The following is a 288,358-nucleotide window of genomic DNA, read 5'->3' as shown; positions in this document are numbered from 1 at the left end:
CATCGCTGATACCAAGTCATCTACAAAAAATTGTGTCAAGATGTGGATGCTGATGATTACCGAAAGAAGTGTGTGGGTTATGTAGCTTTCCTTCTCTGGCAAATGGAAGTGTTTGAAATTGATAATTGCAGGGCTTTCTACTCCTTTAAGGAGGAGACAAGGGAGGTAACACGGGTGCTTGGTCACAAAAGAAGCAATAAGCTGGGGTCAAACACAGAAACAAAGAACTTTCTGTTTTAGGTTTCCAAACTTTTCCCGAGTGTTAGGAACTCCTGTGATAGACTGTGTTTGTGCCTGGTATGTAGCTTGATGATAGGGTGCTTACTCACCATGCTCAAGTTCAATATCTACCACCACTTCATCCCTAAAGTAGAAGCTCTTGCTATCTCTGAATTCATATTGACAGAATGAAAGCTCAAGTTATGACAATTGCTATAATGTTCTATTTATTTGCATATTGGAGATGTAGACTGAGATCAGTATTTTTGGTCTTGAATAACATGCAGAGTTACACAAAATGTACCATCATAAACTAGGTGTAAACCCCACCATTGGTGTTTATAGATCATATGAATAAAACCAAATTGAGTAACAAATTAAATAGAAACAAAGCAAAATGACTGACCACATTAAGTTAATCTGGCATACAGTCTGTATTTGTTGCTTAGAATTTATTGGTAATCTTAACTCTGTACCTCAGCTAGATTTAGAGTAGTCTTGGAGAAAGTGAGAGATGGGATGAGCAACTTAGAAGCCGTGGAGAACTTCGGGGCTAGAAATGGCAAGAGCAGCAACATCATCTTGGTGAGCACACACTGCTTAATACATGTGATTTTACTTTTGAACCCCTGCTCGCACTATCCTGTAGTCTTGCTGCGCCTGCCTAGTGAGGTTAATGCTAACGACATTGGCTATAATGATGATTGCTTTCCTACTCGAACTCTCCTTTACGCTTTCTCTTTGCTCACTTAAGGGCAGAATTTACAAATTAATGAAAATAAATTTCATTAATAACTTTTCACATTCTGAGGCAACTAGAGAGTCCATCATACGTGGCAAGCTGCTATCATAAAGAATTTAAATTTATTCAAGAGATTTAACTCAGGTCTCTCAACAGTTTAGTAAGAAAGTCCCAAGAGTCAGGTACAACTTGATAGTAAGACTCCGCTGTTGAAAGCAGCACAGACCTAGGTCATGGGTTCTAGGAACCTAGGGCTATTATTCTGCTAAATGAACATAGCAATGAAACTATTACCAATGTCATGTTGCTTTACCCACAGAGAAGACTGTTCCGACTCATCGGGGAAGTGTCTTCTTGTTGTAGATGGCAATTAACACAGAAACCCACAACTGGACAGTGTGAAGAGGATGAGAGACTGTGAAGTCCTCAGAACCATCAAAGTTCAGAGATCATCGCAGAAGAGGAGGCAGAAAGACTGTAAGAACCAAAAGAGGCAAATGATTTAAGGGAACAGCATTTTCAGATGCAACCAGACCCAGAGAGTCTGTGACAGCACTGATAAGACCCGTACCAGCTCATGCAGGACAAAATCTCAGTATGGAGGAGGGGACATAGGCACAAAGTCCCACCCCTAGCCAAGAAGCTACTCACAAATAATAGCTGCTGGGAGAGGAAAAGTCATTTCCACCAACACAAAGGCACTATGCAGCCATACACCAGGGCAGGTGCCATTCTCAGGAGTAGCTGATCACAAAAGTTAGGCTTTATGTTTTCTTGTCAGGCAATTTTTTTTTCTTTGAGACAGAGAACAAATATGAAGTTAAGTGGGTAGGAAGGAGAATGATCTGGGAGAATCTGGGAGCAGGAAAGTATGACAAAACATACTTCATGAGATTCTCAAAAAATAAAAGAAATAATATTACATATTACACAAAAATCGTAGATGCTAACCATGCTTCTCCCATTTCTCATCCCTGTGGGTGACACATACCCAATGATGCAAAGCAGGCCTTCCGTTTAATGAAGTGCACTTGGAAGCTCATTCTGTTCCCTGACCTTGGGCTAGGCAAGCCAGTAGGAAAATCAGTTTTGCAAGTGAAAGCCATGACTAAAAGCAGACAGCCTTTAAGCTGCCTTGAGATCAAAGATGGTTTTGGCAAGAAGCCTCTTGCATGCCCGCCAGTAGGACACTTTGATGGGCACCATTTCTCCTTGAGATTAGCGAGCCAGCACATCTGGGAATGCTCTCCACAGCAACTCTTCTGTTTAGCTTGCAGGTCAGCTCTCACAATAACCTTGGGAGACAAATAATTCAAACAACCGTGGGTGACATTTTATTACTCCTTTCCAAAAATAAATGACACTGGAGATAATTTCCTGCCACAATTTCCAAATGACATTAAAAATCGTCTATCACTGATTTTCATTTCAGTGTGTTAAAGTCTTGTAAAGATGTGCCTTCTTCTTCCCACATGGATAAAATATCACCTTGTAAATTACAGTTACATTTTCATTTTCTTTTATTTATAAGTCCTCATTGATATATCACTTGGAAATACTTTGTATGAATAGCTTCTTTTTTTTTTTTTGGTTTTTCAAGACAGGGTTTCTCTGTGGCTTTGGAGCCTGTCCTGGAACTAGCTCTTGTAGACCAGGCTGGTCTCGAACTCACAGAGATCCACCTGCCTCTGCCTCCCGAGTGCTGGGATTAAAGGCGTGCGCCACCACCGCCTGGCATGAATAGCTTCTTGTGTCGTGTTTAATGCTGTTGGTTCACAGAGGACTGTGGCTCCTGCTTTCCTTGCGAAAGCAATGAAACCAACATCATCTCCCCCATGGAGCTCCAAACTCTCAGGGAAAACAGTGAGGTTGTGTTCCACTATGAGTAAGACTCGGTCTGCACTCACTGTGGAATGGCTGTCTGGGAAAACTTCAACCTCCCAGTGATGGTGAGGAGGACTTGGCTGGCACCGTGTGACTTCCATCTGAATCTCTGTTGTCACATTAGCATCACTCTGTTCTCCAAAGGGTGTACTTTTCTGACTTCCCCATCCCAGTACCATTGTGAAGAGGGTGCTTGTTCATTTCCCGGCCATGCAGACTCCCAAAATAATTACATAGAAACTATATTATTTAAATAGCTGCTTGGTCAATCACTTAAGAATATTGCTAGCTAGCTCTTACATCAAGAATTAGCCCAATAATATACATAATCCAGACTCTCTGTATATACTCCGTCTTTGCGTGGCTTATTTTTCTTACTCTATTACTTTTGCTACACGTTTAATATTTATTTTATTATCTTTGCTCCTATAATCTATGACTATCTGTACTCTTTTGCATTACGTTTACTGTCTTTTTACTTTTTCTTCTCTCTCCCAAGCCTACTTATATTTTTTAAAAACACACTTTGACTTGTTTAGAGTTTTTTTATGTCTGAATCTGTCTTATTATGTGTATCTGTAATCCTTTTCTGTCCTGGAGAACTTTTAAAATGGTAAGCAGCTGGATCTTATTGGCCCTGGATGCTGGCTCTCCTCTTTCTGCCTTTCAAAATGGCAGAAGTACCATTTATGCCAGCTCTGGGGCTGTTGGGTTGGATCTGCACTCACCATTTTAACTCTGAAAAGGAGCATGTAGCATTAAAGCCTTTTTATCTGAGTAATAACTAAATATACCATGCAGAACACTGTTTGGCCTGGAAATATCTCTGTGTATGGTGGTAGGAATCCTCCATGCTCTCCAGCCTGTGCACTCCTAGCAGACCTGATCCCACTGCCTGCCCAGGCAGGTGGCGCTGAGCCACGGGCATGGTCTCAGCCACTTTCTTCCTAAACCCAAGTGGGCATGCAAGCACCCAGGCCCACAAACCCCATTCAAGTGCTCCATAGTCAAACCTCCCAAAAGAGTCAGAGCCATTTGTGCTGGTGAACCAGCAAGCTGCCACTTTGAAACTGCACATTTTTTGTTTGTTTGTTTTTGTTTCTACCGCTGAATCTGGATAACCTCTCTTAAAGGAGCTGCGGCTAGCAAACAGAGACCATCCGAAAAAAAATGTTGCTAAACTTTGTTTTTTAGTGTCTAGAATTCCTTTCCAAGCCCTCTCAGGTTTTATGTGGATTTACCTAGCACAGATTGGCCTGCCAATTTGTTGTGAGGAGGCTGCTTGTTCGTTTTCCAGCCACCCAGACTCCCAAAATAATCACCAATCACTTAAGCACATTACTAGCTAGCTCTTACATCTAGAATTAACCCATTTCCATTATTTTATATTTTACCACAAGGCTCGTGGTCTACTGGTAAGGTTCCAGCTGACAGCTTGCATCTTTCCCCTTTGGTGGCTACATGTTATCTCTTTACTCCACCTTCTTTCTCCCAGGATTCAGTTTAGTTTTCCCTGCTTATCTCTATCCTGTCCTGTTCAAGCCCAAGACAACTTCATTGTTTCTTAACCAATAAAAGCAACACATATACAGAAGGACTTCCCACACCACAGTGCTACTGGTCTTAAAGAGCGAAATACTCCCAGGGTAGAATTCAGGAGCCAGAGACCTCAACGTAGGTAAAGGAGGCACAGTCTGAGAAGGACAGGAGCCCTTGCCAGAATGAGGGGGAATAACTAAAAATTTAAGCCAGTGGGGGAGGGGCTGCGGGAAAATTACCTTGTGTGTTGTGTTTATTGCTGTAGATTCCGCAAGAACCCAAAGGCAAGTGGATCCTTCCAATGAAGGCATAGTGGCCTTCAGGTGTTGACTTTTTTACCTCCAAAAAAGGAAAAAGAAAAAAAGAAAAAAAAAAGCTTCTGGTTAGTTTTAGATCCATGAATATCTAGAATCAAGAGCTATTGTGGGAAAATCGGAGGTAGGAACAGGTTACTGACATTTCAGATAAATGGTTCAGTGTGGCACCAAGGAACAAAGCCTAGCTGAATAAGTAGAGCTCCCTATTCCACATAGAAGTCATAGGGGTCTCTTAAGAGGCTTACTCAGATCCCAGAGAAGAGGAGAAAGAAGGAGAGAAAGTGCTCAGGTCACTGGTGAACACTGGATTTCTATGTGTCTTAACAGCTCTCTGGGCTAATTCTAAACTGTGATTTCTCAGCCTTAGCACTATTGGTGTGTGGGCAATAAAATTACTTGTAGGATTCTGGGTATTGCTGGATGCTTAGCACCATCTCCTGCCTCTGCCTGTTGGATGTGTGGACCCTCCCACCTCCTCCATGTAATGACCAAACTTTCTACAGATATTGCCACATGTTCCCTGGAGTTCTCTTGTTGAAAGTCACTGTTGCAAGCAATAATGAAAATGATGCTGTCAAAACAATATAAAAAGGCATTTTTTGAACTTGGGCTTCATGGAACAGGTCAGCCCCTTAATATCTGATCAAGTGCAGACTGAAGGCATTTTGTAGACTTACTGGTCTAAGCAAACTGACACATGAAAAGAAGGAAGGAAGGAAGGAAGGAAGGAAGGAAGGAGGAAGGAAGGAGGAAGGAAGGAAGGAAGGAAGGAAGGAAGGAAGGAAGGAAGGAAGGAAGGAGAAGGGAAAGAAAGGGAAGGGAAATGAAAGGAAAGAAAGGTAAGAAGAAAGGAAGGAAAGGAAGGAAGGAGTGTAAAACAAAATAAAACTTTATCAAAATACTGAATTTCATCCTTTTAGAACCAGAATACAAATTTCCTACTCATTGTTTTTTGTTTCTAACTCAAGTGGCAGCTCTCCCAACTTCGGGCCATGAAGCATGGCAGTTTGTGTGATTTTTCTCTTAGTGCTAGCTGGTGACCATCAATCAGTGTTGTCTCCGATGGTCTCGTGAGAGTTCTTATCTGTACAGGTGATCTGAGCACTGTAGTTCCTAGCATGGGAGAATGGGGTTATCTAATTCCATCTTCACACCTGTTTCCTTAATTATACTTTCAAGTGGGCCTTATTTTGCCCATTTATATTTTCTGTGTAATATGGTTTTCAAATTGAAAGTCTTTCTGCTGAGAGTGAGCACTCCATAAAGCAGGTGGGGTGGCTGTGATCCTGGAAGACTTTGATATCTCTGCGGGGTCCAAACTCATCACTACCTTTAAAGTTTAGAAACTGCCTCAGTTTTACACATTAGCATACATGTTCGGAATTGAACTTCAAGTAGCTTTAAAAAGCCCAGACATTCCTTTTTTTCCTCTACTATATATTTAGCCCCCAGAACATAACTGGCAGATACTTGGAATCCATTAAATGGTCTGTGAACACAGAAATAGTTTTTACTATTCCAAAGAAATAAATGTATTCAAATATCCATACCTTTCTGGTTTTAGTCTATGTAACTTGTTGGTTATTGTTGTACACATTTCAAAGTTGAATAGTTGAGATTTTAATTTGGTTAGATAAACATGTGAACAATAGGTGTACAATTTGGAGTTGGTCTCCTTGTTGATGAGTTATGGTATTGCCAGCTGATGTATAGAATGCCACATGCCAAAGAGAATCAACTGACTTTTCCTGAGAGTTACAGGGTCTTGTGTTGTCACAGGTTAAATTCCACCTGAGCAAAGCGGAGGCTGCCTCATTTGCAGGTTTATTGCATGTCCAGGTAGATGGCATTTTGATCTTAATATAATATAATCTAAAATATATTTGATCATATCGGTTCTCCTTCTGCAACTTTTCCTAGATTCTCCCCATTTCCCACCTACCCAAATTTATCCTCTCTTTCTCAAAACACATTTCCCCAAAGGAAAAAACAAACAAACAAATGCTCCATTATGACAAAATATTCAAACAGAACAAAAATCACACACACACAAAACATACAATGCATTTTATCTTGGCCAATCACTTCTGCACCTGGGGCCTGCACTGGAGGGTGATGGATATACCCAATGTCACCCATTTATGAAAACTTTCTTTTCCCTTTCCTGGCAGGTGTCAACTCTCCATAGCTTCTTGGTTGGGGTTGGGACTTTGTGTCTTTTTCCCTTTCTCTATGCTGGGATTTTGTTTTATTTGAACTTGTCTTGTATAAGCTGTTACTATGAGTTCATGTGTTACCAGTCCTGTAGTTTCTACAGAGTTTCACTGGAGTCATTAACTCTTGACCCCATTCCAGTTTCTAAACCTCAGCTTTTTATTAGAAAAAAAGAGCTAATGTAAAGTTTAATATATAATATGTATTTATAATATATAAATAGAACTTACAAATACAGGTATTTATCACTGCATGGCCTTTTTTTTTTTACATGACTCTTCCTAGATGGATGTAAAAATGTCTATTCAAGGGAAGATTCTGCCTGAGTCTAACTTGGTGAGCCAGTGGTTTATTGGTCTTATAGGATCATGGTGTCTCGCAGGCAGTTACACCACTGGCAATTCCCATGGGTGACGTATAGGTACTGCCCCAGACAATTGTTTTCCTCCTGTGTAGTGGCACCTGGAATCTTTTCTTAGCCTAAGGAAGGAGCTCTGTGAGTTGTGGCGGCAGAGCTGGAGAAGCAGGGATTTGGTGCTCAGGTGATTGCATTTGCTCTGTGGGGCTTTAGTCTTGCTTTGGTCTGATCTTTTTTGTTTGTTTGTTTTTGCTATGCCTCCATTCTTCCATTTTGAAATTAGAATGTTCACTCTTCCATTGTATGTTAGAAATACATAACTTTTCAATTTCACTTTTATTTATTTACTTAATTTTGAAATCATAACATAATCATAACATTTCTACCATTCCTTTCCTCCTTTCAAACTCTCCAATATACCCTTTCCTGTGGGCTTTTAAATTCAGAGCCTCATTTTTTCATTATTCTTATTGCGTGCATACATGCATATACTTTATATTCCTAAGTATGACCTTCTCAGTATATATAATGTGACCTGCACGCATGTTTCCAGGCCTCATCATTTGGCACTACATAATCATTTGATGTATTCTCCTTGGAGAACACATCTTTCCTGCTCCCAGCTTTCTCAGTTGCCTAGAGTTCTTTGTGTAGAGTTGAGGCCTCGTGGGCTTTTCTCTGCCCACTTTGACATGTCCATTGGCATCATCATTGTTCAGTTCATGTTTTGGCATTCATGTTGGTGAGCTCACCAACTCTGGACTAACATCTGTGGAACCTGTAGAGGACCAAACTAGGCCCTCTGAATGTGGGTGACAGTTATCTGGTTGGGGCAGTCTGCGGGGCCACTGGCAGTGGGACCAGGATTTATCCCTAGTGTTTGAGCTGGCTTTTTGGAGTCCATTCTCTTTGGAGGGATGCCTTGCTCAGCCTAGATATGGAGGGTGGGGGAGGGCCTTGGTTCTGCCTCAAAGTGATGTGTCAGACTTTGTTGACTCCTCATGGGAAGTTTTACCCTCTCTGAGGAGTGAATGGGAGGGTGGGGTGAGGGAAGGTGGGGGGAGGAGGGAGGGAGGGAGGGAGGGAGTGAGTGGGAACTGGGATAGGTATATAAAATGAGAAAATACTGTTTTAAAAAATAAATTTTATAATAAAAAACTGGAAAAATGACCCTGTAGGTTTCCAGATGACTTACTGTTAGTTTGGTAAAAATTTGCATGCGTTCAAACTTAGTTCCTGTATAGAAGTAGTCTAGGACCCTGTGACCTTAGGTGAGGATTTGCTGTACGAAGTCTGACTGGCGTGATATTGTGGAGTTTGTGTGAGATCATCCTTGGCAGTGAGATTTGAGCTACAAGAAAGAAACCTAAATTGCTGCAAAAGGCATCACTGCAAATCTTGTCATTATCTCTTAATTTCCAAAAGGAATCATGGAGCAATTTGGGAATAAATTCAAGATTGTTAAGAGAGCTGTATCTTATTACAGCATCCTTTTCAAGTACCAACATATTTCTGAACATGCCATTTCCTGATTCAGAGATTCCTTTTCTCTTAATTGAGATGAGCAGTTGACTACAAAAGTTTAACCCTTGATAAACTGGACACTTGAAGACAGAGACCGTGACAAGGGGCCTTTGCTGTTTTGTGCTGAGGATGGGGTGCACTGGGGCCTGGAGATGGAAAGCAAGTATGTGGCTTTGTTATGCCACTAGGATGGATGGATATGGTTCTGTGATAGCTGCCATCAAGGGCTCGGGAGTGGTTATGAAGCTGCACCATTAAATTCCAAGTTAGGCTTCTCTGTTTCTGTTTTTAGTCTTGCATTTTTTTTTTTAAAGCTTTTCTACCTCTTAGAATGACATCACCCCCATCTCCCATTTACTGAAAATAGAAGTTGCCTCGGGATATTCAGCTCCCTTTCTGTAGGGATTAGCGCTGCCATTTGCTGAATCTGTTCAGCAATTAGACTCTGCTGCCTCAACTTTCGCTCTGCTTTCCTTTACGGTTGACTTTAGTAGTCAGCTCGAAAAAGAACCCAAGTGTTTATACAGGGCACATTTGTTCTGTTCTGGGCATAGCAGCACAAAAATGTTAAGGTGTCCTGTTATTATTACTTTTGATTTTTCTTGAGGCGAGCCCACACACGTCTGATTCAAGAAATAGAAACATATTTTCTGCTCCTATTATAAAAGAACTCAATAAAAAGTGAGACGATTGGGAAAATTCACATCAGAGTTTTATCTCTGACATAGGTCAACTAGAAATTCGTTGTAAAATATTCTATGTGAGTGCATGCATGTGTGTGTGTTCATGTGCACACGTATGTACAGGTTCAGAAATATAGATTGTATGCTTTTACTGGTTGTTCTCCACCTTATGTTTTGAGACAGTTTCTCACTAAGCCTAAGCCTAAGTGGAGCTCATCAAGTAGGCTAGAGTAGCTGTCCAGCAAGTGGGGATCCTTCTGGCTCTGCTTCACCTAGTGCTGGAGCCTTGAGCTGTCAATTAGAGTACTGTCTGGCCTTCAAGCACCAAAGATTCTCCCATCTGCACTTTTTTTTTTGTTTTTTTTTTTTTTTGCCCTGGGATCTCAAACATTCCCTTCTGTACATAGCTTTAGTGTGAGCATGTGTGTGTGTGTGTGTGTGTGTGTGTGTATGTGTGTATGTGCTGGGGATGGAACTAGGTTCCTCATGCTTGCACAGCATGAACTTTAGAGATGGAGCTATCCCCCAATCCTCTGGTAAACCTCCTAAATGTGTAAATCTTATATGAGTCAAGGAATTCCTGCTTGTGGAAAAAGGCATACATTCTACAATCTATGAAAGTCACTTTGACACAAAAACCAGATGGAGGCACAAGGAAAAGAAATCTTGCTAATCTCATCTTTTCTTTAATCAACAGAATACTTTCATTAACTTCATTTTTGTAACATGTGATTGTCCGTGACTGAGAATGAATCTCAGGGACTTCATTAGAGGGCATGTATTCCTGTCTATTAGCCGTATCATTAGGTACAGATAGGTACAGAGGAAAGAATATTGCCACCTCCAGCCAGAGATTGGACTTCCTTTTATTGGCTGCTGTCATAAAGGAGAGGCCCAGGTTCTGAGAGGTGGGTAATGTAAGCACAAAGACCTGTGTTCAAATCCTCAGCATCCATGCACACTGCCAGGCATTCTGCACATGCTTGTAACTCCTACACTGGGAACAGACAGATGTCTCCTTAGAGCATGCATGCCAGCCAGCCTAGTAAGAATTATGAGTTTCCAGTTCAGCGAGACACCTTGTCTGAAGGCAATAAGGTAAGATGGACATAGAAAGACAACTAATTTCCTGCTGTGACCTCTGTATGCACATGCACGGGAGTGCACACCTGCATACTGGTGTGCATACATTACACACAAACACACACACACACAAATATTAAATAGAGCCTCAGGGGAGACTTTCTTGTAGCATACACATGCACACCCAATACACCAATCAATGCCATGCCCACAGCACACCTAAAATGCAATTCTCTACTTGCTTTAAACAGTTCTTCCTGGTACAGCTCTCTGCTGTGGTCCTCAGGGTTGGGTCAGTCATTATCAGAAAGATGTACTCCTCTTCAGATAGGCTCTCACTAAAGCTCCGCCTCCTCCAGCTTTGCACGCCTCCCATTCTTTTTCCAGGGATGTTGTCAATCTTCCATGAGTGCCAGCAGTTTGGGTTGTTTAATGTGCTCTCCTCAAGGACCCATGCATACTTTCTGATGTGGGTATCCTATCTGTGCATCTTGTTGGTAATTTGGTATCTCAGGACAGCTCTTGCCCTCAGCTCATCTGGAAGGATTTTAAATCTTTGCGTGATGTTCCTGGACCTTACAGGGAAACTGACTCTAGATTCTTTGCTGTGAGAAACCCTCTTCTCGTGAAAATGAGGACATATGTTTTATGCTTTTGTAGTGAAAGCAAATGGTTGGCTTTGCTTATAACCTCTTTCTTGCAGAATAGGAAATAAAGGAAAATGTATTCCCCACGTTTCCCCCACACATGCCTCGTGCTGCCACGGTCTATTTTGGTCTTATTTTGCAACTGTGTAGAGTGGAGTTGTCTATGTGCCGTTTTTCTGAATCCTGTATAAAGAACCAGCAATGGTGCCTGTGCACTGTTGAAATACCGTTTCTTATCTCTTCTGCCACATTACTCTCGTAACCAAGTCTAACTGCGAATCTGTAATAAATTATTTCAAGGGCAATTCTTTCCCCTGCATAGTCTCTGTATGCTTTTTTCCCCCTTTTGCCACGATGTGACAAGTGCTCTAACTTAATTGTCCCAGGGATTCCTTTAATGTCCAAAGCATCTGATAAAATACACATGAGATCCCAGGCTTCCATTTGCTCCAGTGCATTTTCAATTATAGATAGTGTAGTACTCGGGCCTTGGGAGCTCCCAGGACGTATATAACCACCCCTCACTGCTGCAGGTCTCCAGCTGCCTCTGTCATCATGCAGGACTGGGATGTTAGGTAGGTCTGTGTGTGAGATATTCCATGAGGGAGCTTTAAACTGTGTTTGTTTAGAAGTACAGAGGGATGGTTGTCACTGTTGGCACTTGAATACCTTAGAAAAAATATCTCTAGCTGCCTGGCTAATTTCCCTTCCAATCCAACTTAACAATCGGGGCAGGAAGATGTAGTGAAGTGGAAATATGATAGACTGATGTTGAGTAGGTCTGGATTTGAATATAATGGTACCGCTCAATACTTGCTAACAGGAAGCTGAGATTAGAAGTCACTTCAGAGCCAGGGTTATTCAGAGGGTTAATAGGGAAGACAGGAGCTTCTAATAAGTGGGGAGTTTTGAGATGGAGTAAAGTGTCACAGTGTATCAACATTTACACCATCATCCTGAGCTTTAAACGATAGGGATGAGGTCCGCCATCTCCAGCTTCCTTGCCAACCTCCACCTCCCTGATGTCACCGCTGCTTTCCCTTGCCTGCAGCTTCCTAGCTCATGCTTGGGAATACCCTCTCCTGAAGCAGGCCACACAGGCCACAGCTGGCCCTCTTCAGCACCTATCTGCCTGTGGCATGTTCATTGTCAAGTGGTACCGTCCACAGAGATCAGGGTAAGCGGAAAATCCATGAGGAGTCAAACCACAGCTTTGAGAAATAATCAAACACAGAGTAATACTTTTGTGCTGGGATACATGATATCCTATGCAAACAATTTTTAAAATCTGAGTATCACCAAGTATTCATCAGTAGAGAATTAGAAATTCATTTGATGTGAATTCCCATAATTTGAATGCTTATATTTATGGACAATTTGTGGGAATCCAGAATGTATTTAGGTTTTAAAATTATATTTTTTGTGTGTATATGTATCCGTGAATGAGTGCATATATGTGTCATGGCACACGTGGAGTTTAGAGGAAACTTAGGGGAGTCAGCTCTCTCCTTCCACCATGTGGGTACTGAGGATTAAACTCAGATCATCAGGTTTAGTAGAAGGTGCCTTTAGCCACCGAGCCATCTTGGCAATTCAATAGTTTTGTTTTATTTAATTGTGTGTGTATGGGGGGGGCATATGCACTCGAGTGCAGCTATCTATGGAAGTCAGAGGTTTCAGATCCCTCTGGAGCTGGGGTTACTGATGGTCAAGAGCCAGTTAGTGTGGATGCTGGGAACTCAACTTGGGTCCTCTGTAAAAGTAGTGTGTACTGGCCACTGCTGAGCTATCTCTCCAGCCCAAGATTTAGGCTTAACTTAAAAAGAGGCTGGAGTTGAATGAATAGAACAGGACTATTAATAGTCTCCTGTGAAAACCTGACATTGTCTCCACTGAGAATTGTTCTGTAGAATGTTGATCAATGTTGTAAGTTTTTTTTCACACTGCCCTTATTGAGACAATATTAAAAATCATTTCAGTCCTTTTAGAGCTATGTTAACATTTACATATGGAACAATTGTTATTTACATAAGTATTTGTCTTCTTTTTCTGATATGTGCATTTAAATATATGTGTATATATGTGTGTGTGTGTATGTGTGTGTAACAACAATTAAAAGAAGCCATAAATATCACTGAGGTTTTGGGAGGATCTAAGGTGGCATTTTCTTGGAGAGTTTGCTGTGGTCCAGAGTCAGCCCTCAGCTTGTCACCTTATGGTGTTATCAGAAGGGTCACCTTCATAGCCTGTGGTCAGGGCAGATGAAGGTGGCTAGTGCCGAGATATTACATCATGGCTAAGGAAAAATCCTGTAAATCATGGCTGCACAGTAGAAACCACCTTCGCGAGGACAGGAAACTGCGTCGTTTGCCTGAACAGTGCCCAACAAAGTGTGGCCCACTTAGGATTCTCTCATTCTCCCGCCCCCAGCCCCCCGCAGTTAGTCTTGCTCTCACTGTGAATCGCCATAGCTCAGCTCTTCCAGATTGTTCCAGATTGTTCAAATCGCAGCTGTTTCCCTTGCAGGCACTCATTCTTCTGCTACACTTCCATCGGGTGAGCGTCACATGTCTCCTAAATCAGCGACAAGGGCATGCATTTGTTTTCATGACTTGAAAATAATTTTTTTAAAGGCAGAAAGACTGTTTTTTTGTTTGTTTGTTTTTTTTTTGTTGTTGTTTTTTCCCGAGATAGGGTTTCTCTGTAGCTTTGGAGCCTGTCCTGGAACTAGCTCTTGTAGACCAAGTTGGCCTCAAACTCACAGAGATCCGCCTGCCTCTGCCTTCCGAGTGCTGGGCTTCAAGGCGTGCGCCACCACCGCCAGGATAAGATTGTTAGTTTTGTAAATGCCATCTGTGGAGGTCCTTTGTTGTGGATTTGTAAAGCCCACTATCTTAGTTAGGGTTTTTATTGCCGTGAAGAGACACCATGACCACATCATCTCTGAGAAAAAGATAGCATTGAATTGGGCCTTGCTTACATTCAGAGATTTAGTCCATTATCATCATGACAGGAAACATGGTGGCATGCAGACAGACAGTGCTGGAGAGATAGCTCAGACTTCTGCAACTGGGTTGGCAGGCAGCAGGAAAAGATAGAGAGGAAAGAGAGAGAGAGAGAGAGAGAGAGAGAGAGAGAGAGAGAGAGAGAGAGAGAGAGAGACTGACTGGGCCTGGCTTGAGCATTTGAAACCTCAAAGCCCACCCCAGTGACACATTTCCTCCAAAGCCACATCCATCCCAACAAGGCCACATGTCCTAATCCTTTCAATGAATGCCCCTCCTTCTGAGCCTATGGGGGTCATTTTCATTCACACCATCACATTTACATCCTGGAATGCAACTCTATTCCATTCCCCAAAAAAACATAACTTGAGTTTGTCACTCTTATTTAATTTTATCACTTGCCTTTTCATTAAGACTTGAAATGATTCATGGCTATGATGTGAATTAACTCTCAGACAGTCATTCTGAAACCAGCCCCAGAAATCCACTGCAGGTACTGGAGGCAAGATCCCTAGAGAGGACTCAGAAACCATGTATGTTGGGTACCTGCAGTTTAGAAAAACAAAACCATCAGAATACACAGACCCCAAATATCATCTAAAACATCAGTTGGAGGCATGGGGACATATCACCACACCACACAGATCATGATATAAGTCCAGTTTTAAAGCTAAAAGTCAGCAAATCTTGGTTCTTTTCTACTATATATCAAATAAAACTTAGTAAATTGTAAATTCTACATTGTCTTTGTCCCTGGAGTGCCAAGATACTTAAATAATAAGAAGAAAGTTGTATAGATCCCTTTGACAGATACCTGCCACACACCAACAAAATACAAGAAAGGTTTTATTAAATATTTGGTGCTATATTTCATTTTCACAAAGCTATAAAAATCGTAATGTTCTAACTTTGCAGACTGTGATTGGTTAGCACATTACTTCTGATTGGATAGTGAGCACTCATACCACCAGAGTGTCTATGCTGTGGAAGAAACACATTAGAGGAGAAGTGGAGAATGCAGACTCAGTCGTGGCCAGTGGTCAGCTACTCATGCTACCTCAGAATTCTGTGCTCTGACTCCTGGGGCGTGGTGTGCCAAGCTTCTTATCAAGAAGCACAGTGTCCCAAGCAGGCTGGCCTCCAGGTCATGCCTACATTTTCTCCTACAGTTGCTCTTGAATTTGAATCCTGTTTCCCTCAGTCCAAGCTTATTCTATCACTAAATTGCAATTCTCTCATGATTCCTTGCTGTTCTGGGACAAAAGGCTTTATGTTTTCCATGTAGGGGGTCAGTGACTCATGCAAAAAGAGTTTTGTCAGATAAAACCGGTCCCTTACTCCCCTGGGAAGTTAGTTATATACCTGTGGCACCCATGCAGTCAATGGAGGCTAAATACAGGCTTAACTCTGACAGAAATATGCTTCCTCAAAGGATGAATTAGTAAAAGTTCACACCTGTGTTCTATTAATAAATAGAATACAGGTCTATTCATTATGAAAAATAGTACCACACTGTAAATTTTGCATAAATTTTTACACGAATACATGCATAGAGACCAGAGGACGTTACCAGCTTTCATGACAGTGCCAAGGACTTGCTAACCGCATCTCTAAGAACCTTTGGATGCTCTCACTAGTGAGTTAGACCCTGAGAAATGAATGACAGACGCTGCAGTGCTCAAATCCTATCGCTTCAGCCCACTTGCAGCAATAAACATAATGGATCTGGCAATATGAAGTGAAAATTGCATGATAATCATTTACATAATATGAATTTGAAAATAATGAAGGGCCCTGAAGCTTCCTCTACTCAGCCCCTGGGTGTGAATATATGAGTTACTTTACTTTCTTCAGATGAGGGTTGGGTTTTCCAAAGTACCCTGGCTCATGTATATTCCCTTTTCATATCTGAGGTGTATAGTGTTATGGCAAACTGCATGCACACGTGTGTTGCATAAACAAGAGATGGTAAAGTCTCGGCTAAGGACTGCTGGCATCTCACTATGCCATCATTCTGGCTTTATGGGTGACAACTCTCCTGTCATTTGAACAGAGAACTCTCCTTCCAGAGTGTCCTGTGTTTTCTGAGTGTGAATCTTTTGCTTGACGGCAGCCATTTCTATTCTGTCTGCAGTAGATTGCTGTGCTTTTTCCCCTTGGGCAAATGCTGTATTGACTCTTCTCAGGTCTGGTCAAGGGAAGGCCAAACTAGACACACAGAGTGTGATGTGTTCACAGTTCCTGAATTTCATCATGTTCCCAGTAAGTTACGACTTTAGAGTTAGAGGGAAAGTAATTTGTGAGTCTTTGTAAACCACGGTGATTAGATAAGCAGTTGCTACATGTGAAAAAGTTGGGGGATATTTGTTTAATGTTAATGTAACAGCATAATCATCTATCTATATCTGTAACACAAATCACAGACTTCTTATAATTGCACAGATTTTACAAACTATTTTTTGTATACAGAGTATCATTTAATTTTTGCATTCATACGAACTAGGTATTGTTATTTGGAGATTTTATTTATTTTACTGCAGAACCACGAAGAGGCAGGGGCAGAAGTAAAATCCAGTGTTAGTCTCCTAAATGCTGTGTTCTTCCCCTTAAATAACTCCAGCTGATTGCAAGAGACTCTGAAGGAGAACTGTGTTGGGTGATTGGGAGTAAGATAATAAAATAAATTAGAATCTGTAATAATGCTGCCAAAGAGAAAGAAAAAGCAAGTTTGATTAATACTCTGTGAAGTTTACCACTGTGACTTATAGGTCCCGGAGGGAACATCTACCAACAGGGAACAGAAAAAGCCCAGTGCTCTAAGAAATACTGCCAAGCTTTAACCTCCTGCATTGTTTATTAGAAGAGTTGCTTCCTTTGAATGCCACTGAGAGGGTGGCCTGTGCTGGCTACAAACAAGGCCTACCTTGACCCTCACTCCTCTTGGCATTCACGATATTTACGTCGCAGAACATCTCCACACTGGCCTTCCTGCTGGCATCAGGATCACCCCCCCATAGCTCTCCACACTGGCCTTGTGCTGGCATTAGAGTCTTCCTCCACAGGACACCACTCTCTACATCTTGCTGTCTCCCTGTTTTCCAGCCCAACCCCTTGTCTTGACAGACTCTGTGGAGATCCAGAGCAATCTTTCCAAAATGAGGTTTTAAGCCTGTCTAGTCACTATAGCAGGCTGTAGAGATCACATCTCTTTGGTTTCCCATTTTATCTCTGTGCTCAGGGAAGCCCAAGCATCTTGATCTGATCATCTCTGGTCTTTCCTCTAGACCTATCTCCCACTCCGAAGCCTGCCACCATCTGTTCCATTCATTCTAAACTCCTCCCTGTAGATCAGAGGATACGTCAAGTTCACCCTCTTCTCAAGCATATAGCAGCACTAGTTCCAACTGATTAAATCACAATTAAATTCAACACCTTTTTTTTCTGGGAGACAGACATTTAAACCATAACAGAATCATTTTTTATTAATTAAATTTTTCATATCAACCACAGTTTCCCCTTCCTCCTCTCCATGTGCTGCCCCTTCCCATCTAAGCCCCTCCCCATCTACTCTTCCTCTATCTTCCTTCAGAAAGGTGTAGACCTCCCAGGGCCATCAACAAAACACAACACATCAAGTTGAGAAAGGATCAAGCCCCTCCCTCTGAATCAAGGCAACTCAAGCTCCAGGGACAGGTCCTGATTCCACAGCTAGGAGTCCCACAAACAGACCAAGCTATATAACTGTCAAAAAAATGCAGAGGGCCTAGTTCAGTCCCATGCAGGCTCCCTAGCTGTTAGTTCAGAGTCCGTGAGCTCCCACAAACTCAGGTCAGCTGTCTCTGTGAGTTTCCCCATTATGACCTTGAACCCTGGCTCATACAATCCCTTCTCCCTCACTTCAACAGAACGCCCAGAGCTCAGGCCAGTGCACGGCTGTGGATTTCTGCGTCTGCTTCCATCAGTTACAGGAAGAAGGTTCTTTGATGACTATTAGAGTAGTCACCAATCTGATTACAGGAGAAGCCAGTTCACCCTCTCCACTATTTCTTCACTGGGCTCATCCTTGTGGATTCCTGGGAGTTTCCCTGGAATCAGGTTTCTTCCTAAACCTATAATGCCCACCCATCAAGACATCTCTTTCATTGCTCTCCTCCTCTGCCCCCAACCCGCCCTACCTGATCCCTCATGTTAACATTGCCCCATCTAGCCCCCCTGTTTACCCAGGAGATCTGTCTCTTCTACTTTCCCTTCCCAGAGAAATTTGTGTGTCCCTCTTTGGGCCCTCTTGTTACCTAGCCTCTCTGGGACTGTGGATTGCATCTTGGTTATCCTTTATTTTACAGCTAATATCCACTGAGGAGTGAGTACATACCATGTTTGTCTTTCTGGTTTTGGGTTATCTCACTCAGGATGCTTTTTACTAGTTCTATCCATTTGCATGCAAATTTCATTTTGTCATTGTTTTTTACTGCTGAGTAGTACTCCATTGTATAAACGTACCACATTTTCTTTATCAGTTCTTCAGTTGAAGGGCATCTAGGTTGTTTCCAGCTTCTGATTATTTCGAATAATGCTGCTGTGAACATAGTTGAGCAAATGGTCTTGTGGTATGATTGAAAATCCTTTGGGTATATGCCAAAAACTGGTATATCTAGGTCTTGAGGTAGATTGAGTCCTGATTCTGTGAGAAATTGCCATATTTATTTCCAAAGTGGCTGTACAAGTTTGCACTCTGACTAGCAGTGCACTCCTCTCCAGCATAAGCTCATAACAGAATCTTTGAATGACTAAATAAATTATACAGTATTGAGTAGCCCATAAGAGATTTTAGTTTGTTTTCCTCTGACTCCAGAATTTATTAAGTGTATAGTTTACAGTGATGATCTTATATTGAAATTTTTTAAATTAATGGAGTAACTCAAATGTGAGACTTAGGCAAATATTTCACACACACACACACACACACACACACACACACACACACTTTCATTTGGTTAATTGGCACTGCTCTGTGTCCAACGAGGAAGCATTCTGCATGGTTTCCAGTGACAGGAAATTATAATGATCATATATTTTTATCAGGGAGAGTGACTGCCACACTAATAAGCTTAAAACAAATCTGTTGCTTTACTGCTTAATACCCTTAACTGCTTCTTTAGCCCCGCCCCCAGGATGCCATCCAGCCCATCCAGCCTGTTTTGTAAAGTCAAGCCCATGGAATCTCTTCCAAACTCTGCTTCCTTCTCCCTATGCCTACACTCTCTGCACCCTCTGCATCCACATCAGCAAGCTTGGCAACCCTCAGCGGTGCTTAAGCTCTCTCTGTTTTGTCACACTTCGAACTTCTGGTCAATAGCCCCTCTGTTTGAGATACTCCACTTTGGGCTTTGCTATCAAAACCCGTGTCCAAAATATCACCTCTTGCAGGATGCTATTCCCAGAAGCTGGCCTCCCATCTTCCTCATGTCCACAGTAACTTATAACAGACTCACATATTAAAATTCACACACACAGAAAAGATAGAGAGCATTTTGGTGTTTAAATATTTCCTTCCTACCCACCTTTCTGTGAGACACTCAACTGTTTGCAGACTCACAGACAACCAAATAAATATTGATGCACAAAAACTGATTTTGTAATCACACCATATGTTTTTTTTGTAATAACTAAATTTGTAATGCTTTATTGGCTTAGGTCTCAGCCCTTTTCTCAATTCCAGTTTCAATACTATAGCTGCATAGTGTGATAATGGCCATGATAGTGTATTGTTAGGATGATGTTGGAGCTTCTGATGAATTATTGCCTTTATCACATTGGTCTCTGGTAGTCCATGAAGGATTATTGTCTTGATTCTTAATTGATGTTGGGCCCATCACACTGTGGTCATTACAAGTTCCTGGATAGGTGGTCCTAAGCTGTCCTAAGAAAGCCAGCTGAGCATGAGTGAGCCAAAGCTGTATTTCTCTGTGGTTTCTGCTTTGAGTTCCTGCTCTGACTTCTCTCAATGATGAACTCTAACCTGTAAGCTGAAGTAAATTCCTAGTTGTCTTTGGTCAGAATGTTTTATCGAAGTAACAGGATGAAACCAAAACAGATATAAAGAACTATTTGCCCAAGTTATGTGCTTTAGACATGTGACGGTTCACAGTCTATATAATAATAACTGTGAAAATAACTTATAAAAAGTGAAGCACAATTTTAATGTATGGTGCAGGTTCTGGGGAGCATTTTCTCTGTGTAGAGTATTTCTTCTTGTTCCCATGCAGTTTGTCTAAGACCTTCAGCGGATAAAGACCATCTTGGTCCTGGAATGTTTACTGGGAAGTGTTGATAGATGCCGGATTCTCCACCATACTTCTCATCTTTACATCTTGTTCTCACTATCTGGATGCTTCACTCTTTGTCAGAATCCCTACCCAATGCTGACTAGTGGTACCTCTGGGGCATCAGATGAAGACTCTGGAAAGCACTAGGATTCATTTGTGGCTATAAAATTCTCACTGAATCAAGACCTGAATGCTTGAACTAAAGCACAAATTTAATTGGAAATTAAAACAGAACATCAACATAATTAGTACCAAAGTAGATTTTTTTCTAATAAAATGACTTATTGAAAAATATTTGGCTTAGAAATATTAATTTTAGATTGCAGCTTTATGAATGCATTTGACACCAAGAGTTAAAAAGATAAAAGCACACTTCAAATGAAGTTTAAATGTCTCACGTGTGACTCAAAATGGAAAACTGCTTAGTTATACAATATCAAATTACCTGGGGTTATATTTATTCTTTCCAAAATGCAGAAATTTATGTGGTTATAAAATTGAGTAGACAGAGAGAAAAAGAGATGGCTTGGCAGGCAAAGGCGCTGGCCCCAGGCCCGACAAGCTGAGTTTCTTCCCAGGATCAATTTTCACAAATTGTCCTCTTACCTCCACGTGCACGCCATGGTATGCATTCCCCACCCCTCGCCACCAAATAAAGAAATCTAAAAGAAAAATGTAAATAGCAGAATGTAGTTCTTCGTCTTCCTCGGGATTGTTGGTGCGTTGGTCCATGAGGGTGGGGAGAACGGAAGCAGGGGACAGGGGTCGGAAGGCTGTGGGTACAATGGAGAAACGGGATATGATTTCATTAAATCAGCTTAGCTTTCTCCCAGAGTATAGGAAATATATAGTTGGGGAGCTCAGGATAAACCCTAGTTTGCCCTAAGTGGGTCCTTTCATAAGGCTTTCTATGGGCAGCAGGGTCCTAGAGCCGAGCTTCTACTATAAATCTTAGTTCCTGTACATATCACAGGGGATGCTTCTTGCAAAGATAAACCAGTCATCCATGCTTAGAGACGGCTTTCAGATAGTTGGTCCTCTGGGCCCAGGCACATTCTCCAGCTAAGAGGAGGTAGAGAGCAGGAAGTCTAGCTGGGGAGGGAGTTCCCAGGTCACCAAGCTTTGGAAAAAGCTTCAAGGCCATGATGGACTGAGACCTCTGACCAGCAAGGCCTTCCAACAGCAAAGTGCAGCAACAGTTAGTGCTTTTGTGAATCGCCTGGTCTTGGCTTTTTGTAGAGGTGGGAACTGTCAGTGTTGTTCAATAACGATTGGATGAAATAAACATACACTCTAAATCATTTAAGATTTTCTTTAGTATATCCAAAATGGCCCTCATCGAAAAGAACTCTAAAAAAACTAATCAAGTTATTTTTTTTCCACATATAAATTTCTTTCTAAATGACAACTAAGCTCCTTATATGGCCAGTAATCTGTGTTTGTCTATCTGGACCATTGTTGGTTTAGAGATCTTGTTTTAGAAACAGCGTGATAGGAGGCGGTGAGCTGCGAGCAAAAGTGCGTATGCATTACGCGTAGCAAGTGCAATTGCAGGGTCAGCTGCAGCGTGGAAGACTACTTTAACTGCCTAGATGTATCTACTTTTCTCATATAACTGGTAACCTGCATCTGAATTTATAATTTGAAATAATAGTGGTTGTCTGCCATAAATATATGTAAGACTTAAAATTTAACAACTCTGATTTAATATATAGTTAGACAACTGATTTATAGCTCATATTTAATTGGAGAAGTAGTTCTTCCACAAGATGGTTCTCCACAGCACAGCAAGAAATGTGCCCAAAGACTACTTTGTGTGATTATTTTTATAACAAATTTGCAGTTTACTAAAAGTGAAAATGCTCTACAGTTTGTGTTCATGATGGGATGCTTATTCCTGTGAACTAAAAATCCCAGTTCCGAAATGGTACCTGGCAGAAGCCAACTGCCTGGTGTGATCTATCGTATAATGGAGGATATGAGCAGGGAAACATTCGGCCAATAGTAACTATTTATCCAGTCAGGACATCCTTTTCACCTAGCTCATTCTCAGAAAAGCCATCAGAGGAAGACACGGCTACAACCCTTTCCGTCTTCACTCAAAAACTGAGAAAACTGAACCACAGCAGAACTAGTATCCTGGGAATATATAACCACGAGGAGGCTGACCCACCGCAGTCCACCTCTCGGGATCGAACCTCCATGGAGGCCTACATTCAGAACCTAGTTAAGAGCCGCTGCTGGGGATGAGTGGGCTTCTGGACTGCCAAATCTGTAGTTGGCTTTGATGCACAATTTTGAGTGAGATCAACTACAGTTTGAGTGCTGGCTGCCATGTTTAATGAGCATAAAATAATTTTACTCTCCAGAATCATAATAGCAAAAAAAAAAACAAACAAAAACAAACAAACAAACAAAAAACAAAACAAAAAAACCCTCTTTAAGAAGCATTTGTGTAATCAGGTTGTGGTGGTGGTGCATGCCTTTAATCCCAACACTTGGGAGTCAGAGGCAGGTGCATCTCTGTGAGTTCAGGGCCTGGTCTACAGAGTGAGATCCAGGACAGCCAGGGTGGTTGTACAGAGAAACTCTGTCTTGAAAAAGAAAGAATGAAAGAAGCGCGCGCGCGCGCGTGTGTGTGTGTGTGTGTGTGTGTGTGTGTGTGTATGTTCACTGTCGCTCTAGCGTTTTGATTCTGGCCTCATTTGGAATTGTGCCTTCTCATTAATTCTAGAAGAAACACTTGGTGGTATATGTTTTATGACAACTTCCAATAGCACACTGACTTGATTTCAGAAAGCCTCTTAGGACAGTTCTTCACAGCCATATATCACTTAATGGGACAGTGCATAATGGAGGAAGTGGCTCTTCGCCAGTGAGGGACCTTTATGATAGGCAGAGGAAACCTAGTGGTGGAGCGAGTCTTAGAGCAGAGGAGACAGGAGCAGAGCATCACCTCCGTTGGCCTTCTGGCTGCTGGAAGGCTCTGAGAATCCTGGCCAGCACGAAGGCATAGTGTGCGGAGTAAGCCAGTTTAACACCTCTCTCCATCTCGGCCAGTTGCCATGAGCCGGAGGGATTGTGATATTATACAGAAATCGTATAATATTCATTTTCCCAATTTGGTGCTTGTGATCCAATAGGGAAACAAGAACTTTAAAGAAAATGCTCTTGTTGTATATTTTATTATCAAAGCCAAGGCTACTTGAAAGGAAAGCAACCCTTTTGGAAGTCCATAGAAGAATGCACGAGGTTAACCCATAAGCAAAAGTAATCCAAAAGGGGCTAGGTGATCAACGTGATGACTCCAACCCGGTGGGTGGAGAGTGGGAGGAGGATGGAACAACTACTGTGTTCCACATTTGGGGGTCTCCACGCAAGAAACACCTCTGAGTCTCTGCAAGAGTGGGTATTTTCTCGAGACAGAACCACGAGGCTGATGGACATGGGCCTCAGCAGCAAGCTGTCCACCACAGTCCCAGAGATGGGAGCTGTGGGAGTGTAAGCTCATCTCAGAACAAAAGGAGTGGTACCCTAAATTTAGCAGTGGGAGTGATGTGCACTGCAGGTCCCAACATCTGGACCCAGCTGCTGAGCAGAAACAGCTTGGTTATCCAGGTGGGAAAACAGCCAAGCGCACTGCCAGTTATTGACAGTTCAGCTCACAGCTAAGGGCTTTACAAAATGAGGCACTCTGTAGTGATATATATATCCTCTTTCTTCACACTAAAACTTCTCACCTTATTAGTTTATGAGTCATTAATAGGAAAACTGTTTAACAGCAGAGATCATGATTAATGGAGGCCACAGACTTAGCAGGGAGAAAAAGCAATGATAATTTAAAAGGTAGTCTATTTAATTTCTTTTTGCACAAATCATTTCAGAAAAAAATGTTACTTGCAAGGAAATTATCTTTTCTATTTAATTTATAAGAGATAATTTAAAAAAGTTTGCACAAAAGGGTCGAGGTCTATCTCAACAGAGCAACATTTGCACAGTAAACACAAGCACAGGGTTCGAACCCCATCATTGGCAAAACGAGTTTGCTGTACATGGCTCTACGGATCTTTGAACTTCAAAGTTCTCACATAATACTGCCTCATTTGGTCTTTTTGACACCTTGCATAGAAAGTAAAGCAGGTATTTGAAAATGAATGCAAAGACAAAAGTGGGGTATGCAGTGTAGAGAAAGAAAAAAGAAAGAGCCTTTGTGACCTTGGAGAAAGCTATAGCCATGGATCCTTGTGACAGAAAAAAAAATTGTATTTGCCACCTTCTAGTAAATGCACATATGATAAAATGTAGAATGTTCTGAAATGAATGTTTTCAGACTTCCTCGGGAATAGTGCCAAATCTGAATTTATCTAAGAAATAAAATATAATCTCTTCACGCAATTCAAAAACTTCAAAACCAGAACAATAGCTTTGATTTTCTAGTAACAGTGTGGGGTACTGATTTTTCTCCAAAAAAACCAATTGGAAAAGCAGAGAGCTATTATGATAACTAATTCTTATCCACGTCTTCCCAGAAATAGTCCCAGATTCAGTTTTTTATGTCTTAGAGTAATTTACAGTCACCTATCTTGGCATAGACACAAAGGGCTTAAGTGACTTTACATTTATCTGATTTGCTGATGTTAGATACTTGGAAGGGTCCTTGAGCAATGAAAGCTAGGATTCATCTGTAGACCTTTGTTGTTCCGGAAGGCAAGGGAATAAGAGCCAGGACACTGATTGGTACAGATGTCCCTAATATGAGAATGAAAGTTACATTGATTCGTAACGTGTTTCTCTAGTATTAACCTTGGGGCTTGTCAGAGGATGCACCTGTGATGAGATGGGAGGAGTCACAAGCAGTGTTAAAGGTGGAGTAAGGAAGATTTTAATGGCTAGTGGGTTTTGTGACACACAGAAAAGTTTGCAGAAAAGAGGGAGTAGGAAGGCAAGTGGTTCCATTGAATCTCATCTAACCACGTGGAGTCGGTAGCGGGAAGAGGTGGAAAATGACTTGCCTGCTGTCACATACTCTGTTGCTCAGATTTGCCCATATTTAAGGTAACGTAGATTTTAATTGGGGGATTCTCCGGCAGAGGGTCAAATGTATGGGTATTGTTTGTCCGTGACCTATTCCATGGTACAGAAGGGAGACAGCATTCTAGGGTGACTCTGAGAATCATCAAATACTTTTGGGAAATAATAAGCGTTAAAAATGGAAGAATCTAAAAGTTGCACCTGGAGCAAGTGAAGTGACTCAGACTGAAAAAGCACTTGCAGTTTAAGTCTGAGGATCTGAATTCAGTTCCAGGATCCTGCAGTGTAGTTGATAACAGATCCTGGAAATTTTTTCTCTGACTCCAGCGTGCCATGGTATGTATGTTCACACCCATACTCTCTCCCGTTTATGTGTAGAACTGTTTTTCCTGCATGTTGTCGTATATACAACATGCATGTGCCTGATTCCTTCAGAGACCAGACAAGGGCATCTGATCTTTCGCAACTGGAGTTATATATAGTTATGGCTGCCTCAGGGGGTCCTGGGATCTGAATCCTGGTCCTCTGCAAGAGCAGCCAGTGCTCTTAACTGCTGAGGCTTCTCTCCAGTCTCAACTTCTTTTCTATAGACTTTTGGTGTTTGCTAATTCACCCAGTGGTCAACTGCACAATTATCACATATGCTCCTTTCTCATCCCTTTCTAAGCTCAACATTTATCATAAAGTATGAAAATCTGACAATAGAAAAAAATAATATTTCCAGTAACTTGATGTCTCAGAGGAAATAAACCAAAAAGACGTATTTGTTTTCAAAAGGTTTTGTTAATGAAAAAATTTCATACACACATACACAGTCACATGAGTAAATGGGTCATGGTTGCTGTAAAATAGCTCAAATGCCCAACTTTGATCAGAAAAGTGCATAGGTGTTTGTCTACAGATGCTGGTTAATAGTATGTAAGGTACAAGACACTTCTTCCAGTTTCTCAGTTGACATCACTGGATTCTCAGCAAAAACTTTCCACATCAAGACTTGCTCCATCTTTGCATGAGATTTATCTATCCATCTTTAGGAGAAGCATCAGAAATCGATGATTTATTTGATGGGCATAGTTTCACATACCCATAATCCCAGTGCTCTAGACAAGGAGGCAAGAGGATCCTATGTTCAAGACCAGCCGAGGCCCTACAATGGACTTCAAGCTGGCAGCTCTTCAAGGGTTGGGGAAGAGACTTTGTGAGGTTTCACCAACCATACTGGTGTGCCAACTGGTGTTGTCATTGTTCAGGTCTTGTTTAGGTGACCGTGTTGTTAAGATTTTATGGCTGGAACTGAATAAGAGGCTGTACATACAGATGAGGAAATTCAAGTATCACCCGTGTTCTTATGTCATTACAGTCTAGCACTCCAATAAATATGAAAGTAACAGGATATGAAACAATTCCGTTTTATGTGAACATAATTTTTATTTATGAGTGGTTCTAGTATCTCTACTCTAATGGCGCAAAATGCTTCAAAACCCACGACTTTCTTAAGCACAGATAAATGGAAAATTCTAAACCGGACCTTACATGACAGGACTCAATTAAAACCCAGATGCACTAAAGGCATTGTATCAAATTGTCTTCAGGTTACATGGATGGTATATATGTGAAACGAAAACAAATCTGGGGTAAGGGTTACGTGTTTAGACTCGGGCCCCATCGTCAAGGTATCGCATGCATATGTAACTGTTTATGCAAATGCTTTCAAACCTAAAAGGTAGCAAAGTCTGAACTGCTTCTGGTCTCATGCTTTTTGAGTATGGGATATCCAACCTGTATTGTGAAGGGGATAAAATGAATAGGTGTGTAGGACAATAAGCTCAGGAGCATAGAGAACAAGGATGCTACCTGTCCTTCAGTGGTGGCCACTCACAGTAGCCCTTGAACTTTGAAGCCCAATATGTTATCTATTGCACCACAAAGTCACACATAATAGACTTTACACTTATGGCAATGCAATGCACAAGGAAATAGATATGCTTGGAAGAAGATAAGGTACTATCATATGAAGATAGTAGGTCTACATATACACATATAGAAGAAAACTTTCTGAGTTTTAGTATAATTCAGTAAACAGACTGTCAATTATCAATGACTTGACTACACATATAAAATAAGAAATCAAATAGTCTATGTTCGATATTTGATTCTTCCTTATCAATAATAACAAAGATTGAAGATCGCACTCCTTTAATCCCAGCACTTGGGGGCAGAGGCAGGTGGATCTCGGTGAGTTCAAGGCCAGTCTAATCTACCAGAACTTGTTCCAGGACAGGCTCTAAAGCTAGAGAGAAACCCTGTCTAGAAAAAAAAGGAAAAGTATGTCATGAGTTTTACTTGATAACATAAAGTAATGGTTGAAGTACTGGGGCATCATGTCAGACTCAAACACAGATCCAAAAATGTGTCTTACACTCGTCAGCTCTTCCTCAATTAGTTTGTAAGTTAATGACAATTCAAATATGCCCACAACTTGAAAAGATAATTTCAATAAAATCCAATAAAAATATATGCTAGGCAAACAACTTACTTTAATCTTTGCCAAATCATGTTATAAATTTACAGAAGTTTCAGTAATTGGGGCTTGTGTAAAAAATGCCTGACTCTTCAAAGAAATTAGAATCTATCCTGAAATAAATTTTAATAATGTATACATTACATTATTAATTAATTAATGCATACATGTTATAAGTATGTGTGTGTGTCTATGTGGGTATGGCAAATAACTGCATGTGTCCAGAGAGACCAGACGAAGACATCAGATCCCCTGGAGCTGGAGTTAAAGATGACTGTGACCTGCCTGATGTGATGAAGGGGACCAGAAAGTGGGGCCAGAGGGGTTCAGGAGGATAACAGAGAGAGAATTTAATTAGAACAAACTATAGAGACACATGTATTATAAAATGCAATTATTTTATTGCTAACTTTAAAAAATAATAAAATGTTATAGGCTTAAAGTCAATTAAAATAATACATCTCCAGCAAATTGGAAGGTGATATTTGGGGTGCTATACAAATATATTGTTAAGATTTACATCTTTGTGAAGTCCAACAAAGGAACATAAAAAACAATAATGGAATGGACAAAGAATCTCAGCAGAGATCTCCAAGGACAATGCATCCCCAGAAAATACTTACTATATTAATAATTCAGGAAAGACAGTATGTCATTTTCTTCTGTCAATTGTATGTTAAAGATTCAAGACTGAGCACAGTGGTAGAACTAACTTGAAAGGTGCAGTCATGTACAGTTTCTCTGGATGTGTCTGCATGTGGAGCTGCAGCAAGGAAAAGCAACATTACCTAAATGCAAAAGACCTTAGTTGGTGAGTTGCATTTTTAAAAAAGTGTTCATATTTTCTCTAATAATTACAATTCAAAGAAACAACAGAATAATCAGTTAAAAATGCTAACCAAGATTTAGGTACAAACATATTAACCACAGGATCATATGCAATCAGAACAAAAAAGAAAACAGCCAAAATGTGTAACAATAGAGGATTGATTAAATCCTATATTTATATGATAATGTTCTTCCTCATGAGTAGATTTGTTTTTGAGGAATATTTTATTACATGTATAATGCTCACAGAATTTCAAGTAAAATGCATCTTTAAATAAGTTTAAATGCACAATACAAAACTTTGAAAGCATGTTAAAATGTATCATTTAGTGTGTATGTGTGCATCTATGTGAATGTACAAATGTGCACACCCTGTATGCACATATTGAGGCTAAAGAGGATGACAGATGTTTTCCTCCATTGCTTTCTGTTTTATTGCCTTGAGACAGTCAAGTTTGCTGTTTTAGCAAGGTTAGTGGAACAGATAGGCCAAAGATCTGCTTGTCTAGACACACACCCATTTCTGGGGTTCCAGGCATGCACAGCTATGCTGTTTTTAATGTGGGTACTGGGATTCTGACTGAGGTCTTCATGCTTGCACAGCAAGTGCCCTTTCCCCTGAGTCATCTCTTCATCTTCCAAGTTGCATGTTGTATAGATGGGCATACACATAGGAAAAACTAACTTTACATGCTCAGAAAAGCCATCTAATTATATTTTAAAATTATGAATGGAAGGCAGCAAGGACTTTGCAATGATACCCATTTCATCAGAATACATTATGAACTTTGAACATGATGAACGTTGAAAGAAAATATAAGAATCACTTTTATTGCTCATTTTCATAACAAGAACACTCCAGAGTTTAAAACCACTTCTATTACTAAAAACTCAGTAAATGTTTACAAATCTTTTCTAAATAAAGAGAATGTCTCACATTTTTGACATAATGGTATTAAATCATGTAACTTAAAAATATGTTGTATTTAAGGTTGTGAGTCTAGTCTTTAAAGTTAGGCTGAACCATAAAACTAGAAATAAGAAGCTTAGGAACATGAATGAGAACTTCATGTCAATCCTCATGGATGGAATATAAGAGATGGAAGAGAGAATCTCAGGCCTCAAATACAAGATAAAAAATAGATACTCAATTAATAAAATATTGAATCAAAAAATGCAGATGCAAAACATCCAGGAAATTTGGGACACTATTAAAAGGCCAAATTTATGAATAATAGGAATAGATGAAGGAGAAGAAACCCAAGTCAAAGACCCAGAAAATATTTCCAGCAAAATCCTAGAAGAAAAATTCCCTAACCCAAAGAAGGCATGTTTATCAAGGTAGAGCAAGCAGACAGAACTTCAAATAGATTGAACCAGAAAAGAAAGTCCCCATGACACATAATAATCAAAACACTAAATATACAGAACCAAGAAAGGATATTAAAAGCTATAGGGGGAAAAGGCCAATTAACATAGAAAGACAGACATATTAAAATAATATCTGACTATTCAATGGAGAATCTCAAAGACAAAAGTACTGGGATGGACACGCTATAAACTCTAAGAGATCACAGATGCCAGCCAAGACTTCTACACTAAACTAAACTTTCTGTCACAATGGAGAAAGAAAAACATTTCATGATAAAACCAAATTTAAACAGTATCTAACTGTAAATCCATCTCTACAGAAGACACTAGAAAGAAAACTTCAACCTGAAGAGGTCAACCACACCCCTCTCAAAATAAAAGAAATAGATAATCTCAGCCCAGTAAATCAAAGGAGGGGGAAAAACTCACACTACCACAACAAAATAACAGGCATTATCACACACTGCTCACTGATAAATCTCAACTTCAATGGTCTCAATTCCCCCAATAAAAAGACACAGACAATCAGATTGGATACGAAAACAGGATCCATCCTTCTGCTGCATCCAACAAACACAAAATTCAACCCAAATGGATCAAAGACCTCAACATAAGGCCAGATACAAGGAATCTGAGAGTAGAGAAATTGGGGAGTAGTAGCCCTCATTGGCACAGGAAAAGACTTTTAGAACAGAACACTGATAACACAGGCACTAAAAACAACAATTAATAAATGGAACCCCGTGAAACTGAAGAACTTCTGTGTGGCAAAAGGCAACAAAGTGGCAGGCTGCAGAGTGGTAAAGAGTTATTTTTCAAAATCAAATTATACACCCAATAGAAGGGTAGAATCTAAAATATGTAAAGAACTAAATAAATCTGGACAGCAAGAAAACAAATAACCCAATTAAAAGATAGGGTACAGATCTAAACAGAATTCTCAGAAGAAGATACTCAAGTGACTGAGAAGTATTTAAATGCTTAGCATTCTTAGTCATCAGTGAAATGTAGATCAAAACTACTTTGAGATTTCATCTTAACACCAGTAAGAATAAAACAAAGGATATGGAGTAAGGGAAATACTCATCCATTGGTGGGGATTGCAGACTTGTACAGTCACTGCGGAAATTGGTGTGGTGGTTCCTCAGAAAGCTGGAAACAGATCTACCTCAAGATCTAGCTTTACCACTCTTGAGTATATACCCAAAAGACACTTGATCCTCTTTCTGAGACACTTGGTCAACCATATTCCTTTCTTCTCTATTCATAATTGTCATAAACTGTAAACAGCCTAGAAATGTGTCGTTGGAAGAATGGGTACAGAAAAGGTATTGCATTTACACAATGGAATATTATTTTGATATTAAAAATGGAGTAATGGGTTTTACAGGTTAATGTATGGAGCTAGAAAAAGTAATCTTGAGTGAGCTAACCCAGACCCAGACACACAGATATGGGATCTATTCACTTATTTTTGGATGTTAGCTGTTAAGTAAGTAGGATACACTTCATATAACTGAAGAAGTTAGGTGCAGAGTGAAGGACTAGATGGAAGGATGGATCTCCCTAAGAAAGGATAATGGATAGATATAGTTGTACAAGGGAAAGGGAACTGTAACAGGAGGATCAAGTGGGAAGAGGGTGGTGGTGGTAAAAAGGGTAAGGGAGGAGATATAGTGAGATACAGATAAAATTAAGGGCCATTTGAGAGGTCATATAGAAACCAAATACAGTAGAATGTCCCTAAAATGTATACACATATGGAGGTCATCTAAATGAAATCACCTAATAATGGAAGAAATAGAAGCCTAACTGGATATATCTTTCACCAAATGAAGCTTCCAGTACAGGGAATGGGTTACACCTAATTGAGTTGTTGGCCAAACGGTACCAGGGGAACCCCCAGACAACCCAGCCTGTTGTCAAGGTTATTGATTGCTCTCTACAAACTGTTGATAAATATCCATTGGTGAAGACCATGCTTTCGAATTCATTGAACATGAAAGAAGTCAAACTGGTGCCTACATAGAGCCTTCACCCCTATCAATTAGTGTTCACGGTACTGGAAGGTTCTCTGCATGCTACCAAAGAAGAGAAAAGTACACGTCTACCCAGCTACAAAAGCCTTTGACCATTCTTAGTTATTGTTGTTCTTTGCTTTTTAACCCCAAACCTTGGTGCCCGCTTTCTCAGCGCTGTCCATTTGAGGAGTGGAATGAGAGTATTTTCAGAGACTGGGATGGTGACAGCAGTCTATGTCTGACAAGTTCTTAGGGGAAGACAGGATGTATTTGTTGTAATAAATCTGGTGGCCTGCCCTTTAAGAGACAGGCCCCACCCATTCCCAATCTCCCCTTTCTGGGCAAGACAAGCCTCCTACCTTCTCTCTATCTCTTTCTCTCCCTTTCTTTCTGTCTCTCCTCTTCTATCAGTCTCTGCCTATGATGGAGGAAGGTCATTGGTTAAATAATAAAGAAACTGCCTAGGCCCATTTATAGGCCAGCCCTTAGGTGGGTGGAGTAAACAAACAGAATGCTGGGAAAAAGAAGCCGAGTCAGGGAGTCGCCATGATTCGCCCACTCCAGACAGACACAGGTTAAGATCTTTCCTGGTAAGCCAGCTCATGGTACTACACAGAATATTAGAAATGGGTTAGATCAATATGTAAGAGCTAGCCAATAAGAGGCCGAAACTAATGGGCCAGGCAGTGTTTAAAAGAATACAGTTTCCGTGTAATTATTTCGGGGTATAAGCAAGCCATGTGAGCGGCCAAGTGCTGGGGACGCAGCCCCGCCGCTCATATTACAACATGCCTATCTCCCCTTTCTCTTCTCTCTCTCTCTCTCTCTCTCTCTCTCTCTCTCTCTCTCTCTCTCTCTTTCTCTTTCTCTCTGTCCTCCCTCTTTTTTCTCACCCTCCCTCCACAACCCCTTACTCTTATACCATTCATAACACCCGCAAAATAAACTCTGTACCCAAGCTCTCTCTCCATGGTATATTTGTCTGTCTCCCACCTGCCAGAGGACCTGCCGGGGTTTGCACCACTAGGAATAATAACAGTACCTACCTGCCTGAAAAATATTTTCAGGGTAGAAACTATCTTCATTATTCATAAGCCGTTTTTCAGACACTGTAGTTATCATACAAAAAATAAGTGTTGATTTGGGAATGAATGGTTGGAGAGGGACAGGGATATAGTTCCTCAAGTTGGAAGACAATCATCTGTTCTCAGCTATCCTGAAATAATATATTTTTAAAAGTAATTAATTGACTTAAAATGCACCGAGATCTTCTATCTCCTTCTTCCATGTGCTCTGTCAGTGAAGAAGTGAAGTAGATGTGGTTTGATTATTGTCACCCCCATTTTAGGGAAGACAGGCAAGTTCATAGATCAGTGCTTTGATCAGAGCTGCAGACTGACCGATGAGAAAGGATCCAAGCTCAGGTCTTCTGTCTCTTCCTGCTGTACAACCCTGTTGATGCTGTCTATACGACAGCCAAACAACCAAGGACAGTTGCTCAAAACTGCAGCGACCTCTGTGGCGCCTCTGTTGCTTGATTTGTGCCTCATTATCACTTCTTGTAACACAGACAAAACTCCACCGTACCAAATCCCTGGAGACTAAGTAACAAATCGGTAATTCTTAAGAAAATTGAGTTTAACCGGTGCCAAGTATTTCCTTTGGTTTCAATTTGCATTTTTTTCTGTGACTCAGTTCACAAGGCCTGTCATTGCTTTGCATCTGGAAAGCCTGCCTGGCATATTTATGAAGAGCATTTAGCTCCCAAGAATCAGCTGAATGACCTAGCTCCTAGATAATTGCAGGTTCAGATCTGTAGGACTACCGCCTCCAGTAGATGCTGACCTTTAATTCCCAGTTCCCAGATAGACTTCTAATGGGAGTATAATTACATCAACTAAGTTTCAAGGTGGTATGAAAAACTAAGGTTGTCGAGAAATACCATCTAACAATTTATAATTACCTCTACGTATAGAGAATGGAGTTGAAGAGACGGAGCCAGGCTTCATGTCTTAAAAACGCCCCAATTAGAGAAGAGACTGTAATTGTGGTTGCACCAGCTTAAACCGGGAGCCTGAAACCATTTCAATGAACAAAAACAAGAGAAACCCTTCGTTAAAGGGTCACTAATGAAAGACATGGGAGTTTTTTTTACTGTGGGCATTACGGGAAGGAGATTTTGAAAGATCTCTCCTAGTTCAGAGTCAGGCAGAATGTAGATAACTTCAGAGAAAAGGAACTAGGAAGATGGAAAAAAAAATACTGGGAATCTTGAGATTCTAGAGTAAAGGACACCTCCATTTGTCTGGCAGTTGAGGGCAAATCTGGTAAGTGCATTTGCATATCTAAGAATGGGGATAAGAGCAATCTACTTATTATTAAATTTGGGTTAGCTTTATTTAGTTGGAGGAGAGATAAAGAGGAAATAGAAACAAAAGTGAGCGGGCTCTGATAAATCAGGAGAGAACAGGGCCAAGCAGGGTTACCCCAAAGAAGCAAAGATAAGATTAAGGAAAACGGTAAGATTTAGGAAAAATAGCAACAAAAATCTAAGTTAAAAAAAAAATCTTGCTTCTTCATTATAGTACATAGAGCCTTAGAGACGGCATATGAACTATGAGGTCATAGACAGAACATAAAGGACAACAGAATAAGACGACAAGGAAGGTAAATCATATAATAAGGAACTGGATGAAACCAAAGTACAAGAACACTAGAAATGCCCATCTGGCGATGGTGGCCACATTGCATGAACTGATTAGAAAGACCTGACAAACACCAGCATGTGTTTGAAGGTGCTGGACAATTACTGATACAGAAGGAAATGGCATCTGAGACAGAAGCAAACTTTGCTCTTGTTACTGATCTCTGATCCTGAGTTGCAGTGTGGAGGCGGAAAAATTAATCAGAGCCTATGGCCAGTTAGCAGGGTATGAAAAATGGAGTTAGGAATCCCACGCTCACCTTCCTTTGGACTTCAGATAGGGTCAGAAACAGCATTTTGGATTAAGCATAACTCAGGAAGTTAGCATTCCTCTGTAAAAGGTCAGATGACTAATGTTTAAGCTATTGCAGGACACAGTCTCTGTCACGACTATTTCATTCTGTGGTAGTAGCAGAAGCCACACAAAATATAAAAGCAGATGAATACAGGTGAGTGTCCCAATAACAACAAATCTGCAAAAAAAAAAAAAAAAAGTCTGGAATTCTGTCTTCATTAAAGCCAGGAATTTTTCAGTAATGATTAGATGTCATGCCAAGGTACAGATAAGGCACTAGAGTATGGGTACCTGTCCCCTGAGTAGTGGTGGAGTTGAGGATAAAAAGAGATTTAGTGAACTCCTGGTTCAGCATGGGATTAATTCCTCCCTGTGTGGTAGGCAAAAGCTAGGACTCATTACCTCCATGTTCATAAAGTAGAACTGTGACAGAACTTTACCTTTGTAGGCACAGTGGGTGACAAAAAGGTGGGAGAGAGAAACAAGTCATTGACTGCAGCAAAGAACCACTTGGGACTTGCCAGGTATGCCCTGAAGGTTACCATTAGGCTCAGGGGCATTTGATTTGAAGAATAGTGTATAAAGCTGGGATGTGTCCTCTGACCTTTGAATAACTGCATAAAACAGTATCCAAATGCATATGCATGTAACTATAATAGTTTAACTATTATAGAAGAAACCATGAATTTGGGAGGGGGAGCAAGGGAGGAGTCTGAAGAGAAGGAAGGATAGGGTTGATGTAGATATAGTATCCATGTGTGAAGCTCTAAAGAGGAAAAAGTTTAAAGATACACAAAGAAAGAAAAAAGGAGAAAGACAGTGTCTTTCAAAGTTAAATAATTCAGACATAAAAACTGAGTGTAGGTATGTTTATTGGAGATTCGGGAGGAATTTGTGAAAATGTCTCTGTGGACCTGTGATTTCTAATCCAACCAGGAGAGTAAAGAGAACAGGAAAATGTATTTTTTCTTGTAATGCCAGGCCTAGGGTGGAACCAAGATTCTTAATGCACTTGATGGATATTGTGAACTTGTCCTTAACTAGTGGCAAAGAATACCAAACAAGTTTGGGATTCTAAGCCATTAGTAAAGCAGAGAAGAGGCTGAACCCAGAAAACATCGTGTTCTCTAATAGTTGACACGGGTCCAGAGACCCCAGGGAACTGGCATGGGATCCATGTCCATCATATGACTTTTGGCCTGGAGTCATTTCAAAAGGCCACCAGCATGCTAGAATCCATTGGCATCTTAGGAGACAGAAGCTAAGGGTGATCTACTGGGCACAGAAACTGAAGGATGTTTGTGCTCGTTATCAGAAGGAGCCCTTGCCTGCTCAAGAGCGTTTCAGTCAGGAAGACCTAGCAGAAAGTCACCAGTAGATCATAAAGTACTCTCTAAGCAAGAACTATTTCCAAACAGCCTCCAGGTCCAAGGGGTAGTGTGTGCTCATAGTCAAGAGAGGGTACTGCTACTCTTCCCTTGCTCTAAACCCAGGGGGTCAGGTGCAGCTGTCCCTTGAGTATGATGGGAGCCTTCAAAACATCCCCCAGAGAGTTAGAGTGGCTCTTTGTGACAGTTACAGAATTTCTGTAGCTACGACCATGGGCTGAGCCCTGAGGGAGGAATAGAAGAGGATAAAAGTCTGAGAGAAGTGGAAGTCACACATTTGAAGATCAAGGGACGTGACTTAAGGCATGGGCTATACACATTTTTCTAGGAAACTTTTCATTCTGACCTTGAAGGCCCTTAAGGAGGTAAACAGAGAATAAGTCTAAGAGAAATACCACCAGCTAAGTGCCAGAGAGCACAGGTTTCTCTTAAATAACAAAACCAACCTCTCTTCAAGCCTTCCTTCTAGTCAAAGCTGTTATTGATGATGCCTGCGCTTGACATGAAGATTTCAGCCTGTATTCCTGGTATAGGTCATTGGTAGAAGGCTATGTAATACTTAGATTCATAACCAGGATATTACCAGTTAGCAGACCAAAAGAATGGAATCATTTAGACAGGGACCTAAACGGCGATCGAAATACTCTGGAATAAACTTAGGGTTATTGATGCGTCTTCTGACTCTCATCCTTATTTGCTCTTATATATGACTAGGAATACTGCCAGCAGTGCCTTCTAGAATGCAAGTAAATGCCAAGGATGTTAGCAGCAATAACTCCAATTTACTAGTCTACTTTTCCAGGCCCTGGTGGCCCATTATCTGCGGTATTGTTAATCATCCCTAGAACAAAGGTGGAAGCATATATTGACCAAGGACAAGAATTAGGTCACAACAGAGAATTCTTGTTTCCCATGCATAACATCCATGAATGGTTTTTTCCAGACTATTAATTATTTAAATAGTTATTATCTATGTTTGTCCTTCTTGCTTGAAATGAAAACTGCTGATCTAAGCTTATCTGCACTGCATCTTGTCGTGATGTGGGGAAGCGTATAGAAAATATTGTGAAACAGGAAACAAAGGGGAGGACAGCATGCCATTTCATGTGAGTTATTTCATTTAATTATGAAACAAATTACAAGCTAAGTATCTTACTTTTGCTCGATGATGAAAAGACGAAGGTCAAGAAGAGCCCTGGCTCTCATTCTTTGCTTCATTCCAGAGCTTAGGATGTAAAACATACACTCAGTATCCTGTCCACAATGCCATTCAGAAAATGCCCTATGTAACATGACTCATTTCATTTCTCCATTTGCCTGTGAAATCTGTAATAATTCACTGTTACAGTGCTGATCTTACTGACGAAGCATCTGTAGATCTGAGAATAAGAACTAGTCTAGATAATTTTGTGAGCCAGTGAATTTTAACCCCAATTAAAACAAGCCTGTGGTCTTCTATGGATACTGTTTCCAGCTATGGTAGCCTAGTTTTGGCCGGATGAAATTTTAGAATCTGTATATTAACTTATTAGACAACATTTTGCATAATACTCAATGTGTCAAAGGGTAGGATTAAGTTTAGGACCTTGAGAGGCAGACATCATCCCAGATTACCCGCCTGGGCTTTGACACAGCCACATGTGTTTTTTCTACCTGTCTATGTGTGTGTGGAATGCATGCATGTGTACATATGTGTTTATGTAGGTATGAACACAAGTATGTATGAGTGTGTATGTGGACATGTGTATGAGTGTAGCAAGCTTTTTCAAATGTGGTCAGACTTTGCTTTGTAGGACTGCCAGCTCCCCAATAATTACATGGAGACTTAATATTTATGAAGCTTGGTGTTAGCTTAGGCTTGTTCCCAATTAGCTCTTACAACTCAGATTCTGCTTCTATTAATCTACATTCTGCCATGCGGCTTTTACCTTTTCTCAGTATTGCACGTCTGACTTGTTGTGAGTCTGGTGGCAATATCCGTATTCCTAGATTTCTTTTGAGTTTCTCTCTTCTCTGGAAAGCCTGTCTATTCCCTCTTGTCTAGCTATTGGCCATTAGACTCTTTATTAAACCAATCAGAAGGTGTCCAAGGCAGAGACATAGGCTACAGTGTAAACAGATATTCCACAACATATGTATGTGCAAGTATGTAGGCTGAAGGTCTACATCCGGTACCTTCCTCTGTTGCTCCCTCTATTAGGTATTGAGAAAGGGTCTCTCACTTTAACCCAGCTGTTGTGATTGTCTAAAAGTTGATGCAAAGTGAAAAAACCGAACTGATGATATTATTTTATCCATGGAAGATTGTATTACTAAATAAGTCTGGCTGTCAACAAAAAGAAATAACTTAAAGTACACATCGAGCTTTACATGTAGCTATTCAAGGGTGTGTAAGCAACAAATCAGAAAAAGAAAGAAAACTGAGCCCAAAATTTTGGTTAGTCAAATCTAGAAAAGATTCAATATAGAGTAGAACACCAAACGGTGAAAAGACGGTGTCAAGGACAGGTTCCGATGTCATCTAAATTATCATACAGACTAGTGGATTACATTGTCATACTGAAATACAGAAATACATATTGTAGCAACATAGTTCAGTTTCAGGTGTGTTAGAAACTATATACAAACCAATAAGTTATACAATAACCAATAATCTGATTCTATATAAATATTCTATAACAGAGACATGGATAAATAGTATCATTTCTATTCCACTCTAGACGTCTTATATAATCATATGCAAAATTCAGACAAATAGAAACAAATGCAAAAAATTTCCTAAACTAAGATCTAATAATGTTTTATCAGAAAATAAATATTCTTATTAAATGCTTTATTCTGAGTAGCACTAGAATTGGCAAGGATTACTTTCTATTAATCACTATACCCAAAGGTTTTATAAAGGAGAAAACATATGATCATTTTCAAAGATTCCAGGAATATAGACTATAATCAAGCAAAATTTGTAGAAAAATGTAGTGAAAGAGATTTTTGGAACTATAAGAGGATCTCTGTGAGAAAACAAAAGAAGGGGAAAGATCACATTGATCCATGATTTAGAAGTACTCACAATAAGACAATAAAATGTTTAATATCTAATAACCAGGAATATACTGTTATATATGCTGAGAAATGATAGATCTTTCCTAAATGGCATAAGAATTACAGGAGTTATCTGGCTCTCAGGTTTTGTCCACGGGCACAGTAGTGGTATGGGTGCTATAGTGGTAACCACCTAATGATGTGGGATTTCCCTCTGTATGCTGTGATTGCTATTAATAGTCTTTCACTTCCTGCTTCACAAGAGGGAATTCATGCTCGGGTCTATAAACACAGTCAAAATCCTGTGAACAACAAAGTCTTAGGTCCTAGTGGAGGGAATGTTGTTTGGCACTGTGTCAAACTTCCTTCTAAATATTTGTTTCTATGTCCACCAACAAATGCTGTTCTTAGCTTTAAGCAGGGGAACTTCTTTTTGCCTTGAACCCAGCAGTGAATCCAGATTCATTGTTGCTTATGATGACGAGAACATTTGCCTGCTGAGTGCTCATCTCTCCATAAGACATTTATATCACCCACTCTAAGGTTCAGGGGACAAAGGGGGAGACAGAGAGACTGTAAGAGCTGGAAGGTGGAGAACACGGGAGTGAAATGCAATCTCCTAGGAATGGTATAGGTATTGTAATCACGATTTCAGCAGCTACAGCTGCCTGTAGCATGCCTGTAGATGGCAGGACATCACATCAGTCAGTCATAGATTGGGGAAGGGCCCATGGATTCATGCTTCATCTTGCAGAACTATTGGCTACTGACGGATCCTGAGCAAGAGGGAGTCATTGTCTTCACTTGTGTGACCAAAGATAATTCAACCAGACTCCAATGGATAGCAATTTTATTGACTTTGTTTTGTCTTTTGGCCCTGGTCAAATCAGTGAGTTCTGTCAGGAGCCATGTCCCCCCCAAAATTATTATAAAGATCATTGCCCTGAGAAGTTTGCAGAGGGCTCCACTTCCCAATTGTATTGAGAATTGTTTTAGTGACAAAGCCTATCCCACACCCAAATTAACTGTCAATAGAGAGCTAGCTGTTATCAGAATCCGCCTCACACTCTAATTATCCAGAGAACTAGGTGTGTCAACTTGTGAACTCCTGGCAGAGGAATCGTGACCTCCTGGCCAACGACCTCGTGACCGGCTTGGACCACGCGGCAAGATCTCGTGCCCCAGCCCCACAAGCTCCTCATCCAGGGGCTATATAAGCTGCAACCATGACTCTAATAAACAGAGGCTTTGACAAATCTGTCTAGCCTCCTTCCTCTCATCAGCCCACGTCTTTCAGGTGGTACCTCTCCATGACCCTGGAATAACTGACCAGCCAGGCGGGTTACAGACCCTAGACAGAGTAACTCGCCGAGGTGGTCGACAGAGTTCAAAGACAAGAAGCAAACACTTGAATATAAGAAAAGGACTTGAAAAGAGGAAGGGGATTTAGCAGTGAAAAGAAGACAAGGGAGTGTTGGGAGGAAGAGTATAACCAAAATGCCATTATATACATACATGTGAAATCTGAGACCATGTGTTCATTTCCCGGCCACTCAGACACAAATACTCACACAGAAACTATATTCATTACAACAGTGTTTGCCCAATGCCTTAGGCATATTACTAGCTATCTCTTAAATCTTAAATTAACCAATTTCTTTTAATCTGTGTATCACATGAGGTTGTGGCCTACCAAAGGTTCTGGGGTGTTTCTCCTTCAGCAGCTACATGGTGTCTGCCTGACTCTGCCTTCTTTCTTCCTGTATTCAGTTTGGTTTTTCTGCCAACCTATTTTCTACCCCATCATAGGCCAAATCAGCTTCTTTATTAACCAATGGCAATAAAACATATTTATAACATACAGAGGGGAATCCCACATCATATATGTATTTGCAAAGAAAAATTTGAGATACACACACTTATGTTACACACAAACATACATACACATACACACACATACATACATACATATATCCATATACAGAAGGAGATATATGCAATGGTATTCATTGTAACACTATCTGAAATAGAGAAAAAATAGAGACAACCTTAAATATTTATCAATTCAGCAAAATATAAATAAATGATAGCATATTCATATCATAGTATTGTTTGAAGCAATAAAAAAGAGTGGGTTGATTCAAATGGATTGATATACACAAAATGAGACAATTTAGATGCAACTGGGATATATTTTGTGCCATTTATTGAAAATATTGATACATATTTTATGGATCTAAGTAAATATAAAGGATGTAGAATATGCAGAATTGTCACCTCTGGGAGGATGAATGGCAGAGTGAGGGAAGGAAATGAGACCACTTGTTTTTCATGTAGACATATCCTAAAATTTTCATAGCAATCATTTTATAGGAAAAAAAATCCACTAATGTAATAATCTTCCTTTAAATAAAGAGATGTGGACACCCATGCCTAAAGCTGTCTTCTTGGTAGACAGTACAAAGGAAGAAATGTGTCAGTCCTCTTTCTGGGGACTAGAAATCTGCACAAAACACATATTCCTAAGTCTAATTAGTGATAACAGAAATCCACACATTACAGAAACTTCATTAGTCTACTTATTGCTCAAGGAAGGAGGAATAAAAAATGACTCCTTTCTGTTGGATAATTTACATATTGCAGAGTGCTGGGATGTTACAGTTAGAGTGGCAATTTGAAAAGTCTCCTAAGAGTAAGGGGCTATGGAGTTGGGCTCTAGAGACTATCAAAAAGCAGTGGTGTTCGTGAGGTCCCTGAGGTTGTCTTGAGGCCCTGACGGGCTATAGCACTGAGCTAATGGTGATGTAAGAGGAAGGAGTAGCTAGGTCAGGTACTGCGGTTCCTGGGCGGCATGTTGGTCATTCATTGTTATGGGCTGGATTGTGTCTCCTGGAATTCATGTCGAAGTTCTGAACTTTAGTGCTACAGGATGTGACAATATTTAGAGAAGAAAAGTAGGCAGATTAAATCCACATCTCATAGAAGTTGGAGAAAGAAGTCCCGTAAATTAAAGTCCAAGAACACAGGAAAAAGGATGCAATAATTTTTTTAAAATGTTGCTAACAAGATAAAAAACAATAAAGTGATTTTAAAAAGAAACAATGATTTCCTTCTTTAAAAAAAACTAATAGAATAGAATAGAAAAATCCTTGATAAATTTATTTTTAAAGGAGGGAAATGCAAATAAAAATGTCAAAAAACAATAAGCAGGGAGCTTACCATATGTTCTACAGACATTAAAATTTAGTTAAGATGGCATCAGAAACTATTTTATGCCAATAAAATTGAAATAAGAGTGCAATAAACTTACAAGAAAAAGTCAACTTATCACAAGTGACACAATAAGATATAGAAACTATAAGTTGTCCTTTTATTGCTTTAACTAAGTGTGAGTGTGTTAAATATGGGATCTGTGAAATTATCCCCTATGTCTATGCTCACAGCAACTCTTGTGATTCTCTCCAGGTTAACTGAATCTGTCTGCCCATGATTCCTGCAGAGAGACACGTGCCGCATGTGGGCTTGGTTTAGTCAGAGTCACACAAATATTAGGTAGAACAAAAGAGTGGACACATTCATTCAAATAAATATTTGAACACATCATATGCTTGCTCTTTCCATTGAGTGGAACTAAGCAGAGAGAATGCTATCCAAATAGCCTCACAGAAGGAAATTGTGATGGTACTGTTTTTTGATTTTCTATTCTAACATGGTTATAAAATATATTTTGCTTACATTTTCATTCTTTTATGAAATATTTTATTAAATTAATCCTAACCATACATTGCCAAACAAATTTACATACCAAACAAATGTGACTTACAAGGGTTCATTGACAAATAGCTAAATGGTAAGAAATGATTCCAGGGCTTAGAGAACTCTGATTAGTTCTCCTGATGAAGAACATGAATTTTGCATACACACACACATACACACACACACACACACACACACATATAATTTTCATCCTTCTGGAGAATGTCTATTCTTTCCCTTGACTGAGGATAATGATATGAACTGTAGAAAATAAAAATGTATTAATTTATCCTGGCAGTGTTTTAGTAATGTTTTTTTGATTGCTCACTTGTGTTTCAACTTGACACAATTCTGAAGACTTCTATGTCCTGCAAAGTGCTTGCTGGTCACACTTGGGTAAGGTACCATCAAGGGCATCACCTTTTAATAGACGCACATTTTACACACAATGGTCCTGAAGCCGAGAGAGCTCAATTGTTGGCTCAATCCCATCAACACAAGAAATAAAGAGATCTAAACAAATTTCAACTCATGATTTGGGTCTGTATTTCAATGTTCTGATTTTAGAGATTATGTAATCTTAGGCCATATTAGAGAAAATGTTCCCATTGACAAGACAAAAATGACACTCTGGCATTTCCAGTTTGTTGTGGTATATCAAATGGAGTTAAGATCCTTTCTTCTCCTACTTTATTCCCTGGTGCTGGAAGGGAAAATAATGAATTTGTAAGGGGAATTCTGTATAATGCAAGGGATGATGATACCCACCTTGCTGGCAGAAGGTGACCTTTGTAACAGAACTGATAAACACCGCAGCTGCCACTGAAGTCCCAGGGCCCTCAGTACTGCTGACACTCATTATCACAGGCATGGGGTGTCCCAGTTGCTGATCAGTGTCTGTGCCAGAGACTTGGACAGTGTGGGGTCTTGGTACTACTGATGTGCCAAAGCAGGTCTCTGCTCCCTGGAGCGCTAGTAAGGTTGTGATGGCTAATCTTTGGGGATGAACACAGAGATGATGTGATTTAGCTGAATAAAAATGGCAAAAAGTTGCTCAAGAGACAAGATTTCTTGTCAGTTAGATGCTCTAAGTGGAGAGAAATGATGGGGAGAGACCTCCTGCTTCTCTATGTTCAGTCTAGAATGCTTTATTCTTCTTTTCTTCCCTCCCCTTCCCTTCCACTTTTCCCTTTACCATTACAATTAGTGTGTGTGTGTGCGCGCGCGTGTGCACGTGTGCATGCACAACACACACACTTGGGCTAGAATGCAGACCCTCATGCATCCTAACTATGTATTTTGTGGCTGAGTGACACCTTTAGTCCTTCCATGTTCACTCTGAATCAGAGAGACCTGTGGGGGAGCACAAACTGCACAGAGTTTTCCAGAAGTGAGACCCCTTGAGCAATTCCCTTAGCGTCACATTTTGTATCTTAATTCTAGTAGGAAAGTATGACTATGAATGTATTTATTCAACAGACATAAGCTAAGATCCTAGTATATACGAGATAATAGATAGCTCTTATCTTCAACTCGTTCAAAGTCTACAAATAGAGTTACATCTTGCCTTAGTGCTGCTAGGACACGATAACCTTGGCTGGGTCATTTGAGAAAACAGAGTTATTTTCTCACTTTTCTGGAGGTTTGGAAGCCCAGCATCAGGTGTAGGTCTTCCTGTGACAATTCTCCCACGGAAGAGTGGAAGAGAACTCACTCATTCCTGAGGCCGCCCACAAGAACTCCATCCTGACTTAATCCCTTCTTAAAGACCTCAACACAACATTGTCACAGTGGCCATTGTGTTGGGGTGAGGGAGGGGGACTCAACTATTTCAAGGATAACACATATAAAGTGGACCTTGCATACAGCTGTTATACATGTATTAGTAGGCTGGGCTAGAGATCAGGAGAGCTTGGGGACAGAGAGGCAGGAAGGGTAATTTGCTTCCTCTCCTTGCTTTGGGGATTCAGAGGAGGATTTCTGGATGAAGAGGTATCTAAACTGACACTTGAACAAATAAGATTTGGGCAGATATGGTGAGGGGAACAAAACCAGCATGCAGTGTTGAAGGGAACTTGGCAAGCTGGGAATAGCAAGACGGGGATGAGAAGATGAGACGTAAATGCTGAGGTCTGAGGCCAAAACAATCCTAACCAAGCTCCTAAAGGACTTCAGGCAGTAAGCTGGGAAAAACCTTTGGGTGGTCAAGCCAGTGACATGGTCAGATTATAGTTTAGATCCCTACTGGATGTGTGCATGCATAAGCAGAATAGAAGAAGGATCTCATAATGGAGAGGAACCAAGACGATCACTCTTGCTCTTCAAAACTAATGCTTGTGAAGTGAAAACCTTGGAGAGCTGCAGGGAAGAAAGGAGTGCTCAGCAAGCCGGTCACACCAGCCTGGCAATGGGAGGCTGACAGCTGTTCCAGACACTCTGCTGACACCTGCTGTGGGCATGGGAAGGGGCTTCTGGCTGCCTCTTGCCAAGGGACAACTTACCAACTGCATAAAGCTGTGATTGGCAGATGTATGAATGCCAGGATGGAGCAAGGGGTTACAGCCTACTGTCATCTTCAGGAGCCTAGAGAAGCTGACAGCAAAGAGCACGGAGGCCAGCCTTAGCTGGATAATGACAGCATTGGTGGTTGTGGAGTAAGCCTGGGCCTGAGGCCAAATGAGTTGGCAGCATAGGCCTGGCCTTGGCCTTGGCCCTCTCCGCTCCATCTGTCTAGCAGGAGGTGTTAGCCTTTAAGGGCACCAGCCTTCTAAGCTGGCACTTTAGGAAAAGGGGAAGGAGCCACATATGATGTGAGCTTATGGGTGAGACTGTCTAAAATATTTAGAAACAGGCATGGTGTGGCCAGAGGGATGGATCCTTTAAGCATGGTGTAGGTCATTTCCTTGCTTTTCTTTCTCTTTGCCTCTGTTTCTCTTAAAGACACGCCAGAATGGCTGCATTTATCAAGACAATTCTAATAGGGAATGGGAAAGAAAATCAAATCAAAATGCCTTAAGCCAGAGGCCAAGGGAACTTCTCAAGTAACTGAAACATCTAGTGGTATTTTAGGCATAATAAAATCAGGATCATCTTTAGGATAATCCCACGGTTTTCCAAGACTTAGAGCGTGTCAACTGCTTTGTATTCAAGTAAGGAGAAAAAAAGGCATTTTTCTTTTCAGGGAAGGCAGAGTTCTAAATTTTGACCCAAGTTTCCAGGTTTGGATCATTTTCCATCTGTCAGAAACCACAATGGCTAGCTTGGGCAGTGGAGTCCCTGATCTACTGGGTTGACATTCTAGGATCATGCCTAGATGTAGGGGAACAGTGTTTGGTTTTTTTGTTCGTTTGTTTGTTTTGTTTTGTTTTTATGTCATTTGCTTAGTTGAATGTCATTTCTGGTCGGAGAGTGAAGAAAGCAAGCCAGACAGCAGTTAGACCCAGCCTCACACCGGCTTACTGAGCTGTGTAGAGTGAGCGTAATGATCTCCAGGGAGTATTTCCTGCTAACGATAATGGTGAGGAGGTAAACCATCAGTGGTACAATATGAAGAGGATTGCATCATTTGGCACAGGGGTTCCCCAAAGCTTTTCTTTAGTTAATAGGTCCTTTGCTAGATTCGGGATACGGGATCACCAACGGACACACTCTAAAAGTTTCAGTCAGTTATTGCAAGTTCTAGCTCCTAGCCTGACAAAGGTATAGAGAGTAAATCTCTCAAGGCTGAGAAGATGGCTCATTAGGTAAGAACACTCGAGCAAGCATGAGGGCGAGCTCAGATCCCCACCATCCATGTATAAGATATGCACGTGGCTCAGCATACTTGTAACCTCAGCACTGGGTGTGGCGGGAAACAGATGGGGGCATCAGTGCCGTCAGCTGACCAGCCAGCCTAGCTGAAAAGAACAGTAAGCTCCAAGTTCTCTGAGGAAGAGGGAAGAAGAAAGAGAGATAGAACAGGACACCAGACATCCTCCTTTGGCCTACTTTGATATACACACCTGTATACACACACACATGTGTATACACACATACACACACCACATCATGTGACTACATTGTATTCCAGCAACACTGCTATTTTTCTAATAGTATTTCCTCGGGTCTTTTCTCTTATACTTTTCTTGGAACTGTTCTTTCAACAAATATAGCTGTAAATTAAAGGAACATAAACACACAAAGTCACATGCCCAGGCAGATTTCCTAGGTGTTCTTAACCCAAGCATTGTGATTACACTGGCCCCAGGCATTTGCTACATATGTATGTAAAAGAGGACCAGATACAAGAGTATCTGAGTTTATGACCCTGCAGGAAAGAGAAATGATGCAGGTATCAAACTTCACTAGCACCAACCCAGGTTGGGCGATGAGAGTCTTATCTGAGATGCTGGCCTTGCGAATGGGGAGAAAAGGCCATGAAACAATTTGAGCAATAAACATGGTAATTAGTGATAAAACAAGCCAGGGATTCCTCCACCTTTTCAGCATGACTTTTGGGTGGGAACATAGTGAGTACTGACATGATGGTAGTTGCTGTTAGTTTACTTGACAGGCTGTGCTGGTTTGAAAGAAAATGGTCCCCAACGGGAGTGGCACTAATAGGAGATGTGGTCTTGGAGGAAGTGTGTCACCCTGGGGGTGGGCTTTGAGGTCTCTCTTGCTCAAGTTTCTCTCAGTGTAACCTCAGTTGATTTCCTGTGGTCTGCAAGATGTAGGACTCTCAGCTACTTCTCCAACACCATGTCTGCCTGCACACTGCCATGTTTCTTGCCATGATGATAATAGACTGAACATTTGAAGGTGAGCCCCAATTAAATGTTTCCTTTATAAGAGTTTCTGTAGTCATGGTGTCGCTTCATAGCATTAAAAACCTAACTAAGATACAGGCAAGATTTTTTTTTTTACGTTATCTTAATTCTCATGATTTGGCGAGATAAATTACCTTTTATATTATTTATCAAGGCTTTGAGTGTCTTTACCTATGGAGACAAAGTTAAAACATTTCCTCGCAGAGACAAAAATTAAGATTAAACTGCAGACCTCTTTTTACTGGATCATGGATATTATTAATAGAAATATTTGAGTGGAGAAGCTTGTTGGGAAGGAATAATTGAGGGAATAAATTTAAAAGTCTGTCATTTAAAAAGAATTGTGGGTCTGGCTGTAGCCCAGTGGAAAAACATTTGTCCACAACTGCAAGTAAATGGCAAATAAATGAATAAATAAAATTAAATTGTGATAATATATACACACCATCAATTTACCATTTTAACCTTTTAAAAATGCAATCACCATCACCCACCTTTGGGCTTTATCATCTTCTTTAAATGGAAATCTGCACCTGTCAATAATGACTCCCATTGCCCCTCCAACTTGCACATGTGACCGTCATTCTGTTATACTTTTTTTTTTGTAATGTATTTGTCTACTCTAGGCCCTTCATGCAGTATTTAAACTTTAGTGACTTGCTGATTTCACTTAGTCTGATCTGTTGAAATATACTATAGTATCTGTCAGAATTTTTCTTTCTTTTTCAAGTCTGAATAATATTCTGCTGAATTTGTATGCTGTATTTGTTTCTCTGTTCATCCGTCAATGGACAGTTGAGTTGCTTGCATTTTTTGAGTCTTGTGAATAAATGCTGCTACAAATACAGGTGTACAGGTGTCTATCCATGACCCTGCTTTTAAGTCTTGAGGGTATATACACCAACAAATGGCATTCTGCATCATATACAGGTCTATGCTTGTAGACCTGTCATAGAGACTATTTATTTAAATTCCCAAGAGCACTCTATAAGAATCCCAGGTCCTCCATGTCATTTTTAATACTTGTAATTTTCTTTTTAGTCATAGTTTCCATGTGGATAGAGATACACTGATATCAGCTTGTATTCCTGGTGGTCATTTGTACATTTTCCATTTGAGAGGTATGTGTCCAGTTGTGTTGATTTGAATAAGAATGGCCCCCATATGCTCATATATTTGAATATTATATTGGTCTTGAGGGAGAGGCACTACTTAGAGAGATTGGGAGGTGTGGCCTTGTTGGGGTAGGTGTGGTCTTGTTGGAGGGAGTGTACCACTGTGGGTGGGCTTTGAGGTTTCAGAAGCCTAAGTTAGGCTTAGAGGCTCTCTCTTTCCTGCTGCCTGTGGATCCTGTAGCGTTTCCTCTCCAATACCTAGTCTGTCTTCATGTCACCATTATTCCCACCATGATGACAGTGGACTGAACCTCTGAAACTGTAAACCAGGACCAATTACAGCTTTTCTTTGTAAGAGTGTCCATGGTCATGGTGCCTCTTCATAGCAACAGCACAGTGCCAAAGACAACAGTTTTTCTGCTCATCTGTCAATTCTCTTTTGTTGTTGTTGTTGTTGAATTGTAGGTATTCTTTTATTAAAGTATGATATGATTTTATGTGTATGAGTGTTTTGCTTGTATGTATGTCTGTGTATCGTGCATGTGTCTGGAATCTACAGAATCCAGACAAAATGGGGTTACAGACAGCTATGAGCCACCATGGGGGTGTTGGAAACAGAACAGTTCTCCATTGAGCCAACAATCCATCCCCAGTGTTCTTCATGCATTCTGATTGTAATGTCTTATTTTTCTTAACTTTTATTTTGTGTGTGTGGGTGCTTTGTATGCATGTGTATTCATGCACCACATGTGTGCCTGACGCCCATGGAGGTCAGAAGAAAGCATTGAATCCCTTGTAACTAAAATTATAGGTGATTTTGAGTGGTAGTACAGGTATTGGGAATTGAACTCAGGTTCCCTGGATGAGCAGGCAGCACTCTAAATTGTGGAGTCATCTCTCCGGTTTTAATATTAATATATTACCAGTTACAAGATGCCTATGATTAAAAAAATTCCCTTCTATGAGTGCTCTTTTGTGTTTAGTAGTTAGTGTCCCTAGTGTTTTTTATACACTTTCTTTTTTTTTTTTTTGGTTTTGATGCAGATGAATTTATTAATTTTTCTTTTGGCACTTGTGCTCATCACTTGAGCTAAGAAAATGATTATCAAAACCCATGTTATAAAGCTTCCCACTTTTGTTTTCTTTCAAGAGTTTTAAAGATTCAGTTCTTATGTTTGGTATTTGATTAATTTTTTAACATTTGTGGTGTACAGCAGGAGCCCAGCATCATCATTTTGCATGTGGGCAAGCAGTTATTCCTTGACCATTTCTTGAAAAGTGTCTTTTCTCCATTGAACAGTTTTGACATACTTGTCAATAAAATCATCCGACTATATATGTGAGGTTCATTTCTGGCCTCTCTATTCCGTTTCAGTGGCCTATATGCCTGTCTTTATGCCAGTACTGCATTGTTTTGATTAGCTTTGCAGTAAGTTTGGAAATCATGGAGAGTGAGACCACCAATTTTGTTCTTCTCTTAAATTTTATTTTATATTTTGGTTATTTGGACCACACTCAGATTCCATATGCATTTTAGAATTGCAGAAATGTGCTTTAATAGAGACATTGTTGAATCTCTGGACCACTTTGGAGTAGGGTCATTTCTCAGATGGGGTGAATCTTGTAAGTTGTGTTACATGCTGTAAAAGTGTTCAGTGACCAGAGAAAACCCTGTGAGTTCAACTCCGCAGAGAGTTGCCTCTGCATGGGGACTTACATAAGGATACATTTAAAATTTGTTTGTTTGTTTGTTTTAAAGCTCTAAGGCAGTCTACTCTCCCTCCTCTCCTCCCATTCCCTCCCCCCACTTTCCCTTTGCCCCCTGCCTCCTCTGTTTCTGTTTCTATTTAGAAGGGGCAGGCCTCCCATGGGTATCAACAAAGCATAGCATATCAAATTTTGGTAATTCTGAGCACCAGGTTTTGGTTGTCCTTTCTGCCATATGTCTGAGAGATTTTTTTTTTAAATTCCTTTAAGAACCTCTATCATCTTCATAAAGCTATTTTAAAGGTCATTTTATTGTGCTTCATCTGTATTAGAACATTCAAATAATGATAGCTGGATTCTGGTGGTGACATATTGTTCTTTCTGTTATTGAATGTGTTCTTATACTCGTGTTTATGCACCCGGAGTTTAGATGACTATAGGTCTAGATATTGACTCCTGTGTTTGTCTTTGTTGGGTGGGTGTTTTGTTCCTTGGGTTCTGTTTCCTCTCTGGTGATCTGGCCCAAGTGGCCAAAAGTTCTAGCAACTAGTGAGTCTTTCAACAGTAGGATATCTCCATTTGTGTTTTGTGTTGGATTTATCTGGGGGAGGTTGTTTCTGAGGTGCTGGTCAGTCAGGATGTACTCATTTGCTCTGTTTTAGAAGGAAAGAATACTATGCTTGCATTTATTCCCCGTTCTTCTTTGAATACTTCTCTCATCTTCTAAGACTGCATAAGTTGCTTTTAGGCTAAAAATAGTATACTTGCTATTGCTTACACTGTTAAATGCAGAAAACAGGCAGATGCTTTACAAGTAGAAAAAACAATCTCTTGAGTGTATTTTTAAGATACTGAGAAGGCCCTGCTTACTGACAAGAAGGCTCTAAACTGGCAAAACTAAGACTGCCTGTATCAGTGTCATTATTTTCCTACAAATAGCCAGTGTTATTGTTTCTCTTGTCCTACAAGCAGGACAGAAGTCAAGTTTAAAGTTTCTTAAGTCAAGACATTGCTGCTGATGAATGTGAAGGCCAGAAAGCAAAAGGTGAGGCTCAGAGTTGGAGAACTATACCTTGTAGCATAAGCCCATCCCCGCATCGGCTTTATAAAACGAACATTCTGGAACACAGCCATGCCCACTCTGCATTGTCAGTGACTACAGAGTCGAGTACTTCTGACAGACACCATATGGCCTACAAGGCATAAAATATATACTTATCGGTCTGTTACAAAGGAAGTTTGTTGACCCTTGGACTAGACTATTCTAAAGTGATGATTGAACAATTTAGTTCAGTCCTCTGAATTTAAGATGATAGAAAACAAAGACTCCCAGGTCATTGAGAATTGACCGTTCCAGGCTGGCAGCATGGGTCTGAATGAAAAAACATTGGACCTTCTACCCATTTTGCCACACTGAGGAAATGCTAACAGTGGGCAGACCTGGAGACCTTGGTGGAAATTTGGGTCTGGGGGTGTGTGACATATGAAGTATTAACCCAAAATATAAATCACAGAATATGAAGAAGCCCAGATATCAAAGCACAAACATGAGATATATTATTGTTTTTTACTGATATGATAAGATACCATAATCAAGGCAATTTATAGAAGAAAGAATTTATTTGGGGTTTATGGTTTCTGAGGGTTAGAACCAATATCATCATATCAAGGAGCACCAGGAATGGCTGGAGGCTTTAGGAATCACAAATACTATTTCATGACACACCTTCTCTAGCAAGGCCATACCTCCATATCCTTCCCAAATAATGCCATCAGCTGGGGACCAAGTATTCAAACATTTGAGCCTATGTGGGTCATTCTCATTCAAAGCACCCTAAGGTCAAAGATGAGTGAGAAAAGTCTGTGAATAACAGAAAGGTTCTGTAGCTATATGTCAGTCAGTGACTTATCAAGAAACCTGGTTTCTTGAGATTAAGACTAACTGAAGATAATTTGAGGAGAGCCAGTTTTACGTGATTGATAGAGTGTAGCAGAATTTATGGTCTGTTCCTTCTGATGGCGGGATATGAAGGACTTAAGCTGCTGTCTTAGGATTTCTTTCATTTTTAAGATCAGTCATAGTGATTTTTTTATTAGATGGATGTGAGTAGGGGGAGACAAATACAGTATTACTCACTTGATCTTATTATTGTCTTTTCCATGGCATATATGGGGACCAGAGCTAATATAGGCAGAGGCCGCTCATTCATTTCCAGCCACGCAGAACCAAAATAATCACACAGAAACTATATTATTTGTAATACTGTTTGGCCAATAGCTTAAGTGTATTTCTAGCTAGCTCTTATATTGTAAATTAACCCATCTCTATTAATCTGTGCATCACTATGAGGTTGTGGCCTACTTGCAAGGTTCCAACGGGCTTCCATGGGCATCTTTCTCCTTCGGCAGCTACATGGCTTTTCCCTGACTCCACCTACACTTTTCTTATATTCTGTTTGGATTTTCTGCCTGACTTTATTCTGTTAGCCAAAGGCCAAAAGCAGCTTTATTAACCAATGGAAAAAAAACATATTAACACATACAGAGAGGAATCCCATATCAAACTAAGACTGTGGTTATAACTCCATCACCCCTACTGTTACCCATGGAAATAAAACCAACTTCTTACTTTCATGCATGGCAGATAAAAGAGAAAGGCTGGGATGGTATCCCTGAGGTGTTTCTTTTTGATTATTTATTTGTCTATTTGTGGTGAGTATTATAACCATGGTTTCATTCTTCAAAGTGGAGACACTTTGATGAACTGAAAATAATTATAGTGGACTTGTTGTCTTACATGAATCTGTCTCTTCAACTATCATATATTTTGAGCCCAAATTTATTCTCTTTCTGAACTAGAAAAAAAAAGTTAGAATGGGCTGGATTTATCTGTTTCCAAGGGAATAAAAGCTGTCTTCAGAAACCTGCTTTGCCTTTCTCATTTCAATTTCTATTTTTAGACAATTGCACACACACAAAAATTTTAAAAACAGTACCTACCAACTTCATTATCTCTAAAAGTGTCAAGCACTACTGAACTCAGAGGTCTGTTTCATAGTCAACGTTTTATCAGCATAAATTAATTTGTGAGTATATATTTATTACTCATCCTTTAAACATTTACTAAACATACACCACTTGCTTGCTTCTTGAGGCACCAGAAGCACAAAAACTCCTCTTTTGAGTGGCTCATAACTGAGCTGCATGAAGGACAGATAAACAATAACAGATTTGGTGTTGTTAATTATTGCATATTCAAAGGATCATGGGAATAATTTTGTCATAGTTCTGACAGCAAGATTTTTATTAGTAATATTGCTCTAATAGTCCGAAGTAACCTATTCGATAGGTGAACTTAGAAAGGAGGGAAAGCATGCTGTCAAGTAGCCGGTGAATAGATAATGAAAATGTACACATATACAGTGTGCTTTTATTCAACTGTAAAGGAAAAGGAATTCATGAAATTTGCAGGAAAATGGATGCAACTGGAAAACATTATTTGAAGTAACACAGGCTCAGAAAGACCAATAGGATATGTTCTCTCCCATGGGAATCCTAGCCTCTAGTTATTGAGTATGTGTATCCAGGTGGGAGCAAACGTGGGCAAAAGCCAGAAAACTAGAAAGAACCCATGTGCCTGGAGAGAAGAGGACTTTGAAGTGGGGATGACCACAGAAGAGGCTGAAGTGGGGAATGCTGGGGTTGAAAGGATACAGTGGGGACAAGAAGGACTGAGATGCAGGCTGAGTATGTGTTTGGGGGTAATCATCCAAAACGAAATGTGTTTGAAAACTCTACATAAGCCTTACTTTGTAAGCTAATTTAAAAGGGGGAAAATAAATACTTTTCAGTGTTGGTTGCCAGTGGCAGTGGAGTCTTCCAAGAGACCACGCTAAGCAAAGGAAGTCTACTCATACTACGAGGAAGATGGGACATGGTTTGTCTCACGTTTATGTCTAGAGATGAGCATAGAAAGGTGAGGGTTGGAATTCGTTACTACTCACATTACCATCTGTCTTCATAGTATCCTTTTTACTACGTGGACTCAGATACACTAGGGTGCTGGGTGAGTGGGAGATGGAAGAAGCCAGATGGGGAATTGGGAGGCTTGTGGTAGTCAGCTGTTTTTCCTGCCTACTCTCAGGAAAGAAACCTCCAGCTTACAACCAAATTCATATAAATAGCTACAATTTGCAGGGAGCCATGCATGCTAGGCACGGTCATGTGCTTTGTGTATATTACCACAGCTAACCCCCCTGATTTTTCCACACTCCCCCGACAGGGAAATTTTATTCTAGAACTCCCCACTCTGAGCCCTGTAGTAGAAGCAGTAGAGAGAGATTACATTTGCTTTGCAATTCCAAATTCCCCTTTGACCTTGAAGCTACTTGATGCTTTCAGTTGACAAAGCGGAGCCAGAGAGGTCGATGGCTCAGCAGGTAAAAGTGTCTGCAGCCAAGCTAAGCTTGGTTTGATCACTAGGATCCATCTATTGTGGAGGGTGAGAACTGACTCCCAAAGGTTGTTCTCCGACTTTCACATATGATATGCCAGGAATGCCTACACATATACAAACACCCCCAATAATAAACAAACAAATAAGTAAGTAAATGAGATAGAAAAGAATTAAAAAGCTGGTGAATTGCCTGTCCCTGATGGCAGGTTTAAACACCATCCCTTCCTTCCCTGACAAAACTGGTCACGGAGGACTTGCTTGCTTCTCGGATTGACTACTTCAGGTGCCTTTCTTTCGCCTCTACAGACGGAGCTGGAAAGCGGAGACTGCTCGCACCTACCACAGTCTGCTCCTCTTCTGGAGTCCACTCTGCTTGTGGATTTGTTCAGAGATCCCACTGACCTCTTAGTGTACATGAGGTATCCGTGCTACCCTGCCCCAAGGAAACACGGTGGCTGGCCCTGTAATACAGCACCTTGGAATATCTGCCAACATCATTCACTGTTCTAAGTAGGGACTGGGGGGCAGGGGAAGGCAGATCTGGGTTGAATGTTTTTTAATAGTGCAATAGCAAACAAACAACAAACAACCGAACAAACCAGACATGTGTAGGAGTCCCAAATACACCACAGAGGTTTTGTTGGAGCCCCTGATCTCCCTGCTGGGTAGATGGAGACTTGGAGTCGCTGTCCTTCAAGCAAGGAACTCAGCCCTATTCTCAACTGACCTCAGGGGAAAGCGACTTGCCACTCGTGACACTTCCTGGACATGCTCTCTTTACAAGCACCTTCCATCCTGGAGTTCTTCCTCTCAGTTTTTTTTTTCCTCCTGAACTTTGCTTTTGTTTGTGGTATTTACACATGCTGTTTTCTCTCCTCCGTGTGTGTCCTAGGATTTGATCTAATTGTCCTGCTGTTCAAGTGTCACTCGGCATTATTATTGGGATGATGAATGGGACACGGGTCAGAGTTCAGTAAGAAGGCATCTGCTTGCTTGCAGTGCATAGTGGGAGTGCTCCGAAGTGATCTTTAATGAAAGCTCGGAAACCATTTGCCAGAGGAGGCCGTGCTCCGGGCTTCTTCCTTGGGGGACAGAAATGGAGTGAGCAGACAGGAGGATGGAGTACCTTTCCAGGAGGTGGCATGTTTGGGGTGCCTTTTTCTAGAGTAGGGGAGAAGATGGGGGTATGTGTGTTGCGGTGTCGCTGAACAGTGGAAGGAAAACGGAAGCTTTGGAACGGATACTAACCCTTTGCCTGTTTTGTGTACCGAACATTTCTGAAGAAGTTTCCACGCCACTTGCAAAGCCTCTCACCCTCTGGTGTCTTGTGGCCTCAGGTTACCGAGCCTTTGCAGGCTCGAATTCTCTTGCTGGATTCTCTTAAGTTGACAGTTCTTCCGCCGCGCGGCAGAGGGGCCAGAAGCCCCAATTGATGAAAGCCAACAATTGCTTTGGCACTGAAGACAAGTGGGACAATGGTTGCATTGTTCTTTTTTGCCCTCTTGACTAGGCAAGAGAATTCGCCGTCGGATTTTGACACCCAAGGAGGCTGAATCCAGGGTCCATAGTGATTCACCTTACCTCCTCTCCCCATTACGTGCTTTTCTGTCCTGAAGCCATCAAAGCTGTTTGGGAGACTCCGGGGGCTGCCTACCCCACCCGTTGATAGACAGAGTGGAGTTGGCAGGGGTGGGGGGAGAAGGAAAGGCAAGTCAAGAAGCTCCTTTTAGCCCTGCGGCCCGGGTTTCCTTGTGGATCCCTGGACAGATGTCATGCGCTGGCCCCTGGGATTGCTTGATCAAGGACTAAAAATATCCAAGGCAAGAAGAACGCAGTGCTACCCAAGACTGGCAGCAGAAGCGGCTCGTAGGTGGGTGGGGATCCCGCTACAGACTTCCAGCGTGCGGGAGCCGGGGAGTCCCCGAGCAGGGAGTACCTAGGCAGCGGGATTCCCAGGGCTGCCTTCCAGCAATCCCGCTGAGCCCTGGCTGCTCCCGGGGTACAACCTTGCAGGCTTCACGCCCCAGCTCTTGAGAGCAAGCTCTGTGCCCCTCTCTGAGCATGCGCGGCCCTCTCTCCGCCTCTCCGCACCCCACCATACCCCCTCCTCGCCGGCCTTTTGCTCCTTCCCTTTCATTAAACAAACCAGAGATCCCAAAACCCAAAACCAGGACCCAAAGGCGACAGGAGGCGGCAGAGGAGGCAGAACTCGGGATGATCGCTGAGGGAGACCTGTGATCCCTCGAACCCCCGCCTCCCCCCGTCCGCGCGCACACACACATGCACACTCACACGCGCACACACACACATCACACCAATACACACTCGCACACGCCCGCGCCGCGCGCTCGCCCGCTCGCTCTCCCACGCAGGCGGAATGCAGCAGCGCCCGGGGAGCTTGTCTGCAGCCGCTGCCTGAATGCACCTCGCTGTCCGCAGCCGGGCCGCCCAATAGGGCGCAAAGGAGAAGCTTGGCTGCCTGAGGTGAGTGTGGCGCCTGCAGCTCAGGGGGCAGCTGAGCCTGGGCAGCCGGGGTTGAAGGGGCGGGTTCCCGACTCAAAGGCGGTGCAGGTGGCCCCCGCCTGGCTTGCGGGTTTCAAGGTGCAGATGAAGGTACTGCCCTGGTTGTTTCAGGGAGGACAGGGCGATCCCAGTGAGAGTCGATTCCTGCGAGGTGCCAGATGGAACCCGAAGAAAGCTACCCCGTCCACGCTCGTAAACTTTCCTCTCCTGTCATTTGGCAAACGTGGAGACAAAGGGGGCGTGGAGGCGCTCTTTCTGTCCGGTTCCGCCCTACAGAGTGCATTCTGGGCTGGAAAGCCCAGCGGCATCGCGGGGGTGGGCGTGGGGGTCCGGAGCTTTGCAGGTAGTTGATGCCTAACCCGTCCACCCAATAGGGCTTGAGATTTCTCAGCTCCTAGCTATAAGCGTTGCCATTGATTTGCTTCAGGCGTGGGCACCTGCCAGAGGTTCTCTTTCCTGAGCTCTAGGCACATAGTAACGGTGTCACCTGGAGAATTGGGATAGCCATGGGCTTTCTCATGGGTACCAGTGACAGAGTTTCTAGGGTGAGGCTCGGGTCAGCTCCGGATGAATGATGAGTTACTGAAAGGCTTGGTATAATCACCTCCTAGAAACGCAGGGCCCCAGGGTCTCTGCTCTGGGGGCGGGAGGGGGGAAGGGGGGAGGTCTGTCTTCACACACACACACACACTCACACACACACACACCACTGCAGCAGCTCTAGGGGCTGGACTGAGACAGCTGTGGTGGCAGCCGTGTTAAATAACAACCCCAAATCCGACTCATATTCCACACGTGTGTGCCACAAAATCCAGGACAAAAATACATTCCCAGATTGGCTCGTCTTTGTGGGTTTTGTTTTTCTTCTTTATCGTTTTTTGCTTTCAACCTTTCTGTGGAGATGCTTTGCCACCTGCCACCTGGTTACCTAGTGGTGGACTGTCACGGCTGTCTTTCTCTTCCCCACCAGGGAAAAGGTCCTGAGGAAAGAATTTCCTTTAAAAAAGCCAGCCCCAGCTGAGGCGAGCTCCCAGAGAGCAAAGGGCTTGCTGGCACCTGGGGAAAGCCTGGAATCCAAGGGTCTTTAGAGGTAGCCAGCACTGGGTCAGCAGGTGAGGCCAGGACAAAGAGGAACAGAAGAGGGGCAAATCAGAGGTGTGAAGCCAATTAAGGCAGGATGAAGCCCAGTGCCTGGCAAGGGAAAGTCGGCATTGAATTCCTTCTTCTTTCTGGGGCTGTGGCAGGCAGTTCCTGTTCACGGAATGGGATCGTCTTTGGAGATGCCTGCTATGTCCTATCTAGAACATAGAAGAATACGTTGTCACCAGACTTGCCTTTACCGCAATCACAAGTTTGCTTTTTAGGTATAGGAAGTGTATGTATGGAAGTTTCTTGGTTCTGCTGTGTTTGTGACGGGAAGGTGGGGTGGATGCACCTGGGTGCAGTCTTGTCTCTTCTGTAAGCCACAAGTCTGGACTTTGTAAGGGAAGCCAAGCTGGCACCAACTGAAGAAACTCTGGAAACTGGCATCTAGGATCTCGACTGGGTGATAGTCAAGGGGGTTTTCCTCACTTCCAGATGGCAAGTAGAGGCCACCCCCCACACCCTGCTGATTCCAACAGGGAAGGGTTTTGCTTTGAAAACACTGGGACTTTGAAATGGGAGAAACCATGGCCTATATGAACTTCAATGAGGAAGTTCACAGGTGAGATCTTGTCTCCTAAGCACAGCCGGAGGAAGGAGGTTTGGAGAAGAAAGGAAAAATGAAAGGGGGGGGGGCACCGAGAAAGGGAAACATAGGATTAAAATAGCCTGGCTTTATGACTCTATTAAAAAGGGTTCAGGGTGAAAGGAATCTGAAGTGTTTTTATTTTTGTCCCTTTTCAAGTAACTAGGGAAGAAAAGACCTCCCCAGAAATACTTTCCAGTTGAAACTGGCAATGATTGACAGTCTATGCTTCCCTCCCCCTATTTCTTTTTTACTTCAGGGTAACAGTCTCATCATTATTCTCAAAAATCTTAGCAAAATAAGATGAACATGCCCCACCCCTTACTAGGATTCTTATCGTCTCTGCTCTGGTCCCTGCCTCTCCCTTCGTGTGTAAGATCACTTTATTGATAACACACAGATTCTAATGATAGGGGCTTATGTCCTGTATTTAGTACCAGATGCCATACACAAATATAGAACATAGTTCTGGCCCTCAATGTGTTTACAGTGCTGTGGTAAAGCTGAGACCGACACACGGGAAGCAGCCAGCGAGCAGCGTCTCTGCTCTGTACTGAGTGCTGGACATATGAACTGTACACTCTGCTCCCTCCCTCTGGGTTTCCTCAACGTTTCTAAAAACACATGTTGGGACTTGTTGCTGGAGCCAGGAAGGAACAAAACAAAACAAACAAAACGCAAGAAGGTGAAAGCTGGTTCAAACTTTCGAGGAGGACGTAGCTAACTTATGGATGCAGTATAAGCAAGGTGCCAATGGTGTTCGAGAGTTAGCGATCTGCTTCTCCCCCCCCCACGGGGGGGGGGAATTTAGGTGATCCTTGAGACATTTGTAAAAAAATGAATACTCTTTACACGGGGGGGAGGGGGAGTGGGAATTGAAACGTCATTCCAGGCAGAGGAAACGTGTGACTGCTTGATATAAATTGGGTAACTATAAGTCATCCCACGTGACTGGAGTCAGAGGAAGGAATAGCATGTGTGTGATAGAAATGAACAACTGATGCTATGGAGTGAGTGTTTGAATAGACATACAGTCAAGACACTAGGAAAACACAGAGGCAGAGCAAGGGGAAGGTGGGAGGATCAAAGGTTTCTTAGGGAGTCTGACGTGAGATGAGTCTTGAGCAATGATACGGAGAAGAGAAAGACTTGACATATGGAAAGAATATGCATTGCGAGCCCCAGAAGGGGTTTTGCGTGGCTGCGGCAAGCGATGCAGGGTCTTATCTCCTCGGAGTGGAATAACAGCATATCCGAGAAATAAGCAGGAGTCACGTGTGGCTGGGATCCCCCCCACATCCCCAAGCAAAAAGAGCTTCAATTTTATGTAAAACCCTAGAAGCCTTTGAAGGTTGGAGAAGTTTGAGATGTGATCAGATATGCATTGGAGAATGATGACCATGACCACGGCGTGGAGGATGAATTGGGGACGGTGGGGCTGCAGGCCTGGAGCTTATTGTGGGATTATCAGTGTGAAATGACGGGGATGGTGAAGCCGCGGCAGGGAGGAGATGTATCCGGGAAACAGGAGACTGAAGTAGAGCCTGCTGTTCTCCTTCTGGAGGCCCCTGAGCCACCCTCCTCTCCCTCAGTGTTCACTGCTGAGATTTGTCTTCTGCCTTCTGAAGGCAGGGCATTCAGGGCTGTGTCTTCCACCTTCAGCACAGGACTGTTATAAAGCAGAGATTCAACACACATGCATGAAATGGATGACTGAATACATGGATGAGAAGTTCAGCCGCAAAGTAATAACTCTGCATTAGGAAAACAGGAGCTAACTCTTGGCCTCTGCTTCTCCAAGGGGTCCACTTTTGGAGGCCAGTGACAAAAGTGTTCTAGGCAGACTACAGAGTAAAACAAGAACACATTTTCTCAGCCTAATATGTGAAGAAATGCCACTTCTTCACAGAGCCACTGTGAGCAGCATTGAACCATCATTTTAGAACATGCACTGAAGAAATTAGGTTATAGGCAAACCTTGGAGGCAGCGACAGTAATACACAATTAGTTCCTGGCATGTCATACCCCATTTCCCTTGCTTGTCAAAATATCCTTATTTATTGAATTTACTGAAAACTTTATAAATAAGTTGAGACTCAAGGCTCCGAAGCTCTAGGGTGTCATTTGAAAAACTCATGGCATCTTGGCATCCTTAGATCCTAGCCAGACACCCATTATCTAGACACCCACAGTAAAACTTGGGGAGCTATGCATCTTAATGACCCAAGCCCACGTAACTCGAGTTGCAATATGAAGGTTCCGGTAGGAGACATCGGCTGGAAGCAAAGCGAATTTGTTCTCAGACTGACCACAGCGCTGAAGGAAAAGCCACATTCCAGACAGCTCTGTGCAGTTGATATTTGGTAGCTGCACAGGGGATGGCAAAGGAGGGAGAAGAAGGTTAGCCATGAAAGGTAAATGGGGTTCTGTTTTACAGAAGTGGATTTGGGGGTATCTCTGGAACATCTTTGAAAGTCCTGGAGCATTATCTCAGTGTACTGTGATGTAACAGTAAAGGTCAACCCTTGTTTGCACTAAGCAGGAGGACGGAAAGGAGACCATCAATCCAGAGATGAAATCTCAGCACTTAGTCACAGGGAGGGATAAAAGAGAGAATCAAGCTCCAGTATAGAATGTAGGAATGGGCTTCTCAGACAAGGTAGGAGAGAACATGAAAGCAAAAAGCCTAGGGGAACTGTGAGAGGGATAGTCAGACACCAGAGATGTGCCTTGGGTCAGGCCTCGCATCAGAACCCAGACATAGAATCTGATTTACAGTGTGCATGAGTCCTTTTGCCTTGGCACTGAGATGGGTCTCACAGCTTTCCTGTGACATACTAAGCTGGTGAGTACTAGGACCAGCTCCCTGAGCTAACTGTGGCTCTCCTGTAATCTATATTCCTTCATGGAATGTGTCAATGATCAGGATGGCTTTAAGTGAGGAGGGATGCAGGGATCGGAAGTAGAGAACTGCAGACAAACAGTGAAAAGACTTCCCTGGTGACAGTCAGAAAGGCGGCTTTGTACAATAGTGTGCTCAGAAGCCATATTTCAGGGTCCAGAGGGGAGTGGAGAGAGAGCATCCAGGCATGTGCATCTATCCTTCATTTATGAAGTCTGGCAGTGGAAAGAGTTATGGGACCACTGGGAGAAGGTGCAGTGAGCGAGCAGCAAGTTCTTATCAAGGAGGAGCAGATGGAGAGAGGTGGTGCTTGGGAACAAAAGGTGCAGGGGCTGAGAGCAGAGAGAGACAGAGAGAGAGAGAGACAGAGAAACAGAGACAGAGAGACAGAGAGAGACGGATAGAGACAGAGAGAGACAGAAAGAGACAGAGAGACAGAGACAGGGAGACAGAGACAGAGGGAGAGAAAATATCTGCTCCCAAGAATGTGGGGAGGTGGGGACAGGCACAGGATCCTCCCCACTACTAAATCACAGGTGTTTGCAGAATCCTGGAGATTTACGTTCTTGAGTGTCCAATCTGAATGCTGTCGCTGGACCTGCAGGCTGATGAACCCTGCTTATGGAACAACATGGAGAAAGCACAGAAGCCACTCCGAGATAGCTACTGCCTGCACTCATTCTGAATTCACTCAGAAATTTGAATTAACTGAGTTCTTTGTTTTTAAAAAGTAGATGTTGGGGGACCAGTTTTCTTCTTTTTAAAAGATTATTTATTATTATTATTATTATTGAGAGTGTACATGTATGTGTGTGTGAGAAGGGGGGAGAGCACACATGCCAGCGCCCACATAAAGAGACTAGAGGACAACATCCTGTAAGTTCTGAGGATCAGAGTGAGGCTTAGTGACAAGCACTTTTACCTGCTGAGCCGTATCACCAGCTCTCAATTGAATTCTTAATTCTGGCCTTGCCACATCAACTGTGTGTGTTAGGGCACATAGTACATGTCACCTTGCTCTTAATTCCTGCTCTACTTAAGAATCACAGTGGACGGATGTGAGGGCAGCCTGGCTGCAACATCTATCATCCCATTGAGAGTCAGAGCTGATTCGTCTTTTCTGGCTGGTGAGGCTGGTGTCCCCTTTCTCCCTCTCTGCTCCAAGTGCCTGCACACTCCTTCCCTAATAGAAGAAGGCTGGTCTTCAGTCAAGGGTGTCTGAGTAGCTGTGCTCCCCTGCTGGAACCTCTAAAGAAGCTCTCAAGAACCACAGCAAACCTATCACGAAGGACTTTGAGAATTTGACAAGTTATTTGTTCTTCTTGGTGTATGGAAGGTCTTACGTGTGAAAATGGCGAGGCAAAAACATATAGCTCATATATGCCGTGGGGGGTCACAAAAATTCTTTTGTTTGTTATAAATAGCTGGCTGTAATCCTGACTTTCCAGTTAGATCAGTAGACATTACAGCAGCAGGCCAGCGAGGCTGCCGTAGCCTAGATGTCTGCTTGCCGTCTGAGGGAGAAGATGAGAGTGTGCTGTCTAGTCTGTTCATTGTATGCTTCAGCCTTGCAGGCATTGTCCAATGGGAACTTAGCCAATTAGCAAAATGCTCTCTGGGACATGATGGCGTGTCATAATCACAGACCTATGTGGGTCACTGAGAAATATAAACTCTAGACACCCCACATGCGAGGTTTACAACATTCTCTAGCAAGTCGTCTACTTTCTTCATGGGAGAGTTTGTGTTGTGCCGAATCCCAGTGGATAAGGAGGCCCCATTGTCCAGCCAGTAAGCAGCAGGACAGTGAGTGGAACTCAGATTTGATGGATAATCTCCTTCCATATAATATATGTGTGTGCGCGCATGTGTGTGTATGTATCCGCCCATCCTAAACTCCACACAGTCCCCACACCAAGAGCTTTCTTTCTCACCTTTAAGTTTCTGGCTGTGATGATGGCTCTTTCTGGAATTCCATTCTTGGGTTGGCCAGGCCTCCTGTCCTCTTCCATTTCTGTGCTGTTTCTGTGTCTAGCTTAGCACTTGGCTCATGGTTACTGTTCAACAAACATTTTGCGTGGCAGACACAAATGAATGGATCATCCCTTCTTTGAGTCATCGATGCTGTCCTAAACAATAGACTTTTCGCCGAGCGGTGGTGGTGCACGCCTTTAATCCCAGCACTCAGGAGGCAGAGGCAGGCGGATCTCTGTGAGTTCGAGGCCAGCCTGGTCTACAAGAGCTAGTTCCAGGACAGGAACCAAAAGCTACAGAGAAACCCTGTCTCGAAAAATCAAAAAAAAAAAAAAAAAATAGACTTTTTTTTTTTAATAGCCTTAGAATTCTCAAGTGTAGTGAGTCATATAGTGGGCTACCTTTTTGGGAATCCACTTGAAATGTGATTCAGAATGAGGAACCAAATAAGAACAACAATTTTCCTGAGGCTACTAGTTATGGTAGGTGAGCCGTGACTGACTGGAGGCTGAGGTCCTCTGATGCTGACCCTGCCCCATCCTGTGTGGAAATTAGATGATATGAAGGAAGCAGGGTTATATAGGCAGTGTTATCTCCTGTCTGCATTTAAGTTTTACATATTTTGATTACTATGGGGTTTTTTGTATTGAGTATGAATTTAAAAATACAGCTCTCAAGACATTGTTTATTCTGGTTATTGAGGTTTCTTTGGGAACTGTTTGAATTTTTTTTTGCCTCATGCCAATGCCTCATCACTTGCTCTTTCCACAAAGTACACTAAAGAGTTGTCTCTAGCCTTTCCACTCTGCCATCAGACTGCAGCAACACCATATAAAGCAAACGCATGCAGTGAAAGGCATGGAGAGAAACCTCATCCAACATACTGACAATTGCCGCTAGCAGACTTTCATGACCAGGTTGGTCTGCTGACCAGCAAACATCACATTCAATGGTCAGAGTAAGGCCAAAGGGCTGCCGTGAGAGCTGAGGTGAGGAAAAGTTCTGTCTACTTGATATTTGCTTACCTCTCTGTCTCAGGCCTGGAGGGAGTTGCAAGGATTGTCTAGACCAGTCCTTTTGTTTACTCATTGATTCATGTACTTTTCGTCTGCTTTTCTAATTTCGAGGTCTTTGGACACTCAAGCTAGGAAATGGGAGGAAATTGTTACACCTGTCAACCTGGCTGGCGTTCAATTGTAGCACGGTAGCCTGTGTGAGAATTGAGGTCAGTGAGTGCAATGACAGAAACGGACTGTTTCTGTAATTAGAAAGGGCAGAGAGAGAGAGAGAGCTAAAGGAGGGGAAGTTGGAGTCTCCTAGATACCTTCCACACGCTCCTTAGGCTACCTAAAGGACCTGGTGAGTATTGTCACCGTAGGTTTACAGTGAGTAGTTACTGGCATCTGCGCTTGACAGTGGAGCAAATCAAGCTGTGGAAAGTTGAGCTCAGCTAAGATAGAGTTAGATTCACGGTCGTGAATGCATCCAAAGTCAGTGCACATCTCACTGTTCCTTTTGATGGCCAGGACTTGGAATTTCAGATCATCCATATCATTTCCCTCCCGGAAAAAGCTTAGGGGATGAGCGTCTGTGGCTCGTTGCTGTTAGCTGATAGAGTCATCTCTGCATCCTTGCAGGTATTCGCTCATCAGTAACAACCTGGAGCAGAGACACACACACATAAGGAATAAATATTCTCTTTGTGTGGCTCTAATCCATTTTGCAGTGGCTTTAAAGCACAGAGCTTAGATTGCCTCTGTCACATCAGAAATGGACATTTCTTTCAGTACCGTGGCATCGTGTATTCTAAAAGTGCTCACAGGCAGTCTGATGAAAAGGTGACTTTGCTGATGGGAGCAACTCTGCCATAAGGAGATGGAATGTCTTTGCATGGCCGATGGGTGGGTGTTTCTGGGGTGCCCTGTTATTGAGATTTTTGATAAGAAGCACAGAGCAATGCCCCCTCATCAACATATGAATGCAATGAAATACATAATCAAATGGAATAAGATGCAATTAACACGAGCAGTCTGGGTGAGAGCACGGATGCTCAGCTCAGCATCTCTACAAGTCAAGCTCACTTTATCACCATTTCCATCTTCCAGCCTTGCTTGCTATCACTTCCAGGCAAGCCCATACATTCAGTTGCTCTGATAATCAGCCTACAGCCTACTCTCCTGGGAATTGCAGGAAATAAAAAGACAAAAAGGAGGGGGAAAAAAGACTTTTCATTCATACTTGTATTGTGCACATCATCCCTGCAAAGAATATCTTTGGACTATTTCCCCCTGAACTATAAATGCAAGGCAGGACCTCTAAGGCTTGAGAAAAATCTTTGAAGTTTAGTTTAGCTTAGTAGTTTGTTTTTGTAGTGTGATAATACGACCCATGACACAGTATCTTGTCAGGCTAGTTTGAACCAGTAAAAGTCCTATATTTAATCAATTTACAAATGAATTAAGTCATTTCTGTAGTATTACGTTGCTATGCAAAATGCATGTGTAATAAACAAAGAAAGTAAACATCCTTCACGTTTCAGTCCCAATCTCTCAGACAATCCACTGTAAAACCTGCCCACATTTTTGGTCTATTAACATTTATATCTATTTTTTCTTAAATGGTGGGACTCTATTTTGCATATTGTTTCCTGCTTTGGTTTTAACTGACGGTTTCAGACAGAAGCAATATCCCTTGGCTAGTAAGCATTTACTGAATGTTACAATTGTATTAGTAGGCTAAAGGCTACTTTCCATTTCAGGACAAAGACTAGCAAATGTGTGTCTTCTGAGTGTCCCATAGAAGCCAGCTATTGAACTGTGGGCTTTCCGAGAGTTCACATGCTAACAACAGGTACAGTAATGAGGGCACTAAATTTGAACTTCATCCACAGCAACAGCTGTCAGTTCTTCTTGACTCACAGAATTGCTGGAAGGCATCGTCTGTTTCAATTGTAATTTTTCCAAATAAAAACGCTAATGTCCTTTGAGGTTAAGTGACTTGTCCAGGGCCTCACCACTGGTGATTGGCAAGGCAGAGATAATAGACTGTTTTCCAGTCTGGTTAAGCCAGGGCTGATTTCACTACATCTGACTGCAAAACAACCCCCACATCGAGACAGTGGAACCGCAGGGCTCAGGTCACAAAGACTAGCTTGTGCAATGAGTTGCTACCAAACGAAACTCACACTTCATGTAAATGTCTCTCAGGAATCTCTGCAGATTGCCTTCTCATTTCCCCCCTCGATCCAACCTGCCCTTCCCATCTCTGCTCCCCCATCTTCCTCCTAGAAGGCCTGAGGGTCTCACATTTGCATAATACTTGAAGCCAGGCAACATTCTCGGTGCGAAATGAGATGTTACCCAAGTTTCCTAGGGAAGGTATTTATCTGTGAACATATTACAAGGGACTTTGTTTTCAATTTCGCATCTTGCCAACTAGAATTAAAAAAAAAAAAAATCCCCAAATGAATGCATTTGACCTGTCATCCACAATCAAACAATTTACTCCTCCTTATGCTTATCCGGGAAGTTTTGCTCATAGTAGGGCATAAATAAAATTATGATTTCTAAACATGCTATTTCCTTGTTCTGCTAGGTTACGGTTCTCAGCTATGCCGTTCAATAGCTTTGTGGTGCTGGGCCAGTCTCCCTGCCTTCCTATGTCTCATATCTCTCACATGTAGAAGTCAGCAGCCTTGACTTGAAAGGGATGGGAGGGTGGAGGGAATGATCAAGACATGAAGGCTATGCTTTAAAAATTAAAGTCTAGACTTCTGTCTCTGTGCTGTTCTACTTTGGAGGAAATGCTTGGGAATTGATGTCAATATATGGCTTTCTTAAACAAAGGTCGACACTGTTGATCTCTCCCAGTTAAATGTATGCACTAAGTCTCGATATTCTTTGTTGTATCGGGGGTTACCCAGACGTACACATATATACAAGCTTAGAGAGACTCACAGAATCTGAAGAATGAGTAATAAGAGTCAGAAACCCATCCAGTGCTGAGGGCCCCTTTCACAGCACAGGTGTAGGTTAGTCTCTCCTTCCCATCACCAGGGCTCCATTCTTCCTCATGTTAGTGGTCATAATGTATGTACATAAGATAGGAGCCATTTGGGTCTGGGCTGTGATTGTCTAGGATCCTGTCAGCTAAGGCAAAGAAGGTTTATCAAATGTGCCAGCCATATTCATATGCAGGACCTTTGCACTCATGGGTAGATCCAGCCATAATGTTTATGATGAAGAAGAATCTGCAGATGTCCAATCCTTGCCTCAACAACCTGTGTACTCAAGGGCCATTGGGTAGGCCTTCTCTGATAATGTCCAAACTATTCAGCCTGCTACTATTTAATTTGCTTTGATTTATATTTCCCCATCAGCACTGTAAATACTGTAACTTTCCAATGAATTTACTCACCTATCTATTTGTGACCTGTCTCTCTTTCTACAATATAAACAGTATCACATGAGGAATTCTATTTTGTTCATTATCACGTAATCCGACTCCCCCAAGACTTCATGAAATTTACTGAATAAATGAATTAGAAGAAAAAATTTTGAAAGTGGATCTAAGATGCCAATACGATGACCATATCCAAAAGAATGTGAGCACATCTCCAGATGTGCCAAAGCTTCAGAGAGCCACAGTAGTGGGCAACGGGACTCAACACAGGCATTGACCCCATAGGACTAATCTGAATGAGGCCACTGAGCCTTGATATTCTTTGTCTGCTCTCTTGCCATTTTAAGCAGCCTTTCTGCTCACTCCTAATGCATGTCAACTCCTACAGAGAGTCAATGGTAAAGCCTGTATCTGCCCACATCCTGGGGAACAGAATTTTCCAGTTTGGTTTTCCTTGTCTATTACCTGCTTTGAATCACTTTTCTCCCTTATTCTTAAAAAATCCATCAAAACCCATTGCTCTTCTAACATATTTCTGACTTTTAGGCTATTATTGCTATTAGCAATCTAATGAATTACGGTACTTATTTTGATGCCTTTACCTTAGTTATGTGTCCATTTTAGAATATTAACTTTAAAATGGGGCTTAATGAGTATCCATCTCCAGTCACATTGTGATATCTAGATAAAGCCTCCCTCCAACAGAAGCATTCACAGTCTTCTCAGGACTTTTCTCTAAGGTAGCCCCGCTCCCCATGCATACACTTAGCCCTTTAGGTTGTTTCAGCACTATTAGAGGGAGGAATTTTGGCCCCTCTGCCTAGGATGTTCTTGCAACATTCCTCCCTGGCTACAGTGAGCTCTCATGTTCCTATCATGGCATTATCCCCTGAAGGTCCCCATCACTTTTGTTCAGAATTAGTCATGAGTGAAAAGCCTACCTGAGCCATCATCTCCCCATTGAGACATGAGATTGCATACATGAGGTCAAAGGTGTTCGTAAACATCATCTCAAGTAAGCTGTTTTGTCACCAGTTTTGTGAGTATCTGGCCTCGATCAATCCCTACTCTGCCTCATTGTGTTGGCCCTTCTATGCTTAGTATCAGGAACACATCACTCCTTCAGCACAAGTAGTCTCCCTTGTCTTCCTATGATGACGTCACTTCCGTTGTCCTTCTCCTCAGTGTAGTTCCCAGGAATCCACCCTCGGGTTGGAATCATGGGAGTCCTCAGCACTTGTGTTTCTAAAAAGCAGGTGTTGTTCGGTGCTGTAGAGATGGTTCAATGGTTAAGATCACGTGTTCCTCTTTCAGAGGACTTGAGTTTGATTCCCAGCACCCATGTCAAGTGGCCTACAGCCCTCTGTAACTCCAGTTCCAAGTCATCAGACACCCTCACTGGATGGTAGGCTAGGCTGACATCTAGTCACACACGTGGCATTCATTGAAATCTCATGCTGTATTCTACACATGTATACAATTGTTGCCAATTAAAAATAAACAAGACATTTGTTGACTGAGAGCATCATTTACTCCTTCAGCCCATTTGCAGTGTTCAGATGTCATGTGGCCTAACTCGTTATTTTTTTTTTTCTTCCTGTGCCTGAAGAACTATGTCAGCAGAAATATGCCGGAGGAATAGATCCATAAATAGATCATTTCTCACAGGGAGAGATGCCAAATGGTCTTGTTCTGTGTCCGAGAAAGCACTGGGACTCCTGAAAAGCAAAATGAAAAATGACAAGTGAACTTATTTCATCGGGAAAACAAAAGGCATAGACACAAGACAATAGATATTTGATGCAGGGAACATTTGCAGGAGCATGTGTTGGGGTTAGCCTGAGCTAATTCAAAGCCACTAGAGTCCTAAAGCCCTTGAATTTCTCAGATATTCTATGAACATTTTATAAATCTGTGTTGATTTAAGGCATTCAAGATTTCGTCACTTCGCCATGTGGTTCTGTAGGTACAGGGCTCACAGCAAGATGGTAAATCACAAAACCCAGAGATTCTTGCTAAGGAAAAGGTTTCTTTTTGTTTTAGGTAAAATATAAAGATTAATGTGGTGTTTTACCATTGCAGGGAAAGTCATAGAAGCATTGATTTTATAATAGGAAACACACACCTCTCCTAATGCATTGGCAATGAATGCTTAGACTTCAATGGCCACTAATCCTCAGGGGCTGGGAGAAAGCTTCATTCAGAGCCAATATCCAGGAAACGACCACTTACAAGTGAAGTCTTAAAAGAGAGAAATAGTGTGGCTGTGAATAGCTGAAAGGGGACTTAATAGTCACACTATAAGGGAGCATAGTAAGAAATACACACTAGCAAATGAGTGGAGAGTACCAACGTGTAAAATAGACAATATAATAGTCAATAACTTAGAATTTTGCTAAATTTTACAATGGATAGATGAATAAAATTCAGTGTATCATTTTGCAGCTGTTCAATGTAAATGTATAATGTAAAAATTAGTACAGTGTTAAAGAAGTCTTCATTGACTGCAGATACAAGCATGGCCTGGGTGCTTGCGAACAAAGCACATTGACTCCATAGTCTCGTGAGTGACTGCAAGGACGTTTTTCTCTAACTGGCAAATGTTCACAGAATTGAAAATGCATACCTCTCTTCATCCAGCAGTCTGACTGTGGAGAGTGAAATAATAGCAGTATTGATCGATCCTAGACAAGTTAGAACTGTTTCCACTTCCCAAACTGGAAACCCAGAAGCCCTGTGTGCCACAGCTTCTTGTTCTTTCATCTCCCTTTTCTGTACCTGTCCCCCTGTCCACCCTTTACTGGCCTCTCTGGTCTCTACTGGCCTCTGTAGCCTTCTTTTTGCCACTAGAACATTTCATCCACTCTTCTGTCACCCTGGGGTCACTTTGTCTCTTCCCATGGCATCCTGGTAATGTCCTTTCATAGTTTTCCTTTTATCTCCATGACTTCTCATCTCCAATCTACTTTTTATTTTCAGTTTGTAAGGTTCCATCTTCCTTTAAATGTGGGTGTGGAAAAATTGTATTCTCTGGTTGCATCATTTTTGTTTTGGCTGCTCTCGTAATTTTGCTTGTTTTCCCTGTCATATCCTAGTCTTTGGTCTTCTTCCCCTCCAATTCTGAAAGTCTGCCTAACATACATCTTCAGGGCTTATCACACCTTTCCTCAGTGATGCTTAGGAGGTTGGCATGAGGGCCTCATTTCACACTCTATCTTCTCCAGTAGGAAGCCCCAGACTCTTCCCCATCTCAGCTCCTCCTTGCTCAAGCTACATGAAAGATCTTTCCTTTCCTCAAGCTTTCCCTCTGCATCTCTGCTTCCCTCTCTTGGAACTCCTCCCACAATTCAGAGCCTCCTAACCTCCCATCATTCCAGGTGTTTCTAGTTAGAAGTGATTATTCTCTTCTTCATTTTTTTATGTCATACTTTGTACTGCTGAAAAGCGCCTTTGGTTTTAGTTCCAGGCTTTGTAGCTATTTTATGTGTGACCATCTCTTCCACTTTGTACCACCTGAAAGGAGTGTAAAGGTTTGTCTTTAAATTTAGAGATATAGAGATAATGCATGGAATCCCAACATCCATAGGTCATAACCACCATTAATATTTTGATGTGTATCCTTAGAGTGATGTTTTGCCTACATATAATTCTCCTCACTTAAAAAAAGAAAGCCTCCATCAAATGCTTCCCCTCAGAGCTCAGGAAATCCTGCAGAAGAGGAGGCAGAAAGAATGTGAAAGCCAGAGGGGGTAGAGGACACCAAGAAGATAAGGTATAAGGTTCTCTAACTCAACATGCACAGAGCTAAATGAACTCACAGATGCTAAGAAGTATATACAGGGCCTACACAGGTCTGCACCAGATCCTCTACATATATCTTATGGCTTCCAGTTTAGTGTTTCTGTAGGACTTCTGAGTGACCAAATGAGTAGGTTTCTGACTCTTGTGTCTTTTTTTGGACTCTTTTCCTTCTGCTGGTTTGCCTTGTCCAATTCTGAGGTGAGAGTTTTTGTTTTATCTTATAATTTATTTTGATATATATTATAATAATGACTGGCTGAAAGCCTAGCCACCAGAGTAAAGTTTAACACTTTTTTTTTTTGTTTTTTTTTGTTTTTTTTTTCGAGACAGGGTTTCTCTGTGGTTTTGGAGCCTGTCCTGGAACTAGCTCTTGTAGACCAGGCTGGTCTCGAACTCACAGAGATCCGCCTGCCTCTGCCTCCCAAGTGCTGGGAAAAAGTTTAATACTTGAAATGACACTTATGCCTACTGCACGAGGGGAAATCAGTTTTTCCCAATAGAGTAACATTGGCTGCATCAACCCTCCAGGACAGGCCTCGTGTTCAGGAGCAATTGACAGCAATCAGAGAGGCTACAGTGGCCAACAAAGCCCGTTTACTGCAAAAGAATAAAATTACTGAGCTGATTGTGTTGAGGCTGAGGGTGGGGAGTCTGACTGTCTACGTAGAGAACTCTGCTGTGGAGGAGGAAGGCATTTTGAACTGGGAGGTGACAAGGCCATGGCCCGATCATACAGTCTTTAGCTGATTTTGTTGTGAAGACAATAAAATTATGAGATGATGCTTAAAAAAAAGAAATAGATAAAAGGAAAACCGACTCTATAGACAGCATATTTTCAACTGAGACTCATTCTGTTGAGCCGCCCTCCAGGACGGCGGTAACAATTTACTCAGTTCACTCCACAACACTGGCCTGCACTTTATCATCTCCCAGTGACTTCTAAATTGGTGTTGAGAAGTTATTATCACATAGTCTTCGATGAGTCAGGTGAATGCGAAAGGGCAGGATGTAAATGGAGTAAAATACAAACTTTCTATTAATTCATTTCTGATGTTTCCACACAGGGAGCCCAGATTCAGGAGCTAAGTGCCTGGTAGCATCTCACTGCAAATGACGCCCAGCACCTAAGACAAAACATGAAGAAGTGCTTACCTTCCCCCACACACTTGGCCTTCGCAGACTTCCCATATCTGTTAATGACCTGACCGTTACTGTCTGGTGAACTAGAATGTCTGGTCCCCTCTTTGAGCCTTCTTCTCCTTTTTTAAATTAGTCCCTAAGTCCTCCATTCTTTTACCTTCAGAAAACCTTCCAGATCGATTTCATAGCCCCCAGTCCCATCACCACAGGATTTGCTTAGACTCTTACGGTTTCTTCTTGGATGAATCATTACCGTGTCCTTGGTGTCTCTAGGTCATTCCCCTGTCGTGCTTCCTCTCCCCTCTTCCCAACTAAACTAGAACACATCAGTTACAAAATAAAAGTATTTTGAATTTTCATAACTTCTGTGGACTCTCCGTTCTTTGTAAGAATCAAATTCTAATGCCTTAGTGGAGCACTATGCATAAGGAAAGTACTCTCTCTGCCTAGCTTGCAAGGTTGGTTAGGTAAATAAATGAGATACTGCCTTCTGTTGAATAAATTTGCTTCTTTAAAAGTGTTTCTGTGTGGCTGGAGGAAAGGACTTCTTGAGAGTCGCAAAGAACCGATGCTGCATAAACAGCATGCTGGGCTTGGTAATAAATGACCGTGTGTCACACTGAGAAGCAAAGCTCCTCTCCTGCAGAGCACTGGGAGCTTATCATGGGCTCTGCCACTCCCACTGACCCCCAGGAAGGGAAGTAGCAAACTCCATTTACCAAATACTTCAATGCCAAATAATCACAAACATGAATGTCTTTGTCTATGGTGAACATCATTTCTTGATGAAGCTTGATCTACCTAATAGCCTGGATTCTATTACTTCAAATCTTCCAATTGACAAGAAAATTTCCCAAACCTCTTTCATGCATTTACTTTTTAGCCTTGACCTTTGATCCGTGTCAAAATACACTTACATCATCTCTGAAAGGCATTGTTGACAACATTGATTGGAGCAGGATCCCGAATGACACTGGGGCACTAGAGCCGAGGTAGTGTACTTCTCTTAGTTCATACTACCTGCCTGGGGCAGAGTTTTGTACAATTCCAGTAGCTCACTCTCAAGATCTGTTCTTCACAAAGACTTATTACCAATTATCCACTGCCCTGGGGTCCCTGAGGGTGTTGTAAATGGATTTGTTCTAGTGCCTATCCCAGGACCTTGTCACTGAAATCCCTGATCACCAGAAGGAGAGAACTGGAAATAAATAAACAAGTAAAGAAATTATCAGCGACTCTCCCTTGTTTCAAGGCTTTGTCTCCCCCTCTGTTGTACGGCTCTTCCGAGTCTATTTGCTGTGTCAGCCAAAGCGAAGCCGACAGAATGGGAATTGAGGAGGAGCAGCCTGGTCCTACTCTGACCAGAAAGGCTGTGGAGATGGACTGGGAAGGAGTGGGGCAAATGTAATTTTTATTCCTAACAACATGACAGTTTCATAAACAAGACAGTATGTGGACCCCTGAGAGCTTTAGTTCAGTTTCTAGGATTTTCAACCCTTTAGTTGAGCTGCTGATTAGGTAAAGAGGTTCTCACTGGGAGGGGATTTACCCACTTTGAAAAGAATCGTGTTCTATTTTCCTTGTAGGACTTTTGCATCCTGTGTAACAATGACTTGTTTTCGAGATTATATGTTACCAGTGAAAATTCTCCTGTACTAATCCAGGAAGCATGTTTTTGCTACCTGCCTAACGATCAAATACCAAATTGCAGGCTGTGGAACGTGTTGTGGGTTCTTATTTCCTCAGGGCTGGAGCTTACCTGTAAGTCTCCATCGGAGACAGTTGTGTTTATCTTTCTGAGAGTCGTTCAGCCAAATGTATCAAGTAAATCAAAAGATCAGCTAATCAATTCCATATAGAATTGGATTAGATGCTCTCTTTGCAATGGTAGCCTTATACTTCATCATTGTCTTGAGTAATTTTAAATACTCCGTGCTGTCTTCCTGCTCCATTATTTATGTAATCACCGGCTCTTGGTACTCTGCTTTCGGTCATATAAAATCACTTACAGATATTTTCAACACTCACACAGAGGCCCTTCATGTCATAATCCAATTTGATGGGCTTTTCTCTCCCCGCGTCACCTCCTGTGGGAATTCTTGTTTTAACTTTATTGATCTGTCTGGTTATTGTGTTGGGCAATGTGGCTCCACATCACAGGAGTAGGATGAAGCGGCCCAGAGGATGATATGCGTGTATTGAGATTCTCTGGCCCATAGACACCATTAACCCCATCTTGTTGCAACAGTCAGATTTAAAGCTATTGTCTGCTTAGGATTCATTTGGATTTTACATTGTGTTCTCCAAAGTTATCTTCTCTAATTGCAATTGACAACTTCTACTTTCTACACATTAATAATAACAAAGTCAATCTGAAAACAACTTCTGTTTATCGAGTCTTTGCAAGGGAGAAACTGCTGGAGACTATTTTGTTTTATTTTATATTATTTTGTTAATCCTTCAGTATTATGGGGAAGTGCATTCTCTCAGTGTCTGCCCGGGATGAATTCTAGGATCCCTGTTGCCATGGCTAGTCACATCAGCATACACTTGAGTCCCGTTTAAGATGACATAGGATTAGCATTGTAATCTACACACATCTTCTGGTTCATCTTATACAACACGTATACAACACCTAATAAGACATAAATAGTATTCAAATAATTGTTATACTGTATTGTTAAGGAATTTGGACAGAAAGTTTGTATGTGTTCCGGACAGCTCCCTGCCTCCTGGATGTTTCTGATGGGTGTTTGGCTGAATCTGTGGATGCAGTATCTGTAAATGCAGTGGGATGCCCAATTATTATTTACGGTTTGCTAATGGGGTGAGAGGGGCTGAGAAGCTGAGCAATGCAGTGAAACTTCAGCACCAAAAGCTACAGGTTTGGCTCCCACACTGGTACTCTTCAAGCATTTAGATGTATGCTGTCAATGTGAACCAGCTCACTTGACACCTGATAGAGAATTTTATTTTCGGTGCACCTAAGATCTCTTTTCCTGAAACTTTTGCTCAATGGCTCTATTTTGACTATTTGGGCTTTCCACTCTCACTATGGATTTCTTTTTCCTGTGGATTATTGTTTTTTTTTTTTCTCCAGATAAGACACTTCCAATTCACATAGGGTTTCTCTGTGTAGCCCTGGCTATCCTGAATTCCCTCTGTAGACCAGGCTGGCCTTGAACTCATAGAGCTCCACCTGGCTCTTCATCCTGAGAGCTGGGATTAAAGGCATGAACCACCACCAACCTGACCTCTGATTTTTACATGCATGCATACATACATCTGAACATATATGTGTATGCATACAGTATGTGTGCATACACATATGTGTTGTAGGAGGCTACTTATTTTTTCCCAGCTGTTCAACCCTGCAATAATCACACTATTATTATATATAAAAAATTATATTATTTGCAATACTGTTTGGCCAATGGCTTAAGCGTATTTCTGGCTAACTCATATCTTAAATTAACCTATCTACATTAATCTGTATATTGCCATGAAGCTTTGGCTTACCGGGTAAAGTTCTGGGTGTCTGTCTCTAGCAGGCTACATGACTTCTCACTGACTCCACCTTCTTTCTCCCAGCATTCAGTTTAGTTTTCTCTGCCTAGCTAAATTCTGCCTTGCTATAGGCTGAAGTCAGGTTCTTTTATTCATTAATGGTAATCACAGAATACAGAGAGGAATCCCCTTTTCTGTTTAAATAAAAAAGAAGGTTTTAACTTTAACATAGCAAGATTGCATACACCAAAACAGGTATCAATCAAGAATTACAGTGACAATATTTATATCTATTTTATCTTTTATCATAGCTAACAAAATCTATAACTATAACTATCTATTCTTCAACTCCATCAAAAACCCCAGAAGGATATAATATTACCCAAGTTAACAGGAAGTGCATTGTAACCAACTTCCAAAACTCTAGAATTGACAGAGACTTTTCACTACCTGGATAGTCACCCAAAGTTTTTCTGTATCATTGGGGCATCCATCTTCAGCCAGCAGGCCCATAGTGTCCATCAGACTTTTCCATGAAGCAGAAAATGTAAAGATCTGTTCTGCCTTGCAATGGCAAAGTCTATCAGTTGCTTTCTTCTGTGTTCTGCAGAATGTCTGGCAGACTCTTTCGTGAAGCAGGAACCTCGAAGGACCACCTCACCTTTAGGCAAGTTCAGCAGTCATCTCTCTGTGGGTCCTGCATGTCCAGTTCATACAGCATAGCATTAAGTAGTCCCGGCAAGAGTAGTTTCTTACCTAAAAGGCTAACCGAGGCCACAAGGAGCCTCTTCGGTGCCCACCATCCTTTTGAAGTAGCTTGGTACTGCCAGGAGCAGATGTGTCTCACTGTCATGAAAAGTTTTAAGTTCTTAAACATTTTAAATGCCATATTCTGAAGGTATCTGAATTATTTGAAGCATACCTACCTAACTGTAATATGTCTCTATATATCTAAAAAGCCTAATTAACATGACTACAAGCTTAACTATTATAGGTGATTATCCTATATTTCCTATAGTATTAACTAGCCTATATTTCTTAATTATACATTACATTTTAAATTAACTGGACAAAAACAATACCTTAATCAAGATCAGAAATACATATGCATAGTGTAGCAAAATTGACCTTAAATTTGTATCAATAGACCAAGATCGATGCCAGTGCAAATCTCTATAGCACATATCCTTGCTTATATGCATGTGTATGAAGCATTCTTTGATAAAGCCTTATTTCTCTGAGTTTTTTGAACTTTGACTGTTTGAAAGACTGGTAAAGTTTATTTGGCTTGTGTTGCTCAGAATGCCTTATTCCAGTCTCTGAGTATTTGTTCAGTTCTTCGCTGTGTAACTCAGTGCTCAGCTGCAGAAGATGCTGACACTGGTAGTGACCCCTATTACTTTCTGAGCTTAGTTACCTCCACTGCCTGGTCATCAGTTAAGAGCAAACAGCTTCTAGTAAATGTCACCGGATCATAGGTCTTTTCTATTCAGTCTGTTATGTTCACATTTTCTCAAAAAGAAATGTCCAGTTTAATCTGTTCCTCCCTCTTTCTCCCTGATGGCCGGTGAGGAGTATTTAGAAAGTAATAACCCAGATTTCAAGTTCATTCTTCTCCTTTGTGTCTCACACTCCTCAGAATCTAACTGGGGAAGAACAGGAAAAGAATCTCTAAAACAGAAAGAATAAGAAGGAGAGATTACTAATGAATTAAAATTTCCCTGCAAAGCATTGTTGGTCCCACAATTAAATACAAAATCCCTAGCCTCTCCAACCTCGTAGCCCTTTTCCTTCGTCTAGCCAGGGTCTGTAGTCTCTGATGGGAGGGAAGAAGCCATATTTCCTTATGAACATTGCTTTTAGTCTCCATGTCACATTTGCCCTGTGATGGACAGCTCTGAATAATGATAGCTTAGTTGAACACTGCATCTGATGAAGGCCTTTATGTCTTCTCTTCAGCAGGTAAAGATGACAAAGCAAAGATAAATGTGGGCATACAAGAGCGGAGGGACCTACCCACTTCTGTTTTCTTCTGTGACAGAATGTCTATTCACCCTAGATAGGGAACTAATGACAAACTGCTCTAAGGAAAGCACTGAAGTACAACTTGGTAAGACATGAGTTTTAGTGGGGTTATTCTCAGGACTGTGAGTGAGAGATTGTTACAGAATTAGAAATGATTCAAAGACAGCTATATCATCAAAGGCCCACCCCTGCTGGTTAAGGGTTTATGAAAGCTGGAATTCTGGAACTTACTGTGTGATATTCATACTGCTCAAAAAGTTGGAAAGTGTCTCATCTGGGCAGGTCAATTGCTATGAACATCTTCCAGACAGCTGGGCTTGTCTGAGACTATCTCAAAGTATTCCTAACTATTTGTATAATATTTGGAAGGGAAGGGCCTAGTGCTTCTGGTCAGTTCCAGAAACTTTCTGAACCTTCTGAATTGTTTTCTTCCTGAATGATAAACCTTCAGGACATCCTGAGTAGTAAAGAGATTCTCTGCAGGGTGCAATGTTTTGCCCTCTTTAGAACATTTTAAGTCTTAATGAGCTCTCCTCTAGGATAAAATCTTTCATTTCTTCATAATATCCCTGGGATAGAGTTTGATCTTAGAATTCCTCCATGGAGCATAGAGATTCCAAGAGTTGGTTCTGACCTTGGTGAAGCTCTCTTCAGGGGCTTTCCTTAGCAAGGAGTGGGGGTTGGGTTTTATATTCAGCATAGTGCAGCTCTGTACCCTCTTCAAAACTATCAATGCTAGTAATTTAAATTGATGTCTTACACTCACTCACCTACTCTGCCATGAAACTATCAAACTGCTTTTTAGGGGAAAGGAAGAAAGGGAACAGATGGGGCTGAGCAGCTTCGTGCATTTTCTTCACTATAAGACGGAAAGAAATTGTGTTTACTAAACAACAGATCATGGCACAGATATGGTATAGAAAGCCAAGTTCTTTGACTGGAAATATGGGCTCGTTATCAACAAGATAATTGGTCAAACATGGAGGGCAAAGCTAAGATGACCATCTATCATCTATTATTATCTGTCTGTCTGTGAGCAGCTCTACACCATGACCACCCCCCCAGTGCAGTGGCACCACAGAAACCCATGGGAATTTGCCCAGCCCTGTGGGAAAAGAAGACTCTATATTGTAAAGGCTAGGTTTATTCCTTTCCAGAAGAGAAAATGGTGACAGAAATAAAATTCAATTTTAAAAATACAAAGCAAATTATCATATTTTTCTTTTAAATTCCTTTTATCTTCAAGTATTTTTAGATTTAAAGAAGGGTTTCAGAAATAACACAGAGAATTTTTAGAGTCTTCACCCAGCCTCTCTTAAAATCATTGTGTTACATAACGTTGGTATAATTATTAAAACTGAGACGTGAACCTTGGTGGCAGCTTACTGACTCAACTGCAGGCCTTATCCAGATTTTTCCCTAGTTTTTCCACCGATGCCCTCTTCTTGCTCTAGAAACAGAGGACCGCCTTTGTGATGTCAGATCTCCTTGACCTCACAGCTTTTATTATTTATGATCTTGATACTTCCAAAGTATCTCAGATGTTTACAAAGTAAGCTTTAATTTGGCTTCACTTGATATTTTCATCATGTCTAGATTAGATATGTTCGAAAAGAATACACAGAGTCAATATAGCCTTTTCAGCATACCATGCAGTAACTATGTGACAAGATACGGTTTGATGTTGTGAACCGGGACTGTGTGGCTAAGGTTAGTATTTTCTTTTTCTAATTGAAAAACAAGAGATTCATGTGCTCTTATCAGTCATCACACTGAGACTCCTAGAGGTGGTGTTGCTCGCACGCCTTTCCTATACAGATGGGGCAGGAACAAGTGTCCCGTGATGTATTACAGAAATTACAATTCCATGTGCTTGGGGAGGCTGACATGAACTTAACAACTCCAGACTGTAGCTGCTCCACTCGTGCGGCTAACAGATGTTGCATAAATGATGGTCAGTCTGGAGTATGAGATGATACACATACAGGAGGATATATGGAGAGTCTGAAGTCATGTGGGAGAAGAGTCATTCAGTTATTCTATGTGATACAGGAAAAATAACATTTCTGTTTCATAGCAACACTCAGTAGCACATAGCATTTAAAATTTTTCTGCCATCTTGTTCATTTGTCATTGATCAGTTGGGTAGGTGAGTCTTTCAGTACAAGAGAAAACTGTTGCAAGGAAAAAAGGCAGAGATGGTTAACTAAATATTAATGTTAATGACAATAAAACAATTCATCAAATCCCAAGTCACTGTGTTAAATATATGCTATTACCCAGTTCTTAAAATTAAACTGTGAAATGAGTATTACTATTGTTTCCATGTTGTTGATGAATAAATTAAGCCTCAAAAAGTGGAGCAACTAGTCCGGGGCTGAAAACCATGCTCACCAGCCTTAAAGGCCACACCTTCCGATGCTTGCTATTTGAGGGAGAGGAAGAATCAGAGCCCTGGTTTTGTGGTTGCCTGTGAAATAACCTATCATGTTAACTTTCAGGGGAGCGTTTCATTGCTTGTGAGTTAGATGTTCTCTCAAATAATGCATGCGAGAGAGAGATTTTCATTAGTAGGTATTCAAGGGAAGCATATGATTTTCAGATGGATTCATCCCTCATTTCCACTGCCTTCATTAATTTGAATATCAAAGCATTTGCTTGTTTATACACACCGAGGAGTGAGCTCTCCAAGAAGGAAACAAAAGCAATTCCCTGAAAAGGTTTTGCCATGTTTTTGTGAGTGAAAAAAAAAATGTTTGTATGAATCATTCATTCCACACAATAAACTAAATGAGTGTTACAAGTTAAATTTATGAATTAAAGATCTGGTAATTCATCAGCCACCTGCCTGTTAAAGACTTTCAAATTCTGTTTATATAAAAAGCTTCCAATTATTACACGGAGGGATAGGCAGTTTGGCTCTATAATAATGAAGTTTTAAAATACAAGAATTTAAATATTTGTAAACTGTACATCTAATGGTAGATTAATAACCAAAATATATGGCATCTCAACTCGGTCATCAAACAATTGGTAACCTTATGAAAATTAGGCAAAGGACTTAAAAGATATTTTAGGAGACATACAAATTGATAGCAAGTATGCAAAAAACACGTTCAACATCACTAATCATTAGTGAATGTGTATTAAAATCATAAAAATATTAACTTAAAGTTTTAAGTGTGACTGTTGTCCCAAAGACAAAAGATAACAAGCCCCAGTGAGGAACAGAAGGAAGTTTTACCCTGATGGGGGGAATGAAAATTGATATAGCTATATGGAAGAATATGGCAGTCTCTCAAAGTACTTTATATAGAATTTCCAAATAATCTACTATTGGAATATATGGGTATGTATATATACATACATATATGTATATACCCCCATATACAATATGTGTATGTGTATGTGTGTATATATATATATATATGAACATACTTCCCCTACAACACATACATACATATATATTTATGGAAGTAAAACCTTTGTGTTTATTGCATCATTATTCATAATAGCCAAGAAATAGAAATATCCCAAGTACCCATCAGCTAGTAAAGAGTGGCACACACACACACACACACACACACACGAATGATGGCATACTATTTAGCACCTAAAAAGAAAGAACACATTCCTGTGATTCGTGGCAACATGGTAAACTGGAAAAGTGAAATGATTCATGTACAGAAAGCAAGTTGTTGCATAATGTCACTTACAAATAAGTATAAAGTGGTGAACCCATAGAATAAAGTGCTTACAGAGGCTTGGGACTGTTAGGATTGGAGAGACACTGCTCTAATGACCTTGAATCTTAGTGAAACAGAGGGAATTAATTGAAGAAATCTATTATATGGCACAGTGACAATAGTATATACATTGTAGAAAGACTTATTTGTATTTTTTATGTGTATGAGTTTTTTTGTTCACAAGTATTTATATACCCTGTATGATGTGGGATTCCCCTCTGTATGCTGTGAATACCATTGGTTAATAAAGAAACTGTTTTGGACCTATAGCAGGGAAGAACTTAGCTAGATGGGGAAAACTGGACTGGGAAGAAGAAGGTGGAGTCAGAGAGAAGCCACATAGCTCCACCGGAGACAGACACCAGAACTTTACCTGGTAAGCCACAGCCATGTGGTGATACACAGATTACTAGAAATGGGTTAAATTAAGATATAAGTGTTAGCCAATAAGAAGCTAGAGTTAATGGGCCAAGTAGTGTTTTAAGTAATATAGTTTCTGTGTGATTCTTTTGGGAGTCTGGGCAGCTGGGAAATGAACAAGTAGAGTCCTTACAACACCGTATGTGCATTCCTGGTACCTGTAGAAGGGGTTATTGAATCCCTTGGGACTGGAGTTACAAATGCTTGTGAACTTTCATGAGGATGATGGGAACTGAGATGAGGTCATCTGTAAGAGCAACAAGTGCTCTTCACTACTGAGCTGCCTCTCCAGTGTCATTAGTATAGATTTGAAAATTGCTGCAAGGATGGCTTTCAGAGTTCCTTCACCAAAAAGTGAAGTTAGTTAAGGTTAATTAAATTTATTTTGTCATTCTATAGTGCATACATATATCAAAAGAGAATGTCACACACATTTCATAAACATATACATACCCATTAAAAGAAACATGTGTATTAAAACTAAAATATGCAAGAATTTAGATCATGCTGGCAAATATAACTTTCTTTGAAGTGCATTAAAAACTCTATGGGATGTGTACTTTCTCCTGTGTAGCAAGCTGGAGGGATTTCATTCTTTTCTGTGTCTTTCTCTATGTTATACTTTCAAATTTGTATTCCTTTGTTCCAGTAATACTGACATATCCTAAAGCATTTCTAATATTTCCCTGTGTTAATTTCCCTGAGAGCCAGTTTGTAAGCGACAGAAAGCTATTATGGTGGATTTATAGTCACTCCTCTATAAGAGAAAACATGGTGATTCTTCATCTACCAGTGAACCTTATCTACCAAACCCAGTTGTGAATGGGCTTTTCCAGCTTCCTAAAGTCCAACCTCAGTGTCTCGGCATGAAGACTTGTCATCAACGGATACATCTAGGAGCCTGTGGCAGGAATATCCATGGTGTCCTTGAGTCATTAACTTTCCAATGTGGATAACATCTTGATAGGGTTGGTTGCTCTGAGTGGAGAGAATCCGGTCAGGCTTTAAAACAGCAACTGTCCTCTGTGGTCTCATTCTTGCTCACGTTCCCCACGAGCTCATTTGCATTTCTAGGGCCTTTGTTTCTTTCTGGAACCAAAAGCAAATTTCCAGATAATTCGAGGTGATCCTGTGAGCACTTCATCTGACTAGGTTTCACTGGTGATTACTTTTCAAAAAATAAAATAATAGACTAATTAAAATATAGCTTGTGATCTAGGGGAGATTGCTCAGTTGGTAAAGCGTTAACTGTGCCAGAGCAAGGTGGTATGTAAGCATAATATCTTTCTTTCTGACAGGAAATGTATTAAACTAGAGTCCCAGGGCCAGCCAGATGGCTTAGCAAGTAAAGGTGCTTGCTGCCAGGTCTGAATTCAATCCCTTAGCCCCCATAGTAGATGGAAAACTCACTCTTGGAAGTTGCTCCCTGACCTTCATATGCATGCCATTGCACACAACTCACCAATAGACAAATATTAAGAAACTTTTGTAAAAAAATCTCCTTTTAGGTATTAAAGCTACTAGACAATGTAAAGACCATTGCCTTCTGCAAGAAGATTGCTCCGCAGTAATTTTTTTTAAAATATATGATCTGTGAACTTTGCTCTTTCAGATAAGACTGAGAAGTCCCCGACAGAAACCAGTTATGTAGAGGTGGGTGTGAGGAGGTATCTTTCAGCTCACAGTTTCAGAGGGCACATCCATGGGTAGAGAAGGCATGGCGGAGTGGTGCTCCTGCTACAGGAACATGCTGTGGCAGGCCTCACATCTCAGCTGTTCATCTTAGGTGAGTAGGTCGAGCATTAACCCAGACTGAACCACAGCCTTCTGAGTCCTGTTACGAGTCTTCTGTTCACATCAGCCATGCTTCTCCTTGGATGATGATGCAACCCATCAAAAGCTGAGCCAGCAACTGTTCAAACACCTGAGACTATGAGCACATGACAGATTCCGATTTTAGCTCCTCCTATACCCATTGCAAGAGACTGGAGTGATTCTCAGCTTGTACGACCTTCATGCATATAGTAATGGGTTTTTAATACTCTTAAATGTCAAATTCCTTGGCATTCTGGAAGGCGTCTTGTGGTTTCTGGTAAATCTTGTATCCCTGTTTTTTGTTTCAGTAAAGGCATTAGTAACTGTCACACTAAGTGATCCTTGAGGTTGTATAACTGAACTACAGTACCATAATTTTTTACACAAGAGGGTCCTGTGCTAGGAAGAGGGGAAGGGTGGGCCTTGGCTCCCGGGAGCTCTTCAAGGTTGATAAACAGATGACATCTTCACATCTAGCTTTCATGAACCCTCTAGGTTCCAATGTCAAGCTGGCTCTTGGATATAGGAAGCCGAGGTTATACCTGTCTTCTCCAGGGTTAGCTCAACCACCCATGCTGCCAGGACTTAATCACATGATTGCTTCCTTGCTAAGCAGGTGGGGCTAGGGAGTAATACTTTATACTGGAAAGCCACATCCCCAAGTAAACTCTATGACACAGAATAGGGGAGTCTTCCCCTGGTGGAGCACTAGCTGTCTCTTCCATGCTCCTCTTCTGTGTTGAGATCCAGACACGCTGGTGGTCATCCTCATTATCCCCATCCTGGCATCTTTCTTCCTCTGAACTTTGGCTGGTCTCTCCCTCCTCTAGGAAACTCATGATTTTCTTTCTTCAAGTTTTAAATTAAATCCCTTTTCCAAAGACTTAAAAAAACATTTTCAATCACCTATCATTAGTAATATATTTTTCCTTTGATGATTTCCTTTATAAAATTTATCAAAATTCGTAGTCATTTGACTTGAGAAAAACAAGCAAAAACAAGTAGATAAATGTCACTAAGTTCCTAATGTTTTTATCATAGTGGGTACATGTAGTAGATGCCTAACCAATGTTTTCTAAAATAGGGCAGAGACTATGGGAAATGAAATAATTGTATTATTAAACTAAAGCACCATTACTTGTCATTAATATAAATTTGTGTATTTCTGTCTTAGTGACTGGGTTTGACACAACACAGACTGGATCATTAGCATGTTGTCCTGACACTTTGTGTTAGCCTCTTTCTGGGCTCATTATAAACTGAACTGTCGAGTTAGTGATTGCTGAGTTGCACACTACCTCAGAACTTGGGGTTCAAAGCCACCACAGTTAGTTCATCATCTCACATATGTGGCGGGGAGAAAACACAGGAAGTGTTCATCTCGCGTGCCCTGCTTTAGAGATGCTCCAGGGATGGCTGCCTGTGTCTGTGACTAGAGAAACAGCCTGGCTAGAGCAGACAGCATCAGCAAAATCAAGAGCAGGTGTTCCCGTGAGCCAGGCGGCAGGAGTGATTTTCGTGACCTGGTTTCCATGGCACTGTGTCACGGCTGCTCTGTTCTTGTGGTCAAAATACATACGCAAGCCCTCCCAGTTTTAGGCATCGGGATAGAGCCCCCAATATTGGGAAGGAGGCATGCCACAGAGTTTATGGTTCCATATTGAAACTAATACTAACCAAGAGAGAAATTGGTAGACTTTGCAAAGTGTTGGGAGGAATTGTTATTATCAGACTTTCCATCTCATCCTCCTGATTTTTAGGTCAACAAGAAACTCCATAGCACTATGTATAGATTTTTTATTCATCATTTTAAAAATAATTTTACATACCTACCATAGTTTCCCTCCCTCCTCTCCTCACATCTTCCCACCTCCCTTTAACCTCCCCGCCATCCACTCCTTCTCCGTCTCCATTCAGGTGGGGTAAAGACTCCCATGGGAATCAGCAAAGCAAGGCTTATAAAGTTGAGGCAAAACCAAGTTCCTCCCCCAAGTATCAAGGCTGAACAAGGCATCCTACCATAGGGAATAGGTTCCAAAGAGCCAGCTCATGCATCAGGGATAGGTCCTGGTTCCACTGCTAGGGGCCCCACGAAAGACTGAGCCACACAACTGTCACCCAGATGCAGAGGGCTTAGGTCAGTCCTATGCTGGATCACTATATATAGTCCATGAGTTCTCACAAGATCAGGTCAGCTGTCTCTGTGGGCTTCCCCACCATGATCTTGACCCCCCTCTTGCTTATAAAATCCATCCACCCTCTCTTCAACTGGGCCCCCAGAGCTTGGTCCAGTGCTCGGCTTATGGATCTCTGCATCTGCTTCCCTCAGTTACTGGATGAAGGTTTTATGATGACAATTGGGATAGTCACCAATCTGATTACAGAGTGAGGCCAGTTCAGGTACCCTCTTCCATTATTGCTAGGAGTCTTAGCTGGGGTCATCCTTGTGAGTTAAGAAGCTGAGAGTCACAGAACAGCTGAGTTCTTAAATCATAGATCTAGCCTTTATTTCACTTCTTACGCTTCCTGAGGTTCCAAATCCTTACTATTTAAATCAGGATTAGCAACCTTTCCTTACAGGGCTGTTGTGACAGTCACCTAAAGGGAAAGACTGTGCTTTGCTTAAAGTTTAGAAACTATGTGATTATAGTTGGATGTGGTGGCACATGCCTGTAAACCCAGAACTCTGGTGACAGAGATAAACTGATCTCTGTGAGTTCAAGACCAAGACGAGCCTGGTCTAAAACACGAGTTCCAGGACAGTAAGGACTGTTACACTGAGAAACCCTGTGTCCAAACAAACAAAAAGTATACTGTAAATTTGCACTGAAAGGATAGTTTAACTGATCATTAGTCATTAATGACAGCAATAATAGTTATGTTAGTAATAACCATTTATCAAGTGCCTCCTACATACAGGTTAGGTGGTCACTGATTTACTGATTGTTTGACTTACAAGTTGTTGATATTTTATGAAAGCACTATGGATCCAGTAGAATCTGTGATTCAAGTTTTAAATTTTGATCTTTCCTGGGCCAGCAAGGAACATAAAATACTCCTTGCAATTTTGGTTGGTGGTCATGAGCCTCTGTAAGCCTCATAATTGTGAGAGAAGCAACTCTAAGCTGTAACATTCAGTGGTGGGGTAAATTAAATTTATTTTTCCTGTACAATGTTTTCAACTGGTTATATATAACTCATCCAGAAGCATCTGAATTCTAAGTAGTTCTGTTAATTAATATACTAGTAATTTTTAATCCAGCATATCTTTCTCATGCTGCTTATAGAGAGAGCACCTCTCAGATTCTAGATGTGGGAAGAAATATGACTTTCCAGCACCTAAAGCTATGGGAGTAGAATAAATAGGGAGGTCAGCTGGGGAGAGCTCGGAGAGGAGCTGTCTGAGTGTTGACTTTGAGCAGGGCAATCTGAGAGTAGGACTTTCCACATCTTTGAAAGCTTTGATAGATCTGAATTTATTCTAAAGTCTCCATATATGGGTTAAGTCTCACTAGCGAGGCCTGGTGGGTAGGGAGGGGTGAAAACTGAAGCCTGCCCTAACACGTGCATTCAGCATGACTGAAGATTCATAAAAACAAGTGGGGAAAATGACATCACTTCTGTTGCCCAGGGCTTAGCAGAAATGTACACCTGACCTCCCTGAATCCCTAATTCCTTCTCTAATACCCAGAGACAAAGGTGCTTATGGTTCACTAACTAGCTGGAATTGTGCAATGATTTCATTGCTGTGACAGCTCCCACCAGGAGAGTATTTGATTCACACAAGACACTCATAACTATAGTCCACGGCTGGCAAACGAAGACAGGTGGGACTGTTACCCACTGCTGAATTTATCAGCGCTGCCTGTTATGCACAAAGATGAAGGGGCAGCAAAGGGGCTCTGTCTCCTGAAACACTCCTTAGAATTATTCTCTCTTATCTCGGGCAAGCATTTCATAAAGTAACACAGCAGCTTCCACCAGGGTAGCTCTGAGAGCTGAGAGCAGAGAAGGAAATTAGTACTGGAAATAGTTCCCCTGGTAGTGCTTAAGTTGATGCAGGCTTCCCTGGTGGCTGTTGTTATTTTCCATGTGGATACTGTTTGGAGGAAAGCAAGAGAAGAGTGTACATCTTTGTTTTTTTATGCGATGCTGCAAATTCTCATATTTAATATCAAATTACTGGCTGCTGCTACTAGTGAGGCACAGAGCAAAGTCACCTTTTTAAATCTTTCATTAGATAACAGCCTATGTTCCAAGTTAATGGCTTTCATGTTAGAGGTGAAGTAATTGAGACTGAGAGAGGTAAAATGACTCACCCAAAGTCTAGAGCTGTACTAGAACTTCCGTACTCTGTACTTGCATCATGCTTGGGTAGCTTTAGTTATGTTCTTTCTGGAATGGTCTAGTCACTTCAGTGATAGCTTTCTGAGTCAAGAGAGATGGATCTTAGAAGTTTTCAACATGCTCATCCATTAAGATTACCCAGAAAGCTTGAAAGTACATGGGTACCACAAGCGTGTTCTTAGAACTTTGAATCTGATTGGGCTGCGTATGCCATTGACATTGAAAGAGGGAGGTGGATATGTTTTGCAGGTGGCTCTAATAAACCCACATTTAGAACCATTGGCCGGCCCTTTGGGACCGGCTATTTATCCCTGTGGTCCAGCGGCTATCAGCATTAGCTTCAGCATGATCTGGAGTTTGTGAGGAAGGAGCAGCCAGCTTTCACTCAGACAGTTTAGATGTACAACATTTGCAGAGGACGCTTTGCTCGGCAAACAAAAGATGAGTGGATAGGGAAGTGAGCAACATTCTAACCAGCAAGTGATAATTCATTGTCCCAGAAAGGAAAGAAAGGCACTTACTGGAAACAGGGGTCAGAAGATCAATCACATTCCATAGGCTGAATGGATCTACTCAGAGCTTAGCACCGACTCTCTTCTGTCTGCATGGTCCATACTCGCTTGTCTCAAACAGTGCTTTATTAGAGGGAGCATGCCCAGATCTACTCATGCAAATAGGAATCTCCCTCTGTTGTTTCCTTAACCCTTCTGATAAGCTGCAGAATGCAAGTACGTTCCAGACCAGCACACCAGACTGTAAGCCCACATGGACCTTGTTTGACTTGTTCATCAGTGTATTCCTCATCACTGAGAATAGTACCCAACATTTAGAAACAGGAACTTCCACATATCAGGTTTTTTTTTTTTTTTTTTTTTTGGCAGGGTATCACTATATGTCTTAGTATAGCCTCAGGCTTGTGATCTTTCTGCCTCAGCCAACCGACAGCTAGAGTTAAACTCGTGTCTCCCGCCACCCAACTCCTGGATATTTGTTGACTTAGTGAGTTAAGTTATTATAAGCATCTAGATAGGTCAGAGTCATGCTTGCTTTACATAGAGTTTGTAAAGTCAGTTGGGAAACTGCAGGACTTTAAATGAGTAAAGAGCAAGATCACATTTTATTTGAATTAAGAATAACTTTAACAGGTTAAAAGATTTGTTTTGGGAAGATGGCTAGTTTAGTGTCAACAGTAATATAAAATAGAGAAGCAAAGGGCAGAGTGGAAAGGGAGCTGTTGGTTTTTTTTTTTTTTTTTTTTTTTTTAACCGTATTAGGTAAGCTATTCACTTATTAAACATCTGTGTAACCTGCGTTTCATTTATTTTATTTTTTAAAAAGAAAACAAACTTATCTTTCTTCATTTTACATACCAATCCCAGTTCCCCTCCCCTCCCCTCCTCGCATTCCCTCCACCTTCATCCCCACCCCTCCCCCATCCACTCCTCATAAAGGGTAAGGAACATCGCTTCGAGGAAGGACCAAGGCCCTCCCTACTATATCTAGGCTGAGCAAGGTATTCATTCAAAGACAATGGTTTCCAAAAAGTCAGTACAAGCAGTAGGGATAAATCCTGGTCTCACTGCCAGTGGCCCCACAGTCTGCCCCAGCCATACAACTGTCACCGCATTCAGAGGAACTAGTTTGGTCCTATGCTGGTTCCTTCCCTGTCAGTCTTGAGTTGGTGAGCTCCCATTAGCTAAGGTAAGCTGTTTCAGTGGGTGTCCCCGTCCTGGCCTTGGCCTCTTTATTCTCAGTACTCCCACTCTTTGACTAGACTTTGGGAGCTCAGCCCAGTTCTCTGCTATGCGTCTCTGTCTCTGTTTCCATCAGTTGCTGGATGAAGATTCTATGATGACATTTAAGATAGTCATCAATCTGACTACAAAGAGAGGCCAGTTCAGGCACCCTCTTCACTATTGCTTAGGGTCTTAGCTGGGGTCATCCTTGTAGATTCCTGAGAATTTCTCTAGTTCTAGGTTTCTTGCTAGCCCCATAATGGCTCCCTCAATCAAGATATCTTTTTTCTTGCTCTCAGTCTCTGTCCTTCCCCAATCTCGACTCCCCCATTCTCTCAAGTTCTCCTCCCCTATCCTCTTTTCCCCTCTCCTCCTCTTCTGCCCTCCCTTCTTTCCCTAGTCACATGTTCCCAATTTTGTCAGGAGATCTTGTCTATTTCCCCTTCTCAGGGGGGATCTATATATGTTTCTTTTAGGTTTCTCCTTGTTACTTAGCTTCTCTGTGGTCTTCGACTATTGGCTTGTTATCTTTTGCTTTACAGCTAGTATCCACTTACGAGTGAGTACATACCATGTTCATCTTTATAGGTCTGAATTACCTCGCTCAGGATGGCTTTCTCTAGTTCCATCCATTTGCATGCAAATTTCAAGATATTTTTTTTCTTTGCCTTGAGTAGTATTTCATTGTAGTATACCAATTTCTTTTATCCATTCTTTGATTGAGGGGCATCTAGGTTGTTTCCAGGTTATGGCTATTGCAAATAATGCTGCTATGAACATAGTTGAATAAATGTCCTTGTAGTCCTTCCTTGTAGTATGATTGAGCCACCTTTTGGGTATGTGCCCAAGACTGATGTTGCTGGGTTCTGAGGTAGGTTGATTCTCAATTTTCTGAGAAACCATCTCCGAGTGGATAGCAGATAGGGGGAACAGATGGGAGACTGAGGGCAAGATACACCCTTCAAAGACAGTCCTCTAGTCGCCTGCTTTGTCCAAATAGGTGATGTGGGATAATGCTCTTGCATACTATAAAGATTTGTCACATGTATTGGTTTAATAAAACACTGATTGGCCAGTATCCAGGCAGGGAGTATAGGCAGGGTGACCAGACTAGGAGAATTCTGGGAATAGGAAAGGCAGAGACACAATTGCAAGCCAGACTCAGAGGAAGCAAGATGAGAATGCTTTACTGAGAAAAGATACCAAGCCATGTGGCTAAACACAGATAAGAATTATGGGATAATTTAAGTTGCAAGAGCTAGTTTGTAATAAGCCAGAGCAATAGGCCAAACAGTTTATAATTAAAAGAAGCCTCTGTGTGTTTATTTGGGACTGAACAGCTGTGGGACCAGGCAGAACAGAAACTTCCATCTACTAAAAGGCCCTTTCTTTAAAGTTTTCATCTCTTCCAAGTAATGCATTTTAACTGGCAGCCGAACTTTTGCAAACAGCCTCTAGGAAGCATTGATATCTAAATCATGACATAATAGATATTCAGCAAGTAAAATTGGCAGTAAAATTGTTATTGATTGTCCTGGGGTAGAGCTAGGAAAAAATTATTTCCAATGATAATTGCCACCAGCAAAAAAGCTGTTTCCAGCAAATGCATTGAAATAATATGTTAATAATTTCCAGACCTTAGGCTGTCATAGGCTTTATATCTGCAAAGGACACAAGAGGCAACATTACAGTAATTTGTTGAGAAACACAGAGAATTTTAGAAGCTCTCACACTCACAGGAGAATTTTTGATTCTCCTGCATTGTATTAAAAATAATACAACAGGGCTGGAGAACCCATGTCAGTTCTCAGAAGTCATATGCTGGCTCTCAAATATCTACAACTCTAGTTCTAGGGGATCTGACACCCTCTTCTGACCTCTATGGATACCAAGCATACACATGGTACACATATATACATGTAGACAAACACCCATACACTTAAAATAAAATCTTTAAAGCAGTAAGATCACCATTCATGAGATAATGCATTTTCACATGTATTACTGCTGAAAACTTTAAGGAAGTAAGTGTTGAACGAGGAGGTTTAGACATTCTTGTGGGTTTTAGTTTACTAGGCTAATAGGACATGCGCACAATGGGCAAAACCTTGTCTTTCACTTTTATATATCTTCTTTGACAAATCTGGAAAATAAAGGCTAGCTACTACAATTATGTAGCTATAACAAGAACAACTGTGGAGGAAAGGGCCCAGGTCAGGTGAGCTGAGTGCAGAGTAATAAATCATGACATGTTTGCATAGCTTGGCGATATGTTAAAACTCCATTTTTTTTCTGGGTTATTCCTCAGAGGGGCTTCCAATTCAATTGTTGCCTACAAATACGGGATTTGCAGTTGGATTTTCTTTTGCAGCCTGTTCTATTGCACACACTGAAGCAGCTGTGCACAGCATGGGCCTCATCTTGATGACTCTATTGCGAGGGGGCGAGGCAAAGGGCCACTAACCAGGGAAAAGGTTCTCTGCAGTCGGCAACTTCTCAGGGCCACGTGGAAAGGGACATTTGCATGTTTCATTAAGAATGAACAAACCCGTTGGTTTGCGAACAAGCTAAATTTACATTTTCTGGTTTAGAAAGAATCTCAGCTGTTATTGCCAGTTCCATATTTTCCCCCAGTTCATTAGACCACGTTCCCCCACTGAAAAATTGATTGAAGGACAGTAGGTTTCTTGGGACGGGCTGTTGCTGCCTATCTAGATAATAAGATTAGGTTTGTATTTTCCTATGGGCTTTGATGCTTACAATCTACCACATTCTCCAATTAAAATCCCCGTCACACTTGACTTTTGTTTTGCTTAATTTTTACACCATGTTTAGCTTGAAGACTAAAAATAGATTGATCTGTTTCACCTACTCCGGTTGTTCCTTACATGGATTTTCATGCCTGCCCTGGTTCATGTTTGTGGATCTGCACTACAGCAGCTGGTGGTAATATATAAGAATCTACTTTATGGAGGGAGACAAAAGAAGATGAATCCATGAATATTAATATCTGATTATCATGTGATGATATTCCAACCACATACATCATAAAAGCCACAAGATGAGAAAGGAAAGGATCGTGGGGTCAGCTGTATAATTCCTGTCCCAAAGAACTAAAGCCAGGCCAGAGTGTAAAACAAATGATTCCATGCTTGGTCACTGAAATAAACTGTGTGGCCCCAGGGTCTCAATTCTGAGTCCATCTGTTAAATACAGGAGCTGCAGTAATAGATTAGAACAAAGTGCACACGGCACCCAGCTTCTGTGGATCAATAACATGCATGACATTAGCACTGTGGTCTGTGAGTGCTCACACACGTTTCAGCCAAAAAGATTTGTCATTATAATAATCAAGTATGAATTGCTGCATAGCCCCTTTCTTAGAAGGAGCTATTAGAAATGCGTGTGATGGTTGCTATAGAATTTTATATGTCTTCATTTAACTCCCTAATTCTCTCCCCAAAGGAAGACGAACAGTTTCTCAAAAGAACCTCACTAATGAGTAACTGGATTTTGCCACATTGCATGGTGGTCCATTTGTAGGGCAGGTTCATAGATGTTCCTCTCTTTGAATAAGTCCCCAAGTTAGACCTTTTACTATCTATTTGTTTGTTTATTTATGGTGTGTGTGTGTGTGTGTGTGTGTGTGTGTGCACATGTGGAGACTAGAAGTCAAAGTTTTGGAATCAGTTCTTTCCTTTCACCATGTGGGTTCCAGGGATAGAACTCACATCAGGCTTGGTAGCAAGTGCCTTGCCAGCCTGTGATTTGGCTATTTGTAAAGAAAATATGTTCCCTGAGAAATGGTGCATTGTAGGCCTTGGTAGAAACATGTTTCCCGTTCATCACCATTCCTTTGTGTTGCTGTTCTCTTGGTTGTATTAGTGACTGGGCACTCTGTGACTATCCCTATGTGGTAGGTTTTCTGTGAGCTTTAGGTGGAGGAGAGAAAGCTATGTGTGGATGTTTGTGTACTGAGCAGGCAAGGATTACACTAATTATCCGGAAGAAAGTCCACAGTGCTCACACAGAGAGAACAACAGCTTCAAGTTTTTGAAGAGCCTTTAAAACCCCTCAGCAGGATGCGGTTATAAAATGCAAGCGTTTTCCTTCCCTTCTCAAGCACAAGAAATTAAGAGAGCTTACTTAGAGTGAGCCACGGAATTTGGAACGAGCATTAAATGTCTCATGAAGAAAAGTTCGCATAGCCTGCAGTCGTGAGAAACAACTCAAATGAGAGCTATAAAAACGGACTTTTTACTCCAGGAGCTGGAGAACAGACAGCTGTTGAATAATCTAGTGTCTGGGAGACAGGGTGTTTTATATTTTTGTTAAGGTTGACAATTGAGCTTTATAAACAGTCTTTAAAAACTCTGAAAGTCAGCATTTCTTTTTTTAAGCTTGAGAACTCATCAAAGTTTACAAGCCCAGGACGACAGTAAAGCATCACGGCAAAATTCAGTTTTAGTTCTCTCTCATTTAAAAGCAGGTTTGATGTGCTCGCAATACTATTTCTCTTTTAATAAAATACCTGATTGTCTTTGTTAGACTAGGCTGTTATTACCATGTTCATATGCTGCTCAGCCTAACTAATATTCTACCAGGTTGGTGCTAAATTGAACCTTGTGGTGTAATTTTCCGATTACAGAGGAGGTGCGGGTTACATCTCCTGATTACAGCTGACCCAGGAAACTAAGGGTTCCCAGATGAGAGTAATGGAAAGAGACCGAGAGGAGTGGAATGACCAGGGGCTTCGTGACTGATGAAGAAAGCCCTCTTAGGATCGGAAAGCTCTCCCTGCCCAGATATAGTCTCTCCCCCTACCCCAGACTTATTTCTCCATCCCAGGTTATTCATTGCTTGCCTCCAGGTGCGCCAGATAAACCAGAGAGCCAGGAGAGATGCTGGCACTCCTGGAACAATCTCGGTAGGAGAGTGAGGTGATAAGCCTATCAACGAATGAATAGCGGCAGCATGCCTTCAGCAAGTGACAAAAGGCACCAGGCCAAGGGAGAATAGAGAGGGTAATTGCGAGGAAAGGATAGTTGGATAGGGAGAACATGTTATGTAGAGGGACTCGAGGGCAGGCCCCTTGCAGCAAGTGTGAAGTGCTGATGGTCAGGCAGGGCCACTTCAGAGAAAGCCTATTGCGTAGGATGAAGCTAGAGACTCAGCAGAGACTTTGGCTGACATTCAGTACTTTCTAATGTGTGGCTCCCAGCAGCAGCTGCTTCACCTGAGAAAGGCTCGTTCTCATTCGGGACCTGCTGAGCCCTGCTGGATGACTGTGTGGAGTGAGCCCGGACAATGTGCATTTCAGCCAGTCCCCTGGCAACAGATCCCTGTCCAAGCTTAAGACCTGCTGGTCTAGAGCCTTGTTTGCCACAAGAAGGCCTTTGAATTTTATCTCCCATTGGAGGGTGTTCATGCAAGAGAGTGAAATAAAGTAACTTAGACTTCGAGAAGATAGCTTTAGCCTTTGTAAGAATGCACAGACTGGTACCTACTCTTTTATGTATCTCCTCTGACTAAAAAAAAAAAAAGAAGAAGAAAAAGAAAAAATGTAACTCAGCAGGAAAGAACAATTAACAGATTCACGCCGAGCTCTGTTTACTTTTATTGTGAAGGATAATTGTGTTCAATCTCATGCCTGAGTTCCAGATGTTGGGTACCTGAAAATGCAAATAGCAGTTCCCTGCTGTGGGATGTCAGAGAGCCGAAACCCAAACCTGCTTGTGGAAATGGAAACCCATCATCGGCTGTCTTCAGGTAGTTATGTCTTAAGTGGGGGCAGATTTTTCTCATTGAAAGCAACAATTGGCTTTAGGAATGGAAGATAATTAGGACAGTTATGCATTAGTATTCGTTATTTCCTCTAGGTATCAGCTGAGATTCTGGAGGATGTGCCCATGTGCGTAAGAATCACTTTTAGTCTGGGAACTTACTCTACCTAACTATACAATTCCTCCAGTATTTATAGACTCCCCAAGGGATGGTCCAGGAACGCTCTAGTCCAGAGCAAGGCTTCTCAGAAACCGCTTGCATCTGCCACGTTCTCTTTCTTTTCTTCTTCTCCACTCCGCTCTCCTATGATAATGTCCCATAAAGTTCTGTGAGGATGTATTGTCTATGGTATAAACACCTCAGGTAATATCAGAGGGCGCACTGTCCCTCTCGCTGATTCTGCCAGTTCATATCTAACAAGTCAGGTTCCACCCACCCACCCATCCACTCTGGTCTTCTCCATTTGAGCTTATTTTGTCTACTCCAATTCTCCTTTTGGAAATTAATGCATTGCAAAAATAAAACTTTACTTGGGAGTTAATGGGGCTTGGAGCAAAAATGCAATGCATGCATTTAACTCACCATTTTAAATCAGCCCTTATGACATGGCATGTGGTTCACTGAGTCCCCACATTTACAGAAAAAGAGTTCATTCTTATGCATGAGGAGGTACAAAGAAATTAAACAGCTAGGGGTGAGGGTGGGGTGGGGTGGGGTTGGCAGAGACAGTCAGTTGAGAAGGAGGAGGCATCAAGACATTTATGGGAGGCTCAAGGTTGGCTGGGTAGACAAGGCTACCACTGAAGCTGGATGCAGGAAGGTGACAGTTAACAAGGTGTCTATACTGCAGGTTGAGTGTATGAAGTCTCTCTTATTGAACTTCTGAAAACAGGACTTTCAGAATTTTTTCTTTCCCCAGTTATGCCCCCTGGGCGTTTTTCTGCCTACTCTGCTTGACTGCCAACCTCTGGAAGCTGAGCTGTGTGAAAGAATGGAAGACTGAACACTCAGAGTGCAAGTGCTTGAGGTTTCCTTTCTTTCTCCCAGTATGGGACTCGGCTTTCTCTTCGTTTGTATACATGTATGTGTATGTGTCCATGTGTGCTCCTGTGTGTTACATGCACTTGAGCGTGCAAGCCCGTGTACACATGTAGAAGCCAGAACAAGTCTCCTGTCTCACTCCGCCTTAAGACAGGCTCTCCCATGACCTAGAATCTTGGGCAAGGCTGGCTGTCCAGTAAGTTCTCAGGATTGGCTTGCCTTTGCCCTCCAATGTTGGAGTCACAGGCACTCGGAACATGCCGTCTTTTTGACATGGTGGCTGAGAAATTCAGATTCAGGTCGTCATGCTTTCAGAGTACTCTTCTTCTCTGAGCCAATTCTGGGGCTCAGTTCTCAACAGCACCATACCCAGTTCAGAGGTCCTTTCTTACCTAAGAACAATGCTGCGGACTTTGCTGAGATTGAGGAAGAGAGACAGCAAAAGAGAGAGCCACCTGCTTCCTGAACATCTCTGGAAGGTAGCTTCCTGTCTGGGGATGTGTCTTCATCTCTTCTCTCGGAAGTACCATGGCTACAAAGCACCCTTCAAGTCCTGCAGCATGAAGCAGGCTGCTCCTTACTTTCCCTGTTGCAGATTGACAGCTCTGCCTTCCCAAGTCTAAGGTATCAGACCCCACCCACCCACCCGTCTTCTTTTCAGTTGCCAACATCGTAGCTTATTTTTTTCCCTTTGTAAGTTAATGGATTAAAAATACTTTTTTTCTTGGGAGTTAATGGGGCTTGGGAGGGAGCAGAACTCAACACATGTGTTTAATTCACCTTTTAGAATCAGAGAGGGCTGCAGACTTATTTCCTCCCCTCCAGTTTCAAACTGGGTTAGAAGAAGTGAAGAATTCTATTACCGCATTCTCTCTCCTGATGCTTCTCCATTAGAAATCAGAAATAGCGACAGTTAAGTTTAGATTCAATTCCATTTCTCTCCGTGGCAAATATCGAACCATCCTGTTCTGTTGCTGCCTAACATAAGGTGAGCAGGGATGTATTTAAATCTCAGATGGAGGAATGGAGATTAGGGGATAGAAAAAAAAAAAAAGCCCTCCTGTGTAGGATGTCGAAATGTGCGATCAGGGGACTCCGCCGAAGCCTGTGAGTAGTAGAGCTGACAAAGATCCAGGAACAGCAGCACAGGTCTTCACGTGCTTGGCGCTGCTTTGTGAGACACAGCCATTCGTGTGGAGAAAGGCATACTTGCCCTCTTTGTCTGGATCAAGAAATAGCTGCAATGTTAAGCAAATACATGTTTAATTTATGTTTAATTCAGCGTCGACCCTGAGAGTAAGTCACATATGTCTCATTAGTGCCTGGGCTTCGTTTTTTGAGAGTGGTGTGTGGGGTAACACAGGATTGCTGAGGGCAAAAGAGCTGTACCATCCACAGGGATAAACGTTCATCCCATACAGTGTGCCCACTGACAACGGAGCCTCCCAGTTCTTATGCGGGAAAAATGATAGAGTCTGAACATTTTTCAGAGTCCTTGGGGGTGTCTACTTAGTGACTTACTTTCCTTGCCTGCTCTCCTTTATAATATTTATAATACAGTTGCTCCTGGGTGTTTTCCTTTTCCAGCGATGAAGATGGGATAGTGGGCTAAATAGAAAAGCTTCTGCATTCTCAGAAAGAGGAGTGCGAGTTTTAAAACAGAATGGTTGTTCTTTGAAAAGCTCGTACAATATATTTTGAACGTTTACCTCTTCTTTGCCCCAGCTCCTCCAAGATCTACCCCCACCTTCTTACCCAACCCACTTGCTTCTATTGCTCAAGGACTCTTGGTTGTGGGGCATGCTCTGGGGCATGATTGACAGCAGGGCTCACAGCCTCAGAGAAAACAGTCTTCCTCTCCTAGAAGCTATCAAATGCTAATAGCAGTTCAGCCAGGGCGAGACTTGGTGCCTATCAAGAGTGCTTTTTTTTTTTTTTTTTTTTTGGCATAGTTTTCCCATGAAAACTTCCTCTTAGGTATTTGTCTGTTCATTATGTTTCTACACATTGTGAAGTCAGCACTGCCAGGAGGAAGCTATCCTTGTCATGCATGAAATTAGATTGGATTTATGTATAACTGTGGAGTCAAACCCACTAAACTGAAGTTGTGATTTACAGCTTTGGACGGAAGGTTTGGACACTCCTTGCCTAGCCCCTGTTTTGATTTTGGAATGACAGCTTCAGCAGAGGCTGTTTGTTTCCCTAGGTTTTCTAACCTCCTCTTTCTAGTTGCATTGCTGCCCAAGAGGCTAGGGTTTGTGAGCGAGGCAGACTTGGGCCAAGTGTGTGTGACTTTGGTCAAGCTAATCAATTTCCTTAACTCTCATCTTCTTTACTTGTCAAATGAGCACAGAGTTTGTGTTCCCCTTAGGGAGGCTCTGGAAATTAAGAGGAAATGTAGGTAAGTTGTTGGAGCTGGCCTCTTGTTGATCCCGGGCCCAGAACCGAAATAATCACACAGAAACTGTATGAATTAAAACATTGCTTGGCCCATTAGCTCTAACTTCTTATTGGCTAATTCTTACATCTTAATTAAACCCATCTCCATTAATCTGTGCATCACCATGAGGTCGTGGCCTACCAGCAAAGTTTCGACATGTCTGACTCTGGCCATGGCTCCATCGCTTCTCCTTGACTCCGCCTTCTTCCTCCCAGCATTCCGTTCAGTTTTCCCTACCCAGATCTGTTCCCCTATAGCTCTGCTACAGGTCCAAAGCAGTTCCTTTATTCATTAACCAATAAAAGCAACACATCAACAGAAGGACCTCCCACACCAGTAAACTGTTGAGCACACACTGAGAGGTAGTTCCCTGATCACACATGAAGGCTTGCCAGAAAAAAAAAAAGAAAAAAGAAAAAGAAAAAAAAAAGAGTGTGGAAGCAAACACAGAGCCTTCACCATTGTGGAATCTACTCAGAGATTTGAGTGAACTTGGCTCCACAATCCAGATGAGCCAGGGAGTCCTGTGTCATACAATATTCCCCTGGCATCTGTCTGATCATTCTGTAGGCATTCTTGTAAGATGCCAGGAAGCGGCTCGGTGAGGTATCACTGACTACTACAGAGTCTTCTTCCCAGAAACATGTCTGCCCCCTCCCCCAATCAATGTTAACAGACAACAAATGCTGCAACTATTGAAAGAATCCCAGGAGAGCAACAAAAATTACAAACATGTGGTTTTTAGCTAAGGTATTTTAAAATACCTGACATAGTTATAGATAAGGGTTGTACAAGGTGACCAGCATGCAGATAATTACACAAACGGCCAACCTTCTAAACTAGTATCTTTTCAGATCTGGAGAGAATTTGTTTTTTAACTTGAACTGGGAAAATAGGCAGGTTTAACAGACCTGTGATTTAGAGCTGGATTTCCAGAATGTAAATAGCACTGATTAAGTGAATCCTTTTCTGCCTTTCCTTCTTCTTATTTAGAACATCAAATGTACTCCATACACAGGCAGGGGTCTCTTAAATAAGTGCAATAGACTCCACACTTTTGCATTTACTCCAGAGACTAACAAAAATCAATTGGCTACTCAAGGCAGATCTTTAATAAAAGATTGAATCAAAACAGTATTGGAAACTGCATCCATGCCGTAAAGAAGTGGGCCCTTAAGAGGGGTGGAAGCTCACAGGCAGCATCCTCAGAACGGGCTCCATTATCCGTTTAAAGGAGAGGATTCGATTGAAGCTTGCCACATGGAATACAAAAGTCTCATATTTCTTCTGTTTACTTTGTAGTGGTCGGATTCTTTATCTTAAATAACTGAGAGCTGGGAAGAATATTTCCAAGCACTGTAATAACAGGAGCGAGCGTATTTGTGTGTAACTCTCAAGAGAACTCCACTTGGCTGATACTGCCTAATTAATCTTTACAGTTCAGCCGTGAGGGAGACACAGTTTTAATGTGCCCCGATGGGTATATCTAATAACAGGAACATAGAAGATAAATTGTGTTTGCTCCAAATGGCTGGTTTTAGAAGAGATCTCTGTAGTTGAAATACTGGTGCCTTTTCTAGGAATTTGACTCCTAGCTTATGGATGGGATTCTTCAGAGGTTTTATTTATCATGATCTTTTTCATATAATACATTTGGCTTATGATTTTCCCCTATCCCAACTTCTCCTACATCCTCCTCACCTCCCTACTCACCCAACTCCATGCCATTGCTTTCTTCCTCTCTTTCTCTTTAAGAACCAAACAAAATCAAATCTCCCTCTCTCTCTCTGAGAGAGAGACTCAACTCCACAAAAAACACAAAATCAGAAACCAAAATATGCAGGCAAAAGACGATTAGGATGAGAAATTCCCAAGCAAAGCAATACAAGACAAAAACAAAACAACTTCTGCAAAGAATACCATACTGCTGAATTCCCTTTGTGTTGCCCATCTTCTCTTGGGTATAGGACTTACCATGAAGTGTGGTAAGTATACTCAGTGAGACTTCACTTGAGGAGACCAATTTTTCCTTTGAAAGCAAATGCCAGCTGCAGATAACTTCTTGGCCAGATGTGCTAACACCTGTCCACGCCCCCTCTCAGTGCTGAGACCTTGTCTGGCTTGAACCTATGCAGGTTATGGTCATGCTGTCACAATCTCATCATTTCTGGAAGAGAGTGTTTCCTTGGCATCATCTGTCACCTCTGGCTCTGCCTCTTAAAATTGTTCTACCTCCTTTTCTGAACAGCTCCCTGAGCCCCAAGGGGAGAAGGGGTTTGAAGATTACATCCCATTTAGGACTGAGTGGCTCCAATATCTCTCAGTGCCCACATAGTATCCAATTGTGGGTCTCTGTGTTGCTCCTAACTACTGAAAGAAGAAACTTCTCTGATGATGGCTGAGTGAGGCAACAATCTGAGTTCCAGCTCTGTGTGGCCACTGGGGTTCCCTGTACACAGTGTTTCTGTGAATCTGGTTACTACAAGGAATGGAGATGGGTTACAAGGGAAGGATGAGAAGGTCTAAACAAATAGCTAAGCTGGATCTGCTCCTCAGAGGCTTTGAAACAAGGCAAAGCCAATAGGAATGCTCTGGTGATCCCAGCTCTTGAAGGAACAATGTGCTCTTTGCTCTGAATGGGATCTGTTATAACCCACTTGTCTTTGTTGTTCTATTTGTTGTGGAGAGACACTGTGAGCAAGCAAGGCAATTTCTGAAAGAAAAGCACTTAATTGGGGTCTTGCTCACAGTTTCTGAGGATATGCTCATAACCATCGTGGTAAGGAGTGTGGTTAACAGGCAGGCAGGCATGGTACTAGGGCAGTAGCTGAGAGTTTACATCCTGATCTGCAGGTAGCAGGTAGAGAGAGATACACTGGTCCTGGCTTTGGCCTTTGAAACCTCAAAGCCTACCCCCATTGCCACACCACATCTAACCCTTCCTAACAGTTCCATTAACTGAGAATGAAGCATTAAAGCATATAAGCCCACAAGGGCTGTTCTTATTCAGACTACCACATCACTCTTAATTCCAGTGTCTGAGTAAACTGGAGATTTTCTGCCTATCAAGGTACCTGATGAAAACTCCTCTCTGGAAAAGGTAAAGAGTAAAACTCTGCTGGGTATCACTAGATACCTATGGATTAGGCATATTAAGATTGAAAGGTGTTTGTGTGTGTTTCTCTACATATGAGAGAAAACATAATATTTGTCTTTGGGGGATCTGATTTAGTTTGTGCAATATGATGATTTCCAACTCCATCTATTTTCTTGCAAATGCCAGAATTTTGTTCTTTATGGTTCTGAACAAAGAGAAGTGAAAATGCCTGGTACTAATTAAGATTGGGCTACAAACCCACATTATTTCGGACCAGACCCTTTCAGGCAGTGTGACTTAATGTGTATGAGAGAACCTGAAGCTGACTGAAGGGTATGTATACTATCTAAAGTAAAGTCAGCAATGGGAACAGCAAATCTCCGAGGGCTGGATTGGGCAAGGCCATTACTTTGAAATGGGGGCTAGATATATTCTAATTTCTTGATGAATATGCTACTTTCTCTGTGATTTTTTACTTGAAGACACAGGCTTTCATAAACTACTGATGCTCATGACCTCTAGTTTTGATGGATGTTGGTGTATAGTGGATGAAGCAGGCTTACAGACAAATGCACCAAGAGGAAGATGAGTGAGCTGGAGTCCTGATGGCATTCTCCCTACTAGCCCTGGTAGTCTCTAGGCCCAAGGGAACATGTCCCCCAGTTTGTTTATTTCTTCAGTTATAAAAACTGTCCCCCAGAATACCTTTCCAAGATATTTCTCCTTTGGCTATTGGTGCTTCAAGTTGGATATTTCTACTTGTACTTGAGAGTGGCAATTAATTCAACGATCTTCCTGCAAAGACAGGGAGAAGGTAAGGAAATCAGAGGAAAACCAAGGACAAGAATCTGTATCCATCCATAGAATACATGGGGGATGGAGTGACCAATGCACAGAGCCCTAACCAAGGAGAATGGAGGGGGGGTGCTCAGAAACAAACAGCGGTGGTTACCAACCAAACATAAAAGAGAGTATAGGATGAAGGGACAGAAATGACAAAGAAAGATGGATTTTTATTGGGAAAGGAAGCAATATTTAATGCACCGTTTCTGGGAAGTTGTTGTAAGATTAATTTTGGTATGCTCCACAGGCATGCACTAAGGTCTTTAAAGGAAGGTATTTGGGAAGAGGTGGTGGGGGTTGAGGCTGTCTATAAAGTAGCTTTGATTTCTTAGAAACTTTCCTGATTTCACAGTGGATCTGTGGGGAGCTCCTATTCCACCTCAAAGTGGACCGATGGTGACTGGTTTCAGCTGCATCTGGGCCTAAATCTTAAGAGTCTCTTTCCCTTGTACTGTATAATTTTAGTCTGTCACTAGGAAGAATGAGATAGCTAGTGTCATTATAAGTCCTCTGAAAGCAGATAGTGAGATAGAATTTGGAGTTTATTAATCAGGCTCACCAGGGGTCAAACCCTGTAAAGTAGATAATGGAAAGCAAGATTGGGCCAAGAAAGAAGTTGAAATCCAGTGTGCACCCAAACAAATCTCAGCCAGTCTGGCTGGGAATACTAGACTAGCTATTTCCCACCATTTTCTGCTCTAAGGGGGTCAACATACATAAGCCTTCCTACCCCCGTGTTTCTCAATAAGCAAATGCTGCCCACCCTATGATTAGTGTGCCTCTAGACCAGACAGCTCTCTTCAGCTAAAACTCCCGTGGCCTGCAGATGACTTAGGGGGTAAGTCCTTCTCTGAGAGATATCAGAGTCACACATCACCATGTCGGCACAAATGTGCTGAATTACTCACAGAAATCATACTCTATTCCCTAGAAGTCCATTGCTCATAACAGGGGTTCCCGTCATGAAGTAGAACAGAAGTACACAATTAGTCAAGCTCAGGAAGTCCCCAGTCCACAGTAGGTTCAGATATTCCTTCTTGTACCTCATAGCAGCACACAAAAATTGGTCCTGAAATAATCCTAGAACTTTCATGTTTGGTGAGAAACAATTTTGTGTCAAATCAAAGCAGAACTAGGAACAGCTTCCTATTACTATAATTACAGGTTTTTAAAATGTCTGTCATGGTATTTACTCACATGTATATGTGCATGGATGGGCACATGCCTCTGCATGCATGGGAAGGTCTGAGGACAATTTGCAAGAGTTAGTTCTCTTCTTCATTTCAACCTTAGGGACGGAACTCAGGTGCTCTGGTTTGATAGAAAGTGCTTTTACCTTCTGAGCTATCTCTCCAGCCCCATGCATGATTCTTAGAAACTGAGAAGTTAAATTGGCTTCCTTATTTGAAAAAGCAAATTTTTAATTGTAAATGCTCTTTAACATGCCTGCTTTCTTTGGTTTATCCATTCTGGGGATTTTCCTAACCTGTTTTCATTTTTACCTCACTGACAGTCTCTATACGGTTAATTCAGAGGCCTGCAGAAATGACAAGGGGCCCTGTCTATCAAAAGAACTGTATAAAGCTAGGGTAAATATCTGACTTTGGATTTCCTGTCTTGCTTACTCTGTTTCCATCATTCTGGCCTCACTTCACCGCCCCCACTAAGAGGGGGAGAAGCGAGTATAGAGTGGACAGAATTGATGTAATTTTTCTTCTATGAAAAGAGCTTTAGAGAGCATGAAACCCCACTATGGTGCTGTGAAGAGGAGCCTGAGCAGGAAAGGCACTTACAGTGCCGTGAAGTGGGGACAATGCTCTTGTGATTGTTCTCTAAGGCCTCGCATCCTGGATTAACTGGGAGCTGGAATAAGAGAAGTTAACTCATTTGGCGGTCCTGAGAATGAGTTGATATTCAATTGGTCCTGTCTGATTTCAAATATGAGAGGAACCATTTGATATTAATACTCACCCTTTGAAGCAAATCATTCTTCCATGAGTTAAATAGCTGATGCGTGTGTGTGTGTACATGTGTGCTTGCATGCATGCATGTTCCTATGGCAGCCAATGGTCAATGTCTGTTGCCTTCATTAATCATTGTCTACCTTTATTTTGACATGGGGCCTCTTTCTAAACCTTGAGTCCATTGATTCAATTGAGCTAGGGTGGCTGGACAGTGAGCCCCACTTTGCCAGGATTCCAGACACACACCACCGTGCCTGGCTTATATGTGGGTGCTGGGAATCTGAGTTATGGTCCTCGGGCTTCCATAGCGAGCAGGTTACCAATGGAGCCATCTCTTAATCTTGGTCATTCTTGTAATGTAAAATTAGATTAATAAGTAACAATGCCTACTCATTTGTGTGTCTTATACATGAAAAATTAAGTGGAGAAGGAGAAAAAGCGAATAACACAGATGTGTTTGCCCAGAGTGAAGAAACATGCATAAGTTTTTTTGTAAGCATTAGAAGACCAGGCTGTAGAGGAGATGATCTGAAACACGTAATGATGACCACCTGAGTTTAGACGAAGCAGAGCACCTCAAGATATTTCTGTAGGGATAGATAGTTGTATCCAGATAAAGAAGGTGACTTTGAGGGACAGTTAAGAATTTTGGTAAGGGGACCCAAGATCTATTTTCCAGCTATATGAGATGATGATGTTCATCTATTTATCTGATTATGTTAATGATTTGCCTATGTGGGTACATATAAAAAATGCCATGTTGAACTCATTATAGATAGAGTAAAACAATATAAATACTAAAAATAGAAAATAGAAGGATTATAATAAATATATATTTCTTAGTAAAATTCCTATCAGGTCTCCACTTGTAGGAGTTAAATAAGACATTATGGTACCAGAAGAATTAGTCACAAAGAGAGAATAAGTGTTGAAAATGACTTAAGCACCCTCATTTCCCTTTCCTTTTCTTCTGAAAGCCCAGCATTTTTGTTCTATAATTTGAGCAGCCCCTGCTTTCTGTGCCGACAGTACCTGACCATCCTAAGTAACCAGCAGGATGACTTTTTATTGCTGACCCCCCTGAGTGAAAAGACTAATTCTTTCCATTGCTCTCATTCTGCAAAATACCTTGGGAAAATTACAGTAAGGGTTATGATAGGAAGTGGTTGGCAATGATATTTCGGCTGTCATTTATCTCGCAGTAATCAAACACTCTTAACCTGCTTAGCCTTTTATTCTTCCCTTTCTAGAAATTGTTTTTATAATAAAATTATAACTTTTCATAGGAAATCAAGGCGTGAATACAAAGAGCTGCTCAGGTTTGCTGAGGCAGATTAGTGCTCTCCGAGTGTTAGGATAGGCTAATGAAACAAATATTTAGACACTTGAAGCAAATCCAAACGGTGAGCACTGGAAGCTTCTGGAGGCCTGTCTTTCCTATAAGCTGGCATAGATTTCTGATCCTTAACAAACTACTCCAAGGAGATAAGGGACAATTATGGGCAACACATAAGGCTACTTCATTGTGCTGATCATCTTCACTCTGTCCATTATCTAGTCCAATTCTTTTAGAGACCGATAAGAGACTTCTTCCCATTTTACAGATGAAGTGGTATTCAAGAAATTAAAGGGATTGTCCAAGAATACCTAAGTGAATAAATAAGATGAAATACAGAAAATACAAAATTGAAATAGTATTGGACCAAATATAACATTTTCACCTACAAATACAGGCTGAGAACATTTTCATATTAATGCAATAGTCTTTGACATATAGCATTGTATTCTAAATTATGGTCTTGTGATTTAATGAAATAACTTATTTTCCACCTGAGCAAGCTGTTTCTATTTTGCCATCCTTATGAGTCTATAACAGTGAGCCCTTCCCTGTCGATCCCATTTTTTGTTTGGTATGTAAGCTAGGATAAATAAAGCCAAATTATTATTTCAAAAGTATTTGATACATATGTATAAACCTCTTGAGCATCTTCTGCCCTCACTGTGCACCATGTACACTGACCTCAGTGTATGACCAAAGACCTATGTGGTGTTCTCTCTCTCTCTCTCTCTCTCTCTCTCTCTCTCTCTCTCTCTCTCTCTCTCTCTCTCTTTCTCTCTCCCATCTCCCTCTCCCCCTTTCTCTCTCCCTTCCTTCTTTCCTCCCATCTCTCTCTTCCATGTCTCCCAGTTCTCTCTTTTCTTTCTGAAATAAGTTCAATGCCTGTACTCATTTCTCCAGAGAAATCTTATTTGACTTTGATCCTCAACCTGGACATAATGATTGCTTGCCTCCCATCTGGGTCAGTCTCAAGCCATGCCAGGCTTGAGCTCCTGCTGCAGTCCCAAGGCTTGGCTAGAGGATTGATTACTTTTCTGCTGCTGTAGCAAAATATCTGGCCGAAAAGCAAAACATAAAATAGGAAATATTTCTTTGGGCTCCTGATTGCAGTCCATCATCAGAGAAGACATGGAAGAACAGCTCAGTTCGTGGTTGTGGAAGTGTTGGAGTAGCTTTTCACAACATGGCAGGTGGGGAAGCATGAACAACTAGCTAGTGCAACCAGAAAAAAATGCCCGCTGTTCGTGACCCTCCCCCTAAGTGTCCCCCAGCATCCCTAAGTAGAAAAGCCAGCCAGTGAACAAGCAGTCAACATGTGGATCTGGGGAGACATTTAAGACTGAAGCTCTAAGGGCTGGATAACTTCCTGTGACCACTTTAGTCCCTGATAGATCTGGACTTGCCAGTTCATTTCAGGAGTTCTGATTGTCTAGCAAATGAACAGCTGCCTTGCGATTTGTTCCATTTCCCCATTTTGGCCCCCTGCAGCACTATAGGATGGAGTTTATTCTCCCATAACTTCTTATAATCCTGACAGTCACAAGAGACTGACTGTTCCCTTACCCAGCAGTCTTTTCAAGGAATCTTTCCTTTTAACCATCACCGTTCTGCTCACATTCAGTCCAGTCCCCTCTCTCCCTAGCTACTACCTCTTCCTCCCTTCTCTCCTTTTCCCGCCTCCCATTTTTCTCCCCTTTGCCTGTGTTTTCCATTCTTCTCCCCTCTTTTGTGTTTGCTTCCCCGTGCCTTGCTTCCTTTTCCCTCAATCTTTTTCTTTCTCTGACGTCTTCTCTGTCCTTCTACTTAATTCTCAAAGGCTGCAAAGCAGCTAACGGACCTACGATTCTCACTTTTCCCATCAAGACAAGTTTTTTAAAACCCCTATGGTCACAGGGAGGAAGGGAAGCCACCAGTTTCTAACTTGGTGATGATTACAATTGTGCTTCCCTTCAAATTATAGGCAGAAGCATTGAACACAACCGCAGTAAGTAGGGGAGCCTGGCAATGTCTAAAATCTCCTGCCAAGTTAACAATGATCCATTAATCAACACAGTGGTTATTAATATGTCATCACCAGGCCTGTGTGGAAAATGTGAACAGTAATGTAATCACTGGGGGATTTTGAAAGCTAGATTTAATATTTCAGATAGATCTATCCATTCATCTATTCACCCAATTGACTGGCCACTTAACATGTATTCCTGACATTTTTTTTCCTGTATATTTTGGCGGTGGCATCTGTAATGGAACTTTGAAATTTTAGAATGTCAGCCCTCTGACTACTCACAAGGCAGTAATTAGCTTCCTGTCTCTTTAGATGCAACCGGCAAACATTCCTGAACACCAACCAATTTTGTGCTTGACCCCAGGTCCATGTGCTTTGGCTTTCAAATTCCTATTCATCAACTCAGCTGATATCTCTGTGCCTCACCAGGGCAGCTGCTTCATCTTCATTGCTTGAATGAAGTGGAGCCAGTGACTCTCTCGTCACTAGATTAACCATGCTGCTTCATCATCCTGGAGGAAGCAGTCAAGGCTCCAGCACACACAACCAACTAGGAGTCTGTGAATCCTTCCCAGTGCTCCTTCTCTGCTTCCTCGGGGGAACCGTTTGCTATTCCTAGATCCACTGCAACTGCTAAGTTAAAATCTGAGTTTTGTGTAGAGCGGAAAAGATGGGTCAGGTGGGAAAATTCTTGCTGAGCTTGCATGAGGGCGTGGGTTTGATCGCTGGCACCCATGTAAAAGCTAAGCATGCTGGGAGGTGTTGAGAACCCCAGAGACACTGAGGTGGACACAGACAGATCCCTGGGGATAGCCAGTCAGCCTACTGAAGTCAGTGGGGCTCAAGCCAATGAGACAGTCTGTTAATAAAAAGAAGATGGATAGCATCTGAGGATTGTCACCTGAGGCTGACCTCTGGTCTCCACACACGTGTGCATATGCACCCCCCTCCCCCCATACAGACAGAAAAATCAATCCTGGAACGTTTCTCAAAGTGTGACAGGGTTCACCTCAGTCACTCTCTCCCAACCTCTGTTCATCTGACCACCAAATCCTATCATTACTACTTCTTGAATCCCATCTCCATCCTTTCTGCTCTCCTTTATCCAGACCATCCATTATCTAAACTGCAACAGAATGACCTAGTGGAACTCCCTTCTTCCTGCCCAGCTTCCTGCCTCACCCTGTAGCCAGAGTTCATTGCTTTCTGGATGACAACTCAGGCCACAGCCTGCTTAATAAACTCTGTTGGCTCTCTGTTACCTACAGTCTTAGGTCTAGCATTCAACCAAGGTAGTTGAGGCTTTTTGTGATTTGACTCCAGCACTCTGTAGTTTGTGCTTTCTCTGATTCTCTGTGATATCCTCTGTTCCTCTAGTTCTCCAACTGTATGTTTTTGTACTTGCTAATGTTCACCCAATACCCAGATTTATCCCAAATATCCAAAAGTTTATTCAGTTACGGCGGTCTTCTGAGACTTACCCACTGCACCAAACCTAAGCAGAATTGGCCAACCTTTAATTTTTATATTTTAGAAAATTACATTAGATAACAAGTTATGGAGACTATGTCAAACTCGTCTAATTACTTCATGTATCTCATATAAGAGCAACTATATACAGCCAGGAAATCATTTTTGTCCATAGGTCCTGAATTGCGCCTTAAATGTCACCAAACCACATTCCCATGCCTATTTTTTCCTAACTACACCAGTTCACTAATGACCTCCCAGTAGCCTCAAGTCTCTCTTCATCCTCAGGACAATGGGAGGAAACCCCACCCTCTTTTACTGAATGGTAGCATCAAGCTTATCAGCACCGTTCTGTGTCGTGTATGAGCTTATAGCTAATCTGACTCTGAGTGAGGAATCTCAAGAGTGAATCAATGGGTGGTTTTTGTGCAGCTCTTTATCCTTCTCACAAACTTTATAATTATCTGTCCTGGGATTGTGTTCTTGGGCTCAGTTTTCCAAGATCAATATCTCCTCTTTTAACAAGTGCCTCAATCAATAGGATGGGACTTCTGACTTTATATCTGTTCCTAGATTTTATTTTAGTGACATCCCCGCTAATTGGAAATCTCCCATTGTCTCTTTGCTATTTCTGGGAGCTCCCAATACCTATAGGTAGAATCATAAGAACTAATTACTTATTCATTGCTTGAATGTTATATATCTGACCACTGTTCCAACAACTACCTTTGAAGTCCCTAGTTTAAATGTCTTCTGCGTTTTAAAAATAAGTTTTCCTGTGTATGTGAAGTTAGCTTCTCAGTCCCAACCTTCTCTGAGATGCCATGATAGTTTCATTGTGAACGAGCATAATATATGCACTTATTTGGCTTATAATCTTCTTTAAATGCTAACTTTTTAAAAATTGCGCCCTGTATAGCCTTCACACAGAAACTACAGAATAAATACCATTATCTGTCTTCTACAGATGAGGACTACTCTGAAATAGTAAATAATATTTTCAAGTATACACATGTAAGTGGTAGAAGCAAGACTCAAGTCAGTGTTAGTATGATCTCTGATATCAAGTGCTCTTTATGCAGGTTGGAGCAGGAAACTCAAGATGAGCAGAGAAGAATTTCTGGGCCATGAAGGAGTTTGAGTTCATAATAAGTACTCAATCAATAGTCTTTGCTTTTGATGGTGCCTCAGTATTACTCCACAAGCCTTTCTTATTGATTGTGGCCAAGGCAATTACAGAATTATGAAGTAGAACCAATCAAAAATCTTCCCAGAATTGAATAAACATGGAAGGCATAGTAATTTTATGACTGTGTTGCCAGAGATGACAGATGCACCTAAAACTATTTTTAAACTCAGAGAATGGATAATGCTGTTGGAACAGTTTTCCTCAAGTTCATAAGACTATTTGAATAAGGAAAACTGGTATAAATTCTAGGAGAACACTGATATACTTGAGCTAACCTAAACATCACATCAAGCAATAAGGCATCAACTGGTCTAGCACATTCTGAAGAGGTAGTGGCATGCTGCCAGCATCAGGAAAGAAGATGGATGCCAAAGAGAACAGAGTTGGCTTTCTGAAGAACAATAACATAGTCAAAGCAGGGAAATAGTCAAAAAAAGTAGTTATTTTCTAATGTCTTGCTGGATTTGATAGCAATGCATACTGCATGTAAAAGGTGTTATGTGAATGAGTGAATATAAAGCTTAATGATCCCATGTGCATGAAAAAAATACGATTTAGCACAAGTGTATCCTATGAAAAAGGGTCTTGTCTTTCCCAACTGAACAAGTACACAGTTGACATTTACATTATTAGCAACACAGTGAATAGCATTATCTGCAGGCATGTGTGTTTCCTAGTACAGGTTTGTCATATCTCAGGTATAGCATCTGAATAAGTACATGTACTGTTTATTCATGCATAATGGACTCCTGTGTCATTTCATGAATATGGCTTTTGAAAAGCTAATGTATAACATTTTTTAATGAATGTGTTGACTTTATTTTCTCCTATTACTTTGAGAAAATACCCAATCAAAAGCGAGTTAGGGAAGAAAGGGTTTATTTTAGTACATAGTTGCATGTTATCATCCATTATATGAGGGAGGACTCTATGGTAGAGAGGTGAGGGAGCTGTGCACATCATATCCATAATCTGGAGCAGAGAACAGCGAAAGTATGCTTGGTACTGGCAGCTCCTTTCTCATCTCTTATAATGCTCAGGGTCCCTGTTTAGGGAATGGCACCACTCACAGTGGGTGAGTAAATTAATTGCAAGTTAACATACTCAAGAATATCCCTGAAAGACACATACATAGGCCATGCTGATGTAGAAGGTCCCTCACAGAGACTCCCTCCCCAGGTGATTCTAGATCGTATCATGTTAACAATGCAAACCAGTAATTTCACGTGCATATCAACTACATGAGTAAGGACATGGTGGGAGAGAAAACATACAAATGAGGGTGAATAATGTGTCCGTGGGACAGGCTTCAACTTGAGCTCCTATCAGGCATACCTGTAGGACTTGTTAAATCATAGATTGCTGGCACCATGCCCCTCTATAGAGTTTCCTCTTTAGTGGATCTGGGAGCTTAAGAACTGACATTTCTAACAAGCTTGCAAGTAAGGCTTCTGCTATTGACTCAAGAACCTTCTGAGAACAATGGATAAAAGTGAGTGTCACACCTGCACGTGATGTCTGAGCGGGCCACTAAATACCTGGATGAATAAAAATCAGATGGAAGGGGGCTGGCATGACATTTCAGGGTCTTGTGTATCAACAAGCATCATTCCATCTACACAAGCATGTTACAGATACATGTATCATTTAAAGATTCTTATGTAGAATACAGATGAATTTATGTTATGTCTCAATGTGTTCATAAAACAAATGAAATAAAATGAAGTTTTGTGGAACAAATGGGCAAGAGTATCATTGGAGTAAATTCAACCTTTAGAAGGTCTATGCATTTTATACTTAACAACACTTGCTATAAAGACTCATGTCTATAATTCCTACAATGTATGGGGATTATTCATACAAACACACACACACACACACATATATATATATATATATATATATATATATACATACATGTATATGTGTATATGAATAATCCCCATATATTGTGTGAATTATGAGTGCCACAGAACAAAAATATAATAGGGATAACAACTATTTTAGGAACAAAGGACACCCAGAGTAGGGTATGTATGTGTGTGTGTTTGTGTGTGGGGGGGTGACATGAAGCTTGTTTTAAAAGCTGATGAGGAATTCTGCAAGATGTCAGAAAGAGGTAGGTGGGAGATATATTTTTATAAGAGGACCTAACATGGGCAAAAGTTTAACACATAAGTTAGCTTGAAACAATTGGAATATTACATGTGGCTGGAGATTTCAAGAATGGAAAAAATCAGATGGGAATAAGAGACAGAGCTAGAATGTTCATACAGGATCAGATCATGGATGGCCTGTGGGTCATGAGACAGAGGACATGTGGGTTTTTTCTTTTCCCTGGAAATACAAAATGCACTAAAGATTTTAAGTAGGGAAGGCATGTAGTTGGATTAAGCTTAGAAATATCACTCTGAATGCCGAGCAGAGGATAGACTAGGAATGGACCAGGAAATCCGCTGACTCAGTCCTTCGCCTCAGGTGGTGAAACTGTGGAGCCTGAGAGCAGAATAGGAAGCTTTCCAGGAGAGGAGGCACAAGTCTGCAAAACATGTGCACCGATGCAGTCGTGGGTCCTGGAACAAGGTGAACAAGGGTGAAAGAGGAGGGAAGGCAGGAGTGAGTGGAAAGGATGATGCGTTTGCTATTAGAGTCAATTAAGGATTGTGTGACTTTAAGGAGGGGATTCTTGGGTCTAAAACTTGGAAGAACATTCATGTTAAAGATGAAAGGAGGAACATTAATTGTTTCTGATAGCTAGAGTCATGGGCTGGTACCTGCTGCTGAGACAAAGAGCATCGAGGTTGAAGATGCTGAATGAGAAAATAATTCGGAGGTTGCACAAAAGCTGAAGCTCAGCAAATGGTAATGAGGTAGAGACATGGAAAAGCAAGGAGGAAGACATAGATGTGTGCCTTTCCTGAAATAATGGGTCCTTTAACAGTGGGGACAGGCCATTTAGTTTAAATGAGTTGCAGAGTCCTGGGTAGATTAATCCTGAGGAACTGCTTGAAATCACAGAGTTCTGTCGTCCACCTAGCCCATGCCACTGGGTATTTTTGTGGTCCTTATCCATTATGTTGAGTCTCCAGTTGAAAACAAGAAAATAAGAAAAATAAGAAGCCAGGATTGCAGGTGAAAAACAAGAGCTTGTTTGTCGCTTCTGCTGCTGCTGTGGGGTTGAAACCCGTCCTCAGAATGCTTGTGTTTGCAGACTCTGGAGTTCTTTTGTCCTAGGTTAAAACCCCCATGGTACCACTAACTGGTTGACCTCGAGGATGCTATATGCTTACCTTAAATCTTAGTTTCCTAGGAAGGAGTCTGATCTGATACTATATATGTAGAACGCTTGTGTGTGTGTGTGTGTGTGTGTGTGTGTGTGTGTGTGTAAGGCACAGGAAATACTTACAATACCCAGTACAGAATAGCAGCAAAACTAACCAATCAATCCAGCTATACAACTACAAAACCCTATGACAATTATGGTAAGAAAAGACATTGACTTAAATTGTCTCTAAATTCCTTCCCTGCTCAGCAGCCTTCGGCTCTGCTTTTCTTCCTTTCTGGGATTCTGTGATGAGCTGTTCGCTAGGTACTTCTGATCTAGGTATTGACTGGGGAAGGGGTTTTATTTTCTCACTCTGGCCTACATTCTACAGTCAAGAGAAAATAATTCCAATGAAAGTATTACCCAATATAACATGCAAACGCACTGAAAATATGGCTCACCAGCAAGGGCCTCATCCTGCTCTGGAGGCCGCGAGGGAGCCAGTGCAGCAGGGAATCAAGCGGAACCTTCCTCCAACGACTCACCATAGTTTCCTACATCCCCTGACTGGGAATGATGGCTATTTTCTTTCTCAGCATATTACAGTAAAAATGAGGAGAGAGTTACAAACTTGGGGTGATTGTGCCTCTTGCTCTTATCTGACCTGGCCAGAGGGACCCTTGCATCCTTTACGAGAGCCATGTTTGTATGAATTTTTGAGGTTTTTTTTAAATGTGTTCAGTAGCTAGAGATGTGAAATTGACCAAAAGTGGGTTATTACTATGATCCCTCATTAACTTTATAAAGCAGCAGAATGGAAAGAGGGTCCGACTCAAAGCATCTGTGAGAAGTGAGGAGGTGAGCAGATCTCACCTTTGGGGATGGCGTGACTGTTTTGCAATGCAAAACCATCTTTATCTTTATGGCAGGCAGTTTAATGAGACCAAGTGGATTAAAGACTGGACAAGGGAAAGAATAAAAATTAGGTTTCATTCCTAATCACTCTTCACTATTTTTGAAAAATTTCTGAGTGTTATTTGAACTGTCTACCTCTCTAGAAGTCTATAATAGATGAGATGAACTTAAAGGCTGTCTCAAAAATTATTTATTTTTTGTTTTGCAAGTGCGTGTCTATACATATGTGTTGTTTATAGTTCACATTTATTGGTCACTTTGACAGCAATAGATTTTCCCAAGCTCCTTATCATTTCATCCTCATAGTGAGGAGATTGCAAATCAATTGCTAATGTAACAATGCTGGTAAATTCCTTAATTAGGGCCATCGCTTCCCCACCCTGTAGCTGATAACTGTCAGTAGTAAAGGAAGGTAATTCACCCAAGGTCAGATAGCTAAAGATCAAATTTGAATGCAGGTCCGCCTCATCCCCAAACTCAAGCTTGAATCCATTGTGCATTATGTATGTGAAAAAGTGATATACAAATAAAATGAATTGTAAGAACACACATTCTTTGCTGCTTGCACTCTAGCTTCTGCAAGAGCTTTATACTTTGCCATGTCATCAATCATTGTTGATTTCTGTGCGGCAAGGGATGGATGGTGGTGGCAGTCCTCGAAGCTTTTGAGGATCTGCCAAAGTTAGATCACTGAGGAAAAAAAATGACAGAGTGAGGACCTGGAGAGGTGGCTCAGTGGTTAAAAGCATTTGGTGCTCTTTCAGAGGACTGGGGTTTGATCCCTAACACAAGTTTAACTGCTCCAAATGCTCTGTAACTCCAGCTCTAAGAGACTCAACACCCTTTTCTGACCTTCACGGGCACTGTACATGTGGTGCATACATGTGGTGCACTTATACACATGCAGGCAAAACACTACATAGATAAAAATAAACACAATCTTAATAAAGAAAAATGGAGCCATATGCAGTGGCATATGCCTTTAATCCCAGCAATTGGCAATTGGGGGCCGGGGGGGGGGGCTGAGGCAAATGGATTGCTGTGAGTTTAAGGTCTGCTTGGTGTATATAGTGAGTTAGTGGGTAGCCAGAGCTACATAGTGAGACCCTCGCTCAAACCCATCCCTAATAAAAATGTAAACAAACAAGGAAAGAAAGTGAGAAAGAGAGAGTGGGGAGGGATGGTTGGAGGGAGGGAGGGAGGGAGGGAGGGAGGGAGGGAGGGAGGGAGGGAGGGAGGGAGGGAGGGAGGAAGGGAGGAAGGAAGGAAAGAAGGACAGGTGATAGATGTTATGGAGATGTTTATCTCCCAGGAAGCTACATGTTTGAGGCCATCACAGGCTATGAAAGTACCATGTCAGCCTGAGGGCAACCTTGGAGATCCTGTCTCAAAACACTGTAACGGGATGCAGGAAGGAATGTTGGAGAGTTGGCTAAATGGATAAGAGTGCACATTGCTCTTGCAGAAGACCAAAATTTGGTTCCCACTATCACATTGGGTGTCTCACAGCTATCTGTAACTCCAGCTCCAGAGGATCCTAGGGTTTCTGCTCTTTTCTATAGATGCCTCAAATCACATATAGATTCACACATATACACACAATTAAAACAAAAATGATTCTTTTCTTCAAAAGTAAAAAAAAGAGCAGACATCAAGATAAGTCAATTCTTCATTGATTATTTATATAATATCATGTATTTCCCCATTAAAATATAATTTGAGTGTCCTTGGGTTTTCCTGTATCATGAATACTCTTTTTATTTAGTATTTTAATATTAAATACTTTATAAGAAAATTACTTGCCTCCTACAAGTGTCAACGTGTCTGCTGTAAGTACTTCTGAGTCTTTGAGGCCATCTGCCATTTTCCATTTTTTTTTCTGGGTCTAATTGCAGCTCCTGAACAAGTTCTGAACCATGCTTGACACATTTAGTGAGATTTGAGAAAAACTTGGATTATTCAAAAGTAAAAAGGATAAGAAAAAGGAAAGAAAGACTAAGAAATGACTAACAGACATAATTGCTTCCCCAATTCCTAATTGGGTGCTTTAACCAGTATTTTCTTATGCTACTGAATAAAGAGAATAAAGGAAAATATTAAGATCCTTTAGACATTAATAGCTTATACCCTTTCTTGAAACTGGAACCTATGTATTTATTTATTTTTTTTTTACATGCCAACCACAGTTTTCTGTCCCTCCTCTCTTTCCATTCCCTCCCCCAAATTCTCCCCCCCCATCCACTTCTCTTCCGTCTCCATTCACAGGGGTAAGGCTGAAACTGGGACCTCTTAAAACCTTTTTTCTACATTCTTCATCATTCAACCCAGAAGGCAATACTCAGAAGAGCTATTTGTTGATTCAGATGTTGTATAGGCAACCTCATGACTGACATTTTATAAGTGCAGCATCCCTATTCTGTCTAGAAGACATTGTCTATCAGCAGGTGTCCTGGTCCTCTGGCTGTTACAATCTTTCTGTACTCTCTTCCACAATGTTCATTAGTCCTTAGGTGCAGAGGTTTCATAGGAGATGTGCTGGTTGAAGCTGGGCCCCTTATGATCACGTACTCTCAGTAAGTGATTGAGTAGTTGTAGTTCTCTGTCTGTAACATACCGTCTGCTATAAAAAGAAGCTTCTTTGACGAGAGATGAGAGCTACATTTACCTGTGGGTAAAACAACAAGTATTTAGAATACAGCTAGGAATTATATGGGTTTAGGAAACTGCAGCATGTTTCTCTCTAGTCAACAGGTCATTGTGGTAGGGAAATTTTCACAGGTCTCCACTCCTTGATGGAGAACTACAGGAAATCAATATCTACTGAAGGAGAGAGGAAAATCAATCTTCTTGGGGTCAAGACCCCTGGTAAGTTATCCAATCCCAGTGGTCAGTCCTAAACTTGAGTACACTAAATCAGTTCAATAGGTTGTGGCGTGTGCTGTGTGCACATGGATGCACACGAATGTTCAGTAGGTTGTGGCGTGTGCTGTGCGCACATGGATGCACACGAATGTTCAGTAGGTTGTGGCATGTGCTGTGTGCACATGGATGCACATGTATGTTCAGTAGGTTGTGGCATGTGCTGTGCGCACATGGATGCACATGTATGTTCAGTAGGTTGTGGTGTGTGCTGTGCGCACATGGATGCACATGGATGCATGTTTGATGCTGGAGGGGTTTTCTTTTAAGGTGATCAAATTTAATGACTCCTTTTAGTAGTTAAGCCTCATGGTGTATAAAAGAAAATTTCCTACCTTAGGTTCTTAAAGCATTCTCCTATTTATCTTCTAAAAACTGTAAAAGGTGGCTGGTTTGTCTTATTTTATCTTGATTTAACTTGGGTTTATGATATATGTCACATCTGGTTTTGCTATTCCTGTGGCTGACTCGTTGTCCAGAGTTGATTTTTGGGAAATACATGGCTGGAGGAAATCTTCTGATGCCGCACTGGCAGCTCAGCCATGCTCAGGTATCCTTACACATGTGTGTTCATGTTTCCGGGAAACATTTTAGAAGGAGAAGCTTTATTGTCATCCCTGCAGCTCTCAGCTGCTGACCGCTTAGTCTGCACTAAGCACATTGACAAAATCTTTTTATGCTTTTATTGAGCTTCAAATAATCCTGTTGAATTTTCTGGGCACTATTCATTCTATACCCATTTTACGGATAGGTAAATCAAACCACAAATGCATCATAATGATTACCCTTATGTAAATGGTTGGTTCCTCCTAAGGTGCAGGGACAGAAAATGAACTTTATATTCAAGATGCATTTATTTTGGAAGGCATAATTTTGGTTTTATAGACCACAATGTATCCATGAAACAAAATTTAAAACATATTCTTTTCCTTTGACATTTATTTCAAATATATTTTCAGTTGAAAAATGGATAATAGCGTATTTTCTACCATTCTCTGCTCTTCTGTGCTGCCTAGAAAACCCTTTTAGAAAATATTTTACCAGAACTTACACCACTAACAAGGATTAATGAGTTTGCTGAACTTTGAAAACAGAAACCGTTCTCTGATATAAACTCATGCACAGAATGAAGCAAAAAGTACTTGTAAGTTACCTGGATATATTTCTTTACTGTGCATGAAGGGTTATGTGGTTTCCACTCTAGCCCTTTTCTAGAGTTTCTGGTTGGAGTTGAGATAGAAATCAAGTGGGAAAGTTACGTTTAGCTGATGTCTGAAAACTTCACTAAACAGCAGAGACTTTCTCTGATCACTTGATGTATTAATTACATGTCTAGAAGAATTATTATACCATTAGGTTTGTTTACTAGTCAGAAATCTCAATTTTAATGACTAAAATATGCACTATAAGTAAATCTTAATATAGTAAGAGTTTTGCACATAAAATCTGTATCACTCAGTCAGTTATTAGGCTAACTTAAAATGTCCTCTACTATAGTGTATATATTATATATTTATATATAATCTTAATTATCATTAAATTAGGCAATTGTAACATATGTAAAATATAAAATAGTATCAGTCTGATTGAAATAAGTAAAAAATAGTTTGAGAAAATCATGAGTTCTTAAAATGCCTCAAAGTCCAGTTATCCATACAATCTTATGATAGAAATGTATTACATTTTGGCTAAATTTATTTCAGAGTCTTAAGAATTAGATTTAAATTTTCATTCTTTCCTGGATGGATCGTCTAAATTTGGAGAAATGGCAAATTCCCAAAGATTAAAACTTAAGGGAAAAGTTCTTCTTTATGGTTTTCTTATCAAGCTTTAGTTTGCTCTGTTCCCTTAAAACCCTCTATAAGTAGGGAGAGGGTTGAAGCTACATGGCCATTGCAGAACGCTTGTAGAAGCTGCAAGAGAGTCTAGCTAGCTTCTGTGTACTAGAAGAGACTCACAAAAGTTTCTGAGTGCTAAACTTTAATTGCTTTTATTTTTGGAAAATATTTTTTAAAATAAAATACAATGTTAACAGGCAATAAGCTTATTAATTTTTAAATATTCTTTGTTTTAAAATTTTATTTGTGTGTATTCATGTATGTATGTTACATCTGGTGGCTATAGAGGTTATTGGAATCCACAGAGATGGAGCTATAGGCAGTTGTGAACAGCCTGATGTGTCCTCTGGAAGGAGGAACAAGTGCTTTTAACCACTGAGCCATCTCTCCAGCCCCTTCAATAGGCTTACTAATTAAATGAGTATTTGAAAATTGGCTTGCATGAATTACTGATATAGTAAAGGTTAATTAATGTAAATAAGCCAGATAAGGAACAGCTCTTTCAATCCTCGGTGTTGTATAAGGCAGTAAGGTGTCCCGAGGCCCCTGATTTACTGTGGCTATAGTCCATTATGTTACAACAGAAATGAAGACCTAAAATTATTAAGATCATGGCTGACACACTTCAATCAGCGTTTTATTCTTTCTTATTTGCATTGCTAACCATTTCCTACAAAGATCTAACATTGTGGGCTCTCAGGAAGCTAGTTCTGTGTCTCGCTTTTGGCTTCCAGCATAGTCATAGGTTCACACAGAACATTCAGAATGTTTTTATAAGTGAATTGCTAATATAAACACTTTTCAAAATATCCCTAATGTTTTCTTTAATGGGTAACAAGTTCATGAGCAAAGTATTTGACACGAGAGGTCAAGAATTATTTAGTAATCTGCAATTTTACTATCCAACAATAATCATTGTGAAAAGTTTAGAGTATATTCTGATAATTTAAAGTATGATATTTTTTTAATTTATTTTGAGGGGGTCACTAAAACACCATAGTGTGCTGTGCAAATTGGAAGACAACCTATAGGACTTGGTTTTTTCCTTCCGCCATGTGTGTTACAGCAATAAAACTCCTGTAATTGGCTTAGTAGAAAATGTCCTTATGGGCTGAGCCATCTTGTTGGTTCCTCAAATATGATTTTCAATATTATCTTGTGTTTTTATAGATTTTTTTTAAGATCAGAATTAACTAGCCACACAGGATATCTACCCGTGAATAGTTCATTTGTGCCTCATGATGTTCAAAGTTGCTTTGACTTTTTGGCAGATACCAGATACCTTGGGGTAGGAAAGATGCGTTTAACAATTATCAGTTGTGTTCGCCAATTCTCCCAGCAAACTATCACAGATGTGTAAACACTCTCATTTGCTTTAACACTGATAAAACAAGCAGATCTTGCTTGAGTTTTAACATATTGTCTACAAGAAAAATGTAATATGAAGATGCAGGGCCTAAGTCACGAGAAATTTCACAAACCATGTTCAATTCTCGGAAAACAGCAAGGGCAAGATTTTTCTCTAGCTGGGCTTTAGTGTCAGGAGGTGATTCAACTAGATTTTAAAATTTGAGGTGAAAGTTAAATAAGTAGCTTATTTCATTTCTGATTAAAGAAATACAAAATAAAATAGCAAAACAATAGATTTCCTTAGCTTTCAGTGTGGCAGGAATGAAACCCTGGTGTGATAGGCACTGGCCTAATGATTGTTGGCAATGTAGACAGCTATTAGAAGGCAACATGCCAATAGCTAAGAAAGTTGAAAGGTTTTTAATCCTGCTACTTGGAAAATTCCTTTTACTCTTGGGGTCCTGCTACCCAGCTCCCAAATAAATACACATGGAGGTTTATTCTTACAATAGCCTGGTCTTAGCTTGACTTGTTTCTTACCAGCTTCTCTTAACTTAAATTATTCTGTCTGCCTTTTGCCTCTGGGCTTTTACATTTCTCTATTTCTTTTTTTTTTAAAATATTTATTTATTTATTTATTTATTTATTTATTTATTTATTTATTTATTATGTATACAATATTCTGTCTGTGTGTATGCCAGAAGAGGGCACCAGATCTCATTACAGATGGTTGTGAGCCACCATGTGGTTGCTGGGAATTGAACTCAAGACCTTTGGAAGAACAGGCAATGCTCTTAACCGCTGAGCCATCTCTCCAGCCCCAATTTCTCTATTTCTGTATATCTTTCTTCACTTCTTATTCCGTGGCTTGCTGTGTAGCTGGGTGGCTGACCCCTGGTGTCCTCCTCTCCTTTTCTTGCTCCCCAATCTTTTTTCCCCCAGATTTCTCCTCTCATTCGTTCCCTCTGCTTGCCAGCCTCACCAATCCATTCTCCTGCCTAGTTACTGGTCCTTCAGCTCTTTATTAGATCAATCAGATGTTTGAGATAGGCAAAGTAACACAGCTTCACAGAATTAAACAAATGAAACATAAAGGAATACAACACACCTTTGCGTCATTAAACAAATATTCTGCAGCATAAACAAATGTAAAAGATCTTAAAATAATATTCTACAACAGCTCTCAAAAGAACAGTATTATTGATATTAAAAGAAAAAAATGTTTGGGTTATTGAGATGACTCTGCCAGTAAATGTACTAACTACCATAACGTATGACCTGTAGGCTCCATATGGTGGGAAGAGAAAGTGATTCTAGCAAGTTGTCCTCTGACTTCCACACATGGTAGTATTGTATACAGACAGACAGACAGACAGACAGACAGACAGACAGATACACACACACACAGACAGACATATATACACACACTAAAAAACCAAAATAAATATATAAATATTATTGTTTAAAATTAAAACCTAAGAAGATATTCCTGTTTAGTCAGACAGACTCCTCTTAATGTAATTACAATAATCCATTCCACATTTTTTTTGGTGAAATTCTGCTTGATAATTCAATATTTTAATACTGTTTTGATGGTATGCAATAAAACATCTATATAATTGATGCACTTTAAGACTTATTTATTTATCAGTCTACTTCTTTCGTAAAAATAATTTAATGAAGTATTTGAAAGTTTTTCCTGATATACTCATACTTCTGATGTACATATAATTAATTGATGATAAATAATGCAATACTTTCTATGATTTGCAAACCTTTTGTTGGAGTTAGGCAGGTATTTTATAATTATTTTCTTTATTTTGGTCAAATAAGCAAACTCGGAAACGCTAGTTGTCTGTTGCTTTGTGAAGATGTTCGATACCACGTGGTGAGACCATAATGGTCTTGTGTAAAACACACATTCTTGTCTGAGTCTCCCTGGCTGCACAGCAATGACTGAATTGCTCTCTGCTTGACCTGATGGACCAGCACCAATTTGAGATAACCATTATCCCAGCACCACTGAGACCTGGGAAGGTAGAGTGCACCAAATGTTAAAGCATCTTAGCAGCAGAATGAACAGATTCTTTCCCTCCAATGCCAGTATTTTAAAATAAATATTTCGCTTCATCCTTATTGCCTCCTACTCCAACCCCTACAATAATGCACTTTATTTAAATAACGTAAAGCTCTGGGGGCCAGTCAACATTTTTTCTTGCCCATCTATATAAAAATTTCTTTGCCCCCTCTCTTCTTTATGAGCAGATATACCTGGCAATTGATAACCATATGATAACCATATGTAAAGACAATGCAATTTGAGGCTGAGGAGACGTCTCAGTGGTTGACAGAGTTGGCTTTGCTAGCAGGTTCTCCTGAGTTAGAATCCTAATACTCACATAAAGACCTGGCATGGCTCTCCCTGCCTGAAACCACAATCTTGGAGGGCTGAGAGCGGAAGACCTTAGGAGTCCCCGGCAGCCAGTCTTGCCAAAGTGGCAAACATCTGTTTAGTTATAAATGCTGTCTATAAGGAATAAGGAGGAGGGCAATACCCAACATTTGCCTCTGATTGTCAAATCCACAGATCCATGTGTGTGCACCCCCCCCCACACACACACGAGAGAGAGATGGTGAGAGAGATAATATAATTAGGAAATCCTAAACACCCCAACCCACACACTGGTTCAGTATCTACTTCTATCACTCGAATGCTTTTGTAGCACAAGAACAGCTTTAAGGCAAGTTTCCAGATGCTGTCATTTTCACATTGTTTTACAAAACACATGCATATGTATTTCCACCCACATACTAGGCAATATATATTGCATATATAGAGATTAAAAAGTGGAAGAAGGAGATTAAAAAACGGAGAAGGAAATAAAAATCCACGTTCACAAAGAGCATTTAGTGGGTATTTAGTTGTCCACGTATGCAGTCCTCACCCTTTGAGTATTGGGTTTGTACTCCAAATAACAAACAATTTTAGGTTTTCAGAGTTTAGCTGTCATTTCCATCTAAAAATATCCTAGACTGACAGCTTCAGATGCAAACAGTTTGCCTCACAGTAATTTGGTGCGGTCGTCCTGAAGCTTTCTCTTCTGCATTTAATCCTTGTCTCCCACGGCCTGCAGAGCCCATGTGTGGTTACTCGGTTACTCCGAGCCCTGCAGAGCCGAGTTTGACAGTTTCCGTATGGTGCTTCACACTTTGCAGGAACTGTGGCAGTGAGGAACGCTGAGTGTGCACTTCCCTTCTTCTAAATTGAAGTGGCAAGTGGTACTGGCAGCTGTCTGGCTGTGCAGCGTCTGTGCAGGTGTGTTAAAGCCTCTGCTTCACGCTGTCGGGTGTGGGGATGGTGCCTGCGTGGCCTTCTATCAATCATGTTGGAGTAAACCAACAGAATAAACCCGTGTTGATCCATCTGGGGTGAAGACGACACTGACCTCACCTTTCAGATGTCTGCCTCAGATGTCTGGATGTTTATAGCACACATCGTTTGGGCTTGAATGGCTTTATTTTATTTTATGTAACTTTTCATTGTGGAAGCTGAGAAATCCTAAGAGAAATAGCTATTTGTTGACAATTGCAAATGCATAGAGACCCAGACCCAGCCGTAGATGTCTTGTTCTCTCGGTTGTTGATATTGAAATTAACCAAGGTGCCAGAGTGACAGAGATAGACAGGAAAATGATGAAAGGAGTTCTGGTCACATGATTAGCTGTGCTTATAGTTAGTTTTTATGTCAACTTGATATAAACCAGAGTCATCTGTGAAGAGGGGACTGCAGTTGATAAACTGTCCCTGTCAGATTGACCTGTGGGCAAACTTGTGTGTATTTTCTTGTTTGATGGTTGTTGTGGGTGGAGCTCACAGCCGGTGGTGCCATTCCTAGGCTGCTGGTCCTGCAAACTCTAAGAAAGCAGACTAAGTGATTGAGAGCACATCAGTAAGTATAAGTCAGTAAGTAGTACTCCTCCATGGCCTCTGTATCAGTTCCTGTCTCCAGGCTCCCGCCTTGAGTTCCTGCCCTGATTTCTCTGGATGATGGACTCAAAACTGTAAGATGAAACAAACTCTTTCCTCCCCAAATTGCTTTCAGTCATGGTGTTTTATCACAGCAATAGAAACCCAAACTAAGACACGAGCCCTTCTGTATTTCAACCCTCCCTGGCTATAGAGAGTACTAATACACCTTCTGGCATGAACACCATGTACCGATTGTGACTGAAACAAAACAAACCAAGCACCACGGGATTTACCAGTGGTGTAACCATCTGTCCCATCATGCCCTGAAAGTGTAAACTGCTCTTTCAGGGAACAAGATGGTGCTAGGAGTAAGGGATATATGATTGTAATTTATATATTTTTAATTTTCTGCAGGAAATGGATCTCACACAGTATGAATTAGAAAGTGTATCATCCGAAGATCTTTACAAATCAAAATTCAAATGTACCCAGGAAACTGCAATTTGCATTTGTAATGTGAATTTTTACAACTCCTTTACCATTACAGTATTGAATCTGCTTGGGGGGAAAATGTAGCGATGTGAAGAGAAAGCAGAGAATATTAGATGCTATTTTATGCTGTGACTGAAGTGTAGTGTTGTTTATTAACTACAAAAAAAAAAGCCCAAACAGAAAATCTATTCTCATAGTCTTGATGAAAAATCAGAAGGAAAAGCTTATTGTTTATTTTAATTACATATTTCTGCAGAAATGTATGCTTCTGGAGGTTTTGTTGTTGTTGTGAAATGGTGACGCTCTAAAGAGCTCTGTGTCCAGCAGTGATGGAAGGAAGACTTGGCAGGTTTAGCCACAGAGGCAGTGGGCAGAGAGGAAAGCCTGTAAGCCAGAAACAGCTCTTTCAGGAGAGGATGCCGGGAAGACGATGGCATGACAGATAATCGGGCAGTGTAGGTGTCCTTCCAGGAGATGCAATAAGGAGCAATGGGGGTGTTCTGGAGGACAGGCAGCAGTCTGAGATTATGCACCAGAGCATAGCTGGGAGACTATCCAGTTCTGGATTTGGGGTGTGTGGTAAGGAGAAAGCAAAGGCACAGAGCTTGCTTTGCAAACAAAGGAACTTGATCTCAGTACCCAGAACCCACATCAAAGCCAGACAGGGACATATACCTACAACCCCAGCAATGAGGGTGGGGTAGGTTAGACAGGAGGATCTTAGGGCTTCACTGGCAAGCCAGTCTAGCCAGTTTGGTGAGTTCCAGTTACAGTGAGAGATGCTGTCTCATAGAAGAAGGTGGAGAATGATAGAGAAACACCCCAAATCCATTTATGGCCTCCATTCACATCAATAAGTGTACCAGTGCATACCACCACACATAAACATGCCCAGGGACATGAGAACACATGCATGTACATAGACACATTTTTAAAAATATCCGTCTTCTGAGTTGGGCAGTGACTTTCCATTACATATACAGTGAAATAAAAACGTTACTGAAATCTGGGTAATATTACCCCTTAGCATCATCTTTTCTCTGTGTTCAAAATTTTTAGTGTATCCATCAAATTTACCAGCTGTGTTTCAGATACTGGGACTTCTCCATCTGCTATTTCTTATTTCCAAGAATGTTGTCTTCATACTACCCTTCACCCACTGTATTTTAACTCTTCTGACTTCTTATCTCTCAAATCTCAGCATCAGTATAAGCATCCTCATGAAAACTTTTTTCTGACTGAATTTCTAGAAGTACCTCAGACTGGTTCTTATTTTGTTCTTTATAGTGTCTATTACAATTCGGAATTGTTTATCTGGGTGATTGTCTATGTCCCTGAGAGATTTACATTAATTATCAATTTGACATGATCTTGGATCACCTAGGAGACTGGCCTCTGGGAAAGTCTGTAAGGGATTATCTAGATTAAGTTCCATAAGGTGGGAAAACCTTCACACTATGAGATCCTGGACTAAATACAGAGCAGAAAGCAAACTGAGCGAGCCCTAGCATTCACTGTTTGCTGCCTGACTATGGATGCAATGTGACCAGATACTGGCTCCTTTTCCCATGAATTCCGCACCATGATGGATCATATCCTGGAACTGCGAGCCAAACAAAACCCTTTCTTCCTGATGCTGCTTTTGTCGGAGTGTTTCATCACAGCAACAAGACTGGTAACAGTGCAGATTCCACTAGACTATGTTCTGGAAGACTTGGGGATGGTGTGCATTCTGTTTATAGTCAAATGGTTAGTGTCCATCACAGTAAGTCTGACAATACATGTAAAATTAACACATCAATTATGAATAAATGACGACAAAGAGAGAAGATTAAAGGTTAAAAATCAATAAGATACCTAGACTACCTTTGTTAGGGTTATGTAAAGGGACAGGATTGATAGAAAGACCACACACACACACATACACACACACAAGGAATTTATTTGAGTGGCATTCAGGTTGTGATTCAGAAAGGCTAAGAATCCAATCAGGTATTTGTTTGGTCCATGAGACTGGATGTCTCAGAAGTTCCTATCTGGTACTGGAGTCCTGGAGGATTCCTAGAGCTGCTGGCCTTTGGTCTACATTGTAATCCTGAAGAAGTAGGTTTTAGCACCAATGGAGAAGTGTTTCAGCAGCAGAACAGATGAACCTGCCAGAGCGGGTGGGGCAAGCAGAGGAAAAAGCAAAAGCTTCCTTCTTCTGTGTCATTCTATGTAAGCTGCCACCAGAAGGTGTGCCCAGATTTAGGGTGGTTCTCACCTCGAATAATCCAATCAAGAAAATCCCTCACAGGAGTTTCCAGCTGCATGACTTTTGTTGATTTCCGATGCGGTCAAGTTGACAACCAAGATTAGCCATCACAATACCTACATGATCAAGGAAGCAACTTAGTACTTTAACTCACTCGCTACTTCAACAAGACACCTAATCCATAACTGGGTTGGAGACTAATTATTGGGTAATTATTCGGATTCAGTGTGTCAGAAATCTTGAGTTGAGGTATCCAGTTGCAGCATAAATTTCTTCAAACGAACTTCTTATGAAGTTCCCTGAATATTAAATTTTGTTCTTAAGTTCTGAATATAGACCTGACTGGTCTAAAGATGGTGGGAGTGGTGGGTAGGTAGACTCCATACTGCGGAGAGAAGCATAAGAAGTTTGTTATCAAGACTTCTCTGAGCACACAGGCAACCCTCCCCAGCAGGGTTTGTCTAGCATCCCACTTGACACTGAGTTTAAACTCAGCCCCTTTCCCTCAAATTTCTAGAACCTCCTTTTATTTCATGTGATAGCTTTCCTCCTGCTTTGGAGCTTTTCCATATCAACACAGATATGTTATTTTCAAATCTTCAGTGCTTAGCAAGATAATGTTAAATAAAAAAAAACAGTAAATTCTCCCATTTTTCAATTACTGTTGAGTTACTATTAGTGTCATTATCTTCTTCGCTTTGTCTTTCTGCCTAGAATATAAACTACCAAGGACAAAGACAAAGTAGGTGCCAAGGCCTACTGTGTCTTCTGCTTTGTCCTGTGATGTCCCCTAGGAGAAGATGCTTTATCAATACCTGTTGAAGAATTACTCACTTAATTCTGTAGGAAGGTAGTGTGGACCACTAAGCAAAGAACAAGTGCCCCGATGTCATCACTGCAACCTATGTGCCCTTGGTAGACCCTAGCAATCAATCACGGCACGCCTCCTTCCTGATTGTTTCTGAACACAGTGTTCTGGTGGCTACTAGCAATCCATCAGTGCTGTCACACAAGATGGAACCAAGGTGACTTCTCTAAATTAAAATTCTGGTGTCCCTGACTGACTTCACATTGGGCTTTGAACCTGACCTCCGTGTGGCTTTGGGTTAGACAAGGTTACTTTTAATAGTTCAGTTTCTTACAAAAACCTGAAAAGGAGAACAGCTGAACTCTCAGGTAATATGTTGAAGATAAATAAGGAAAGACAGAAAAATGTATCTGCACGTTACTTTCCTTTATCCTAAGAGAGTGGGACTAGGAGTCTGCAGTCAAATCTGAGACTAAAAAGAGGTATCTTGCCAAACAGAGCTTCTGTCATAACAGGAATTAATATTTCATTAGGCCCTGTTCTGACTGCTCTAAATGTGTTACTTAGTTCTCCCAACACCCACATGGCATGGGTACTGGTGTCATTCCCAGCCTAAGGAAACAACCTGAGACACAGAGAGGTTAGATATTAACCTGCCTAATTGTGTACCAGAAAATGGTGCGTTAGGCAGGATGACAACTGTAGGGAGGATGTCTAGACGTAAACTAAACCAGGGAGTGAGATGTAACTACACCGGATGAGCCACGGACAAGGTGTGTAGAGAGCGTTACTGACAGAAGACATTTGGGCAAGGACTGTGACTGGCATCAGGTGACCCTGTAGAAAGCCAGGCGGGAATGGGGATACCGGAGCCTCCCTCTGCTCCTCAACATCTTGGTAGTTCCCTCTCAAGAAGCAGAAAGGTAAGGGAGTCTGCTGATGGCAGGCTCACCTGTCAGCCTCAGGGTAAGAATGGGGTGGAAGGTTGATCTGGAAGCAGGAAGCCAGCCATGGAACTGGAGTTTGAACTTGACCTGGTTCCAGGATGCAATCTATACCAAGGTCTTCCCGTGTTTGTCAGAGTACCCGGTGTTTAATTGTGCTGGCCCCAATTTAATGAGGACTTGAATGGCCAGTGAGGGGTTACTCTGTCTCCTGAACTGATTGAAAAACACAGCAGGGGAAAGCTGCTAAACAAGGCAATTTCTATTGGCGGAGACCTGAGGGTTGTTTTGAATGGTCTGGCTTGATTGACTACTTGGTACTTCTGAGAGGTGGTGGAGAGGTTCTCCTTTTATGCTGTGAACTCTTGTAGTTCATTATTATTTCCCAACTAGGCTGAGCTCTGGCGCCTGCTGGGGACGGCTCTCCAGGTACCCTCAGCTTTGCACCCAGGGGCCAGCCTGCCTGTGCTGGACTGCCGTCTGATCTCATTCTGCCCAATCTGCAATACACGACCCAGGAAAGACTTTCATTTGCAACATGATTTCCACAGCGAAGCCTCATGCAGCTAAGAGGCCTGCTTGCTCCTGGGGGATACGGGAGGGGAAGGAGGCAGCTCGACATTTCCATCTATCTGCGTTCACAGGCTTAGTCACACAGAGCTTCATCAGCTTGCACACATTTAGTAAGAGGGTGGCTGTGATCATTGTGGAAAAGGCACCTGACTTAAACGACACAATTTATTGAGCGCCTACCGGGGGCCAAATGGTGGGGTTGCCGCGATGAAAGCATCAGATACGGGCACACAATGCTTTCCAAATTTTACTTTCGGAATTGCAAATTGCCAATTTAAAATATGTGTGCTTTCCCCTGTTAGGGAATATGAGAGGACAAGGAATTGGGAGTAAAAAAATGATACATAGATGTGAGAGACACGAAAAACCATACTGTATAATAGCCTTTTTTTAGCAGCCATTGCTTACAACCTGCTGGCAAAATGTGTGCGTAGACCATATGGCTTATGTGTGTTAATGATTTTTGCTATATAACGTGGATGCACACTTAGCTCCATCCTGTCTTAATGGAAAGGACTTCTTGCTTTCTTTCTATTCACAGAGCTCTTTCACATTCAGCCAGTGGTGGCAATGATAGCAATGATAATAGCAACTCACTCTAGTAAGGATAATCGCTGCTCAGCTCTGAATCACCCTCACTACTTAACCATGATTCTTAGACTCTGCTCAGGCCTCTCAAAACTGTCCATAGGATATAAAGGGAGATCCTACAGGATCATAAACATTTGAAGATTCTCTTGAAGTCACCACAAATCCCAAAGTGTCCCTGTGGCCAGATGTCAGTATCATCTAGAATCTAGATAGGACAATATATAATCACAGAACATTTACTGTATTTAAAATGGGTGTGCTGGCCAGTTTTGATGTCAATCTGACACAAACTAGTGTCATCAGAGAGGAGGAAATATCAATTGAGAATATGTCTCCATAAGATCAGGCGGGAATTAGTGATTGATGTGGGAGGGCTCAGCTTACTGTGGGTGGTGAGGCCCTGGGCAGGTAGGTGGCCCTGGGTTCTATAAGAAAGTGGGCTGATCAAGCCACGAGGAACAAGTCAGTAAGCAGCACCCTCCATGGCCTCTGCATCAGCCCTATTTCTGTTCTTGCCCTGACTGCCCTGGATCATGAACCGTGACATTGAAATATGATCTAAATAAACTTTTTCCTCCCCAAGTTGCTTGTCATCATGGGGTTCATCATAGCAATTGAAGCCCTAACTAAGACAGTAGACAACAAACACATTTTCCAGGTGCAGGCTCTGATAGCAGATGAGTGAAAACCTCAAGCAAATTCTTTAGTCTCCAAACTCTCAGCTTTCTTCAATTTAAGCGGAGATAATACTATTAGAAGGGAGTTGTAAGGATCCAGTGACATGAAGAACCCAGCACAGGACCTGGCACTGTAGTGCTGTCTGATTCCTTCTTCTCGAGTTAAGTGGGGGCCCTGATTCTGAGGCTAACTCTTGCAAAGCTGCTTTACTACCAATTGTCAATGCAGACAAAATTTCAAGTCTAGCAATGGTTACAAGAGATCCACGAAGAAAGTGAAAGAAGATAAAATCAAATGCTCCGAGAAGGTTCCAGCTAGTCCAGAGAACTTTCTTAAAATACAGGATAGCTGTGATCGCTTTGATTCGTTACTAATGTCCTAGGACGCAGGTGGGCAGGGAGATGATCAAGGCCAGTGTTGACTGCTCTAGGCCTGAATATTCAGGAATCTCTTGTAAAAACTTCTCAGACAGGACATTGGTGTTTCCCGCGTGGGTTCTAAAGCTCAAGATTTAGAGAAACTGAGCTGAGGAAGACAGAATGAGGACAGCTGCCTTGACTGAATGTCTCTGGAGGGACACGCTAGAAATCAAGTGTGCCTTTCGAGAAAAAGTGGCTAAGAGACAAAACTGAAGGAATATAACAAGAGATGGAGAGAAGCTAAAGATGAAGGGGAGCATGGTGTGTCTCAACAGGAAATGAATGCCTGTAACTTTTCTTTAGGGTCCCGGGTGCACGCTGGTTGAGAAAAAGCTGTACTCCAGTCGCACAAGTAGGCATTAGAAAGCAATATGATTAGCTGCTGTTGATGACAGAGGTGGCTGTGAGGCCGGGGGCTTAGGAGATGGCCCCTTTATGATGCAAGATGGCTTCCCTTACAGGTGTGAGGACCGGAGTTTGTGTCTCTAGCAGCTACACAAAGAGTTGAGGGTGGTGGTCTGCTTTTGCCATCTCGGTGCTAGGAAGACAGAGACTGGAGAGATCTGGGGGCTCATTAGCCAGCTAGGCAAATCAGTGAGCTCTTGTCCCAAGGGAGAGGCCTTGTCTCAAAAACTCAGGTGGAGAATGATCAATCAAGACATCAGACATTGGTCCTCTCCTTCACAAGCTCATGCATGCACTTGTGAACATATATATGCAAGCTTGCATGTATGTATACAAAATCATGGATCATGCTATAGTTTCTGGTAAAGGATTACAATTTGAAATTACAGAAATTAGGGATTCATTAAATCACCTCCCTCCCTCTGTTCCTTCCTTCCTTCCTTCCTTCCTTCCTTCCTTCCTTCCTTCCTTCCTTCCCTTACTCCTTCTTTCCTTTCTTCCTTTTTAAACATTCAAGTGGCATGATCAGACAGATTGTTCTTCCTGCTTCTCCTTAGTCCCACAGTCCTAATTAATTACCTTTTGTTCTTACATCCTCACAGCTTGACTTTTGCCACATGATGACTTAATTGTCTTCTTTCAATAACTCTTTCTTTTTCCAGTTATGAAAGAAATTGAAAACAAGTCCTGTGTTTTAAACTTTGAGGCCTTAAAAACAAGAGCATACACATATAAAAGACATATTTGCATGAGATGCTTATGTCTGGAAATTCTTGGGTTTAGACTCAGGGAATAAGTTACTCTTTTTTTGGACTGGAGTTGGATGCCTGGGCATGGGTCACACAGAGTTGGGCATGGACCACTAGGAAGTGTTCTTAGAAATATTTTTTTTAAATTAAACTGTACTAACATCATCATTTTCCTTCTTCCATTTCCTCCTCCCAACCCTTCCCACATACTCTTTTTCTCTTTCTCAAATTCACTGCCTCTTTTCTGAGAGAGAGAGAGAGAGAGAGAGAGAGAGAGAGAGAGAGAGAATTCCTAATATATAAATGCAACCTTCTCAGTCCACATAATATTACTTGTATGTGTATGATTTCAGGACTAACCACAGGAGGGCTCCTGAGAGTTCCTTTTTTATATATATACTTTTATAATCATGCCATGTTTGGAACCATAGCAGTCATCATATACTTAGGAATGAAAGGTGAGCATCCTTTCTGCGAAAGATGATTTTTGAGTAGAGTCTTCAGAGAGAAACTTAGCCTATATTATTTTCATGTCCTTGTGTTACAGAGCAGTGAGCTGCTTCAGCAGTGTGGAAGTTCACCTCGTCCCCTGAGAGGAGATTACAGTAATCCATTTTATACTGCCCTTGTCCAGAGCTGAAGAGCAAACTCTGGCCATCATGTGTGGCCGGTGGAGGGCAGCAGAGGGCTTCAGAGAGTGGTCCCCATTTCCCCTGGAGGCCATTAACTGCCAGATTTCTCTCTGCACAAGGGTGCAGAATAACAGAGAAATGCCCACAGGCTGTGAGATGGAGGAGCTCCTAAAGAGCTCTTAAAATAGGTTAAAGGTCTAAAAATAGGTTGAAGATCCTAAAATAAGTCAGCAATGCCACTGAGAAACTAGAAACTGACTGGACATGGTCTTGTACAGATAGGGCCCCCTAGCTCATAACAACCATTTTGCTTTCTGCAGAAGACTCCCTGAGACCTTGGTGATCTGGATGAAATGCTGCCTTCTGGAGGAACTCAAAGAAAGTATCTTTTGGTTCATAGGATCATTATCTTGTTTAGAGAACTCAGCAGCACTAGGCTCTTTAATAATGCCCTGTCATTAATCTTTCTTCTCTGTTCCTCCATTCAAATCACCCATTCCCATCCTATCTGTGTTCTCTGGCATTGGAGGCCAGTCCTATGGGAGAGGGTTTGTGTTTCCACTGGCTACTCAACAGATTCTAGAGAGGGCTTGCAACCTCTGCTCATCAATATGACTTGCTATGTGGAGTGTTTTCCCCCTTGTTTAGCACATTTAGCCTGTAAGTTAATGAATTTTTGCTTTTTGACTGAGGGAAATCTCTGAGTTCTCTCTGGTAGTTAATTTAAGACTCATATCTTCACACTTAAGCTGATTTTCCAGCCACTTCTTACTATGTCTTCCCAAGAGAAAAGTATCTTTGCATATACGGCAGTAATATCTGGCATGTGTCGGGCGAGAACAAGAATGCAGAATTTTTTAGTCTCCCCTTCGATTTCCCATCCCTTTGCTTTGGCTGTGGCCATGGAGAGAAGCAATCGGCGTGAGCTGCTGTGCTGATCTCGATGACTGAAATTATTGACATTGGGATTTATAGCTTTTAAAAAGAGAAATAGTCTTCAAATATGCACATTAGCTGTTTCTTGTTTTCAAGTCCCTTTACCGAGGATACCGGGGGCATCATGTTTCATTGTCTTTGTTTTATTTTTCCTTGAGAAAGTATGATAAGTATCATGCCTATCAGTCAAGCACTCTAGCACTGAGCCACATCACCATCCTTAGATGTATGTAGCCTTACTGTCCAGAGTTTCAGAGCCTGGCAAGTAATCCTTCTAAATGGCTTGTCCTCACCCTTCTTTCCATAGTCGGCTAGCAACAGACCACAACTGGATAGAGGGATGAGTGCCTCTGACGTTACACAAGTGTCCTCTCCCATTTATCCTAATACCTTCCATTTCTTTACCCAAATGAACGAAATTGTAGCGTATTCCTACCTCCTTCCTAAGACGGAAGCGCAGGTTCACCCTTATCACTTCATACACTCAGTTCAGCTTCTACCCACTTGCCTCCAGGATCTCTTTACCCTATACACAGGTCATCTGAGAAGAGGGAACAACAATTGGGAAAATGACTCCATAAGGTTAGCTCAGATTATCCAGGAGACAAGCTCATGGGGCATTTTGTTAATTAGTGATTAATGTGTCAGGATCTAACCCATTGTGGGCGGTTCCACCCCTGGGCAGGTTATCCTGAGGACTCACTTATAAGTGAGCGGGTTGAGAAAACTATGAGGAGCAAGCCATTAAACAGCCTTCCTTCATGGCCTTTACTTCAGTTCCTGCCTTCAGATTCCTGCACAAATTGTGTCCTGAAGTCCCTCAGTGATGGAGTATGACCATGCATTTTAAGCTAAAACAAACTCTTTTTCCCCAAGTTGCTTTTGGTCACAGTGTTTTATTATAGCAATGGGAACCCCAACCAAGGCCAGCGATGTGGACAATCCTATGAGGCCCTGCCTATTTCGGCATATTCAAGACAAGTGACTTTTTCTTCTTACCTCCACAACATCATCTTTTGCATTAAATATATTGGTATTATTTTTTGGTGACTTAAAAGAGAGAATTGGAACCCATTCGTGGGGAGCTGGCACAGAAAAGCAAATATCAGCCCATTTTAAAGAAACATTTTCTAGAAGGTAAACCTTCCCAAAGATAAATGTGGCTGAATCGCAAGGCAGTGACCAGTCACAATGGATCAGGTAAAGAGGAAGGCCAGCTTTGGTCAAGGGCTCTTTCCGATGGCCACAGCCTTTGTATTCAGAGACTCCTTTATCATTCAGGACACATAATGATTACTGACTTCTAGAATGAATTTCTAACAAATTCCTATTTGTACGTGGGACTTTAGCCAGAAGAATATTGCAATGAATTTGAAATGTGATATCTAAGTTTATACTAGACAAAGAATAAATTAGCATTTATTGATCTGCTATGTATCATGCACTCTGCCAAGTCCTTATATCAATTAATGCTCACAGCAACTTCACTAAAGGTCTAATCCTTTTACTTTACACTTGAAAAACCAAGACTCAGGGGTTTTAAGTCATTTGTCTCAAAGCCAAATTATGGCAGAGCCCAAGTCTACAGCCAGATGTGTGTGGAGATCTATCTTTCCCACACACCAGGACAACATATCTTTATCACTAAGATAAAGAGGCCCTGCTTACCGACACTCTACCCATTACCAACATTGCCATGCATTTTCATCACAGGGAACATTTACAATGGTAATGCAACTTCAAGAAGCAGTTTGCATTTTTTTTTTATCCATAGCTGCAGGGTAAACCTCGCTCGGCCTCCTTTTTGCCATGGGAGATGTGTTCAGTCAGTCCATTCTTATGCAAGGTGTCAACAGATGGAGTATCTGTGCTGCTTGGAGAAGGTGAAACATAATTCGCCATCTTAGGTTTGTAAGAATCACAGGGATTTTATAGCCAGCCATTCTGTGAGACTCACAAGCAAGTGGGAATAATGAGTTCTCAGAAAGGAAGCGATTTACCCTTGAGTTGCTGCTGGCTGAGTCTCTCTTCTTTAGACATGGATGAGAAAGACATTCAAGAACTTGTTAAAATATGGCCTTGGCAATCTGGTTCCATGATTCCATCAATTTGTAGTTTGAAAAACTAAGAGGTCAGAGTCACCTGAAGGAAGATGAATGTGGCATTTCAGCTGGGAAGCTGGAATCAAACAGTCTCCTGGTATCTGTTTCCTCCGTATAAAAACAGACATCAGAGCTTGCTTTGCGCTCACTTGTTTTCCAGCTTGGTCCTTGCAATTTCCTTTGAATGTTCATAGAGGGATTTTGTTGGAGTAGAATCTGAGCCATAACAAGGAAGCTAACCTGGCTCTCTTCCCTGATCTGTCACTGTAGGCTAATCTCACCCAGGAACACTGCCATGCATCATAAAGATATATACCCTTTCCAGACATTTAAAAAACCCATTCATCTTTCTTTTGTTTCCCAGAAACTGATATGGTCTACAAATATTGGCTTTAATAATATCACTAGCAAACAAGTAATTGCCTTGCTATGTGCCTGGATTTTTTTACCTCACGAGACCCCTGTGCTGAGTCTCATTTTCCAAAGATGGAAATTACCTCAAGCTTACTTTTTCTTTTAAAAAAAATGAGGGAAAGTACATTAAATAAAAAGACAGACAATATCCTTACAAGCACCAAAGTAGATATTTAATTTAAGACAAACAAGTCAAAAAACATTTTCAAAGAAGTGTGTTCTAGAAGGTGTTTCTAGAGTCAAATCTCAGTTCACTTTAGGATTCAATCTAGCATCTCATCAAAATAAAAACCCACTTAACTAAATTTGTGGTGAAGCGGATGTCTATGAAAAATGCCCTGTACTAACATAGATTAAACAAAAGCTCCCACTGGAGTCGCTGCTTCTGGGAAACTGTTCTCCATCAACACAGACTGTGTCTGCTACTAGCACCTGGTGACCCCAAGCCCTGTTGTCTTCCAGTTCCATGAAGAGGACTCAGAGCTGTGATCCTTCCACATCTGTTTTTAGAACTGTGAGCTACCGTCTTAGAACTCTGGTGTTTGGGGGGCCCATAATGCGTTCTTTCCCTGATACCTAAATTTAGTCTCAATATGGAATATTCATTTGCCAAAGAATCAATAATAGTCCTGAAGCTTTGCAAGGATTTTACTGTAGCCCGCTATCAATATCTCTCTTTGTTTCCCAAATACAAAATAGGTTGCATGCTCTAAAATTGAGACAGAATATTATAAGTATTGAAATCAGCCCAATTGGAAACTTCCAAGTGCTTGCATTAGTCAGCATTTTGTAATGATAATGAAATACCCCAAATAGACTAATAAGAGTGTTATTTAGCTTCTAGTTTGGAAGGGTGAAAGCTGAGAGAACCTGGCATCACTGACAGTGAAGGTCCCTCTCTGTATCACTTGGTGGGGACTCTATGGAAATCTATGCAGGATGCAGGAGTGAGCAACCATATTGTCAAGCAGACAGGAAGTCAGAGATAGGCTTAGAATCTGTAGTCTATTTTGAGGGCATTCTCCCAGTGGCCCTGAGGACTTTCTACGAAGCCCCACCTCTTATAATTTACCATCTCCTACTCCTTAATTGGAGAATATATTCCCGAAAAAGGAACCTTGGTGAGAGAAAGGCATTGATCATATTCAAACCACAGTCTATCTCTCCCTGGAACTCAGTCCCAAGGCTGAAACACCAAGAAATAGAACATCTTGATGGTCAGTCCTCCAGGTTTTAAAGTCAAATGGGCTGGATATTATCTCATCAATAAAGTAGGTGTGGCTTTCCTTTTCTGGTATGGAAGGGAGTCCATGGAAAGCTTATCAGAGGAGGGAAGGGGAAGATAGATGAAGACTCATTTTAAGGAGGTGAGGAGTGAGAGGTGGAGAAGGCACGGGAAGAATTAGAGCACATCATGTGTGATGCAGCAATGTTGGACTGGGATGCTTTAGAGCACATCATCTATGATGCGGGGATGTTGGACTGGGATGCTTTAGAGCACATCACGTATGATGCAGGGATGTTGGACTGGGATGCCTTAGAGCACATCATGTATGGTGGAGGGGATGTTGGACTGGGGTGCAAGTGGAGATTAAGATTAGCAGAATTCCTAGAAAAAATAATTCAGAGATTTTTGTAAAATCTAACAAAAAATCTTTTAAAAACCAGATGAAGTAGAGATACCTTTTCCTCTAAGATAACATGTTTTTATCTGTTTGTGTTAAACCCTTGGTACCGTTTGAATCAATTCATAGTAGACAGTATTGAGTGTCAAACACAGTTTCCAATTGATGCTTCAAAGGTGTGGTAAACCAGAACTCCTTTCTAAACTGTGATTGGGTACCACATTTGATCCTCAGTGGAGTACAGGCTCAAAAGAACTGGAGGGTGACGTTTGTTCTATTGATGTGTCCAAGTTAATCTGTTGCTCTCTATCCAAATGTGAGGTAGGCATCCATTCTTTGCCTAAATACATATACTCTACAGTGTTGACAGACTTCCCTGATTGTAGCCTTGAAAGAAATAACCATACAGCACTCTACCATTGGACCCACCCATCTACTCTTAAGTGTTTGAGAAAATAAGGCCACAAGCCTTGCAGTCACATGTTCATAGTAGCTTTACTTTTCATAGCTCCCAACTAGAAGCCATCACAAAAATGTTTGTCTGTTCAGGGGTAGATGGCTAAGCAAATTGTGGTGTAGTCTCACAGTAGAGTACCACTAAAATAAGGAAAAGGAGCAAAATGCTAAACATAACCATAAACAGTATGAGGGATTTCAAAGTAATTATACTGATTGTAGAAGTTAGACTACAAGAAATATACATTGTGTGGTTCCATTTTTGTAGAATTCTAGGATATGAAAACTAGTGTATTGTGTTTATAATATTCTTGTCTGGGGATGAAAAAGCAGAAAAATAAGATAATAAAAGGCAGTGATGAAATCTGTGGGAAGTGCTCGGTCTTCTCTATTATGGTATTAGTGTGTATACGTGTGTGTGTGTGTGTGTGTGTATCTGTATGTCTGTGTGTCTGTATGTGTATGTATACCAAATGTTATCAAATTTGCACTTTACATATATTTTGTTGTTAACTATTCTACACCTAATATTTCCCTGTCACTATTCTACAGCCTCCGTATCTCTGTAATAAGAAACTTCTCTGAGACCAGCATGCATGAAGACACTGAAGACACTCAGATCTCACAGATTCAAGCATGCCTCTTATCAACTCCACAACAACGCAAAATCAATTCATTGTTCTCACACCTTCATCTTCTCCTTTATAAAATGCAGTTAGCAGCATACTAAACTAACCTCAAGTTAGAAATACTTTATGTATCCGGTATTTTGCCTGCATGTATGTCTGTGCACTCTATGCGTACCTGGTACTGCTGGAGGCCAGAAGTGGCCTTTGGACCTCCTGGAACTAGAGTTACAGACAGTTGTGAGCTGCCAGATAGATGCTAGGAATTGGGCCTTGATTCTCTGGAGGAGAAACTTGTTCTCTTAACCACTGAACCATTTTTCTAGCTCTCACCTTCAAATGGTTTCTCTCTCTCTCTCTCTCTCTCTCTCTCTCTCTCTCTCTCTCTCCCTCTCCCTCTCCCTCTCCCCCTCCCCCTCCCCCTCCCCCTTCCCCTCCCCCTCCCTCTCTCTCTCTCTCTCTCTCTCTCTCTCTCTCTTCTATTTATCCTTCTCTCATGTATTACATTCTGACCACTGCTTACCCTGTCTCCTATCTTCCCAGTGCCCCACCCCACCTCCCCTCTCCCTGAGATTCACTCCTCCTCTTTCCCTTCAGAAAGAGTAGGGCTCTGATGGAAAATCAACCACACATGGTTCAACAAGTTGCAATAAGACTAGCCACAAACCGTGATCCAGTATGAGGGAAAGGGTCTAAAAAACAGACAAAAGAGCCAGAGATAGCCCCTGCTCCTACTGTTAGATGTCCCACAAGAACACCAAGCTATACAACCATAACATATATGCATAGGACCTAAGTTAGAGTCCCTTAGGCTCCCTGACTGTTTCTTCGGTCTCTGTGAGCCCCTATGAGCCCTGCTTCATTGATTCTGTGGGTCATGTGTATTCTTGTGGTATCCTTGACCCCTCTGACTCTACAACCCTTCCTCCCCTTCTTCTATGAGATTCCCCAAGCTCTGCCTTATGTTCAGCTGTGGGTCTCTACATCTGCTCCTATCAAGCTGGGTGGTGGTGGCACATGCCTTGAATCCCAGCATTGAGTAGGTAGAGGCAGAAGGATCTCTGTGAGTCTGAGGCCAGCCTGGTCTACAAGAGAGAGTTCCAGGACAGACTCCAAAGCTACATAGAAACCCTGTCTCAAAAAACAAAAACAAACAAACAAACAAAGAATCAAAAATCTGACATTTTATAAATAGCAACTTTTATTTTATATGACTGATAAACATTTACTGAGAACTTTCTTTCTTTGATTTTAACTTTACTGACATACAACCAATCACTAAGATTAAAGAAAACAGGACCCAGGATGTAGTTTGTCGTAGAGTGCTTGCCTAACATGTAAAAAGCCTGGGATGTGATTCTAATGCCACATAAACCAAGCATGGTGGCTTATTTCTAAAACCCAGCTTGAGTTGTAGAGACAGGAGAATTACGAGGTCAACATCAGTTTTGATTACCTAGTGAGTCTGGTTAGGGCTAGCCTGAGCTACATAAATAATACAACATTCCTACTGGACTACTTTATTCTTTGCCATTGGACTAAGCTGCGGTGACAGTATACAAATGTGTTCAGATGTTCAGATTCAGAGAAGATTAGGATAAGACAGGACATGTGTCAGGAGCAAAGTGGAAACTGGTACACTGAGGGAGCAAGAAGAAGCTGGAAGATTACGTGTTTGGGTCTTGACAGGTTTGACATGAAGTAAGAGTATAACCTCTTGCTTTATGCTTGAAGCCCTGAACCTAGGCAGGTTAACGCGCTGCTATGCACCAGAGATTAGTCACTGGTTTACTGTATGCAAAGTCACACATATTATGAGTTTGGTGAGAAACAATTTCCAGGATAAGTATCCATATGTGTGTGGTTCCTATATGCATTGTTAGTCTGGGTAAGGTCTAGAATGGAGTTAATAATAAGTAGTTCATTTAGTTGTTCTTTGTAGAATTTAATGTAACAATCTAGTGTTGTCCTCTAGTAAGCACCATCTAGAATATTTGTGGCATGTGTGTGTGTGTGTGTATACATGTGTATGTGTATGTATGTAAGTGTGTGTAAGAAATTAACTTGTGTCTTCAACACTCCCATTGATGTTTATTTAAAAGGGGGCATCCTTTCCATCTTTAAAGCATTCTGATTGGGGAAGGAAAGGGAACATAACACTAATTTTTAATAACAAAACAAAGATAGATGCCAAGTGCATCTGTTGTGAGGGTCACTGGGTTTAGAAGGACCATCTGAGATGCTTTTGTAGGTCTCAGAGGTTCTCCTGAGGAAGGAGAGGTAGAAAGCAAGCCAGACAGAAAAGAATGTGAAAGAAGCAAGCAAGAAGGTTTGTCATAACTAACCTTCTTTTTATTAGCCACCTTCCCGCCTGGTCTGCTTATAAAAAATGCATGTTTTAATATAATTTTGCTAGTAAGGTACAGCATTCCAGAGAAACCAGTTCATTTAAAATTTATGATTTGTTTTTATTTTATGTACAGAAGTGTCTTTTTGCAGTTTGGTTTATTCATTTGTGGGGGAGGTATTTTATCTTACAGTTTACAGTATGTTATGAAGGAAGTCAGGAGACAATCTTGGAGGCAGGAAATGATCAGTGGCCATGAAGAAGTGCTTCTTACTGGATTTCTCTCCAAGGCTTGCTCAGCTTACTTTTAAATACAATCCAGGACCACCTACCTCCGAGTGGCCCCACCTACAGCAGGCGGGACCCTCATGCATCAATCTTCAATTGAGAAAATGCTCCCATAGACTTGCTTGCAGGTTAATCTGATGAAGGCATTTTCTCAATTGAGATTCTTTCTTCTCAGATGACTTTAGCTTGTGTCAAGCTGACAAAACTAGCCAGCACATTTGACTCATTGTCAACTTGACACACAGATATGTCACTATTAAATCATAACTTCTCCTTTTTTATCTCTAAGTTCTCATATTGATATTCTAATATAAAATGTAAGATACATTTAAAAGTCTCACAGTCTAAAAATTCACTTTAAAAGTCAAGTCTTGGGCTGGGGATATTAGCTCATTGGTAGGACATTTACCGAGCATTACCCAAAGTTCTGGGTTCAATTCCTAGCACAAACACCAAAAAATAAATAAATGAATAAAATAAAAAATAAAGGAAAAGTCAAATCCTTTTAAAATATTCAATAACTCTCTAAAAGTCCAAAGTTTCTCAACTGCAAGCTCCCATAAAACAAAAAATAGCCTATATACTTATTCCAAGAGAGAAGAACCAGGGGACAGTTACAATCAAATCAAAGAGAAACTGAAGTCCAACAGTTTTGGTAAGCTCAGTGTCCGGGGTCTGGGACTGAAGCATGATGCTCTGAGATACAAAGGGCACAGGGATCTCTACTTCTAGGACTCTGCCACCTCAGGGCACACAACTTGGTTTGTAGGCTCAGGCTGGCTCTTCTCCAAATCTCTGCTCTCCCATAGTATTGGCATGTCCTTCCAACATAACGGGGTCTCCATCGCAATTAAGGCTGCACCTTTCTATTTTCCTGCCAAGTCTTAACACTTCTCTATGACTCCTTCAGTATTGCAGCATTAACACCACCCAAAACAGTGCCACCCATATGTCTCTGTGTATTAGTGTTTTGTCCACATGTATAGCTGCACCATATCTATGCCTGGTGCCTGAGGAGGTCATAAGAGTGTGTTGGATCCCTTGGAACTGGAGCTATCGATGGTTATAAGCTGCCATAAGGGTGATACAAATTGAAACAGGTTTCTCTGGAAGAGCTGGAAGAACAATACGTGCTAAGAACTGCTGAGCCATCCCTCCAGCCTCTAAGAACTTATTTTGGAAGAAATTTAACAAAGGGATTTAAAATCACACTGTGTTCTCAGATTACTTAGTGTTGGGACCCATAATACGGGTCCTTGAGCCCACTGATCTCCAGAGAAACCAGAGATGCTAAACACATAGGATTGTCTTTGCAATGAGAAAGGTGAGAAACTTGTTTTTCCATCCAGAAAGCTGAGAACAGGAAATGAAGCCTGGTGCTCTGAGCTATTTAATAAGCCAGGCCATATCAAGCTCCTACAACCAGTACTGGAGGTGCCTAATGATTTAGATGACCCTTATAGCCAGAGGCTCCCCCAAGCTCCCAACCAGGACCAGGGGTGGCTAACAGCCCAAATGATCTCTCTATTGTTTGTATGATCAAGACTAGGTCAGACCCTTAAGCCCTTAGGCTAGTACAGGCAGCATATATCTATAACCCATCTCCTTTGAAAAAATGGGACATACCCTGAGTTGAATTTCAATGTAATTACATTCCTTATGCTATGAGGATTGTAGTACACCAGGACACTTTTTTCAGAATAACACTGGACCTAAATACATTGGGAATCAGCCTCTTGTTATTAGACTCCATGAAGTCTGTTCCGGGTTGAGAAAGACAATCTACCACTGATTTTCCTTCTTATCTCTTCGTGTGTTTCACATCCCTGTAATTCACCTGCAGAGCTCTCTCAGCTTGGGTTCAATTCTTATCTTCGAGTTTGATCTTTGTGATCTGGTACAAGTTGCTTAAGCTTTTTTGTCTTGGTTCTCCCATCCGTGGAATGGTAAGAACAGTACCTGCTTCAGAGGATCTTAGGGCATGGCGTAAGTTAACCCAGAGTACTGGGAATGGTAGCAGGCTTGTGTAAGTGTTGTGTTTGCATTGGCTATTTTTATTGTTATTTTGTTTGTTTCCATTTTTATCTTCAACTTCGGAAGTTTTGCAAGAAAAGAAGTTTTGTGTGGTGGGATTGTTCTAGCTTTCTGTAACTACATTTTCCTAGAATATGTGATCATAATGACATCATGAAGGACTGAAAGACAATTTGGAGACTGAGAGGGTAACTCCACTTTTGCAATGAATTCTAGAAAGTCTAATGAAAATATTAAGGTTGATTAACACTACTAAATCTCTAAAAGGGAGCAAGGTACTAGTGTCTAAGAATTCACGGGGCCAAAATCACCTAATACAGTGGCTAAAGTCTGAACACTGATAACAACCAATGCCGGTAGCAGTGTGGAGCAGCTGCAACTATCTCACTGATGATGGAGATTCATGGACGTGCAGCCACGCTGCAAGAGTCTGAAGTCCCTGAAAAAAATAAATTAACTTTTTCTTATGAACCAACATTTTAAGCCCTGATATTTAACCGAAAGATTTATACATTTAAGGGCACAAACCAAACACACACACCACTCAAATTTCTCTATGTATTTTTTAATGGCTGCTTTATTAATTATTGGTAGAAATTGGAAATCAGCCATGTGTCCTTCAGTAAGTGAGTAGTAAAATAAATAATGGTACATCCAGACAATAAAATGTTATTCAACAATTAACAAAGGAGTTTTCAAATCATGAAAATAATTGGAGAAAACGTAAGTGTATGTGACTCTCATGGTAAAAAGATCATCCGAAAAGTCAACAAACTGCATAATTCTTAAGGATGCCCATCCTAGAAAGACAACAATAACAAGAATTTTTATGTATATTAAATTTTTATGTTCATGTGTGCATCTCTCTCTCTCTCTCTCTCTCTCTCTCTCTCGTGTGTGTGTGTCTGTGTGTCTGTGTGTGTGTGGACATTTACCTGTGGGGAGCAGGCATAACGATGTGTAAGAGCCTTTGAAGCTGGAAACTAAACTCTGGTCTTCTAGAAGAGCAGTATGTGCTCTAAACTTTTGAGCCATTTCTCCAGAGTCCCAGTAAAGCAAATATTTAGAAGGTAAAAAAGGACAGTTGTTACCTAGTGATCCTTCCCCCACTTCTAATCCATCGTAGAACAGAGGACTTTGAGATAGAGAAACTCTGGTAATGGATGCATGCCATTATGCCTATATCTCAATAACCCAATGAAAACAAAGGCTGTGGGTGGCTATGATGAGTCAATAGCTGATGTCCATTGTAACAAATACTCCACTCTGTGAAGCCAGGTTAAGAACGAGGAAAACTATGTGTGTGGCTGATGGGGAATGCAAGGACTCTCTGTGCTTTTCTCTCCACAATGCTCTTTCATGCTTCACTTTAATACAAACTGCTTTTAAATTAAAATAATATGTAAGTAAAGTTGGAAAAGAAAATCCCTGCCTAAAGATAACCTCCTCAGAAATCTTTCAATCATCCTACGATTTAAATAAAATTAATTTGTTCTTCCTCTGGGCCCATAACACTTTGCCTTGTCATATTTCTTATAGCATAGCACAGCATAGCATAATTATTTATGTTTCTCGCCTTGAATTATCACAGTGTAGTCACCTCTGCACTTGTGACTAGCCCAGGTCTTGGCCCCGAATGGATATTCAGTAAATGTTATTTGACTTAATGTTTACTTAAATAAGCAGATGCATTTTTATTGTAGTTAGAAAGGGCATGGAATTAGAGCCTTGGATGAGAAGTTGCCATAATCCTTGCTAATAAGCCAATGTGAAGCCTCACTGAATAGGAACCCACACAGAGAAAATTGTATCTCCTTTAGATGACCCAGTCCAATCTAAGAAAGCTTACTTACACAGAGAATGTTTAAAAATCGGGTGTTCCACACCTTGTCCTCTTGAATTACTCGGGATTTTTGCAAAGTGTAGATGCAAAGTCATTATTCTAGATTCAAACAAAGACTTCTCCTCTAAGAATCTTAAGATGTCACTAGCTAAGTATGCCACTAGCATCTGCAGGATTCAGAGACACATTGTTTCTGATGATATTTTGTGACCCCATATAAGGAATCTTTTTGGTTTTTCGAGACAGGGTTTCTCTGTAGCTTTGGTGCCCGTCCCGGAACTAGCTCTTGTAGACCAGGCTGGCCTCGAACTCCCAGAGATCCGCCTGCCTCTGCCTCCCAAGTGCTGGGATTAAAGGCGTGAATGTGTCTGTTTCTAATTAATATTGCTTCATTTAAAAAACCAGACCAGGGTGTTGCTAGACCACAGTATTTGGCAAAACCATCACTTCAGCAGTTCTAACACAGCTTAATCACTTGTCTTTAGAACAAGGCCTTTGAGGCCTGAGAATGACTTCAGCCCCCACCTTACAAGAGTCTCTGTGCTTACAGGTGCATGTTAGCTGGTCTGATGGCATGCTATAAACTTCACCCACAAGTTGTCCTCTGTGGCACAGCATAAGCCTCCCCAGTGCCCAGGAGTCTAGTATACTTTCAAAGTCTGTACATTTATGATTCTTGTAAGACGTTCACAGTGAGGGCTTTCTTTAAGACTTACTGAAGGGTTTTTTCATTCTTTTTCTTTCTGTTTTTGGGCTAGTGTCGGAAAAAAACAGCCACTTTAGTCCAAATGAAAGCAATGTTTCTTCATAATCCTAGGGTTCTTCTCTGCCCTGGGAATCAGCAGGACAAGTGTTCATACCAGTGCCTTTTTGGCTCCATGTATTTTGAGTCCTAAGTCTTTAGGAGGAAGGGATAGAATAGCAAATGGCGCTGGAGACAGACACCCTGTGACTAAGAAGGATGGAGAGCAGAACTGAGGAGAAAGAAAGAGATACAGACAACAGGACAAAGAGGTAGAACTTGCAGGGAAGATGAACCCACAAGTGTCTACACGGAGGGGAGACAGGGCATGGCTTTGAGAATTGTGAGTGACTTTGTGGGAAGCCAGTCCCTGGTGCAATAGGTGTGTGGAAGTGTGGGCTCCACATGCCAGGCTGGCTTATGCCACTGCATCTTGGCCTCTCTATTGTCTTTTTTACTCTTTTTACCTTATGAAATCCTCACAAGAACCCTGTGAGATAATTTTCAAAGCTGTCTCAGAAGAAGTAATTTGTAGGTTTTTTGTTTGTTTGTTTTCTGTTTCTTAATGCCCAGGCTTAGGTTTCTTGCCAGTTTTTCATAACTTAAATTATCCTGCCTACATTTTGCCTCTGGGCTTTTACATTTTTCTATTTCTGTATATCTTTTCTACTTATTCCATGTCTGGCTGTGTGACTGGGTGACTGGCCCTTGGCATCCTCCTCTCCTCCTTTTCTTTCTCTTCCCCTCCTCAATCCTAGATTTTTCCTCATATGTATTCTTACTGCCTGCCAATCCCACCTATCCTTTCTCCTGCCTAGCTATTTGCCACTCAGTTCTTCATTAGACCAATCAGGTGTTTTAGGCAGGCAAAGTAGCATGGCTTCACAAGATTAAACAAATGCAACTGAAAAGAATGCAACACATCTTTGCCTCTTTAAACAAATACCCCACAGCATAAATAAATATAACCATCTTAATTCAGGCCCACTGCCCCAGGAAGCCTCACAACACAACCTGGTGCTTTTTTGATAGCTGTATATTCAGATTTCATATGCACATTTTTAAAAGTATCGTTTTGCCACACACAAAATGATATTTCAGCAGGCCTTGACGGGCAGTGGCTGTAGCTTGACACAGTTGCCTTCCTGCACGCGTGCTGAGGAGTGTGAATTGCCCTCAGGACACCCACACTTTGCTTTGCTGGTCTGCTGTGCTTCATGGTGGAGCAGCATCACCATTTCCAGTCAAAGGAATTTCCCCTCTTAGCCATTACAATATGATGTTTGAGTGAATGAAATGGAAACATGTTTATATCATTAATCAATGCTATTATTTTAAAATTCAAATCAGATTAAAAAGCCATATGTGGCTAATAGATAAATACTCTATGAAGCAGATAATATGAAACTAGAAATATTTCTTAACCTTTGACCTGGTTGGGTGATGCTTTGGAAACCTTCCAGGAAGACAAACTTTCAAAACTATAATACTTAAATATAAAATGGTAATATTTGCCATAGACCGCAATTTTTATAAATCTAGGTTATACTAGAGTTACTTGCTGTCATGTCCATCATCCTGTTTGTTTATTTGATTTCAAATAAGTGTACTTGTTTTCAAAGGAAGATACACGAGGGTTTCTCAAGCAAAGGAAGTCATTGGCTATTACTGACATGAGAGATGGGGGCTGTTGCTTAGGAACAGTGCAGAGAGTGGAGAGCAGAGAAGCATCCTATTAAGTAAGGAGCAAATGGCCGGGTTCTTTGGCATTCAGGGTGAATGCTGAAGCCACACAGGGAGTCTTGTGTGAGGCAGCAGTACTCGCTTCCCCTCCCCTATTCCCTCCTAAAGGGTTGGCAGCTATGAGACATCCATGCAGCTGCTTCCTCCTTGCTGAGCTGCAAATGAGTGCTAATTCATCAACGTATACTTTATTCTAAGATTAACATAGCTTTAAACCTCATCAATGTAAAGCTCAAAGAATCTAGTATAAACCCATTCAAGTAGGAACGACAAAAGCAACCCATTTTCCATTCTTTCTAACTTTGGTCTAATTTGCCACCGGGTTTCTTGATTAATGAAATCCTCAAAGTAAAAGTGAAAAGATAGGAATTTGAAAAATTATGCAAAGATGAGATTTCTTGCCCCCAAACACTCACTTTGCTACCTTCCCATGTTATTTGGGTGTGACAATTGTCATTCAATTTGAACATTTATGGATGCCTTCTGTGAGCTAGTAATATTAAACCCGAGTAACTACGAGGAGTTAGCTAACCATTCAATAAAAATTGACTGAAACATCTTTTGGTAGACCAAGTATATGGCCTCTGGATTGCAGCAGTTAAAAAATAACGGACATTGACCTTACCCTTAATTCTGTATATATAATGATTAACTGCTAAGTACACAAACTACTTCAAAGTAATTTGTACACACCAGAACAGCATTTAGCAGAAGGTACTGAGTTGTTTTTGTAGGTGGAGGAGTTTGTCATCTAATATTAAAAATATTCTCTGGCATCAATAAATGAAACTAGATGTGATACACATAATAAAAGAGCAATGTACATGGAACAGAAGTGCCAAAGACATTGCTAATTCTGTCTTGCGTGGTCAGAGAGGAACAGAGAGGAAAGGCTCAAGGGAGATTCTAATGAAAGAGTCCAGTGTCAACAAAGAGTTAAGGATAAGAGAAGGGCTCCAGACAGATAAAGCAGCTGCTGTTGAGAAGCTAAAGGCTCAGGCACGACTCTGCTAAGCATTTGCTGGGAGCTATATGTGACTGCAGATGTCGAGCAACAGTCAGGCTTAAGATACGAAAGGTCCCTCCATGACATATAAAGAAGCTTAAACCTTATCTTTCATGTGCCAGAGAGCCTGACATTGACACTGGCTCACTGACTACACAATGATCATTTACTGGCCAGATTGAGGCTGGATTTCTGGGTGTGGAAGCTTAGAGATAAGCATCTCAAGTAGGAGGCTATCAGGCCCCATGAGGAGACAACAGAAGAATCGCAAGGAGCTTTCACAACAACAAGTTTGACATACCCATACTATAATTTATACATCTTCCTCCTCCCTGTGATTTCCTGTGATAATAGAGATGGACAGGAGATGATATACTTTGGAAATATTTAGAAGTAACAATTCATCTGCTTACCAATTAGTCATGATCCCTGAGATGGGAAATGGGGAGTTTTCATTAAGGTACAGAATCTAGAAGACTTGAGCTAAAGTTGGTGAGCTCAGTTTTGGATATATGAACTTTAGATTTGTCTTACTTGGGGTTTTATTGCTGTGAAGAGACACCCTAACAATGGCAACTCTTATAAAGAAAGCATTTAATTAAGGGAGCTCGCTTACAGTTTCAGAGGTTCAGTCTATTATCATCATGGCAGAAAGCATGGCGGCGTGCTGACAGTGGTTCTGTAGGAATAGCTAAGAGTCCTACATCTTGCAGGCAATAGGAAGTCAACTGTCCCACTGAGGGAAGCTTGAGCAAAAGAGACCTTGAAGCCTGCACCCACAGTGACCTACTTCCTCCAATAAGGCCACGCCTCCTAATAGTGCCATTCCCTTTCAGTGCCATCTTCTTTCAAACCACCACAAAGTTCCTGTATGTATCCAGTAGTATATCTATTGGGGTGTTAGGGATATGTGTTTAAATTCAGAAGAGGCATCAAGCCTGAATGTATGAATTTGAACACTGTTAACAGTGTTCTGAAGGTTAAAAGAACAGGACAACCATGCATGGCACAGTAACACACACTTGTAATCCGAGCCCTCAGGGGGCTGAGAGGGGAGTAAGGAGATGTCTGGGCCAGCCGTGGGCTTTAGAGACAAATAATGACAAACCAGTATGGTAAAGTGAAATTGCCTGGGAAAGAGGCAGTTGTGAAGAGAACCCGATGTGACATTAATATTTAGATGGCTTGCAGAATAAATCTCAGCAAAGTCTGTAAAATAAAAAGGAGCAATCAGAATCTGAGAAGAAAATCAAGAGAACAAAGTCACAAAATTCAGATTTAGATGGAGTTGACGATTGTTTCTCTTTCTTCACACATTGAAGAGGAATCTGGCAAATTAAGGTCAGCAGCATCTAGTTGGAGTTAGCGTTTAGAAGGTCACTCTTGGCCGTTAGTCCAAAGGACTTTTATAAAGAATTAGGTAAAGAAGCCTTACTGTGATTAGTAAAGATGCAAAAAAGGCAGAAGTCACTCTTTGGGTTGGCTGTAGAGGAAAAGGGGGCAGGGTTGGAAGGAAGCCTCTAGAAGCAGGTACAAAGGAGTATTTTCATCTGGTGAGACAAGATTGGCTGTTCGCAGAAAAGGAGATGATCAAGAGAGATGAAAGTGAAAAGGAAGATGGTAGGGCCTGGATTTCCATAAAGGATCTGGCCTCTGTCTTTCTTTGGATCTTTAGAGACACAGGCCTTCAGATAACAAAGCAAGTGCTAGCACTTTCTTTAGGAATCCAGAAGCATCAGTAGTGGGGTAGAAAAGTGGGATAGGGAAAGAAGAAAGCCAATGAATCAAGACAGCTAACTCTGAAGTTACTGCAACATAACCCCATAAGAAAGTTGAAGATTTCCCTTATCTGAGGGCTCAGGGAGCTGGGGTACTTTTACCTACCTACCAGCATGGCCACGGGCTGATTTCGGGAGTGTTGATTCTACGACCAGCCTAACCTCTCCATCAGGTAATGCGTCCTGGGTAAAGAAAGCTTGAAGGTTGATCCTTGGAGATGGAAGTTGGGCCAAAGAAGGGAAAGGAGCAAGACTTGAGGTGTGTGGGTGAAGCACTAACAGTTTCTCGTATGACTTGGAAAATTGGCCCTTTAGAGGAGAGAAGGGAGGCTTGGGGTTGAGTGGCCTCTTTGTTACCTTTCCTGGGATAAGTTCATGTATTCTAGATTTAGTTTACATCTTTTTCACACAGTCAATTTTAATTAAAACAAACGTTTCAAGTAAGACTGTATATTGGAGAAATCCTCTCTACATATGAATGATAATCATTAAATATAACTCTTGATCCCTAACTCCATTTTTCAACAGTAGTGGTCTTGATTTCTCATACTTGCTCTTCTTGAATTTCCTGGAATTTCACTGTGAAAATAAAGTTTATATTACATAGAAAATTTAAAATAATCAATACAATTATTCTAGGTATTTATGAATTCTGTTAAAATAATTAACAAGACTAACTCGAAGCATAGAAGTCATATCCTTAAGACACATGCAGTATATTTGTTATTATTGAGATTTAAATAAGGACACTGGCCTCAATATCATCTGAGTTTTTGTTTGAAAGATTTGTAGTTTGTTCTGTGTTAATATAGTTTCTTTGAGGCTTTCTTTTTTTATTTTTAGGTTAAAATGACTTTTTTCTCTGTATAAAGCTATTAAACATATTACTTGGCTTTCATGTGTGAATCTAATTACTTCTAGCAGAGGCAACAGTAAAAATATTTCAGCATTAATTGTCCGGAGTGGAGCAAGAAATTAGGCAGAGGTAGGACAGGGGATTGCTACTGGCGTTATAAACTCTGTAGCTCTGCTGGGTCTCTTAAACTCAGCAATCCGTCATTGTAAGTTTTCAGGCTTCTATGAGGGTATGGTGGATTGTGGAGCGAGGAGAAATACCAAATGGGAGCAGATTGGGAAGGACTGTGGTGCAGCACCATGCAGCACAGTGCAAAAGAGCACAGAGTCCAGGAAGACAAGGGTAAAACAGCCACTTCTATTAACAAACCTGAAAGAGCAGCATGAGACAAGATGAGAGGAGAGGAGAAGAGGGAAAGGGAGGGGAGGGGATGAGCAGCAGGGAGGGGAGGAGAGAAGAGAAGAAAGGGAGTAGGGAGGGAAGGAGAGGAGAAGTCAGGAGAGGAGAGGAGAAGAGAGGAGAGGAGAACAGTAGGCTTAGCAGGGAGGGGAGGGGAGAAACAGAGAGAGACAAAGAAAGATTCATGCATTCACAGAAACGGAACAGGGTGAAATGAGCAACCATTTCTGGGCCAAGCTGCACAATTTTGCATCCTATTTTCTGCGCTGGAACTGAACCTTTAAGACTGAAACATAAAGGGTATAAGGTTACTGTTTGTTACTTGACTGTGTCAGAACAAAGTGAATTTAGAGACATTTTGACTCAGCCATTAGCACTACTTTAAGGGAGAGTCAGAGGTGTGGGTGTAAGGGGTTAGATATGTCGTGGCCATTGGCATCCCAATGGGCACACCTGAACAGAGCCTGGGCCTTCTGGAAGTGGGTGAGCAGAGAGGAGTGGCTCTTCAGAATTTCAGAGCTGACTTTCCTCCTCCCAGACTGCTTTTATGGCTCTTTGTTGGGGAACTACATTCGCTCAACTGCTACATGCAGAGTAGGTTACTTTCTGCTCATTGATTTCTCTCACAGGAAAGCAGGCTGGTCATCCACACTGTAAAGGTTATGGGGGGAGCCACATGAAAACCCTCTCTCTGCAAAGGCCTGGCTGGCTGGTAGGACAAGGTGCCTGGTCATGTTTTCTGTCGTCTTTGCTTTGGAAACACGGCTACTTAATTTTCCTTGATCAAAATGACATGGGAAATCCATTTTATCATTACACTGGAATCTTTCTTCCCTTGTCCAGATTACATACATGTAGTACACATACTACATATTATATAATGTAGTTCGCATAACAAACGAGAGATGTTAAACGTGCCCCTTTCAATCTGTTGGAATGATTCCTTGCTGTACATGAACCGTAAATCAGCTGAAAGCTCTGAAATGGAGAACAGAAACCTGATCAAATTCCTGTATAAACACTTATCATCTAATTATCCATCAAGATCGCACAAAGATTTATCCAAGAATCATGGTGCTGAAAAAGAATTCCAAGTAAATGCAAATACAGTTCAGAAAACTGCTCCTTTCCTCAGTCATTCTAGCCGTTAGTTTACATTCAAAATATTCAGGAAATTAAAAAAAAAAATGTAACCATGTTAGTGGGACAAGTTGTCTGTGGTTCGACGGGCAACTGCATATAAAACACCAGACTCCTCCTTCAGCTAGTAAGACTGCCCTTGAAAAATGAGTATTTCTTAACTTCCTTCCAGATCACAAATGCTTCAATGAACAGCATTAAACCTCTCTGCTTTTTGTAATGTCACTTTGACGGCATGGCATTTTTGCCCTTAACCTAAAAGAGATACAAGTGGAAAGTTCCTAAGCATTGTCAGATATACAAGTATGAGTTTCTGAATATCAGAACTGTAAATAGAACAAGTTGCAGTGTTGCTTCAATTCACTGCAGATGTTCAAATAAAGATCTGGGAGTTAGCATGTTTCACTGGTCACTATGGGTAATATCCAAGATACTGGAGAAGAGACATTTGGGTTTGTATTATATTAAGAAAGCATTGGGTTATGAGAAATCTTTCTATAGATTTGAATATAAGCACAATGCAAATTTATTAGTTTTCATTAATTCATTAATGCAAAGCTGGATAAATATGGAAATTTACTTGTTTACTTGCTATAATCACACTGCATTCTCCTTAAGTCTTAGAGATTCTTAGGGTTTCTATTGCTGCAATGAAACATCAAGACCAAAAAGCAAGTTGCAGGTGAGGGTGGTTTATTTGGCTTACACTTCCACATTGAACTCGATCACTGAAGGAAGCCAGGACAGGAACTCAAACAGGAGGCGGGGGCTGAAGCTGTGGCCATGGAGGGGTGCTGCTTACTGGCTTGCTCCCCATTGCTTGCTTAGCCTGCTTTGTTATTGAACCCAGGACCAGTAATTCAGGGGTGGCCACACCCACAATGGTCTGAGTCCTCCTACATAAATCACTAAGAAAATGCCCTGCACGCTTGGCTGCAGCCTGATCTTGGAGGCATATTCTCAATTGGATTTGCTTGGTGTTGTGAAAACTTAGTTCATTAAGGGCTTCAGGCAGAACCCACAAGGGCTCTTTAAGTTTTTCCTGCTTATTGGTTCGGCTCCCTCCTTATCTCATTATCCAAATTCTTTTCAAGCCTCAAAAAAATGAATTCCCTCCATGTGACATCCTGCATCCTGCCACTTGCTTGGCTGCCTGCTGTTTCTCTGTGAGAAAATTGTGAACTTGCCTTACATTCTCATGCGAAGCTTTCTTCACATTAGAAAACAGATGTTAACAAATTAGGTGCCCTAGGAATTAGACAATGATAAGTAACTGATAATTTTTTTATCTGCTTGAACAATGAGAACGTTTAATAAGTATTGCTAAGGTCGTCCAACACCAGTTCCTTCCAAATAAGAAGAACGGTGTAAGAGTTTCTCCTTTATAACCTCTACACACTCGAGGACAATGGGAGAAAACCAAACCAGAGCTGAGTGGAGGTTTTATTCACCAGGGCTTGCAGAAGATCTGGCGTAGGCAGAACACCACACACATCTAGATTTGATCTCTCACAACAAAGTAACAGACACACACAGGGGTGTGTGCTCTAGGTTGTGACCAGGTTCAGGGCTATACTTGTCAGGCTACACTAGTGTTCAAGTCTATGGAATAAGTCCACAGTCACCTAGGTTCAAAGATCTATACACTTACTATGTCCTACCTTTGATGCTCCTGCTACCTACCTGAGGAAATTCTGCCTTTTGACTTGTGCTCTGGAGGCATCAGGCTGAGGCATAGACTGTGAGTGAAACTGTCCGTCATTCGTTGTAGGATGCAAGTCAGCAGCATACAACAAAGGAGGGCTTGGTGGGAATAGTGGAAATGGTGTTTGCTTCATCCCAAAGTTTATATATACACACTACAGCATGTTCCATCCACACTTTGCTTTTAATGAACCTAATTTATGCATCATATGAATAAATGAATGCTTTATGGCTTTATGTATTTTACTAGCCATGTAATCATTTCCTCTTAAAACCTTTACAAATGTTCCCTCTAAAATCAAAAGAGAAAGAGAAAGTAAACCGCAAAGTATGTATGTATGTATGTATGTATGTATGTATGTATTTACTAGTTGACTTACTTATTTATTGTTTAGAATAAATTTAGCAAAAAAAAAAGCAAACCAATTGACCCCCAAAGTTAATTGTTTGAGCTCATATGTGTTCTTTTAATATATTCTTTTAATATAAATATTATTTATTCTTTTAATGTAAATATATTATTTATGTATTTATTATTTATTTGGTATAAATATTACATCCATAGTAAAATGAATTTATTTTAATATAAATTCATTTAATATAAATATTCTTGATTGACAATCAAGTATATGATGATTTAACCAAGCCAGAGTTTACCAACTGCCCACAAGATGCCACGCTGCTCTGCCCTGCTGAGGTTAATGTAGTAAAGAGAAAGGGAGTCGCAGTTTTCAAACAGATGTTGTTGCAACAAGCATAGATAGTCGCAACGTACTATTCACTGAGCCAACATTGAAAATGGAGGCACAGAGAACTTAAAAGTTACATCAGTTTTGTAGGTTAGAACAGAGGTGAAAAGATGACATATGGACCTGCAGAAAATCAAGTGAGATCGCTGTCTAATTTCAAGGCAAACTGAGCGCACAGAAGGCAAGCACGGACAGGATGGAGTATATGAGTCGCTTCCTCCCACGCTGCTGTTGGTGGCCCAGTGAGGCCTGTCCCTTAGCACCAAGCCACTGGCTTAGACAGGACTTGCATGAAAGCACACCTATTAGGAATGATGGTGTTAAATACAGTCCTCTCATGGCAGAAGCACAAGTTGAACTGTAACTCAAGAGGACAGGGGAGCCAGAAAATGAGAGCAAAAGCAAAAAAGTAACACTGGATAGATACACTTAGGAGTGCCAACTCACTAGGTGAGTAAGTTAGTTTGTAACCTGGTGTTGTCCTCTCTCTCTCTCTCTCTGTCTTATTTTCTCCATCTATTGTTATTAAAAGCTTTTCTAGGCATTGTAATCTAGAATGGCATCTGTGGCCCTAAAGAAAATCTGTCCAGATCCTCCTGGCTTTTAGAGAGTCCATTGAGAAGTCAGGTGTTTCTCTTGTATGTCTGCCTTTATGGTAATTGGTCTCTTTTCCTTTCAGCCTTTAATATTCTTTCTTTGCTCTGTTACATTTAATGTTTTGATTATTACATGCCAAGATGACTTTTTTGGTCCAATCTCTTTTGTATTCTGCATGCTTTTCTATCTGCTTAAGCAGCTCCTTCTTTAGGTTAGGGAAATTTTCTTCTATGGTTTTGTTAGAAGTATTTTCTGTGCCTTTGACCTGGATTTCTTCTCTTTCCTCTGTTACTATTATTCATATATTTTGTCTTTTCATAGTGGCCCATATTTCCTGGATGTTTGGGAAGGGTTTATTTTTTATTTTAAACGTACCATATTCTTTGGCCAGGGTATCAATTTCTTGTGTCTTGAATGACTGAGATTCTCTCTTCCTTCTCTTGTATTCTGTTGATGAGCCTTGTCTCTGGGATTCTTGCTAGAGTTCCTAAAAGTTTCATTTCCAAATTTCCCCCAGTTTGGGTTTTGTTTATTGACTCTATTTCCAGTTTCAGGACTTTAATTGAATAGAATGTTCCACCAGGTTCTGTTTAGTTCCCTGGGTATGGGAACAAAGAGTGAGGAGAAGTCATAAAAGGTAGTCCGTCACAGAGCTGGTATTAGACTGGGGGATTGCTTCCTTGACTGGAGTGTGCAATTTTTCCTTAAATACAGTATTTTTATTATTTATTTATTTATTTATTTATTTATTTATTTATTTATTGTGTGTGTGCTTGTGTGTTTGTATATGTGTGTGCATGTACACATGCCACTTCATGAGTGGCATAGAAAAGAAGCTTTGAGAATTTGTTCTTTCCTTCTATTTACTGGGTCTGGGGATTTTCTTCAGCTTTGTCAGCAAGTACCTTCACCAGCTGAGCCATTGCACCAGGTGCAAGCACACTACTCTTTTCTCTTTTCAAAAGCGAGTGTTCTGGAGTCTGGGGAGATAGCTGGGTTGGTAAAGCGCCTGCTTGGCAAGAATGAGGAGTTGAGTTTAATCCTGACAACCCTATGTTAAAGAAGCTAGGAAGGATGACATCCACTTGTGATTCTTTGCCGGGGAGCAGAAGACAAGCAGATCCACAGAACAGGCAGGCTTAGCCTACTTGCTGAGTTCCAGGCTCCTGCGAGACTCTGCCTCAAAGACTAATGTGGATAGCATCTGATGAGTCACACCCAGACTTGACCTCTGGCCTCTACATGCAAGAACAGACATGTACACACACTTGTATAATCACATGCACCCTCTGCACACACACACTCCTATGGAGGGGAGGGACTTGTGTAGTGATTTCAAAACAAACCTTTTTAGCACAGTGTCTGACTCTGAGCCAGGTGAAAGCCTCAAATAAATTCCTGGGATTCACAAGGCAGATCTAGGTGAAGGCTGTAGGTAGTTTAGCGGGAATGCATGCAGAAAGCTGCACGTTCCTATCTTCCTCTCCTATGCCCACCCTCTTCCGCCAGTGCCAGCTTCCAAAGCAAATCAGGTGGTGGGAGTTTCTTCCTTAATTGTTTCTATAAATCTCTGCCTTTCTTAGAACTAATTTCAAACTTCAGAGCATGGTGTTAGCCCTGTATAATTTGGGCATACATATCCCTCGCTTCAGTCTTTTCTTAGGTTCCCATTGCCTATGCTCTCTGTATTTCAGCCATACTGTCCTGTATTATCTCATTCAGGAACTCCTGTCAACTAGTACATTCCGTTCTCTACCCCGAATTCCTTTGCATCCAAAGATCACCCTTTCAATGAGACTTTCTTGTCAAATTATACCCCATTACAGTCTGGAGGAGGTATTGTTTGGCACTCGTTTGTAATTATGAGTTTAATTTCAGCCTTTCAAGCACTATTTGGAGTGAGTATAACTGCTGAGCACAATAGGCAGTGAGAAAGACAATAAATATACCCAATACACTGTATAGCGTGTCAACTGATGAGTAGCATAGATGGGAAGGGGGAGGTGAGGAGGGGGCAGAAGCACTGAGATGCTGGGTAAGAGTAGCAGCTTGCAGTATTAGAAAGACTTCTCTGCACATCTCTATACTAGATAAAATCAACACAAAAATATAAACCGTTAAGTGTAAAACTTAAAACTGCGAGGCTATACTCATGAAATCTGGGCATGGAATGTCCGTTGCTCAGTGTTTGTCAAGGAGATTAATAAATAAAATTCTATTTTTTTTCTCTTTCAAAATTCTCAGGCTGGCCCAGTGGCAGAATACACATTGATTATGCACCAATGTGGAGAAACCACGCCTCACCCCAGAGTTTTGTTGGAACCGTCCCAGATTTCCTGTGGCAAAAGGGATTCCCCTGGCTTCTGTTTCCTGGTCCTTGTTCCTAGATCTCAACAGGGTCTAACAGGGCTGATGAATCACCCTGTCATGACAGCTCAGGGGCACTGGTGGTGACTTCCTAGGGGTGGCAGAGTTTCTCACCAACACATAACCACTCTGTTCCCCAGGGTAAACTGGATAGACTGGGTGTCTCAGCTCAGGAGATGCAATGTCTCACGATCTCACCCTCCTGGTATACACGGGCATACACAAACTTTTACTTCCTGTATTTCCTTCTAAAAAACAAACAGCTTGGCTCCTAGGCAGCTTAGCTTTAAATTAGAAAACTCAGCCTTGCTTGACAGAAAAACAGTATCACAGCCTCCCCACTGCTGACAACAGTTTGTCACGTACAGCCCTGCAGGCAAGAACATAAAGGGTTGTCTAACGTTCTGAAACTGCAGCATCCAAATAACTCTCTCTACACAGCATCTTTAGATTCTAGTCTTTGAGGGACAGTTCCTATCTTTCCAGAAATTTCTCACCCCAAACTTATCTTATGATTATTTTACCTTTAAATACTAAATAGTTCTTGGATCTTGGATCTTTGAAAACCAATGTAGCTCTAGACATTATTGGGGAAGATTTTAGGGTCAGACTCTGGGCTCTGGCAGTTTTAATAAACTAAGATTGGCCACTTCTGAGGCCACTTAAAGAGTCAGATAATAAGGAAAAACAGAGAAAAGAGGGGTTTTTTTGTATTGTTTTTTGTTTTATAAATGTGTCCATATTTGGAAGAACAACAAGTTAAAAAGCCCAGTGATTTCCCAAGCATCTTCAGGGTCCTGATAAGAAGGTTGGGTTTATTAGATGGCATGTGGGTTGCCCCAGAACTTTAGCATGGCATGGTCTATTTAGAATAGACTTTAATGTAATGCAAGTTCATGTTTAAGCTTCCCAGTTGACAGTTTTATGTGCAGAGTGTAAGAGACGACCACATATTAATTCTTTTACCTTACGATAGTCATTTTGCAATATAGTTTATAATGATAACATTGTAGGATTTAGTTATACATTTTGTTACTGATAACTAAATGATATTTTCATATTTGAAATGTTATAGGCCAGGGAAAGAGGTAAAATAACTTTAGCATACTTTAGAATCAGATTCAATGCTTTTCAGCTAAGACCAGTGGCAACATGTTTTCTGCCTCTTTTCTCTCCGTGCTCTGCTAAGCACGACTTCTCCCGCGACTTTCCCAGTATCTCAGTTCTTCCAGGAGTGTGTGGTCAAGGGGTTGCATGTGTGTAGTCCCCACATCCCCGGCTCTGGAGCTTCAGGGTTTCAGTTTAGCGGAGCATCAAAACTCATTTCCTCCCAGCATCTAGTTTGATTGAAGGAAATGTGAACACACACTTTATAATTAAGAAAACCGCTTTGCTCATTTCTACGTTCTGCAGCTATTGTTTTCCTAATGGAAAGTTACAGATAAACAAAATCGGTAATTTGGAAAAGAAATTAGAAGCCCTACCCTCTGTCTGAAGCTTGCTTTCTTCCTTAGCAGTTGTTGAGAAGAAGCAGAAGGTGGGCCTGGCTTCTCTTCTCAGCCACCTGGGCAGCCTTAGCTCTCTCTTCCTTCCTAGCTGTGTGGACCCTAGATGCCAATTAATAGTTATAAATCTGTTTGCAAGGGACAATGGTTACTTTGCATATTATCTAATATTTATTAGGACGTAGGATGAAAACATGAAACAGACATGCCGATGAGTCCAAAGGATTCAGTGAGGTAAATAGAACAGCTGGGTTCTACTCACTAAAAAGTAATCCAGTTTTAGAGAGACTGAGGTAGTATGAAATGATTCATATTTAAGCAATAGGTACAAAGCTGAAAAGTGGTCCCACTGAATACACCAATAAACAATGGTATCCAGAAGGATCCTAGAATTTTTCTTTGATCTGCAACCTCATCAAAAAAAGCCTGTGAGGACCCTGGAAACCTCACAGGACTCTGAACCCAGTTACTTTCTAAAGATCCAATTCAGTTTCTCTAAGTTATGAGAAACAACATTTCTTTGTTTCTCTTTCTGCCTTGATTTGAGCTACTTCAAGGGGTGGGCCGTGGGTCTAGCTGTGAGAAATAGCAGGAAAAACACAGAAGAGTGTCATTGTCACCTCCCTTTATACGTGAGTCTGCACTCTGCAATGCTCACCACGCTTTGAAAAACATCTCTAAACCTGAGCAAAGTGTTTCTCTTAGGAGACTAAGTAGTGCATTCCAAAATCCCACATGACCAACTGATGAAATCTATTTTACATTCACCTACAATTTCATTTCATTTGTTCCCATCCCTTAATGGCTTTGTTGTTTTAAAAACATGACTGGATTTTTCCGGCTTTGGGGAATTTAATGCAGACTGTGATCTTGGTTGGAGATCATGGACTGAATAGAGATGATCCAGGAGAGGGAGGGGCAGCTCATGCCACCCAGGCAGTTAATGCATCTTTACCATATGTTCAGGATGCGCTGCATCTGGAGATTATAGCTCACCCTAGGAACTGAAGGATAAAACGAAATTGTTCCCTCGCCAGTTATCTTTTCTTACCTTCTCATTTTCTACCTGTTATTCAAGCCTCCTTCTTCTCCCCAATTAAGATTTGACATCATATAGAAATAAGCTCCGTTTCTTCCCTGTTTAATGTCAGCCACAATCTCACTTTGATCTTAAAATGCTCTAACTTTTGGAACCTTCTAGAAGCAGCAGGCTACCTGTTGTAGAATACTTCAGAAGATGCTGTTGTGAAGACCTGGGCCAGGGGTTCTGCTGTCACACATACTTGTTTTGACAAGGAGGTAGGACAAGAAAAAGCCAGTTAGTTGCCCAAATGTTAGCCAGGACCTGATAAATCAAAGGAGTCTTTATAAATATTTAGTGTTGTGAATTAGACAAATGAAAGAAGAACAACAACAAAATATATGCTGCGTGGGAATCACTACCCACCACCATCTGTGGCTTCTGGGTGAGAAACGTTTTCCTAGTGGGGTTAGTTTGCCTGGTAACCATGCACTCTTACAGGTAGCTGGAGAGTTGGCATGCTTTCCTACTTACTTTGGCAAGAAGGCTTGACTGTGCATGAATTCTGAGTGTCATTTCTGCTCATCCTTTCTAACGGTTTTCACTGGGCCTTGAGTAGCTTCCCCTTGTTCACATGTTTATCAGTATCTCACTGAAGCCTCAAGGAATCACCTATTCTCTACACACCGTTCTCTCTGGAGCCCAGCCTGCAGAGCCCACATTCTAGCCCCACCAGACCTAGAAGAACAGCGGCCACATGTCTGCACTCCCCTAAAAACACAGGGGTCTCGTGACTCTTTCCAGGCAGTAAGTCAGAATCTCCTCTGTCTGCTCTATCTTCTTTGTTTCTTGTCTAATTAATGTCTTCAAAGCCATCACCCCACTTATTCTCACCTGTGTTTTTTCATATTTTCATTAATTTTTGAAAATTTTATGTAGCCTAGATGTCCCTCAACTGATGAGTGGGTCATGGAAATGTGGCACTTTGACACAATAGGATCTTAATGTGTAAAGCCACAAGGAATTAGGAAAGTGTTTGGAACTGGGAAATAGTAGACTGAATGAGGTTAACTCAGACTGAGAAAGGCAGGTGGCACATATTCTCACCCATGTGGATCATAGAGTTTCGATACGCGTGTTTAATTTGTAGTGCCTGTAGAACCCAGGGGAGTATAAAAGGGCAACTGGTGTGGAGAGGGAGGAAAAACGGGAGGAAGTGAGGACTGTCTGTAGTTGTTTCTTTGTTTGCTTGTTTGTTTGAAGCAAAAAATCAGGTTCCAGATTCTTTGACATTGATGGAAGCAAAATGCCTCCAAGGATATTTTAAGGTCCTTACTATTGTTTCCTGTGGTTACTTTTTAGCCCCATTCCTGTGATCATAAACCTATTAAGTGGAATCTGTATATAAAAGTAAACGCTTATTTGGAAGCCAAGTAAAATGAAAAAAGAATTGAAATTATTTTTAGGAGTCAGTAGTTTAATTTATGATTATAGTTTATTTGAAAGGAAATTTTTAGAATTAAGAAACTCTCACCTACAGTTTATCTTCATAATAATTAAATTTTAACAAACACAAACTTAATGAAGTTGCCAAATTTTTACATTTTAGACATCTCATTACACACTTTATAATGGTTTGGGAATGTTTTCCATGCCTTTAAATTTTTAAAATGTATTTCCATGAACCCTTTAAGAAACACTAGGAATTTGGACTGAAATACCTAAAGGGTAGAAAGCCCTTGCTTTCTCTTTAAACTCAGGATGTTAGTAACTGTAGATCATAGTAGTTTTGTGCTCATCCAATATGGCATTTGAGTGTTGGAATCTATTTATTCATATGCCAGTAAGGCACATTTTCAAGTTCTAGTTTCCTCTTTGTTAGGCAGTAGGCAAATCATGTTTCTTCCTGTGGCCCAAATTATGGACTTTATTCCAAACAGGCAAAGTAGGCCCAATGCCATGTGCCTGTACTTTCAATCCTAAAGTAGGAGTCTTCCCCCAGGTATGGCCCCTGTCTCTCTGCTTGATGTCATAGAAAAACAAACTGTAGATCCCTCTTCATTACAGTACTAGTCTTACCCTCACTTTGATTTTAATTTTTTTTTTTTTTTTTTTTTTTTTTTTTTTGGTTTTTCGAGACAAGGTTTCTCTGTAGCTTGGTGCCCGTCCCGGAACTAGCTCTTGTAGACCAGGCTGGCCTCGAACTCACAGAAAAACCTAAATTTGAGAAGCTTCTAGAAACACCATTTTAAATACTGTAATACATCAGAAAATGCTATTGATATGACGTGGGCCATAGATTTTGTTGTCATACACTGAAAATAATGTCCCCACTTGAAGGGAACATTTGGCAATGTCTGGGAAGAGTTTTTTCATCATACCTGGGGTAAGAGAATACCTGCCTTCGTTGGCATCTTGTGGTCAGAGGCCGTACATAAAGTTAAGCACCCAGAAATGCTCAGGATGACCCCTCACTGCTTTCTATACTAGAAGAAAGTCAACAATAGGACTGAAAAATAATTTTCTAACTCAGTGTGGGTTAAAAGTAGAGATTGTTGGGTTTACTTAGAATAGCAACACTTTTGGTAGTTTTTTTGTTGGCATTTTGAAAAGCATTATCAAGGCCTTCTTAGAAAATTTTGATTAGTGTGTATTATATACAAAGAAGAAGGTCATATTTAGAGATATGGGGCTACTGAGAACAGTTTAACTCACATCAAAGTTGGACACAGAAGTTTCTAAATTATGGACACTCATTTATTTCCAAGACTATTTTTGTTCCTAGGAGCTTCCCAGACTGGCCAGCAAATTTAATTTCAAACAATTTGTAAATGAAGATATTTATTCTCATCTTACTATCTCCAAGAATGTCTTTATCTATTTTCAGTATTACGAACATGAGTACTTGATCATCTGTAGTTCATTTCATTTGTCTCAAGTTTACAACAAATTGGTATACATCCCATGAATAAGAGGAAATCATAAGAAAATTCCAGGGGGAAACACATCCAAGGACACTGAACTGAGATTCTGTTGAAATAAGGCTTGTACTATAGTAATACTTACCTAGAGATGAAATGCTTCATCTGAGCTAGTTAACAAAGTAGGGTGCTGCTTGTCAATATTAATTCTCCTCCTTTTCTATTATGTTTTAATTTGATATGGAGGTGCTCAATCTTGAGTTTGTAGCCTGGAGGTAGTGGGAGTCTTTACATAATGAGCAGCAAGTACATGAGAAGAGTCTGGTGACAGCATCCATGTCTCCTTTAATTTCCCATTTCAGGCCTGGTATTGTTTTTAAGCTTGCACAAATAAGTTAAGTGAATTCATAGCTTTAGCAGCTTTGCTGGAATGCTTTCCTTTTCATGCCTGATAGGAAATATCCACGTTCTTTCAGTCAGAACAACCGTCCCCTTTAACAAACTTTTTCTCACATTTATTCCAACTAAGGATTCATTATTATTATAAGAGCCCAATGTCACTTTCCATTTTAAGTCCCTTTCTTCATAAAAAGAAAATAATATATTTTATAATTAATTTGGCATAAGCCTGAATATATTATATGCTAAAATATTTTCCTCTGGTTGTTCAGAGGATCTCAAATGATGCCTAGTTAGAAGGGACTGTTGTTATTGCTGGGCATTGTTGAGTCTTGTTTCAGAGGGTCTAATGGGAAGCTTTTTTTTTTGTTTTCTTTGCTATCTACATCATTATACTTCATATAAGTTGTCTAAAAATTCCTAATACTTATTTTGTCACAACAGTGATTTATATCTTTTACATGTTAAAAATGCAGTTGAAAATCTGGATGAGTATAATAGGGTAATAAATTTCTGTATTTAATGGCCTTTGAAATTAAACTCTCTAATTAAAATTGTTATATTAGTAAAAATGTACATATAAAATATATCATTAGAAAGTGAAAGGCAAGCAAGAATCTGGAAGAAAATAATTATGAAACATATATTTGATAAATGACATGTGTCCAGAATACATAAAGAGAAATTGTACTTAAAAATAATACAGTGAACAATCCAATCACAAAAGCTACAATTTTTGAATAGACATTTCATAATAAGAAATATAATGTAATAATTCCTGGTACACATATACAAATATGATCATTTATTTGTTATCAGAAAAGAATGCAAGTTTAGAACGAGAGCAAGGACAAATAATTACAATTCAGGAAAAAAGGGGAAATATTGGTCTCAGTAGTAGATGTTGGCCCCACGGGGAGAGGAAAGGGCAGAGGCAAATAAACAGACCAAACAAGACTGGAAACCAGAATTAGACACAGGTAGAGAATTCCTGGCAGGATGACGTTAAGAAATATTTTATACTAGAAACTGTTTTGTGGCACAGGTTAAGACACAGTTTGAGTGCCCATGTAAGAATAGCTAGTTGTGTGAGAAGTTCCCTGTGTGGTCAGTTTCCCTCAGTGACTATTCATACCTGGTATACATTCCTTACTAGTCTAGCTCAATTGTGTTGTAGATCAATATTTTTACCTTGCTTGTGCTCAGCCTGCCCATCTAGAGGGTAGCTGACATTTTTGTGTATGTACCTAAGGGACTTCTCAACACGCGGTTCTCACACCTTGCAATCTCTTTCCATTTCAGCCTGGACAGTTTCAGACAGTACAGTCTCACTACATGGTTTGAGAAATGGCTGTAGGCAACCACACGCAACGCAGTTACTCCATCATCCCATGTTTTATATTTGTTGAGGTAAGTACATGTTTTAAGCTGTGAATAATTGTAATAGCAAATTTCATGCTGAAGACATGTATTCTTTTATGAAATTATTTAATCTCATTGATTGGGTTAAATTTTGATGGCACAAATAGAAAATTCATAATTTTTTTAGAACACAGGGGGCTCTGCAAAAGCTTTTATTCTTTCTTTCTTTTTGACATTGTTTGGTATATGCTGTCAGGCATTTGAAAATCTTTTCTCTTTCTTTCTTTCTTTCTTTCTTTCTTTCTTTCTTTCTTTCTTTCTTTCTTCCTTTCTTTTAAATAAGCAAGTTGTAACAATGGGAGGATTTCACTCCAGTGCTTCAGAAATGTGAAAAGGTTCACTCCCTTATGGCTCTGGATAACTGAGCATTGTCATAATTAATAATCTTATAACTGTGTTGGTTAAATAAAAAACTGCAACTAAGAGGTTTTGAAACTGTCTTTGAGACACAGTTTATTCTTTTTTATTCTGTTTATTTCCAATGATCCTGTGAATATATTAGCTATGAAACTGAATGCAGAACTTTAATAATTCTCCTTTAAAAAAAATCAATATCCTTTTCCAGAAACTCAATAAGGCAGGCAGTTTACCAATGTTGCTAGATTGTGGTTTTTTGCCTTTGAAGTCCATGGGTGGGAAAAATAGAATCGACCATTTGCACTAGGCATTTTCCCCTATGATGTTAGGAAACTTGTATGATGAGAGAGTCCTTCTATCGTGCTTCTCTGTGAGTTTTCCACGTTTGCTCCGGCATCTGTTTTGCGAGCTTCCAATGTCCTTCCTCATAGCCATTTCCCCAGTGGAGTATTTGCTATTGAAAAGACAAAGATATTGTCATTTAGGAAATTGAGGATCTTATGGCCAAAAGTCTATTCCCTAAGTTATCTGAGTGTAAAATGTTGATTTTCCAACCATATTATCATTTTGGTCTTCTTGAGGTAGGTTATCTAAGAAGCATTTTATTATACATATAAAGCTTTAAATATGAACTATAAGAAGCTGGAAAGTGCCTGAGCACCCAGTCTGGATAACTGTGTAGATAGTTGTACCATTCCAAGGGTTGGTTATAGCATCTTCTTGATTGACTGGGAATTATGCATGTTGATCTATTTATTATCTGTGAAAATAGGCACTCAGGCCAAACTACTACCTATCATAGAAAATACAGACTTTCAGTAACTGTGAGCGGGTTTAACTTCAGTTTGCCTTTGTTTTGTTTTGGACACAGAATCTTCCTTTTTGGTCCAGACTGCCTTGACCTCATGACAATCCACCTGCTTTAGTCTTACAAATACCATTATGGACACGTATGACCACACCTTCCTAGTAACATTTTCATATATAGCCTATGAATCATAGTATCATCATGACTTTTTCAATTTAAAGCTAGTCTGATCTGTGTGTTTCATCTGGTGATCATCTAGGAGTTTAGTATCACCTGGCAGTTCACTCTGGTTAATGTTTGCGAAACAGCTTGCTTGAATTGCAGCATTGCCCTGGGCAGTCCTGGAATTGGGCAGTGTTTATAGATTACAAGAGCGTAATTCATGAAGGGACCAAAGGGAGAGGCTGAGCATTGATGGAAAACAGGGTAAGTTGAGACACATGATATAAAATGAACAAGGAAGGGCATTCTGGAACCCAAGGCCTAGAAGGCTGGGCATGCAGAATGGATCCTTTGTAATCTCCCAGTGCCTTGAAACAGAAACCTTGCCAAGTGGACAATGATCTTAGAGAGGTCTTAGCACCAATAAGAGAGAAATCCAGAATCCCTAAAATTCCAGGATGATCCATGGTGGTATTTCTTACCAACAGACTTTAGCTTTTCACTGTTCTAATCACAGGAGAATAAGCAAAAAGTGGCAAATGGACTGGACAAAAGCAAGAGACGTCTTATGGAGTAGGAGAGAGACCTCCACTTTGACAGGAGGCATAGACCATCTCAACTTTGTTTCTGTGCCTTGCAGACAACAATGTTTTAGGAGTCAAGACACAGGGCTTAGAACACAATACGTAAAAAAAAAAAAAATTGTGAGAAAGGAGTCAGAAGTCTTTCTGTGTTCTAAATTTATATTCATTGTGCTTTCCTCAGTAGTCCCCCCAACCCCCTGCATCCTACTTTATTTATCTTGGCATTTCTTTTTTGATATAAATAAATTGTTCCCTGAAATGTTGAATTTATTGACATTTATTTTTCTGTTATTTCAGCAACACATTTCATACTTGAGATACTATAAAATGATCATTTCCTAAGGGAAGACCCTCAAATTGGTGTCTCAAGAGTCTGAACAATACCAGTGTGTACTGTTTATGGTCACCCATGCTCCCTGAGAAAAATAAATGTATTTTTTTTTCCAGAATGTTTAATAGTAAAAGGATCATTTCGGACAAATTTCTCCACATACAAATACTGTATTCTCTGTAAAATCTTGAATAAATCACACCTCCAAATTTCATTCAAATGTATTTGTGCTAAGGCCAGACTCTATATGCAGCTATGCTTTCTCAGAAGGTGATACTGGGGGCTAAAAGCCTTTACATAGTGAATGCGTTCAAGGCTTGATATGTATACATGTGACAGCATTTTTCTCCATTTTGACAGTTGATTGTGCTTGCAATTTTTATTGCCCAGGTTTTGCAATTAATTTTTCTCAGATTGAACCCAACCCACTGGACAGTAACGATAAACCACACCCTGGGGCTGAAGACCATGATGTTCCGCTAGAACGTTATGATTCTGAGTGCATTTCTCTAGGGCAAAAGAGAAGGAACCCCGCATTACTTTTGGACAGAGTGCTGTCAATGCTTCTGGTAACTTAAGTGCCTCGGGCTCTGGAAGAAGGATTCCTCCTCCCCCGTCTTTCTAGTCTGCATTTGCAGATTTAGCTGTGTTAACTATTTGTGTCTGAGCCTCACATTTTGACTCTGTTAGAGTTTTATACCTAATTCATATTGAAACTTTGCTATGAAGCTTCTGGCTCCAAGTCCTGGCTCTATCATTTATTGCTGATAGAAAATTGAATTTGTCCTCTAAGACTTCAATTACTTTGTTAAATAAAAAGAAATAGAACTGCATCATGGGAGCTTTTGAAAAATTAATGAAGCGAGGTCTCTGAGCATTCTTGTTGAGTAATATGCACTTGGCAACAATAATTTTAAAGTAGCAGTTCTGATACAAAGACAAAAGTAAGCCAACTTACTCCTGCTTGTGTGAGCATATGCGTGAGCGTGCGCGCGCGCGCACACACACACACATATATGCACAACACACTAATACACACAAAAGTCAAAGCCTGACAGAAGAGACAGCCTCCAGGTAGTTTAACCCCCTGACACATGAACTTTCAGGGCTTAGAAGCTTTTAGGAAGAAACTTCAAGGGTTTACTAAGAAAGGGAACAATAAAATGGTGTGACTTCTAAATTACAGTGACAAATATTAATGACACAACATATAGGCTTGGTACCCATGAAGGTCAAACGAAAGCAACAGATCCTCTGGAACTGGGATTACAGACAGTTGTGAGCTGTCATGTGGATGCTAGGATCTGAGCCTGGGCCCTCTGAAAGAGCAGCAAATACTCTGAACCACTAAGCCATTTCTCTGGTCCCCAAATAACATTGTTTTCAAAATGTATTTTGAGTGACTTCAACTAGATTGTGTTGTTGTAGGATATTTGTGCACTGTGTGAAAATGTGTTTGTTCTGTGACTTCTGAAATAAAAAACTGAATGGCTAGTCGCTAGGCAGGAGAAATAAGCAGAATTTCTGGGGAGAGAAAGAAAATAGAAGATAATAGAGGCCCAGCGGAGACACCAATGAAACATGGAGGGAGTCAGACATACAGAATAAAGAAAGGTAAAAAGCCACATGGTAAAATGTAGATTAATAAAAGCAGGCTGATTTAAGTTATATGAGCTAGTAGTACAAGCCTAAGCTAAGGCTGAACTTTTTTTTGTTGTTTTGTTTTTTGTTTTGTTTTTCGAGACAGAGTTTCTCTGTGGCTTTGGAGCCTGTCCCTGAACTAGCTTTGTAGACCAGGCTGGTCTCGAACTCACAGAGATCCGCCTGCCTCTGCCTCCCGAGTGCTGGGATTAAAGGCGTGCGCCACCATCGCCCGGCCAAGGCTGAACTTTTATAATTTATAAGTCTCCATGTCATTATTTGGGAGCCAGCAGCACAAATAAAAGTATGGTTATGTTCTATATAATAGAAAAATATTACTAAAGTCTTTATAACTTAGTTATGTAGAATTTCAACATTTTGGCATTACTTGGTTTGAATTTAAACCGTACTAATACTAAACTACCTGATACAGCCAAAGCTCCCGTCTACTCTTTCTTCAGGCTCTCATTTTTCTCTTTGTCCCCTCAGAAGTCATTACCAAGCTAAGTCCCCTCAGAAGTCATTACCAAGCTAAGTTTGGTGCATACAGTTTTGTAAGATATGAATGATTATATAAATATGCTTTAGCTACTACTGTGCCTTTATGTGTCAAAATATTAAAAGCAATTATAATTATAATGAGGTATCTAAACATGATTATACACATAGTTAGAAGTGTATAAAAGATTAGACAATGTATGCAAATAGCTCCAGGTTATTGATCCTTACTGTAGGGATAGATTCTGTCATTGTAACTCACTGTGCTAAGTGCTGGTGGCTTGACTGACATCCAGGCTGCTTTCTTATACTGTAGTCTTTTCCATCATAGACTGAGCGTGCAACTTCCCTCTTTTTTGTTTTTTGAAATCATCTGCCATCTGTTGTGACCCCATGTGAGGGGGACATCTGTCGGGGTCCAGCCTCGACGGGTTCATGGGTAGAGGTATGTGGATTAGAAACGTTAGGCAGACAGAACAGAAATACAAAGGAACTAGAGACACAGAGCAGAGTTAGGAGGGCAGCCCAGTGAATACTGAATTTACTTTCATTTATTTTCCATATGCTTGAATACTTCAATCTAAAAGCGGGGAAGAAGGCAAAAGACTGATTTGCCAAGATACAAAGAACAAACAGAGCAATTGCCTCTTCAGTACCTGAAATATCCTGAGTTAAGTATTCTGTTGTTTAGGTAGGACATGCACCGACCACTCCTTAGGTCAAGCATACTGTTGGCAGCCATTCCCTGGGTCAAACCTCTTGTCATAACCTTGAAAGAGCACGAATAGGCCTGAACTCTCTGACCTTTGGTCAAAGTGGAACAGATCCACATCCATGGGTTCAAACAGATAAAAATATTCACTTTTTTTAAAAAAGGACAGTTAAAATATCAGTTTGTGGATTAAGTAGTTTAACGATATACCACAAACCCCAAAGCATAAATCTACCTTCCAGAAACAATCATAAATGTGAGCAGACTTTGCTACAAGATGATTCATTATTTTATCATAATGTAGTCTGTAATGCTGAAAATTGAAAGTCCTACCATTAAAGCAGGGGGTGAATTTGAAGATTCTTGTGCATCATATAGTGAAATAGTTCAGATCCATTAAAATTATATTGAAGGAAGGTGATCCCATGAGGAAATAATAGGATTAAATAGTTCAATGAATGTGGAGGGCAATGAATTCAGAATAGTTGTAATCTGAGTTTCCCAGGCTTTGTCAGTCTGTGAGTACGAATGGCAGACACCATGGTATCAACATGTATCAACATACCAGTGACCAGTGACCATGGCTGGCATCTGGTCACACAGGATTCTAATAGTCCCATTGGCCCCTCCAGGTATGCCTGGATGCCTGGCTATCTATCTGCATTCATGAAAGAGTCTCCTTTTTTTAAGCTGTGGTCTTACAATATCTCTCTTGCTGGGCTGGAGCTCTCTGTGTAGACCAGGCTAGCCTTTAACTCACAGAGGCCCACCTGCCTATGCCTCCTGAGTACTGGGATTAAAGGCACAGGCCACCACATCCAGTCTGGGGCACTGTATGCATCTTAAACTTCTGTATATTGATCTCCTTTTTATAGAACACAGGCATGAGTCCTATAAAACCATGTATTCGTTGGAGGACCAGTACTGAAATGCAGACAACCATTGTCTGTCTGTCTGTCTGTCTGTCTGTCTGTCTGTCTCTCTTTCTCTGTCTCTGTCTCTCTGTCTCTGTCTCTGTCTCTGTCTCTCTCTCTCTCTTCTCTTATTCAGTTTTGCCATGTGGATTCACCCATAGAAAGTGAGTTTTGTGGCCCATAGCCTTATTAACCTCTCAGACATACTAGGCACATTAGATTATTGGCACTAAATACTACATTCTTAGTCAAATAATCTTTCATGCAGATGGGATATCACAGATTTAAAATTTGGTGCCATTTTGGCAATATGTATGTGTGCTTATGAGAGAATAAATGCACAAAAGTTATTGTTTTTTCTGGTTATTGGAATTAAAAGTACATGTTTTCATGAATGAATATTACTTTTGTCAGAAAAATAACTCCTTTTTTCTCATTAAACTTGTTTTAATGGGTCTCAAAATTCTGTGACAGATTTTTGGTCAAGTTGTTTCCATTAAAAAGTACTGATTTTGAAAACTAATAACTTAAAACTGCCACACACACACACACACACAAAAAAAATGGTCCACAAAACATTCTCCTTTCCTTCTGAAGGTTTTACGATGCATTGTTATCATTAACCAGTCTTTTACTATTAAACTTAAATGGCCAATTGAGGCAAATAGTTCTGAGACCGTTCTTCCACCACTGATTAAGACTGAGGTGGCAGGTGTTAGGGATAATATTCATTTAGCCTTCTGAGCTTTCTGGGCAGACTTGGTGACCTTGCCAGTTCCATGTGAAAATAACTCTTTTTAAGATTACATTATCATTGACATGTTTCCCAATGAAATTCTTTATACAAAAATGGTTAAGTGTACTATAATTTGAAAATTAATTATATTTACAAAACCCTACAGAGTCTCACATCATTTCTCAGGGAAGAGCTGATTGAAGCAATAGTGCGAATTTTTCTTTCTAACACTAGACGTTTTTACAATGTATTCTATGTGGTCTTCACCAATGCCAAACCCCAGGGGGTATTGTTACAAATAATTATAATCATGCTTCCCATTGTTGATGTTGTTTAGGGAAGTGTATTTGAATATTTTAATTTCTTCTTTGATTATAGGTTAATATGTTAAATTGTTCATTATATAAAAGAAATGATGTTCTTATTTTTCAGTTTTAGAACTGTATTTCCTATACACATGTGCAATTATCATTTTCAACTCAACTGGCAGCTCTGGCTGAGGTACCCACCATGATCCTCAGTCTCTGGTGCATATTAAATACAGTATCAGAAGTATCTCTTTCTATAGTTAATGATTAAAGCATGAACTCATCATTCTAAAAACAACCACTGATCCAAATACTTTTCGGATAACTCAAATTCAGAGATTAAGTAACTTGTCCAATATCACACAGCTAAATACAAACTAGATTTATAGCCAAATTTGTAACTCTTGACCCTGCCATAATCAATGGCAACTTACTCATCAGTGGAGTTTTCAAAAACAGAACTATAAAAATCATTTCAATTGTCTAAGTGAACAAAGATGACAAACAAGGTAGAAAGGTTAGAAATGGAAGGGTTGGGTAATAGTGTGGAGTGGTTAATATGTTCAACATATAATATGTGTCGGGAGCCAGCATGACAAAATTACGTTTCTTCCAGAATTATACCTGCAATGTTAATTCACCCACACACTCATTATAATTCTTTTATGAACAACAACTTATACTTTCAAAGTAGAGTTTGTAAAATGATACACTCCTATGGTCTTCTCCCCCCAAGACATTCATTGTCCTATGTGGGACTGAGTTGGGTCTTTGGCTTCACTAGAATGGAATTTTCATATTTGGTCTAGAGACAACCTTCTTTGGAGTGACTGCTAATCTAGTGAAAATTTGGGTACCTGCACCCAAACTCTATTTATCAGAATGAAAATACACTTTTCTCAATCAGTTCTTTAGGTCATTCTTTTGCAAAATATAAGAATTAAATAAGCCCATTTTAGATTTGTATAGTCATAGACATACAGGATATATATTAGGTGCTGACAATACTCCTGCCTGGTTTCCTGAAGCCAGCCTAAGGATGCTCACACTGCTCGAAACTATCATACTGAAAGAGTCCTCATCCTAAGGCTGTTCTGGTTATAACATCACATTATGCCTGTGAGTTGAGTAAGTGATTTGGGACAGAGGCCTGAGCACTCTGTACTTAAGAAAGCTCCATGGTGGAATGTTTCTAATGGGAATCTAATATAGCCTTTCACAGGGTCCCAAGCAAGATAGAATGATCATTGCTTGTAGTGATAATCTACTCATTCATAACCTTGTCACCCTTCCCCCAACACATACCCTCAGTGTATTTCCTAGGATAATTATGCTTGCCTCCACACCTGTGTCTAAAAATTCACTTCAGAGGCCAACCAAAATAAGAAAGAGAAAGTAACTAGAGTCAGAAAAAAAAAATAACACAACTGAATTAGCGATAATGTTTGGAGAATAGAGGGCTAAAAACAAGCATTTAAGATATGAGATTAAGGTAATTTTATTAAATAATATCCTTGTGATCTAGAGTGCTTTCTAACTTACTTAAAAGTGAGTCAATTTGGGTAGATTTTTTTTCCCAAGTGCTCTCATTTCTGTGTGTTTACTTACCTTTGTATGAAATCTAATGTGTACAAAATCCAGTATTTTAACATTAAATCCCATAATTCTCCTTAAGATCTTCAGATCGTCTGGGAATATATGTGTGTGTGTATATATATACTGTTTATACTACACAGAAGTTAGGCAACTCAGTAATGAATTAATTTTCTTTGATAATAGACAGAAGAATTCTGAGACCAAATAAGTAAAAAAATAAATTTAAAAAATGTACATGGTGTTTGACCTAATATCTTAGTCCATTTGTGCTACTGTAACAGAATATTTGATACTGAGTAATTTATAAAGAACACAAGTTTATTGTCTTACAATTATGAAAACTAGGAAATCCAAGATCAAAGCCCTGGCAGGTTCACTATCTATGAGAATTGTTCTGACTGCTTTCAAGATGGGATCTTGTTGCTGTGTTGTCTGGAGAAGAGGAACATGCTGTCACAATACATGAAACATCCTTTATATGGACTTTAATCCCATTGACAAGGAAAGCACTGTCATGTTCTAATTGTCTCTTGAAGATCTCATTTCTCAGTGTTTTGGGGGAGACAGGAATAAACATCACTTCGTCCAACACTGTACCCTGACAATAGCCCAAAGAAGTGATTTCACACAAATATAGCTCAGTGAGTTTATTGAAGTTATATACAGTTTCCTTAGTCTTGGAGCCTTCATTTTCTTGCCAGCTGAGAGTGTTTCTGAGACAATAACTACAAGACAGATGGACACATTTAAGTTAGGCTTCTAATAATAATTCCAACCCTTTATTCCTAAAATATAAGTTCTTCTCAGGAAAGTTCCTTCGGTCTTTCCTCCATCTTTGTTCAAGACAAATCACCTTGAAGCTGAAACATTGTTGTGCCTAATTTTCAGCCCGAAAGGAAGACAGCATGATATGTAAGGACTATGTTTGAATTCTAGGGTCTGGCATAATAGCTTTGCAACCTTCAGTATATGCCCCCGTGGAATACCAGTTTTCTCATTCATAAAATGGCAATACAATGTGTTTTTCTGGGTTGCTTTCAGGGTTAAAAATGCTCCACCCATGACCAGTAGGGTGTCAGCCGTCATTGGCTCACCAACAGCCTACCTACAAGTGTTGTATGACGACACATCATTTCTCAGCTCAGTAAAGTCCCGGAGGCATCTGATCACACAGTTCAGTGCAGCTTGCTCTTTTCATGTCATTTGTCTCCCAGTCACTCAATTGGTCCAAGGAAGCATTGTTTACAGGATCTGGGTAGTAACTGATGCCTGGTAGACGTTTGACCGACTTTCGCATGGCCGCTAGCTCAAGTAAAAGCTATAAAGGTTGATTTATCAACCTAATGGCACACACAGAATTTAACTGTTGATTTGTTTGCGTTCTACAGAAATTAGTCTATTTTGACAGAACTAAATGTAAACATCTGACATACTCCTCAAGCAAAAGATGCAAAATAGCCAATTAATCTTGTCTAAGAAATTTGGTGGCTGTGTGTTGACTCGTCCCATTGGGAAACATGTTCTAGTTGTATGAAATTTTTACCTTAGGTTGATTATTCAAGCCTGTATTCTGTAAACAGTGACAAGGTCTATGTAATGATACCAAGAAAAAGAAGGACCTCAGCTTCTTCTCTAGTGTACATAGCATATGTAATACCCTGACTGAGCATCTTGGTACACCTCCAAGATAACAATTTAGACGGATGTTCACCTGGGAGCTAATCCAGGAACTCACAGCAAGCGGGAAAATGGAAAAGGAGTGAGGGAAACACGGGGTGCAGTCAAAGTGGGTTCTCATTGTGGAGAAATAGGAAATAGTATATACTGGAGACTTCGAGAAGGCCTAAACTCTGAGTCATCCCAAGAGAGGGCAGGAAAGATGGAGTGTTTCTTTTAGGCTTTGTATTATTTCAGCTCTTGACCTGGGACATTGGTTCACAGCCACTCTGGTCCTCCCTGCATGCAGCCTGAGTACTACTTGAGCCTCGGAAAAGCCGTGGGCAGAGTCATTCTTACAGTTAAACAGCTAATGCCAAGTGACTATGGAAAAGAGCTAGCTGCCTCTCCTGTATGCTGCAATAAACTCTTACTGTACAGAATTGAATGGAATTTGCCAAGAACTTGAAGGAATGTCAAATAGCCCCGAGACTTCAAACCACTGATTTTTCTCACTTACTTCCTGCAGATACGTGTTTTACACAGCATCGACTCTGTCAGTACTGAATAATATCGGGGCAGTATCACCACTAAACGCTGTGCAAGGCATTTTCTCTTCTAGTACAGCAGAGTTGTTTCTTCCATTCCCACCCAGGGTTACAGAGTAGGCAAAGTACTTTTCATTCCTTCTATTTAAAGTGCATGGGATTTAGCAGCAATTCTAAGACAGTGGTTCTCTAGTTGTGGTTTGCGATCCCTTTGGGGGTTGAACCTTTCACAGGAGTCACCTAAGATCACCGGAAAACATAGACATTTGCATTATAATTCATAATAGTAGCAAAATTACAACCATGAAGTAGCAATGGTCACCACAACATGAGGAACTGTATTAAAGGGTCACAGCGTTAGGAAGGCTGGTCTAAGAACCACTGGTCTAAGGCAAGAGACTTTCATTCTGTGGAAATGGTTCTCGTTTAGAAGTCAGGGGGCATGGGTTTTCATCGTCATTCTTGTTGGATGGTAAGGCCTTGTGCTCTTGAAAAAATCATTTTGAATCTTCTAGATTTCATTTGGATCATCTTTAAATTTAAAATTTGTCAAGCATAATAACCTATGGAAACGTATATTCTATAGATAGAGTAAAACTTGGAAGAAAAATACTTGGATGTGTGGGCACTATGCATATCTATTTCTGTAAGGTGTGTGCTCATATGGAGTTTTTCTGTAGTCATTTCTATTCCAAAATAAGGAAAATCACAGCATTAAGAGAACGTTTTACAAATCATCTTTTTTTTCTGTTAAAAATGTTCGTTGCTACTTTCAAATCAGAGTGTATTTTCCATGCTGGGATCAGAACAGAGAAAGGAAATGAGGAAAGATGGGTATACGTTTGCTTTGTCTTTTGACTGGCATGGTTAATAGTCTGTGAATATAACTTAAAACTTGGTCCAAAAATAGCCTTGTTTTGATTTCCCTAGTGATGCATTTCTTTTAATTTCCTTTTTGTCTTCAGAAGGGCAGTCAGATTACAGTAGAAAAAAAATTCCTATCTTTTAGTATTAAGAAAGTTGGCAGTTTGAGGGTTTAACCAGTGTTACTTTTATTGCCTAATAAATGTCCTGTTTTATACTATTTGGTCTGTGTTGTAGAATGGTCTGTTAGGGACACAACCCCTGTCCTCACACTGTGCAGGAGAAAATTAAGGATTGATTTCACAGCAATGATGGTATCACTGTGGAGGTGGTGCCAAAGAGAAGGAAAGTTCACATTCTATGCAAACACTGACACCATTCACCTCTGGTGCTGACCTTCTTCCCTGCGTCCTTAGACGGGGAGCCTCTGCTTGTCATGTTAAGTTGAAGCCAGCAGGTTGATGATGGCCACACTGCTGCTGTGGTCCCCATGCACTGAGAAAGCAAAACCACAGGTAGGACTTTCTGTCAGGCCTTGCCAACAGCCTCTACCCATAATCCTTCTCGGTGAACAGCTCGACCCCAAAGAGTCAGCTCCAGAGGAACTGAGTGTCTAAGTTTCTTTAGTAAACCAAGGTTTTCTTAAATATTGAGACTACAGAGGACCCTCGAGTCAGATTCACCTTTGGGATGTTCTAATACCTGCAAACACCCTCATAGAGGAGTCTACTCACTCAGTCTACTCGAATGCACCAAACATAATGTGGGTGAATAAAGAGCGCTCAGCTTGACCAAGGTATCTGAAGATTAGGTTATAGCGTTTAGAGAGAAAGTGTGTGTGTGTGTGTGTGTGTGTGTTACTGATGACAAGTGTGTTAACCAGTTCAAAGCTGATTTTGTAATCTTTTCTTTACAACTCTCCATAGTTGTGAATTCGTGTTGTAAGAACAGCAGAGTTCTTAAAGCTTGCAGTATCTATATGCCTGTTGTAAAGACAGTTCCTAATCCAATGTGTGGTTTTGCTTCTTATTTCTTTGTTACTCGTATTTTATATCTACCCCAGATATGAGTAGGAATGAAAGTACTTACTCAACAGGTGTTGAATATCCTCTGGAGAATTTAGAGACAAAAAGAGAGAAAGGTGTCTGGAATATTCTAGAACAGTGTCCTTTACTTAAAATTCTTAAAATACATTTTGTATCAGAATATACATAAACACATCATATATATGCTATAAAACTAATTTTATTTTTAATAGATAGAAGACCTTCGTCTTCCCGCAGGGCAGAGAATTTGGACTGCTCTTTAGTATCGAGAGGGAGGGGGAATGGTGTGGGGGGAGGAAAAGAGGAGTGGGGATAGGGGGAGGGGAGTGGGGGGAGGGGGCAATATTTGGGAGGAGGGGAGGGAAATGGGAAACGGGGAGCAGGTGGAAATTTTAATTAAAAAAGAATAAAAATAAATAAAAAGGAAAAAAAAGAAAAAAATATTCTAATAAAATTGAAGTGTCCTAATTATTCTGTTTGCTTTATTACTCTGAAAGGAAGAGAAGATAAGCTTGGAGCCCAGGTTGGCAGTAAAGTTACTATCTGACTGAGATTATCTTTAAACTCTTGATCCTACCTTCCCTACCCCCCAAGTACTGGGATAGTGAGTGTGAGCTTTGTGGGGAGTCAATCCCTGCCTGCCCCCCCATCCCCCGTGTCCACCCCCCACCCGCTCTGAGAGCCAGGAAGAGAATTTCTAAAAGCTTAATATTCATGAGGGTCTGCAGAAGGTATTAGAATGCAGAGGGCAGACTCTTCTCTGCAATACTGATTCCGGGAAAGTAATTAGAAGTCTACATTTTAAATTGCCTGACTGATGCTAAGTGTAGTTGACAAGTACGTCTGACTTTGGGAAAAAAATATTTTAGAGGAGGTCTTATAATAAATTCTTTTGAAAAAAATGCCAGGAAGAGATCTTGATACAAATATTAAACACTTTAAAGAGTAGGTCATAGATAAGCAACACTTAAAGATCTGTAGGGTGAGAGGAAAACACTAGTAATATGAGACAATTTACCCAAAGTCATTGCTATCTGGGAACGTGCATGCACTAAAGCCTTTTGTTCACCTTCCTTATTTAACATTACTAAGTCCACACTGACACTCCCCTTTGGATGTGATACATGCCATGTCATGAACAGGCCTATGACCTTAAAAATGTTTAACCAGATATTCTACTAAGCCAATATATATTAAATAGATATTTATTTAAATTTTTTGGCTGCGGGGCCCTATGCCAGACATGGTTTTGATGTCAAATTTAAACTCTTCCATCAGTGATACATGAGTGTCCTCTATGTGTAGGCTTTTATTAAATACAGACTCAGACAAAAATAATTTCCTAAAGGAAATATGTGTGTGGTCTCCCTGTAGAGATTTCAAGTAATACTTGAAAAAAGAAGACAATCATGAAGGGGAGGTACCTGACATCTAACACATTTTGGGGGGGAATTCTGACATGTTGGCATTAAAGTCTCAGGAAACACGGGATTTACAGGAGTGAAACTATGCTTCAAAAGCGATGGGATTTTAAGAAGCTTGAAACCTACTGACCCATAAGGATTTCTGACTTTTCTGTGTGGTGTTGAAAATCGAACCTCAGACTTAACACTATGCAATCACTTTGTTACTGAGCTCCATCACTAACCCCTGAAGGGAGGAGGGAACACACACACACACACACACACGTGTGTGTGTCCCTAGCTTGCTGATTAACTTCCTAGAAGTTCACTTTTTAAAATATAGTTCATTGCATCAAATGACACTCAAAGAAATGCATCTGAAAAGGAGATCAAATGCCTGAAGTTTGAAGTACCAACTCTGCACTCCAAGCCTTCTCCTGGAGCCTCAAGCTCTGTTTTACTTCTTTTCCTTCTGTGTTTTTGCCATAAACCTGTTGTATAGGATCTCTTGATCATTGGAAAGTCAAAAACATTGGGAATGGGACAAAGGATCAGTTTAAATTTGGACCCTTTGTCAGCAGAGGCTGTTGCAGGAGGAGAGCATTGCAGAAGAAGGGGCAGAAAGAACGTAAGAGCCAGAAGAACTCAGTAAGGGCATAAAGCAAAACTGAGCCAACCTCTCCATAGACAAACTAGTGCTTAGGGAAATATACTCCTGTGTCCTCATAATCCTTCCAAACTGGGCCACCACTGTCCCTTTTCTGTTCTAGCTTGTGGGCTGAACATCCGTTAAATACTAAGATATTTTCCTCTCTTGGTTCCATTATCCTGATTATGTTGCAAATTATACTTTTTCCAGTCTGTAATTATCTGTTTGCTTTGTTCCTTTGTGTGTTTTTCCAGCAGACCATAAGCTCCATATCTAAGAACTATGAAAAGGAATTAAACTCAATGCACATTGATCCTGTAAATGAATAAAGCCTTAAAGAGGAATCAAACCATTGAACTGACTTTCTCATCCAAAATTAATGCCCTTCATAGGAAATGGGGGGGGGGGTGATTTATATAGATAAAAGCAGGTCTGTCTTTAACCTTTTCATTCTCTGGTTCAGTTTTCCTCAAAGCATAGACAGGTATTTTCATTTTTCATACTCAAAACAAATGAGTAAAAGGTTCTCTTTCTTGGAGTCCACTAGCATTTTTAAAAAATTGTTCCAGGTGCCTGAGATGGCCTTGTGGTTTAAGGAGTGAGGGAAAGTGGCTCAGGTCTTTGGACTCCAACCCTCTTCTCCTCAGGGCAGCTTCCCTTACCAAACTCTGTGTGTAGGAGCCACGTATTCACCGTGAACTTCTAACTACCGGCTTGTTCCTCAACATACAAAATGGTAAAAGACATCTCTTAAGGGAGTCCTCATCTACCTGCCTGGCCTTTGGGCACAAGGGGAAGGAATCTGAGCTTGTAAGACAGTGTGAAGACTGAGAAGGGATACCTGGGAGCCCCCGGCCAAGTGCCAAGTGAAAGGCTGAAAGACCTCTCCTACTCACAGATGAATTTGTTTAGGTGATTCAGTGTGGTGTTCTACAGTTAGGCAACAACTTCTCATGAGAAGGTAGACTCTGAATCCTTCACTAACCGGAAGCCCTGAGATCACATCTTACACAGCATAACTTCCAGAGGCTGGCATACAGTCTTGAGTTTATGCGACATGCATATGGATCCCCTTTAGATTAACCAAGTCCCGATACTACCTATGACTTTATGCTCTCCCAATCCTCCTCATTTATATCAGTCTCAGTAGGCTGCAGAGGTTTCAGCTCTAGTCCATAGAACAGATCCAAGGTTTGTGAAGAAGAAAGCCTGCAGTAGCTATTTCCTTGACAGACCCATGTGGATGACAGTCACTGCTGGCCTGATACTACCGGATGTAACCCAAGGCTCTGAGAGGCATTCCTTACATAGTGATGAATATCCTCTGAATATCCACAGGGGACACATGGAGACAATCTCTTGAGCTGACCCTTTGTCACCGACTGTGAGCTTCCTGCTGTTGACAGTGGCAAACTTCCCACTGCCTTGGAGCATTTGCTTTAATCTATGAACACTGATTTGTGTTTTAGCTAGTTTAGAGTGATCTTTCTGTAATCACGATAACCTCTTTTAGACACGACAGCTATTCTTTCATCTCTATGACTCCACTCTCATTTGTTCCAAGTTGCTAAGTAGCTCTCTACTGAAAAATTTCCTTAGTCTCAGTAAATGTATGTTATTAGCTCAGATTAGTTTTGGCTAAATCACTGAATATAATATCCTCAGGGTAGAATAAATTAATACATTTGTAAAGGTAATTCCACTAAATGTTTTTTTCCGTACTACTCAGAAAAGGGAGATTGGAAATCATAATGGAACCTTGGGAAAGGTTTTCTAAATTTCCACACAAATTGTAATTGATTGTAACTGGTTCTCTTTACGCTAACAAAGACAGACCTGTCCCTTTAAGGTTCTGCTCTTGGTCAGACCAGAGGGAAAGCATGCCTCCCAGGTATGCCATTTGTTTCTTTTTGCCTAGTTTTCTTCTCTTACTTATCACTGTTTATCGAATAGTCTAGCCTATTCTTTCACTTCAGACAGGAGAGCAGATCTGGTTTAAATGGGGTGAGACCTGGTAGGCTCCAAGGCCATTAGGCCTGCAGTTCCAGCCACTCTGATGTTCTGAGTGACAAGTTTCCAAGCTGCCCTGTGTGACACCTACAGTCAGGACGTCAGTCAAGGAAAGAGCCTGTCCACAGGCTACAGAGAAGCTACTAACAGTGAAGGAATTTGATGTGTGGCTCTTGAAGAAGCATCTGTAGCCAGGAGCCACTGAGAACTTTCTGGGAAAGTAGATTCTCAACACTCACTTCAGAACTTAGGACAAGAAGTCTGAGGAAGGTCCTGTAGCCAGTGTTCTACATGATCTTCAGGTGAGTCAGACATACTCAAATGTTTGAGAAATCCAGTGTTATCTATTCAGTTTGCAGAAATGACTTTACAACTTTCTCTACAAAGTTTTATATGAAGAAAAATAGGTAAAAGATAAGATCCATGGTATTCAAGAAGACAAACTCGTTTCTTTGTGAATGTTTCTTGACTAGTGCATAAGTGTGCTATGCATGTATTGTGGACATGTGTGTTATAGACAAGACAAATCTTTAAGGTAATTGTGGAGTGGATGAAACATTTTACTTCTTGTTTTTTCCTTGTTTAGAGTCCTTTCTCAGACTTAGTCCATGACTAACCTAACAATCTAGATATTTTTTCTTTTAGTTTTTTTGTGTGTATGTGATGTCCACATAAGTGTTCATGTGTGTGGGTGCATTGTGTATTGGGAGGTGAATGACTGGGTATGTGTCTGCAGAAGCCAGAAGAACAATCTTCTGTATCTTTTCTTCCTCTGGTTCCATCTACCTTGTTTTGGAGACAGGATGTCTTTGTGAGACCGAAACTTCCCCAGGAGATGAGGGGGCTGGCCAGCCAGTCCCAGAGATCTGCCCATTTCTTTCTCCCCTGTGCTGGCATTAGAAATGTATGCCGTCACTTCTAGCCTTTTCAGTGTGGGTCCTGAGAATTGAACTTGGCCTCTCATGTGTACATAGCAGGTATTTGACAGACTGAGCTATTCCCCACTTGACCCAGGGCAGATGTCTGATCCAGACCATGATGATGCACAAGATACAGTGTGATATACTCTGAGTAGCTGACAATGCAGTTCTCTCAGCAGTCAGATTATGTGATTCACAAGTGCCGCAGGATGAACGTTTCCTCTACTGCAGGTCAAGATGTAATTTTCTTCAGCATCTCTACAGAATAGCATGATTGACTCCTGAATGGACTTGAACAAAATGCTAAGTATAAATTCAGGTAATACAGGGCCCACAATGATTGGCTTAAATAATGGGCATAAAGCCTAACAAAACTCATGCATAAATCCTGCCTTTCTATCTGTAAGATTGGTATTAAAATGTGACTAAAGGGTACGTCTGCTTATGACTTTTATATTGCACATGTGTTAGTTTCAAATCCATCTTAGAATTTCAACAACATGCAATATCATTGTAAGCACTCCAAATGCAAATGTGCTATTGTTTCAGTATTAGCCACAGGATAAATGCTGAAAGAGAGATAATCTGTATTAGATAATGTCTTCCATCGGTCCTGGATCTCAGGCGGCAGCCTTCTGGCTCCTTGTGTTCACAGATCAAGACTTGTGGTCCATGTTGCAGAGAAGTGTTTGTCTACAGTTCTGATCTCTGAAAAAAATATAGTTTGTTCACTCTTGACTACCCTGTGAGGATTCCATGGCAGGGGTGGGGGGGGATGAGTAGAGAGATGAATGGGGTGACAAAGAGATCCTGGAGAAGGGGGCTTAGGGATTGCTGTCACCGAAGGCTACGGATTAGATTAGAAAAAGTTTTGTTCAAGTCCATTCAGGAATCAATCATGCTATTCTGTAGGGATGCTGAAGAAAATTACATCTTGACCTGCAGTAGAGGAAATGTTCGTCCTGCGGCGCTTGTGAATAGCTCCCCATCATTCAAGGGGTGTGAGTGCATCATTATACTGGCAAAGTGACCTGACCCAGCTAACACATCCAGGCTTTGCTGTGTAGATTTAACATGCATGTGTAAACTTTGTCTGTTTTTATATGTTTAAACCATTTTATTACACTTTAAATTAGCAATCATCTTTAAGTGTATAGCTCAGTAGTGGTGACTGCAGTCACTTTGGTACACAACAGAGCTCTAAAGCCTTTTCATCTTACAAAACTAAAATTCTGTATCTATTGAACAGTATCTTTCCATTTTCTCTCCCTCATCATTATTTTACCTATTCTCTCTCTCTCTCTTTGTTTTTTGGGTTTTTTTTTTTTTTTTTTTTTTGGTTTTTCGAGACAGGGTTGGGAGGGCTATTGTCTCTTTTGTAAGCTAATATTTTAATTAACTCTGAGAATATTATCTTGATTATATTTACCCCTGTTCCTCTCATGATTCCTCCAAGATCAACCCCCTGTCTCAGAAACAGTCACTGGGTATCCCTGAAACTGGAATTATAGGTTGGGAATCACCATATGGTTGCTGGGAATCTAACTCAGGTTCTCTGAATGAACCACAGGTGCTTTATCCTTACCCACTATCTTTCTAGGCTTTTTTTGTTTTGTCTTTTGATTTTCTGTGTAACAGCCCTGGCTGTCATGGAATAGTGCTTGTAGACCAGACTGGCCTCAAACTCACAGAGTTCGTTAAGAAGAGGCAGGCAGATCTCTGTGAGTTTGAGACCATCCTAGGCTATAGAGCTAGTTTGAGGATAGACTCTAAAGCTACACAGAGGGGAAAAAAAAAACTCTGTCTCAGAAAAAGAAAAAAATGCAATTAGAAATTAGACTGATTTAGGAACATGGTAGTAGTAAGTTGTTCGCTAAGTTCCGTGGCTTCACCAGCCACAGGCAGTGTACTAATTTTACAGTGTTGGGCAAGAATTTGCTCTTGTTGAGCAGGCTTTAAGTTCAATTCTGGTTGTTGGACCAGAAGACAAATGTAACTATTGTTGGTAGATGTTGACTCTTTCCAAAACCATGAGAGCTGGTCCTCCGTGAGGAGGCTTCTAGGTCAGATCCAGAGGACTCGAATCAGTGTCTGGTGTGTGCTATCTACAGTTACAGGATCTTGTCTTCTTTTTCTGGAAGGCACAAAGGACAATGACCATAGCCTATATTGTTTGGGGAATGTGTCTATTGGACTTTCCTGACCAACAACTCGAAAGATTGCTTAATGCTGTTTTTTTTTTTTTTTTGGTTTTTTTTGTTTTTTGGCTAAATATTTATGGCAGGGCATTGTCACCTCAATTGGTGCAGCTTCACTTACATTACACATATATTATATAATGTAAAGTTAAATATATAAAATAAGTATAATATGTGTGATAGAATGTTGTAGGAGGTTGCTTGTTCATTTCCTGGCCACCCCGACATCCGAAATAATCACACAGAAACTGTATTATTTAAATCACTGCTTGGCTGATCACTTAAGCATATTGCTAGTCAACTCTTACATCTTAATTTAACCCATTTCTATTAATCTGTGTATCAGCACTTGGCTGTAGCTTAGTGGGTAAAGTTCCAATCTAACGTCTGTCTCTGGCAGGGCTACGTGACTTCTTCTGACTCTACCTCCTTTCTGCCAGCATGGAGTCTGAAAAATGAGGGCAACTAAAGTCTCATGCCATAGCCAACATTTTCAGGACATCAGACAGTTTTACATTCTGAGGGTTAAGCAAGATCATGTGAGCAAAGTTTACTTGAGTTCAAGTTGAATACAGTCATCATGGCAAGGTTCACATGAGTTTAGTATGTATCAAGAATGCAACCCACACTTGGAAATATTATCTATATAATAGTGAGTAAGATGATGGGCAATTGGAAGCAAAAATCCACTTGTATTAGTACACCTGGGAGGGTCACAAAAGTGCACTCCAAGAACAAGCCATGTTCTCAAAAATTCTCCTCACACAGCTTCAATCATGGACCCTGTTCTGACAAAGGTCCTTTTTTAGACAGAAATGTAAACAATGCTGTCTCCTGTCTGCTGAGTGTTGTGAGGGTAAAATGGAGGCTCTTCACAGCAGAGAAGAGCGCGTTCAGGTATTAAATGTTTCTGTTGTTGATGTTATGACTATTGTGTTAGTAAATGGTGGGCAATTGAAGGTTTATTTTTCATTCAGATGTTATTTGTGCTGCTGAAGAAACTTTTAACAGCTGCCTTTTAAAATGCCATGATGAAGACAACAGCAACCCCAGCAGTAGAAAATGAGAGCTCTTAGAGCAGAGATAACAAAAATCTTGTTTCAAGGGTTGCATCAGCAGAAACAAAGAGAAGGAAGGCATCTGAAGGAAGTGCCTTAAAGTAAGTTGCTAAGCAGAGTCACTGAGACAATGGAAATGAACACGGGAAAGGGTGATGAGCATCGAGAATTAAAGCTGCCAACAGGTATCCAAACATACACAACTCCTCGTGGGGAGTTAATGAAGTCAGCCAGGAGCCGAAGGAAGAATAGTTATTAAATCCCTGCCATAAATGTTCTCCTACGTTTAGTTTCTCCCCCAGTGCAGGCATGGCAAAGAGGGTTGTTAAAACGTCTCCTTGACCTGGTCCTTAGCTCTCACTGCAGGCGAATAGGCTAGGGGATACTGGATACCGGGGAAGGGTGGCCTGTGGGGTTTCACTAAGTAACTGAGTTCAGGTATGGGAAGTAGATGTGTAATACTTAACTCACTGCTGCTGTGTGGTGCCAAGAAAAGTTATGAAAAAAAATCACTTAACGTCCAAATGTGAAAGCAACTTTTTTGATAGTTATCATTGCCCTGAGAAGCTGGATGGTGATTGGTGAGATTACCCTACCTTTTCTCTCCGTTGCCCTCGGGACTGTTAGACAGTGTTCAGTCTCCTCACCATGCTAGGATGTGCAAACACCCTCACTGCAGAGCAATAGATGCAACATCTTTAAAGTGCTTTAAACCACTTCAGAGGTCAGTAACTGGGTAATGGAATTAAGCTGTTCTGCCCTTTGTGAACTGTTCTCAGCTTTTCCAGCTGTGTTTCCCTTCACAATAGCTAAAGATGCAGGGAGCGTTTCTGGCCATGTTCCATCTCCATCTGAGTGATGCTGTACTGCTGGTTGCTGTACTGCTGTCAATCCTAATAGGTACCCAAGCGTGTGCCTGAGAAAGCTCCAAAATCTGCAGGTTTCCTCAGCGGGGCTTGTGTCTTTGTGTACTTTTAACCAACAGGTGAAAGGCAGAATTCTCCTAGCCCTTGAAGAACGGCAGAAAAATCCTTCCATCTTGCCTATGGCTCACTTGATGGGCTCACCCATTGTGCCTTTTCCCTTCTCCATTTCTGCATGGTATTTTAGCAGAAATAATGCAGCCTCAGACCTGATTTAAATATTCTACTGACATCAGTAGACATCTTTCATGGTTGATCTGCATTGTTTGACATTTTGCACTGGGTAGCTTTTGGGGCAGTGTTAAGGGACTGTGTTGTGCATCTTAAGATGTCTTGCAGCTTCCCTAGCTTACACTGGATGTCAATAATAGCTCTCCTCCAAATGTGATCACCAAAAATACCTTCTGGCATTGCCAGATATTCACTGAGTGGGAAATTGGCCTTGATTTCTAGACGGTACTATTGTATAAATACTGTAAGAAAATCATCTCCGTATTCATCACCTCAGTTATTAGAGGGATGTATTATTAAATCCCTTTGGTCACTGAGGGGTGACCAAATATAGGCTATGCCAAATATTACATATTTAATTAGCAGTAGTATCAGGAAGGTAGACTGATTAGTTCACATAACTATAAAGTCTGGGCATACACAAGTTTTAGATCAGATTTAAGCAAGAAGTTCCAAGGATTTGCTTAGGGTTCTTCCTTCTGCCATCACTTCTGAGCTCTTAACTCCCTTTCTGACTTCTAGGATTATGTCTACTGAAACAAGAGATCCAATATCCCTCTTCATTGTGACAGTAGCTCGGGTCTTAAAGTGTCATGTTTCATCACCAAAAAAGGAGAAACACTCTTTTGTGATAACTTGACAAGAGAAAGTCAACTCTGTCTCTCTGGTACTCCAAAATATTTCATTGGCTCTCACTGAAACACAGGACTGCCGTCACTGCAGACAGAAGGTTAGGCATGTGAATGACTTAGCTAACCAAGGTTCAACAATGGGGCCTTGGATAAAGAGAATGTCTCTTAATTATATAGCCCAAAATAAAGGGAAGTGGTGTCTCAAGGGAAACTAAGGGTAAGATGCCAGAAGATGCAGAAATAGGTGCTGGAGGGCAGGATTAATGTCCGTTGATGTCAATTCACACATCTCCTATACTTGGTAGTGTTTTAAGGAGGCCGTTTGTTGGTTCCCAGCCACTTAGCCCTGAAATAATCACACAGAAACTATATTATCTAAACCACTGCTTGGCTCATTAGCTCTAGCTTCTTATTGGCTAATTCTTACATCTTAATTTAACCCATCTCCATTAATCTGTGCATCACCATGAGGTCGTGGCCTACTAGCAAACTTTCAGCATGTATGTCTCTTATGGCTCCATGGCTTCTTTCTGACTCTGCCTCCTTTCTCCCAGCCTTCAGTTTAGTTTTCTCCACCTAGCTCTGTTTCCCTATAGCTCTGCTATAGGCCCAAAGCAATTCCTTTATTAACCAATGATATTCACAGCATACAGAGGGGAATCCCACATCATGGTAGTTTTAATCACTTAGCAGTACCCCTGTCCCCTCTCACTAACAGCTTCCATAGACCAATTTGTGTCCTCTGCTTGGAATTTGTGCAGCCCAGTGGACAAGTGGTGCACCAAGATCCTTTACCCATCCATTTATTTGAAGAGTCCTCCCCAATAGCCCCCATGGAAAAGCCAGAGTTCCTCTGTATCTCAGAGAGGGACAGGGCAGCCTGAACCCCTACCAGTGGTTCAGACACTTCATGCTTGAAGTGGGGGCAGAAAATGACGTATCTGTTTTGAGCATCATCCATGTTAGTTATATATAATCTCTTCCATCATCCTTCACTGTAACGATGAAAATGGGAGTTCAGAGCAGTACAGTGACATGCCACTGCCATATTGCATGTAAGAAGCAGAATATTAATTCAAACTGATGTCTCTTTTACTCTAAACACTGTGTTTTTAACATTATCTAAAGTGGTCCCTTGGGAGCATATGTATTTACCATAAATATATATTTACTGAAAAGCTATTATCAAGCAATGTGCTCAGCAGTATTTGGGTAACAGAGAGTGTAAACCCTTTTCCCCAGGAATAAGTAAGAGGTAGAAGAGAAAAACATTGTGTAATGAGAGACTCCCTAGCTGTGCTTGTAGTGCGGAGACCGTGTAGGAAGCCGGCTTCAGCATCACTAACGACAGCATCTATTGCAACATGAAAAAGTGTCTTCAGCAGGGTGTAGCGTGTGGCTTATTTAGGTAGTGACATAAAGTCCTCAGAGAAATTACCTGCAGCCTGGGTAGCCTTGCAGCAACTTGGGAATTGATGCAACACCTGAGAAATCAGGGTACTCAGCAGTGTGTATGGCAGTCCCATGTAAGGCATGTCAGTGTTTCCTCAGGCTTCTGTGTTCCTGGGAGAATTCCTATTGGAGAACGGTGTGCATCAATATACAAGAGTGTGACTTTTGCTAAAAAAATCCAAATATAGCAAACAATAGAAGCATTTACTCATTCCTGTGTTACCCAGAGCAGCTAAAATATTTCTGTGTATTCTTCACCCCATAGATACTATGTGAATTTCCTTCATCTTTGGCAAAGTATATGACTTTTATCTATACTCAAGAGAAACAACAACAACAAAAATAGACACCCCCCCCCTCAATCCTTACATACTTACCATTCACTGTCTTAGTTAGGGTCTTCTGAGATTCATGCAATCTCTTATCTGTAATCCTCTATAAAATCAAAATCAAAAAACAGATCACATACTTCCAAGATATGCATTATCTTGCATATGCAGGTTATGCATTACCATTCCAAAACCCAGGGAACAGAAATAGTGAGGAAATACTGGATTGAAGCAAGACTGAAAACAAGCTGGGCAAATTCTAAACTCTGCATCTCCATGTCTGGTGTCAAGACAGTCTTCAGATCTCCAAATCCTTTCAGCTTTGTTAACAGTGTAATATTTCTTTCTCTTGGGCTAGTTCCACTCCCTGTTAGCAGCTCTACTCGGCAGGTATCCCATGACTCTGGCATCTCTCACATCTTGGGTTCTCCAAGGTAATGCAGACTTCAACTTCACAGCTTCACGCAATGACCTCCCGAGGCCTCCAGTTAAGGAAACCTCTGACACATGCCTTGTCTCGGTGGCTTTCCTTAGTCTTGGGGACAAATTCCACAGCCCCTTTCTTCTATCCTTAACTCCAGAATCACATGGCTGAAACTGCCAAGTTCTGTTGCTTGCTGGAGCGGTCACATGCCATCCCCATCCCTGTTCGATTACATCTTCAACAGTTTTCTGTCTTTCGCGTCCTGGCTTGGCTGTCCTGAAACTTGTAGACCAGGCTGGCATCAGACTCAGAGATCTGCCAGCCTCTGCCTGCCAAGTGCTGGGATTAAAGCATGTGCCACCACACCTGGATCTAAGCTTTTCTTTAATTCCTTTTCACAAGTTGAAAAATTAGCTGAGGGTTATCTTGCCTCGAGGTCACCACTCCCTTTATTCTATTCCTCAATCTATTTATCTCCTTGAACACGTGATTTAGCTCTATTCCACTTCCTGGTACCCCATTTCTCAATCTGTACATTTTGTATTTTTATTTGCTCAACTTGCTCCTTTCCATTAGAAATCTTTATCAGAGTTAACACTGATAATCACACGACAGAGTCTAAAATAGGCCTTTTTGATATTTCCTTTGTCAACACAATTAATCCAAAAGACTTCACTTTAGCTCAGGCAGACTATTCAGACAAAGTCAAAAAGTATCCACATTCTTCGTCAAATTATCACAAGAATAATCTCTAGGCCACATAGTAATATTCTTCTCCTCTGTAGCCCCTTGGGCAAGGCCCCTTCAGTTCATCAAACCACACTCAGCACCACTGTCTTCCATGCCCCTACTAGTATGGCCCATTAAGCACTGCTTAAAGCATTCCACTGCTTTCCTAACCCAAAGTATCAAAGTCCAAATCCCTCCAAACAAAAACATAGCCTGGTCTATCACAACAATACCCCAGTCCCTGTTATCAACTTCTGTATTAGAGTTTCTACTGCTGTGAAGAAGCACCATGACCACAGCAACTCTTATAAAGAAAAACAATTTAACTGGGGTGGCTTGCTTACAGATCAGAGGTTTGGACCATTATCATCACGGTGGGACATGGCAGCATGTTGGCAGACGTGGTGCTGGAGAAGTTTTTAAGAGTCCAACATCTCACAGGTGATAGTAAGTGTACTGTCTCCCTGGGAGCATCCTTAGCATACATGAGATCTCAACGCCAACCTCCACAGTGGCATACTTCCTCCAACAAGACCATGCCACAGCTATTCTAACAAATCCAAACCTCTAAATAGTGCCACTCCCTTTGGGGCCATTTTCTTTCAAATCACCAGACAGAAACTAGAAGTTTGACAGAGGAACCAAACTAGTCATTCCTTTGCCATGATCCATAATACGATGGCAGGGTAGCTCATAGAAAATGGGCAGGTGTATATAATTTACCTGTTTGGCAGACAGCCTGTGGTGGTGTTCTCAAGTTGAGTTTTTCAGAGGGCCAGGCTTCTGTGACTGAGGCTTAGAGGTAACTAATGGCTGGGGGAGAGGGAAGGGGAAAGGAAATTCTGCTTGCTTCATCTTCCACCCAGTATCCTGAGGCTTCTTCACTATAGCATATTTCTAACACCGGAGCTCTGAGATGGTGGCTACAGATTACATTTCACATATTACAAAATATAATAAGCACAGTAAAAAAAAAATGCCTTTTAGGCATGTAAAAATAGCTTAGTTAGGAACCCCACTACACTCAAGGCTACAGCTGATAATCAAAACCCAGTGACAAGACATCAATCACTCAAGATACCCAGACACAGCCCCCAAACCCCGTGTCACCCACTGGACAGTATATAAGCAAAGACCGAGAACAGTACTCTTCTCTGTACATCTGGAGAGACACCGTCTTGATCTGCCCCACAGGTGCAGAGTCTCCCCAGGATCCCAACTTCTGTTAGAGGCTGGACCTGACTTCAGCTAAGATTTCTCGCACAGGTCAACAGCCTTGGGGAGATCGCATTAGTACCATGGTTAAGAATTTAAAGTGTGAACCTAGTGTGATGACCCTCAGCGTAATAAAATAATTTTGTTAGACTAACTACATATATCTACCTTCTTAGTTATGGCACAAGGGCCGACAGTGTGGTCCTGGAAGGAAGTGTGCATCTGCCTCTTTGGAATTTGAGCTATCCTCAGTACAGCAGACCCTAAAGCAAAAAGGCACCATATGGGGGAGGGGGCGGTGTGCAGGAGACAAGCTGGCAGTGGCAGGTTTTCCCTGAATTGAGGGGGTGGTATATTGGTTGCTATACAGTAATAACGCATAATCTAAAAAGCAGAACCCCCAGAATCTGAGACTCCCTGAGTCCCCACCTCACATGAGAACAGTCTCTTTCACTGACACACGCCCAGGTAGCAAGGGTCCAGATGATCATCTCTGTATGATCATCAGTATACCACACCTTCGCGTGGTCCAGTGTCTGGAGAGTGTTGCCTGAGAGGATGCAGAGATGCGTTTAAGACAGGGAATCGGAAAAGTGTATTCTGTATTCTGACATAGTATGAGCTTCCTGAGAAATGTGATAAAAATGATGCTTCTGCTGTAAAATGCTGCAGCTTAATTATGTCAATATAAAGAAAATTATGCATGAATATATTCATGTAAAATATTCATGTATGTTAGTGGATTTAACCAAACCAGTATTTTATCATTGTTCAGAAACAAGTAGTCAGTGTAGAGACTATAATGCTTAAATTTTCAACAAAATATTTCACAAGCTCAACCATCTGCCTCTGCCTCTTTCCTGTTTCTATTAATGGCTCTGTGGCTTTGTGTCTGGGCCTAAAATCATCTTCATCTTGAAAAGTTGAAGTAGCAAACTCTCCAGCTTCCCACTGCTGTGAGAAATAAATAAGATGATCCCATTGTGCTGTAGCCTCCAGCAATTGAGCATGTAAGAAGATAAATCTGATGGAGAAATCCTGCAAAGGGGATTTTCTTGACAAGGCAGGCAGTGAAGGCCTTTGCTTTTGTTGTTGGTTATGTCCTAACAATGCTTAAAAATGATCTGGCAGGAAAATAATAAAGAGGGAGTATTCCAGGGCCATATCAACAAAAAATAGGATCTACAAGCCCCATTTAAAGTCCACAGCCGTCCACTGAAGAATGGAATTAAAATCTTCCATTTTGGTGACTTTGAGTTCCTTTTCGTTCTCACTGAATCCAGAGTTACTGTCACTCAGAATGCTTTCAGCCTTGATGGAATATATTATTTCTTCCCTAGAGACACAGCATCCTGGGGCTGACCTCACTAGGCAAAGGGTACACTGTGGGCCCCTTTGAGAGGCCATACAGGCCAGTCTTTGGGTTTAGTGACAGAATGAAGAAGAGTGTAGGGGGTGAGACATCAATGTTTGCTTGTCTTGTCTGAATGTGTGCTAGGAATCTGTTTGGAGTCCTTTAAGGAATGAATTTTATGCCATTCTTAAGTGAAAAACATTTATAAAGCCAATTCCTGTAGAGCACACGACATCTTTAATGTTTCTTATGGGCCACTTGTAGACTTAAATATTGTTACTGCCCACATTGCATCATCCCTAAAATAGAAGGGACAGAAATCAGGTTTAGTGAAAGCCAGGCCTTACCTTGCAGAGTAGGGCTGCAGTCTTGATCCGGTCCCATAAAGCTAACACAAATGTTTTCCAGGCTACCATTGTACAGAGATTTGCCCATAAACACCTGATTCCCAGAACTTCCCATCCCAGTTACTGAAATTGCCTGTGCAGTTAAAACAGTGTAGAAACATAGAGAGAAGACAGCTGGAAACAGGACCCACAGCAGTCTGCAGGCTTTCAGTGTTCTGACAGAGCCTATCGGTCACTCCTCGCTCACACAGTGTTCACTCTTGAAATTTCTACTTCTCTACACTCTACGGTACCTCTCTAGTGAAACAGAAACGCCAAGTGATTTGGTAATTATTAAGGTGCCTTATAAACATATAGATCCGTTTGTGTTATATCAAACCAGTTACCAATCCTGGGCTAGACGTGCCTTTAGGACCGACCCATCACTTTTACTTGTCTCACATCTGGGGAGACTGAGGTCAAATGAGATTAAACTACCCCATCCATGAAAGTCTAGGAACTCTTACAAAAACAGTAACCACATTCATAGGGGCTCGCATCTCATGGCCTGCTTGCCTCTCAGTGGCATAGAATTGCAAGTTCTGGACTGGGGGAGACACAAATAGTCACAGCACAACGCTTAGTTTTGTAAAAAGCTTATACTCTTTCAAGTGTTTGTACAGGGGCTTGGAGGTGGGGCAGGGGAGGCAGGGAGAGGAGACAGACATTTTTGAGATCCAGGAAAAAAAGATACTCCCCTAAGCTAGAAAGGAGAAGCAAGCTGGGTGAGATTACTGCTTGCTGGGAATAAGAGGGGCAGGTATGTCATGAATGGGGCAAGTACCGAAAGACGATAACCCCAGAGGAGACTGAACCATGGCCCTGGAGGCTCCCAGCTTCAGAAGATGCCTATGTCCCTGCCCTGGTACTGAAGCAGCAGCACCTCTGGGATGCGAAGGAAACTTGGAAGCCACACAGTGGAAGGAGTAGGGGGAGCGCTAACCAGCACCTGGAAGGCATCTGTGAAACACAGAGAAGTGATGGAGCCCCAGGAACTCCTACTGAGAACAATCTCTTGCGGCCAAGTGTGATTGTAGTACAGCCACTGAGATAAATAGACAAGTGTAAAGAAATGAGATTTAAAAAAAAAAATACCAGTTTGTAGTGAAGGTTGACACCTGCTGTATTTATGTTCTTAAAGTACAAGCTCAGGGAACACGTTTGCCTCCGTAAGTGAGAACCAAACAACATTTTTCTCAGTGCATAAAAAGGGCCCAGTTTCAAAATTACTCATTTGCTGGCAATGGTGTCGGTTATGATGAGATAGAGTTGCATCTGTCCTTGAAGGAGGCCTTTCTGAGCAGATGTGCCCTCTGCGCTATTTCTGTTTCTTGGACATGCATGTCAAATTGTCCTGGACTCTCTGCTGTGTAACTCTTTGCCTTACAACTCTCATGCCTACTAGGCTTAAGACTTAGATCATTAAAAATGGAGCCCGTGCCTTAGTCTACAGTGTAACCCGTGAACTGGTCCAGGTGCAGACACATAAGACATCAATAAAGGCAAAAGATGCCGTAGTCTGAGCTGAGGGTTTTCTTGTCATGTTTTCTCTCAGAGGAAGCTCAGAGCTACTGGTAGGTCAGCAGCTCCACACCTCCTCATGCTGAGGTTAAATCAGCATCCTCTACAAACCTCTTCACTCTTCCTTTGACCTGACGTAAAACGTGAGCCTAAAGTTCTTGTCTTGATTTTCCACCTTGTTCTTGTTTACACTTTCAACTCACATCAATTTAACAAAGCCAAGGTGATTTTCTAGTATTTTGGAGGCACTTGGCTCTGTGAAGAAACTCACCTAACACCCACCCACACACACACACATGCACACATGCAAATATGTATGCATGCATGCACACATCAAAGAGTGCCTAACTATTGTCAGAGAAAGCAAAGCCAATCAAGATAAAGAGAAAATTTATTCTGCAAATGGCTTTTGCCTGGTGTTACTGCAGGTGACCCCTTGCAGGCCTAACATAAGCCGACCTGGCTACTGTCATTACATAAAAGCTGACCACACCTGTCACACCCACAGTACGGGTAGAAGCCCAACACTGAACTTTGAAATGAAAGCAAAAGGCTCGATTCCTCTGTCTTATTTTTTTCATTCTCTGTATGTGTTCATGTATGCAGTTCCTGCATATGTGTGGCGGCCAAAGGACAACCTCACATGTTATCCTCAGAACACCAGTCACACCTCCTCTGAGACAAAATTTCTCCTTAGCCTGGAACCCACCAATTAGGCTAGACTGGCAGGCCACAAGCCAAGAGGACCCCCTTATTCCTGCATCCCCAGTGCTGCAATTACAAGTCTATGCTACCACGCCTGGCATTTTTATGTAAGTTCTGGGACTTGAACTCAGGTCCTAAGGTTTATTTTTTTTTCCTTTTTATTTATTTTTTATTCTTTTTTAATTAAAATTTCCACCTGCTCCCCGTTTCCCATTTCCCTCCCCTCCTCCCAAATATTGCCCCCTCCCCCCACTCCCCTCCCCCTATCCCCACTCCTCTTCTCCTCCCCCCACACCATTGGTTTATTAGGCAAGTGTTTTACTGACCGTGTCCCTCATATCCCTGTCTTTATTTTCAATTTCTTCCTTGTGTTTTTATCTGTTACTTGCATCAGGGGGGCTAATAAGAATCTATCATCCTTCATTTTGTTTCTTCCAACTGATTGGGTAGTTTTTTTATTAGGATGGCCTTCACACATACACAGACATATACAGATATGAAGTCTCCCCTAAGATTTCATGGTGAATAAATTCCATTGAGCAATCAATAGGGAATGTTTGTCCAGATTTCAAACAGATTTAATCCAGACAGAAGCAAAATGTGTATCTTCTGGAAATCTGTTGTGCTTTTCAATTTCTTTATTTAGAATTCCATACTTCTGTATGTATGTCATTTCTACCGTGCCCTGTGCTCCATGCAACTCCTCAAATGTCAATATCCTATTTCCTCTCAAATTCATGATCTCATCTTAATTATTACTGTTATATATATATACATATATATACACGATGCATAAATATGGATATGTACACATATCTCATATATATAACCTACTGAATCAGTTTAATGATGCTCACGTGTATGTGTGTCTTGGGCTGGCTACTTAGTATTGGATAATCTATCAGAGAACTCATTCTGCAAGAAGACCAATTCTTCCTCTTTCAGAGCAACCATTGATAGCCTATAGCTCTTCATCAAAAGGTGGGGCCTTGTAAGATTCCCCTCATCTGTGCTGGCATGCCAACTAATGTCAATATGCGAGTCTTGTTTGGGCAAGCATATTGTTCAGAGTCCATGAGCACAACTTCCTTGCTGTGTCTAGAAGATGCTGTCTAACTGCAGGTCCCCTTGGTGTTTTGGCTTTTGCAATTCTTCTGCTTCCTCTTCCAAGATATTTCCTGGGCTTTGGGTATAGGGGTTTTGTTGTAGATACTGGAGGTGGGATTTAAGAGTAGGACCAATTGATCTCACCATGAGTGCTGAGCAGAAGGACAGAAGGCCTGTTCTAACAGAGTAATCTAGTAAGTCAGGGTGACAGTCGAAAATGACTGCATAGGTGACAGCTACATTTGATGGATGATGAAGGGCTGAGGCAGAACAATAGGAAGGTAATGAGATCTTGAAGGGGGGGAATGCCAAAGTAAACAGGTGCAGAGACCACCCTAAGTTATACACAAAATGGAGTCAAAACAAAGCGAACACCCTAAGTCACTCTGCTGTTTACTTCAAAGTCAGTATAACACTGTAACGTGTTTTGAGTCATAATCCCCAAGGAGATTCATCTACCAAAGTGGACTTCTCTCCCATCTGGTTGTCAAAGTCACCCAGCTGAGAATTCAGAATGAATAAAGGGCTAAATCTGTTTTGAGAAGTTTCTTCTGCATCATCAGTGGCTTTGTGTTGAAATGAAAGTAGACATCATATACAGTTGTTCACTTCACAAACAGAAGTCCAGGAGCTGAAGCAGTTCACACACGTAATCGCGACCCTTGGGAAACTGAGGCAGGACTGAGAGTTCAAGGTCAGCCTGGATTACCTAACAAAACTGTCCCCAGATGCGCTGTGTGAGATTTCAATGGGAGCTGTGCTTCTTAATTTTCATTCATTAAATTTTCCAAACTCTAGGGTTTTAGGAGCAGAATCAGAGTGTGGCTGCCCTAAGTATCTAGGGACAACTTCATGATGTTATTTCTTCCATGAGAATAAGCAACATTTTGGTTATTAAAACTTAATTTATTTTTTTCCTGTTTATTTACTGAAGGCACATAAAATGCAGAAAAGTCATTCAATTTTCTTTTATTAAAAAAAAATCTATCCTTTCAGCATCCTCCCTGCGCATTTTGTTTCATAATTGAGGCCATGCTATATTTCATACAAGGCTCCTTTTACGGGTGTATGCCACAAAAAGAATATTTAAATATTAAGACACTTCATTCTAAAATGCTTTACATTTGAAAGTCTTCAGCTCTGAATTTCTGCAATAAGATTTTATCAGGGTCTTCAGCGGGAAGTAAAATGAGAAACGGAAAGTGCCTACAAATTTAGAGAACCCAGCAATGTCAGCAGATTCTACTGACTCCCAATTTCTGTGCCTTGCCATGTGACCAAAGTCGAGAGACAATTTGACTGGTGCCTCCTGACTTTAATTAATGTTTAATAGTCAGTGACAAAAGTGCTCTTCCTCTCCTAAGTTCTCATTAAGTCCCTTTTGAATCAGTTAAGGCTGTTTATAAAGATGTGGGTATTTTCTCTAATTACCGTAATTTTGACTACTGTCGTAAAAATCATTGCTCCACATCACACTGTCAGAGATCATTACAGATGTGTACACACTTCTCCCCTCCCCCTCCTGGAACCAGTCCAGTCAGATCTGCAAATTTAAATGCACTAAAAGATTTAAGAAAGAGAAGGGAATGCCAAACGTATCACCATATCTCATTCAGTCAATTCCAGAATAAAAGCAGAAATGTATTCATCAAGATGCCATGTTTAAACACTAAGGACTAATTGACATAGAATTCTATTTCTTTTAATAAATTTCATTATTGTAAAATCCCATTCATTCTGCGGAGCAAGAGTGAGTCGAGACAATGGATTTCCACATTTCCTGTGTTTGCTACTTCTGATCCTGCTGAGAAACAGGCCCATAAGGGTAGAAGCATTTCCTCTGAGATGGGCTAATTTATATTAAAAGCAAGTTTGAAGGAACTGGGCACGTATGGCTCAGCTTCTTTTTCCTGCCTTCATCTTGGGAGGCAGATAACACAGGAAACTTGTGTCCTAGCCTGCTCTTTTTATGTGGGAACGGTTGTGGTTTTCTGTGGCTGAGGGAGCAAAGGCTGCCCAATGATGTGGTTCAGTCCTCGGAAGCTCAGCTTAAACCACACGCTATAAACCAGCATTTAGATGTAACGAGGGATTATTTTAATGCCCCCCGTAGCTCTCTAAAAGTCTTGGTAGGCTGAACTGGATCCCATTTCTAGCCCTCTTTGAAGTCAATGCTACCAAACAAAGGCTGGTAATAAACAATGCTGCCACAAATTAAACGAACATACTTTTTAGGCGTGTTTTAAAGGAGGTTCTGTTTTGTTTTGTTGTAAATACTGCTGTACTCTCTGTCCTTCCATGTGTCACTCTGAGTCTACTGAATAGAAAAGAGCTTCGGGGAAGAAATGGGGGTGTCTGTGACCCAAGTTTTCCTTAGCAGGAGGTCATTGATAGTATCAGTCCTCACACTGACCTTCTTGCTTTGCCATGTAGGAATTATCCTCCCTATTTTACTGAGTTTTGGTGGGCTGAAGGGGCTCTCCCACACTCAAGCGGCTGCCGTGGAAGAGCAGGGATTTGCAGCCACTCCACAGCCTGCCACATCTTCTTCCTTTGATGGCCATGACCACTGAAGGATGGGAGGAGGAGATGGGAAAAGTTGCTCCATGAGAACAAGAGCCATGGTTACCGTAGTGCCGCCTAACCAAGCATCGGGTCATGCATTTTTAGTTTGGGTTTCTTTCTGCTCCCAAACAGGTTAAACCATATGCAGGAAATGGGCATAAAATAAAATTTCCAAGTGCAAAAGATTACTTTTTCTGGGTTCCTCAGAAGCAACCTTGACAGTGATACTACAGCGCTTTATAAACTCTCTTAATTTTGCTATTGGTTATTTTGGTCCAACCATGACTTTGGGTTTTTGTTTTTTGGTTTTTTTTGTTGTTGTTGTTGTTGTTGTTTTTCATTGTGGAACAGCAGTGTTGGCATTGCTTCTCCAAAATCTGACCAGGGCTTTGCAAACGTGACTGCAAACGGCAACTGGAAAATTCTAACCCTTGAGAAGGTGTAGATACCAACTCAGCCTGGTGGCACACACCTGTAATTCCAGCACTCTAGAAGCTGAAACAGGAACATTTTAAGTTCAAGGTCAAGCTAAGATATGTAATGAGACCTTTCCTCAAATAAAAAAAAAAGAAAGGAAAAGTGAGGCTTATGGAGACATAAGTTGAACCCTCAGCATACATACACCAAACAATCATTCATTTGTGTTACCAAAATAAAACAATTATTTTAGAGAAACATGCAGATACCACCGCTTGTTTTCAGTGCTCTTGACTGTTGATCTACTCATTAGTAGAGTTGTGTTGTTACTCAAGGAATAAGTGGTGCCAGATTTATTCCGACTCGTAAAGACTTCCCATCCTCTGATTTCTCTCCTTCTCTTTCTTATAGTTTTACCTTGTTAATCCTCTTCTTCCCCAGTTTCTATTTTTGATCATCAAACTGTGTCACAGTTAAAACATAATCTTGAAAGCATTATGCTTTCAAAGGTAAATAAAAAGATCAAAGAGGATGGGGACTGCATCACTCCCCCTGTTGGCAGAAGCCCACGGACCCGGGGAAATGCCTAAGTGGAGCCATATGTAACTAAAGAAAGCTTTTGTGTGAATAGTCAGTGACGGGAAGGTGACTGCCTTGTGTGAAGACTTGCGTGGCTCTGCTGTGCTTTTTAATAGCTTTGAAAATAAATAATTTGTTTTCTGAAGCTGCCTGTGTGAGCCTATGAGCATCACTGAGAAGCCCCAGGGGTCCATTTATCTGTCCTAGACAAACCACACATCCCAGTAGACCAGCACCTTGGCTGGCCCCAAGCTCCTGGAGGACCGCTGCCCCCCGATTCCTTCTGTTCTTTGTGTTACTTTGAGTTGAGTCAAGGACCCAGGATTCCCCCTACTCTTCTGTTCTAGAATATAGCGGCAATTTGCCTGTGGTCCTGGATCTAAGAGTCTAACCGTAAATACATCTGTACCATTCATGAGGTGCTTCTAGTATGCAATGATACTAATTTATGGATGTTTGAAATTTTATTTATTTGTATTTTATGTGTATGAATATTTTGCCTTCATATTGTATACCATGAGCATGCCTGAGAATAGGGGGCAAGCAGGAACAGTTGGATCTCCTGGAACTGGTGTTACAGAGAATTATGAGTCACCATGTGGGTGCTGGGAATGGAAACTGGGCCCTCTGGAAAAGCAGCCAGTGCTCTTAACTGCTGGGCTATTGTTTCAGTTCTGGAATGCTATTAGTTTGATAGTCATTTCTCTAGGTCCCTGGTTACCAAATTTTATTAACATTTCAACCACATCACTACTTTTAGGAGGTAAATAGGCCTTAAGTGCTACATAGGTAGGATTGGTATTGAAAAAGGAGAGTTTGGTCCCTTTTGGCTAGAAACTAAATCCCTTGATCTTGGGCTCTCAGCCTCCCCAGTACTTTTAGGAATGTACCAGAACAACTCTGTTGTGGACTATATAAGGAAGGCAAGATCATTTATTAAAAATAGGAATTCTTCCATTAAGAATTCTCTATTTAGATCTGTATCCTTTTTTTAATGTCATTATTTGGGTTTTTGATGTCTAGTTTCTTGAATTCTTTATGTATTTTGGAGATCAGCCCTCATCAGATGTGGGGTTTTTGAAGATCTTTTTATATTCTGTACTCTCATTTTATCATTCTATCAGGTTCTTCTTAACTGGATTATGTTGATATCTTTGATCTACTTGGACTTGAGTTTTGTGGAGGGCAATCGATACGGATCTATTTGTATTGTTCTGCATGTCAACATCCAGTTGTGTCAGTACCATTTGTTGAAGATGTTCTTAATACAAGGGGAGGAGCTTAGTTCTACCTCACCTTGATATGCCATCCTTTGTGGACACCCATGGGCAGCCTGCCTCTTTCTGAACAGAAACAGAGGAGTGAGTGATTCAGGGCAGGGGTGGGGGTGGGCAGAAGGGAGGTTGGGGGAGAGAATAGGAGGAGAGAAGGGAGGGTAAATTGCAGTAGGGATGTAAAATAAATGAATAAATTTAATAGATAAATAAGTAAGTGGCTTGGAAATCATTTTTAGACTATGATCATCTAATTGCTACCTTGGCTTCGTCTCTCTGACCCCTTAAAATCATTGTCATACTGGCTTGCTTTCCACTCCGGACCTTCAGGAGTTGAAAGTCCTGCTGAGCATTTGGATTCTAGTGGGAGAAGCAGCTGGCAGAGAATAAATAGAAGGCCTTCTGCTGTCGCCATTTGCTCTGGTTTTGTTCTCCTGATCCTGTGTATTTATTCTAGAGGCTGTGCTATCTCTCTGCTCTTCTCTGCTATTGAAATTTTCATTCTTGTCCTTGTGACATCAACATGGGGTGTGCTGGATTTTGTTTGTTCTGAGCCTATTTTGTCCATAAACAAACCCACTCACAAACCTCTGTTACTTTTGGAGAACATGAGGCAAAGGGAGATTCCCTTACACTCCAGCAAATGGCTTCAGGTTTCATAATTGGACATTTCAGTTCTAAAACGCCTTGTATCATCTGGAAAGTTTTCTGCCTTTTTTACCCCAGGGAAACATCTTACTGACTTCCTCCCTTTCTTCATTCTCTGTATCCAAATTCACAGCATATTAAAAACACAGAGCAAATGGCCTGCTCTTGTTGCCCTCTCCTCATTGGTCTATGCCCCCAGGAGTTTACTTTCCACCTGTATTACCTCAAAATGTGTTTTTCTTAAAAAAAAAAAAATAGAAGTTTTATGCCTTAGACGAACTCTGCAGAAACTTAAGTTGAAATGTATGTGCATGTGAACACGTGCCTGTGTCTGTGAGCTAGAAACACAAGCAAAGGTTCAGAGGATTGTACCGAAGGTCGAAGCTAATTTACTTAGAAAAGCTTCCCCAGTGCGCACTACATCAATGATGCTTCTCAGAGTGTGTAGTCAGAGAAATCCACCGCGTGTATGTTGCAATGGATTCTTCTATTTCGTTGTCCCTTTGGCTCTCAATTTGTATTAACTCTCAAGAATATAACGTCTCCAATGTGAAAGTAAAACATTCTTAAGGGTACAGATCAAAGAATCTGGGAAATCAAGTTTTTTCTATTAAATATCATAATTCATACAGAATCGTATCTACATGGTACATCTATGTTGTGACGGACATGGGAAATAGTGCGCTTTGCTTTAGTGTTGAAGTGTCTTTCCGTCTGCGGCAGCCGGCAATGAAGGGCAGAGCTCTCTGTCTCATATTCTGTACTTTACAAAGCGGCAAATTTTCATTTTCGCTCCGTTCGTTTCATTCCTGTATGACTTTGCCTACCCAGGTGGAAGGGGAGATAGACAAACAGACTGGCGTTCGTTCCACTGGGACTTTCCTAACAGAGAGAGCTGCTGATTGGGACTGTTCCAGTTACCTTTCCGTGGGAGCCCTCCGCATTACCAATGCCAGCTCAGGGCCCTGCAACCTCAGCTATTTCCTCAATTCCTGGAATCGGAAATGCTGAGTCTGCAGCGACTACAATTCTCTCTCTCTCTCTCTCTCTCTCTCTCTCTCTCTCTCTCTCTCTCTCTCTCTCTCTCTCTCTCTCTCCCTCTCCCTCTCCCTCTCCCTCTCCCTCTCCCTCTCCCTCTCCCTCTCCCTCTCCCTCTCCCTCTCCCTCTCCCTCCCATACAAGCCGTTGGCATCCTTAATTCATCTTTTAAAAAGCCAAATGTTCACAGGCTTTTCTTTCATTCCCTAAAATTTCGCTCGGAACAGATGACATTTCTCTGCACATTTTCCTAAGGAAACTAGTTTCCTTGTCTGCTTTGCTTTGCTGATCATCTAAAAGTGCTCAGAATTACCAAGCACACTTAGTGCCTGTGGTGGATTCTTCCGCTGATAGTACACCAATGCCCCCTACTGATAAATTCCCCTAAATGTAAGCCTTTCCTTAGAAAAGAAGAGCTTCAACCTCTCACTTAGCAAGGCAGCATCCAGCATCTTCATCTGACCACCTCTCCAGACATCTTAGGCTGCCTTATTAGCTTCTCATTAGTGTAATTTCCTCTCTTAGTCTTTACTAAAGTAGTCACGATGTTATTTCAGCTTGGCTGGCTTGATCAGAAAGGCAGTAAAAGCGTGAATGGAGCTTTCTACCTGACAACCTGGGAACCAGGGCAAACATTTGTTTATGGCGATGTAATTTCTATCTTATTTGTACTGGGGTGGGGAGGGTGGCTCTTGAAATGTCCTCACATTCGCCAACCTGTTTCTCAAGTATGTATGTGTATATATATATATATATATATATATATATATATATATATATATATATATAATTTGGATCCCTCTGATACCCACATGCATGAATGTTAGGCCTGGCTTTCCCTGGTGGCATGGGGAACCCCATTCACCAAAGCATCCCTTTGCATCTTTTAACAAGTCTCCAGAAAGTTCAGGCACATTTTTTTTTTAAGTGTTCAGCTTCCTGTCATTGGCCAGTGTAACTGAAATAACAACCTCCACGGTAACAAATCCTATTCCTCTTCATTCTTCAAATATTTAAACCGAAGAGCCGTGCCCATCTCCTGCCAGTCCTCTCTTCCCGAGGAGTGAGAATGTCAACTGTCAGACGAAGGGCACATAATTCTCCAAATGTGAGACTAAAGGGCAGAATGCAGTAGCTTATGAAATCCCTGCTTTAAAACGATGAACTAATTGATAGTCTCCCTCCCTTCCCTCTTTCTTCATTGTCACCAAACGACCTTAAAATTTATCAGCTCTTAACTATGAATGAAGCAGGAAGCAAAGTCAGCTTCCATGATTATATAATGTCAGTGCTACTCAAAAGATCCAATCTCAGGCCTGCCTTCACTGAGACTATAAATTATTGTTGACCTCCAGCGTAATAATAATTATTATTAATTATTCTATTCATGACCATTTTGAGAATTTCATAACTAAGTACACTGTCTTATATCATCATTATCCCTCCATCTCTCCCCTTCATTTTCTGTGCCCTCCCTGCCAGACCTACACTCAAATCCATGCCTCTTTTCTATAATTATTGTTTATATACATACATACATATTTTATATATATGTATATATATGTGTGTGTGTGTGTATATATATATATATATATATATATATATATATAGAGAGAGAGAGAGAGAGAGAGAGAGAGTATCTATCATGTGTCTGTCTACATACACATACATACACTGGCTCCAATTAGTGCTCTCCACTCTGTACATGGGTTTAGGTCTGGTCACTTTAGAGGGATTATTCTCTCCTAAAGAAAACTGACTCTCCCTCCCTTAGCAACCGTTGATCTCCTGCATCTTCTACTGTAGGAGGTGAAACTTTTTGAAACTTTTCCCCATCATGTTGGCATGATGTGGTCTCGTGGGGTAGTCATATTGTTGAGAGTTAATGGGTACCACTTCCCTGTTATATCCAGAAGACACTCTGGCTATTAAAATCTTTCTGCCCCATCTTCCATGTTCCCCTGGCCTTGGGTGTAGATATTCTGTTACAGATGTCCCGTCTAGGGCTGGGTACTCCACAGTCACTTGTACTCCTCATATTAACTAGTTGTGGACCTCTGTAATAGTCCCCACTGACGGAAAAAGTATTCTTTTATGAAGGGTGGAAGCTGTACTTACCTTGGGTATAAAGATAAGTACTTGAAAGGCAATTGGAAACTATGTCATGTTAATATCACGGTAATAGTAGGTTCTCCTCTCGGGCCCATATTCCAGGTACAGGTTCTTAACATGTCCCTCACAATGAGCAGACCTTAAGCCCAATCAAATGGCTCTTGGTCATCCCAACCCAATGCATTAATTAGTGACATTATTGCATCACTGGGAATACCTTCCCAAGTGAGTTGTTATTATAACCTGAGGATTTACAGCTGGGCAGGACTGTTGATAATATTTCTACTGCCAGAAACTTGCTTAACACCTCTGCACTTGTACCAGCTTGATTTCTTCAAGTCCCATGACCAAAATACAAGGTGTCTCAGCAATAAGGTCTTATCCTCAAGTATGTCAGGCACCTGAGAGCGGTGGCGATCGCCGCCATATTGTTTCTAGGGTCTCTTTCCCTTCTGTAACAGATAGAAAAGGGTGACTCTTGCCTGATGCTTAGCTTCTTGTTAGTCTACGGTTCATGGGGGAAACATTATCCTTCTGTGTATGGGTAATGCTCGTTCTCTCTCACACACACTCTCTCCTTTCCTCTCTCACTCGCTCTCTTTCTCTGTGCATAATATGTATATTCAGAAATATTATGAAACAGTATTTGTAGCCTTTCCAAATGTTCTTTATGTTATTTACCCCTCTTCTCCCCTCTGTCTGTCTCTTCCCTCATGAAAGTTTCCGTATCCCCGTTCACTCCTTTTTCCCTTTATAGCATCCATGTTCTCCTGTCCTCGCTCTAAACAATCTCAGAGTTCCTGAACTTAGACTGAGGATTTTCTAAAGTGGTCAATGTCTCCCAGGACCAATTGGATCTCTGTGAGATGCTTAGCATTCCACTGAGATGTCCTAGAACTATGTGTAGCCCACTCCTCCCCCTTCCTTTGATTTGCAGTCCTTGTTTGTGAAGTGTCTATATAGCTATTAATGAAATCCACTGTTATATTTTATATCAACAGTCATAAATAAAGTATGCCACCAGTATCCAGGACCATAGCTGTATTAGTATTGCTGGGTTAATTTTGCATGTTAAAACAAATTATAAAGTTCTTTTTTTTTTAATTTTTTTTATTAATTAATTTATTTAATTATTAAAGATTTCTGCCTCTTCCCCGCCACCACCTCCCCTTCCCTCCCCCTCCCCCAATCAAGTCTTCCTTCCTCCTCAGCCCAAAGAGCAAGCAGGTTTCTCTGCCCTGTGGGAGGTCCAAGGACCACCCACCTCCATCCAGGTCTATTAAGGTGAGCATCCAAACTACCTGGGCTCCCACAAAGCCATTACGTGCAATAGGATCAAGAACCCATTGCCATTGTTCTTCAGTTCTCAGTAGTCCTCATTGTCCATTATGTTCAGCGAGACCGTTTTTCTTGTAATCATTTCCCTAAAATAATGCAAGACAACTGTACATGCTGTGCTCTCTAGGAAGCAGACCTGAGATGGGAGAGGCATGAAGCAATTATTGGGGAATATTACCTTTTAGGAGGAGACAGCACTGGAAGACATTAGTTCCTGTTACAGACAAATGAAATCCTTGCCAAAATAAAGGGAGCTCTAGAGGAGAGAGTATTCATTGAAGGATCCACTAGTTACACAGTAATGTCTAGAGTATTTGCTCCATCTGCTTTAGCCACTGATTGAGGGCACTACAAGAATGCGATGCTAGCTTTTATTCTCTTACCTGGCCACTGACTAAAGACTTAAGTAGAAACCAAGCTCACTCTTATCAATGAGGGAGACCCTGGACACAGGGAGACTTCCAACAGCTCCACCCTTTGCAACTGGAAATCAGGTTCTTTTTGAAGTGTGATATAAGCAGCACAGTCTAGTCAATGTCTCCGCCTACTATTTATTTCTATGTAGCAACATATCACTTAATTGTTTAAAAATTATTACATTCTATTTTGTGGGCCAGGAATCTGAAAACCTGACTGGTTGGCTATTTACAATTTTTTTTTTTATGTGATTACAGTTAGAAGTCAGTGGTGGCTGCAGTTATCAGAAAACTCTATGAGCCTAAGTAAGCGTTCGGGGTATTTTGTTTCTCAATGGAGACTGGAGCTGTCAATCAGGCATTTGCTGGCACTAACAGATCATCCATCTGCCTTAGACTTCCACCAGCACAGTGGCTGGGCTTGGAATTGAGGTACTCCAAGAAGAGACATTCCAAGAGACCAAGGCAGGAACTGGACTGTATCTGCCAACATGTTCCTGAAAGTCTTGCATTGTGCTTTTTGCCCCATGCCCTTGAACAAGCAGGAGATTTTTAATCAAACTCCACATCTCCGTGGGAGAAGGGCCAAGGACCCTGTCTTCTCTAATGCATCATCAGTATATGCTGTTAAACTTGCATGCAGTATTATTGGAATAGATACTATTGATTTTCTTTTAATTCAAGGTGCCTTATGTAATTAAGGCACCTACCTATTTAATCATTATTCCTTTGGCATGATGTTAGTTTCCTTTCCGTTCTTTTAGTGTCTTCCACTTTATAGCTACAGGACCTTACTCTCTGGGCAGCATTACATCAGAACACACATTCTCATCACTGTTCTAGAATTGTTGCTAGAGCCATGGGAGCCCATGCTTCTGTAGAGGAGACTCTGAGGTAGGGATGCACCTTGATCAAGTCCATAAACCTTGATCAAGTGTTCACTGTACGAGGTGGAATTCCAAAAATGCATGGAACTTGTGCTCACACTCCTTGAGGCAATATTAAAACCAGGAATTTATAGTCAAAGAAAAAAAAAAACAAAAACATGTAGAATGTTTAAAAGCCAGTGAAAACCTCGGAAATTCGTTTTCCATCTTACCTAATTTTAAAAGTGTGTCTAGGGTTATTTTTAAAATTACTATAAAAAAATAAGGGAAAACACACAAAATAGAACAAAATGCATGTCAACATGCTTTCCATACAAGGGAGAGCATAAATGGTAAATAGGTGTGGGGAAGATGTTTAGCTTTCTAGTTACTAGGTAAGTTTCGGACTACAGGAAGTTCCAACACCCTGCTGAGGGGTACAGTTTTGTATTATCTTACAAAGTTGAACACATATATTATCCTGTGTTCCAGGAAAACCACTCACTCATAAGTACACACTATTGAGAAAATTTAACTATGCCTCAGTTGACATGACAGACATCATTCATAGCATTTTATCTCAACAATGAAAACGCTAAGAAAGAAAGCCTTCAACGTGAAAAACAAAGTATGAATGACCTTCGGTTACATGCAAAAAGGCAGGTAAATATTAGAAGACACACTGAGTAAAAAGTAAAACTGCGATAATATATATATATATATATACATACATATATGTGTGTGTAAGAGAGCCAGAGAGACAAAGACAGAGAGAGACAGAGAGACTAGAGAGATGTCTCCATGGGCAAAGTGCTAGCTGATCAATCCTGAGGACCTGAGTTCAGATTCCCGGTACACACATGGCTGTGGCAGTCTGCCAGTAGTCCCTTTATCCAGCACCCTCTAGGGAGTAGCAGCCTTCGTCCAGTCCCTGGGCATTGGAGGTAAAGTCAGAGAGCAAGTGATCTAACTAGACTAGGCAGATCGGTGAGCTCTGAGTTCAACTGAAAGACCCCCACTTCAATATGTATGGGAGACAGTAATTGATGAAGATACCCAAAGTCAACCAAGGACCCACACATGCATTCACAAACACACACTGTGTTTTTGTGCATGTGTATTTATGTGTATGCTTTGTGTTCTTTTTCTCAGCCCCACATAAACAAGTTGTAGGATGCACTTGTAGTACCAGTATTTGGAAGGTGAAGGCAGAAGAACCAGAAACTCAAGGTCATTTTGGATTACATATCAATTTGGCGGCTGAGGCTGACCTGGAATGTCTATAGAACATTTCCTCTTTCTCTGTTTATGTCTGTATATCTCTGTTTCCATCTCTTTCTCTCCATGTATATATATGTGTGTATGTAGGTAAATACAGATATGTATGTATGTGTACTTATGTACACATATGTAAGCATATTACATACATGTAGACATGTATGCTCATGAATCATATATATTCTAGATAAACATATAGTATGCAAAGAAATGATATTAATAAAATTCAGAAAAATGATTAAATCTTTTGGAAATACAATAAGATGTAGTAGACAAAGATTAGGGACACACGTACATCTCATACATGAGTATACATGTATATATACATACACATACACACATATATAAGCCTCTAAGTCTTTGATGGTGTTCTGTTTATGAACAGAACATACCCAGAATCTGGGTAGTGTGCCCAGATTTTTTCCACTGTGTGTCCAACTTACACTACATATATAGTCTTTTATGCATATCAAGTATTAGACCTCAGAGTTTGGGTAGAACTCTGTGTCTTTTTTTTTTTGTTTGTTTGTTTGTTTTTGAGACAGGGTTTCTCTGTAGCTTTGGAGAGAACTCTGTGTCTTATCCAGGCTCTTTTTCTAACTTGTTCTGGAACCTCAACCTCAATTTGCCAGGAATTACATTCCCTTCTCTGTAACAAGAGAGGCTAAATAGTCTCCCAAGTACCTTCCATTTCTGAGTCTATAATTTGCTCATATTATTTAAATAAACAACTTCCCCAGTTCTATTTCTGAACAGAAGAGGAGTGGACAGGATGGGTAGATGGGAGGTGGGGTTAGGGAATTGGAGAAGAGGATTGGGGGAGAGCTTTTTTGGGTATGTAAAACAAATGAAAAAATAATAAAAGTAAATAAATAATACAAAAGTAAAAATAACTCAATAACTGCTGGAATCTAGGGGAGATATAAAATTCAGATATCGAACGTTTCAATTAATGCCTACAGATGTAGAACAGAGTGACCCACAGCATGAGAGAAGATGATGAGTCAATCTTAAAAGCTTCTTGTCCACCCTGACAAAGCAGGAGGCACAGATAAATAACAACAAAGTCCTCAGAAGAACAACTCAAATCCCTTAACACCCTCTAGTTACAAGGATAGAGAGGCCATGGCACATATAGTATCAAACACCTTTGAGTATCTACCAGCACAAAACATGAGCGTTCCAAGTGCTCAGAATACTGATAGTGTTTACTATATGCCAGGAATATAGTATTCTGAGCTTTTGGGCACAAATAGCTTCTCATCCTCTGTAGCCCTAATTGGTAGATACTAATGCCTCTATTTTGCAGATGAAGAAAATGAAGTGTAGAGAACTTTAGTAACTTGTTCCCTTTATAGGTAGTAAGTGGCAGAGAAGGGGCGAGCAAGCTGTCAAGTGTAGCCGCCGAAGCTCATTCCAAGCTCCTCATGGCACTTTTTAGGACTATTTTGACAGCAAGATGTAAGAAAAATATGAAGACACTGTTGGAATGGCCTGACGTACTAAGTTCCTGACCCCCTGAAAGAGGGTCAGGCTGTTATGGAAGATCAAAAGCTGAAGCAGTGGGGCTTGGGATGGAGCTCAGTGGCAGAGGGCTCGCCCAGCCTGTACAAAGTTCTCCTGCTTCAAAAGAGGTGAGCCCTGTGACATGAACATTATCAGTTAACTGAGAATGCACGGGACATCCTGAACTTCCTCTGCGTGGCATGCTTGGCCTAAGTTCGACTCTGTAAATGTGTCTTCTAAAGTAATTTCCCATTTCACTGAAATAAATTTCCACGGACAAGGCACGCATCCTGGTAGAATGACAGAACGTTTAGAGTGCCAAGTAAAACAGATTATGCATCGGGCCATGCTCAGAAAGTTTCAGAGTGGAACGATCATTTTGAAAAGCAACGTACATCAGTCCTCAAGGATAACAGGGATGAAGCTCGAGCATGGCTGTCCTCAGAGCGACAGTTTTTCATAAGAATAAGGAGATTATGGGCTCTGGCTCAGAGATCTTTTCCCTATCCTGTGTATTAGGATAATTGTTCTTCTAATTCAGATCTCTAAGCAGCTAATGCCTGTTTTCGTCCTATTTCAACTTAGAAAGGACATTAAGAAAATGTCGCATGTGCCCAGAGAATGCTAAACCACGCAAGTGATGCCAAGCTCTGGGCTCCTGCGGTGGGTCTGGCATTCCTTCAAAACACAAGTGGAGAGGGCCTCTCTCAGGTGAAATCTCAATCTGAAAAGCGCTTTTAAGGCATATTGGGTAGACATAATGTCTTCCTAACCACGTGCTTTTGGGACAATATCACCTAATTAAAGTTAATTGAAAAACCTTTGCTTCGTCCAATGCTTCCAATTTGGTAAAGTAGGCATGAGTGCACCAAATTTCACAATACAGCAATGCTGTTAACTTGAGATTTGGAGAGTTACTTGTGGCAAGAGATAGCCATTTCTCCTGAAGTTGTCTGGCTATGCCCATTGGTATGCATGTGTCTGACAGTGTGCTGTGCTAGCTTGCCCTTGAGTGTTTCTCCTCTGCAGAAGACACCCGGGAGCCAGAGCTTTCTTGTTTGGGGAACTTGAGGTACTTTAGTGAGTGCATGAATGAATCAGGAATTATGTAAAAACTACATGATATTCTATCTCATATCTTTTTAAAATTTATTTTTAAAACAAGCTTTTCTCATTTTACGTGCCAATCCCAGTTCCCTCTCCCTCCACTCCTCCCGCTCCCTTAATTTTACCCCCTCCATCTTATCCCCTATCTGCTCCTTAGAGAGGGTAAGGCTTCCCATGGGGAGTCAACAAAGTCTGGCACATCACTTTGAGACAGAACCAAGGCCCTCCCCTTATATCTAGGCTGAGCAAGGTATCCCTCCAAAGAAAATGGGCTCCGAAAAGCCAGTTCAAGCACTGGGGATAAATCCTGGTCCCACTGTCAATGGTCCCACACACAGACTGTACCAACCACACAACCACATTCAGAGGGCCTAGTTTGGGCTTATGGCCTTCCCCTGTAATCATATTGGTGACTACCTTAATTGTCATCATAGAAATGTCATCCAGTAACTGATGGATGCAGACTCACAGATCCACAACTAGCCCTGGGCTGAACTCCCTGAGCTCAGTCAAAGAGAGAGAGGAGTGGTAAAAATGAGCAAAGGGCAAAGGGGTCAAGACCATGAAGAGGATACCCACAGAAACAGCTGACCTGAGCTAGTGGGAGCTCACTGACTTCGGACTGTCTCACATCTGAATATATTTTTATATATGGAGTGTGTGTGTGTGTGTGTGTGTCTGTGTGTCTGTGTGTCAGACAACTGTAATCAACTGGTAATGATTGTAGTAGCAGAAAATGACCAACAGAAAAAGTCCAGAGAAGGATCTGTATGTTCGTTGGAATTGTGGATAAAGAGTGGTGGTGTATATAACATGCTATATCATATTTACTTCTCTTGATTCCAAACTACTGTTAGTTTTCACCAAGGATAATTTCACAACTTGGGTTTGGTATTAAGCTTCTCCTTTTCACCTGGCCCTCAGATCTTTGAGTACAGTCTCTCCTGGGTCTAATAGACACCACTGTGTGCACTGCTAATCCCTAGTTGTTGCTATGTAGTAAATGCTTGAGAAAAACTTAATGATGATCCATTTCATACTTTTCACAATCACAGGAAAAACCTACACATCCTAAAGCAGGATCTTCTGCTTACACTTGTGTGTGTGAGAGAGACCTAAACAGGTTAGTATGAGCTCACCCTGCATATGAGAGAGCTCAGATGTAAGAGAGCCCAACAAGACCCATCAGCAACCTCTGCTCCAAGTCTGACTTCACTACCCCAAGACTCTGCTGCAGTCTTCCAGGTTTCTATAGGCTTTACCTTCTTCAGTGACACAGCTCATCAATCCATTTCCCTGCTCAAAATCTTTTGGTGGCTTCCTTTGAAATACAGATTAAAATTTGACCTCTTCTGTCATCCAAAACTCTCCTCTTTGGAGTTACCATTTACTTCTCATCCTTTATCCTAAGTCGAAGACCTGATCCATGCAACACAGTGACCCCATAGGTGAGTCTGGCCTTAGGCACATCCCATATTGATCAGGAGTCTATAACTAGAAAGGACAAAGGTGAGTCTGGGTAGACAGAAGGCAAAGAGAAATGCATGTATATAGCTATAAACAGCTCAGTGTACCTACACAAAAAGATAGTCACATTGTATGATTAAGAGAAAACCAATCTGTAGAACTGCCTGGGTTTGTGTGGTTCCAATATGTACATGCAAACATATTAAATCTGGCATAAGCTGCACATATTATATGCATAGGGAAAGCAGAAAGTCTGGAAAAATAAATATGCAGCAACTAATAATAATTTTTGGTCACTGGGTGAGATTCTGATTGTTTACTTTTAAATGTATGCATTAAGATATCTTCTAATTAAAAGATGCTCAATTATGTGCTTGGTTCGTGGTACCACTCTGCTAATACAAGGCCATCATATTTTGTCCTAGCTTCCGTGTGCTTATGAAGATTTAAATAAATTAAGATGAAATGTGGCTATCCCGCATCTGTGAAATGAAATTTTTATTCCAAGTCTCCACTTAATTGCTTTCCATGGGATAATTGGCTCCATTTAGATGCAACCTGAAGGAGCAGGTGCAGACTAGCACCTGTGATCTGCCAGCTACCCCCAGCAACGTGAGGGTCTCATCTATGCAGGATCGCCCCCCTGTGTTTACATGTGACACTCCCTAAGACACAAATTTCAAATGGAAATAGAAATCTCCTTGCTTACTCATTCATGTTAACAGAAATTGGGAACAGCTAAGCCCGCTGAAATGTGGAGATTTACCTGTTTTAATTAGAAAGGGAAACAAACTGGTTGATTTGGGGAGAAGACATTTTCCTTCTCTTCTCCTTTGCCCGATTCCAAATGTGGTCGCAATGAATGCACGGGGAGATAAAAGAACCCTGCTGCTTTCTGCGGGGAAATTAAAACGGAGCAGCGCTTCTGTTTAAAACTGCGAAAGCAAACACGGGAACATGTGTGTCCTTAATGGTCTTTTTCCAGTCGTCATCTTGAGCATTTGGCTCTACGTGGCGTGCCAGCAATTGAGAGTTAGGTTTGCTCTCTCTGAAAAGTGGAAATCTCTTCTCAAAGCAATATTTTCTAAATAGGTCTCATCTCAGACTTAAAAGCTAATAATGAAAAAAGAATTATTATGAATAACAAACAAGAATTTTTGTAAAAGTTTGACTGAAGGAACAGGTGAGATTTTTAATTTTTGGTTTGTTTGGAACCGAGGTTCACTGTGTATCATCCCATTTTCCAGGGATTTCTATAAATATTCTAGAAGTTAATAATAATTTCTCCGGCGAATGAACACGTAATTGTAAAAGACTGTATTCTAAAATATACTTCTGGAAATTTCCCAATGTCCGTAAGCCCTGAAAATATTTCAGTAGCAAAACCTGCCAAATTTAAAAACCTTAGAATAAGGGGATTAATCCACATTTTAATTCTTAAGTAAGTTATCTTTCCTTGCAATATCACACACTAAATTTTTAATATGGATATTTATCATTGCAACATGAACTGGCCATAAGAAGTAATAACACAGTTACAACTTGATTTGTTGGGACGAGTGAGAGGCCGGAAGGCTACACATGAGGCCAGGATTCTACTGTGCCCCCCAAAGCCAATTAAGAACTCAGAAAGCAAAAGCGGCATGGGTGATCCAATAGTGCCTGAACAGCCGCTGTGAAGTCAGGTTTGGCTGTGCCCTGGCTGTGCCTGCTGATTAAACCCATATCTCTCTTACTGAAAATCTCTTTCAATTATGAATGAGGGAAAGTTTTAAGATGGCAAGAAAATTACACTTCCCTTAGAAATTATCCGTGTGGTTTCTTCAACGGGTTCTTTAAAAGTTGAGACGGCCTCATTTGCATGGATTAATGAGGCTTCTTCTCTATGCTTGCTCAAACCCCTTCAACTATGCATTCCCTTTAAAAATCTGCTACCAGAGATGGCATGGGTCTTTTGTCCTTTGAATGGGGATTAGTTTTCTGAATGATTAGACCCTGCTAATTTTTAAATTCATTGTTATTTTCAACGTTTTTGGCTGGAGTTGATGATATATCAAAGGCTTTTCTGTCCCTTCTCGAGAATAGTGTCACCTGCGCCATTAGCATCTGAAGGCTAACAACAGAGCATCCCTGTAGCCCATCTGTTGTCCTTGTAGCTTACCGGCTGGTTCTCCTTCCGACAAAGAAGTAAGAACCTGGGAGTCAAAGCCCGAGAATATATGTGGATTCATAGCAGAGCCCTCTACTCCAAACACGCTTCATGGAAAGTTTGTTACCAATTGTGCTATCTCCTGGCCCCAAGTTAAGTTTCTTTCATTTAGGGTAAAAGAATCATCATTCATTAGTATTGTTTCTAATTAATTAAGTAACTAATTGTTACTGCTTATCTTACAGCAGTCAAAACCTCTGCCGTTATAACTAATTGTAAAGTCAATTGTAAAGTCAAGAACAGAAATAAAAATAATGATTTCCAACTAAATCCATGCTGCTTGTTAAGAAAGCAATACATGCTGTATGATAAGAGGAGACCTCTGCCAGGCAACTTCTGCAGAAGGAAGACAAGGCCAAAACCTGCTACATGGAAAGTCAATGAGCTAATAAAATCTGGCATTTTTCTGCCCACCAGAGGAGCTCTATGGACTGACCTGTCCATCAACACCCCCTATAGCACAGCAACAGACAAAGAGATACGGGGCCTGGTGTGTCGGGGCTTTTGAGACCTCACAGTCTGCTCTCCTCCAAGGCCATAAGTCCTAATCTTTTCCATTTGACCAACTGTTAAGTGAGCATTAAAATATATGAGCCTATGGATGTCATCTCGGTTAAACTACCACGTCCACTTTTAACAACAATAAAAAATAGGTAAAATGAACATTCATCATCTAGGACTGTCTTTTCCCAGACCTCTCTTCCTGCCGCTTCTCATTGATCTCACTTTCTCTAGCATGGAATGCATGCTGAACTCTGCCCTTTTTAAGGTCTGAGGCTGTCCATAGGGTACTGATGGTCCCTTACCATATTGGACCATAACATGCTCAAACCCTGAGTTATTAACTGTCGGGTCCTTGCTGTTGGACCTTACTTTTATCTATGCTTAGGATTCACAGTTGTCAGCATCCTTTTGTATTTCTATTCTTCTTCCTTAGACGAAAACTATGCTGCCAGTTTTGTATCACTATACATTTAGCATCCTTTCTATGTATCCTTACATGTGATCAAATAATCAAAACTCCAGTAGCAGAATACCAAGAGAAAAGTTTGTGGCCAGTTTATTTTAACTCCTACCCAGCATTTACACCTTCCTGGGTGTAACTGTAAATCTCCCTATTAAAACTCTTCATTTCTCTATGTAATCCACAGCAAACAACCAATATGATGGACTAGGAACAAAAGGTCTAGCTGACTAAACACACATAGGTGGTCTTTGCACTTGGCCTATTTAAAACAACTATTGTTTTTATTCCTGTGTCTCTATGTCTGTATAAATATATATTCACACATGTGCACAAGCAACCAGAGAAGTGTGTCACTTGATGTTGAGTGCTGGGAACTGACCTCAGGTCCTATGGAAGAGTGGTTTTAACCACTGAGCCTTTTCTCCAGCCCTGCATTTGTTATTTAAGGGGTGTATTTAGGTGAGAAAGTAAAGGATCCTGGATTGAGACACACACTATGTGAATTCCACTAATGAAGTGATGGCTCACGGCACTTGCTAGCCTACACTCTACTTCTGTTGGGGGATGGGGGATTCTTGTTCTCTAAACATAGGTGAAGGACAAAACCCAGTGTGTTTGCTGCAGAGAAAATGCTTGTTTTATCTAAATATCCATGTATTAAATCATATTGCACAACCAATTGCTATATAAAAGGTGACTTCAGCAGCAACCATTTCTTCGTTTTGATTCTGAAGGCTGGAAAGTCTAAGATCAAAAGTCCATTGTCCTATGTGGTTTGTAAGCAGTTACTTCTTACAGGTTTACATGGGCGATGGGTAAAAAAGAATGAAGCTGTATGTCTCTTTTTATAAATATGCTGATCCAGTGGAGCACTAAAATCCTGCCAGTGACCACACCCTCAAAAAGGATGATTCTTCTTCTCTCAGCAGCTACAAACTACCACTAGCTCCACATTGATGTCTGTCCTCCACCAGCTGGGAGGAAATTGTCCAGTTAGTTTGAGATCCATTTCTCTATGTTCCAGAGCCCAAGTGTGAGCTATCTTTGACGATATGGTCTTAACACATAGTTATGGTGACTAATCAATAGCAATGGCAATATTCTATGTTGCTTTGCGGACCCATGATTCTTTCCTGACCCCAGCCCATGGCTTGCATGTAAGTTTCTATTTAATAACCCATGTTTTCTGGGAATGACATTGTCCACCATGCAAAGTAATTATGCTCAAATGTATTTATTAAGACAGGGTCTCATCCTGTAGGCAAGCAATCCCTTAAACTCACCATGTATTCTAAGCTGGCCTTGAACTCATGATGAAATTCTTGCCTCAGTCTCCCTGGGTTAGGCATGATTCATTATGTCAAGAATAGGATGTTAACTCTTCAACAGAGATTAAATGATAGTATAGAGGGCCTGAAATCCCAAAGACTGTAAGAGATTGGGCAAATTTCAGTGATGTATAAAAGATCATATGAGGCATGAGTAAGGCAGCTAGCTGCAACTGATAAAAGAAAATGGAATAAATACAAGGGGGCCCTGAAGTCATAAAGTTTGGCTGCTAGCTGGGTCTGGCATGACTTGAATGAAGGAAGGAGGATCCTAAGATAATACTGAGTATAAGTGGAGGTTTACTGTCCTGCCAGTCAGCTCTGTCCCATCAGTCAGCTCCTCCAAATAACCACACTGAGACTTATTATTAATTATAAATGCTTGACTGATAGCTTAGGCTTATTATTAACTAGCTCTTACATCTTAAATCAACCCATATTTCTTATCTATGTTCTACCATGTGACAGTACCTTTATCAGCACAGCATGTGCATCTCCTACTTCCTCTGTGTCTGGCTTGCGACTCCCAATGACTCTGTCCTTCTTCCTCCCAGCCGTCTCCTTTAAGTTTGGCTCTCCCACAGAATGCCTTCCTGCCTAGCTATTGGCCAGTCAGCTCTTTTATTAAACCAATCAGCAGGCGCCTTGGCAAAGACACATCTTCACAGTGCACACACACAAACAAAAATTATTCCATAACAATTGAGATTGCTATGTGACCAAGACAATGGTGGTTGGATGTAGCAGGAGAGAGAACAAGTGGGGAGAACAAAAATGCTGCTTCTAGTTTGAACAGGTGACATCCACAGTGTCTCTGAACACTATGCTGCCAGGAAGGCAAAAGCAAAAGGACGACGACAGAGATGAAAGGGTGTGTAGAGTTGATGTAAGAATGAAAATGACAGGAAAAAATCAAACTTCCAAATGAGAAAGCAGAGAAAGATAATTACAAGTGTGTGAAGGATATTTTTGGAGAGCATGACCATTTATGATCCAGGCTAAAGTAAAGGGGAGGGAGCCATTTAAGACGTGCCAGGAAAGAGAACTCAGTGATTTAAACGGCTAAGAAAGGAGATCAGACTCAAGCTCTATTGTCACATTAAAATCATGTGCAGGAAAAAAAATAGGCATTTAAAAGCAAGAGAAAGAACTGAACTGTTACCAAGTTCAGGACATTGTGCTAAACATTTTTCATGCATAGGCTCATTTTGCTAATTACAGGTGTTACACATTAAAGGGTGGTTAAATAGTACTGGAGGTTCAGATCCTGGCCCTTCCATTCACTGGTTCTGAGAGGTTGGGAGAGTTTCCCCTTTTTTTACATGACAATTAACTTATTATAGCTCACAGGGTGAGTGTGGACATCATAAAGATGGTGCATTTAAAGTTATACCATCATGTTACCTGGCTGCCAATTGTATATCGTTGTCTTTCTTTTGACTTAACTTTTATGAACTCTGTTATCCACAGAAAGTCATGTGAGTTCACAGATCCAGCCTGTTCTAACAGTTTTGTTAATAATTGGATATTCTCAGTGTCTGTATGTAGTTGGCAGTTAATCTTACTTGAACAGCAGCAGTTTTGTTCCATCCCATGTTCTACCTGTAGACATCCCTTGGAAATTCTTAAAGACAAGGGGGTGAATTCAAATACGCAAGAGGTTCCATTTCAGGTTCCCCAGTTGTCATGAGAGGATGCCTTTCCCAACCACATCTTAATTCTCTGCAGCTTCAAAAATGTGGTTCCTCATTTAACTAGCCATGGGGGTTGTAAAAAGATACCTCCTAGTCATTGCTACCCAACGTTTCTGAAAAACTAAACTGAGAGAAGCTACAGCTATGGAGAATTACTGAGACATACTTATTCCAATTATGATTCTAGACAATGGTCTGTTTTGAGGACACCATGCACACTCCTCATTTAATACTCACAATAAGCGAAAGAAGTCAGAGCTACTGTATTGATAACTTATCTTACAAAGGAAGCAACTGAGGCATCAGAATGTAGGTCCTAGTAAAGCTGCGAGCCTGCAAGCTTAACCTTCCATTACACTGTTGCTGTCAAATTCAAGCTGCACAGACCCTGAATGCCCAGCTCATTCGTTCCATTTCACCATATCACTTTTGTGAGCTTTCCTTATATTAACCTTAACATATATTTTGTGCTTGTGGTTTGTTTTCTGGATGTTTAACATGCTTTCTAAGACTGAGCTATGTGCTTAGTCCATATCAAGAATACAAAGACCTGATATGACATCTCACTTAAAGAATAGCACCAAACAGTTGCAATTTCCCACATCGATTCCTTTATGAGAACCCCCCCCCCAAAAAAAGAACTCCTGCCTGGTCACTAATCAGAAAACTTTTTTTAACCACTGCTTTGTTTTCACCTCGTACTGGGAAACCAGGATTTTCTTGTGACATTGACTGCTAGACAATTTATGTTTACACGTCTCTATTTTATCGTCACTGTGCTGATTTCCTTTCTTCTTCTGTCCCAACTTCTTATGCTGCTGGTTTACCTTATTTCATGAAAGTTGAGATCCTTCCTTTGTGAAACAAAATGGGAATATTTAAACATGCCTCATTCCACAATCATAAAATAGTTATTAACTTTTGTACGCATAAAGAAAATGACCCCTGAACACCACACATGTTCAACACAGTGTATCACATATATAGTATATGTTTGGAGACTGATTTTCTCCAGGCTACATAAATTTATATGTAAAGGTCATTAAATACCATCCCAGACTCACCATGTGAGTTTTGTGACTTCACACAATTCATATAATGTCTCTGTATGTGCTTCCTAATCCTTATAATGGAAATGATAATATGCCTTCCATACAGGCAGACAAAACAGATGTAAAGTTCGTGCATGAGCTGATGGAGTAGTGTATGCCTGCAGTCACTGCTACTCAGCAGGCTGAGGCAGGAGGATCACTACAGCCTATGTTTTCAAGGACAACCAGAGAAAATTGTGAGACTGTTTCTCAAAACAAAAGAATTAGTTTATGTAAAGTTCTTAGAACTGTTTTCAAGATTCATGTATAGTATATGATTACCATCTGCTCCTCTCTTTCTTTTCCTCTTTCTCTCCTCCTTACTTTTTACCGCTGATGTTCTATCCTCCAGACTTCCTAAAGGGGCCACACTTACCCTAAGGTCTCCAGAAAGATCTCCCCGAAGCTTGAGGTCATTGATTTTATGTATTCCTCCTTTCGGCTACTGCACTGGTTTTCACTTCTGTTAATGCCATTTGCTGATTCCCCATATGCAACCACGGACACTGGAACTTGGGTGCTCTTCTTCAATATTGAGAAACAGGCAGCTGTTTGAGCTATATAATTGCCTGGAATTCTCACTACAACCTTGCTTTCATATCAGAACTATGTGAGTTCTTATTGTCTAAGCACTGGGGCTGTGTTTCTTCTACCTCCAAGTCTCCTTTGTCTCCTCACCCTGTGGGATGCAGTATGTATTCACCGGGCTGGACCACAATTTCCTACACAGATTTTGTAACTGCCTTTCCCCCAGCCAGCAATCCCCTGCCCTGCTCTTCCATTACTCCCTTCCCTACCAGTTTATTGGCCACAAGCATGAATCCTTCTTGGGATCAGGTGATACCTTGTGACAGATCACATGCTATGTCCCCAGTGTTGGTAAGTGCTGCCATATTGTATGGAAAACCACTGGAAGAATTGTCACTTTGTTATCCTTAGTAGTCTATGGCCAAATTAAAACAAACAAACAAAATCCAGCTCATTAGAAAAGGAAGTATCTGTCATCTCAAGTAGGGTTGCAATGGAAGTCTGTGTTCCAGGATCCCCAGCTGCTCCCCCAAAATTGGGAAGGTTGGCAAAGAGCACTAAGATTTCCTGACGCGAAGTGTACTCTCTCACACTTGACACCGGACACCAGTCCTCTCATTCTGACCTGCTTCTTCCTTCTACACACACACCAGGACCCTGATGCCCCAGCTTGTATCACATGTGTAAGTCGGTGCTCTACGATTACTCTAAACTTTTGTGTTTATTTGTTCAGCTTGGTGACTCTCTTGTTATAATTTGTGTGACACTCACTTTTATCAGCAGAGATCTAGGTAGAAACGCTGCACTCTCAACCATTAGAGGCTGGGTTTCTGGTTCTGCTGGCATCCGCCTTTCAAATCCTTGTGGTATGATTAACATGCTATGTATTTCTTGTATTCGACAGTTATTCTGAGGGAAGGGGCCCTGAGGAAAGTCCCTGGCATGTGATCTCCCAATACTTTTTATCATCCCTCATCCATAATTGCCTCTGCCACACTGACATTCTTCACCTCTTCCACCAGTGCTCAGTCTGGCACAGTCTCACCATCTGTTTGTGTGACAACAACATTATGGGCTCCCTCCATGCATCCCTAAATGGGCACGGGAAGGAGTCAGAGATGGCAAGCGTGCCAGCTGGCACTGGTTGCTCAACCCTAGACAGTGATGAATCATGACCCAGGACAGGGAGGATGGCTAATTGTGGATCGCCATCGGTGCAATGGGGCCGGCCTTCCTGTTCACAGACGGGGTTCGTCCTCTGTTCTTTCTGTTCCTGTAACAACAGAATCAGCTTTCCTTTATCATGAGGTCACAAAAGACTGTTCAGTGGGAAAGAACGGTAGAAATCGAGCTCTGAATTGTTCTACTTTCCCCTTTTTATCTCTAAAAGAGCAGTATTGAGAATGTTCCACGGAGTCCGAGAATTGCTGGAAAATGACAGGATTGAGTTTCCAGCTGTTCATCAGGAAAAGAGCTAAAGCAAACTGCCTCATTCTCGTGGACCAGTCTATGAACAAGCTGCTGGAGTCCTGCCTAGACCCACCCATCAAGTCTCAAATATTTTCTGTTCTTTGTGTCTTGTAAATAATTGAATAATTGATTCATTCGTTTATTCATTTCTTTCTGAATGCTATTTACAGAATCATATCGATCAGACAGTTGTTCAAGATTTATGCTATAGATTCATATTTAGATACATCATATTAACTGTTTTGTTACTGTTAGTTGATTTTGATGTATTTACTGTTGAAAAAGACTTCTATATTTTGTTTCTATCCTGTGCCTTTGTACTGAGTCCTCCTGTGTGTGTGGTATGTATGTGTGCATGTGTGTGCGTGGTGAGGTGTACGCACAAGTGTGTATGCATATGTGTGTGTGTGTTTACTTCACTTTCAGTTCCCTCAAAAGGAATTGTTTCCTCACCACCGCTTTCATTGCTGTCTTATCTTGACATTTTATGTCTTCCAAATACAGAGTGCAAAATAATGTTGAACTTTAGCTGGGCAGTGGTGGTTCACACCTTTGATCCCAGCACAGGCAGAGACAGGCAGATCTCTGTGAGTTTGAGGACAACCCGGTCTACAAAGCAAGTTCCAGGACAGCCAGGGCTGTTACACAGGGAAACTCTTGTCTTGAAAAACCTAATAATAATAATGTTGGACTTACATGTCCCTTTAATTCCTCATACTCCTTACAACTATCTACACCAGTGAGCATCTGGGAAATTCATGGGTCAAAAATTAACTGATAGTTATGTCTCCTTATGTCTAAATCTTGTGAAGGTCACGTGTGTCTATAAGATAGGATCCTTGGTTTTCCAGTAGGGAGCATTTTGGAAAAGGTTAAAAGCCATCCCTGATGTAGAACACCTGCCAATAATATAAGACATGGTTCTGAAAAAGCCTCTCATTCCTGCTAAACCTTTGTCTTCCTCTCTCTCTCTCTCTCTCTCTCTCTCTCTCTCTCTCTCTCTCTCTCTCTCTCTCTCTCTCTCTCTCTCTCTCTCCCTCCCTCCCTCCCTCCCTCCCTCCCTCTCTCCCTCTCTCCCTCTCCCTCAGTCATTTACTCCTGACTGACTGACTAACATTTTGTACGGTAAGTCTATCTTTAATAATTTATAAAATTTCTCACTAAGCCTCTGCCGTTCGAACTTTCACCTCTGACCTGAATGTGAATGCGCATGTCCGCCCCAGTTTCCGCAGCTACTCCGAGAGCATAGCAATAGAGCCAGGTCGCTCTACGAGCCTTGCTGGGGTCTGCACTTTATTTGCTGGAAGGTTTCTACAGCAGATGTTAGCAGGCAGACAAGCTAGCACACAACCCCAAAGCCCAGAGCGTGCAGCGCCAGGCGCGCGCACCCTTGCCAATACCAACCCCAGAAGAGCTGCAGGGTGATGGAGGGAGTGTGCTCTAAGGGGCCAGCGCTGCTCCGAAGCCCCGCTAATGTCTCTGTGTGGCCATGCTGTATTTTCAGCTTGTCATCATGGCTGGGACAGTGCTGCTTGCCTACTACTTCGAATGCACTGACACTTTTCAGGTGCATATCCAAGGATTCTTCTGTCAGGATGGAGACTTAATGAAGCCTTACCCGGGGACGGAGGAAGAAAGCTTCATCACCCCTCTGGTGCTCTATTGCGTGCTGGCTGCCACTCCAACTGCTATTGTAAGTACAGAACAAGAGTTCTTTGTTGTGGGGTACCTGAAAGTATTTCCTGTCTGCCTTTTCTCCTCTTTCCTGTCCTCCTGGGTCTCACCAGCGGGTAGCCTAATCAAGGCTTTCCTGTTTCAGCTGGAAAAGACTGAGTAGAACTCTTCATAAAAACAACAACAACAAAAATTAAATTGATCTTGCCTTTCATAGATGGATTTTTTTTTTCTTTTTTGCTTTTTAGTGTCAGGGTTTTTGAAGCTGTGTTTTTTTAAAGCATGTGTGAATGTCAGAAATCAACAGACATGGTTAGCTGGCCTCTTTAAGAATAGCTACTGTACTCTCAGAAAAAGTAGGCTGAGAGTTAGTTGTGTGTATTCAGGAGTTGAATGGGAGCGATGGGATTGCCATAGAGACTCAGATCAGAGCTGAGCAGAACCCTCCAGCTGCTACCGCTGAACTGCAGAGGCCAGAGAGGAGCAAAATTACTTGACCCAAAATGTGCTGTCCCTGCCCCTGTCGTGTATCTGAACACATTGCAGTCACCAGGGCAGATTAATCTGGGCATAATTTCAGTTCCGGCTCTGTCCTTCCCATCTAATCTCTTTCTAATAAAACCCCACTCTTCCACTGCACCTCTGACGAGCCTTCTGCTCTCTTTCAGACCGGGCCTTCATTAAAAATACTAACTGGTTTACTGAAGAATACGGTGATTGCTCAGACATTCAGTTCAAAAGCTATTCTCGGTGGCAAGGCTACTCTTGACTTATGATGAAAAGTGACTGTAATTTTGAGGCTATAGAAAAATTGAATCATCATACTCCAAGTCTATTCAGATCATTTGATCCATCCTCAGCAGAGCTCCCCTTAGCTACTAAGACATCAGGAGAAATGAGAACGATATTGATGAGATGCAATACAATGCATCCGGGTGGTTAAAAACATTAGGTCTACAGAGCAGCGTATCCAGCTCACATCCTGGCGGGGTGACTCATCTCACTGATTCCTTCTAGACAAGGCAAGGTTGTCACTGTGTCTAGAAATGACTTCCTAAAGTTCCTGGCATACCCGTGTCCAGGAGTAAAGAACCTGGCAGGGAATTATCCTCCACTGCTTTGACATCATGGGACAAATGTCCTCATCTGAGAATTATGACATTCCATTGAGAACCCCTGAGAATGATCTCTTCTAAAGGGATGGGAACTGGACATAACTTCTATGTCTCCTTTTCCTTATCCTTATCCTCAGCCCTAGGAAGAAAAAGAAAGCATAGAGAGAAGACACTTCTATGTGCCTCACAAGGCAGAAAACTCTAATCCCCAGGTAAAACAAGGAAACAGGTTAAACTCTGTCTAGAATGTACTGGTGGTAGTTCTACCATGAGGCAGTCTGGAACTGCGAGTGTGCCATAAACACATCATGATATCATGTTCTTATGTGTTCAGACATGAATTGCTGAGTGACCCATTGAGTTACTAATATATTTTTCCTTTCTTCCTAGTCTCATTATCATTCTCTTTATTTTCCTATGATTATTTTGTATTTATAGAGATTTTTGCCCATTAAAAAAACGACTAGCAGAAACATTAATAAAGATGAGCAGAAAATTTGAATCAAAGAAACAGTATAATTGCCGAATAAAATCAAAAGCAAATTCTTCAAAATGTTAAGTGCACATGAAAGTGGAAGAGAGAATATGGGAAAATATTGGGGAGATAACAAGGCCCAGGGGAGGAAAAGCAAGGAAGGATTAATGTGACCAAGACACCATAACATTTATGTATGAAAATTTCATCATGAAAAACATTATTTTGTATGACTAAAAATAGAAACCATTTTATAATGATGTCTACTCTGCAGATGTTGCCTAGGTGAGCCTCATAGCATCCCAGTGAGACAGAACAGAGTATTCCAATGCACATAAAAATCATGGCCAACAGCCTCCTTCATCTTTCAGTTGGGAACACCAGACACAGTTTGGCTAAATGATGCCCTAAAGGTTCCATTTTTATATAAACAGATGGACAGGGATCTGCCCACTGGGTTCCATTGTTGCCTTCCTTCTAAAATTGAGGGCATGGCTGGGAACCAGGGATGGTCACAACTGCTGGGCTAATGGCAGGGAGCAATACAGTCTTCAGCCCTGTTAGTCAGCAGCTGTATTCCCTCAAGACCCCAATCTGTGAGCAGTAACAGGCCAGATAGCCTCAGAGCTCCGGGAAGGAGCTGTGTTCACGTCTGCGCAGTGAGGTAGGACTTGCCCATGTGAGATCTCAGCACCTCTGATTCCTAGTGCCTCCTTCAGCACACACACCTGCTCAGAGCTCCCAGCCTTCACTGTCTCCCTCAGACTGAGGCCCCAAATAACTGTGTGACTTCTAGCTGCTTGTGTTCCTGTGGGCTCAGTTTTCTCTTCTCTACACTTTTAAAAGGGATCAGGCTCAATGATTTCCAAGACCTTCTAGCTCTCAGAGTTGATGAGAACACAAAAAGGACCATTTTGATGAAAGTTTCTGCATGTTAGAGTCCTTTCTGGATTCACTTGTGTGTGCCACGTGTGCCACGGGGCTGCACAACTTATCAGTTCCTCCTTAAAAGAATTTCCCTTGCTCCATGGGGTATAATGAAGGCAGAACCACTTTTCAGTGATGTACATAGTAACTAGTAGTAAATTTCAGAAAATTACCTCTACCTGGACCTGGATTGTCCTTGGCTTTTTTTCCCCTTTTTTCTCTTTTTTCTTTCTCTATTTCTTCCTTCTTTCCTTCCTTCCTTCCTTCCTTCCTTCCTCCCTCCCTCCCTCCCTCCCTCCCTCCCTCCCTCCCTCCCTTCCTTCCTTCCTTTCTTGGCATCTCCAAGCACAGCGACAGTGGTTGAACTGAGCACCACATTCCTGTGTCTCCATAGCTGGGCATTAACGACCCCATTCCCAGTTGCAGATGCACAGGGGAGAGCTGAGGGAAAAGACAGGGCTATTTGACCTGTAAACTCTCTGTTTCCCCTTTTCTGCTTTCCTGTCATAAAATATCAATCTCATATTGAGACAATGCCACTTGGGATAAACTGCACAGGGTCAAAGCCCTTGGTGTCACATATCCTTAGGAAAAGTTGAAGCTTGGAGAATTTATTGTGTCCAGAACTGTTTAGCCCCCAGTCGTAACCCATACTTCAAAGAAGCCTGCAGGGTTTGTTCTGACTACCTGGACAGCTTGGCTAATGAACTGCTCCCTTGGGCCTTCTGGATAAACTCCAACTCCTAGGCGAATGAGAGAGCCAGGGAGCCTGTTGGATAAGAGGATTTACTGGGCAGCGAATCTGATTTACCCTTATTTCATCTCAGTCCCAGTGGCACAAGGCATGAGAAGACAGCTATTAAACCTTTCTCTTGGCCTCACAATGAAGTGACTGGGGAGTATTTAGCGTTGAAGCAGCCGAGCATTTGACTCTCTGCCCAAGAGAACGGAAATAGCTCACAGTTTGGTATCCAAGTGCAAGCCGCGTGCACACAGACACATGTGTGGGCGACTCAGGAGCAGTTTCCTCAGAAAGGAAAGGCCAGCGCAGTTCGAAAGAAAGACTGGACTTGCAAATCTTCATTTGAGCATTTGTGCGAGCTCTTTGCATCCAATGTAAAAGGACATTGCAGGCCACAGAGTGGTCTCTCAGTGCAGAGCCTGTTGGCTGCCTGACAGGGCCTCAGCTGCTGAAGAAGCAAAGGAGACATTGTCTATCTTGCACTTCCTCAGAATCCACCTCTTCCGGGGCTGCACTATCTCCTCCATTGAAACTCTTGGACATTTTCTAAGTTACATTCTATCCCTCTGGACCTCATCACATGACTTCTTCAGACAGAAAGTCCTTTTGCCAAACTATTATACTGTATCTTTACAATCTACACTTTCTTCTGGGGTGAACATATGGATAACCCAATTAAATTTATGAATTGGAAAAAAATTTAAAAATCAATTTCCACATTTTTGTTCATACTACATATTAGTGATCCGGATTTCCTTTAGTAGTGTTTGCTCATCGCACTACTTCCAGTTATTCTAAGCTTAAAGGTATATTATCGTTGTTTGTGAGGGTCTTTTGTTTGTTTTTTGTTTTGTTTTGTTTCTTCTTTTGAGACTGTTTCTTTGTGTGATAGCCCTGGCTGTCCTGGAACTAATGTAGGAGACCAGGCTGGCCTTGAACTCACAGAGATCTACCTGCCTTTGACTCCCAAGTGCTGGGATTAAAGGTGGACACCACCACTTTCAGCATTTTTTGTTTAAAGAATATTGTTTTCCTAAAAATAGGGGCTGCTTAAGTTACTTGAAGATTACAATTGGGTTTACTTTTTTATTGAGAATGATATTTTGATAAAATTATTTTAGGTTTCCATTGCTCTTGTTCAGCAAAACAAAAGGTATTAATGAGTTCTATGTTTTTAGGAATATATGGTCCCACCTTTCTACAACTATAGTCTCAACTAAGATAGTTTTCAGAGTGGGTGGAGCTGGCTCCTGGATGAGACCAGAAGGCAATATCTCGTGTTATCACAGGCACAAGATGGTTTTCAAAATGCTGTCATACATATGGCCTTTCCTATTTATGCTGCTAAAGGACATTGGGAGTGTCCAGTGGTGGTATCTATTATTTATATCTATGTATGATAAAGCAAAAGTCAATAATTCTTGAGGAAACTAGAGTTCTGCAAGTAAAGGAAGCAGAAACTCTCGGCAGATATAGAGTTCATCGATAGCACTCGTCATGGAAGATAAAAGCCCAGAATAAAGGAGGCTCTCATGGTGCAGGCAGCAGAATCTATTTTTTTTTCTCATTTCTTGGATCACTTTAAAAATCTGCAATGGTTTGAATGCTTGTGATTGTGAAAGGTAGAATATCAATTATTAGCTCTTATAGTAACTGAAGGTGCTGTGTGACCTGCCTTGGGGGAAGAGACATCTGTAGTTATCACACCCAGGTGTAAAAGCCTAGGAACCACAATAATAAGCAGTGTGAAAGGCGTATTCAAGTCAAACAGTGGCACTAACATCTAGCAGATAACCAATAGTCATTTCATTGGACGTAAGGCCTGCTCTATAGGGCAAATCATGCCTAATAGGTAAACTTAGCAAACTTACCTTTTTGTCTGAGACCAGAATTATCCTAGTGTTAAACCCAACAAACCCAGTACATCAGAAGAGATCTCCAGGCCATTGCTGCTGATGAACAAAGGTGTGAAAATCCTCAACAAGATGTTATCCGCTTGAGTTGAGTGACACATAGCTCCAGATGTTCGGATAACCTGAAGTAACTACAGATGCCAGGAAAGTAAAAGGGACAATGATGGGGGCTAGCAGGGTACAACATGACTATGAACATGTTGTGATCTTGAGACATGCTGAGTGGATGCTAAATACTTACACCTCCAAAGTGGTGACTATGTGTGGTAAGACATATGTCAGTTACCTAGCTGAAGTCACATGTTGCACAATATAAATGCACTTTAGAGAGTTTTGTTGGACATGATAAATGCATATAATTTTATCTGTCAAAAGTAGCTTCGGTCTGTTGAATAATGCATCAAGAAAGATAAAACACAAAAACATGATCACCATGTTTCAATATGGTTTACATATTTGCATTTAAGTTTTGTATGTGGAAGATCTCTAACCATGTATTGCAGCTGCTGTCATGACTTAAAATACACTTACTACTGTATCAAAGGTCTTAGTCAGTTAGGATTGTGGCTAGCAGAACTAGAAGATGAAAATCACTAATGGAATTTATCTACACTTCATTCTTGCCAGAGCCAGTTTGGCCTTGACCACTTTTCACTGGAGGACATTCTTAATTTGCCGTGATTGATGTGTTTTTTGTTAGCCAACCATCAGAGAGGTCTAAACAAGTAAGACAGCCAGCACTGAACACATGGAGACTCCTGTGTGCTCCAGATGCTCTTTGTAGAGATGATGGATTGAGACAGGGTGGTCCAGCAGAAGTACAGATGAAGGGGCCAATGCACTGCCAAAGCCAGAGCCGTAAATCTGCCATTATGAGCAAATGGCATCAATGGTGAGCTGGAAGCTTGGCAGAAAGCAGAGCCATCTTTTACCTTCACAGCCCTGCATCCTCCAGGCAGACTCACCCGCCCTCCACAAACACCCACGAGAATAGAAGACCCTGTGAATGGAGAAATAGCGAAAGGCATGTGTGGTGGGGGGAGATGACTGCCCATAAAGTCCATTCAGTGTTGAAGGAACTGGATTGCTCATTAACAACTTGATGCCCATCAAAGTTTTACAAAAAGCCAAGTATATGTCACTCCATTTTGACTATAAAATGACCCCTTGACCCCTTCTTCTCTCTTTTAATACTTAGGCATGCACTTAGTATATTCCAGGCATTGCCAGTATCTGGATATAAATATCCAATTTGCATTTTCTATTTTTATTGATTTTTATTGCGCATACAAAATAATGGGCTTCATTACAAATATATAGATAAAATATACCCTTGTTTCATTTATTACTCTCTTATGTTCCATACCTCCTTTGTGATTTGAATGTTGGTAACAATGTTATTTTTGCATCAGTTTCACATTCTTCAACTTTTTCAATTCCATTTATTTAGTGTGTGTGTATGTGTGTGTGTGTTTGCAAGCACACATACACACATACCACAGTATATGTATGAAAAAGTTGGAAGACAATGTGTGAGAATCAGTTCTTTCCTTCTATCATGTAGGTCCCAGGTCATGATGACTGAACTCGGGTCATTAGGCTTGAGGAATGAAACTAGTGATAATTATTTTGATCAAAATAAGTCAGACTCAGAAATATATAGTTCAGGTTTTACTCTCATTTACTCTAAGATTATGCACAAATACATACATATGATATATATTTCACTTATGTATTAATAAATGTTGTAGATATAAGAATTAGCAGAGTCTCTTAGCTAGGAGGTACATTTTACGCTAAAGTCTCAAACCTCGGTTATCTAGAGGAGGGAAGTCCTTTCTTCCATCTTGGGTTCTCCATTTCTTAGTACTTTCCCAGTAGACTATGCTTATCCTGGAATCTGCTTCTCCAGTGACTTAGTTAAGTGCTTTATTGTAATAATGTAATGATAGCAATAATGACTACAGTGCAGATGCTATCTAACTGTTATCAAACAATAATAGCAACTTTACTGCTATTGCTTTATTGTGGCCCACATGTGTCATTTGTATGCTTTAGAGACCATTCATGGCTCTCCAGGGAGAAAAAGGTATTTATATCTAGATGAGGGATCTGAGCATGTCAACATGCTGAAGTGCCCTGCGCCTAGTATTTAATGGATGGTGGTGATTGTGAACTTTTACTCTTTGTTGTTAACTTCCATCTTTAGTTGTAGCTGTGCCAGAGTTTATTAAATTTTTTCCATGCTTATTCCATATTTTATATGTCAGTCTACTGTTCTTTTTGCTAGCAGGATAAATTTTTAAATGTCAGTATAGAGACTGATCTTACATAACTTAGAACCCATATGTTCTAGTTAGGGTTTCTGTTGCTGTGAAGAGATGCCACAATCATGGCAACTCTTATAAAAAGAAGCATTTGGTTGCTGTGGCTTACAGTTCAGAGGTTTACATCATCATGGTGTGACGTGATAGCATGCAGGCAGACATGATGCTGGAGAAGAAGCCGAAAGTTCTACATCTTAGTCTGCAAACAGCAGGAGGTGAACTGAGATACTGGGCATAATGTGAGCATAGGAGACCTCAAAGCCCATCCCCACGGTGACGCACTTCCTCCAAAAAGGCCACATCTATTCTAACAAGGCACACCTCCTAATAGTGCCATTTCCCATGACCTTATGGGGGCTAGTTATATTCAAACTATCACTCAATGTATAATGATTTAAAAGGTTTTTGTTCAAGAACCAAGAGAGGGATTTAGTAATAAAGAAGTAACAGCCAAACCACTTCCGTGTAGTAGAAACACACCTCAGGCAAAAGACGATCAAATAAGTATTTATAATGCAAATAATAATGTATTGTGAGATGTAAAATTATGCTTTCTTGAATTTCTCTGAATCATTCTTCATTGTTGCAATTTCCAAAGTCAGTTAAACATTTAATCCTGCCACAGCTGTATCATAAATTGCACTACACACTGTTATTTCAGTTTATATTTCATATGACCTTAAAGTTTAATATTTTTCCCAGATTTGTATCTTAAATGGTCAAATATTGGTTTCTCCAATTTCATTCTAAGAATTAAACGCAGCTGGTCTGTGGTGGCGCACGCCTTTAATCTGGAGGCAGAGGCAGGTGGATCTCTAAGTTTGAGATCAGCCTGGTCTACAAGAGCTAGTTCCAGGACAGTAAGGTCTGTTACACAGAGAAACCCTGTCTCAAAAAACAAAAAGGGGTTAAATGCAAGATAGTATCTATCCCACCATCTCCCCAATTGACATGGTATCTCTTAAAAGGAATGCAATTTCCTTGGAAGTTATTTTGTGGACCCCTGCTCTATCTATAAACAAGCAATTCTCCTGCTTGACTTTCTTTAACATTCCTTCCCCAGATATTTATTGGTGAAATATCCATGTATTTCATAAAGTCAACAAGGGAATCCCTGATTGCTGAGGAGAAAACAATCCTTACAGGGGAATGCTGTTATCTGAACCCCTTACTCCGAAGGATCATCAGATTCATAGGTAAGTGCTATAGCCCGGTGAACCAGGCTCCGATGGGTAGGGACAGTGCTCTGATTTTGGTGGATATGCTTGTCAAATAAGCTATGTGTACCATACCAGCATTCAAAACAAGGGCTCCTTGGGGATTTTCCATGAAGGGTAAAGCTAAGCCTAATCATGGTGCCATGTCAAATATTTGATCCTTGAAGTAAGATGTTGTTTATTAAATTGTTGTAAAGATTCAAATATTTGATCCTTGAAATAATGTGATGTTTATTAAATTCTTATAGAGAAATGTTTCAACTAATTTTCCCCTGCTTAGCATTTTCTTGAGATTCTCCCAGACCATGGGTTTTACAACTGATTAGGCGCAGACATACACCAAAGGGTAAGGGTCAGGTAAGCGTTAGGGGATAAATGGGAACATCAACCACATGAAATAGCTAAATTTTTTTGCAAAGTTTTTCTGGCCTGTAGATTTGTCCATTCAGATAATTTAACAAAGTATGGGACATCTAATCCATCAGGTTTTTGAAAAACAAATGTCTTTCCCAACTTGAAAAAGAAATGCCTTCTTCAGTGTTCTTGACAAGGAATAATGAAGGTATGATCTATGTCCTTCCTAAAACTGCTTAGAATGCTGTAGATGACAATGGTTGTATGAGAATGTGTGCGTTGATGCAGATAAAAACATAAATCTTTCAGAATTCCTACATTATAAGCATTCAATAGATGATCATTACATCGGTAGTGTAACAAGACCTTCGTAGGAGCCCCAATATAATTCTGATTACGAACATGGCTGTTTCTAAAACAAGCTATGGCACTATCTAGAAGACAGAGAACCAGCTTCATCATGTTCTCATTCCTTTTGATAAATAATTAATACTTTTTTCCTGTTATAGTAAAGAGTTCAAGTTATGAACAAATGACCTTATCAAAGTCTAATATCAAAGTCTAATGCAGTAACATTTCTAGTTGATTGGGAATGAAAAATATACTAGAGCAGGAAGCCTAAGGAAAACTTTTGTAAATGTAGCAAATTAAAATTTAACACTTAAATACTCTTAAGATCATGAATGTCCTCAAAATCAAAGGTTTTGTTTATTGCAGGAGACGTGGTTGGCTCATCTGGGTATAGCCTGATCCATACAATGTTATTGCTGTCCAATTCAACTGTTCTGAGCAATGATTCTTTTCAAATATATATAGAGTTATACCAGTTACCACCAGAGTGACTGACTACCAAATCATGGGAAAAGAGGAGATAAGAAAATATTTATCACGCTGGAAACTAGACTAGATAGTTTATTTCATTACTTCATTTAATCCACCCACCATTACATAAAGTGTTTTATTGTTTGAAATATACAGATGAAGACTCTACTAGAAGACAGAATCGAGATATAATTTGATTCAAGATTGTATAGCCCCTCCATTTGCTGCACTTACTATGCATATAATTAAACGAGTTATTCAATGAAATATTATAGTACAATTAACTGTAAACATCTTTAAAAGTCACTGGTACTGTCCCTTTGCAGAGAGAAGCCTTATCTATCTGTGGCTCACCCTACCTGGGGCAAGGCCAAAGAATAGCAATTTTAACTGGTGTTTGTCCCTTATGTAGCGCTCTGTGGCTTAGATAAGTGCTTGTGGAGAGAGCCAGGAAATCCCCAACTCCCAGCAGGAACCCTCAACGTGATGTGGGCCATGGAATTGCCACTTGAGACACAACACTGGGCTACAGCATGGTTTCAAGATCAATGGAGGATCACCAGGATCCCACTAATAAGTGATGACACATTTGCCATTTGGACAAATCTATAACAAGTATTTGTGATACTGAAGGAACTTGGCGGCCAGCATAGCCTTTGATATGCAACCACAGGTATATGAAATTGGAGACCAATATGTCCCTTCTGCCAAAAGTAAAGAAAATGACTCCTTTTGGCAGATAGGAACTGCTTTCACAAGTTCCTGATAAATGGTGGCTTTTGTCTACCCACCAGAAAGCCTCCTCTAGTACAGGTTGAGTCCATTTCTGGATATTTGGACTGCCTTTTGGAGTTTGGGGAATTGAAGTTTACTTTGGACTTGACAGGTTTATCATAAGCTAGTAGAGATCTGGATGCTGAAGCTTTATGTGTATGCATTCATCCACACGTTGGGCACCATTCTGTTGACTGAGGATTTTTTTTTTTGTACCCGCCTGGTCCCCACAGTCGTTAAGTCCCAAAGAAATCACACAGATAGCTCAGACTTCTTATTAACTCTTATAACTTATATTAGCCCATTATTCTTGTCTATGTTAGCCATAGATAAGGCTCAGTACCTTATTCAGCAGGGCAGTTACATCTTGCTTCTTCTGTGGTTGGGTCAGGACTGCAGAGAAATGGGCTTCCTTCTTTCCAGAATTCTCCTGTTCTCATTGACCCACCTCTACTTCCTGTCTGGCTGTCCCAGCTATACTTCCTGCCTAGCTACTGGCCAATCAGTGTTTATTTAAAATTTAATTGACAGAATACAGACCATTCTCCCACACCATATGTTCAAATAAATCAGCTTGAGTCCAACATCATATAGTCAGTGGGTAACATACAAAGCTTGAGACATTAGTAGAAGCAGCAATAGAAGGCAGAGGATCATAGGGTCACAGGAGAATTTGCTTCATATGTTCCTTGTTTTATGATATAAGGATCCACTCAGTTGCTCAAGTTGAAAACCTGGGAGACTCTAACCATCTGGAAACTTGTTAGCCATGCAGAACTGCAAAACCCACCCCATAGCTACTCATTCAGAAACACTGAGGACTTAGCTTGAGGATTGGTGTCAAATTTGAAGACCTCTGACTTTGGCAATTAAAATTCTTTTGCCCCTTTAAGGGATTTCCCCAGATGTTGCCTCAGAATTCATCCTCCCAACTCTACTAAGATACCATCTGTTTATTATTTTGCAGCCACTGATGCGTGTATGTGTGTGCATGTGTGCCTGTGTGTGTGTGTGTGCATGTGCACGTTTGGTGTACCTACACATGCCCATATACACGTATATTTGTGGATACTGCAGAAGGACATAGGGTGTCCTGCCCTATAATTCTCCACCTTACTCCCTTGTGACTGGTTTCTTTGAACCTGGAGCTAGACTGACAGCCTGAAAACCCCAGTGATCCTCCTGTATCCACACCCTACAGAACTGGTGTTACAGGCACATGCGGCCATACCCAGTTTTTTATGTGGGTGCCGGGGAATCGAGCTCAAGTGCTCATGCTTACAATGCAAGCACTCTTAGTCACTGAGCCGTCACTCCAAACCATTTTCTCGTGTTCTTTACATGTTTTACAGAGCCCTTCATGATCTGAGACCCTCTTCTGTCTCCAGTCTCATTACTCACTGTTCTAAACTGCTGTACTGCCTGACAGAAAGACTACAGAATTCCTATCTTGGTTTCTGTTCGTGTTGTGTTCCTACTGTCTAGAGTATCCCTTTACCATAGCATTTAGCCATATTCTTCAGGTTCCTGTGTATAGCCAACCAACCAGCTACCCTGTCTTCCAGACTTCCCACTGGGCTTGTACTTTCATCTTTTCTGGGCATTTAACATACTGGTACAGTTGCTTAAGCCTGTTGCTTCTAGTAATTTCTGATCCTAGGAGAGTGGGGACTTTATGTGAATTTATGGGGAATTTATATTGCAGGCAATGTGCCTCAGACATAGACTTTGAATAAATGTAGAGTTTGGAATAACTTTTTAAATTTTGTTTATTTGTTTATTGTGATAAAGCAAAGATAAAATTTGTTAAGTAATACATTTTTCTAAAACTAACTTCACAAAGGCTGATTTTTACATCTTCATTTGCCTACTCTTTGATGACCATGATATCCAGTTCAGCTTGGTTCTAGAACTTTACTGTGCACACACAAGGTGATCTGTAAGATAGCATGAAAAGTCCAGTCCGACTTTAGAGCAGTATTGGGCAAGGAGAGTGCCGAAGTCTATTTATCCAAGAAAAGTTAATTTCTGAGTATCTATGTTATTTTATTTATAAAAGAGAGAAAATATATTCATTGAAATAAAAACCCTCTAAATGGAAATATTTCTGTTGACAAAGATTAAAGTAAAATAAGGTAGTTATCAAAGTCTATTAAGAAATGTTACTGTAAGGAGCTTAATAGTCTTCTTTCCAAGCCAGTAGTCACCAAAATACACACTCTGCAATTGGCATTGGGGAATGACAACTGTTTTAAATGACTGTTCTAATTAAGCCTAAATGGCATGATATCCCCTTGCAGTTTATGTAATTGTTTTCAAAGCCATTATAAATAGTATTTCCTAGCAAACGGAATCAGCTTTGTGTTGCCGAAAATAAATAAATAAATAAATAAATAAATAAATAAATAAATAAATAAAAGACCAATGGTTTAGCAAATTATTTTAATGAAATGTGCTTCATACAAGGAGGATCAGAAAAGGCAGTGTTCTGGTAGTATTAAGTGACTTTGTGCTTTCTGTATTACATTTGTATGGTGTATGGCAAAAGTCTTCAAAATAAATGTCCTTTTGGGGGCTGGAGAGATGGCTCAGCAGTTAAGAGCATTGCCTGCTCTGCCAAAGGTCCTGAGTTCAATTCCCAGCAACCACATGGTGACTCACAGCCATCTGTAATGAGGTCTGGTGCCCTCTTCTGGCCTTCAGGCATACACACAGACAGAATATTGTATACATAATAAATAAATAAATAAAAATAATAAATGTCCTTTGAAATCTCTTATTCCATGTTGAATCATGTTTTTAAAAAAGCAGAGATGTAGATGGGTCTTATGAACTAATTTTCCATAATATAAATTAAAATACCAAAGCTATATATATAACAATGGGACTGGAAAAATGGCTCAACAACCAAGAACACATATTGTTCTTGCAGAGGACCCAAGTTTGTTTCCCAGCACATCAATCAGGTGGCTCGCGACAGCCTCTGACTTCAGTCTAGGGACCCAACACCTCTGGCTTCCACAAGCATCTGGACTCACATTCACACCCCACACAAACACACATAATTAAAAGTAAATATTTTTTAAAAATATAATAGTGCTATAACTTTATAATGGAGGGACCTATTCATGATAAAATGCTATGCAAAATATTAAAAGTATTCTCTGTTTCTAAATGCACAATGGATCTATGCATGATAAGAGAGCAAACCCTTGGAATTCTAGCACTGAACCAAGTGGAGGAGTATAAGGTGAAACTCCAAATCCACCCTGGGCTACCTCGTCAGACCCTGTCTCAAATAAAAAAGATACATTATGCAAGTATACACTATGCTCATGTACTCCTTAAAGTGAGAACAAAAATAGAGACCACAAATTTGAAAGACGGAAAAAAACAACAGAGGGGACATAGGACATAGAGGAGGGTTTGGAGTGTGGAAAGGGAAGAGAGAAATGGTGAAACTACATTATATTCTCAAAATTAAAAGAAGAGAGTGGATTAAAATGAAAGTCGACTATTGTCGCCTCTAAATGTAGGACAAGTGAATTATTTTGTTGTCCACTGCTCTGTAATTGCAACTCATTGAATTTTGGATAAGTGTGATTCTAAAATAAAAAATTAACTAAGTATTTGAAATAGTATAGATAAAAGGATATGTGACTTCTCTCTTTTCCCCTCTCACTCCACCACATTACAGGAATAATAACCCACAACCTTAGGTTCTCAAGAAAGATGAAACATGGGCCTTCTTTCCCAAGCGAAGACTTGTGTAAAGTAGCCACACATTCCCCCAAAATATATGGAGATAAACATACTTTAGAAAAAACTATTCTTGTAAACATAAGTTCTTAAATGATGACTTTTTGGCCCAACACTGACAAGTAGAAACTAGAAGACTTAACAAGGTTTGGGGCTTCCATATAGAAAGAAGAATAAATTAACTTTCTCTTCCTGAATAGCTACTTTCTGTAGCATTGATGGAAAAGCACTACACACATGCCAACAGCAGACTCTCTGTTAGCACCTAAAACAGCCTGCCATTCAGAAACTATTTATTATGGGTCTTTCATTGGTGACCACATAGCTGCTCTATTATTACTTCTAATCAAAATGTAATTAAATACTAAGCAAGTCTTTTGCAATTTAGGTCAAGTCCAAGGACTAGAAACAGTGGACAGAACAGAAAATGCCATGGTAAACTGCTAATGAATGTGACACTAATTAATTCACATAAATTGTGATCTGAATGAAGCATGAATATTTTAAATGCACTTTCAGAGGTCATTGTGTTTTATGGTTGCAATTATTGATATTCAAAGACAAGCTTAATGTCAGCCTTTTGAGAACTAGAAATTGGTCACAATTTTGAAAGCCACTTAAATGTACTTATTCTAGAATGAGACTTCATCTAATCATTTTATTTCTACTTAATTATTTATAATTTAGACACTGGGGTCAGTCATGTTCACTCAACTTTCAACTATTAATTTATTGAGAACGGATTTTGTGCTAGGTTCTAATAGTGTTGAGGGGGACTTTTTTTATCAAGAAAATTGAATAAAATTTACTCTGGTTGATTTTCTATTCTAACTTGTTTTTTTTTTTTTTTTTTTTTTTTGGTTTTTCGAGACAGGGTTTCTCTGTGGTTTTGGTGCCTGTCCTGGAACTAGCTCTTGTAGACCAGGCTGGTCTCGAACTCACAGAGATCCGCCTGCCTCTGCCTCCCAAGTGCTGGGATTAAAGGCGTGTGCCACCACCGCCCGGCTCTATTCTAACTTGGAAAGTCAGGCATTGAACATCATAAATAAATAAATTATATTTTTTGGAAGATATATGTTACAGAGAAAACTAGATGGGGAAATTTAAATAGGATATTTGTGCCAAAAGATATGAAAATTTCTACAGAGAGAGGAGGCTGTCGTTCAATAAGTATTGTCTAGATTTGCTATTGATTGATAGAAAGACAAAACATTCAATACAAGGACAATCCCAGTGAACAGGGTGCCAGGAATCAAGGCTAGCTTTTTGTGCTGGCTGCTTAAAACTAACTTGTCCAAGAAGCCTAAAACTAATGTGTGGCACCTTGCGCATCCAGCTTTGTTTGTGAGCCACGAGTCTACACCTTCTCACTCTTCGATGGAATAAAGTCTATACATACACTGAGCATCCAGCAATAGATAGAAGTGGGATTTGCTCATGGCCCTTTTTCTGAGACACAGCTGGAGGGCAGATTGTTGCATGTATCTCTGAGTCCCAGTCCTAGGTGGCAGGCTCCCTGTTGGATCCCCTCAGCCACAGTGGCCTGCCATGCTTTCTTACCTTCCCGCCATGCTCTCTGTGCTCCAGAGAGGCTTTCAGCTCTGCTTTTCTCAGATGGGAGTTACCATCACCCTGAGCCACTCCCTACCTCCCTACCTGGTTGATACCAGTATGCCTCTAAATACATTTTAAGAGGCCGGGAGTTAGTTTACTGGTGAACTGAAAGCTAATCTCTCCTGATGGGATGAGAGAAGAGGCATTTTCTGAGCAGTCTAAATATGATCTCAGTCAAGGCAATGAAGGAGAAAGGAAGCATAGCTCTAGATTTGTTTCTACTGGCCTCTCACCTTGGAGGAAAACTTGAGTTTTCTATAAAGTGAGACTTCATGTGCATGGACAAGTAAAACTGTTGGGAGCAGTGAGACCCCAGATCCTGAATTTCTGGTTTTCCCCTGATCTGAGTGCCTACAGCTGCTCTGAGCACAAGACCTTCAGGAGTTCCTGATGGCAGGAGAGTGGTTTCTGGTGGGTTTGGCTGCGGAGTGGCTATCTCTATATAATCTGCCCCAGAACACAATAAAGGGGGCATTCTTGGGGAATTCAAGGATGACCCATGTCGCTGTCTCTCTGTCTGTGTGTGTCTGTGTATTTTAACCTCCAGCACCCTTGCCCGAAGCTCGCGAACTGGGTGCCAGCGCACAGAGCGCAGACATGGGGGCGCGGGGCGCGGCATAAAACTGTACACACCACACCACACACACACACACACAAGGTGAAACAGAAAGAGGGAGCAATACATGAAGGAAAGGAAACAGGAAAAGATTTAACCTACACCCTGTCTAGGTTATTTGTAGTGATTCTCTCTCTGGGTTTAGTCTGATACAGTAAATGTGAAAAGCCCATGGCTGAAGAGCTTCTATCACGGGAAATAAATACTGCTATTGTCATTATTATTATTATTATCATTATTTTGCTAAATGAACATGACGGGTCAGCCAAATTGTCTTCTAAATAACTGTGTTTATTCTTTATATTGGTACTGCTTTCATTTTGAGGCATAGAAGCTTCTTTTTAGGATTCAATGGTAACTGTAGAGATGCATAAGTAAGCAAAGTGCTTAGAATAATTGCTGAATTCTCAGCCAAAAATGGGACATCTATATCATCCCTCTGAGACTCAGAGACTATCACAGAAGAATGTAAGAACTGGAGGAAAGCTGAAGGTGGGAGGAATGGGAAAAATCCTGGCTTCTCATCATGACTTTGCTGCAGTCCTGAACTCATGGTGGGTGCGATTACCCACACAGCATGGGGCCCATCAACATCCTGTTATGGGGGCTGAAATGGGCTCAGAGTCCCCGCCACCACTGAAGATTTGTAAGCAGATAATGGTTGATGAGAAAGGGAAAGACATTTTCTTCAATGGTATAGTTTCTGGCCATAGTCCTGTAACTCCTGTGCTCTGTAAAAAGCCTTAATGATAGAGCCAAGGGATCACACACCAAAACAGTCAATGAAGTAGAAGAGAGACTAGTGGATAAGAGAGGAGAGTAAGTGGGAGAAGCAGGGCCTCAAACGGGGTAATGAAAAATGAATATGATCAGAATAAATTACCTACATGCATGAAAATATACTGAACCCCATTATTATATATAATTAGTATGTGCTAATAGAAAAGTTGAGGAAAACATTTCTAAATTTTCAAAACTATGATCTCAAATAATGTAGGAATTATGCTATATTGCAGAGACATTTTCAAGCTCTCTTCTTAACATCATCCCTTTCAATAGAAAAGACCACACAGGTTATTTCACCAAATTCTAAGAACAAAGCTGTTATTTTTAGTTTCTGAGAATTATAAAAATAATCTCAAGAAGTTCAGGGTTGAGTAAAGGAATGACTAGAGTCTTTTTACAAAACACACTGTGAGCTGACATTGCCTGTAAGTCACTGCTGTGGGTTCTACAGCCCTTCGTTGGTATGGCATATGCTAGAGGAAGGTGGCATCCCTCAGGTGGGCATCACCCTTCAGATCTGGATCAAGCACATCCGAGTGAAATGTGAGGAGCGTGGATGCTGTTGAGGCTGCAGGAAGAGCTGACTTAGGCAGAGAAAAATGGGGAAGCAGGGCAAAGTGTGATAGCAAGACAGCGTGTGCAGAGCCCACCCTCCTAGTATCATTGTGAGAATAAATGAAGCCGGCTCTTCGGACACGGACCCTGGGAACCTAGGAATCCTCCTTTTCCAAAAACCTACTGCTGCCCTTGTTGAAGGCCTGTCTGACAAATAAAATGCCAGAGGAAACTCTTGTCTCTTTTCCATTTTCAAATCATAAATAACCCTCGTTTCCTGGAAAAAGATTGTCTAGACAGAGCTATTACCCCTTGAACAAGCCACAGACCTGGCCTTTAAGAACCTTACTTGAAGATGTAAGAAATGCCTAACCACTCAGACTTTTAGAGCCTGGGGGTAAAAACTGCCAGGCATGATCAATGGATGCCTGCTCTCTTGAGTCAGACCCCCTAAGCCTGACTATTAAAGATGCCAGTTCTCATTGTGATAAAACACGTTCTCAAAAAGCCACGGGAAGGAAAATTACAGTAATCAATACAGATCAAAATAAAACGGTACAGAGCCACAGAAAGACTAAGTACTATATAAACTCACTTATGGATGGAGATCCAATATGACTTCAGCAAGCTGAATGGCAGTGGAGGGTAGGATGGAGAATGTTGTTCAATGAGTACTAAAGATAAAGGTAGCTCTAACAATAGGGTAAGGATCAGCTTTTTAAAGACTGATCTAACTTCTTGCTGTGTTTTACCTATATAAATGTTAGTGGACTACATCCATGCAGTATTCCAGAATCCAGAAGGCATCAAATCTCTCAAAACTAGAGTTGTAGATAGTTGTAGGCCACCAAGTGGGTGATGGGAACTGAACCCAGATCCTCTGTAAGAGGAGCCTGTGCTTCTAAGCATTGAGGCGTCTCTCCAACCAATATACTGTAGATTTAAAAATGCTAGGAAAAAGGAGTTTGATTATTTTCAACACGAACGACAGATGTTTGAAGAAAAGAACACATAAATGATTCTTTGGTGACTTAAATCATGATACAGATGATTCAAATGTTCTACAACATACACGTGTCAAATATCACAGGGTACCCCTTCAGTATGAGTAATTTTATCCTTTTATATGTCAGTTAAAAATTGCTTTTAACAACAACAAAGGGAATCCTGTTTATCAGTGGTCAAGCTTGCTGAAGCTAAAACTGTGAAATTTCAACTTCAACTCCATCAAGGACCCCAGAGAGCAGATTAAAAATTTAGAGGTAGCATATGCAACAAGCTTCTCAGCTAAACAATAACCAGATAAACACACACGCACGCACACACGCACATGTGCGCATGCATGCACAATACATTCATGCATACATATGTAAATGGAGACTGTACATGCATTTCCCAGCCACCCAGATCTGAATAATCACACTGATACTATATTAATTACAACACTGCTTGGCCTATTAGCTCAGGCTTCTTATTAACTAACTCTTACATCTTAAATTAACCCATTTCTATTAATCTGTGTACTGCCATGAGGCTGTGGCTTACCAGAAAGGTTCCAGGCATCTGCCTCCTTTGGCAGCTACATGGTATCTCTTTGACTCTGCCTACTCTCTCTTGATATCTCTTCCAACCTGGCTATAGTCTACCCTGCCATAAGCCAAAATAGCTTCTTTATTGACCAATGGTAATAAAACACATTTACAGCATACAGAGGGGAATCCCACATCATACATACACAAACACACATGCACATACACATGCTCACATGTGTATTCACACACATTGACAAAAACACACACCAGAATGCACACACACACACACACCCCAAAAAACATGTCCCTGGAAACAGTGAACTTGTTATTTTATGTGAAATAGGGGATCTGAAGCTGTGCTTACATTTATGATTTTGAGATCAGGTTACCCTGATTTATTCAGGTGGATTAAATGCAATCACAAGTGTTTTTATTAGATAGGCGAGAAAGTCAGAGTTGGTGGAGCAATGGAATAAGGTAAGTGCCTGAGAGCAGGCAACTCCTAAGTGCCAGAAAAGATAAAGAATGAGTTTCCAAAGAAAGCTTCACCTGGTAAAAAACCCTCTCTGAACTTCCAACTTGCAGAACTTAGTGAAAATTCAGATCTGCACTGTTTTAAGCCATGCTGTTTATAGCAGTTTGTTGAAGCATCAGCAAGAAGCTAGTACCATTGACAACACTTGACTTTAATCTCTTTTCTATTTTCTCCTGTACTATTTCCCACATCAAAGAAAACAATGCAGTGACATTTTTGAAATAATATTTTTATTTTCTCTTCTTGTGGGGAACTCTGTGAAATCTCGCTCATTCTCACTTGCCGTCATGTTATAGATAATTGCTTCTTTGAATTTCTAAATAAAAATAGAATGGATATGTTTTCTATAGAAAGGGGAATTGCTTACGATACTATGAGGCTGGTGATGTAGCTCAGTTGGTAGAGTGCTTGTCTAGCATGCACAAAGGCCCAGGTTCAGTTCCCAGCACTGCATTAACCAGATGGGCCAGTAACTCCCATAATCTCTGTACTTAGGAGGTGGCAGCAGGAATGCCAGGAGTTCGAGATTATCCTGGGCTGCATAGGGAGTTCGAGACCATTCTAGGGCTCCATGAGATCCTGTCTCAAAAGCAAAACAAAACCCAGGCAGCATGCTGGGTAGTTTGTATGAACGGTCCTGCCTCTAGTTCTCAGTCAAGGGCGCTGAGGGTCAAAGAAGTTACATTACTCATGTAAACTGAGCACCAAAGCTGGAGCCCAGAGCGGGGGACTCAGACTTTCAACTCCTCCCTCTAAGACTGTGTTGCTGCTGAAGTGCTCACACAAAGAAACAAAACACCATCATCGGTCAAGATTTGGAAGAAATGGTCATTTAGGAGGCAGGCTTCATACCCGGAAAGGATAAAGGTGAAGGGGCAACTTGACTTTTGAAACCTTTTTGAAGGTGTCATCATGAACCCTCCCAACTGCTTCTTCTCTGGAACGAAAACCAACTGACAGTGCATGTCCCCACTCTGATTTCTTTTGTCTCTCCTTGTAGGGGTGTTTGCATTTGGACTTTTTGCCACTGACATTTTTGTGAACGCCGGGCAAGTGGTCACTGGTCACCTCACACCCTACTTCCTGACAGTGTGCCAGCCAAACTATACCAGTACAGACTGCCGGGCACACCACCAGTTCATCAGCAACGGCAACATCTGCACCGGGGACCTGGAAGTGATTGAACAGGCGCGGAGGTCCTTTCCCTCCAAGCACGCTGCTCTGAGCATCTACTCCGCTTTATACGCCACGGTGAGTACGGGGGTCTGACTGTCTCCCCAAGTTGAGATTTGATAATCCTGTACTTACACCCTCCCAGTTTCTAGATGGGACAACTACGGCCTCGTGAGTGCCGAAGAGCTGTGGCCGAGCTCCTGGTAGGGTCTGGGATTCCCCCACCACTGCCACGGTTTTCGCTGGTTCCTCAGCAGCATTCCTTCCTCGTGTCTACCTGTAGGTTTTCGAGTGTGGACTTGGGCGCATGGCTGGCATCACAGTACACGGGCCAGGATTAAGCATCTGTATCCTGCCCTCTTGTAACGTTCTTTACTGCTTTGTTAGGAGCTGGATAATTCTAGAATTTAAGACCCCAAACTTCACTTCTCACTTCTGCCCAGATAACATGACCTTTGATCATCTAGGACATTATGACGTAGCAGAACATAATTTATCAATAACAATAACAGTGGTAGTTATTAATATTATTATTGAGTATTATTATAAATAATGTTACTAATTATTACAATTATTTAAATTATTGTAATAAATTAATTAGCTCTCAACAGAGGAAAAGTGATGGTGTTTTCTTATTTTTCTACGTTTTAATTAAAGTCCATGTTGGAAATGTCATATTTTATCTTTGATCTAGCTTCCTTTGAACCCAGAACTCAGAAGCACAATTGTCAGCTTGAACACACACACGAGCTGATTCCACAGATCACTGGTGTGTTTTACCAGTGGAAGTAGTCATTGCTCAAAGACTCCCTTAGTGAGTCCCGGTGCAGCATGGAGAAGGAAGACAGAGCTGTCTCCTTTCAAACCACCTAGATATTCTGGGATGCCTTCATCTTACTCCCTCAGCCCCATCTGCAGGGGGCAGCATCCATTCTCCAGCCAACCACTGTGGTAGGTGCATTCTGGCTCTGTGCCGCTGAGTCCAGTCCTGCCATCTCCTGGGCCTCAGCTGCAGATGTGCAGGCAGACATGAGACTGGAGTCCTGCTCTGGAGCCACACTGCACATCTGGACCACCCTGAGGTCCTCTTCCTCGAGGCTCGAGACAGGGAGTGCTGCTGAACCACGACTCACCTCTGGTTCTCCTGACCATCCTGCCTAGCTGCGGGAAGTAGTTAATCCTTTGGGATCTTCTTTGTAATGACTACATGTCAAAATAAATCCAGCTACCCCCACGTTAAGGAAGCACAAATACAGAGAATACAAATCTGCTGTCGCCTGCTTAAACGTCTTTTTTTTTTCTTTCTTTCTTTACAAAACAAAGAGGGGAAATATGCCAGGAATCCTCTGGGGCACTTAGTGTGTTTTCTCATCTTCAGAATATGGATTTGTTCCTAAATGAGCTAGAGCACAATTTGTATAAAACCATGTGCTTCTGCCACCCGCTTTCGTCTTTTGATCAGATTCAAGTCACCGCTGTGTGAAATTAATCTTGATAATGCCATTATACAAATAAATAGGTAACTTAAACCAGTGTGTCATCTACAAATGAGACGTAAACATCAGTGGCAGCAGGAAGAACCAAAGATGATGGGGACACACGGCACGCAATGCAGGCCTCTTCCGAAGATTCAGTTATCAACCCATTCAAATCAAGTTTCACAGTCAGTTAGATAAACCCGGATACAACATTCCAACCGGGTCAACAATTTCTGTTGTGTGCTAAATCATGCTTTCAGGATTACTCAAGACTGATGGATATGCTAATTGCCAGGGCTTGATCTTCCCATGCTGCATAGAGGTACTGAAACACTACATGGTGCACATAAATATCTGTTGGAGGAAGCCCCGAAATAATCACACAGAAGCTGTATTATTTAAATCACTGTTTGGCCCATTAGCTCTAGCTTCTTGTTGGCTGACTCTTACATATTCATTTAACCAATTTCTATGAATCTGTGTATTGCCACATGGCTGTGACTTACCAGGTAAAGTTCCATCTGGCACCGGCGAGACTACATGGCTTCTCTCTAAATCCACCTCCTTTCTCCCAGCATTCAGTTTAGTTTTCCCCTCCTAGCTCTGTGTCCCTATAGCTCTGCTATAGGCCCAAAGTAGTTCCTTTATTAACCAATGATATTCGTAACATACAGAGTGGAATCTCACATCAAATATCTGCTATTGTTATGTGCCAAATAGGAATAAAATGCTAATAAAAACATTCAACAGTTGCTTCCTAGGTACCAGTTAATATGGCAAAGGATACCAACCAGGGGTCTATGTTCTTAATGGTCAATATTTTTACGGGAAAGATCCATAAAAGACATACTTAGAAAGCAATATATAAGCATTAAAAATCAAATTGAACAAATATATTTGCATTCAGCATTTTAAGTAACAATCCCCACCATGTCAGGATACTACAGTATTTTATAATCTGTGTTATTTTAATCTACCTGATTTTTGTGTGGCTCATGCTACATAGGATAAAGAGCCTCCTTTATCCCACCAGGATTCATGCTGGTATTGAAGCATCTTCCTATAAATTATCTTCCCATGTAATATTGCCAGGTGCATCTATGTGAATGTATTTGTGTTCAAGATAACCAACAGTCAATAGATTATAATCTTAAATATCAGCCTTTCCTTGTGCCTTTTTAGAGTTACTGAACTCACCATATTTGATAAGAAACGAGACAAGTCTGTAGTCCCCAAACCTACATGGGAAGCTGAGGCAGGATTGTAGTAAATTTCAGACCAGGCTGGGCTATGTAGAAGTCCATCCAAAAGGAAAACAGAGAAACGGTGGGTGACTAGTGTCCTCTGCTGGTGCATTACAGCAATTACCGAAATGATGATGTCTTGCTAGAAGCAGGTTTCTTAATTCTGGACATCAGGGGTGATAATGACATTTGACAACAGCAGCCCACATTTCAAGTGGCAGTGAGCACATCTTTTATTTGGTTCAGGTCCCTCACTCTTTCACGTATCGTGGCACACAGGAGAGCTGAATGGTTTAAAACGCTCTGAAGGAGACAGATGGATAGAATAGATCACAGTTGTCCCTGATGTGAGAGCCAACTTCCAGAACAGCAGTGACCCATACTCAGGATTGGGCCATTCAAATTATGCCCATTGGCCAGCAGGGGGACAATTTCATAGCATGGTTCCGAAGCCTGCAGATGCCACTAGTACTGTGAGGAACAGCCAAAAGTAACATGTGAAGTCTCTCATCTCCCTCATATCCTCTGCCACAAACTCATTCAAAAAAAAAAAAAGATTTAACTGATACCCAAGATATTAAATGGGTTTTTTAATAGCATCACACAATTCTCTAGTTCCTTACATGAAAGTTGTGTGTTCTGAAACCAGCCATATTCTTTGGCAATTCTTCTGTCAATACAGCTTCTGTTCACACACTCATTACGATGTGAAAGTGACTAACGACCACATGTTCATTGTCACTGCTGAACTGTTTCCTGTCTAACTAACTAGCTTCATGAAGCTGTCCAAGGAGACATAGCTGCTAAGGTTGCCTTTGTCAACGCCCGTTTCTTACCTGGCACCTGAGTGCCTTCATGTGGATGCAGCAGGACAAGTACTGCCTGCCTGCAACTCACTAGTCTCTCTCCCGCTGCAGATGTACATCACAAGCACAATCAAGACCAAGAGCAGTAGGCTGGCCAAGCCAGTGCTGTGTTTGGGGACCCTCTGTACAGCCTTCCTGACAGGCCTCAACCGGGTCTCAGAGTACCGGAACCACTGTTCCGATGTGATCGCTGGCTTCATCCTGGGCACCGCAGTAGCCCTGTTCCTGGTAGGTGGGCCTTCTTCTCTCCCATTCATCCCTTTTTATATCCTCTGGGTAAAGTCACAGTGTGTTGAGTCTCCAAGATTCCAGTCTGAGTCATTGTTCTTCATGTTCCTGTCTTCTGATCTGCAACTGTCCAGAGAATATGCATGCATTTCTGCAAGAACAGAACCAAAGTACCTTCCTTTGAGAGGTCTGACTGACCATGTGTCCTGAGTCAAGGAGAATACTATCCCCAAGAAAGAGGTCTATGTTTTTCTTCAAGCTCTCAGTTTGGCCAGGAAGAGAAATCACACGGTACACGTTCAAATGAGTGTTCTAGTGTTGACAGTCAGAGTGCAGGGCTCAGGAACCACATGTTTCTAGGCAAAGGACAGAGGGTGAAGGCCACGAGTGGGTCAGGCTCTCTTCTACAGCACTGAAAAAAAGGTGGACATGGACCCAGAACTGTCTTAGTGTACATGTATCTCTTCTCACAAATATGGAAAGCCTGCAACTAATCGCTTGCCTTTTAGAGGCCTCTTGGCATTTTATTTCAGCTAAGTGGCATTTACATTTGACCTCCCTGAAGAATGTTGGCAAACATAGCTGCCTCCCTGTCTTCATAGCCTGAGGATCTTTTAGTTCTTTGAAGAGATGGACTCCTATCTATTTGCTTGTCTGGAAAATCCCTTAATCTGGCTTGGCCTGGAAAAGAAGAATTTGTGCTCATTTTTATCTTGTTTTATCCAGTTTCACTGAAGTGTGGTAGGATATGGTGGTACACACTGTCCGATTTGATGACCTTGGCATCTCTGTTGCTTTTTCTTTCCCCTTCACCTCGGGCAACTATAGAGGTTTCATTTATTTTTCTACTTTTGGATTTCACATAAAATCACATAATATGTATCTTCTGACATTTTACTTCCATGATAATTTTTTTCTGGAGAGACACATTCATGTTGTAGAATGCAACAATTCATTTCTTTCTATGGCCCTGAAATATTATATTTCCAGGACATACCAGAAGGGTGCAGTTTTGTTCTTGTGTTGGTTGTTTTTAACAACAGGTCACCAGGCAGATAAACTCACATACTCTACATAAAATAAAACCACTGTCAATACTAAGACCCTTCCCAAAGAAGAAAGGTCACTGAAATCCCCAGGGACCTTCCACCCATCCTATTCTGCCCTTTATAGTCCAAGTCCCTTTAAGACTAGCATCACAATACACTCATTTTATACTCTTCTTTTCCTGTGACTTAACTCTTTTTTTTCCCTTTCTACTCTCACTAACAAAGCAATACACGTGTGGCTATCCCAGCCTCTGTCTCAGCTGACCAGATGTTTTTCCTGAAGATGTTCACACACTTCTTTAGAACACCATCTGTTATCACTCAGCATTCCCTCTATCAGCGCCCACCTTTTTATAATGGGAAAAGAGGAGAGGCTGGAGGGCAAATTCTCTAGGTGAAGTCACAGAGGAGGCACTGGAATGCTCCATGATGCTGGTAACTCATTAGAGAGAAGCCCTGGGAAAGATTTTGAAAGAAAGCAGGAATTACATGTAACCTCAAGAGAACAGCGTGTTTCCCAAGGGAGCTCACTGGCACATAAACAAAGGCAGGCTCGGAAGAAGAGTCGAACAGTCTTGGCATCCAGCATCACTGGAGCACACTATCCCCAGCCGAGAAGAAATGGCCATGTAGACTGCCCACACAGTTACATGGAGTCTTTGAGGGATGATATCCTTGAGAGCCTGTGGGCTGCTGGGTGCCATGTGCAGATTCTGCCTTAAGATTAGACTTGCTTTTTCTTAGTGGTTTGCAGTTTTCCCCTACCTGTCAGTAATTGTTTAGTCTGGTTTTGCTTCCAGTGGTTTGACAACTGTTGTCAGTTTTGCATCCATCTGATGGTTTTTACTTAAAAATCCAGATCTGCTTCTGAATTGCTGCCTGCTCGCTTGCATGCACATATCTACGCACACCTCAGAGACACATCAAGCTGGGAACAGGAAGGAGAGTGGAGTCAGAGGGAGAGTGGAAGTAACCAGAACAGATATCTGGGGAGGAGACAAAGAGAAGCAAAAACCGAGGATGTCAGCATAATCTTTGTTCACCTTCCATACTGATGTCAGTATCTGTTTCCCATGAAGAATAACACAGGGAAAGAGGAAGGAAAATGTTAGCTGAGCAATTACTGCATGCCGTATACTACAAATACCCCAAATTGAGAGTTCCTAGGGCACCCAGAAATATGTTATCTTCCTTTCATTGTTCAGGAAATTGAGCCTCAAAATATATAAGACTCAGACACCTTCACCTTCTACCACTTCCTAAGAGGCCAAAGTTTTAAGCATAGTGTAGTGTGAGGTGGAGGCGAGGCAGGTAAAAATGTTGGTGTAAATGTTCTGTATGGTTTGAAAAATTACAGGAAAGATTTAACATGATACATATAAACAAAGGTGCAGAATAACAAGTGAAATTATAAAAAGATGAAGATTAATTCAACACAGGCAGAGAAGATAGTAAAAAAAATTTATAACTCAGGTAGGAAGTAAGAAAAGTAGACAGTCTTTCACAGGAAAGTTTCTAATGGAGAGATGGATAGATTGATAGATAGATAGATAGATAGATAGATAGATAGATAGATAGATAGATAGATAGATAGATGATAGATAGATGGTAGATAGATAGATGATAGATAGATAGATAGATAGATAGATAGATAGATAGATAGATAGATAGACAGACAGACAGACAGACAGATAGGTGATAGATAGATAGATAGATAGATGATAGATAGATAGATAGATAGATAGATAGATAGATAGATGATAGATAGATAGATGATAGATAGATAGATAGATAGATAGATAGATAGATAGATAGATAGATGGTAGATAGATAGATGATAGATAGATAGATAGATAGATAGATAGATAGATAGATAGACAGACAGACAGACAGATAGATAGATAGATAGGTGATAGATAGATAGATAGATAGATGATAGATAGATAGATAGATAGATGATAGATAGATGATAGATAGATAGATAGATAGATAGATAGATAGATAGATAGATAGATAGATAGATAGATATTGCCTGTGAGCTGTTTAAGCCAAATAAATAATAATGACATAATTTGACTATGATCATTTTAGGCCGAAGTTAAACATCAGCCACTATGGGCTCAGTGTTTGCTGTGTTTGCTACTCAAGAAGCAAAATTGTCTAAGTGATGGGATTTTGAGGGATTTAAACTCTGCCTGTCCAAGCTGGAATGACTAGTAGCAACTCACTTCTTATTGTTGGAAATGGTTGACTGGATAAACAAAAGTTAGACACAACCCCCAGGACACTGCCAGACACACAGAAACCCTTATCCTATGTTTGCTATGATTATGAAGTGCCTTACATTTCCCACACTGTCACAAATCTGTATGGTTAAAGCTCCCAGTCCCAATTAGCTGAAGGGATGAGTTCTGTGGAGTGGGCTGGCCACCCGACGAATTCACCTCACCAGGACATGCAATGTGCTCAGCACACATCTCAAACTTCCCTTACTCTTGGTCTCCCATAATTCCAAGGGAATACGCCACCTTCATGATGATATCAAGGACAGTGGCCTGCCACACTCAGAGATGACAAGACACTGCTTGCTGGAGTCTGACCCTAATCTCTGCTCCGCCCCCTCGTCCTGCAGGTAAAGTGGTTCACAACGTCCCATTGGAGTGTGACTCCAATTTCTCTTCTTCCCCATCCTACAGGGAATGTGTGTGGTTCATAACTTTAAAGGAACGCAAGGCTCACCTTCCAAACCCAAGCCTGAGGATCCCCATGGCGTGCCCTTGATGGCTTTCCCAAGGATAGAGAGCCCTCTGGAAACCCTAAGTGCACAGGTATAGTAAAGTGACTTGAGCGAGCAAACCCATGACCTTGGCAGGTTGTCTGTTTAATCCTGAGGATGTGCTTAGTGTTGTTTCTTGTGCAGTTCCATTCCGCTTTGTGACGGAGTAGAGGGGTCGAAGTTTTGGGGGAATACAGAAGTTCAAGGTTCACAAATTCCCCTTGTAGCATGACATAATGTTTGCATGGCGCTTGCACGGGTTTCATGTGTGCATTTATCTCACTTCACTTGCAATGCCTATGGCAATGCAAACACTAAGTCCTGTCAAGCAGGACTGTTGAGGGAATGCCGACACAGAAGCAGTGCTGTACACATTTGGTTTCCCAGATACTTCCATCTGTGACTGCACAGAAACATGGCTGCAGGACCCATGGATAGATTGAAGGGCAGCTGTGTTTGTAAGGACAAAGATTGTGTTCCATCCAGTGACTAGTGACTCAAGCTAGAGGTATAGAAGCTGTCCTGACAGCAATCACAAAGTCAACACAATAGCACTTTTTGGTTAGGTGTTCTCCAGCAAGCCCTTCATCCATGCATGAAGTCTAAGCAGTCATTAGACACGTGGCCTTAGCTCTCCAGAACTGTGATGACTGGGAAAATTGGAATAAAGCTGTCATGGCGTGCTGTTCTGAATGAGGTACACCATGGGAAAACATGTTACGATAAATGCCTACTCTGAGAAGACAAGGAAATCCGTGGAAAGGGCCATTAAAGAGGCCTAGACAGACAGCATTCAGGGCCTTTGCCAAGGCAGTCCCAGGAACATCAAAAGATATTCTTATGTTAACAACAGCATATAGAACAGGCATTAACCAGTGCCCGTGTCCTTGATAAGAACTAAAATACTGGAGTCAGCACTGTTAAACTACTTACCCCATGCTACCCAGCTGGGGTGTGTGTGTGTGTGTGTGTGTGTGTGTGTGTGTGTGTGTGTGTGGCAATGAATAAATATTCTTAAGTGAACAAGAGAACAGCATCTTTTAAAAAGTCTTTCTAAAACGTTTCATTCGAACACCCTTCTTTTCAGGCATCTGGAATTCTACTAAACAAAATGTTTTCTGTAATATTCTGCTCATCTTGAAATATAAGGGGGTAACACTGTACTTCCTGTTGGAATTATCAGCTATTTCTCACTAGTTAGATATTGATTATCACAAGCTCTTCTCTGTCTTTTAAGCTTTAATAAAGTCTAATTTCATTAGTGAACTGGGGGGGGGGACACAATAAAACTCTTTCTCGTTTTGAGAAACTATGTATTTTACTATTAAAGCCAGCACCAAGCATATTTGCCTTTTATTTCCTTATCTCCCATTTTAATAGTCTAATTAGAAATTAACATATGGGGAAAATATCTGAAGCTCTCTTCAGACCTCTGCAGGTAATTTGTGCACATACAAACATGCAGACAAACATTCATGCACATAAAAAATTACACTTAAAGAGAAATATTTGCCTGGTTACACAGACGTCTCCACCTGAGTGTGCCTAGTATCTCCTGAATATTCTGGTCTAAGAACATTGTTCTTAGATCTGGCCCATACCAGTCAGGTTTTAGCTTCTGTCTGGGGCTTTTCTCTTTTCCTTCACGACTATTTGTAGTTGACTAGAACAACAAATTCCTAGGACATATTAAGGTTTCACACTGAAAAGTGAAGTACCGGACCCTTTCAGATATGATTCTTCTCTATATAAATAAAAGATACTTTAGTATCTACAACAAGAATAGCAGTAAGATTATAAATAAATTCATTGTGGCCTGCAGGTTGGAAAAGAACTTCCCCTAAGCCTGCCTCTATGTGTCTATATATGTGCCTCCTTGTCTAGACAGCATCTGAGGGCTCATGAATAACAAGCTTGGGGAGAAGGTCTTTCTTGATCCATTACATGATGGCCCCTTACAGTCAGACAGTGCTCCCTCGTGTGTGTATGCCTCGTGGAATTGGGAACCTCTAAGGATCTGGATTCTTTGGCCCATGTCTTATGTGCCCTGTTTCCTGACATTTACTAAATGTAATACAAATGCTGGCTGGATGGAAGCAAACCAGAACCAAAACTTCAACTAAATCCCTCAGTCAAACAACCAAGAGCCTCAAGTCAGACCAGAGTCACTAGCTCTGCGATTGTTATTTCCACAACAAATACAGATGTGAGCGAAGCAATGAGCAGAACTTCGGCAGGTGAATCACAATTAGGCTAGAGGAAACTGTGGGAAATACTGGACGTGCGGCATAGTCCATGCCAAGGCTGGGAAATTGGAGAAGGCAAGCATTGCTTTTACTAGAAAATATTTTCACAGAGACGGGGAGATAATACCCTTTCGTTGTTGTTCAAGAAAGAGAAGTAGCTGACAGAGTCCTTTTCTCTTGTTCTCACAGTACCCTACAAAGCAGCAGCTTTTATTGTAAACTCTGGCCTCCGGTGTTGTACAGGAGTCTCTTACCTGGATAGAACTCTGAAGACACTCATTTTGGAAGACTAGTTCAGGTTGAGAGCCCAACTCCTACAGCACATTTTCCTCCCCAAGCCTGAGAGAGGTAGATTTTGAAAGGGAAGTTTGCTTGAATGAAATATGAGGCTGTGTGTATGACTGATCTCCCAAGACTATGTCTCCACTGTCCTAAAACAAAGATCCAAAATTCCTCTAATAATGAAGTGAAAACCACAATTTCCTTAAGTATTTACCAACTCCATGGGACCATAGCTTAAGTGTTCGAGTCTAAGCAAATGACAAGACTTTGAAAGCCACATAAGCAAGTTTTGTGAACAAGATGTGACAGAATTGCAAGGAAAAATACACACATCTGGAGTAGTATATTCCAGATGCTCCAGTTTCAGGAATAAAGCAAGCAACAGAATGCAATAAGGATATAGATGTTTGATAATATTCATTTCATCATACATAAAATTTTCTCGAAAACACTTAAAATGTTTTCATATAAATACATAAAATAATCATGTATAAGATCAGGAAGCAAGTCTTAAGAAATTTGAAGGTCAGTGAGATGACTTAGGAGGTAAAGGTACTTGTCACCAAACCTGGTAAACTGAGTTCCATGGACTCACATGGTGGAAGAAGAGAGCTGTCTCCTAAAAGCTGTCCTCTGACTTGCACATGTGTGTGCTCACACATGTGTATACATGGGGGGACACACACACACATACACACACATATACACATAAATCAAATTCAATTTAAAAATATGGAAAAAGGCATTTTAATGGTTCTTCATCATGTAGATCACATTCTCCATAAGTTAACTGAAGTTAACCCCTGTATCTACTGGAAAATATTATTTTTTCCCACAGAACTCATAACTCAAAGAATAGGTCATGAGGGAAAGTTTAGTTGGTATTCGGTATTTAAAATATTTCAAAGGTACGGAATATAGCTGTCACTTTGAAATCTTGAAATACTTATGTTAAAACAGTAGAAGTGTTTACATGAAGAAATGATACTATTTTGGTTGGAAATGCTGAGGGAAGAGGTAATGGAGTTGAGGGGTCTTAGAAGAATATATGAAGGAGAAATAATACTTTGGTGTTTTATTGTTTAGGTGGGTGTCATTATTTGTCTGACAGGCAACCTGAAGTCGGTGGGTAGAGAGGGAAAGGATCTGGGAAGAACTGGGGGAAGGGGAAAATATGGCCTAAATACATTATAAGGAAAGTTTAAAATATTATAAATTTAAAAAAAAAAATCAAGAGATCGACAAGCTTGTCTGAAAGACATATGTGGAAGACAAGTCAGCTCAGCTCTGACATTCTACCTGTTGCTTGCTCTACAGAATCACTCGGCCTCCATGACCGAAGTAACCTGAGATGAATGAAGAGAAACGGCTGTATTTGGTTTCTTTCTTTTTTTTTTCAACGACCCTCCAGTTCAATACTTCAGAACCACAGAGTGACTCAGTCAAACTGTGAAAACAAGTATTATGTTTATCTAGTTAGAGGCTAATGTTTTGTACATTTTTTGTATTAAAAAGTGATGTAGCTTGCCCTGATCTTTTTTTGTCAGCTTTAATATATTTATGCCAGAAATTTAAAACCAACAAAGTTTTTCTCTCGTTCAAGTGTGCATTGAAGAATCACATATATTCAATGGTTGATGTTGTTTTGTGATATTTGTACACAAATCTTTTCTCAATTTTATAGACAAATAAAATGAGCGACCCAATTTTAACTTTATTACCACAGTTGCTGCCTCCTCCAGAACCTCTGAATTTTAATGAGAGTTAAACTTTTGAGTGACAGGAAGGACCATGGTGGTTAATTATAAATTTCAAAATCAATCATGGGGGGAAAATTTGGAGAGAACAGCATGTTCTGTTCTCTTAATAGTTATTTGTGTTTCATGTTAAAGTGACAATGATAGACTAGTGAAGATTCCTAGTTTACTAACTAATGACACAGATGCCAATATTGCCAGGGGTTGTTTTGGTTATATGACTCTTTCTTAGTTAATGCCCTTGTCCACCGAAGGAACTCAAGGTCGGTCTGGAGTTCTGTCCTTGGGCCGGCAGGTGATCCTGTAGCCTTTGATCCAAAAGAGCAGCTAGCACCAGCCTTCCCTGCCAACTCAACAGTTTTGTATTCATACTGTATGGACTTTTTATAAAAAGAATATTTTACAGTTTGCACAGTATTATTTTACAGAAAGGATATCAGAACATCCACAGTGTAGCGCCCAGATCAACATCTTTACTTGGGAGCTTCTAACTGTTCCTGGGCTTTAACTGCATCCCGTTTTCTAGCATGGTGATAATGTGTCCCTCCTTTGAGAAGGAGTTCCCTATCTGTATCTATCAAAATGTTTTCTTGAGACATCCATGTCAGCTCTTCTTAGCTTTTTTTTTGTACATATTTTTTTTCTAAATAGAAGAAAAAAGTTATCATAAAATATGTTCTGACTCATGTCCTTTGTGTGACCTTTCACTGGGTGGTGTTTGAGGAACCGTGGAGTGACCTGCAAGGGTTTGCTTTTCATTTCATCGGCTGAGATTAAATGAACCCTAATAGGAGCGTGACTGAATGGTCATTCGGAGAGAGAAGAGAAGGAAGTAGGGAGAGTGAATGGGGATGGGTATGCAGTGCGTGCGTGCATATGTGTTTAGATAAAATGAAAGAAGTCTTTAATTTATTAATATATTCAAATGTACTTCCTGGATTTCTAGTGTGATACCTTAGTCTTCAGGCATGCCCTGGAACTTCTGAGTTTTCAATAAACACTTACTCTTCTTTTAGAAACGGAAGTTACCTCTGCTAAAACTTTCCTTGGTTCCATTTCCTCAACAGTTTCCCCAAACTCTTTTAGATACATTCATGTATATCTTCTAAGAAATGCTAAACTACCTGCCCCACATATATAGTGCAATCTGTTGTTTTCAGTGCAACACACCCAGGGACGATACACAAAGCTAGAACACTGTGATATACATCAGTCCCAGCACTATAGTCCAGTCTGCCTAGTTCTTATTGCTATTCTTTCTGTTATATGAAGATGCCTTTGAACCAAGTTAAGTTCTTTTTGGTGTGATATGTCCACTTAGATGACTCATGAATATTATAGAGGAATGGAAATCCTGAGAGAGAATTATTTGCAAGCTCTGACTTCTCTCTGGTATGGGAAGTCCTTCTGTCTATGTGTTGCTCTTATTGGTATTGAATAAAGAAAGTGCTTTGGCCTGTGATAGGGCAGAGTAGAGGTAGGCAGGAAAATTAAACTGAATGCTGGGAGAAAGAAGGTTGAGTCACAAGATGCCATGGAGCCACCAGAGGAGAAAGACGCGAGCTGCTAGCCAGAACCTTGCCAGTAGGCCACGAGCCTTGTGGTAAAATATAAAATAATAGAATTGGGTTAATTTAAGATATTCGAGTGAGCTAGAAATATGCATAAGCTAATAGGCTAAACAGTATTGCAAATAATATAGTTCCTGTGTGTTTATTACAGGATCAGGCATCACGGAAACCTCCGCCAACATCTCTCCTCTTTTATGAGCTAAATGTAGTGCTACCCAGTGTCAGGATGACTCATTCTATTATGGTAGCAGTGCCTCTGCTTACACTTACGCTGCTTCAGTGGCCTCACATTGATCATTATTCTCCATCTAGCTTGTGAGATTCAGTGGTCAGGTTTGAACTTCTCTGCTTGCATTTGCTGCCAAGGACAAAGCTCTCTGTCCAAATACAACAAGCAGTGATTATAGGCTAAGAGAAACACAAATTCTCTAGTGAATTTTTCTTCCTCTTTTTATGATGTAAAAATGGTGGAGGAGGATTGAAAAGATACAAGACTAATAAAGCATTTGATGTTGTACAACAATGAAACTATTAACCATAATGATATTTTATTTGTATTTTAACAAATAAGGTTTGCCTGTAGATCAGAGTGCAAAAGTAAGCCACTAGAGGTCAGGCAGTGGTGGCACACACCTTTAATCCCAGTATTTGGTAGTCACATGCCTTTAATCTCAGCATGAGAGAGGTGAAGACAGGAGTGATATGGCTGGGTGCAGAGAGGAACATAAGGCAGAAGAGATAGAAGATCATTGCAGTCTGAGGTTTGGTGGAGATAGATGCAGTCTGAAGCAGTCTGAGGACAAGGTAGAGTAAAAGAACTCTCTAGTGGCTGGCTGCCCTGCATTCTCATCTTCAGGCAAACTTTATTTGTTAAAATATAAATAAAGTATCCCTGCATTTAACCTCATGAACATTCATGCTTTGATGACATGCCCATTACAGTAATTGACACAGAAAACATTTTGTTAAAGTTTACCCAACAAAGAGATGCCAGATTTCTCCCTGACTTGGCTGAAGAGAGACTGCGGTTTATTTGGAAATAAGGGGACTTTTAATGGGGCCAAAAATAGCTTTAAAAAACTGACATGCTTAGATACAGAGGTAATAATGGCTTGTGAGTGTCCCCTTGGTGAGCTCTGAAGATCCTTTCACTGGGCTATGATGGGCAGGAAGGCTTGGCAGCTCCAGCATTTGGAGAAAACAGATATCTTTAATCTGCCCTTGAAAGATGGGGTAGGTGTCATTGGAATGAATTAGTAAGTATTTATGTTTTGAAAAATTGACTTTATTCCCTATAACCACCTGCAACAAATACTATCTTAAAGGCAGACACATCAAATACCAAGTTTTCCAAATTTATTTCAAGGACTGGGTCCCACTAATGCTGTAATATTGAGGAAGTACAGAAAGACAAAAAAAAAAATGAAGTTCTATGGCCAAATTTGGCCTGACTCCTTTTTCAGATGCTTTTTGAGAATCTAGAATAGAATTAAACCTTTGTTTACAGTAAGTACATCTTAACTTTCCCTGCAGCCCTAGAGGCCTTGGGCTTTCCCTCCTCATCTGCAATCCCATCAAACACATATGGAGAACCACCCTATGAGCTCATTCATGGAAAAAGATTTTTTAGTAGCCCCTTGAGAGATAACTTCAGAAGCCACCAATGCTAGCATATGTAGCTATTGTACAGAGACTTAATGTGACTCTCTTTGGGAAGTCCACGATCTTAAGTATGTCTTACTTTTTTCCCAAGGTACCTCTCTTTCTATGAACCTGTTCTAAAATTAATTTCATATGTCTTCTAAAAGCTGATGAAATAGAACTGTGGTCAAATGGGCTTGCTGTCAGGTCATATGATCAGAGTTCAATTCTGGGAACCACATGGTAAAAGAGAATTGATTTCCAAGGGGACACCTCCACACATCTATCTTCACTTTTAAGCACACACATAATACGTTTTTAAAAGTTTTTTTAATACCTCCTCATTTCTGCTTCATACGCCTCACCCTGAAATTCTTTTCTGTGGCAAAGCCAAGCATATGGTTTCACTTGAGTGGAGTTTCCTTTTTTTTTTTTTTTTTTTTTGGAGCCTGTCCTGGAACTAGCTCTGTAGACCAGGCTGGTCTTGAACTCACAGAGATCTGCCTGCCTCTGCCTCCCGAGTGCTGAGATTAAAGGCGTGCGCCACCATCGCCCGGCTGAGTGGAGTTTCCTAAAAGATAAAGGAAGTCCTCAGTGTACTTCCTGTGGTCACTGTCTGGATTAATGAGAGAACCGGACCATGAGAGTCAAAAAGCAAAGATTTATTCAAGGTCTCTATGGCTGCAGGTTACCAAATGCCAGGCTGTGTCCAAGAGAAAGGAAATCAGTTCTGCCAAAAGGAGTCTGGGTTTTTATAGGGTGCTTTCAGATGGGAGTGTGGTGGTAGAGAGTTAAGGAGGAAAAGGAAACTTTAACAGGCAAAAGGAATTGCAGTATGCAACATTTTATGGGTGTGGGGGGATTGCTCTTGCTGTTAAGACAGCAGGAGGCTGTGGTCAAGCTGTTCTGCTCAAACTAGAGGGCAGCAGACTTCTGAGAAGTGTAGAATGATCAGTTTCTATTTTCCTGAAGGGGCTGGGTCCCACATCTTGATGCCTTGGTGACTCCATCTTGAGCCAGCCTAACAGCCACCATGCTGACAATACTATTCTTGCCCTAGTAAATACTACGTGTGCACAAAACTATTCTGCTACTTACTGTCATTCTCTGGACTCCGTGACTATTTTGTATTGAACACCAAAACTTTTACTGACATCTTACTTCTTGATCCAGCCAGGGTCAGCTTTGAACTGTGCCTTCAGACATATTTAATGAACATCTATTATACACTCAGAATTGTGCTAATAATTAGGAATGTACAGCAAAATAAGTAGACCAGCTGCTTTTTTTCATGGGTTTGAGTCAAGGAAAGGAAAAAGAAGATACATGTAACAGGCAGGGATGCTGGGGGTCATCTAGGGCATTTCCAAGCGTGTTTCCTTGGACAAAGAACTGAACTTCAGGAAATAGAGGACCGAGCTATGTGAGAAATGCAAAAGCAACCACTTTATTCCTTCAGGATTGAAGAGACTCTACAGCTGGGAGTCTAATAAAAAAGATGCTGGCTTGAGTATTTTACAAGGCCCCAGGGTTCCCCTCTTTTCTCTGTTGGTCCTGTTTGGATACCTACCCATGAGCCTTCATGCCATGCTTTTCTTACAAGGACTTCTAGGAACAAAAAGCTGTCATCCCGGGCAGCCCAGTTACATTCCTCTTGTCTACCTGTGTCCCCTCTAGCTCTTCTTCAACACCCCAAAGCCTTTAATATAAAGTGACTTGAAGGGATATTTAAGTTGGATGGGAACACTGGGGCGTGAATGAAAAATACAAGAGGCTGCAGTGACACATATATGCAGCGCCTTAAAATAAATAAGGGACGATTAGATAGAATCGTCTATATAATGCATATATAAAAGAATATCAAGGGGTCAGAAAGATGGTTCACAACTACTTGTAGCTCTAGTTCCAGAGGGTCTGATGCCTCCTTCCTCGACGAAGACGGGCACTCATGTGACTATACCCACAGACACACAGAGAAACACATAAGTTAAAAAGTGCATAAGTGAATCCGCAAAAGAACATGAAACCAAGAGAAAACATATATAGGGGGTCTGAGGCATGAAGCAGCTTTATACACATGAAGACTTAAAGGAAGGTTAATGGGTATGGAATTTGTTAACTGGGCGTAAGAGACATTTGTTATGCCAGAGAGCATGGAGGTCTTCTTATAAGCAAGCGAATACCACCAACAGACTTGTGTTTTTTAAACTTTTTTCAGGCTTGTGTTTTTAAAGGGTCCTTTTGCATTGGTATATAGAATGACCAAAAGGAGTCAGAAAATAGAGGTGTAATGGCCAAGTAAGATACTGCTTTCTTTCTGAGGTTCATTTGTGAATTATGTGTATGTGTGTATGTACAGGGTGGGCATGTGTGCAGGTGATTGCAGGTGCCTGTGGTTTTGATATACCTGGCATGTGTGCTAGGAATCCAAACTTGACCCTCTGTAAGAGCGGTGCCTGCTCTTCACTGCCGAGCCATCTCTCCAGTCACAGGATGCTACCTTCTTGAGCAACGTGCATGCCGTGACTTGAAGTAGGGTGGCAATAACCATAAAAATAAGACAGCTCAGAAGAGTATGAAAAATTGCTGAGGAGGCCATTGAATATAGACTCAATAGAGCCTGAAGCCCAGTAGATATGGACTCAATAAAGCCTGAGGCCATTGAATAAGAACTCAAGAGAGCCTGAGGCCTATTGAATATAGACTCAATAGAAAGCAGGAAGCCCAGTAGATATGGACTCAATAAAGCCTGAGGCCCATTGGATATGGACTCAATAGAACCTAAGGCCTATTGGATATAGACTCAGAGCCTGAGGCCCATTGGATATGGACTGAGTAGCACCACTGGAGATGGACTCAATAGAGCCCAAGGCCATTGGGTATTGCAGATGGCAGTTGTCAATAAACTTTTCTCCCTGGAGAGCACTTCCAAATCTAACTTCCCTGGCTCACAGAAGCCTGGTGATGAGTGAAAAGCTGCAAAGAAAAGCAAGTCAGATTTGGATATACTGACAGGACATTAGCCCCAAACAGTTCTGCTTCCCCTGGAAGCTGAGAAACGCCACATCTGCTCCTCACTGTGGAGAAACACCGAGAGAATAAGCATTATCTTCACAAGATGGCTCCTCAGTGTTCAACATGGCTTCCTCACTCCAATGTTTTATATGTTGACATCAATAGCACACTACAGGAAGCTGACTAAAACCATGGCACAAAGATGAGGGGGGAGCACATTTCCTCCAGAGTGCCCCATGTTAAACGAAGTGCTAAAACAGACTAATTCACTGGGGGGAAATAGTTGCTAGCATCAAATTCTAAACCTATAAAAGCTGCTATTAAAGAGATCAAAATATAAGCATTTTAAGATGTGCAACGGTCCAGATTTTTTTTAAAAGGCTGTAGCAGTGAATAGGTGTCACAGCTATGGTTAAATATCATTTACTCTTAAAGTGCAGTAATAATCTGTAAATGAAGGAGTGTCGTGGAGAAGATAACTTTGCTTTGGAGGCAGAAAAACAAATGCAAAGATACAATTTTCAGCTCTTTATTATGAAAAATGTGCAGGCATACATAAAGGCAAATAGAATATTCTAACAGAGCTTATTCAAGACACCATCCAAAGTCCTTTGCAGTAATTTTGATTTTTGCAATATTTCTGACTCATATAATAATACCCACATATCAAAACTGGCCACTGCTGATTACTTCAATGTAAGTCTCTAAACTTTTATGTAACCATAATAACCATCATCACGTAAAACAATGTCATAACAATTTCTTAGTGTCATTTCTTGATACTATTTAATATTAATTTATATTCAAATTACTCTAGGAAGACATGGGTCATATTCAAGTTATTCTATGAAGTAATAAAAATAATGACTTAAATATATGAATTAGACAAAAAAGTAATCATGAGATATTTTCAACAACATAATGACCATAGTTAATAATAACATTCTTGTATATCAAAATCACAAAGAGAACAGATTCAGTACAAAAGCGTCATCAGTATGTGAGGTGATATTTAAATTAGCCTGGTGTGATAATTCCTGAATAAATACATATTATTGGGACTCAAGGAGTAGCAGGTTTACAAAAAGAGCAGAAATAAAATTACCCTTCAGAAATGAACTGCATTAGCAGAGAGGACAAGGGAGGCTTGCTTTCAGTTAAAACCTGAAGAAGTTCTTTATTAAAGAGGGCCAGCTTACGCTAACAGAGTGATGCCCTGTTATCAATGGGCAAGGTTCCATATAAATCCCCCAAACAAAGAGCTACCTTGGTTTTCCTAAGTTGTGGAGGACAGGTGGGAACTTTAATTTCATGTGATTTAATTCATGTAACATTTCACCATAGCTTATATGCTTAGTACCCAGTAGAGCCATAAACCTCTCCTGCAGTTTTGGGGGTGAAGGACTGTAAGGCTTCAGTCTACTTAATTGTGTGTTACAGAGAGGAGGGCTGTAGGAGCATGGAGAGGAGCAGTAGGCAGGCCGGAGACCACACAGTCTTTTTTAACTATCTGTTACAGAGATACGGAGGATAGAGGCGAGGAGTGTGAAGGCTTCAATGGGTGGGTTGGGACTTGGTCTCTTTGAGTGAACAGAGACTGAAAGTGGCAGGCCATGATGTAACATATACAACAAAACATTGCGCTAATGTCACTGTTAGCTATTAAACAAATGTTTAACTTATTCCCCCCCACCACCACCACCCAATTTCTTTTTACAGTCACTCTGCTTAGAGAAAGGCCTTTCGGAGCATTTTTAAAAGTCTTCTATAGTCCTGGACTTAATCTTCCTAGCCTAACTTAGTGGTACCCATGAAATTAATTGCTGAAGTTCTAGAACAGTCGACCCACATAATAACTTGCAGTTTGGACTTGTTTACTCATGGTGACGATTAACTTTGCTCTCCTGCTGCAATGCTGGTAAATGATCAAAGGCTTGATTAGGCTAAAGTTCAACATACTGTAAAGACTATGTAAAGACCATGAGAGCAGCACCAACAATACCCATGACCTCCTTCCATGAAGTCCATCCTGTCAAACTGTCCCTTTTTACTGGCCATTGTGAGTGGTGGGTCTGGGTAGGACCCATTTAATCCTTCCATGGCAAAGTGATATTCCTCCTCTCCTGCCCCTTCCACACTATGGTCTTTTGTACTTTGGCAAAACCGCCTTTGTGTCAAACAGGAACAGAAAGTAGAAATAAAAATAAAGAGAACACCAGGACAGGAACCAAAAGCTACGGAGAAACCCTGTCTCGAAAAATCCAATAAAATAAAATAATAAAATAAAATAAAATAAAATAAAGAGAACACCACATATCAGAAACAACAAACAACAACAAAAAGAAAGAAAGAAAGAAAGAAAGAAAGAAAGAAAGAAAGAAAGAAAGAAAGAAAGGAAGAAAGGAAGGAAGAAAGAAAGACAGGAGCATGAATTAATTTAACTTAAAACATAATAAACTAACAAATACATTTGAAAAGATTTGACCAATAAGTGAATCAAAGTCATCATTTGAAAAGATAAGTAAGATAGGGAAATATCTGTGTAAGTCAGACTGGGAGAAAACAGAAAACAGATAAATAGCAATCTATGTAAAAATGAAATATGAAGAAAGAATGTTCTAGAGAACAAATGAAATTCTGTAGAAATACAAATAGTGGCATTGGCTCCAAAAGAAACCTGAGCATCCTTGTTAATCAAGGCAAGAATTTCATCTATTCAAACTAAATGAACATACAAAAGTAATGACTAATGAATGAGACTCACCAGACCAGGAGAACGGAAGAGGAAAGCATCATGAAACCATAGAGGAACTCACTATGAAAACCAGAAGAGCTGACTCTGAGGAGCTGAGAGCTATCTGCCAGACACTGCTGTAATCAGACATTTCTCTCCCACTCGCCTGTTCCTAAATACCTGGTGACAGCTTCCCAAATAATTGACTCGGAGACTTAACATTACTTATAAATGCTCAGTTGATAGCTCAGGCTTATTACTAGATAACTCCTTCATTTTAAGTTACCCCCCCTCCCATATTCTTATCTATGCGCTTCCACTTAGTGGTACCTTTATTAGCATGACACACTCATCTCCTGCTTCCTTTGTATCTGGCAGGCGACTCCTGACTCCACCTTACTCCTTCCCATCAACCTTAATTTGGTTGCCCTGCCTCTACTTCCTGCCTGGCTGCAGGACAATCAAAATGTTATTAAACCAACTTGAGTGACAAATCTTTGCGGTGTATAAGAAGATCCCATAGCACACTGCTCTAAAGGCCTTGTTTGCATTAACTCACTCAGTTTCAATAAGTGTTGCAATGGCTCTTGATTAAATTTAATTGTATTCTTAATTAAAAATGGTAATATATACCTAGAATAAAGAGAAGCATCCTACTTTTTTTAAAAAAGCTATCTACTTGATATCTACAGCAAGCATTATGCTTGACATGCTAGAATGTTCATTACAAACAACATAAATCCAACTTAAAACAGCTTAAGTGAGAATGTACTAGAAAGAAGTTGGCAGTTTTAGAGACTTCATTTTGGATTGGAAATGCCTAGATCAAATGAATCCTTAACTGGATATATATAAACAGTGTTTATCAGTTTGCAAAAATATCATAATTTCTGAATACCAATATATCCCAATATATAAACTAAAATTTAATCTATAAAATTTCAAACAACATGCAAACCTGTCAGAAACACCTCAGATGCATATGTGTCCTGGTCTTTGTCTCATTTTCTTCCAGTTGAATGGGAATAAATGTGATGTAAGGAATACTGCTCCCCATCCCTACCCTCCAATCCCTAACTAATGCTATATTCTCACACAAATTCCACCCTCTTCTCTGACTCACTTCCTGAACCCTACCTGGGCATGGTCACTCCTTTGCTTAGAGTTTGCTTCCAAATGTAGAAAGGTGTTGCCTGAAGAACTTCTGGATCTCTCTCCATGAGTGTTCCTGGGCTGCTGCATGAGCAGTGGAATCTCCTCCCCAAAACAATGGGTTAGCTGAGTCAAAGGTCCAGGATGCAAAGCAACAGGGAGAATAGGGTGGCTCTATGAGGTGACCTGCCCCAGGGTATGCCAGCATTCTTCCATTGCTTCTCCCATGGCTCTGGAGCTGGTCCATAGCCCCTTGTGCATATGCCTTGCTATCCAAGCATTCATCATTCTCTCCTACAATGAAGAGGATCCACCCTCGGGCTTTTTCCACAGGAAGTATACTCTGTGGGTTCAACCTATTTATGGGATCACCTATAACGGGACGGAATGGTATAGCCCCTGAAGCATGAATTTGGATGTGCTCCAGAACCCATTGGCTGGGTGGCACAACAAGATCCCGATACCTTAGTGGAAAGCCTAAGATGGCATTGGGCCCATTGATACAGACAGTGGCAACCACCTGTTTCAGATAGCAGGCCATGGCCAGCCCAATCTCTGCACCTTTGCACACGGAGATCACACCAATTCCTGGTTGTTGGATCTTGAACACAAAGCAAAAAGAAATCAGGTTACATGTTGTCCTCTCAAAAGAAGCTCTCCTGAAGGAAGGCCGGGTAGTCAAAACAATACAATTCTGGCACTTGGGTTTTTTAACTAGTAAGATCCAGAGACTACTATCTATTTAATAATACCTACTCAGAGCTTATTATTTTGTGGGAGCAATTGTATCACTTACCTTGGAATAATCAAAACAAAACCTCATCAGAGTTCTAGAGATGGAGAGTTGTGGCACAGTCCTATAATCTCAATACCAGGGAAACTGAAATAAGAGGTTTTTGAGTTCCAATCCTGCCCAGGCTACATAGGGAGACTTTGACAAAAGATAAATAAACATTTTCACACCTGGAAAAGTGAGTGTCTGGGTCCCTTGCTGGAGGACCTTACTCTCTAGGCCCTAGCCCCAGTGCCCCACTCCCACCCACTGAAGCCTCAAAATCCTGGAAGCAACCTCCCCACACTCTAACCCCTCCCATGGCATCTGTGACCACCAGAGCCTTGACCCCACCTACACCTGAAGGAGTCCCAGAGTTATATCAGTGACATTCAGAAGCCCACCTGCACCCATTGGAAGGAGAGATGGATAGAAGACAGTGTAAGAACACATTCAATAACATAAAGAGCAATATTGCACCAACAGGAACTAGTGGTTCTACATTAGCAAGACCCAAGCATCCCAACAAAGGTGAAGCAGAAGAAAGTGACCTTAAAAATAATTTTATGAAGATGATAGAGGCCCTTTAAAAGGAAATGAAAAATTCCCTTAAAGAAGTGGAGGAAAAGAAAAGCAAAAAATTCGAAGAAATCAAAAAATCCTGCAAAGGAAGCAAAAAAAAAAAAAAAAAAAACAAGCAAAGAAAATGGTTTAAGACTTGAAAACTGAAATAGAGGCAATTAAAAAAAAAACACAAGCTGTGGGAATTCTGGAAATGTAAAATCTGGGTAAATAATCAGAAACTACAGATGCAAGTATAACCAACAGAATACAAGAGATGGAAGAGAGAATTTCAGGTGTTGAAGATACTATAGAGGAAATATATTCATCTGTCAAAGAAAATGTTAAATCCAACAAATTCTTAACACAAAATATCCAAGAAAACTGGGATAACCATGAAACGACCAAACCTAAGAATAACAGGGATAGAAGAATGAGAAGTCCAGCTCAAAGACACAGAAAATATGTCCAACAAAATCATAGAAGAAAATTTTCTCAACCTAAAGAAGGACACACCTATGGAAGTCCAAGAAGCTTACAGAAAATACACTGGACCAAAAAAAAAAAATCCCCTCACCACATAATAATCAAAACACAAAACATACAGAAAAAAGAAAGAATATTGAGAGCTGCAAAGGAAAAAGGTCAAGTAACATATAAAGGCAGACCTAACAGAATTGCATCCGACTTTTCAATAGAAACTCTGAAAGCCAGAAGGTCCTAGATAGATGTTCTGCGGATACTAAGAGATCACAGATGCCAGCCCAGACTACTATATCTATATCCAGCAAAACTTTCAATCACCATAGACAGAGAAAACAAGATATTCTATGACAAAACCAGATTTAAACAATATCTATCCACAAATCTAGCCTTACAGAAAGTACTAGGAAGTTAGCTACACCTTCAAAAACACAAGCAATAGATAATCCAACAGAAGCAAAACGCAAAGAAGGGAAACACATGCACAATACCAATAACAACAATAAAACTCAGAATAACAGAAACTAACCATCACTGGTCATTAATATCTCTTAATATCAACAGTCTCAATTCATCTATAGAAAAATGGATGACAGAATGGATACAAAAACAAGATCTATCCTTCTGCTGCATACAAGAAACACACCTCAACTTCAAAGACAGACATTACCTCAGAGTAAAGGGTTGGGAAAAGATTTTATAATCAAATGGACCTAAAAAACAAGCTGGTATAACTATCCTAATATACAACAAAATATACTTCAAAATAAAATTAATCAAAAGAGATAAAGAAGGACAACTCATATACATCACAGGGGAAAATCCATCAAGATGTAGTCCCAATTCTTAATATTTATGCCCCAAATATAATGTCACCCACATTTGTAAAAGAAGCATTACTAAAGCTTAAATCACACATCAAACCACACACACTAGTAGTGAGAGACCTCAATAACTCTCTCTTACCACTGGAAATAAAGGAACTAACAGAAGTTATAACTCAAATAGGTTTAACAGACATCTATAGAACATCCCACCAACAACAAAAGAATATGCCTTCTTCTCAACAACTCATGGAACCTTCTCAAAAATTGACCACATACTCAGTAACAAAGCAAACACCAACAGATAAAAAAAAATGGAATAATCCCCTGTATTTTATCGGATCACCATGGCTTAAAGTTAGAATTCAAAAACAACACTAATTGCAGAAAGTTCACAAAGTCATGGAAATTGAACAATACTCAATTGAATTATCCCTGGGTCAAGGAAGAAATAAGGAAAGAAATTAAAGATTTCCTAAAATTCAATGAAAATGAAAGCATAACATATTCAAACTTATGGGACACTTTGAAAGTAGTGCTAAAAGGAGGTTCATAACACTAAGTGCCTACATAAAGAACCTGCAGAACTCTCACACTAGTGATTTAACAGGATACCTGAAATCTCTAGAACAAAAAGAAGTAAACTCAGCCAGGAGGAGTAGATGTCAGTAAATAATGAAATTGAGAGCTAAAATCAATTAGATTTTAGAAACAAAGAAATTTAGAAATTAGAAACAAAGAAAATTATACAAGAAGCTGATTAGACAAAGAGTTGTATCTTCAAGAAAATCAACAAGATAGACAAACCTTTATCCAACTTTTATCCAAACTAACCAAAAGGCAGAGAGAGAATATCCAAATTAACAAAATAAGAAATGAAAAGGGGGACATAACAACAGATACTGAGGATATCCAGAGAATTATCAGTTCATACTTCAAAAACCTGTACTCCACAAAATTGGAAAATTTAAAGAAAATGGACAATTTTCTGGATGGGTACCACATACCAAAATTAAATCAACACCAGATAATCAATATAAATAGACCTTTAACCGCTAAGAAAATAGAAGCACTCATCAAAAGTCTCCCAACCAAAACAAAGTACATGACCAGGTAGTTTCAGCACAGAATTCTACCAAAATTTCAAAGAAGAGTTAATATCTATACTCCTCAAATTGTTCCACACAATAGAAACAGAAGGGACATTGCCAAATTCTTTTTACAAGGCTACAGTTACCTTGATACCCAAACCACACAATGATGCAACCAAGAAAGAGAATTCCAGACCAGTCTCCCTCATCAACATTGATGCAAAAACACTCAATACAACACTGGCAAACAAAATTCAAGAATACATCAGAAAAATCATCCACCATGATAAGTAGGCTTCATCCCACAGATGCAGGGATGGTCCAACATATGAAAATCTGTCAATGTGATTCACCATATAAACAAACTGAAAGAAGAAAAACCATGATCATCTCATTAGATGCTGAAAAAGCCTTTGACAAAATTCAACACTCCTTGATAAAGTTCTTGGAGATGTCAGGGATACAAGGAACATATCTAAACATAATAAAGGCAATAAATAGCAAGCCAACAGCCAACAATAAACTAAAAGGAGAGAAACTCAAAGTGATTCCAGTAAAATCAGGAACAAGACAAGGCTGTTCACTTTCTCTATATCTATTCATTATAGTACTCAAAGTTCCAGCTAGAGCAATAAGACAACAAAAGGAGATCAAGGGGATACAAATTAGAAAGGAAGAAGTCAAGCTTTCACTATTTGAAGATGATATGATAGTATACATAAGTGACCCAAAAGATTCTACCAGAGAACTCCTACAGCTTCAGTGATATGGCAACATATAAGATAAACTCAAAATAAATCAGTAGCCCTCCTGTATACAAAGGATAAGTGGTCTGAGAAAGAAATCAGAGAAACATCACCCTTCATAATAGCCACAAACAACATATAATTCCTTGGGGTTACTCTAACCAAAGAAGTGAAAGACCTGTATGACAGAACTTTAAGTCTCTAAAGAAAGAAATTGAAAAAGATATCAGAAAATGGAAAGATCTCCCATGATCTTGGATAGGTAGGATCAACATGGTAAAAATGGCAATCTTACCAAAAGCAATCTAGATTCAATGCAATGCCCATCAAAACCACAGCACAATTCTTCACAGACCTTGAAAGAACAAATCTCAACTTCATAAAAAAAAAAAAAAGGATAGCCAAAACAATCCATAGCTAGAGTATGGGAGAGAGAGGTATGGGCAAAGGGGACAGGTGTGGGGGAAGAACATGAGGTATCAGGAAGGTTGACTTGGGGAAGACAGAGAGGGAGAACAATGAAAGAGATAACTTGATTGAGGAAGCCATTATTGGATTAGCCAGAACCTGGCATCTGAAATTCTCAAGAATTCACAAGATGACCCCAACTAAGAATCTAAGCAATAGTGGAGAGGGTGCCTGAATTGGCCTTTCCCTGTAACCAGATTGATGACTATTTTGTCATCATAAAATCTTCATCCAGCACCTGATAGAAGCAGAAACAGAGATCCACAGCTAAGCACTGGGCTGAACTCCTAGAGTCCAGTTGTAGAGAGAGATAACATTAGAAAGAAAAAAAAAGATGTTTGGAACTGGGAAGACAGCTCAGTGACAGAGTCCTTGCTGTAGAAGACCCAAGTGTAATCACCAGGACCCATGTTTAAAAAACAGGCAGGGGTAGTGTTGCCCTGTTGTAATATCAAACAATAGGAATTTGCAAACAATGCAAATCCCAGGAGCTCACTGGTCAGTTAGCCTCTGCTTGGTCAGTATCAGGTCACTAAGAAGCCCTGCCGTAAAAAACAAAAAGGATGTTTAAAGAAAAAAAAAGGAAGAGCATAAAATTTGACTTCTGGTCTCCATGCACCCAATACACACACACACACACACACACATGTCTCTGTGCATGCAAACACACAGGGGTGTAGTATATTGCTAGGTTCTTTCAAATATTTGATAAGTAAAATTCTTATGTTAATATTAGTGTACAGCTACAAAGGTTACCATATATGACTGGCCTTATTAATCTAAGAGCTAACCCTGAAGGCATTGAAGGTAGACAGAGAAAAGGCTGAAATATTCAGTTCAAGAGAACAAGGCTGATGTCCTAAAAGGAAGTCTTTCTCTCAGTCTGGTGGACTGGACATGCAGCAGAAAGAAATTTGACAGATGAGTGAGGCAGATAGAACATTTTGGGAAGACAGCAAAACCAGAAAATGCTGTCCTCTCCTTGAGCAGCCAGGCTGTCCTTGTCCATAGTTAGAGTGAACAGAAAGAGAGCTAGGGAGTCAAAAAAAAACTTGATAGTTGGAGCAAAGACACTGTCAGACTGTATCACTTTCTGGCATCAGAGTCTTGATACATTTCATCTGAGTAAGCTTTCAGAGAAGGAGGAGGAGGAAGAAGAGGAGGAGGTAGTGGTGGTGGTGGAGGAGGAGGAGGATGAAGAAGAAGAAAAGGAGAAGAAGGAGGAGAAAAAAAGGAGGAGGAGGAGGAGGAGAAAAGAAGAAGGAGGAGGAGGAGGGGAGGAGGAGAAAAGAAGAAGGAGGAGGAAGAGGAGAAGAGGAGGAGGAGGGGAGGAGGAGAAGAAGAAAAGAAGGAGGAAGAGAAGAAGAGGAGGAGGAGGAGAAGGGGGAGGAGGAGGAGGAGGGGAGGAAGAGGAAGAGGAAGAAGAAGAAGGAGGAGGAGGAGGAGGAGCACTGCTGTTACAGATGTTCAGATGCCCTAATCTGAAAAGCATGGAGCCATAGTGTTTCGGGTCTGGAGTTTTCAGACTTTGAAATATTTGCACAGACTCTATTGGCAGATAAGCTTCACTGTGGAAATCTAAAATCCACACAGTAGTCCAAAATAACTTTTTGAGATTTGTGTTGATGTTCACATGTTTTAAATTTCAGATTTGATTCTTAAGTTAAGAATGCTCAACCTTGGTATTTAGGCTATGAAGCTACTGTGGAATGTTAGATGGGATGGTGCATATCAAATATTACTAGTGAGTGTAGTGCTTAATAGTCACTGAGCAAACGCAAGGGTAAGGGCTGTGCCTTTATTATTTTACCTTTGTTAGCTTGGACAGATGTATCTAATATTTGAGTTAACATTGTTTATCTACAAAATGATAGATAATATTAAATTAAGTAGTATCTCAACTCTCTATTCTATGACTACCATATGGTATCTACATTTCTGTGTCTCTTCAGTCACTAGCACAAATATCAATACTTTGGGACCTTTCCAAGTGAACTAAGTCACAATTCCATTGGTATTTATTTCCTAGGAAAAGGTAGGTTACAAGGTGTATTTGTCTGTCCTCAAATTTTAATGTGTATAAGAACACAAAATGCTGACTATTAATTAGGGAATGAAATTTTGCCTTTCTATCAGATCTCGGGTGATGCCGAGGCCAGTGGACATGGCCTCCATTTCATTGCTGCAGAGATACTTAACCATGTTTTCTAAAAGGACCCCCTCCTTTCCAAATTTCTCTCCTGAGCCTAGCTCCTGTCATTGGTTACTTACTTTTGTCTACCCTCTCCCAGCTCTTAAAAATAACTGAAGAGCTAGGTCAGGAAATCGGGTTATTGCACCAAGTCAGCTTTGCTGCTGTTCTCTTGTGCTTCAACTCCAGTACTGAACTTCTGCATTAGTCTTAGTCTCAGATCCTTTAGTGTAACCTCCGCCAGCATCATATCACGTAGAGACTATCACTGATGTGTGAAAACATCAACATCAGGGTTCTGGATCAGTGGCAGATAGAACACTGAAGAGCCACTTATGAATGTATTACAAGAGCTTTAAATGTAACACGTCTTGGCTTTTCCCACTGAAGAGAATCACAATATGGGCTCTGTGTATTTATCGTCTTCTGTAAACAGGAATTACTAATCAGTCCGACTCTCCTATCATTCTTAAAATGTAAGCTGTGCTCTGCCCAAGGCTGTACTGATTAGACCAGACACTTCTGGGTTTGTCTATCCTATGATTTTATGAGATGAATCAAAAAAGTATTTTAACTACCTTGGGATGAGCAAGTAGGAAATCAGCAGCTTCTTCAAAATACTCCAAGTCGGTCTCCAGCAGTTTGTCGGGCAGGCCTTCATAGGCAAAGTATGCTAAAGCCAGCACTGCAAAGCCATGGGAAGCCAAAAGACTGGCACGGAATTCAATTAGACCTCCAATAATCCCGAACAAGTCAATAATTCCTGGGAAAGGACCTTCTCCTGGGAGAAAAAAGAAATAAGAAAATGGGATCAAAAGAGAGTTAAAAAAAAAAAAAAAAAAAAAGAGAGAGAGTTAAGTACAGCAGAAAAAGCAAAGGCATGAGTTGCATACAGGCACAAACTGGTACACACTCTCATACATGCTTATACATGCACACACACACACACACATCCACATGAAAGTGCATGTTTAATTCATCTGAATTGTTATTTCTATTGCAGCTTCTGAAACTGGGGTTGCAGATCCATATGGATTCATATAAGTGAATGTGGGAGAAATTTGACAATAAGAAATTATTTGAACATGCAGTGGCCAAAATTTAACTCAAAATGAAATGAGAAGTGGTCCCAAGGTGTTTCTACTGATGCCTGCCAGACTTCACTTTTCCCTGGTTCTGAAGGAACAGCAGGCATGCTTCTCTACATGTGCTGGAATAGCACTGGTACCAGATAGCTGCGGCCACAAACGCCAGGACTCAGAGTCAGGTTGATTGCTGTGTGTTAGGAACCACAGTGTTTTTACTACACACGCAGGGTTTTGTTCATATAGATACATAGTGGTTTAATGACAGAAAACAAGGACTTTTAATGTGTCCCTCCTGCCATTCTTCAGCTTGTGTCAAAGTAAAATATTCCTATTGTATATTGTTAGAATGTCTGATTTTTAAAATTGCTCTTTGACTTACTATCTTGAGTTTCATTAAAAACTCAATTAAGTGAACTTTGATTTAGAATAAGGATAGAATTTCGACAAGTTTTTAAATGCATTAAGCATATCTATGCCATTCTGCATATTGATGTGAAGCAGATTTCTTAACATTGACAACTATGAAAACAAAAATATTAGGTAGTCCTGGAAAACAATGACGATAATCTAACCATGCTCTATAGTCTCATATATTCAACCAAAGTTTAATTCTAGTCAAGCCCATTCATTCCATCAATGTGCAAATTTGCTTTCTTGTTTAATAAATGGTAAAATCATGTGTACACCAAAGAACTGTTTTCAAAATCATTTTCTATGCTTTATTATCGGTAACTGTCTGCTTTCTACACCCATTTCATATATTTATATACCCAGAGTCATGTTAAAATTACTACAGCAAGAAAGTGGTCACAAATAGAAAAAATATATCTTCTATAACAATGAAGATTATTCTTACCTGGAGGGAGAAAAAGGGCTCCGCGTATGCGACCTTCTTGGATCTGCTTCCGCTGAACCCCAGGACCTACAAACCAGCGCTGCACTATCTGACTGGCCTTGGGTCTAATTGTGGCTGAATCTTGCAAGCAAACAGAGTCATAGAGGTCCAGAGTGATACAAAATGGGCTGTTCATCACCTCTTTCTTCATCAGTCGCTGGAAAGGCCGCTTGGGCTTCAGAGACCAAAAGAGGCCCATTGGATGAATTCCTACATAGTCACCCCCCAAGGCCGCTGCCCGCTCCAGGTCCACCTCGCCAGCCTCATTGGCCTTGTAGAAGGCTCTGGATTGGAATAGATTCTCCTTCTCATCCTTCAGTGTTGCTTTGATGGTCACTATCTGCAATGGAGGCAGACCAGTTGCTCGGATGGACACGGGGTCATCCACAAGCGCATTTGAGGGGGTGATTATGAGCTGGATCATTGGCAAGCGGGTGAGTGGACCAAGCGGTACTTCGTCACTGCTGTGAGAGACAAAACTGAGTTAGAGACTTTTAAAAATCACACTTATTTACTCTCTCTCTCTCTCTCTCTCTCTCTCTCTCTCTCTCTCGTGTGTGTGTGTGTGTTTGCATGTGCATGCCTGGGTGCATATGCGGTCAGAGGACAAACCATGGGAGCCAGTTTTCTCCTTCCACCACGTGTGTCCCAGGGACCATACTCAGATTATCAGACTTGAAGGCAAGCACTGAGTCATGTTGCTACCTGGGAAGTTACACTTTCTAATAAAATAAAATTAAAAACATCTTGGGAAGACAAGGCAGGAATAAAGGAAAAAGAGGAAGAGTGCTTTTCAGATTTCTGTCCCTGCTAGGTGAACGTTTCTTTCCCACAATTGCCAGTTCCCAAGTAATCAGTCAGAGTCTTAATATTGATTATAAATGCTCGGCTGATAACTCAGGCTTGTTACCAGCTAACCCTTAAATTTAAATTAACCCGTATTTCTTATCTACTCTCTGCCACAGGGCTCATGGCTTGTTACCTCATTTTCTACACGTCCTGCTTCCTGAGCATCAGGCTGAAAACTCCTCAGTCTGCCCTTCTTCATGCCAGCATTCTCCTAGTCTGGCTCTCTAGCCCAACCTTTTTCTGTTCAGCTATTTGCTAATCAACTTCTTTATTTAACCAATCAGAGTGACATGTATTCACGCAGTTTAATGATTATTCCATAATGATTAGTCCTTGCAGCTTTGATTGGAAAAGTATGAAATTGTCCTCTTCCAAAAATGACCCAGACCTTGGGCATGAAACCAGTGTTCCACCCCTTAGGACTAACTAAGAGAGAAAATATTTACCTAAGTATTGTTTGGTTTATAGTCAAAGATAATGAAGCATACCTGCAGTCCCACTCTTTGAGAGGTAGAGGCGGGAGGATCAATACAAGTTTGAGGACAGCCTGGGCTACATAGCCAGTTCCAGGCTAGGTTGAGTGGTCACGTAGTAAGACCTTGGTTTTCTCTCTGTGTCTCTGTCTCTGTCTGTCTCTGTCTCTGTCTCTCTCTAATACACACACACAAATGTATATGTGTATATGTCTTAGGGTTTCTATGCTGTGAAGAGACATCATGACCATGGCAACTCTTATAAAAGAAAACATTTAGTGGGGGCCGGTAGACAGTTTCAGAATTTTAGTCCATTATCATCATGGTGGTACATAGTGACATGCAGGCAGACAAGGTGCTAGAGAAGGAACTGAGAGTTCTACATCTTGATCCACAGGCAACAGGAAGTGAACTGTGTACCATACTGAACATAACTTGAGTGAAGGGAACCTTAAAGCCCAGCCCACAATGACACATTTCCTCCAAGGCCATGCCTACTGCAACAAAGCCACACCTCCTAATAGTCCCGCTCCCTTTGAACTTATAGGGACCAGTTACATTCAAACTACCACACTAGTCTAACTTTGTATGAACTGAGAGTTCCTGGGTAGTATCAAACACACAGTGTGACTTAGACAACAAGAAATTCTGTTTATTTGTTGTTATGACCCTGTCTTTTAGTCTGTGCTAGGAATGGATAACAGTATTTTGCTGCCATCCACTTACCTTTGGTTTTATTGCCTTCAGGCCAGAATGGAACAGCTAATTGTGTTCACTATCCTCACTTTACTCTTTGGCTTTGGAGCCCATCTAAAGCCTCTGGTTCATGTTTAAGTTCACAATGAGTCACAAGTAGCAGGTCGATCTTTATCACTTGTTGAAAAGCCTGTTAGATTTTGGGTTTTGTTTGTTGGTTGATTGGTTGGCTTTTGAGATAGGATCTAATCAGTTCAGGAAGGTCTTAAACTCGTTGTGTAGCTAAGGCTTGCCTTATACTCCTGATCCTCTGGCCTCTACTATCTCCCAAGAAACTGAGGTTTTTGTTTTTTTTTTTTAAATATAGCAGTGGAAGGACTGTGCCTGAAACACCACACACACACACACACACACACACACACACACACACACACACACTTCTCTTAAAGAAGTAGGTTTTGCGATATTGTCCAGGCTAGCCTCATCTTACGAGTTGAAATAATTCTCTTTCCTTGGCTTCTCAAGTAGCTGAATATTACACCTGACTCTGAAAAAAATCATTTTTACTTACAAAGTAACATTTTCTCCTTGGCTATTTCCTATTTTACATTCTCTCCCCCAGAGAACTGGGCATCCAGGCTTTTCTTTGCTTCTGTGCTGACAGAGGTTTTTCTACTTACCAGTATAAACCTTTGCTTTGCATTTCCCACAAAATAAAACGAAGGACCTCTGGAGAGGAGGCATTTCCTGCTACACTTCCCTTAAAAGTGTTGCTGAATAACGGTTCGTACAGTGCCAAAGTCATGGACACTTGCTTTTGGACAAGCTTGTTTGTCCTTCCCCTTCTGAGCCTGCTAACTCCTTCCATGAGACTAGCCAGGACAATCACCTACCAGGCAGTCCTTTCTCCTTTGGCTATCTAACTCCGCTGGGAGCTAGAACAAGAAACGGAGGACGGTTTCTCCCCTGCAGCAGCATCACTGGATAATCTGGGGCCTTTCTCCTCTTCCTCTCAGTAGAGGACATTACATCTTTCCTGGGCTCATCAGCTTGCAGGACAAGTATGTATCAGCTCGGATTTGATCTTTCTAACTAGAGAACAGGAGAGGTTTGACTGGTTGTTGATTTAATATTTTACTTTGATTCTGAGGGCTGACTATTTTACCTACAGAGCCACAAGACATAGCGTTTTCTAATTTCATTGGGGTTTTTTTTTTTTAGGATGCCCTGAAAAATATCGAATGGTGTAGTGCACAGTATATCTAATGGAAAGTTTATATTTCAAATTGTTCTGATGACATCCCTTGATAATAAGGGAGCAAATTTACTGGAAGAAAAGCAAAGCTCCCTTTATTTTTGCCTCTGGTCTACCCCCAGAACATTGCTCAACGCCTATTCTTTGCTATTTTGGAATAGAATAATTCCTCTCCTGATAAAGCCCTGGAGAAATGGTTCTCATTTAGAAGGTTGAACAGGTAAATATAAAAGGAAAGAGACGCAAGGATACGGGTCTCAGAAGGCTATAGTCTGTTAATGTCTATCTTAGAGATATAGCTATTGTGTCTCAGCTATTGAGTGTTGATATTTTATCTTTTAATTTTTCTGGAGACACTATTAAATAATTTACTGATTCTGACTTACCAGGAATTACATATAATGGCCAATGTTCTCTTAGGACCACATTTCTACTGAGGTAAGTGGAAGGACTTAAATTATAGTGAAACGTTATATGTAGAAGTTGTCCTAAGAACTATGTGGTTTTGAAATAAGCAAATGTGTGACATAAACAGAGAAGGGCTTGTTGATCAGCCAACTGAGTATGCAGATGAATAGTGTCTCAGGTTTTCCAACCAACAAAGAATGCAAAGGTTCATGTGACTGGTAACCCTATAATCATAACACCTGGAAAGTGAGCTAAACAAAGGCACCTTCACAGGTGGGTAAGGCATAGTGTTTGTCGGTAAAGATGTGGTAGGAATTCAAGCCAATGTTCTAGGGTTTGTCTTTCTGCAAACGATTATCAGTTTGGCAGGCCTAACATATAATCAGGCCTATTTATTGTTCTTTCATTACTTAACACCCTCTTAGAGATCCAACAGACACACAAAAACATCCAGGATTAAAATACAAATACACACACACTAATACTTTATACACTTCAGATTCAACTAAGGGTCTGAAGAATGTTAGTCTTTCAAAAATATCGCTAGGGTTTCTGCAGGGGCTTTTAATATATGTGTGTAGGGCCGGGCGGTGGTGGTGCACGCCTTTAATCCCAGCACTCGGAAGGCAGAGGCAGGCGGATTTCTGTGAGTTCGAGACCAGCCTGGTCTACAAAGGGAGTTCCAGGACAGGCTCCAACGCTACAGAGAAACCCTGTCTCGAAAAACAAAACAAAACAAAACAAAAAAAAGTGTGTAGGGTGGCAGGGACATATTCAACTGATTGTGATGCTGGCATTCACAATGATAGACAGTGTCTAAGTAGCCCTGTTAGTGATTTCTCTATATGTCTCTCATCTGTCGGGGTCCGATGCTAGCACAGAGCCTCAATTATTTCTCCTGACCAGACCCCAACATAAACTATCTCTCTGGACTGGCATGGAGATATGGAAATAAAGACCCACGTGGTTTCATTGGGAGGGAGATTCTCAGAGATCCCTTATGATATCCTGAGTTCACACCCTGAAAATTTTCTCTTGTTTATTCTCCAAACAATCTTTATACCAAAACTTAACTTAGGGGACATACATTAGCATTCTGTCTCCTAGGTAACCAACCAGGTGTATGGCTTTCAGTCCCATCCACAACTACCTGTCTGCTGTGTACGCTAGCTGTCACATAGATTTGAATCAGCATCTCTATCAGGCATCCTCCAAATTACAAAGGAAGGAGCAAAACATCCGGACCTTTTGTTAGGTTAGTGAGAACCTGTCTGGAAGTTTACGAGATCCTTCTCAGGTGTGGCCTATGGCTTAATAGCCTGGCTGCCATACCATGTGGAGATATGGGCCTGCAATCCACTCTCTCTTATTAATTTTAATAAAGCCTGTGCTTCTGCAACAGGACAGAACTTGAGCAAAGACTTCTTCATTTACCCAAATTTTCCTGTCTTTGGAACAGGCATTCATATATGCAAGCTTCTGTCTTAGGCATCTGGGGAGAAGAAGCTTCAAACCCATCATTGATTGCTGATCTCTGTGAAGAAAAGATATTAATGGAGAGAGATACTTTGGGGCCCTGTATCTCAGAGCCATACTTTCTTGTCAGTATATATTATAATACTTTATGAATAATCATGCTCCCAAAGGCTATCATCTCCTATTTAAAGGAGAAGAGAATCACCTGAGTTGAGAATGCTTCTTCAGCTAGTTTAGTGCAGCTCTTAAATCTTTTACGTTGTATCAAAATCTAAAATTCTTAACATATGTATTAACTCCCAACATTTACAGGGTGTGTCAAACTTTTCTCGGCAGTTGACAGGTCAATATCATAATTCTCAGCACTGTTGGTCAGTACCAACTTTCCAAATATCTTTGTCAGTTCCATAATTCTCAGCATTGTTGTCAATACCAACATTTCCAAATCTCTTTAAGTCAGTACCATGATTCTCAGGATTATTGGTCACTACTAACTTTTCTCAACATCTTATATACAGTTACAAATATCAAGTCAATACCGGTAAAAGTACAATGGCAGTGCTGTTATCAAATACCAGTTCCAGTCTCTGAACAGCAGTTAAACCCTTAGTCTGCCCCCTTCTTAAGTGAAGGGGGGTTTTAGTCACTTCTTATTTTGAGTCTTTTTTTCCCTGAGGGGAAAACTTAGGTCTTAGTTCTTAGGTTCAATATTTAACCAAAATGAGTTCTGTGTCCTAGAAATCAAAAACATTCAAATGTTCAGCCTGCATCTTAGTTCCAAAGCAAACAGGATTCAAACTGCAGAAAATTGTCATCATTGCGGTCAGGTCATCTCACCAGGGCCTCTGGGTCTGTGTGTGTCCCAAGTGTCTGGAAGCAGTTCAGCGTCTGTTCCTCAGTGCAGTGTGGCACCCTGCAGTGTAGAGTGGTGGTAGCAGGTCCTGCGGTCAGGCATTCCTCTCTGTGGGGGCGGGGAAGACTGGATTATGGATTCTTCTCCAACTCCTCTATGGGGCGTTTGCAGCTATGATGTCATCAGGTCTGCCACTTCTTCACTGTAGATGCAGTCATATTATTCAGCTTTTATTTTCTTTCTATGAAAAAAAGAACATAAACGCATCCTCGACCCCAAATATATATAGGTTGGGTCTTTTTATAATTCATTGCAAGGGCTTTTTCACCTTGCCTTAGCAAAGGTCACCTTGGCGCCATCATGTCAGATATGTTTGTAGCACATCTGTCTGCAACGTTTATAAGTTGCTTTTAAGGAGCCATACCACACTCCACAATTCTTTTTATTATTAACCATATATGCAGTTCTTGCATTGGAAGAGCCATTTGTAAAATTTTTACATAATATCCTTTAAGGGATCTTTAGCTATAACATTAGCAAAATATAGTTGTACAAATTGCAGCAACAATCATCTGGGAAAGATTTTTTTTTTGACCTTTGAATTGAGTAAATATAATTGCCCAAGAATCACTATCTTAAAATTGTTAATTAATCTATTGCTTAGTATAAGAAACATTGATCACAGTCAATACTCTGTTAAACTATCTCTTAGATTCCATCATGCTCTTTTGTATTAGACAAGCTACTGTTTTAAATTAAGAGTTTAATATCCTAACTGGCAAAAATGAGAAGATGCAGCTGTAAAAAGCATTCTGTTTTTCATAAAACTGCAGTAGAATAAGTTTTGTACTTAATATGCACATTTGTTATAGAATCATAATTAATATACTGTACTTGCAGATTATTGTATACTCTACTCATCGGTCTATACTTTACTTGCTTGAGTACCTGTCTGTCAGCTTCTATAAGCTCTCTATTGGAAATTGGCTTATTGTTCCCTTTAAGAATCTTATTTTGTAGCTCAATATCTTCTAATAAGAAGGCTTTAACCATTGAATATCTAATTAAAAGTTTGTAAACTATTCTCCTCTTAAGTTGAAAGTGTGCCTAGCTGATAAAAAAATGGAAAAAGAAAACACATTCAACTAATGATCCTGACCTAATTAGACATCAACATGCAGAAGAATGAAAATAGATCCATATTTATCTCTCTCTATATATAGTTTATTCTATTAACTGAAATCCAAGTTAATTAAAGACCTCAACATAAAGCTAACCACATTGAACGTCACAGAAGAAAAATTTAGAAGTAAACACTTGAATGCATTGGTACATCTCAAACACAGCCTCAGTGGCACAGACATTAGGAGAAACAATTAATAAATGAGATCTCCTGAACTGAGAAGCTTCTGTATAGCAAAGGAAATAATCAACAAGACATAATATCAGCCTATAGAATGGGAATATATCTTTGTTAACCATTAATCCACACTAAAAACATACAAAGAACTCAGGAAGTTAGTCATCAAAAGAATAATTAATCCAATAAAAATATATGAAAACTGATAGATGAACTTAAAATGACTGAAAGAGACTCAAAAATGCTCTAATATAACCTCCTTAGCCACTAGAGAAATGCAATTCAAAAGAACTCTGAGATTCTACCTTATCCCTGTAAGAATGACCAAGATTAAAAACACTGCTGACAATTCATGCTTAAGAGAATGTAGTA

General features: G+C 40.8%; 2 protein-coding genes across 2 annotated transcripts; one reads left to right on the top strand and one right to left on the bottom strand.

Annotated features, from left to right (window-relative positions):
- Positions 1–57,744: 57,744 nt before the first annotated feature.
- On the top strand, positions 57,745–262,110 carry Plppr1 (phospholipid phosphatase related 1). The gene is made up of 8 exons (XM_057790712.1): positions 57,745–58,068; positions 168,524–168,631; positions 228,053–228,241; positions 236,785–236,917; positions 249,286–249,536; positions 253,098–253,274; positions 257,020–257,151; positions 260,945–262,110. Exons 2-8 carry the CDS (start codon positions 168,569–168,571, stop codon positions 260,975–260,977), a joined length of 978 nt encoding a protein of 325 aa, XP_057646695.1. The 5' UTR covers positions 57,745–58,068; positions 168,524–168,568; the 3' UTR covers positions 260,978–262,110.
- A 9,394-nt stretch (positions 262,111–271,504) lies between these two features.
- LOC130888226 (acyl-coenzyme A amino acid N-acyltransferase 2-like) lies at positions 271,505–281,040 on the bottom strand. Its single transcript, XM_057791162.1, has 3 exons — positions 280,578–281,040; positions 279,212–279,414; positions 271,505–272,098 (listed from the first exon to the last, which is right to left on the bottom strand). Exons 1-3 carry the CDS (start codon positions 281,038–281,040, stop codon positions 271,505–271,507), a joined length of 1,260 nt encoding a protein of 419 aa, XP_057647145.1.
- Positions 281,041–288,358: the final 7,318 nt, after the last annotated feature.

Source organism: Chionomys nivalis, chromosome 16 (assembly GCF_950005125.1).
Source record: "Chionomys nivalis chromosome 16, mChiNiv1.1, whole genome shotgun sequence".
In the NCBI taxonomy this organism is placed as follows: Eukaryota; Metazoa; Chordata; class Mammalia; order Rodentia; family Cricetidae; genus Chionomys; species Chionomys nivalis.
Note: the sequence above shows the minus strand (reverse complement) of the source record. Positions and strands in the feature narration are given on the sequence as shown.

What these genes read in the sequence shown, in the direction of transcription:
- LOC130888226 (XM_057791162.1), bottom strand. Translation starts at nt 281,040, where the DNA reads ATGATCCAGCTCATAATCACCCCCTCAAATGCGCTTGTGGATGACCCC. An exon ending in AGCCCTTTTTCTCCCTCCAG is followed by an intron (nt 279,415 to 280,577) that starts GTAAGAATAATC and finishes TTTTTCTCCCAG; the next exon opens with GAGAAGGTCCTTTCCCAGGA. An exon ending in TCCTACTTGCTCATCCCAAG is followed by an intron (nt 272,099 to 279,211) that starts GTAGTTAAAATA and finishes TTTGTGTTCAAG; the next exon opens with ATCCAACAACCAGGAATTGG.
- Plppr1 (XM_057790712.1), top strand. Translation starts at nt 168,569, where the DNA reads ATGGCTGTAGGCAACCACACGCAACGCAGTTACTCCATCATCCCATGT. An exon ending in AAGGATCATCAGATTCATAG is followed by an intron (nt 236,918 to 249,285) that starts GTAAGTGCTATA and finishes CTCTCCTTGTAG; the next exon opens with GGGTGTTTGCATTTGGACTT. An exon ending in TGGAAACCCTAAGTGCACAG is followed by an intron (nt 257,152 to 260,944) that starts GTATAGTAAAGT and finishes CTTGCTCTACAG; the next exon opens with AATCACTCGGCCTCCATGAC.